This window comes from Sycon ciliatum, chromosome 2 (genome assembly GCF_964019385.1).
Source record: "Sycon ciliatum chromosome 2, ocSycCili1.1, whole genome shotgun sequence".
Classification (NCBI taxonomy): domain Eukaryota; kingdom Metazoa; phylum Porifera; class Calcarea; order Leucosolenida; family Sycettidae; genus Sycon; species Sycon ciliatum.
Window position 1 is genome coordinate 19,512,898 of NC_088644.1, and position 259,644 is coordinate 19,772,541.

The 259,644-nt window shown below is 46.0% G+C and overlaps 16 protein-coding genes across 18 annotated transcripts; 10 read left to right on the plus strand and 6 right to left on the minus strand.

Moving 5' to 3' along the window:
* The first annotated feature begins 4,920 nt into the window (after nt 1–4,920).
* LOC135810791 (uncharacterized) lies at nt 4,921–6,526 on the plus strand. The gene is made up of 2 exons (XM_065324228.1): nt 4,921–5,076; nt 5,340–6,526. Exons 1-2 carry the CDS (start codon nt 4,956–4,958, stop codon nt 6,314–6,316), a joined length of 1,098 nt encoding a protein of 365 aa, XP_065180300.1. The 5' UTR covers nt 4,921–4,955; the 3' UTR covers nt 6,317–6,526.
* A 1,501-nt stretch (nt 6,527–8,027) lies between these two features.
* LOC135809068 (putative RNA-binding protein Luc7-like 1) lies at nt 8,028–19,691 on the plus strand. 2 transcript variants are annotated; one of them, XM_065322330.1, is made up of 11 exons: nt 8,028–8,379; nt 11,659–11,753; nt 12,505–12,603; nt 12,830–12,934; nt 13,563–13,626; nt 14,107–14,186; nt 15,023–15,126; nt 15,697–15,769; nt 16,114–16,211; nt 18,445–18,864; nt 19,078–19,691. In XM_065322330.1, exons 1-11 carry the CDS (start codon nt 8,319–8,321, stop codon nt 19,082–19,084), a joined length of 1,206 nt encoding a protein of 401 aa, XP_065178402.1. In that variant the 5' UTR covers nt 8,028–8,318; the 3' UTR covers nt 19,085–19,691. The 2 variants fall into 2 exon arrangements, with proteins under 2 accessions (XP_065178402.1, XP_065178401.1); XM_065322329.1 differs by lacking the exon at nt 8,028–8,379 and having other exon boundaries at nt 8,885–11,753.
* Nucleotides 19,692–38,131: 18,440 nt separating this feature from the next.
* LOC135810427 (dual specificity tyrosine-phosphorylation-regulated kinase 3-like) lies at nt 38,132–44,499 on the plus strand. Its single transcript, XM_065323921.1, has 5 exons — nt 38,132–39,199; nt 40,884–41,108; nt 41,808–41,972; nt 42,211–42,316; nt 43,012–44,499. Exons 1-5 carry the CDS (start codon nt 38,132–38,134, stop codon nt 43,731–43,733), a joined length of 2,286 nt encoding a protein of 761 aa, XP_065179993.1. The 3' UTR covers nt 43,734–44,499.
* Nucleotides 44,500–52,485: 7,986 nt separating this feature from the next.
* Nucleotides 52,486–69,040, plus strand: LOC135809069 (retroviral integration site protein Fli-1 homolog). Its single transcript, XM_065322331.1, has 3 exons — nt 52,486–52,764; nt 65,182–66,318; nt 67,528–69,040. The coding sequence occupies exons 1-3, from the start codon at nt 52,569–52,571 to the stop codon at nt 68,232–68,234; spliced, it is 2,040 nt and encodes a 679-aa protein (XP_065178403.1). The 5' UTR covers nt 52,486–52,568; the 3' UTR covers nt 68,235–69,040.
* Nucleotides 69,041–77,205: 8,165 nt separating this feature from the next.
* On the minus strand, nt 77,206–86,596 carry LOC135809070 (uncharacterized). Its single transcript, XM_065322332.1, has 6 exons — nt 86,017–86,596; nt 81,223–81,583; nt 80,150–80,814; nt 79,525–79,601; nt 78,387–79,201; nt 77,206–78,105 (listed from the first exon to the last, which is right to left on the minus strand). Exons 2-6 carry the CDS (start codon nt 81,476–81,478, stop codon nt 77,873–77,875), a joined length of 2,046 nt encoding a protein of 681 aa, XP_065178404.1. The 5' UTR covers nt 81,479–81,583; nt 86,017–86,596; the 3' UTR covers nt 77,206–77,872.
* An 11,928-nt stretch (nt 86,597–98,524) lies between these two features.
* Nucleotides 98,525–112,431, plus strand: LOC135809071 (arylsulfatase G-like). Its single transcript, XM_065322333.1, has 5 exons — nt 98,525–99,022; nt 102,859–102,906; nt 108,196–108,473; nt 109,020–109,368; nt 109,679–112,431. Exons 1-5 carry the CDS (start codon nt 98,644–98,646, stop codon nt 110,212–110,214), a joined length of 1,590 nt encoding a protein of 529 aa, XP_065178405.1. The 5' UTR covers nt 98,525–98,643; the 3' UTR covers nt 110,215–112,431.
* Nucleotides 112,432–113,630: 1,199 nt separating this feature from the next.
* LOC135809073 (protein Wnt-7b-like) lies at nt 113,631–122,317 on the minus strand. Its single transcript, XM_065322335.1, has 4 exons — nt 121,255–122,317; nt 120,288–120,562; nt 116,265–116,542; nt 113,631–114,511 (listed from the first exon to the last, which is right to left on the minus strand). Exons 1-4 carry the CDS (start codon nt 121,455–121,457, stop codon nt 114,038–114,040), a joined length of 1,230 nt encoding a protein of 409 aa, XP_065178407.1. The 5' UTR covers nt 121,458–122,317; the 3' UTR covers nt 113,631–114,037.
* Nucleotides 122,318–125,665: 3,348 nt separating this feature from the next.
* Nucleotides 125,666–135,761, plus strand: LOC135809072 (uncharacterized). The gene is made up of 7 exons (XM_065322334.1): nt 125,666–126,273; nt 128,275–129,009; nt 129,960–130,265; nt 131,630–131,812; nt 133,365–133,529; nt 133,914–134,014; nt 135,095–135,761. The coding sequence occupies exons 1-7, from the start codon at nt 125,964–125,966 to the stop codon at nt 135,560–135,562; spliced, it is 2,268 nt and encodes a 755-aa protein (XP_065178406.1). The 5' UTR covers nt 125,666–125,963; the 3' UTR covers nt 135,563–135,761.
* A 12,192-nt stretch (nt 135,762–147,953) lies between these two features.
* LOC135809075 (uncharacterized) lies at nt 147,954–158,429 on the plus strand. The gene is made up of 7 exons (XM_065322337.1): nt 147,954–149,014; nt 153,613–153,831; nt 154,167–154,291; nt 154,702–155,089; nt 155,902–156,090; nt 157,014–157,144; nt 157,288–158,429. Exons 1-7 carry the CDS (start codon nt 148,420–148,422, stop codon nt 157,663–157,665), a joined length of 2,025 nt encoding a protein of 674 aa, XP_065178409.1. The 5' UTR covers nt 147,954–148,419; the 3' UTR covers nt 157,666–158,429.
* Nucleotides 158,430–158,638: 209 nt separating this feature from the next.
* Nucleotides 158,639–173,869, minus strand: LOC135809074 (FERM and PDZ domain-containing protein 4-like). Its single transcript, XM_065322336.1, has 16 exons — nt 173,466–173,869; nt 172,493–172,609; nt 171,452–171,503; nt 171,234–171,288; nt 169,506–169,562; nt 167,677–167,779; nt 167,263–167,326; nt 166,967–167,005; nt 166,501–166,590; nt 164,855–165,294; nt 164,408–164,612; nt 163,591–163,692; nt 162,149–162,265; nt 161,680–161,821; nt 160,618–161,301; nt 158,639–159,471 (listed from the first exon to the last, which is right to left on the minus strand). Exons 1-16 carry the CDS (start codon nt 173,606–173,608, stop codon nt 159,338–159,340), a joined length of 2,544 nt encoding a protein of 847 aa, XP_065178408.1. The 5' UTR covers nt 173,609–173,869; the 3' UTR covers nt 158,639–159,337.
* A 627-nt stretch (nt 173,870–174,496) lies between these two features.
* Nucleotides 174,497–177,762, minus strand: LOC135809076 (glucose-6-phosphatase 3-like). The gene is made up of 3 exons (XM_065322338.1): nt 177,342–177,762; nt 175,744–175,847; nt 174,497–175,451 (listed from the first exon to the last, which is right to left on the minus strand). Exons 1-3 carry the CDS (start codon nt 177,584–177,586, stop codon nt 174,775–174,777), a joined length of 1,026 nt encoding a protein of 341 aa, XP_065178410.1. The 5' UTR covers nt 177,587–177,762; the 3' UTR covers nt 174,497–174,774.
* Nucleotides 177,763–177,912: 150 nt separating this feature from the next.
* On the plus strand, nt 177,913–192,061 carry LOC135809080 (ubiquitin-conjugating enzyme E2 J2-like). 2 transcript variants are annotated; one of them, XM_065322341.1, is made up of 8 exons: nt 177,913–178,425; nt 180,196–180,236; nt 181,542–181,644; nt 184,437–184,527; nt 184,724–184,771; nt 187,591–187,671; nt 188,085–188,151; nt 191,049–192,061. In XM_065322341.1, the coding sequence occupies exons 1-8, from the start codon at nt 178,289–178,291 to the stop codon at nt 191,141–191,143; spliced, it is 663 nt and encodes a 220-aa protein (XP_065178413.1). In that variant the 5' UTR covers nt 177,913–178,288; the 3' UTR covers nt 191,144–192,061. The 2 variants fall into 2 exon arrangements, with proteins under 2 accessions (XP_065178413.1, XP_065178412.1); XM_065322340.1 differs by lacking the exon at nt 191,049–192,061 and having other exon boundaries at nt 177,914–178,425; nt 188,085–189,083.
* LOC135809077 (glutamyl aminopeptidase-like) lies at nt 189,051–212,244 on the minus strand. The gene is made up of 19 exons (XM_065322339.1): nt 211,142–212,244; nt 210,410–210,695; nt 209,920–210,040; nt 209,565–209,719; nt 209,296–209,412; nt 208,748–208,882; nt 208,247–208,312; nt 208,036–208,101; nt 207,512–207,684; nt 203,677–203,756; nt 200,331–200,458; nt 200,039–200,094; nt 199,528–199,675; nt 198,215–198,288; nt 197,773–197,880; nt 195,694–195,864; nt 194,965–195,105; nt 193,852–193,930; nt 189,051–189,819 (listed from the first exon to the last, which is right to left on the minus strand). Exons 1-19 carry the CDS (start codon nt 211,861–211,863, stop codon nt 189,664–189,666), a joined length of 2,982 nt encoding a protein of 993 aa, XP_065178411.1. The 5' UTR covers nt 211,864–212,244; the 3' UTR covers nt 189,051–189,663.
* Nucleotides 212,245–212,488: 244 nt separating this feature from the next.
* On the plus strand, nt 212,489–220,585 carry LOC135809081 (deoxyhypusine hydroxylase-like). Its single transcript, XM_065322342.1, has 13 exons — nt 212,489–212,694; nt 212,775–212,854; nt 213,115–213,205; nt 214,662–214,704; nt 215,015–215,095; nt 215,615–215,694; nt 216,370–216,489; nt 216,732–216,777; nt 217,044–217,095; nt 217,569–217,621; nt 218,566–218,637; nt 219,063–219,119; nt 219,790–220,585. The coding sequence occupies exons 1-13, from the start codon at nt 212,645–212,647 to the stop codon at nt 219,874–219,876; spliced, it is 912 nt and encodes a 303-aa protein (XP_065178414.1). The 5' UTR covers nt 212,489–212,644; the 3' UTR covers nt 219,877–220,585.
* A 428-nt stretch (nt 220,586–221,013) lies between these two features.
* LOC135809082 (peptidyl-prolyl cis-trans isomerase-like 1) lies at nt 221,014–230,856 on the minus strand. Its single transcript, XM_065322344.1, has 8 exons — nt 230,723–230,856; nt 228,804–228,869; nt 228,228–228,275; nt 227,099–227,160; nt 226,564–226,635; nt 225,424–225,485; nt 224,132–224,216; nt 221,014–221,677 (listed from the first exon to the last, which is right to left on the minus strand). Exons 1-8 carry the CDS (start codon nt 230,777–230,779, stop codon nt 221,629–221,631), a joined length of 501 nt encoding a protein of 166 aa, XP_065178416.1. The 5' UTR covers nt 230,780–230,856; the 3' UTR covers nt 221,014–221,628.
* Nucleotides 230,857–237,789: 6,933 nt separating this feature from the next.
* On the plus strand, nt 237,790–244,516 carry LOC135809083 (uncharacterized). Its single transcript, XM_065322345.1, has 3 exons — nt 237,790–238,538; nt 241,032–241,523; nt 242,531–244,516. Exons 1-3 carry the CDS (start codon nt 238,482–238,484, stop codon nt 244,280–244,282), a joined length of 2,301 nt encoding a protein of 766 aa, XP_065178417.1. The 5' UTR covers nt 237,790–238,481; the 3' UTR covers nt 244,283–244,516.
* Nucleotides 244,517–259,644: the final 15,128 nt, after the last annotated feature.

A 259,644-nucleotide genomic window follows, 5' to 3' on the forward strand; every position in this document is an offset into this window, starting at 1 on the left:
CCGGCTCCCTCACAATTCCTACCCCACTGCCAAAATTGGCCAAATCACTGGATGGTAGCAATTCGCGAACAGCCGGATGTGTGTCACGTGAACTGGCACACTGGCTCTATGCTCTCTCTCTCTCTCTCTCTCTCTCTCTCTCTCTCTCTCTCTCTCTCTCTCTCTCTCTCTCTCTCTCTCTCTCTCTCTCTCTCTCTCTCTCTCTCTCTCTCTCTCTCTCTCTCTCTCTCTCTCTCTCTCTCTCTCTCTCTCTCTCTATCTATCTATCTCTCTCTCTCTCTCTCTCTCTCTCTCTCTCTCTCTCTCTCTCTCTCTCCGTCTCTCTCTCTCTCTCTCTCTCTCTCTCTCTCTCTCTCTCTCCGAGGCTCTCTCTCTCCGTCTCTCTCTCTCTCTCTCTCTCTCTCTCTCTCTCTCCCCGAGGCTCTCTCTCTCCGGCGTCTCTCTCTTTCGGTCCCTGTGGGTGCGCCGGCTGGCTGTAGTTTTTTTTCCGGTACTACTCGTAGTAGTCGAGGCCTCTTGTACTGGCAAAATATGTTACCGTGGCGGAGGACATGCTGCAATGAATTCATTTCACATTGTACTTACCTGTTGCCATGGTTGCTGGGTTATGTTATTGAAACTTACTTGTAATTGTCTCAATGTTTTACATTTCAAGTGCCACAGCGTGCACTTTGCACCTTCAAAATACATGTACAATCCATTATGATACGCATATCAATTTTTTGTTAGGTCTGGATAAGAAGAACTCCTGCAGGCCTTATAAACTTTGTTCGGTGACTTGAAAAAAAAGAAGAAAACTTGATGAAAATGGTTCGCATTGTATATGCCGCTGGCTATGACATGATGAGGTTTGACAGTCTGTATGATAGAACCAGGGAGTAGTACTACTCCCTGGATAGAACAACCCGAGATGCTGGCCTAACGGTTTTTTTTTTGAAACCAGAGCCTGGCACATGCAGAGGTCTGGACTTTTGTTTTGAAACGCGCTAGCTGCACTACACCATTGTACACGTAGACCCGGGTGCTCGAATGAGACACGAATGAGACACGGGGTACCGGGTACCAAAACAGAAACAGCTTGAAATTGTACCTAACTTATTCCGATTTCGTTTAGTTTTCACAAATACCATCAACATACGGCCCGCTAACGGTATGCCAAATTTCAGCTCTGCCCGGGAAGCGGTTTTTGAAATACGAGTACGACTCGCGACCCACTTTTTGTTGGGTCCTTGATTCGAGGATGGGTCTACGGTACAGTACTGTGCTGCCAAAGACCTGCTGAATCTGCGGCTCCGCTGAGGCGCTGACCATCTAGCCTTCTAACTCTAAGGGGGTGATTATATGTGCAGCTCCAGCCCGGGCTGGTCGACAGGCGGGCCAGCCCGCCTGCAAGCGGGATCTCGGCCTTGTACACAAATCCACACAAAACCTGTTGTGCGTTTACATGTGAAGCGGGCTGGCCCGGCGAGGCGGGATCCCGCCCCGAGGCACCCGGGATCCCGGCTAGGCGGGCCAGAAAAAGCACATATAAACAGACTAGCCCGGGCCACTTTTCAGAGGAGTTGTAATAATATTATATATTGGTGTCGACACTGCATTCATACTACAAAATAAATAGTTTTACCTTTAATAGTGGTCGGATGCGGATAATAGTTTCTAAACGAAGGTAAGTACATGTACATTGTTCGCAAGTATCCACACAACCACGCACATCCAGTCAAAAAAGACAGTTGTCATAAAGTTTTCGACCGTTCTCGTTCCTTTCTCATCAACGATCATTCAGGGAATGGCTCAAGTTGGAAAAACTAAAAAAGTATACATGTACATGTATAGCGTAAAGACAATGGGAAGTTATGAAGATGTTTGTCGGCCATTTCTCAAATTTAATGTTACAGACATAGCGATTAAACAGAACCCCGAGGCAAACAAAGGAACCTGAATATAAACTCAAGAAAAACAACATAATAACAAAGAACGATAATAGATCATTATATTAGTGATAAGACCTATTATTAGCGATGTTGACTGTATTTGGAAACTTCTGTAATGATCTACAGAAAGGAAATCGTGAACACATTTAAAAACAGAATGTTGTATAGGAACAAGTACAGGTACAACCATGTAAATAAGGAGTGAACTAATCACTGGTGGCTAGAATCACTCGTGAGATTACGAAACTGTTGTGGGCCATCCAGGCCTGGTGGATTCCACTGGGCCATGCCTGGAGCTGGAGGCTGAGACGGTGATGCATATGACTGAGCATTATTGCCGTACATCTGATAGGTTGGCATGGGTGCTGGCTGCGGCTGCTGTTGCATCATGGCATGCGCTAGCATCTCCATGGATTTTGTCATCCCTTGCGCTAGCGTACTCATTGTCGTCTGCATCCCTGTCATGGCAGCTTGAAAGGATGCAGACGACTCCTTGATGGCCTCTGCCATAGCCTTCTTTGTTTCTCGGTCCTCCTTCGCCTCTTCTATCAGAAGTTGGTCCCTTTTGGATGCTGACAACTGCTTCTCCAAGTGTTTTCTCTTGTTGTCTACCAGCCGAGGTATCTGATTTGGCATGTCAGCAGGCAGTTGACTAAAACGATCCTTGCTGCCAACTAATACTTCATTGTCTGACTGGCATCCATCAACGACATCTAGGGTATCTGGTGGACCACTTTGATGAGTCTCAGCTTGCGCCTCGGAACTGTCATCTGGCGGGAGCAAACTGTCGGTATCCACGCCCGATGCTAGAGGCTCGGTGCACGGAGATCCCGCGTATATCTCCTTCAGCACGTCGTAATGCTCGAACACTATCTTGCCACTCCCGCTGCGACTGCCACTGGTAACGGCGTTGCTGAAAGACTGCCGGATTTCTTTGATCTTCTCTTGGACACGACAGTATCCCTTCTTGATGAGGTCCGTGTCCTTCTTTATCTGCGCTTTGGCTTCAGCTATGACACTAGTCTCTGCGGGCAAATCAGGAAGGGTAGCGCACGAGATCGGACCGAACAGCTCTCCATTGCTCTTATGAATTTTGGCAAGGTGCTGCCGAACAGTTTCGTATTGCACTGGTTTGTCGCCGTTGAAATCGAGCTGCTTCAACTCCATGGTGCTCTTATATGCACGCAAACATCCGATGAGGTCTTCGACAAGGTCAGGAGACCAGCGAAAAACCTTCCTCTTCCTCTTCGTAGCGCCATAGGTATCGTCGTATTCAGCCATGACTACAGAAGTACACTTAAAGGAAAACCGTAACCCGTTGAGGTGGTCCTACAGCCGTTGAATGTAATCTTCTGCCTCATTGACATCAGTTATATACCTCATCACAAAGTACATGATTGTATGTCTTCTCCGCCTATTTCCGGCCAGGGATATGGAGAAGCATAATTATGGTAAGGCCCAAAGGGATATACAGCTCACATAATGTTTCTGAAAGTCCATATTGGGAACTACTGGAAGAAGGCGCTAAATTCTTTCCGCCATAAACCTCATCACAAAGTGTCTCTGCCCCTCGTATTTCCGTCGAGAAGTGGAATGTTAAGGTGTATATGGCTCATACATGAACATGAAAGTCCAAATTGGGAAGTGCTAGAAGAAGGCGCTGAATTCTACCCACCATAAACCTCATCACAAAGTGTCTCTGCCCCTCGTATTTCCGTCGAGAAGTGGAATGTTAAGGTGTATATGCCTCATACATGAACATGAAAGTCCAAATTGGGAAGTGCTAGAAGAAGGCGCTGAATTCTACCCGCGATAAACCTCATCACAAAGTGCCTCGGCCCCTCATAATTCCGCCGAGAAGTGGAATGTTAAGGTGTATATGCATCATACATAACCATGAAAGTCCTAATTGGGAAGTGCTAAAAGAAGGCACTGAATTCTACCCGCCATAAACCTCATCACAAAGTGTCTCTGTCCCTCATATTTCCGTCGAGAAGTGGAATGTTAAGGTGTATATGCATCATACATGAACATGAAAGTCCTAATTGGGAAGTGCTAAAAGAAGGCACTGAATTCTACCCGCCATAAACCTCATCACAAAGTATCTCTGCCCCTCATATTTCCATCGAGAAGTGAAATGTTAAGGTGTATATGCCTCATACATGAACATGATAGTTCTAATTGGGAAGTGCTAGAAGAAGGCGCTGAATTCTACCCGCCAAAAACCTCATCACAAAGTGTCTCTCCCCTTATATTTCCGCCGAGAAGTGGAATGTTTTAAAAGGTGTATATGCCTCATACATGAACATGAAAGTCCAAATTGGGAAGTGTTAACAGAAGGCACTGAATTCCGCCCACCATAAACCTCATCACAAAGTGTCTCTGCCCCTCATATTTCCGTCGAGAAGTAGAATGTTAAGGTGTATAATCTTCATACTGTACTCGTAAATGAAAGTCCAAATTGGGAAGTACTAGATGAAGGCGCCGAGGTATGTTCTGAACTAAAACGCTGAATCCTCTACGCCACAGTGCCGAATGCCTCACCACAAAGTAGCTCAGCGAGAAACGTTTATATCTTAAAGTGCATGATGTGCATGTACATTGTTCATGTGTTCGCTTTTACATAACCTTAAATTTGGTATCTCCTCCGTCACTGTTGCAAAGTAGAATCGTCTTCAATCATGAATGTGGCGGCAGTGAAGGTCGCTTTATTTCAGTTGGTGACAATGGTATTGCTGTTTGTTGTTGTTGTTGTTGTTTATTTTACTTCGCAGATTCTAACGGGTAAGTTGCCCAATAACAAGAAAGCGAAGGCAAAGAAAATAATACTAATAAAAGAAATAACCGGGGGCAGCAGAAAATGAATAATAGCTTTAAGAACTCAGATGGTGAGCCAAGGAACAAAAAAAACTGTTTGAGACTATCCAGGCTCAAATACTAATAATGATCATTCTTTTCCGCATCCACTTGTGCCAAATTGAGAGCATGACAACCGTCAACTCAAGCTTGCGAAAATCCAGAGCTATGCTGAAGTTGTCCACGACTGTGGAGAGACGACAGAGAAGAGCTGAGCGAAGTTGCTGGTTCGAGGGCGGTCGCTCCGACGACTTCTGGAAAAATTTATCCAGTGGGAAACTGTCTGCAGGTGAGTGCTGTCTGGTAATTGCACAATGTCCAAGAAACCTAACGTGTTGTATTTATTTGGACGGAGAGTCAAGGATTATAATTAAAAATAAGGGGGCCATAAGTTTACCAGTTATCCGTTTTGTCCAACACTAACGATTTTAGTGGTAATTGATGCACATTCTGACTCACCATTATCCTGCATATAAATCGTTAGTATTCTCTTTTACTCCGACCCAGCAGCAGCAGTGTTGATCGTGAACTGTTCCGTTTTCTTTGCTGCAGGTGAATGGAAGAAGAACTTCCGCATGGACGAGCAATCATTCAATGAATTGGTTCAAGAACTGGAACCCTACATCTCTCCCTTGTCTGCATCACCGAATTATAGAAAACTGTCAGCTGATGTCAAGCTTGCCATCACTCTGTACTACCTCGCAGATACGGGGTCGTTCAAGCAAACCGCCAACACCTTTGGTGTTTCTCGTCCAACGCTCTCGGTAGTGCTTAACGACGTCTGCAGAGCAATTGTTGTCCACCTCGGACCAAAATTAATCAGACTTCCCTCATCCCTGGAAGACATGAACCGCAAAGTTGCAGAGTTTGAGGCTTTCAGTGGCATGAAACAAGCGTTTGGTTGCATCGACGGCACTCATATTCCTATTTTACGACCCAGAGATAATGCGCAAGACTACTTCTGTTATAAACAGTTCTTCTCCCTTAACGTCCAAGCTGTGTGCGATACCCGAGGGCGTTTCATGGATGTAGACTGCCGTTGGCCTGGTTCTGTACACGACAGCAAAGTGTTCGCCAACTCCTGCATTGGCCATAAGTTAAGAAACGGCATGCTGCCTGGCCAAGCAAAGAGAATTGTAGATACACGACCCACCGTTACTCCATACATCATTGGGGATCCAGCCTATCCACTCACACCATATTGCATTAGGGAGTACACCTCGTGCCAGAACAATGAACAAGTTCTCTTTAACACCATGCTTCGTGCTGCTCGCAACCCCGTAGAATGTGCTTTTGGCAGACTGAAGGCTCGGTGGCAAATACTCACACGGAGGGTCAATGTGAATATGAACTTTGCTCCAAATCTGATTTACTCATGTTTTGTGTTGCATAATTTTTGTGAATCCCGCAATTGTTGCCATATTGATCAAGAGGCTGTTGAAGCGCAGTTGAGGCATAACCTTATCGAGGATACCCTAGCCCCTAGGAATGCAGACCCAGTCTACTCGGCAGAGACAGGCGAAGGGTAGACAGCAAGAGAAGTTCTGTGCGAATATTTGTCGTTGCAAAGGACACCCAGCTGCTAGTGCTCTGGACCATCCTCTGGCCATTCTTTGGGCTCTTTTGCTCTTTTCCGCGTTTCCCATTGATTGAGTTGTTTTCATCTGCCTTCTTTTACTTGTGTTTCGTTGGGTTGAGTTGCGTCTTCTATCCCTTTCTCACGATAATGTTCTCACAACAAATTTCCCACAACAACAATAATATTATCAAAATTGCTTCAGCCCGGATGCACGTCTGGTGCAGAAAACTAGTCTGTTGAACTCATGTAAACTCGCACCGGGCTGACGGCCAGCCCGACTGTGCACATGTAAACACCTTTGGCGGGCTGGCCCGCTCGCTCCAGCCCGGATGTACTCACAACGGGCTGGCGTGTGCTCAGTGCATATAAACTCACTGCGGGCTGGCGACCAGCCCGGCCGTGCACATGTAAACACCCTGGGCGGGCTGGCCCGCTCGCTCCAGCCCGGGCTGGAGTTGCACATAATAGTTCTATAGATCTAGGCAACTAACGTTACTTGCTCTCAAAAACGAAGTAGTAAGTTAAGTACTCCATGCCCTCAACTGCCATAACAAGCGTAGACGATGGTAGACCCGTACGTTTGAATCGGAGACGATCTGACGAGTTCGCTGTTTCTGATTCGAGCACCCAATTATTTTCAAATAAAAAATCCGAAGGAAATACGACAATTTTACTGCGTACTGTAGGCTGTGTTGTAGCGCACCCAGGTCCTGAATTCCTGCTGGGTGGGCCAAGCCAGACTCTCTTCCCTGTTCCATCGCCTCTCCAAAAGTATATTCTGACAATAGAGAGGTTTTGCATTCCGAATTTCGGAATGATTTTCGACTGTGCTTTTCCGAAAAAAGCGCGTTCCGAAAAACGGTATTTTCAGTGTTTTGCATTCCGAAAATCTGATTCGACTTCGTTTCCAAGGGTTGCCATGCAAAACAAAATGGAGAGCGTCGAAGGGGTTGAGCAGGATCAAATCCATGTGCGCAGGTCAAACTGAATTTGGGTGCGGTTCGAAGACGAGGACGGACTGATGGTGGACCAAGTGATCCAACAGCTGAAGACGAGGTTGGCGAACTACTGTCTTGTACTGTTAGTAGGCTCCAGGGCAAAGGAAGATAGAGTGTGATGAAGTGTGAGAAGATTAGTCAACATGGCGAGATCAGCGAGAGCAGCAAAACCAGCAAAAATCAAAACTACAGTACATACGTGGAAATTTTTTCAAATAATCGAGAGCAGCAGAAAGCAAAAATACAAACATGAAAAATACACTTTTTTGTATTCAAATACATGTATGCACTCCCAAACATGAAAGAGCCGAAAATCTATTTTCGGAAAACCATGCACTTTCGCCACCACACTTCCGAAAGTTCGACTACTTTTTCGACTCCTGCCGCCACATTCCGAAAATAATTCCGAAATTCGGAATGCAAAACCTCTCTATTGTTGAGATTTACAGATGAGAAATTTTACACCTGTCAAATCGTTTCTGATTCGAGCACCCGGGTCTACACCAGGGAGTAGTAAAATACTACTCCCTGGTCTACACCTACCTGCCAAGTGCCAGTGCATCCCGAGAATGAAAATCTGAAAAATTGGGTATAAATTTAAAAATCCATCAAATTTAGCTCAGATTTTGGAGCAATCTTTTGCTAGTACGTGTCGATACATAAATTTTTTTAGTTCGTCCACTTCTTTGTTGTACTTGTCTTGAGAAGTAACGTTGAGAACTGCTTTGGCTTCGATGAGTGCAGTACGTCTGCTCAAAGTAATTAGTTGTTGACTTTTGGGAGTTGCTCTTCTTCTCAACTCTGACTTGTCGGAGCCCTCGTGGGATTTATGTACAAGTAATGCTGTGACAATGGAATAACGTTCCCTCCAGAGCAGATAATCCTGTGGCGTGCGATATTGAATCCGTGTGGCATTACTGCCGTACTGGTGAAGTCCTTGTGGAGTTTATCAAGATGTCTGCACAGGACCAGATGAAGAAGATGCTCGATGAGCTGATGGGATCAAACAGGAATGGTGAGTGAATATTCAGGTCCTGAGGCTAAAATTCACCAGCACCAATACTTTTTTTTTAGATTTTTATCATTATTTTGGTGTTGATGATCATACTCGTTACTGAAAAATAGCATCGGTTGTGTATCTTCGCTGATCGATTCGGTTTCTTCATGTATACTCTCCAACGAATTGACACGGCTTTTAATCCATTGAGGTCTGACTTTGTCAGTTCTTAGTGTAGTGCCTATGGCGAAAGGGAAATAAGGGGAAAATAGTGAAGGTATTAATTTATTCCAGGATGTAGCTTTAACTACGGGTGGAGAGTGGAGCATTTGAGTAAGTTACGGAGGATGTTGTAACTGTTACGTGCCATCTTGCAGAAGTGCTAGAGAAGTTGATTGGCCAGTACTGGTGTATTATTGATTGCCACGAGGACACATACCACTGAGTCAGTGTTGCTTGATACGCCTTCTCATCTGACTGATAATGAGGACTATGACTATCGGGTACGTATTGAAGAGCTACTGATTGTACGTAGCACGTGAGTACTTCCTCTCGCTGCTCACTGAACGTCCTCCTTGCCAGGCAAACTCGCACTGCCTAGCGCTAAAAATCTGCCAGACTGTGGATGGCGGAAAAGATTCCATGTATTTTTTTCTAACAGATTATAAATTTGTTAGCTTGGCATCTTAGTAGTAGCTAAGTGCACTAAAACTTTAGTAGAATGTGCCCCAAAGAGACTAAAGGGGTCTGTGCTTAAAGCCTAGTTCTCATTCAACGGGGCACGGCGAGACACGGCGTAAGGAGCGACAGGAACAGACAAGATTCTCGTGACGCCAATTGACCAATATGAACGTCAAGAAAGGCTGTGCAACCATACTACCCTATGAATCGGGAAGCGATAGCGGGAGAGTTGAATCTGTTCAGCTTCTTGTACTGTATGCGGGGGCGCAAGCGTACAAAACAGCCGCATTTCGAGTGTGACCTGGAGACGGCATCGTGCGCCGATGACCGCAACTACGACTTAGCAAATGTCAGCACTTCGAACACTGTGCTATTCATGTCATTGAATGGCTTGCCAACTAGATCTCATGTTACTTACTGTACTTGGAGATAGTCCTGGAATGCATCAGACGAGCTGTTTTATCCTTCCTTCTGGTTATTTTTAGAATTCCACAAAATCCGGACTATTTTTTTTGGTCTTCATGACAAACTGGTATTATGGGGGTGATTCCGTTCCACTTGAGGAGAAAAATGGAAAAGAAGTCCCAAAGAACAAGATATTTCGGCCGAAAGTCAACCCGTCTCAGGCCATGACTCGAGCCGATCGTAGTTGACCATTGCAATAGCTACTTTATGTCGTGTAGTATAAATCGTACCAGGTTACAGCTCACATTAGCCTTCCCGGTAGCCTCTTACATCCCGTACCGGCAGAGTTACGTTGAATGCGAACTAGGCTGAATTGCTGAGATCTCTTTGTCCGAGGCCAAATAACTGGGAAAGAATGTGCAAGATGCTCAAAAAAGTACTTTATTTGAATTTTCAAAAAAGTACTTTATTTGAATTTGCTGCCAAGAGAAAGGTATGCTATATCCAGTGAATGCGTTTGATTGCGCACTTGAATCGATTCATGAATGGAATCTCGCCATTCGATTTCTTGTCATGAGCTCTGGAATCGATTCAGAATCCATTCACCCTATTCACATGGGGTGATGTGAATAGCGCGAATCGGCATAATCGAACGCACTCAATGTGCCTTATACTAAACTGTTTGACTGCATTGTGTATCAAGCTCTACCACCTTGGTAACTTCCAGTAGCCACAATTTCACATATAAAGAAACACCTCCATCTGGCGTTTGATGCTTTGTGCATGCGTTGGGTGACGAACTCCTTCCAAAATGTCTAATTTTCAACTCTATGTGAAAGAGACGAGGGAAAGCATGATTGGCCATGTACCCTGTGTAGAGCAATTGTCATGATCATTGCCATGGTCTATGCCACCCATCATGCAAGCACTGAAGCGGAAGAAAGTGAGTTCCTTTTGTTGTTGATTGAATGCTACTTTCCGGAGTCATACTTTATTGCATAGGGGTTGATCATTTGCTTCAATAGTACATGTCCTATATATTTTCCCTGGGCGAATCAACCTTTTTGAAAGAAATTTTATTGAAAAGTTGGTTTACTTTTAACCAAGGGGTAATAGGGGTAATAGGGGTAATATCCTCTTTTGTTGGAATTACCACAAGTATAAAAATCTGGCCTTTATCATGCGGCGGGGAAGTATACTAAGCCTTAATAAACTTATATCTGGGAAGGTTTGGTGCCTGGAATGTGTGTGGATGAACGATTACTCAGTCTTAAGCCATGCACTAGCGATGGTGGTGATGGCGGTGATGGTAGTACATGACATGATCAGCTAGAGCCGTATAGTGATGTGCTGTAAGTCACACTTCGGCTAGTGTCTTGCTGCCCTGACTTGCCTGATTTACTGCGGGTGCTATCGACAATGAAAAGGATTGGTGAGACGACTCTCTCGTTTAATGTCGATCATGTTACAGAGTTGGTGAGTGTCGACTATAACTGGTTGTATACATGCATTGTCTGTGTCAGCTTCTTCAGCTAAACGTAGATGTCAGTTTAGTGTGTTAGTTTCTTTGTTTTATGTTCTTCATTTTAAATATGGGAGTGAAACAAACCTGCTCAGCCTGCGACATTGGTCGATTTTGTTGTGAAGTGATTGAGAAAGCACACCTACACACAGGGAAGACATGTAATGACACATATCAGGGTAATTTTTTACCCGCATTGGATGGTTGGTTTATTCCATTGAATCTGCTCACGTCTAGTCGAAGATTGGTGTGTCGGTGACAAGATTGCCTTCAAGTGGAAGCAGGCTTGTGTTTGTTTCACCCTCATTGATAGTGCTACTGGTGCCTTGGCACTGTCACTATTGGCAGTACTGCCTTTGCTGGCAAACTCACCATATACGTATTGGTGTATTGCCATCTACCGAATGGTTGTGAGTGGGATGACACTCTGTTTGGTCTGGCAAGACAGTTCTGACTTCTGTATGACGGGACAGTAAGTTCCCTGAAGAAGTACTTGTATGTGCAATCCTGGTGCCATTGCCTTTGGCCAGAATGGTTACGTGGTTTTATTTGCAAGCAGTAATGTCATGATTAGAGTAGCATGTACTTGTATATGCAGTGCGTTAGGCTTGTTCTGGTAGTTCCGGTGTTCTCTGTTATGACTTCTCTGATCCAGCTTGTTTTGTCTTCCTTTATCATTGTTACTACAGGTGACATATGTGAAGAAGAAATCCATTTCACAGACTCCCGGATATGTAAGGCGTTTTTGTTTGGTGCCTGTCCCAATGAACTCTTCACTAATACGGTGAGTGGATGTACAGTGAAGATGAGTGAAACGCAACCCCTACATTGTTATCTCCTGCATTTCCATGGACGTACAGTGAAGATGAGTGAAACGCAACCCCCACATTGTTATCTCCTGCATGTCCGTATCTACTATTTGCGTAGATAGTTCACCACATGAGAACTTCATGACTCCGCATGCAACTGTTTCAATGTAGCAAAGCTGTAAAATTGCTTGCACATGCAACACCTGCCTTCTTATGGTATGTTCGTAGAAGCACATCGTAATGGAATGTATATACATTTTACAAGTTACACGGGTATAACGAAGCTATATTCCAGAATAGCAGTAGACCCGGCAAAGCATGGATTAGGCAAAGGTGTTCGTGTTTGCATTGAACAGCGGTATATGGACCAGAATAGGATATTACTAGCTGCCACTGTTGGACTGTGCTTGCTGTGATCTATGTTCTGTATGAATTGCGATCTCTTGTGGTGATGGTTGTGGGTTGTGAAACCTGACCTTACACTGATGCAGTTACTCAGTACTGCTAGCAGTGCTGCTGCCTATGATGTCTCATTGGAGTAGCGGTCCAGCTTTGTGTAATTTGTGCGGCGATTGTTCCTTGTCATTGTGGGAATTTGGTTTTAGTTGTGTGTCGAATGGTGTAGTTCTGGCTTGATTTTCATGTCACCCTTTTGCTGCATTCCCTTTGACTGTGTTATTCTCTGCATGCCTTCTACTGTGCATGCTCTTGTTGAATTCCTCACAGAAAATGGATGTTGGCCCTTGCCGCAAAATGCACTCAGTTGCTCTCCGTGAGGAGTTTGAAAAGAACCCCAGGAAGCACGACTATGGGTTTGAAGAGGAGGTGAGTGCTAGTCGTCATGTACACACTATTCAACCTGCCCATCTCTCTCTCTCTCTCTCTCTCTCTCTCTCTCTCTCTCTCTCTCTCTCTCTCTCTCTCTCTCTCTCTCTCTCTCTCTCTCTCTCTCTCTCTCTTTGTATACGCACACTGAAACCTGATGTTAGCACCAGTTAAAAGCCCCCTATCTTCCTTTATCATCATATTTATTTGTATGTGTTCCTATTAGGCACGGCAGCAGCTGCAGGAGGTGATCAATGAATGCGACCGTAAGATTGTTTTGGCGAAGAAACGTCTTGATGAAACAACAGATGACCCCGAGCTCCAAGACAAGGTTCGTGAGATTCTACCGTAACCTCACCGTTGGTTTGGGCAGACTGAAATGATTTGTTGACCCAATCAGAACAATTTGTGCCAAGTACTAGCCTTACCCGTATCCATCCCTTTGTTTTGCTGAAGTAGAACCACCCATTGCTATGCAAATTGTTTTGCAAAGTAATTATTTTACCATTTCATGTGTATGCGTTGTACATGGTACAAGAGTACAAGAGTGGAGCAAGGCTAGTTTATTGCATTTCTTAGTTTCACGCTCAGTGCAACCATCAGTGCAACCATCAGTGGAAATCAGGCAACATAGGAATGATGTATGTGTTGCATCTTCTTCGTCTTATCAGAAACACTCTGACAATCAAGAATGACAAAAGTATCCTCTGGCAGGCTGCCCTAGACGGACCAATATTGCAAAAGCCAGCAAGACTGTGCACAAACGCTTGGTGCATGTTGGTACACGTGCCAGTTGTGAACACAGCTCCAGCCCGGGTATAAACTGCACCGTATGTGGTCTATGTCACCAGACGTAAATACATAAGTGGTCAACATTGCTTAAGACATTGTTCATGTTGTGTGGCGTGTGCTACTGCTGTGGTTGTGCTATTGTGTTCACTTCTGCTTGCTGTTTGTAGTCGGAAAAAATCATGGCCATCGCCGAGAAAATTGGCGCTACTCTCGCCAAGGCAGAAGAACTGGGTGAGTTTAACTCGGATACTGAGCCGATAAGCGATAGGAAATGTAAAATAGAAGAAAAACACATGGGAACGGGTTACGAAGCAACTATCCACGACTGCAACAAGATAAGAACCTTCCAAGTTGGAAGGCTGTTGGTTTGCACACTGGAGATGTGTTGGAGCATATTTGAAACTTTTCTAATTGTCGAATCGTTTGCTTGTACGAGTCACTACTTTTGAGTAATCAGTTTCATCGTTTCACCCCTAGTCATGTTGTTAGACCTATGCTGGGAGTGCTGGTGGTCTTAGATCGCCCTTCCACCCGCCTAGGCAAGGTTAATTCCCATGTGTTTCATGCTCTAAAAAGCACTTGTAGTTGTGGAGCTTTTTTCAGCATCCCCATCTCCTTATTTCTATCTCATATGCTGACAATGTTGGCAAGTGTGGATTTAGAGTATTGCTGTCTGTGCGTATATCTGGTCTCCTATGTACATCTGTGTAGGTTCCCAGGGCAAAGTGGATGAGTCCATGAAGATGATGGCAGAACTGGAGGAACTGAAGCAGTTCAAAAGGCAGGCAGAAGTAAGTTATTTTTCTTTATTCCTCACATACTGCAATGACACAAAGCCTCTTGAACACTGGCTCCATACCAAGAGCAGGAGTAAATAAGCTGCCAAGAATGTGAAACTCTGTGTATTGGGTCTCCGACGACGAAAACTCAAGTCGCGTGTTCCAAGTACGTTTCGTACTACATACGACGAAGGCCAGCATGCGCGAGAATATCTGCCATGATTATGCTGCGAATGGGATTTTCGGCATTTGACCCCTTTGGTGGTGGGTCTGATCTACTCACCTTCCACTGCTTTAGGAGCTGCACCTGCGCCTTGATCTTTGACGGGTGGTGGCGTCCCAGCGGATGTGGAACATTCGGTCTCCAGCCGAGTCTCGCGCGAACCGCGAATCTTTTTTTCCGCCTAAGCTGAGTGGGTTTCTGTCAGGGAGTGCTATTGTGTTCTATACCACGGGATACGTTGGACCAGCTCTGCAAGCCAGCGAGACGGTTCATCGTTGGGCCTTTGCTCTCAATCGATCTTCACCCGTATCTAGTGACTCGCGGGATATTCTGATTTTGGATCATTATATCCGTGCCAACAGATGATGTGATCAGAGAAAACCCCGGCCTGTGAGTCGCATCTTGAGCACAAATTTACCATGGCCAAAGTTATTAGCGTCGGAACTCAAGAACTGCTTATCCTATCTCCCTCTTCGATTTTTCGAGACAAACAGTACTCTTTGACCTTCATATTTCGATCTCTTCTAAAGACCTGAGTTGACGGAATGGCGATGGTTGAAATGAACCCTGTCCCGGGCAACTCCAAGTGCTCTGATATCCTGCCATTGTTGTCTCTGCTTGACAGGATGAGTTCCGCGATGCCATGCCCATTGCATCTACTCAACAGCAGAAGTTGCGTGTCTGTGAAGTGTGTGCAGCCTATCTCAGTCTGTACGACAATGATCGGAGGTAAGTGTAAGAAGTATTTCTTCTGCTCTGCTATGTGAAAGGTCAATTTCTGCGCTGCGCCTGCTGGTCACTTAATCATAGATGGCATGTGTACGCCTGAAACCATGCATTTTGTGTAAATGTTATGTGCATGCTCAGCTGGGTAGCTTGAGTTGAGTAAATATTCTCATTTGGGCATATTGCTGGCCTATAATACTGTACAGGTAGAAAATTTATTTGGTGAGTAATTTTGTCCAACTCTAAAGAAAGGAAGTTTGTCTGGTTAAAAATTTAGTCCATTGACCATAAATCGTATTGAAAAGGTGGACAAATCTATGTTAGTCCGGCATGTAATTTAGTCCGTAAACTCCTTGGACGGAAAAGGCGAATATTCCAGACGAATATTTCTTCTTATACAATATGCCATTCTTGGCAGATATAGTTGAATTGTCCGTATGGTTGTGTGGCTTTGCAGCCAATGTGGTGTGATACGTTGCAGGTACAACGGGGTCAGTTTGACCAACCGATCCTATAAATCTATTTCTGGTCGTTGTTGCCAACTACTTGAATTACTTTTCCTTGTGCTTGCAGATTGGCAGATCACTTTGGTGGCCGTCTACATATGGGTTTTGTGCAAGTGAGAAACAAACTCACATACTTGGATGTAAGTTCTGCGTACATCAGTACATCATGCATGTGCACCTGTGTTTTTTTGTGATATGCTAGGTTTTCAGTGTTGATACCGGCACAGGTGTATTGTACTGGTGTGTGGGGGTGGGTGGGTGTGGGCACACATCGTTGTCAAATGCTTGCCAAGTTGTAGCAGTGAAAATGAGAAGTAGGATGAGAATTGACCTACCAAGCATTGTTTCCTATGTGGCTGATAGGTTGACTTTTGGTTTGTGACATGCTATTTTTTCAATGATGGTGGCATACCTCGTGGTGCAGCAAAGTGACTCTGGCTGCCTGCCTGTAATACACGCTATGGGTTTATTTTTATTTTTTCAGCAAGCTATTGCTGACCGGGGCAAACGCAGACAAGAACGCCTAGAAGAACGTGAGAAGGAGCGGGTACGTGAGCGTGAACGAGAGACACACACAAGACGGTGAGTTAGAAGTCTGGTGTATACTTCAAGTAGTTTCCATAGTTTAGATTTGTATAGGGTTTCTTGATATTACGTGCCACAAGAGGGAGAAGAAATATGCATTGCACTGCCCTCCCCCCTAGTTTTTTTCTGCTCCTCTCATAGTATACAGTGCATGATTAGACTAACCTTCACCACTATGGAAGATACGCTGTGGACACATAGGCACTGAATAGTGGTAGAGGTGACGGTTTCAAATAGGACATAGGTTGCAAACCGGAACGGACTCAATATTCACTTTCTCTCTTGGTATTTTGATTAGAAAACATATGTCACAGTGAGACTACAATGTGTTATACTCCGAGCCAAAATGTCATGGCTTTGCGATGACCAGAAGCGCCATACCAAGCAGGTGAATTTTTGACGTGTTGCTTCGCACTGCGACTTGAGTTTTACGACTTTCGAAAAATCAACTTCTTGTCGCAGGTAAACAGCGGCTCGCCTCTCGCCAATAAAGCACCGCATACCAATCAAAACTAATGGAAGCACACACAAGGCTTATTGTTACTCTGTACTGGCCGTCGTGGAGCGATAGCAATTACCTAATTTCAGACCCAGAGCGAATTTGACGTGCACTCTAAAACCTGTCCGGTTTGGAGCCACCTCTGATTTGAAGCGAAAAATTGGGCAACTTGGAGGCAATGGGTCAACACAAAGGAGTGGCTCAGTTCGATTGACTCTGGCCTCAGAGCAAACTTCAACATGCCAGTTCCTTCCACAATCATATTTCGAGTGAACAATTAACGCTGATGATCGGTTTGGGTCTATACAAATTTGGCTGTCAAGCCGTTCCGGTATCGAACCATTGCCTCTACCAGAGAGGTTTCTGCTAAACGAAAATTCGAACGAAGTTTCGCGACAGGCCTTGCGAAAATTTGTACGAATTTCGCACGAACTTTGTGTTCTGCACATTTTCGTAGTTTGCACACGCCAAATGCCCGTACGCCATGACCCGATCTCCCGAAAGTTCACTTCGCGTTCCCTGCAAGTTTCCCGTCCAAAGGTGCGAAAGATCGTGCGAAGTTTCTCACTTCATGTTGTAGAGCTAAAGTTAGTACGCATTTTCGTTTTGGAGAACCTCTCTGCTAGTATACTGTGAACCTTTCTGCCAGTTTTGTGGGTCCTGGTGAGTAGAGGCAGGCAATTGCCAGGGTGTACTCCATGCGTGGAGTCACGCGGATTTGCATAGTGCTGGTGTGTGTGTGCAGGGAACACGATAACGGTCGGACATCGGACGTTTTCCGACCATTTTCGATTCAAATCCGGCGCTTTTTTACTTGAACGGACAAACTGTCCGATCGAAATAATAATACTAAATTGAGTAGCGTCGCTGGGAAAGAGAACGACTGAGGACAGTGGCGCTCTGCCTGGGAAGAAGTCTCAAGAAGTCAGAACAGTAACCTGTGACAAGAGTGTTTTACAGCACGGCAGGGAGCTGTCCACTTCAGTGTAGCTCCAGTTTGAGCGTAGCAAACGATCGGGAAGGAGTTTTGAAATTATTTTTTCTCGCTTCTAGTGAAGCACAGGCGCTGTGCAAGATCGATGAAGCAACAGCAGCGAAAGTTAGTCATAATTCAACGTCGCATAGAATCTACCTGCTGATCAAAGAGCACATCACGTTTGCAAAGATGGGAGCCTTCAGCCATCTCGAGTGCTTGTAGTGACATGGTGTCGATTTTGGAGCTGGCAACAAGAATGGGCAAGCAGATACCCACTTCGCCCTCTGCCGACTTCATAAAAATTGCGTTGTCATACACGACAACACACTGCGGTGCTACAAGTCACATCACACGGGGGGGGTATGTACTCTTGGTAGCATGTACGTGTGCAGTGTTGTCGTGTATGAAAGTGGTGAAAAAATCAGAGTCCCAGACTTGCACCTGTATCACAAAATCTGCCGAATCACAGTGTCCGGCCATGTTCGACCTTCCAGAAGTGGCAGGACATTGTGTCAGAGCACTTTCAAAATCTTATCGTGTTCCCTGGTGTGCGTGCGTGCGTGTGTGTCCCTGCCTTGATACCTGAGCTTTCTACTTATATCTGCTGTAGTTCAACTGGCAGGTCTTTCTATGTCTGTACTATCTATAGTGGTATTTTCCGCATCCTTATGATTATGTGTGTTCGTGTATGTGTATTTGTGTGTACGTGTGTTTGTGTGTTCACGTGTGTTTGGTGTTGGTATCACCTTGGACAGGCGCTCTCGATCCCGTGACAGGGATAGGCGCCGTCGCTCAAGATCTCGTGACAAGGAACGTCGCCGTTCACGATCAAGAGAACGCACCGCCCGTCGCAGATCTCGTTCCCGCTCTCACGGCCGCAGTTCTCGTCGTTCTCGCTCTCGCTCAAGAGACAGAAGTCACCGGCACCGGTCCCAGCGTTCCAGGTCCAGGTCTAGGGACAGACGACGCTCCAGGAGATCGAGATCGCGTGAAAGACGCCGTGATCGTTCTAGGTCAACTGAGCGACGACGTGAACGGTCAAGATCGCTTGAACGATCTCACTCTCGACGCTCAAGGTCGATCGAGAAGCCCAGTGGAAGTGATATGCCCTCAGCCGATATTTCTGGTAGTCACGAAGAGATCACTGGGGAACCAGTCCCACTGCCACCTACAGAGTGAGTGAGAACATGGCCTCCACTTCTCTGTGTTTGTGTGTCTGTGTGTGGGTGTGTGTCTGTGGCTGTGGGTGTGTACATAGCAGAGTCAGCGGGGGTCTGTCTCTGACATTGAGCACTCTCTGCAGCTCGGGGATCAACAGATTTGTATATACGTGTATGACGTATATTTCGGGTGTGTGTGTATGTGTGCGTGTTTTTGTCGACTTGCAGAACCTAAGAGAACACACAGTACCCCTCAACTCTGCTTGATCCATTGCTCCTATTATTCGTGCGTGTGTGTTTGTGTGCTCATGTGTGTGTGCGTGGTCTATGATTTTTGCTGATTACTGGTATGTGGTGTCATTCTACTACCTATGTGTTGCCCATGGCATAATTATGGCATAATCTACCCGTTGTCGAAAGATGCTCATGGAATCCGTTATGGCGCTTGTAACTCATAAAATGGCAGTTTTAGCATGGAAATCTTGACAAGCAGCATGCTCACTGGTGGTATATCTGCAAGCTTCTGCAAGAACCTTTTTGTGCCACTCTCTTTAGTCTTTAGGACTTTTCTTTTTGTGTATCTTTTTTTGTTCCTAAAAAAAAGATTCACATGACATCCTAGCTGTGTATGTAGTACTTGCTCCACCACTCGCTGGCATTGTGTACAAATAATACCAGGTAATTGCTGCTGATGTATCGTGTATGGTTGGCTATTTGCTTGCATTGCTGAAATATGTGTGTCAGTGTCACCAAGGGATATGTAGTAAGTGTGGTGTGACACACGTATTCGTACTGTGGACTGCTTTTTCGTTTTGATGTTAGGCCACACGTTTTTATTTCTATGTTTCTCGTCACCCGCGCGCATACGATTCAGGAGTCTGGAAGAAAAAAAGAAGAAAAAAACTAGGGGTGAAACAATTATACCGAGTACTCGAGTACTCGCTCGGTTTTTTCAAAAATATTCGTACTCGGAATAAATCAGAGTACTCGTTCATGCATTTACTACAGAAATCTGCAGTTTCAGAGCAGCAGTCGGCAGATGGTGATGTGCAGACTATGTGGTGAACATTTTTTCACGAATAGAGAGAGCCCAAATGACCCACCAACCAATATACCCGAGAAAAATGACTGCTACTAGGTTCAATCAGGGTTGTATCATGTTATTTTAAAGCCCTTGGTGTGCAATTGTTAGGAGATGAAAAATACTCGAATACTCGAATATTCGATCGAAGAAAATCAGAGTACTCGAACTCGGGATCTCAGTGCCAACTTTCACCCCTAAAAAAACTGTGCTGCACTGACTGTGCATGTGGCCATGGGGACCAGCATACTCATGCACATGTACATAATTGTACATAATGTGGCCTGCGCGACACATGATGCGAGGTCGCCATTTTTTGTGCGCAATCTAACTGCACATGCACAGATTGTGACAGAAGCCCCTACCACATACTAACAGTTATTACGAAGAGTATAATTATAACCCCTCAAGAGTGTGCAACTCTGCATATGGGGTCTTCGACTGCGAACACTCACATCACGTGTTTCGTACTACGTACAAGCGAAGGGTAGAGTGCGCGCAATCCGAATATCTGCCAGGAATCCCCAGGATCATGCTGGGGATTTGCATACGCGCAGTGAGTTTCTGTCAGAGAGTGCTTTTTTATTACTCCGCTGCTCGCTAAAAAAGGGTTGGAAACGTACAACTGCGACACTACACCACGTGATGTGAGTTTTCGCCGTCGGCGAACCCCATAGAAAGGGTATCATGAGTTGCACGCTCTTGGGGGGTTAAATACTCTTGCTATTACTAGTTGCTAACTATGGATGCTATTTTGCATGGTGTATTGGTCGATTTTAGTGTGAACAAAGGTCTAATAAACTTATTTTTTTATTTTTCGGTCATTTTTTTATTTTTTCCAACTCTTGCATATGTTTTAGATTTTTAGGTGACGAGAACCATAGAAAATAAAAACGTGTGGCCTTAACTTGTGCCAGTGGTTGTGACACATCCCCTCGCCCCACCCGGTACCTGAATCTGCCGCTCGCGCTGGACTTACCGTAAAGTCCGCTGCAAACGCCCACCCCATTTTTGCAAGATCTGCTGGCCTATACGCACTGATCTCATGCACTTTCACTCCTGCATGCTGTACGGAAGTGCATCTCACACCGTAGCGCGAGGAGTGCTTTGCTACGGTAAACGATGTCCATTTTCCAGGTTTCAAAATGTTTTGGGCACTACATGTTACATTGTAGTTACGAGCTAGCTCCTAGTGATTGTATGATGTTGGTTGTTTTACTTCGCAAATCCAAACGGGAGTTACTTCAAAATAACAAGGTAGCGAAGAACAGGCTATTGCAGGACCCTTAGTACACTTCTGACGGTGTTTCAAGCCATCATATTAGGGAGGTTCTGCTCTACGTTATGGGAACTCGACGCAAAGAATCACGCGAATTCTCTTCACGTTCCCGTAACGTAAAGAAATCCTGTTCTGCTCTACGTTCACGTAGAGAAGTCACGTGGAATGTGTACTGGGAAGTTCCCCTTCCATATTTGGCAGTTTTCTGCCTGCAGTCGAATCATACCCAGCAGATCCGTACACACTTTCTTTGCGTGTGCCACAACGTGGAGAACCTCATCTACGTGTAGAAATCTGGACCCAAAACACGCGAAGCCGTAGACTCTAACCCAGACACCTGCTCTGTATACGTGATTTCTCTACGTTTCACGTATAGCAGAACCGCCCTATTTCCAAATCACGCAAAACGCAATGGCAAGGGTTTTTCTCGAGCACTTCATTCAGAGTTTTGAACAAGTTAGCAGCGACCGGCTCTGTATTTGCAGCTTCTGTGACATCCCCCCTGTTCGACTTGCAACTGCAATACTGCGACGTTGAATGACGCTTCGTCAGAACAATCACCGTTCCATTCTGAAAGCGCGACATCGTGGCACTGCAGAAATTTCATGATTTGAAAACCAGATGGATTCTACGGCATTACTTCATGGAGAACGAACTAATAACAAAGCCGACTCATTCATCGCATGCAAGGAAGTCTCCACCGAATTTTTTTCTTTGCAGCAAGATAATGACAATCGCTTTTGCAGAGCCTCTTGGTAAGACATAGGCAGTTTGTAGGCATTTTAGTCGTTCTCGTACGCATCATCGCGAGTCGACCTTCATGCCAGTTTCCACAACTGTATTGACCTGAAAAAGACGAAAATAGTATGGACCCGCTGGGGTGGGCGTTTGCAGCGAACTTTACGGTACATGTACCCAGCCGTCATGAGTTCCCTCGCGAACGGACACGATTATTTACTTTTATTTTTTTACTTGAAGTACATGATTGTGAAGAAGAGGTTAGTGTGACTTCGGCGATACTTAGGGAAATGTGTGTTGCTCCCTACGTGGGAGCTTGCGCTATTCCTGCCGACTTGAATTCTCACTTGACTGACTCACAATTGCCATCCGGAGCACACGAGACGTCCATCGAACCTTCCACTAGGCAAACCTGCAAGAAAGCACCACTCCCTGCTCAATACACAGTGTTTCGGGGAATTCACCCCTCATCAGTTGAGCTTGAGTAGGCTGAGGAAGATTGTGCCTGAAGAGCACTACTTATAAATTAATAATAAAAAGTTATAATATAGTGCTCTCCAGGCACAAACATCACCAGGGATACAAACTTACAGAATCGCTCCGTTTCCAGCGCGACAAACACCTCGTGATCACCAGATACTCAACGTTTGTTCAGTATCTCCAGACACTAACTCGTGCTGCTCATGTTTCAGGGCCGGAGGAAGTAGTTTGGGAGTGGTCCAGCCAACCTTTGAGGGGGGTCCGGGGGATGTCCCACGGGAGAAATATTGAAAATTTACGTGAAATAGGGCGAATTTGCATCTCGTGAGGCTCCAGAAAATGCAGAGAATTATAGTAAAAGAACACAAAAACTACTTTTTTTTCCATAATATTAAAGCCATACAGTGCCGGTGATGGTAGCATCCAAGAGATTGAAAACTGTCTGTGAGGAATAGGTAAAAAAGCGATCTATAAAGATTTTAGTAACTATGATCTCGTGTCGACTTCTCCATGTATGCGATACGATCGACTCCCTCCATCGAAAGAGGAGTCTCTTTCGATCGAGACTCTTCTGTCTTGTACGATGTTTTCGCTCGCTTCCAATGTTGCCTAGTGCGAGCATTTCGTTAGGAGTGACTGGTGGTACTTCTTTGGTGGAAGGTGAGCTCATGAGGTCGTGCTGCAGTCTGCTTGTCACGTAGTCCTGAGCTACTTCGAAGCACATCACACGTCGGCAGTACAGTCGAGTCATGTACCTCTGGATTTTTTACACCGGTTTTGCACGAATTACATGGACCATCCAGCTGGGAAAGTGGTCCGGCCATGGCCGGACCAGCCTGACCGGTTCCGCCGGCCCTGTGTTTCTAATGCGATGCACATACAGAACATACACGGTATGGACACTTGCATGTAGCTACACACAACACACTCACATACACACGCATACATCACAACACACACACGTGCTTACATCACAACACACATACACACACACACACACACACACACACACACACCAGACAACACACAAAGGTCTCAGAAAACAAAACAAAAGAGAGACTTCATTGTGTAGCATACAGGATGTGGTAGAGCAAACATGGTGGATTTCTACATTTTCATGACCTTGAAGCGAGCCACCAGGATTGGCGATTACACAACGAACTCTATTCTGATGTATCATAGTACTGTCCCCACAGAATAACGCGGACAAAATCCTAAACTAAGGCTAAAGTTGTGCGCATAATCATGCGGGCGAAAACAGGCCATTATCCGGCAAATATGCGGCATAATAGAGAGGTTCCGCACTACGTAAAGTTGAGCAACTTTACGTTAGTGGGCGGGAAAAACCCGTGAATTCGCGAGTTTGCACTCCACTTACGGAAAGTTGTCTACGGAGAGTACGTAGATAGGGCTCTGATAACGTAGCTCGTGTTCGCGTGGAGGTTTCCCTACACTTCGGCATAACGAGGTTCGTGACATTACGGCGACTGTCCTCAATTGGGTCTCATATCAGGTCGCCACGGAGCCCCACCTGCAACCCCTCAGCGGCGAATAGCTTCGCTACCGCACAGCAATCCAAGATGACCAGGCTCGGCTGGATGTTGTGGCGAGCGGCATTTGGGGAGGACGATTCGAGCGCTCTTATCTCGATGTCAGGGTGTTCAACCCCTTCGCGCCGTCGAATCGTTCCTCCTCACTTGCTGCTTGCTACACCAAGCATGAGAAAGCCAAGAAGCATGCATGTGAGCAGCGTATCAGGGAGGTCGAACACTCCACATTTGTCCCTGTCGTTCACTCAAAGACCGGTGGTATGGGAAAATGTGCCAATGCCCTGTACAAGCGCATCGCCTCGCTGCTGTCAGAAAAGTCGGGTGAGCGCTATTCTGCAATCATCGCTATGCTCCGCTGCCGCCTGTGTTTTGCTATGCTGCGGGCCAGCCATATGTGTCTGCGTGGTGCTAGGCGTGTATTCTCGTACATCCCCACTTCTTCCGCTGAGGTTACTGTTGCCGAGGCTGCTATTCTATCCCATTAGTTTTCCTTCTCTCTTTGATCTCTATGGTCCTTTCACCATCTTTTACTATCTGCCACGACATACCGTTGCATTTTTTAGCAGGCGTGGGCCATCCCCTGATTTCATAGGTGCCAAACATTTTACGTTTTTCATTCACTGTAATAAAAGCTGCTGCTCTTTCGCGCCTTCTAAAAAAATAACGTAGCTGGTCCGTCAGTGGATTGGGGTACACATGTATGGCTCTCTCACCAGGTCGATCTGGTAGTACACTGCCGCGTTCGGAGTTGCCAAGGGCAGCTACGTGATTTGAAAACTCTGTATGGCGGAACACAGATGCGCATACGGTTTACGTAAGACTTTCCGTAGATCGACTGCGTTTTTTACTGACGTAATTACGTTATGCGGAACCTCTCTAATGCGGTCATTATGCACGAGTTGTCTGTCGTTGGCTCACATTTAGCGTACAGTTTCATGTAAGTATACAACCTTGTCGTACAAACGCCTGGGCGGGTACGACGCTGTAGTACATTTTCAACATCATGCACTGTTTTCTTGTAAATTCCCATGGATAACGCGGGTTTTATGAAAAATTTCTAGAAAACGCAGATGTCAGCCAATAACGCGGAAATTTGCGCGCCTGCGGAATCCTGTGGGGATGGATAGTAGCATAACGAAGTGAAGCAAAATGGAACACTGTTGAGGAGACGGTGTCAAATAGGAAATAGGTTGCAAACCGGAAAGGCCTCAACATTCACTTTCTCTCTTGGTATTTTGATTAGAAAACATATGTCACAGTGAGACTACGATATGTTTTACTCCGAGCCAAAATTTCATGACTCTGCGATGTCCAGAAGCGCCACACCAAAGCAGGTGAGTTTTTGAGGTGTTGCTTCGCACTGCGACTTGAGTTTTACGTCTTTCGAAAAATCAACTTCTTGTCGCAGGTTAACACCAAAAAAGCACTGTATGCCAATGAAAACTAATGGAAGCACACACAAGGCTTATTGTTGCTCTGTACTGGCCGTCGTGGAGCGATAGCAAATTACCTAATTTCAGAACTCAGAGTGAATTTGACGTGCACTCTAAAACCTTTTCGGTTTGGTGCCGCCTCTGATTCGAAACAAAAAAAATCGGGAAACTTGGAGGCAACGGGCCAACACAAAGGAGTGGCTTAGTTCGATCGACTCTGGCGTCATAGCAAACATCAACATGCCAGCTTCCTGCCACAAGCATGTTTCGAGTGAACAATCCACGCTGATGATCGGTTTAGGTCTACACAATTTTGCAGTTAAACCGTCTCCTCTACTGGCCCTACATTTTCACTGCATAAATACCAGTTTTCAAAGCTTTTTTCTTTCCTACACCATAACACGCATGTTCGGCTGGTCCTTCCTCAGCCTGTTTGAACGTGCCAATGGCCATGCAAGATAGAACCCAGGGGCACTTTCCGATGCAGAAGTACAAACAAGAAGTAAACAGGATGGGTGGGAGGGACTACACTGTTACATTTCCCTTCACATCTCCACTGATGCATTTGCGATCAGAACAGAGTCCCTTGTATGATCGTCAACGGCACATCAGAGGCTCTGCGCCATGTAACACCGAAGACTTCAACGCTAAAAAAATCAGAGGTAAAGGGAACACCACCACACATACCGGGAAGAGAGTGACCAGAGCAGGCCATGACCCCCCCCCCCCCCAACTGGGCATGAAACACACCAGGCACACTACCAGATCAGTATGGGCATTGATAGCAAAGGGAAACCAGGCACTCACACATGTTCACACACCCATAACTGGCACTGGTACAGTTAGAACACATGTCTTACAGTGTACATAATTTTATCAATGTGTTGAGCATCACCCCTGTTTAACATATCCACACATCTACACAACATTCTCCATACATATTCACAACATTCTCCGAACGGTCTCGGGGCTACACCAGTCGCTGAAAGAAAAAGATAAAAGGATCCGACCGTTTGGTGAGTGTTGTGAGAATGTGTGGATAATACTGAGTAGTCGATGGCTACAGTGGAGTCTTCGCATATTGAGAAATGTACCCCTGTTCATTGGCAATAGAATTGCAATGGCCCAAAACAAAGGTTACCACATTTTCTCATAGGATGCTGTCGTTCAATCCGCTGCATGATGAAGAAGACGTGCGACCAGCGGCTGCATTGCGGATAGCGGGGTGTGCTCGCGATAGTAGCGTGTTTGTGCCCGCGATAGTAGCGTGTTTGTGCCCGCGATAGTAGCGTGTTTGTGCCCGCGATAATAGCGTGTTTGTGCCCGCAAGAGGAAGAAGGAACGGATCACCTGCACTCAACACCATACAGATCATGCCACAAACAGCAAAGGAGGCACAAAGCTCGATGCACACACCGCTAACAAAATAATTGTGACTACATTTTATGTGTCGATGCACTCAAAATCGATACCCGGACAATAATAATGCAGACCCCACAAAGCGTGAAGTGTTCAAAGGGAGTCATGATGCGATGAAAAAGACCTTACTCGTCTACAATACATTTCAAGTTTTCCTTTACTTCCCCATAGATGTAGGGAAGCTAGTCTCTAATGAGCTTGGGAATTGCAGGGTTTTTGCCGTGATGTCTGGCTGTTGAAGCAAAGATGTAGACTGGTTCAAATTTACGCGAGGTGCAGACTGATGCAGGCCGGCATGATAGAAGAGTCTTCACGCACTAACGAACAGATTGAGAAGAAAAATGAACAAATGAGAAGCAAATCATGAAAACTAACCCAACTCATAATGATAAGGCCATAAACACGCTGGTGAAGACAAATCCACCACATTCATTGGTCCAATCCGCATCAGAATGATAACAGATAAATGTATGGCCGGCAGCAGAGAAGGCTGTCGAGCATGAATCTTGCCTAGCAGCAACTAAGAGCCATGATCTGGAGCTTGAAGCTGAAACATGCAGAGGCCCAGAAACGAAAGAAAACAATCAAGTATACAACTAGTCGTCTCGGCGTGGAGGATATCCTCGCTACCTGGTGTCATGTGCAGAGTCGGCAAGATGTCATGATAAGCAGCAGCTCTATGATTGCAAAATGTCATGATAAGCAGCTCTATGATTACAATCAGTTAGCAAACCAACCTGCCTCACTAGTGCACTGGCAAAGGACGCAACCTCATTAGCGTGCATTTCAATCACAAGGATTCGAGTTGGCAGGACGCAAACATAGCCCAGACTGTCCATACGGCAGAGATACAATCATGTAGCTTTGGAACCCCGGGCCCTTGTTGCCTGATGATTGCGAAAGTATGAAACTCTGAGTAGCGACCAACTAGCCTTGATTGCCATTGTTGGTCTGTGTAGGTTTGGTACTAACACTACTTCTACTTCTTTGCCTCTTTTCTACAATAAATTCTATGCGGGCTCAAGGAAAACATACTTTGGAAAACGACCTTACGTTTCGCGTTTGTCCCAGGAACGGATTGTCGCTATCCAGGCGTCTGATAAGGCATGGCTGGTTCTAGTACCAGCGTCCCGAAAGCGACACTGCGGTATCTTTGAGAAGTGACAAGACAAACAAAAGAGGAACAACCAGAAGCCACAAAGCGAAACGAACCACACGACCATCTAACGTTACTTACATCAAGAAGCAGGAAGACGAAAAAGGAAGATACATGACACACAATACCGGTAGTTTGCTGGGAAAGGTGGCGTTGTCGAGCATGCGCACTGATAGCCCTATTCAAACAACTACACAGTCATGTACATGACTTGTGCATGTACAGTGCTGGCAACTGAAATCCGACCCCCTTGGCGGCGCGGCGCGCCGGCAAGGGGGTCGGATTTCAGTTGCCAGCACTGTAGCTGCACGTAGTCGTTGATAGCAGGGAGTCGTATAGACCCAGGGAGTCTATACGACTCCCTGATTGATAGGCTTATTTCGGTGACGCACGGAAAATGTGCAGCTGCTTGATCATCATTGGGATGATCACGATCACTCGTACTATAAGTATAACTATAAGACTTAGTACAACTACACTAACTAACTGTTACTTGACTATTAAAGGGGAAGTATACCATGGTATACCCTAAAATCAAATTTTCACCAGTTGTAGTCTTCGGGGTGCTGAGTCGAATGGTCTTGGTCCGAGGAAGCTGAGACACTCCCTTCCTCCTTTATTCCCAATCGAACTCGCGCACTTCCACCGAAACTGGGTGACTGCGCCCTACTAGATGGGGATTTGTATGCAAAATGTCACTAAAAGCGCCATTTCGTTCTTGTAAAAGCACGGATGACCGCGATTGGCCCATATGTTGTAGTTTTTTGGACGCTGAGTCGACTGGTGTTGGTCAGAAAAGGCTGCGATGCAGCGTTCCTCCTTTATTCCCAATCGAACATGGTTGAACAAGCGGTCACGTGCTCCTGCGTACACCAGTCACCTGGCGACGTCACCGTGCCTGCAGGGTACAACTTACTAGCCTGTTTGACCTTTTTTGGGTGCAGTCCTGTCACTCGAGTTGAACTCGAGTTGAACCTTGGTGTGAAAGTTGTCGCCTGCTGGCGCGGTGACCAGGTGATTTGGGCACCCAGGAGCACGTGACCACTTGTTCAACCATGTTCGATTGGGAATAAAGGAGGAACGCTGCATCGCAGCCTTTTCGGACCAAAACCAGTCGACTCAGCGTCCAAAAAACTACAACATATGGGCCAATCGCGGTCATCCGTGCTTTTACAAGAACGAAATGGCGCTTTTAGTGACATTTTGCATACAAATCCCCATCTAGTAGGGCGCAGTCACCCAGTTTCGGTGGAAGTGCGCGAGTTCGATTGGGATTCAAGTAGGAAGGGAGCGTCTCAGCTTCCTCGGACCAAGACCATTCCGATTCGACTCAGCACCCAGAAGACTACAACTGGTGAAAATTTGATTTTAGGGTATAAAGTAAAGTAAATTATCGTATCCGTTCCCGAAGGGAACTCACGACGGCCGCTAACACCCGATAAACCCTAGCGGCAGATGCAGCGCCTAACGGTGGGGGTGAGTCTTTAATACTAGTCTTAGTCTTTGCGATGATTGCTGGATGCTGTGTGACCATGGTGACGACCTTTGGACCTTCCTCTTAATCTTGATGTCTGATCGAATGGTGGGGATTAATTTTTGCGTCTCTTTGTCTTTCTGCTTTGTGCCTTGTGGCTTCTGCTTTGTGACCATGGTGACGAAACGAGGTGGATAGGATCTAGGAGAAGCCGACGACTGACCCAGCGACCGCGCCGGCCGCAATCACCAGCGCGCGCACAGGGGCAAACATCACAAAAACTGTTTTCTTGCTGACGCCATGGCGCATGGCGGGCCACGCCGCGCCTAGCGCCTTACGGTAAGCTGGTAAGTAGTTACGCCAGCCTGCATGGGCCCGGTATATACACATTGATCGAAACCTCTTTTACGGGCCAAAAAAAATCCAATCTGAAGAGCAAGCCGCTCATAACGCTAAAAATCAAATCAATTCAGGAAAATTCAATTCAAAGTCTTGACACATCCGGTAAAAAACAGCAAGAAATAATATCTCGGTGCAAAAGAAGAAAAAGGAAATAAAAAGCCTAATAATAGCAATGAAAAGTATGAATGCCGCAGACATCACCACGCAACATGACAATTTGTTCAAGGTTTGGTTTTGTGTGTTTCCAAAATCGATTTTCACGTTGCGATCATCAGTGGAAATACGCAACTAAAGAGATCAAGGGAAAACAAAGGTTAAAAATCCAAAGAAGTGTGACACATGACGGGTAACTTGTGGTAAGTATTACAAAAAGTGAGAACTAAAATAAAGAGTAAGTGTGACAAACGGGCATGAACAGTGCAGAAACAACTCATGAACACGGGGTGCAAACTCACGAAAATAACCTAAGTGCTAAAACATGTTCTTTTTGCTTACACAAATCGGGCTTATGCGTACGAATACAAACAGCTTCAAGGACCTTCAACTGCTGGACATAACGGGCACGACACAGTACAGAGAAGTGGGAATCATCATACACACTCAAACAATCGGGACGAGATAACAAATGCAAATACACAGCTGACTTCTTACGAATTTCACCCTCATCAGCTCCATCACCTTCCCTGCCACCTGACTCCTCCTTGTCCGTTTTATCACCATCACCACCAGCCGTCTCTCCGTCATCCGCCTCGTCTTCATCCGCCGCCTCGTCATCACCCGCCTCGTCGTCATCTGTATCCTCGCCATCATCCGCCTCGTCGTCATCTGTATTCTCGTCATCCGCCGCATCATCACCCAACTCATATTCACCACCAGTCAGTCGTCTGATACCATCCATGTTCTCCTTCCTACGTCTGTCCCGTGTCACTGTCCTTACCTCATCTACGTCCCGAGATTGTGTTCCGTTTTGCCCCCGGCTTCCGGTCTCCTTCGATGCTCCGCGTGGGCCTTGGCCATTCCTAGCATATATTTCGGTTGAATAATTGGCGGTCGACCTCCGTGGTCTCTGGACCCACGGATCAATCGCCGGAGGGTGCTGCGGTGTCCGCACAACCGGATACTGTGTCAAAGAAATGGGCTCAATTTCTGTGATTGGCGGTACTGTTGTTGTTGCCGACTCCTCCCCAACCCCAGCCACCAACGGCACTGGTGGTGGCTCCGGTGGCGGCAAGGGCAACGGTGGAGAAGGCACATTCGGTTGGCTTAGTGATCCACCACTCTTCCTCTGCACCGTGTGTTCGACTTGCTCTGGTTGTGTCGGTGGTAGAGGGAGCGGGTTCTTGCGTGGTCTTCCCCGCTTCGGGCGCTTCGCTTTTGCTGCGTCCTGCAGCATGTGAAGTGGTACATGCTGCTTGATACGTGCGCTCAGGTGTTGAAGGGTCCTACCAACGTACCGGCTATCACAATTCCGGCACTCAAATTGGTAGACCAAGTGGCTCAATAGGTGGGATGGTAGGACATCCTTCCTCACCGTGAACGCACGTATCGTAGTGAACACAGGGATGAAGTGCGCCGCAAAGTATGTTTGTGTAACTAGCGTTTTGATTGTGCGGCACAATGTCTGTGATGCCTCTCCTTTCCAAGGTAAGGAAAGGTAGACTGGGCAACGACTTGGACCAATGATGACGACCTTTGGTTTTGATGCTGATTTTAGTAGCTTGTTTAGCAGTTCCTCCGGGTAACCATTTTTGAGAAACACAGATTTCAGAAAACCTAGCTCATCCTTGAGTCGAGAGGGGGAACAGATTCGCCGCGCTCTATCCACCAGATTCTTCACCAGGTTGACCTTATACAGGTACGAACAATACGAGTCAAACACGATATATTGTCCGGTAAATGTTGGTTTCCTGTATATTGACGTTACAATTTCATCGTTTGACTTCTCCACACGCACATCTAGAAAGGACAAGGTGTTGTTCTGTTCATGCTCAACCGTGAATTTCAGAGAGGGATGTAAGTTATTCAATCGGTCCAAGAAGGCGTCACACTGTTGTACTGAATCAAAATATGTGAACGAGTCGTCGACAAAACGAACGTAAAACTCCGGCCACAGTGACTGGTCCACAAGAGATTCGCAGTAGCCAACAAATATATTTGCCAACACTGGACCTAATGGTGATCCCATGGCTACCCCATCCACCTGCCTATACATCACGTTATCAAATGAAAACTCAACGCCCGTAGTAACAAGAGACATCAGTGTACGGAAGGAGGACTCAGGCAGCCATGGCGTGTCAACAGAGTTATTGTGATAGAGAACATCCGCACAAATATCTATGGTCTGTTCCAACGGTACATTCGTGAACAAACTGACCACATCAAATGAGCACATGTGCGCTGTAGCGGGAATCTGGCGAGTGCGAATGAGGTCTACAAACTGGAAGCTATCCTTGACAATGTTCTTACAGTAATAATCTTGCACAGCTCCAAGCATCAAACAGAGCCACTTCGATACTTTGTACTGTGGGGATGCTACCATTGATAATATTGGGCGTAATGGACAATTCGGCTTATGGATCTTTGGCAAGCCATAGAGTCGCGGGCGGGCGGAGCCTATTGGCTTGATTCTCATGAACTCTGAGACCGAAATTTCTTTCTCAGCTTTCAATTTCTTTAGGTATGTTATCAGGCGTTTCTCTACTTTTGTTGTATTATCATGAGTGGAAACTGGTCCGAGTTTCACGAACTTGGAGTCATCGTTCAGGATTACCGCCATTTTTGATATGTACTCTGTTCGGCTCATTATGACCGTTGCGCGTCCTTTGTCCGGTCTGGTAATTAAGATATCATGATTGTTACTGAGTTCACGTCGGACTTTGAGGTGTTCACGGGACAGGTAAAATTTGCTGCGGTCCGGCGGTTTTGCAGCATGTTCTTCCGCAACCGCTCTGATACTGGCAGTGCATACAGCCTGCTGGGCATCAGACACGGGCTTGAGCTGCTGAAGCTTCTTGTAGAATAATTCAAACTCCGTGAGTACTACCTCCTTCTTGTTATTGGCAGGAGGAATGCCGAAGTCAGTACCCCGACATAGCAGTTCCTTTTGAACGGTAGAGAGCTCAATGTTGGCTCGGTTAATGATGGTGTCTGTGTTGATCTGTATCGCGCCATAACGTTTTGTGCGTAACCACTTCAGATTCTTCTCGTATTTCGCAATCAGCCTCGTCTGTAATTTGTTGTCATTAGCAGCAATAAGTGAACTAAATCGAAGATAGTCATGGGCAGAAAGGAATGAGCGAGCTACACAGTACAAACGTTTGAACTCACACTGTATAGTACAAAGTGTATCGGAGGACCGGGCGATATCATCCTTCAAGAATACTCTCTCTATTGTTAATGAGTGATACGCCTTGGCTCTGTGTACGCGCTTCTGTATGGCACTTGGACAAACGCCACTTTCCCGACACTGTTTAAGAAAAGAAATATTCAATGAAATGCAACGACAAACATGGCGTTTCCGCAGGGCGTTATTCAGAGTATCTATCTGTTCTCTAGAGTATCTCCGCTTAAAATATACAAATAATCTACGTGGAGATAAAAGTTTAATAATAGCAATGAAAAGTATGAATGCCGCAGACATCACCACGCAACATGACAATTTGTTCAAGGTTTGGTTTTGTGTGTTTCCAAAATCGATTTTCACGTTGCGATCATCAGTGGAAATACGCAACTAAAGAGATCAAGGGAAAACAAAGGTTAAAAATCCAAAGAAGTGTGACACATGACGGGTAACTTGTGGTAAGTATTACAAAAAGTGAGAACTAAAATAAAGAGTAAGTGTGACAAACGGGCATGAACAGTGCAGAAACAACTCATGAACACGGGGTGCAAACTCACGAAAATAACCTAAGTGCTAAAACATGTTCTTTTTGCTTACACAAATCGGGCTTATGCGTACGAATACAAACAGCTTCAAGGACCTTCAACTGCTGGACATAACGGGCACGACACAGTACAGAGAAGTGGGAATCATCATACACACTCAAACAATCGGGACGAGATAACAAATGCAAATACACAGCTGACTTCTTACGAATTTCACCCTCATCAGCTCCATCACCTTCCCTGCCACCTGACTCCTCCTTGTCCGTTTTATCACCATCACCACCAGCCGTCTCTCCGTCATCCGCCTCGTCTTCATCCGCCGCCTCGTCATTGATCTCTTTAGTTGCGTATTTCCACTGATGATCGCAACGTGAAAATCGATTTTGGAAACACACAAAACCAAACCTTGAACAAATTGTCATGTTGCGTGGTGATGTCTGCGGCATTCATACTTTTCATTGCTATTATTAAACTTTTATCTCCACGTAGATTATTTGTATATTTTAAGCGGAGATACTCTAGAGAACAGATAGATACTCTGAATAACGCCCTGCGGAAACGCCATGTTTGTCGTTGCATTTCATTGAATATTTCTTTTCTTAAACAGTGTCGGGAAAGTGGCGTTTGTCCAAGTGCCATACAGAAGCGCGTACACAGAGCCAAGGCGTATCACTCATTAACAATAGAGAGAGTATTCTTGAAGGATGATATCGCCCGGTCCTCCGATACACTTTGTACTATACAGTGTGAGTTCAAACGTTTGTACTGTGTAGCTCGCTCATTCCTTTCTGCCCATGACTATCTTCGATTTAGTTCACTTATTGCTGCTAATGACAACAAATTACAGACGAGGCTGATTGCGAAATACGAGAAGAATCTGAAGTGGTTACGCACAAAACGTTATGGCGCGATACAGATCAACACAGACACCATCATTAACCGAGCCAACATTGAGCTCTCTACCGTTCAAAAGGAACTGCTATGTCGGGGTACTGACTTCGGCATTCCTCCTGCCAATAACAAGAAGGAGGTAGTACTCACGGAGTTTGAATTATTCTACAAGAAGCTTCAGCAGCTCAAGCCCGTGTCTGATGCCCAGCAGGCTGTATGCACTGCCAGTATCAGAGCGGTTGCGGAAGAACATGCTGCAAAACCGCCGGACCGCAGCAAATTTTACCTGTCCCGTGAACACCTCAAAGTCCGACGTGAACTCAGTAACAATCATGATATCTTAATTACCAGACCGGACAAAGGACGCGCAACGGTCATAATGAGCCGAACAGAGTACATATCAAAAATGGCGGTAATCCTGAACGATGACTCCAAGTTCGTGAAACTCGGACCAGTTTCCACTCATGATAATACAACAAAAGTAGAGAAACGCCTGATAACATACCTAAAGAAATTGAAAGCTGAGAAAGAAATTTCGGTCTCAGAGTTCATGAGAATCAAGCCAATAGGCTCCGCCCGCCCGCGACTCTATGGCTTGCCAAAGATCCATAAGCCGAATTGTCCATTACGCCCAATATTATCAATGGTAGCATCCCCACAGTACAAAGTATCGAAGTGGCTCTGTTTGATGCTTGGAGCTGTGCAAGATTATTACTGTAAGAACATTGTCAAGGATAGCTTCCAGTTTGTAGACCTCATTCGCACTCGCCAGATTCCCGCTACAGCGCACATGTGCTCATTTGATGTGGTCAGTTTGTTCACGAATGTACCGTTGGAACAGACCATAGATATTTGTGCGGATGTTCTCTATCACAATAACTCTGTTGACACGCCATGGCTGCCTGAGTCCTCCTTCCGTACACTGATGTCTCTTGTTACTACGGGCGTTGAGTTTTCATTTGATAACGTGATGTATAGGCAGGTGGATGGGGTAGCCATGGGATCACCATTAGGTCCAGTGTTGGCAAATATATTTGTTGGCTACTGCGAATCTCTTGTGGACCAGTCACTGTGGCCGGAGTTTTACGTTCGTTTTGTCGACGACTCGTTCACATATTTTGATTCAGTACAACAGTGTGACGCCTTCTTGGACCGATTGAATAACTTACATCCCTCTCTGAAATTCACGGTTGAGCATGAACAGAACAACACCTTGTCCTTTCTAGATGTGCGTGTGGAGAAGTCAAACGATGAAATTGTAACGTCAATATACAGGAAACCAACATTTACCGGACAATATATCGTGTTTGACTCGTATTGTTCGTACCTGTATAAGGTCAACCTGGTGAAGAATCTGGTGGATAGAGCGCGGCGAATCTGTTCCCCCTCTCGACTCAAGGATGAGCTAGGTTTTCTGAAATCTGTGTTTCTCAAAAATGGTTACCCGGAGGAACTGCTAAACAAGCTACTAAAATCAGCATCAAAACCAAAGGTCGTCATCATTGGTCCAAGTCGTTGCCCAGTCTACCTTTCCTTACCTTGGAAAGGAGAGGCATCACAGACATTGTGCCGCACAATCAAAACGCTAGTTACACAAACATACTTTGCGGCGCACTTCATCCCTGTGTTCACTACGATACGTGCGTTCACGGTGAGGAAGGATGTCCTACCATCCCACCTATTGAGCCACTTGGTCTACCAATTTGAGTGCCGGAATTGTGATAGCCGGTACGTTGGTAGGACCCTTCAACACCTGAGCGCACGTATCAAGCAGCATGTACCACTTCACATGCTGCAGGACGCAGCAAAAGCGAAGCGCCCGAAGCGGGGAAGACCACGCAAGAACCCGCTCCCTCTACCACCGACACAACCAGAGCAAGTCGAACACACGGTGCAGAGGAAGAGTGGTGGATCACTAAGCCAACCGAATGTGCCTTCTCCACCGTTGCCCTTGCCGCCACCGGAGCCACCACCAGTGCCGTTGGTGGCTGGGGTTGGGGAGGAGTCGGCAACAACAACAGTACCGCCAATCACAGAAATTGAGCCCATTTCTTTGACACAGTATCCGGTTGTGCGGACACCGCAGCACCCTCCGGCGATTGATCCGTGGGTCCAGAGACCACGGAGGTCGACCGCCAATTATTCAACCGAAATATATGCTAGGAATGGCCAAGGCCCACGCGGAGCATCGAAGGAGACCGGAAGCCGGGGGCAAAACGGAACACAATCTCGGGACGTAGATGAGGTAAGGACAGTGACACGGGACAGACGTAGGAAGGAGAACATGGATGGTATCAGACGACTGACTGGTGGTGAATATGAGTTGGGTGATGATGCGGCGGATGACGAGAATACAGATGACGACGAGGCGGATGACGGCGAGGATACAGATGACGACGAGGCGGGTGATGACGAGGCGGCGGATGAAGACGAGGCGGATGACGGAGAGACGGCTGGTGGTGATGGTGATAAAACGGACAAGGAGGAGTCAGGTGGCAGGGAAGGTGATGGAGCTGATGAGGGTGAAATTCGTAAGAAGTCAGCTGTGTATTTGCATTTGTTATCTCGTCCCGATTGTTTGAGTGTGTATGATGATTCCCACTTCTCTGTACTGTGTCGTGCCCGTTATGTCCAGCAGTTGAAGGTCCTTGAAGCTGTTTGTATTCGTACGCATAAGCCCGATTTGTGTAAGCAAAAAGAACATGTTTTAGCACTTAGGTTATTTTCGTGAGTTTGCACCCCGTGTTCATGAGTTGTTTCTGCACTGTTCATGCCCGTTTGTCACACTTACTCTTTATTTTAGTTCTCACTTTTTGTAATACTTACCACAAGTTACCCGTCATGTGTCACACTTCTTTGGATTTTTAACCTTTGTTTTCCCTTGATCTCTTTAGTTGCGTATTTCCACTGATGATCGCAACGTGAAAATCGATTTTGGAAACACACAAAACCAAACCTTGAACAAATTGTCATGTTGCGTGGTGATGTCTGCGGCATTCATACTTTTCATTGCTATTATTAAACTTTTATCTCCACGTAGATTATTTAAATAAAAAGCCGCTTCATTTTAAAGGACCAAATGAAGAAAAGCAAAGAAATACCCACATCTGCGCTAAATTGCACCTTAAATTATAAACAAAAACATGACGCGTCCATTAGCATTGAGGACACTGCCATTAGCATGATTAGCGAGGTTATACACACCACTGGTATATACCCGGTATACCGGTAATGACCAGTTACCATGGTTACGTCGTTCCTCAAACCTCAAGGCTAAACATACGCAGCAGTCCGTATGCCGCGGGTCGACGTCGGGAACGAGTTACGTCACGTGTCGACTGTCGGCGACTGAGTTGTACATTTTTGTAGTCAAGCGCTCGTGTCGTTGTGACTGCCGCGCGCAGTGTCGGTAACTAACTAATTACTTTACTTGGCGCTTGGTTGTTCTGTGTTCCTCTGAACAATTAGTTCATTCTGGGTTCTGCGTTGCAAAAATGTCCTCCTCTGCGGCACCAAAGCGCCGCGGAAAACACCTTGCCCAGCCCAGCAAGATGAAAGGCAATCGTAGGAAGACGCTGATATCGAAAGTCAAGAAGTTACCCGCTATTACAGAATCTCCATCTGGCGAACACGTCGATAAGGAAGAGCGAACACTAGATGCCGCTCCCAAGTATGATATTCATTTTATCGGAGGTGATGAATATCGTACGACTCGGACGAGCCTCCTGCCTTCGCTCCGTGGTGGGCCAGCAGCGCCTGGCAGTGTGAATGGGCACGATATGAAACAAGCTGGCACTCAAGTGCAAGCAAGCTCCAAAGACAGAAAGTCGGCTGGTCATGATAGCGTTCATCTTCCTGGTATCAACGCCAAACAGGCGAGAGACCGGAGGGACAAATCGGCTAGTAGTAGTACTAGTAGAGGTGCTCGTGAAGTACGTTTCAACAGAGCTGGCATCAGCAGCGAGTATGGAAAGAAGAGAATAGATGTAACAGCCGATTCGATTAACATGTGGCTGGTATCCCAGCTGAGCCACGTAAATCAAACAAAACCACCAACACCGGCACAAGCACCAGTAGCCACTCCAGCACCAATGGCAAAGCTTCGTAAGCAATCAATGAAGGCAGCAAAGAGAGGAGCAAACAGCTTTATCAGGCAGAAGAGAAAAGCAGCACGAAAGGAGCGGGAGAGAGAGTATGAGGAGATGGTGGAGCTGAACGCATCAAAATGGCCATGGCTTGAGTTTCCTGATAGCATGAGAGTAATAGATTGGAAATATGTTCATACTGGAATGGACATGTGCACTTGGGACACAGCAGCAGAGGGTGTGGCTGAGCAATTTCACCATCGTATGAGCAGTTCGGAACGAATTCGTTTGCTGCGGTGCGAGAATGACGTCCACTATGTTGGTGTGGATTCAGCGAATGATGATTTTACTCTTCTTGACAATTCACCTGATACTTTCTACTGTGTACGGCCGTCAGTTATGACTGTTGCCATTGGCCAGCACATCATGTTCAGATATGAAGTGCTGTCCTATCTGAAGAGAACACAATTTGCACAGGTATGGGGCTATCCGGCAATATTGATAAGTTTCACAGAACAAAAATAGTCTAGTTATGCCCCCCCCCCCCCCCCAATGAAAAATATATTGATCAATCAGGGGCGTTGGAAGGTATTTTAGGGTATTTTAGGGTGGTGTGGTCAGCCTACCTGGTGTACAACTTACCAGTAGTGCAGTGGGGTTGGGGTGTCTCCTCTGAAAATGATCGAACATTCAGAGCCTTGATCAGTGCATTTATCGATTGACAGGGTATCCAGGACGAAGAGGGGCACGGTCAATACCATGTCGACACCCCTGCTTGACAGCTGCACAGCCTAGCCTGAGCTGTACCTTTAGCACCATACACAAGCAACGCACCGCAGTAACTGCATTGCTGTCGAGTCCTGTCCGGATGCCGTTCAGGTTTCGTGTACTTCTCATGTACTTGCACACTGTAGTGCATTTGAAAACACATAGACGTGTGGATCAACCTGAACAAGAATTGTGTGTCGATTACTTTATTTCTAGAGAAAAGAAACTACATGAGCAGAGTTTTGAAAGAAAAATAAGTCCACTGGCGTCGAGAAATCCCCGAAAACTAGAAGCCGTCGCTGAAAATGGTGTATTCATTGTGTCTGTGTTATTGAAATGCACCACATCGTACTTGAAGTACAGGGTTGGCCAGAGAAATCCAACCTCATGAATAAAGTAGCGTCGTGTTTGAGTGAATAAACCAGTGTGTGCAGGGCTACATTATAGGGCTGCGTAGCACACGGTGCTATTTTATTCATGAGGTTGGATTTCTTTAGCCAGCATTATATAAGCAGACAGACTTCTCAGACCATGGCTGTATTTGTGGATTTCTTGTGCCTTGACTCTGTGTGTGTGTGCGCGCGCACGCGCGTGTGTGTGCGTGTGCGCGCGTGTGTGTGTGTGTGTGTGTGTGCGCCTGTGTGCGTGTGCGTACGTGTGTGTGTGTGTGTGTGTGTGTGTGTGCGTGTGTGTGTGTGTGTGTGTGTGTGTGTGTGTGTGTGTGTGTGTGTGTGTGTGTCTGGTTGGCCACATCTGGCTGCATTACGTTTATGGCATAAATCCCTGATGAAGGCAATCAAATCTACTCCTACTTTGAAGTATTTAATATGTATCTATCTGCTCTAGCACTGTTTCATGTATGGCGTTACCTTCACGTGCGAATGCATCTGGTTCCCGCGAGGGATGCCCTGATGAGGTCAATTTTCTGCACCATGTTTTCGCCAACTTACTGTGGTGTGGCGAGCCAGTAAGTGGGACCGTTACAAAGTCCTGCCGGAGTCGGGATAGGGGGGGGGGGGGGGATACTTGACTTCAGTCATCTTGGAAGCTTCCCTCTGGATCTCTCCCCCGTCTGCTGGGGAGATCAACACGATCAGTTTCTTATACCGTGTGGCGAGCAAGTGCAGTAGAGTGCGTGATGGAGATTTCTGAAGTTTGGGCCCCTGGAAAACCAGTCTACACATACTTTAAGAATTATGGTGTACTTGGCCCTAGACCTTGATGGAAATGGAAACAATTGCCAGTACAACCCCCCCCCCCCCTCCCCCAGATCCCCTCCCCATAAAACCGATGTGCACTTTAAACAGGTAATGTGTATAACAATCATGTTCGCAGTGAAAGTTCTGTCATTGTTGTCGGAATGGCTTACTGTCCTGTTCACTGGTTAACACAGGTGCTGCTATGCTATGATCACAAGTCAGGGATGAAAGTTGCTCTCAAGATAGGTGACGCAACCGAGAGGAGCGACACAGTTGTGCAGAGTGACTACCACGGTGCTTGCATTGTGGCAGCAAAGGACAAAGCCAAGACAGCCAACTTTTGCTTTGTTCGTGACGGCTTCTTCTTCAAGAAATGCTTCTGCATTGTCATGGATTTGCTGGGTCCTGATCTTAGCACGGTATGCAATGTCCAATCGTCGGATCATGTGACTCCAGTCTGACACTTTACATGGCTGCTTGTTACACAGAATCCTTCAGCAATTGTTCTTGAAATTGAAAATGCAATCACTATCCCAGATGGCTTAAAAGCTGCAACAAATGGTGGCTACTTGACAATTTCATGTTTGCACCCCTGAAGCAGTAAGGGGAAATATTCACTATTGTTGCGAAATGATAGAAGATTTGAAACATGGATGTTGAACCAATGAATAATGTAAAAAGGAAATGGACACATGGATACGAATTCTGAGTAACTGTCCGCCACTGTGACTAGATACAGTCAGAAAGTGCTACAACTACGCACAAAACTGACAAGAGTGCTGAGGCATTCAACGACCTGACACCTAACTTCAACACATCTCCTAAGCGCAAACCAATGGCCTTCAACCCTCCGGGTTAAAATTTCGGAACTCTTATCCGTTTTGTCCTTTTCCTTCTTACTGGAAGTACAATAATAGAAGAATTGGTCGCCAATAAGAGATTTACTCCATCTGTTGACCCTTGTCCTCTACATAATTATACCACTATACCAGTATGCTTGTAGACAGCTCAAGGGTCCTGACTAACTGGGCAGGAATAATTCGACCATGCATGTTAGAGATTCGTTACCCACACCTGGATGCTGTTGTTGTTGTATGATTGATTGCTCACTGCTCCAGGTCCTGAACCGTGCAGGATATCGCCGCATCCAATTGGAGTGGGTGAAGCGGTTTGCTAGGAACCTTGTCCGGATCCTATTGGATCTGGCAGATAGAAGTCTGATTCACGGCGATATCAGGCCAGACCATGTCCTCATGATACCAACTGGAGGATTTGATATCAAGGTAACTATTGATAGTTGCTATGGTTATCTGCTACTAGAGATGGTCAGGAGCGGATGTATGCAGTGATCAAGTGGCTGTTGACAAGTGCTTTAAATTCAAGAAGCAGATCGTGACATTGGTGTAGTGCATGAGGCTTGGGAGAGGGGGGGGCTTTAGGAATTCACTATCGTTCCTTATGAGTGTGATGTGACCAATGTTTTTCAACAATTCCTCACATGTGACCTTCTTTCCTGTTCAGCTAAACAACTGGACTCAGGTTTGCGATTCGTCTGTTGAGGCACCAAGACGCAATAGGAAACCCAGCTCCTACTGTGCACCAGAGGTCCTCATGGACATTCCTGCAGGTATGACATAATAGCAGATTATCACAGGGAGTAGGAGCTATACTACTCCATGCTTGAGGCAAAAGCACACAAACTAAGGATCTGTGCTAAAGGAGGCAAGAATGGTGTGATCATACAGGCATGGATGTGGGCTTGCCAATGGAGATTGGTGGTCTCCTATGAAGATGATCCCTTTTGAAAACGATCCTAAACCATTACCGTAAAAGTCCATAAATAAGTACAAAAGTCCATAAATGAGTACTATAAGTACTTACTTACTTTCGAATTTTGTGCTCACACCCGTACTACTACTTTCGGGCACAAACTTACTTTCAGACCTGACCACTTGTGTGTAGACTTGTGTGTAGTGAAGAAGTCAGTTTTTTCATGTATATGTACAAGGTAAGCGCTGCACGTGCGAACCGTACCGGTACTTATTTCTGGCAGTATGTTTATTGGGCTGAACTTGACTTCAACAGACAGAGTCAAAAGGATGAAGGGGGCATTTATTTCGGGCAGGTATTCCGGCATTAACGAACTTTTACGGTATTCCTATTCTCGCTGGACTGTGACATTCCCCACCCATATGAAGACATAAAATCTATTCTTTTTGTTGTACCATAGGAGAGCAAGAGTGTTGTTACCCAACACTGTTCAATTAAAACGGGAAGGATATTTTTTGTGCTCTTTGTAACATTATTTTGCTTGTTGTGTAGTTGCAGCCAGTGATATGTGGAGCGTAGCATGTATCATTGCCGAGATGGCACTGGGTTATCCTCTCTTCGCTGGCCGGAACAAGGTTGACATGGTGCAAAGCATTGCCGAGGTGATTGGCTGTCCCGCAACGCCTCTAGATCCAAGATACCTGTCAAGACACGATAGGCAGTGTTACGAGGGCAAGGTGTTCTTCACACAAGACAATAATCCCATCCATAGTGTGCAGATGCTCGACTCCATTACCAAGACTAGCAAGACATTGGGTAGAATGATCAGACAGCCCAATGGGACAAAGCGATATCACCTTACCCAGGGACACCCCGGCACAAGATTTCTCCGGCAGCTGTTTCCCTCGGATGCTGATTCTGGGCCATTCGTTGACTTCCTTAAGAAGTGCTTTCAGTGGAAACCTGGAGACAGGATTACAGCTATGCAAGCCATGCAACATCCTTGGCTGATGTCACAAGATATTCACCCACCTATGCAGCAGCTTGATCTAATATCGCAGATCAGTGAACCGTTTGACCCGTACACCGATGGCATTCCCTTCACAGAGTCCTCACCAGCAGCACGTAGAGATGGGGAGCAATGGGCAAAGTCACTAATGGCCAGGTATGCAGAAGACCCTGTGCAAGTGGTAGAAAAACGCATTGCAGAATTACGCGCAGGTACAACTCAGGCCAAAGCAAAGACGTTGGAAAAGCCCGCCAAACGAAGGTAATTCTTTGACTGACTAACACATCTGATATGGTTGGCAGTGCAACCGGTGAGGACCGTATCAAGCTTACTTGCCCGCTCATTGATGTTGTACAGTTTGGACACCGTCTGCACACTGCGAGTAATCCCCTGACTGTACTGCATCTTTGCTGATCGGAAACAAAGTGTTCTGCGGTGTCTATCCACACTCCACTGCCACAGTGCAGTCCACTGTATCTGTGCATCTGACAGGCTATCCATACTCCACTGCCACAGTGCAGTCCACTGTATCTGTGCATCTGACAGGCTGACAGGCTATCCATACTGGACCATAGTCAAACTACAGTATGACATACTGTATTGTTGTGGCATCATCATTGCACAAGTCTTGATTTTATTTTCGTATTTAAATATATTAGCACACGAAGAGACGAAGCTAGTTGAAAATCTGATGAGATATTTTCAACTAGCTTTGTCTCTTCGTGTGTTAATATGTTTCCCTCCGACTAAGTCTCTATTTAAATATATCATTTTATCCCTTTGCTTGAAATGTTGCCTGGAATTTCAACAGTACTGGTACAATGATTGTAAACGCCGCTATTTCGAAATGAATCTCTCCCACAACTCATCTCCCCTCCCCCTCGGTTACAAAAGTTGTGCCTTAGAAGCGGACTTGCAGCCTTGTCTAGCAGCACGCGGACAAGATTTGTGCCAAGATCAGCAATCCTGGACATAGTGCATCAAAGGTCAAGACAGGAGTGACATAATTATATTATCGTACAAGTACATTATTTTAAGGAGGTTCGCGACGGTTAGCGCCATGTTGGATTTCCGAATTTTTTTCTGAAAAATAATGCCTTTCGGAGTGGAAAAATGGGACGCGATCATGCACAGAAAATAGTTTGACCATGACTTCGCACTAAGTTCGCAGTGCTCGAGTCGGGACAAGGTTTGGAGGAAGAAGCTCAGCCACTAGTGGACTTGCGGATTTGTTTTGACATTGGCGGTTTTTGGATAGCTCGGTTCTCCTGCCGACGTGTCCTGGAGATGAAGACGCGGGAGAGTAATCCGTCACCCACGACGCGGCCTCTCATTCTGCGTACTGGACGATTCAAGAAGCCGAGGAGGGGGACGCTTCGCAAACTCAAACGATCGATCGAGTTCCTGAAAAACGGAAAGGGCGATCTCCATCACTAACGCCACTGGATTCGACTCCCGCGAAGAGGTCGTTCAGTGCCCCTCTTCACGGTCGACGAATCGTTCATCTCAGGTATCTGGCTGTGGGATTGTCTGCGTGCCAGAATCCTGGATGTGGCAAACCTCTGGCGCTCATTGATTGCGTTGAAGAGAAGAGGTACGACCTGAGCAGCGTACTTGTCATTCCGTGTCAGCAGTGTGGGATGGAGAATTTTATAGATACAGATAGCCCTGTAACTGCTCAACACCCTGGCCCCCGTGCTTCCACAAGCAACACCAAAGCTGCTTTGGGTAAGTGCGTTTTTCAATCTCATAAGATTTACTCATGATATTTGGGAGTCATTGCCACCCTATGGCTATGGAAATGTATGAGGACACTGTATGCGCGGCGGCCGCGAGCGTGTGTGTGTTTGCATAGACCTGCATGTTTGTGCATGTGTGCACCATATGCATGTATGAACATGCACATGCATATGCGCTCATGTGGACGTGCCCTCGCACACATACTATACACACGTGCGTGACCGCTCCCAGGGCATGTTGGTGTTACATGTGTATGCGGGTATCTCCACTCATGCACAAGAGTGTGCACATGCATGTGGGTGGGTACGCACACGTGCGTGAATGTATGTGTGTGTACGCGCACGTGTGTTCTATTGCGTGTGAGAGCATGCATGTGTGTGTGTGTGTGTGTGTGTGTGTGCGTGTGTGTGTGTGTGTGTGTGTGTGTGTGTGTGTGTGTGTGTGTGTGTGTGTGTGTATGTGTGCACGGATGTGTGTGTCGATGGTGTGCATTTTTGTGATTGGTGAACACTCTGATCCCTAAACCGCGATACCGGAGCTCCCAAGCTACAGCCTCAGATTGATTTATAGTTCATCGTTGGGAATGAGTTCGCTGCTCATGATGCTGTTGCGGATGTTGCGGCCCTAGCTGAAATTGTCGAAGCTCGCCCTGATGCCAGTATCCTGTAGCACTCTGTCACTTTTGCATCAGCATGTTCGGCGATGGAGTTTGCAGAACATCAGCAAAAGCGGCTGGCCACCCTTCAATCGTTGGTCCAAGCAACGTGCTTCTCTAAATCAGTTGCAGTGCAGGCAGCTGCCAGTGGGTTGGTGATGAAGCACTTTGTCTTGTCCTACAAACGAAGTGGTGAGCCAGCCATTTCCAGACTGATGAAGGAGCAAGTCGGAGGTAAGAAGCGGGTGACAGTCTCAAGAAAGATTATATTAGTGGTGGCTGAACACCTAGCGAAGAACCAACAGCAACCCAACTGTAAGGAACGCCCTGTGGCACAGTGCTTCACTTGTTTGTGCGCACCATAAAATACCATCATTTTTGCCAGTGTGGGGACACGTTCTAGCTCGCATAGTTGAAGAACAAGAGGACTCAATGTTGTCTGATTCGTTCCAACATGTCAGCTTTCATTGTAGTTTGATATGGGGCAGTGCTAAGCGCTATCATAGCTACATGTACATGTATCACAACCAAGTGCCAACAGGAGAGTAATCATGGAGAAAAGTACCTATCGATAATGCGTGCACCCAGGGTTTTCCGGCAAATTTACTAGTTCAGCTATTCCATCCTTGTATTGTTCTAAACGCCGAGGGCTCTAGTGAGTTTATGCAACACCTATTAACAGCCAAAAATCCAATACGTTATGACCAAAGCAGCAGCAGAGAAGTACAAGCAATAAAGATACGTGAATTTACCAATTTTAGGCAAATTTTGACAGTTTTTTGGATTTTTCTCCAGAATATGCACGGTGACCCCTATTTTCGCCGCGGTAAACCTGTTCCAACCCACTTATAGAACGTGTTTGAAGTATCCACATATGGGGCAAACTCAAAAATAAGCTGCAAAAAATATTCAAAGTTTCATTTTTTGCGTCTTTTTGTTCTTCTCCAGGAAATGACGACCTGGATCCCATCATCAACCAAAGTGTACATTTTTCGGTGTTGATATCATCTTAGTCAATACCTCGAACAGTCTGTAGAATTTTATGTCATATTTTCTGTCCTAACTGATGTTATGGTCGATTTCTCATCAATTTTGGGATTTTGTGTTATTTTGTGTCATCAAGGAAAATTGTGTTTTTGGCAAGACCTATTCGGGCAATTGAAAAACTGATGTTACTAAGCGAAAATATAAGGCTGTACCTATTCAAACCTGATGTCAGATTGGGCTGATGTTGAAATTAAATTTTTGGGGCTAACTGTCCCGAACCCCCTTAAATAGAAACCACGGTGTAGTCTTGGAAATCTGTTGTCAAGACTCAAGAGGGTTGATCGACCATAAGTTATCATAAGAGAATCACCATGATCACCACGCCGGTACGATGTAGACCGAGGCATGCCATGCTTGTACACACTGTGCTGTCCCTCCAGGTAATCGAGATTCCACGGATGCAAAAAATTTCGGGTTTTTAGCCAAAACCCGCGATTTTCTGCAAAATCAGCGATTTCCCGCATTTTGTTGTTTTCTGCACTTTTTAACATCTTGATGCACGTTTTCATGCAGGTTATTTGCGCAGTACGACTCGTACTACTCCCGAGAAGATCTACTGCGCAAATAGCGATTCTACCGATGCAACAAATTTCGTGATTTGGTCCAAGTCATCAATTTTCTGCAAATAATTCTGCGAATTCCTGGCAAGTTCCGGATCTTTGCACACTTTTCGCCGCATTTTTGTTGTTTTCTGCCGCAACTTCTTTCGCAAGTTTTCGAGAAATTTTCCGCAAGTTTCCGCAGGGACAGACTGCGGGTGTGCAACTTTTTACACTGCAGTCTGCACTGACCGTAGCAATGGGGTACTCCATGGTGACCGAACTAGTCTACATGTAGCCATGACAAGTACGGCATACCCATCCATCTACATCATTACATGTAGTTCATGTCCTTGCTACTGCTTGCCATGGCATGGTGCAGGATGCATGCAGCATGTATTTCGGATCTGGTCATGTTCACTGAGTGTTGTGTTGTTTCAGCAAACAAACCTTGGTATAGTAGTAGTGCGAATACTAGTATGTACTAGTAGTAATATGCACCCTGTGCTCTTCTGTAGCTCATCCGGTGCATCACCCAGTTTCACCCAGTCTGGTATCAAAATGATGAAGGCGAACTTCTCAGTAATATGTACACTCTATGCGTATGACTGCTCTCCTCCCAAACTACCGCAGTGTGTACGATGTCATTGCACATGACTTCAATGAGTTGTCAGTTCAGTTTGCTTTGTGAGAGCGTGGTTCAATATTGCTGCTGCCTTGCCCGCTAGTATACCGCTGCAGGTAGTGCACTACTGTGACTGGTGCACACTGGCATTATACTGTCAGTGTTACTTAGTCTTTGCAGGGAAAAGGTGGCGTATTCACTATTCAGGCTACCTGGTGATTCCCGTGAAAACAGGGAAACAGGGTCTGGGAGATAGCGAAATACTCAGCTACATGTAGATGGTGACTCCGTGAATACCAGAACTGCAGAAGGTACATGTACACCATGGTACCGCTAGGCGCTAGCCGCTAGCAAGTAAGTCAGTCCATTTGCATGTCGCTGTTCACAATGCTTGTTGTACTGTGACTGCCGTGCAAGAAATCCCAGCCTTCCGTACCTGTTTGAGCTAGTCGAAGCGTTCTCCGGAACACACCAGTTCCGTTGCTCTATGTCAATGAGCATCTCTCTAGTTTGAAAGAATATAATCGATGATGGATATTGCAACAATACAATTATAGGGGCAAATGATATCGCGCGTCGGCACAGTACTTTTTTTAAAGGTGCATATTATGACATACATATACCATGATACATGTAGTCATTGGTAGTACCGTGTAGCCATGATAAGAGGGAGGAATTGCTACTCGATCATGGAGTCCATAATTATCCTCCTAAGCTGATATTTTGCGAAAGGCACAGCCGACAAGCCCATGGTTATGAGGATGTGGGAACTTTTACTCAAACCTTCTTTATAAATTTCACTATAACACACATAGCCCCCCCCCCCCCCAGTCCACATTCCCTCTCCGTTTTTCTTTCCTTCCAGTTGCATATTCCTTTCTGCTCTGTTTTACTTTTCTCTTTTCGTCCGTCCCTCTGGATATTTGTACTGTTGAGGCAACGAACTGCAATAATCAAAACCAAACGAAACCAAACTAAGCACAGAAGCCACTGGAATTGGTGACAAGGCCTTTCGTACCATTACTCTTCAAAGTCATTGTTGCCATAGTGATAAAAGCAGCAAACATGTCCTTTATCTACAATGTAGGTTTTGGCGGTCAGAGCAGTGACACAATAGCACCTAAGAGAGCGGAATGGGTGCCAACTACAATGCACGTAGTGAAACCATTAATACAGACTGAGAGTGTGAGAGCATAACATCAAACAACAGTCAGGAATACGGTGCTACAAGGTCAACAGATTGACAACTGTCGCACGTACTTCTTCTTCTGCATAGTGCACACACAGTTCAGGTTCCAGCTTTGCAATATGCATCATTGGCATTGTAACGACTTTGAAGAGTATTGTTTCGTCAAAACATCCAGTGGCTTCTGTGATTTATGTGTTAGTTTGTTTTCCTCCAAGAAAGTATCAACTTTCAATGTTCTACCAGCACAAAGTCACATGACTGGGATGAGATCCTGAAGCAAAGACTACGTGTATGTCAGTATGGAACAATGTACACTCATAGAAGGTACGTAAGGTACCCCTTAGGCGAAGATCATTATCATCATGTATAATAAACGATCACATGACTGTCTGTGCAGCCTGTACAGCTGTGGGCTGCATCATTTAGATGATTTACATTGTACTCGTACATCATTGTACTTTGTTCGCCGCTTTCCATGGGCTAATGAATATTCACACTCCCGGCATGCGGTAGAGCTGCATGACTTCTACCACGTACAAGGCTAGTATTCTATTAATTAGTATTATGTACCTTTACCTACACTTCACGCATATGCTATACAGTACATGACTGTATTCAATGATGCTATTGTGTGCAGGGATATGGGGAAGGTACATAACATTATTGCTGCTATAGGATTACTATCACACTGACTAGCAGTGCCATGTCTAGAAAGCTGGTGCAAGACGGTGGACGTAATATCAGCCAGTCACCGCCAGTTTAAAAATTCGCTCCTATTCGGCTATTGACTGTGGATTGCATGTACAGGTAGCACCGCGTCCCAGTGTACAGTCAATCGGTCTTGCAGCGCCCGGCGATAGTGTACTAGTATACTACTATTACTAGTGCATTCATGGCACTGAGTTTCACTGGCCAGAATAGACCGTTTAGACGGCATGACTGCATGGATGACCAGGCCACACTGGCCTTGGCGTCACCTTTTGTTCTGCGGCCTTGTGATATACATGCACGCGTTCAGTCCATGATAATACATGTAATTATAATCATTCCCGGCATCCCCCTGGGTTCCATCGGAGCAATGGGGTTGGAAAAGTATGATGGGATCGAAAGCGGCAAAACATTGCTGTGTGTTCGCAGACAGAATGATGCCCTGAAATGGTGCCAATGCACTGTTCCCACACCGGTACACAGACACACACACACAGACACACACACCATGTGCCACACACACACACACACACACACACACACACACACACACACACACACACACACACACACACACACACACACACACACACACACACACACACACACACACACATACACACACACACACACACACACACATACACACACACACACACACACATACACACACACACACACACACACACCACATTCTGCATATTTATGTTACTATGTGAGGCAGTCGATAGTCGATAGTCGGCCATCCTTTCTGTCATTCTTATAGATCTGAGTGCTCGCCTCACCACCAAGATCGTGCCATCCCTTCTAGTTCCTTGCTCTAGCTAGACGGGTGATCGGTCTTACCAATGGTAGGCTTGGTCTTACTGATAAAGACGTGAAGGAAAGGAAACTTTCCCTATCTTCGGTGCCAACCGTAACTACGACTATAGCGGGCTGTAGAGCTTAATGAGACACCAGAAAGCTCACAGAAAAAAACTTAGCCGGAAGGAGTATCACAGTAGGGCTCAATGACAAAGATTGTCGTTTTGTTGGCGAAAATTGAAAGTCCAGGACTTGCTTGTGATGGGTGCACACAGAGTACGAGTACAGTGCGCATTCGTCAGCCCACAAACCCAGAATTGTGATCATTCAGCCTGACCTTCAGCCGTGATCTGGAAAACAAAAGCAGTGAATACGTCGCGTAGTAAAATGCGTCCATTTACATCATAGGGACACACCGGGATATTATCAGGGCATGCATGTAAAACACATTACTCTAGTCCTACCAGTGCCAGGTACCAGCTGTATTTGCCGCTTTGCATCCGTTGGTGGGATTTTATAATACAGTGCATTCTTGGTCGTCAACTGTAGCATGCGGTCAGCAGAAATGTAGCGCCGTTACCCATATATGTAGCGCCGTTACTCATATATGTCCAGTGTACAGTCATGTCTTGTGTGCCGCTCGCGCACTCGTATGGTGGTTGGGCTTACTTTACAAAACTAGAACGTTGCCACGTTTTGAGCTAGATGTAGTAGCATCCACTGATCCTATAGGAAAAGTGGAGAGTAACATTTTGTCCGAAGGAGTGATGAATATTCAACAGTCAATGCCAAACTGCTGGTCAAGTCAAAAGTTCACAAAAGTATGCAGGCTACAAAATCCGTTGGTTGAGAGTTGGTATTTGTGCGTTGACTCCAGATGCCTTTATTGATTCTATTGATTCTATTCCTACCTAATTCTCGACTCGTCCTTCTCACAACACAACACCATGAACCGTAAACTCTAAAAACGTAAAAAAACAGCATGTGGTCAGTGTATATTCGGCCGGAAAGTACAGGAGTACGTCTTGTGAAATGTACAGGACTGAGGTCGGAGCAAAGTAGTACAGAACTTGCAACACGTTCCTTTGCCATGGTCCATGTGTTCTATGCGATGCCTTGTTCATTTGCATTCCTGGGGAGAATAGTACAGTCGACAGTGGTCTTCGTTGTCTTGTACCTGGAGTTTGAATGCACACTAATCCGGGGTTTGCCAATGACCAGCTGCCCACCAGATGCTCATGATTGCATTGATCGGATATCCCCGCACTCAGTTCAGCGATATTATGTCGGCAGAGGGGTGGGTCACGTCCCGAATTCTTTCTCCAAGAATATTCCGATGATTGTTCTATTATTGGCCATTTTGTTCTCTCCTTTTGCACCGAAAATTTGTTCTACTAAGCGTGCTCGATATCCAGCGGAGCTGGTGTAAGACTCGAAGTCTAACCATGCCGGACTGGTTGTTGTCATCAATGTTCATACCCAATCTACATGTGCCTGAACGTGGACAGGTACCTTACGGCACAGGCTATCATGCAGCAGCATCACCTCTCTTCCAAATCATCGCAAATTTTGAGAACTACTTTAGCTGGCCGCGCGGGCGGCGAGCTAACCAGGCTCTACCTATCACCTCACCTTGCACTTTACTGCAGCAGCAGTAGGGTATATAAACGAGGAGACACGATCTTCATCGCCTAGTAGTAGATAGAACAAGACTAGTACTAGATGCGAGGAAGGTCCACAGAAACACTGTATACCATCCCTTGTTTTCATGCAGCAGTCTATGCTAGCTAACAATGATGCCTGACAGTATGCCTTGTATGGAAGGAAGCAGAGGAAACATGGCGCTCAGTGGAGGTGATGCATGTGTTCAACAGCAACAGGTCGCAAATGCAAGTCGGAAACTCCAGTCCAGCTTACAAGATGCAGCGAATGTGTGTTCAGTAGGAGGCGACACACCAGTACTAGCACCAGATTTGGATCATACAGACGGTAAGACCATAATATCCAGTCCTATTTTCTTATGACTTGTATGAGTACGTGGGATGAGTGAGGTGCGTCATTGCGCTGAATGTTATAAAAACTATAAGTCATCAGAAATAATTTAAACATGTACCTTGTTCCGGTCAGCCCTATTGAAACCCGAAACTAGTATGACAATTTTATGAACTAACTTACTTGAAGTTTCGCAGTTTTCATTTCCCGCCGGCTTGGATGTACATGTACAATCGTCATGTAGCACATTGTGCACAGGTGTGGTGCTTTGGTTGCTGCGTTGCTTGGGCACCAACCAGCAAATACATGTAATAATTGTATTGAGTTTAATCACCACTCCGGTAGATGGCCCTCGTACATACATGTAGTAGTCGACGTAAATGAACATGATACTTTCAATGTAAAGCCTACACTAGCCTACAGGATGGGATTAGTATAGAATCTTTCGTGAAGGCGTGCTCATACAATCAGACGCTGTTTCGTGAGTCATTACTTCTTTCCAGTCAGTATCACCTGCATGCCAGTAGGCCTTGGCATGAGGCTTTGTCGCACTGGAAACAAAAAAAAACTGAGTAGTCTTTGGTAGTGAGTACTATCGTTACATGTAGTCTCCTTGTACACGTACTATCCGAGATGGATGGATGAGAAATACATGTAGAAAGAACTATGATGGGTATCAATTATCGAAATTACACTGTAGTTACGACGGGTGGTTAGTTCGGAAGTAGAACATGATAATTATAATCATAATAATTATATCTGACTCGGCCACGTAGAAAAACATCAACATCACGATGTGTTCCCTTGAACATATAATTACTATACATATTTATTACAACATCTCCAGACTCAGTGGAAACACAGGCCAATGTGAAGAGAGTGTGTGATAGCCAACCACGGCGATAAAGATAAGCAGGGGTTACTGGTTCTTGGGGAACACCGAAGAGGAAAGAGTAGCAGAAGCAACAGCAACTCCGTGAAGAAAGAGGATGTCGATATCCAGTCATGAGCAACAGAGGCGCGAAGGATATGTGGGTAATAACCTACTTGTACATGTACATGTATGTCGTAGTACATGTATAAGGGGCGGCGACACGGATCTTGAAGAGGCGGAGTGAGATCAGATCATTAACTCCTCTGGGCCATACAGAATATACTTCGAAGTACAACAAAGAGATGGGAGCGAAGAAGAGTGGATGAGTTACATTTGGGGAGCAAGAGCAAGTTTCTAGTTCTTAGAGAAGAGAACCAATATTATTATATTATTAGGTGTGCACTGCGTCTATTTGATAACGGGGTTGTGTGAGCAAGTTCATAAAGGGTGGATGATGAGAGCATGCGGGGTTGACGGAGGAGGATTTTAAGGATATTATTATGGTGTATTTCAAGCTCTGCAGCACCGGACGAGGATAGTCCAGCCCAAGACCTATCGGTATAATCGAATATTAGGCGAAGGCTGAATAAAGAAGAAGCGAAGTTGATTGTTCCAACTAGGAACACACGCTTCTTGCCGAACTTGACACTTGGCTGACTCACGACTGCCATCCGGAGCACACGAGGAGCACGTCGCACCTTCCACTCGGCAAACCTTCAAGAAAGCACCACTCCCTGCTCAATACACAGTGTTTCGGGGAATTCACCCCTCATCAGTTGAGCTTGAGTAGACTGAGGAAGATTGTGCCTGAAAAGCACCACTTATATACTGCTCTCCGGGCCAAACCATCACCAGGGATACAAACTTACAGAGACGCTTTGTTTCCAGCGCGACAAACACCTCGTGAAGCCCCAGGTAGCAGCGTGAGCCAGAGTCGCTCATGGAGTTGTGCTAAACAGACGTTGAGAGCCAGAATAGCTATTCACAACGCTGTCACCTCCAACAACTAGTCGCACGTCCGCGTGAGGGACAACAATACTAACTTAGAAGTTGCGACTTCGGCGGTAATAGTCATGAAGTTGATTGTTCCAACTAGGACAAATGAAGCGTACAAGAAATTGGGAGGTAGGAGCAGTGGGCGGTGATAGAACTACTGCCACGGAGGATGAACTAGATTTTTGCCATATGTACAGTAATCAATGTGGAGCACCCAAGAGAGTGCGGAGTCAATAACAATGCCAAGGTGTTTGTGAGAAGAGACTACATCAGGTGGGGTGGATGAGGGATGTGAATTCCGGCTGGGCCGACAGGATATATGTATGTAGTGGAAGAAGGGTTGCGAGAAGTACGAGGGTCACACAGTCTTTGGAGAATAGTTTGTATCTCTCCGAAAACAGTTTTGACTACACTTGTACCTCTGTTACGTTTGACGTCGTTGGATCTTAGTCTACTCAACACCAGTACAGCAAATGATACACACGTTCTTGGATGGCCTATTTCACGACATACATCTCATTGATGCTACTGAAGTACCAGCACAGCTGTTGGTCACAGGTCATCACCATGATAATGTACCAGCAATCTTGTGTAATGTGATGCGCGGTTTCCAGATGTCCTCAGAGTCATTGACTTCTCACAGCTGTGAAGTGTTCTGGCCTTTGAAGGGAGTGCACATTTCCGACAGTGAGGACGTACATATTTCCGTTCTTTGAAGCTCTGCTAAGATCATGTGTTGCGACAAGCTATCGTCAGGATTTGCTTCGATGCCTTGACCTTGCTTGAAAGCTGCTTGTCAGATAGACGAAGCAGAACATCTTAGCCAATTTTGCTGACAGTGACAATTGCAATTAAATTTTGATATGCGATTTCGTAAACTCTGTTGATGTCGTTAATGAAGAGGTCATGCTAAAAAATACTCCATAAATTATCCCAAGCGATCCCATGATGTGGAAATCAGTTGCGGAAAAGGCAAGCATTTCGCTGTGCTACGATGTTTTTAAAAGTTAAACACACGACTCGAGTAATTTGTACTTGTTTAGCACCCCCTGCGTGAACTGCAGCCACAACTCCATGGTGTTTGCGCCAGTAAAAGAGTACGATCACATGTACATGTATATCTTGTGCTGAGTGACGCGAAATTTGGGCTATACCTCCACTTATACATGTATGTGCATGTACATGTAGATGTACATGTACATAATACACCTGTTTCAATGCATGGGCACCATCACACCTGCAGAGTACGTCATCAGTCTAAACTGAGTCAGACCAGTCGGGTGGGTAGTGTTGCCTTCCCGACACGGGGTTGTCCGGGCCAAAGTCCAATTACAGGCGGCCATCCATACATCTAAATATGTAACGGTATTCATGTACATGATTGTACATGTATGCATGGAATCTTTTGTAAGATGTGCCAATAGACTGTCGGGGTGGAACCCGTTGGTCCATTGCTCAGGATGATTATTGACTGCATATTCTCACATTGACCGACAAAGCAGCTAATCTCAGTATAATAGTAAATAATGTTAATAGTGTGTCATTAAAGTGATTCCACCTCCACTCTCTCGGCTCTCTGGCGGACCTCACACACCAGCAACATGACTCCAAGTTGTGGATACTGACAACATTTAATAGTGTGTCATTGACAGTGTAATCCAGTACACGTAGACCAGTAAGCGTCTAAAAGGAACAGAGCATCAGTGACTGTGCTGGTCTTCGAGATGGATTCCATTGCATAGATACTAGTGGTAACACACATTATGCATACTTACATGTATGCATGTACATGTACATGTAGAATCATTCAATAAAATGGCCAGCACTATGAGTATCCACGAAAGAGGGAGTACGAGTGTCCCTTATGCACGAGTTGCTCTCTATGATCTACTGTTAGACACATCACCGTATAGAGGTACACTGTAGGTCAGGACAGCAAGCTTTCTCCTCGCTGGCAAGTATTTAAAAAGTTCTGCAGGACATTTTGGCCATGAATGATGGCAGTGCCTGTTCAGTCTGGTAGTGATCAAGAGTCTCGAGGTGGATCGGTGGCCAAGCAGGAGCCGTACCCATTCAAACCTGTGGGGCATACTCAAGCACTGCCCTCACGAACCTTCTATAAACCGTTCTTTTGCTTTTGTCGTCGAGCAGTCCATTAAAGGCAACCGCTGGCATCAGATCGTGGCTTCCAAGACTCCTCGAAGCTGATACATGTATATATTGTAAACTACAAACCCGCTCTACCAATTTCTTCTTGAGTTGCACGCTGGTACTCAGGCTTAAAATTTGCAATTCGTTGTTGGTATTCTATCAACGGATGCATCAATCGCACGAGCTGCATTTGGGAAGTAGATCTACATTGTACGTAGGATATTAACTGGTGTACATTGTATATTATTGGTTTAATAGTACCCGTAACACCGTGACCCACTCTAGTAGTACATGTACTGGTAATAAAAATGATTGCCTCTACTCTAGTCGGGGTGAAGTACAATACTACATCAGTTGCACATAATTAGTGCCAGGCACACAAGGAGGTATGTAGTAGGCATGCGCACGTGTACGCGCCTCTAGCTCTGACGACCTGAGCCTCTCTATTCATACTTCGAAGTACAATCATGTAGATTACATGAGTCAGCCCACAAAACTGAAGTGAGGACGAAAAGTACTGATTGCCCATACCCGGACCCCACTCTCCCTCGCCACTTCTCCACCTTCTTCTGCTGGTAGTGCCCAGTGGCAGTGGTGTAAGTAGGCGTCAGTTGTGCGATACGGCAGCCAGGCAGGGGCCTGCAGCTAGCTAGCTGCTAGCTGGATGAGTATTCTCAAGAGTGTTTGTAGACTGTCGTAACTCACTACAAAAGTCAGTAGTAGTGTGCACGTGCGGTGCAAGTGTTTGTCTTTACCTGTCTGATGCGCTGGTAAGACCGTGGGCACTGCGCCGCCACCCCTTTGGGCCAAATATACAGGTACATTGTATCTGTGCAGTTCTTTTAAAAAGATTCACACGTGCACCACATGAAACCTTCTGGTACGGGGTAAGGGCCAGGAATGCATGACCGAGCGTTAATGATTATGTGTCCGCCGTTACCCGTCCCGAGGAGTGGGGTTTGGAACCTGATTTGTCGAAAGGGCGTTCCAACATGAAAGGGCGTTCCTACATTTAGGCGGTTTCAGAGTCAATCTTCGTGACAAATACATGTACATGTGCCTTTGAAATTTGAAAGGCACATCCTTACACGAATTAAGAGCAGATGCACTAGCAGTTACATGTACATGTAACTGTTATGATCATGTACATATCCACGTGATGTGTATGGCCGAGCGAGCGTGTGCTCCCTGGACTGGGGTTCTGGGATGCGCATTGACGAGGGACATGGAAGGGACACTGCCCCTACATTGTATAATGCATTAATGCAGACAGGAAGCATCATTTTCACTGTCTAGTACTTAGCAGTGAGTAGATACTGTAAATGAAGCTGGGGTTCGCACGAAAATTGACCAAGGGAAGAGAGATCCAAGGCAGAGTGAGATTGCGAAATGGCGGCAAGGCGGCGTATGAAACGACCTTGAGCAGCATCAAGGTGGGCGGTTGGCCGTGCAAGAGGATGATCCCACAGCAGGCGGTGAACGTTACGAACTTTGGGAAGGGAATTTACATGTTTATGTACATTGTATGTGCCATGTACATGTACATGTAACATGATGCTAACCGGATTAGTCCTAAAATAGTTCAAAGCATGCATAATAGTTAATACACAGGAAACATGTTCACGCACATACATGTATCTTTCTTCTGTACTGTGATGAAATCCGAAACATCAATACATTAACTACTTGTACACTATTGCGCAAGCTCGTCCCAGGGGCATCTCTACAAAATGTTTTCGGACTCGTTGTTACTTATACCCAGCGGCACCACGGAAAGATCACGGAAAGATCACGTTCGGTACCTGAGCTGTGTGAACACTGTTACATCATGGATATTTATAGACCCGGCGTACAGAGAAGAGAGATACCGAAGAATTCGTAACTCGATTAGCTACCGCAGACCAGCTTCAGATGTGAATGCTGTACAATAACCAAAACGAAACAGCTACTCAGCCAGATCAGGTGTCCCAGCGCATACATGTACAATGTAGTTGCAGTTACTTCAATCAAGCTGAAATAAATGGGCCATTGAAAACTAACTTCGTCCTGCAAGTGAGAGCATAATGGTATCTTCAATACCTTGTCAATTGTCACTCTGGAACTCTTTCTCGTTCACTGCCTGTAGCTATTGCTATTCCATTTTCCTGAAAACATTCATAGACCAATGTCCCGTCAATAGTACATAAACTCCGTCTATACAAGGTCCAAGGTCCGTACCATGGGTACACTCGTGTCGTGATCAAAAGATGAATAATTGAAGATGGCAACAGAGAACTACACTCGTGATCAATATAAACTTTGTAGGAATGAAGAAAACGCGATATCACCCTCTGGATATAATGTTTTACCAAGACATGGTAGACTTGAATGTCCCTTCAATATGAGTAGACGTCTACAATAGGACCTCAGATGTACATGTACATGTAACTATACAAGTCATGTACATGTACATGACTTGTATAGTTAGACTGTACACGTACACACAATGTACGTGTTCGGGTGCTTGACCGGTAGTACGGTGCCATTTATTATGATTGTACATGTAGATGTAGATGTGCTCGGACTACTCGGGTAAACTGATTACTGATTATCCACTTCAAAGCGAAGCAAGAGCATTGTTATTTTTGGTAGACTAAAATTGTGCATTTGCCGGTTGTGTGTATATGTGTGGACACTTACATGTACATTGTATTGTTCGAGACGGACATGATGAACGTGATAAACCCCAGATTATTGGCACATACACATACGCCACTCAGCAAAAAGGAGAGAGAGAGAGAGAGGAGGAGACTTGATGCAAATCTGATTTTCGCGACTTGTGATCCTCAACGAACGTTAGCATCATCCTATACTATAGGTCACACCGTCACGATAGTTCTTGTTTCATCCTTGAAATGTAGCGCATAAATTGTGCATGTATGTACATGTACCAAGTCGAGGTCAACGAAAAGTGATGTTTGTCTACGAGTACAAGGTTGTAATTGTGAAGAAAGTTTGAAAACGTCATTTGTTTGGTCGTAGCTTATTGCACTGCTTTGAATGCCTTGACGCACACAATGACTGATTCTTTTGTTTCTAGAAACTAAAAGGTCGCTTTATATAAATTTCACGATATAGTGAAACAATTGAGGAGTCTCCAATCACTCACTCATTCAAGGCAGTGAATAGACCCCAGTAACCTGACTATGATAATATAATGCAGGTTTTGCAAGTACATGTATTGTCAAGTACTCTCTCTCTCTCTCTCTCTCTCTCTCTCTCTCTCTCTCTCTCTCTCTCTCTCTCTCTCTCTCTCTCTCTCTCTCTCTCTCTATCTCTATCTATCTATCTATCTATCTCCCCCCTCTCCCTCTCCCTCTCCCCCCCCCCTCTCTCTCTCTCTCTCTCTCTCTCTCTCTCCCCTCTCTCTCTCTCTCTCTCTCTCTCTCTCTCTCCCCTCTCTCTCTCTCTCTCTCTCTCTCTCTCTCTCTCTCTCTCTCTCTCTCTCTCTCTCTCTCTCTCTCTCTCTCTCTCTCTCTCTCTCTCTCTCACTCTCTCCCTCTTTCTCTCTGCCTGTCTCTCCCTCTCCGCCTCTCTCTCCCTCTCTTCATCGCTCTCTATCTACATGTATACATGAGGCAGAACAACAGAGACCTACTGTAGTACTGGCGAATAGTATTATGTTGTTTTATAGTCTGATGAGTGTTTTTGAAACACGAAACTCGGAGTTACGAGAAAGATTTTTGGTCTCTGTTGTTCTGCCGTGTGCAGTACGCTCTGCCCGTTTTGAGGTATTGAGCACTATTTGCAACAAGGACTTAAGACACCTTGTGTACATGTACAGTGTACATGATTGTATACATGTATATCTATCCATCTACAGTCAACTTCGCTAATAACGACTGCGGATATAACGACAATTCGCGAATAACGACAGAATTGCCATGCCCAGAGAGCAAAGTCCCATCCCACTGTGGTACATTATAATGAGACTTCGGGTATAACGACACTTCGCGAATAAGGACACCTTTTTGACGCCCCGCCGAGTGTCGTTATAAGCGAAGTTGACTGTACCTATCACTGGAAGATTATACCCTTGGTAATGCTTTCAGGACATCACTTAGCGAACAGCCTTTGGGGAATACTAAGTACATGTACGCCATTGTTGCCATCGCAACTAGACGGCCAAGTTTTCATCACGTCCCGTTGTAGCATACATGTACATGTACGACATGTCATACATGACATCAAGAGTACGTAACCCCATGTACTCTTGATGTCAATGTACATGTACATGTAGATCTAGATGACTGTACATACATGTAATTGTTAGATTGACAGCATGAAACAAGGTGGAGGACACTGTGTTCGAAAACAGTGACCTTACTACAACCTTCCGCGGTTGGCAGAGCCCCGGTCCCTGCGGACCATTCCCGGAAGGTTGTAGTAAGGTCACTGTTTTCGAACACAGTGTCCTCCTCCTTGTTTCATGCTGTCAATCTAACAATTCCGTGAACTACAACAAGGTTTATCTAATACTGGTTTACCAGTTTTGTATTATACTGTAGACCTACGACTCGTATCATGGCTGTACATGTACATGTAGATTGTACTGTCATCGTACACATATCGTGTGTTTGTACAGTCAAATCTGTAGTAACTTTTGTTAATGTACTACATGTACATGTATGTTGTAGAGTTTACACGCTCATATCATGGATAATGTAGGGAACTGAGACCAAATTATCGGTTCACACTCACCTTCACCCCCTTCCAGTCTGCCATGCTAACATCACCCTAACGTAATCCACAAACACCTAAACATATAATGTAGTCTATGATTCAAACGTAGTGACAGATATTTCTCAATACCTGCTCCTCGCCCTGCGTGCCTAGCATATCATTATGCGGAGATGACAAAAGTCGTAGTCAAATGTTTCGCGTCTACATGTAATCAGACGTGGATCATAAGATGTGATTATACTGTATTATTTTGTTGTTAGATTAACTCGTTAGGATTGTGAGCTGAGATTTCTCGTGTCAGTGGTTACTGGTAGTGTAGCAGTAACTAGTTACGGGACCATTATCCCAATCTTTAAACAATCAAATATTACAAACATATTGTCAGTACTATACTTGCGCTTGTGTCTGTACCTGCGTACCGAAGTATAATTACATGTACATGCATATAATTAGAGGATAATTACAATAATTAGGCCAAAGTGAAGATTAATGGTTGTTCCTCGTTTGGACACGAACCCTCGTTTGGACATGCACGACCAGTGCCTGTTGAGTTTCTCAACCAGATTGCCCAAAAAATTCACGGTTCGCGTCAGCCTGTGACTCTGCTAGAGGCGGAGTTTTCCGGGAACGCCACCACCCTTCAAGGATCAAGGCGCAGATGCAGCTCCTAAAGCTGTGGGAGGTGAGTAGATCAGCTCACCAGCAAGTGGTCAAAGACCGAATATCCCATGCACTGCATCCATGTTTTCTCGTGCCAGGTCACGATTTCCCAACTAACGGTGGGTCGCAGCACGGCTGGAAAACATCCTTCCGCTTCCAAGCAGGACTTGAACCTGGTCCCCTCTGGTTCTCAATCATTGTCTTAGACCATCCCACCATGCCTGCCTGCAGATTGCCAATGCTCCCACCATATGGAGCGGATTCGGTTGACTTGTTTTCCTTTCTAAGGGAACTCAGTGTCCTGCCGAGACTTCCTGCATACCAGCTAGAACATAAGTTTGGACGAATGGAGATCAATTGAGTGAACGCCTTGTCAGCCTTCATCCCCCGACCAGGGCCTCCTCAAAGCTTCCCATGGCCAGGGGAACAGAGGAACAGAGAATGTCAGCATTGTGCTGCGAATACCTGATTCCTCTATATCCTGCACAAATAGAAACACATGCATAGGCAGCATTGTCAGGTGGATAACGCCACACCTCGTGTAGTCTTTGATGAATACATAAGATGTTTGCCTCTGTGAAATCTAGAAACGTACTTCACTATTCTGTTGTGCTGCATCAGTAGCGGTACTCGTAAAATTCTAAAGTGATTCAAGGCATAATGGGTGTCACGTGTATTGCGCCACTGATATGATTGTTACTGGTATGTAAACGGACCACATTGTAGCGGCGACATATTCCAGTACAGTGCCTGGGAACCTGGTTAGCCTGGAGACGATGACCTTATCCTGGTTTAGGCTTTGTGAGTTGGCAGCAGCAGCATACCGGTAATCAAACACACAGAAATTGCCATACATCAAGTCTACGCTCGACCTACAGATAGCCGTTCGTCATTGTTCGTCATTGTTCTTTCTTCTCTTTCTTAGCGCTTTTTCCTTTTCCTTTCTCTGTCTGATTGTAGGGATTGTGTCATTCGTAAAAACATGATCCACCCTGTGTAACACTAACAGAGCCGACAGCATGTGAAGTGCTTTAATAATAATTATTATTGTAACGGGGAATTGAAATGTCAAGTCCCCCGACACACATCCCCGACACACACCGGTGCCTTTCACCTAAGAAGTAATGGGTTTTTTTTTCAGTCAGCACTTTCACTTTCTGATATTAAGATTAAAATACTCTTTCTACACGTCCATGTACATGTACATTGTAGCACTATCTCTGAAGAATCAATATTTAGGCACTTGTATTCTGTCAGTGATGTTGCCGAAGTCGAACTATAAGAGTTGAAAAACTTGAAATACATGTAATGATAATGGAAGAAGCGTTGTCCGTGTGTCCAGATTGACCATTAATTAGCCGGAACCAGCGTTCCAACCATACAGTACATGTACCTGCATAGAGCGTATCATGATACATATTCACGCACGTCTAATTGTTCTGTGCAAACTTGCCCCTTACATGAAGTATATTTACGAAAGGTATTCAGTCATGCACAATCATGTACCAACATGTACATGTACATGTAGGTACATATTGTTAGATTAACAAGGTTGATCTAATACTGGTTTTTTAACCAGTGTTAGGTTATAATACTAGGTACATGTACATCAGGACTGCTGTCCGCTGATTGAGTTTTTCGCTCCTGCTCTTTTGTAGTTGAGCACTCTCATGTGGGTAGTATATTTGCAGTTTGCATTACGCAGAGCTCACTGACTTGTCGGTTTGAGCACTCAGCCGCTCAGGCCTAGTTGGTTTTGGAAATTAAATTCATCATTTCATTGCTATCAGGTTAGGGCTCGTTTTCTCTCTGCTGCGCTGATGAGGACGAAACAGCATTAAAAAAATACAAAAAAAAACAAAAAACAAAAAAACAGCATGCTGTCCGCAGGTAGAGTGTACATCAGGTACATGTACATATTCGGGACTGAGATATTCGTGACAGGGATATTCGTTTCTGGGAACGGGCATAATTTGATCAGTTTCGAGTCGAGTGCTGTGTCACAGTGTGTGACCTTTGCAAATATTGGACTCCTGAATCAGAATTCAACAAGACTGGGTGCATGTTATTCAGCACATGGCCATCAATAATTCCACTTAGTCGCTAGCTACATGTATCAGAATCGCCATTACCCCTAGTTTGCCTGGTTAGCTGGCCTTCATGCATGATTAGAATATACATGTACGCATAAACGTGCCGTTATCACCTGCCTGCGCCCGGACGATATCAATTCACGAAGAATAAACGTACTTACCATCTATATTATGCAATCTGCTCCATAGTTTAAAGTTCATGAATGTATTTTGTAACAAAGCTTCCAATCTCTCTCTTGTGTTCATGAATGTATGAACTTTTATCGAATACATGTAGGCAGAATTTGCAAGCACGCTTTGACTATGCGCGACATGATTGAAGAGGCGACCAGTTGTAGATCTACAAAGACTGTCCTTTGCAAGTCATTCAAACTGCAAAATTAGAGTGAAGAATGGAAGAGCGCGCGTACCAAGCAGTACCCAAAGATGGCGCTGTAATTTCCTATGCTCGGCCATAGGTCCGTATGGATACGCATATCCGTGGGCGACTCACCCATCGTACGTGTTTGTCCACACCGTGCCCACGTTACTGACACGGTCAAATTGCTGTGAATGCTCAATGCTGTATGTGGTGTGCCGATGCTTACACTATAGTGATGAGAGCCACTTGCGAGCATTGTTTGCTTAATTGTGCGTTGTAGCCTTGCGATTCGATACCACTTATTCTGGCCCTTGTATTACTAGTAGAAAGGCGGACGTGGGTTATATAAAGCCAAACCTTTCCATCTGGTCGTGGTCAGTTGGTTGAAGACGAGTTTGAAGACTGAACATAGTTTTCGCCGGTTATCAGTAGGACTACCAGGATGATTGAGTAGTGCTCCCAAGTAACGAACGTGAATTTGCCAGTCTGGATTTCACTTGGTTGGACCAGAATACCTGCTGTTAATTTAACCGTGTTTTCATCATTCCTTGGTGTAGGTGATCATTCAATGACGCATGTTACGCTGTCATTGTCATCTTCTGGAATATCAACTGTCCAAACCTACCCACGGTATTCGACTGCTTCAACCACTCTTGCAATGTCAGGACCTGTAGTACTAGCAGCACGTTCTGCTCAAGCAATGGCCGATTGTGACACATCCGCTCTGGAGCAAAGCGGAAGCAACAGGGGGATTGGCAAGTACCAGAGAAGCGCAATGCACCTGGCTGAACCACGGCAAGTTGAGGACTTTCTGGACCATTTGGAGAAACCTGCTCACGGTGGCTTCCAGTTTGATGGTCTTCAAGGTGATTTGTTGTCAGGCTCAGACAACTGGATTTCAGGATTCGAATCAACCACCGAGTCATTTCATTCTCCACCTTTGGCCTCGTCCTATGGACCACCGCAACTAACAGTCAGTAACACCCTGCTGCCGGGAACTAGCTACAAGTACTCGCAATCCCCATCAACCCACTCAATAGGACTCATCTCTCAGTATCCTATGCCCCCAATGTTCCCGGATTCTGCACTATCCTCAAGAAGGCTGGGAGTCACTGATCATGGGTCGTCAATAGACGCCAGTAATACTGCGTTTTGGCGACAACACTCTTCAACTGAACATCAAAAATCCCCGGGTTGCCCAGGCCGAAGTCACGATGAGACTCCAAGTCACACTCATCAACCAATGGGTGTGCATCAATTCCAATCTGCTTCTCATCATCAGGCGAGATTCAGCCCTAGGCAAATTCAAGGGGCAGATGGTATCTCATCAGCTATGCTCCCAGGAACGAGCGCATCGGCTAGATCAGTAGCAGCTGCAACACCTCCCTCAATACGTACGAGTGAATTTAGGCATCTAGCTGGTGCAGATAGTGGATCTTTTGGGTCTAGCTGCATGACACAGGAAAACCTTGATCGAGCTGAGGTTTGTCAGCTGACATTGCCTACTCCATCGCAGTCGCTCCCTTTGCCTGACGAACCGCACCCAAACACAGAACATGCAAGTATGTCCCCACTGCAAGCCTCCAGTCAAGGTATTGGTGACCAGAGTCCAGTATCAGCGGGACAAGCTCCATCTCAGAGCGCCTGTAGCCGTGACGATCAGACTGCAATCAACCAATATGATATCTACACAAGTAAGTACATGATTATGTTATCCATATGCGTACAAGTACATGACTATGTTATGTTAGTCTATCAACCAAGGTTTACCTTTACCAAGTATATAACAAGAACGGGATCGGGTAAAACCTCAGGAAAGACTTCAGATGCAACATCTTGTGCGAAGTGCTCCGCCACTAACGTGTTGTGGGCATGGAACACTGTGTGCAGAACAGAAACTCCGAAGTGTATTTTCCATTAGGAAATTTGGCCACCTGCCTCGTACTGCTCCACTAGCAAGGTCCCTGGTTCGAGTCCCGCTGGTGTGACTGATAATTTATTCTTTCTTTCGCATCTGGCTCGCAAGTGCTTCGGAGAAACAAAGAGCAGTACGAGGCAGGTGGCCTAATTTCATAATACTTATATACTGTGAAATTTTCCTTGAATTGTGCATCAGTATTTTCCATTGTAAAAGCTATTAAAATTGCAACAGCTAAGTCTATCATAAGTTCTTAACCACACGTTATTGCACATGTACTTTCGAAACAAAAGTCAGTACCTTACTAAAGTACTCGTAGCACGAAAAATATGAGTAACAATAATAGCTCATGGCCAGGAAGGTCCCATGTTCGAGTCCTGGTTGGTTTGCATTTTTCACTCTTCCCGCAGTTCGCTTTCCTGACTGATTACATTGAACAATAATACAAATTGCAATTTCAAATTTGGACTTCACGGAGAATTTCAAAGTTTTAGGAAATTAGAGGCCACATGCCACGTACTGGTCTTTTCTCTCCGAAACTCAACACTTGCAAGCCAGATATGAAAGAAAGAAAAAATCATCAGTCACACCACCGGGACTCGAACCAGGGACCTTGCTATTCGCTAGCAATCTCTAACCAACTGAGCTACACCTTAGTACAAGTACATTGAAGGAAGACCAGTGGGTTACAAGTTATCTGGTGCTGTCCAACTATAATGTGACCAAGATATTGGTGATTCTGAACGTGCAGCAGCTATCACAGTATAGATAAGTGGTATGAGCCTGAAGTACATGTACAATACAAGTATACGAAATCTGCGGACAGAACAATACAGATATACCACATAATGTCATTTCCCTGATACTTGTACATGTACATGTACGTGTAAGTGTGTAGCTGTAGTTGTGCCCGTACATGTCGTACATGACTTGTGAATTCCTGAAATAATTTAATTTCTTGTCTTCTCTTATTTGTACTTTTTAGGCTCAGGACAAATTCAACTCTGGCAATTCCTTCTGGAACTATTGTCAGACTCACGAGAACGTAACATTATCGAGTGGACGTATGAGAATCCATGGGAGTTCAAGATTAGGTCGCCGGCTGAAGTGGCAAAGAGGTGGGGGAAGAGGAAGAGCAAGCCTGGAATGAACTATGAAAAGTTGGCCAGGGGACTCCGCTATTACTACATGAAGAAAATCTTGCAGAAAGTCGCCGGTCGCAAATACACATACAAGTATGTATGTCAAGTGGACGGATACCTGCGTATTTCCTGGGATGAGATAAGGCAGCACCCCTACCAAAGACGATTCCGCTTCACTCCCAGCGTTCTGACGAGCTCACAAGACGCAGTAGCAGAGGGCAGTGACAGTGATAAATCTTTACCTGCCTCACCATCGTGGATGAACGAGGCTTCAATAAGGTGTCAACCAGTCATACCAACCACTGCTACCTCCTGTACGTTTCCACAGTCAACCGGTCAGTATGATGATGGTGCTCGATTACTCACTCAACCAGAGCCTATCCCGCACAGGCCAAGAAACCTACACGCCACTCCTCAAGATTACTTTCCAACGCAAACAAGCCTGCCTTTTCCCAGCTCATTTGAGGACACGCATGTTCAAACGGAGACTACATGTACGTACAGCAGTCTTCCTAGCAATGGTCTCATACAGAAGTTTCTGAGTCAGTGACCGTTCAGACCATCGATATCGTTGCAGCATGAGGGGCACTGCATCTCGCGACTCTCCAAAAGATCCTCAACTTGTCGGCTGTGTAGTGATAATATTTGTTGGCCTTTGCAGGTGGTGCCTGTATTGGTTTGACCTTCTCATTCCTGCATTCACGTTTTAATTCGTTTGTAACATTTACTAATGAGAACGGCGTAACTCCTCTGCGGCCTCGTCATGATTGTATCTAGTTAGTTCCAGCACACAACCACACGCAGTCCTTGGATTCACAAAACAAAACTCAGTCCCTCCAACTCTTTCCAAATCTTTCCAAACATCAGATCTATTTTTTCTGTAAATCAAGATATATTATTTTAAAATACACAAAAATACCTCAGTTTCTCCAAATCTCTCCAAACATTCCATCTATTTTTCTGTCTATCAAGTTCAAGATCGATGGGAACATTTTATTGCAGGTTCGAACACATGTGCTTATGCCATGATATACCATCACAGTTGTCCGTACACAGACATAACTGCACTACAAACATGATGCCCCCATAGACATACATGTACATATCCATGCAGCATGTGTAGAGGATTCCGAGGGGAAGCTATGAATCGCAATTTCCATTCATTGTTGCTTCAAGTACTTGAAATACAACTGCAGCATTTACGATTATCATTCTATTTATTTTTTCTAAGTATCCAATCCCTAAGACTGATTGACAGCATTCCTATATATATCTACCAGATTAATAGCCTAAAAGAGTACAACAAACCTTGAATACAACTTGATTTTGTTTCTCTGTGGCTTGTGAATAACCCAAGCGGTGTTCATTGAAGTGAGCAATGGGTGATCTGGCGAGTGATCCCAGAAGTAACATATCCAAATGGACACAAAGAAAAGAGGCTGTTGATCACAAATGAAGATTTTATTTTTAGGTGAAATCACTTCAGTTAGTTACAATTACTGTTTACCATATTCCGGAGTATAAGCCACACTTTGAACACTCAAAATTCACCCAAAAAAGGGGTGCGGATTACACGCCCATGATGAAATTAACGGTGATACATAGAATAGATGTCTGCATTTCGTGGCGAAAAATGGGGGTGGGGGGGGGGGGGAGGTGCGGCTTGTACTCCGTAAAATATGGTAACTGTATTCAACATTTATTTTATAGGATGCGGAGTGATGGTGTCTCAGCCATACTTCTTCCTTTCGATACATGACCGACAACGCAGCCCTCATCGACCTACAAACCCGCCAACAGCGTATTTCACACAATCAGTATACTAGTAGATCTACATGTACAACTGCCGACAATGCCCGGTTGAGTCGTTCCCTTCGATTGACATCTCCATTTCTCGTTGGGCCCTTCAATAAGATATTGATATTTTGATATTTATTATTTAAAGGATTTCCCAAAGGCATAGCCGAGATGGATGTCGGCTATTAGGGCTGCAACAAAGGTTCGAAGGTGCGGTTACTACTTCGAAGTAATCCTTTCCGAATCCGAAAGAAGGAAGGTTGCATTCAAAGGAAGGTTCGAATCCTGGTTTCTGAACATGCACAGTCTCAACATCGACTTTATACTCGGAAATGCATGTACATATTATAAAGAGCATGAAACTCCCAGAATAGCAACAACAGATTGAAATAGTAATACCTATCCGCTGGTTGCCTTCAAGGTTTGTACGTACTGGTAGTTTATTCACGCATAGATTATAATAATAATAATTATATTGTCAGTCTACATGAGATAATGTGTATACGTATGCCAGGACAAGTGCTGCAAGATGCTAACAGTCATAGACACAATAGTCCTGGAATGTTAGAACTTTCATTTGTTCAGATTAGAGGGATTCTCCAGCCATTTAGAACATTCGCTGTAACCCTAACGCCTATCAGGCGCCACGTGTCAATGGTAGTTGTCGGGAGTTGTATACCTGAGATCATGTATTTTGTATCGTCACTCGCGGCAGGTCTAAATTGCATATTGCTGTTTTGGAAGCATTTTGTACATTCGTAAGCCTGTCTCTTGCCCTATCTGTTCAAAAAGAGAGGGTGTTATCTTTGGCAAATTGCAGTTATCGTTCGCTTGCTCTCGTGAGTGTGTGGGTAATGCCACGTGGCCTGTTCTTCTACCTCTTCCCCTTCTCACCTGCTGAGTGAAAATGTGTCGTTTTAGACACCTATTTTTCTATTTTCAGTCTCGGTATAGGAAGCGTTATATTCAATTTACAAGTAATTTTTAGGAACTATTATTTTGACGTTGCATTTACAGTTAGAATATTCTCATTATTCCCTGTACCCTGTCGAGAAGCGAACAAAAACTTTCGTCAATTTTAAAATGGAAGTTTCCGGAGGAGGAAGGAGGAAACTAGTGTAGTTATCACCAACCCTCACCGCGCCCAGCTCACGCCGCTACGGCGTGCGACCTGAGCTGGGCGTCCTGCCCAGTATGGAACTGTCCTCAAGCCAGTCACGTATTTGGCAGCCCAGTGAGCTGTCTACCGGATCGCAGCGTTTAGAAGCGCCAAATGCGGCAGGCCGGCGGGCGACCGGCAAGGCTGCATTCGCATTTGGATCACCGAAGTGATACAGGTGCTTCGACGGCACTCCGTGGCGCATCAAGGAGGCATCTGGGGCCCAGGCAGCCCGCCCGTAAGCGCACCACCGTATCAGCAAGAGTACATATTCTTACATGACACGTGATCGTTGCCGGGGCCATGGCCAATAGGCGATCTTCCCGCCGCGGGCATAATCAGGCCATCAGGACCGTTTGACGTCATTTCGGGAATAATTTTTCGACCTTTCGACCTTTCCACCTTTGACCTTCCCTAATAATGTTCCTTCGCGCTGTAAGAAATCAAATCAAGCACGCTCTGTCTGTCATGATGGCTGAATCTTGCCCTTGCCTGCAGCCCTCGGGCCTACGGCCCTTGGGCTGCAGGCTCGGGCAAGATTCAGCCATCATGACCTCCTGAGCGTGCTTGATTACATACACCTGGGTTATGTACTCTTGGTATCAGGTATGCGCAGGTGGAGCAGCAGAGCAAGATGTGTGCCGGACACTCACCATCATCCGGTCGACTGCATGGTTGTGCGACTTTACACAGCCGTCACTCATCACTTGCTTTTGCTTGCAGAAGGCCAGAATTTTTTTTCCTCTCGTTTGCTCTAAAGCTAGTTGGTTTACATGGTTTATACCCGTACCTGAGCATGGATCCTACTCAGCAGCGGATCGCTGGTATTCCTCGTTTGAGACCGCGGCGACGGCAGCGTCGGCCCTGACCAACAAGCCTCGGGCGATGAGCATGCCGACCGAAAATGCAGGCATGGACACTGTCGTGCATGACCAGTTTAGTTGAGTTCCTTGGAGGCGCTATGATGCCGGCCGGCGCATGTGTTGGCGCACGGGAGACGATTAGGACAATACGGCGTGCGGAATACACAGTACTTCGAGCTGGCCACAATGCTTCCTTCCTGTCCTGCCCACACGCAGCCAGCAGCCAAACGTGTTAGAATCGATCAATCCGATGGCAATCACTGAGTGGAATTGTCATTGGCGGCTCCTCTTCTGGCAAGAGAAAAACTGAATCTTTAATCTACTGGGTCGAGGCCTGGCAGACTTTCAGAACCATCGCGCCTTGCAACACGAGCTTACACCCTCTGGGGCCCTAAGTAGTCCGACAAGAAATTCATACTGCACGGCGACAAAAAGGCAGTTGGAGCAGTCTGAAATCCGGGACGCCGAAATCCAACCGTGACGGAACTAGCCCGCTTCAGCCCCCGCATGGTAGCAGAACACAAGGCTTTATCTCGCTGACTACCCATATTACGTCCACGGACAACTCCGCTGCGGACGCTCTTTCACGAGGACAATTAGTCCATTTCCTCTCATCGGCTCCCTAATCCAGCTGCTGGACTCGGCTTAGTCCCGAACTCGTGCTAGGCGGGAGCAACTAATCATGGCAGCAAACCGGCTGAACTTCTTCTCAACCAATGCGTGCCTCCTTTTTCATTCGCTGTGTAGTCTATCTCTCTCAGCACACGTGGGTAAGCACGCAAGCACGCAAGCACACACACACACACCCACGCACACGCATACATACATACATACATACATACATACATACATACATACATACATACATACACACATACATACATACATACACACACACACTCTCTCTCTCTTTATCCTCCTCTCCTCCATCTCTCACCCTGCTTCGCCTCTAAGTGCTGTCGCTCCCCTCCCCTTCCTACTCGTACTAGGCGGCATTACACCAAGTCTCGGCATGTGGGGTCTACTTTGCTGTTTTGGGGCTTTGTTTGGACATGGCGAGCTGTTATCTTTTTCCTTGCGGCTGTCGTCGCTGTTGCAATTGTTGTTTAGATACCACGGCGAGCCAGCAGTAAGTGCCGGTGTTGGCGGGCTGGCGACCTTGTCTTACTTTCAGTAATTAACACTTTACCCGAGGTGCGACGGATTAATCTGTCACGACCGCGCAGGGCATATTGCAGACACGCGTATGTGCGTTACACACACACACACACACATTATGCGCACCCGGCAGGCAGGACGATTGGCCCATGCGGCTTATTCAGTTGTACTAGCGGAGGCAGGGGCAATTCCCCTTCGTAATCGCCCGTGCGGCGGAATACCCGGCGGCCTGATACGGCGGCGTTGCGAGCAAATGCAGGGGTGGTTCCCTTTTGAGCTCTGTTTGTGGCGGCGGCAGAGGCAGGGGCAGCGCCCCTAGCCCATGCGGCGGTTGACCCGGCGGCCCGACATGGCAGTTGACCCAGCGGTCCGATATGGCAACTGACCCGGCGGTCTGATATGGCGGCGGACCCAGCGGTCTTATATGGCGGCGGCTGACCCAGCGGTCTGATATGGCGGCTGACCCAGCGGTCTGATATGGAGGCTGACCCAGCGGTCTGATATGGCGGCTGACCCAGCGGTCTGATACGGCGGCTATGCGAGCAAATGCAGGGGCAACGCCCCTTTGCGCGTGTTGTTTGCGGCGGCATTGGTCAAGGCAGGGGCAGCGCGCCTCGCCTGGGTGGCGTTATGCCCGGCGCTGCGGCTATGTTTGCAAAACGCAGGGGCCGCTCCCCTTTGAGCTTTGTATGTTCACAGCTATGTTTGCAAGATTTAGGGGCAGCTCCCCTTGGGGCCGGGTACAGTTATGTTTGCAAAAAGCAGGGGCAACTCCCCTCCGAGCCTTGTATGTAATCGTTTACAGCGATGCTTGCAGAAAGCAGGGGCAGCTCCCCTTAGTGCGTGGTATGTTTACAGCTATGTTTGCGAGGAAGAAACAAAAAAAAGGGCTTGGAGCTGGGTATGTTTACGGCCACGTTTGCAAAATGCAGGGGTAGCTCTCCTTGGAGCTTTAGCTAGTTGACAGCTACGCGACAAAGTGCAGGGACAGCTCCCCTTGGAGCTTTGGATGTTTACAGCTATGTTTGCAAAATGCAGGGGCAGCTCCCCTTGGAGCTTTTAAAACTAGTTTACAGCTGTGCGGACAAAATGCAGGGGCAGCACTCCTTGAAACTTTGGATGTTTACCACTATGTTGGCTAAATGCAGGGGCAGTTCCCCTTGTCGCTTGGATGTTTACAGCCAGGTTTGCAAAATGCAGGGGTAGCTCCCCTCAGAGCGTTGTAGGTTTACAGCTAGGTTTGCCAAATGCAGGGGCAGCTCCCCTTGGAACTTTGGATGTTTACAGCTACATTTGCAAATACAGGGGCAGCTCCCCTTGGACCCTTCAACGTTTACAACTATGTTTGCAAAATGCAGGGGCAGCTCCCCTTCGAGCTTCGTAGGTTTACTGCTAGGTTTGCAAAACGCAGGGGTAGCTCCCCTTTGGAGCTTTGGATGTTTACAGCTATGCTTGCAAACTGCAGGGGCAGCTCCCCTGGGAGCTTTTGAAGTTGGATGTTTACAGGTGTGGTCGCAAAATGCAGGGGCAGCTCCCCTTGGAGCCTTGGATGCTTACAACTATGTGTGCAAAATGCAGGGACAGCTTCCCTTTGAGCTTTGTTGGTTTACAGCTAGGTTTGCAAAACGCAGGGGTAGCTCCCCTGAGCTTTGGATGTTTATAGCTATGCTTGCAAAATGCAGGGGCAGCTCCCCTTGGAGCCTTGGAAGTTTACAGCTATGGTTGCAAAATGCAGGGGCAGCTCCCCTGGGAGCATTGGATGTGTACAGCTATGTTTGCAAAATGCAGGGGCATTTCCCCTTGGAGCTTTGTATATTTACAGCTAGGCTTGCAAAATGCAGGGGCAGCTCTCCCTCGGAGCGTGGTTTGTTTGCAGCTGAGATGGGGAGTGCAACCGAAGATCTCCTTTCGAGCTTGCTTGTTCGCATTTGCTTTTTAGCACCGTAGCTCGGGCACCCAGCAGGTCCTGACTGGCCTCTAGCGCATACTCCCGGCCACATTTATTGCCTGTTGCAGTATAGGGGCCTCACCCCATATATTTTTTGGACGATCGGCGGGCGGGAAGCCGTCATCGACCTAAGAGGCAAAATACAAGAATAACTGAGAAACTAATAATTGTATACAACGCGCCAACCCTTTGGCTCTGTTGTCGGCTCTGCGGGGGGCACCCAGGTATCCCCCTCGTGCGAACACCACCCGTGGAAGCGGAAAAGCTGTGACGGCGTATTCAGTAGTGCCCAGCACCAACAGGACCTACCAATCAGGGGAAAGCCTAGCAGTCCTTCATGGCAATTCCCTTGGTAGACCCCCTCAAGCTGACACAGGATCTGGCCACCAGGAAGGGGCCTGGACGGCAGCTCCAGGTCACCGGAAGGTGGTCAGGGTTGACCCGCAAGAGATGCATGTGCGGTGGAGCCTGTGACTAAACGGCCACCCCTCGGGGCCAGAGAAAGCGGTCTTGAGGGGCAGGTGGTCCTTAGTTGGAGGCTTGCACCGCAAACTATGAATGTGAGACTGTCCGTGCCCGGCGAAGGTGTCCATAGTATCAGGCGGGTAGCTAGTCACACTTGTATCCAACACGACAGCCCTTCGGCTGTTGTCTGCCCGGCTTGGGGCGCCCAGGTATCCCCCCCCCCCCCCCCCCCGTGCAAACACTACCCACGGAAGCTGACAAGTCGTCAGCGTATTCAGTAGTGCCCAGCACCAGCAGGAGCTACCAACCAGGGGAAAGCCTAGCAGTCCTTCATGGCAATGCCCTTGGTAGACACCCTCAAGCTGACACAGGATCTGGCGGCCAGGAAGGTGCCCGGACGGCAGCCCCAGGCCGCCGGAAGGTGGTCAGGGTTGACCCGCAAGAGATACATGTGCGGTTGAGCCTGTGGCTGACGACCACCCCTTGGGGCCAGAGAAAGCGGTCCTTAGTGGCAGGTGGTCCTTGGCTGCAGGCTTGCACCGCACAACCATTATGAATGTGAGACCGTCCGTGCCCGGCGAAGTGGTCGGTAGTACCAGGCTGGTCGCTGGTCACGGTGGTCTTTAGCTACTGGTTTCACTGTATACCGAATCAGGCATGCCATCACAGGTCTACAGCGAACAGCACAGAGATCGACGGGACCAAGAATAGGGGATAGCGTGCTGCGAGGCCACCCCCATTAATTTTGGGAGGCACGGCTTCATGTTAGAGCAGTAAATTGCAGTTAGGGACTCAGCTGAGTAAAAGCTGGACTCAGCGTGTCAAGTTTGGCATAATACAATAAGCGCGCTATCCCCAAACAGTTGTGTGGTTATTGTGTGAGTGTAAATGCAAGAGTCCGCGGTCACGTGAGGGGGGAGTGATAAATGGAAGTTTCCGGAGGAGGAAGGAGGAAACTGTAGTTATCACCGACCCTCACCGCGCCCAGCTCACGCCGCTACGGCGTGCGACCTGAGCTGGGCACCCTGCCCAGTATGGAACTGTCCTCAAGCCAGTCACGTATTTCGCAGGCCAGTGAGCTGTCTACCGGATCGCGGCGTTTAGAAGTGCCAAATGCGGCAGGCCGGCGGGCGACCAGCAAGGCTGCATTCGCATTTGGATCACCGAAGTGATACAGGTGCTTCGACGGCACTCCGTGGCGCATCAAGGAGGCATCTGGGGCCCAGGCAGCCCGCCCGTAAGCGCACCACCGTATCAGGTATGCGCAGGTGGAGCAGCAGAGCAAGATGTGTGCCGGACACTCACCATCATCCGGTCGACTGCATGGTTGTGCGACTTTACACAGCCATCACTCATTACTTGCTATTGCTTGCAGAAGGCCAGAATTTTTTTTCTTTTTTCGCTCTTTCCCTTCTTCCAGGCACGGCTTCATGTTAGAGCAGTAAATTGCAGTTAGGGACTCAGCTGAGTCAAGCTGGACTCAGCGTGTCAAGTTTGGCATAATACAATAAGCGCGCTATCCCCAAACAGTTGTGTGGTTATTGTGTGAGTGTAAATGCAGGAGTCCGCGGTCACGTGAGGGGGGAGTGATAACTGTTTAGTTCGGATCGTCCTGCTGCTCCCATATACCGTTTTGGATGAAGGCGACACTAGAGAGTTACGCTTCACGTTTTTCAATTTCGAACGTGAGATCTCACGGCCAAAATGGCGCTCCTTACGTTGCAAAGTGAGATTTCAATGCGACAGAGGGCCAACTCGCGGTGAAAAAAGCGATTCAAGGCACTTTTTTCTCACATTCGAAAGTGAAAGAACGTAAACTCTCTATTGACAAATTTAAACACGCCTCAAATTTCTTCCAATATCACTTCAGTTTTTTTATAACTTTCCATTATCATGATTATGCACTGGATCGTACAAACCAGGCAAGGTGTGACAGCGTTATAACTCGTCTGCAACTATAACTTAGCCTGCCGATTTCTTCGGAACTATAGGATCACCTCTGGGACCGCTACAATTGAGCCCCTTTCACCCCTAGCTAATAGCACACTCAGTCTCTTCCCTGAAATGATTCCAACTGTCTTCCCTTCGCCGATCTTTTCTGTTCCCTTGGGCATTCTCAGCCAGGAATCCATTTTCCCCTGGCGAGTTCTTTTTGAAAAAACGCAATACAGCAGAAAATGGCCTTTTATCAAGAAGCAGCAGGCGTTATTATTACTAAATCCATGACGAAAATGACAAAAATAACAGAACAGTGTATTGCGGAGCTGTCAAAACCAGAGGTACTCAAAGAGAGGAGAAGAATAAAATAATTCCCGTTAGGAAATACAGGAGAAGTATTCCACCCTCCAATGTTTAAAACCAAGGTGTTTGACGAACACCGTTGTGAATTTAAATTGATGTTCTAATCTGTGCAATGCATTTTTGTATCAATGACAATGAGTATGTGCATCAGTCCTGTTATCTGTATGCATGGGCCAAATCTCAATGTTCAAGGTATGCTACGCAATTTGAAGTACATGTACGCTATTGAGTCGGAGGCCTTTCTCAATGCCTACTAGATTGCTGCGTGCGCAAAATGCCCGAAACTAATTCGGAAATGAATTGGTTTTGGAGGAAGAATCTAAAAGGTGGCATTTGTACAGAGTCAGAGAATTATAACAACTAAGATAGCCGTGACAACTGCAGTGGTCATGGTAGGAAAGGACATGATCACAGAGCAACTCAACACTTATCATATTATGATTGTACTGCAGTTGAAATGCACAATGGGTGTACAATGCACAATGGGTGTACAAAATTCAGCAACTCGTGTAAGAGCCGATAGTTTGTCCCTGCTGAAGCATTGGTGGGCTTCTAAGATGACTTGTGTAAAGTGACGGGAGTGTAGATGTTCCAGCTTGTACCATAGACATAGTGGAGGGGAACAGGAACTGAGGCTGCGGCGGGACTGCAGCCACACTCTCTGGTGATGTCACAGACGGTGTGATTGGCGGTGAGAGTCCGTTCATACCTGCCGTTTCCTCTTTGCTACCTACAGTACACGCAGGCAAAGAAAAGTCCTGCACTTAGCATCCTAATGAAGAGAAACGTCATGGAGTGGTGTGGTCTCTCTGTACATGAACATGTACTATACGCCTTTGAAAGACTAGCGTGGATCATCGCATATTCACCTTGCCCATAAACGAATATAAATTTTGCGTTTTGTCGTCATTCAGACTTTGTAATAAAGTATACAGTTAAATTTTATGTGTGAATCTCCTTCACGACAACACACGCTTTGGTAACTGTGGATGCAATGTGAACAGATCTCACCTTGTTCTGGGATTGTGGATTGAATAGTAGTTGGGTGCTGGCAATACTGCTGAGGTTGCTGCTGCTGCTGCTGCTGCAAGAATGGAGGTGATTGGATGCTGGAACAGGAACTATCCAACTGTTGACCTGCTGGCTTATCGCACTGGGAGAAGGCGAAAGTTGGCGGCGGCATCTTCTGCATATACTCCCTGGGACTGGGTGATGAAGTGACTACTGTTGCTAATCCATACTGGTCTTTACTGACACCTGCTGCTAGCGATGATGCACTGGTGCCGGGCAACCTGCCAGCCACTGAAGGTGAGAGAACAGTGGATGCCATGGCCACATTGACAATGGGTTGATGTGCTGTGACTCCAGCAGCTGGATACAAACCTGGAGTGGCCTGGACTATGCTGCTCCTTGATTGCCTTGGCCATGTGTAGGACGATGAGTCACTGGACGAGTCACTACCATCATGTAGCTGTTGCTGTGGCTGCTGTGGCTGCTGTGGCTGCTGCTGTTGTTGAGTAACTATTTGCGGGTGACTGAGAATCAGATGTGGAGCTGCTTCGTATGCATGTAATGGTGGCGAGAAGACAGCTATGTCTTTGGGTGGGTGAAGTCCAGTGGCTGGAGACCTCAACTGTGCCATGTCCTTTGGCTTTCGAACCGAGTTAGTTGGGCTAGGAAGGTCGCACTTCATGTGCGGCGGACGGAATGACTCAGAGAACCTAGCACACGGATGAATCTGAATTGGTGGCTCATTTCGTGCGGCCCTTTGGTGATTGGCGTCATCCAGTAGTCTAGGTAACAGTCTACGCCTTGCATTGACAAACCTGCACAACAACATAACAATAGGCATATACACACAGACACACATCACATATCTACACACACGGGTAGCTGATTCTGTAATAACATTAACCTTTAAAACTTTCAAAACATTTCATTCCCAATCTCAATTAACAATATTTAGTTTTGAGGAGCAGAATACTACATAAAGCTGATAATCAATTTCTACAGGGGATTGCAAACTACAGGGGATTGCAAACTACCGGGGATTGCAAACTACAGGGGATTGCAAACTATGCAGCTTGGTTTATGATAAAGACCGATCACAAGCCGCTCTATGTAACACAACACCAGTGTATGTACTTACCAGTAACTAACTTGAAGAGCAGTAATAGAGGCAAGATTGGCAAGTTTCTGTTTCTCCGAGTCACTTGGATAAGGATACTGCAGAAAAACATTGGCACATGTTTACATGGAGAGGTGTGTTATCCTGACTGACGGTACTCTACAGAACATAACTACATGACGATTGTATACACTCGTAAAGAGTCGTGTCATCTTTGAAAGGAATGCTACAGTCCCGACATTACACTCACATCTCTCTTACCCGGGTGGTCCGGCTCTGGGCACTACCCTGTGAAATGTCCCTAACTATAATATTAATTTTACATATGTTTCAATGGGGAAGGATCAGAGGTCTGGCACATGACCTCACTATGTCCACAACATTTGCAACAGAATAGTAAAATTTCTTCCACAGCTCACCCACAGACTGCCTGGTAGGCCAAGGTGCCCTTAACTTTGTGGTCCAGATAGAAGAGTTATGAGGGTATAGATTGTACTCAGATTCTTATGAACCATTGCTAACAGAAATAACAAACGTGCACAGTAATCATAAATATTATTTTCTCCCAGCACATTTACATTCTGGACTGGAATCTCTCCATTTCTATAGCATAGAAAACTAAGAGGTAAGAAATCAGTTTACTCACTTCCAAGTTGCTTTCCAGCCACTCTCTTAGGATGACCTTTGCTTGTTTCGGCAAACAGCGGCTTGGCTGTGCTGTGCATGCACTGGGACGTTTAGCAGATGGAGATTGCTTGCTGTGTCGGCTAGTCGGAGAGGATTTCCTGTTCATGCGGGCGGCAGATGAGCTTTGACTTGTGGATGGCGAACGGTGGCTGCGTGTTGTGCTGCTGCTCACAGATGCCGCAGCCGCAGCACGGCTAGTCGGCATACTTTGTTGATGGCCTTTCATTTGAGCTCCTGGTGTCTTGTGCGAGTCACAGGAACCAGGCGTGGGGAAGTTCATATCATTTATCGACTTATGAAAGTCAGCTCTGGCTGGCTTGCTTGCTGCTGTTCCACTGAAAGGCGAAGGCATTGTGTGAGAACTCATAGGTGTTGGAGTAACTTGGCTGATGTAAGTTGCAGATCTTGCAACGGGGCTACTGGATGCACATGCCGGCATGTCCATGGGCAGATTGGTTGGTCTCTGCATGTCGTTCCTGATGTCCGACATTCCATTACCATGGTGACTGGATGCAATGGGTATGGCCGTGTGGTGCTGTGGCGTGGCTAGGCCCGTGGCTGGTGATACGAATGTCGTAACAGGCGTCATCAGATGCATTGCGGGCAGGACTGTTGTATAGTCCTCTGCACATGTCCAATCAAAAGTGACACAGAGAAGCGAATAGCTTGCAGGCACGCACAGCAACTGTATAGATCTGGTGCGTATATAGAACAACGTGTTGAGAATACACACACACAGCAGAGGTGAAAGGCTGTGTAGCGATAAATGTTACAGATACACAGCCTTTCGACTATTGTGTGTGTGTATACTGCTCTGCACATTTGTGCATTGAGAACGTGTTGAGAATACATATCTAGAATGTTTTTGTGTTGTGTGCACAGTAGCCTATACCTTATTCCCTATCAAGAGTATTACTACCTCAGCTATGTAGTCTGATGCACTGCAACCAGACCAGGAATAGGCGAGTGCAAGTTGTAATTTCTTAATTACGATCATGACCACACACAATCATCTAGTACATTGTAGCTTACGTTTATGCTGGTTAGCGTCAAGCACTGGCATGTCGGGTTCCCTGGGGTGAAAAGTAGGGCAGTAGGTATGGTAGGCTTGTATGGGCACTTGCCCTGGTGGGGGTACCAGGTGAGGATGTGCTCCACCTTCGTACGTCATTGGTGGCATACTGAGAGAGGGTGCAACGCAACTCTGGTAGTATGTAGCGGCAGCTTGCTGAGTATGGTACTGGTCAGCAGTGTGCACTATGATCCCTGAACCACTTGAATCAGTCATAGACCTGCTCGGACAAACCACCTCTTGATGATCCTGTTGTTGTTGCTGCTGTTGTTGTTGCTGCTGTTGATGATCCTGTTGTTGCTTCTGCTGCTGCCCTTGTTGCTGTGGGAGGAAATTGCATGGCACGACAAAAGAGTACGAGAAAACCATAATCGTATCCGTGAATTCAAAAACAGAATAGCAGAAATATGGTTCTGTAACAGGTTTATGAGACAACTGGCCTCATTTTCATATCGTTAAACAAAGGCGGCGGGCGGGCGGTGCCAGTAAAGACCCGACTGGTTTGGCACAATGTTAAGTAGCTCCTCAGTGTTTGATGTCCACCCAATAGGTGAGTATTCTCTCCGCCAGACTCAATGGAAAGTAGATTTGAAATTGTTTTCGGTGTGATTGCTGTCATTGTATAATTCCTGGACCAAGCCAGGTGTGAAGATATCAGCTTCCTACCTCTTAGGGCTTAGTCTTTGACCGGCTTAAAAGCTAATTTAGCACACTTGCATGTTGACATAGTGACACGATCTACACTGCGGCCCTTTACATAATGCAACCCTTGCTTCAGTGCACGGCTGGTTGGTTCGATTTTAAAAGGTTCTAGTTGATGAATAATGATGAACAAACAGTCCGATCTCCGGCCTCATTACAAGGTGTCAGCTGCATGGCGTGATCATGATTGGTCAGGTCATTCGTACCATCCAAGAATACATTGAACATGCACAGCATACATGTAGATAGTGGAGTGCCAGTACAGTACAGTACAGTACAGTACAGTACAGTACAGTACAGTGTAGTGAGATAATGGACTAGTAGATGCAGTACACTGCAATTTGTATGGGCACATGCCGGTGCTACGCATGGTAACTCGTTGCAAACACGTTCAGAGATGCTACCTTTTGTGAATTAAGAATTTGACATGATTTCAAGCTATAATACTGTTGGGTCTTTGGTCTACCTTGATGATATCTGGTGTTCATGGGTGGTAATTGGTTGACCAGTATTTTGTCCTTTGACAAGGAGGGTGCAGAGACGTTTCTTTTCAACAGTACATGTACATGTACAGGTACTCACTCCAATTTACAGGTTATCATACCTGGAGAGTGTTGTGAAGAAAACCAATTGCATGTAATGCAGTTGCTGGAAGGAATCGGGTTATTATAATGTACCAACAGTTATAGTGTGACGACATGATTTCTATAACAATGTGGTGTTAGGTTTTCATTGTCTGTGGAGAAGTCGAGTGGCAAGTAACAAAAGTCAAGTGTTCTGAAGTCTCTTCGTGCACACCTGCAAATCACTTGAATGCCACTCAAAACAATGCACTTGAATACGGATCATGGCAGAATCATGTGGAACCTTGCACTATCCAGCTGTTCCATTTCAGGAAAGTATGTGGACACTGGACACGCTACGCCGAAGTGGTCTTGCACTGCTATTTCACTTCACTGCTATTTCACTACACTGGCCTGATCCTGCTGCTGAGCCTCTGCTGTGAACATGCACATACATGTACATGCACATCCCTTACTACTACACATCCCTTACTACTAGTACATGGACAAGAGTACCCTAGAACCCTGGCCTAGTGTCGTCACAAGTACCAGTAACGGCATCACTATTCATCCCTACAGGTGAGAAGTGGCATTCAGCACTGATTTCCATTTGCCATGGCATTCCAATCAACGACCTTACCTTCACCGTGCAATATCCATTGTACGTGTGTACACGGGATACCCAGCACTGAAAAAGCTCAGGGATGACGCACATGTATCCAAACTACCCACCATGGTCCAAAACTGCAATACGCATTGCTATACTTCTCCTTATCAACCGATTGATGTTAACTTTACATATCAAGCCTGCAACACCACCCATATACCATCACGGTGGTAATGCTATGCATCAATTCCGCTCAGTATAACATCATCTACTCAGTGGACAATCTACTCTGTGATGAGAGCAAGATTCCATAGGCACTCATGTAAGATTTTCACTCCGGGATACTTCCGATGATCAACAGACTATGCGCCAAGAGAAGTGAGAAGTCTGCCTTTTGCCAAGGTCTCATACATGTACAAGTATCTCTTTAGTACCTGCATATCACAGGTCTGTGTAGTGCAGCATATCACAGGTCTGTGTAGCGCTGCATATCACAGGTCTGTGTAGTGCAGCTGAAGACAAAGGTACATCATTTCCTTACCATGCATTGTACTTCTACAGCCTCTTTTACGAGCAAAAGTAATATATAAATTGTACCAGGAGCACATACAGTAACCACTGGGTAATGTGCTTTCATATTCTGCCAGTATCTTGTTGCTATAGTGACCCAAGGTTGATTGTCTCCTCCCAGTCATCACTAACTGCTGCACAGCCAGACTGCCAACATTGGATACTGCTGCTAAGCTGGCACCCCATATTTCACGGATCTCACAGCAAACCCGTCAATATCCAGTTGGAATGTCAGTCAGTCCCTGCCCTGGGTTTCCTGTACCCTTCCCACAGGAGAATCTTTAGTCTATCAATAGGTAAAAGAAGAACTATAGAAAATAACAAAGGACCCAGGAACTACAGGTTACGCTGTAATGTCCACTATCACCACCAGTTACTGAACAATCAGCTCATGCGATAACATTGCACAACACTGCCCGACGGTGTCCTTTTTATTTTCTATAACTTTATCCTTGGCTCTCCATCCGAGTCCATCAAAGAAGAACCTCAGAGTTTTTCACGACTATGTTGAACCTCAAAAATATTCACGACTATATTCTTCATTCAAAAATATAGCCTGGGAGTGTATTCCAGGTATTACATCATTGACTGACAATGATTATGCTACTAATTCACTGAAAGTAAAAGTGGGGAGGCTTCCTCCAGTTTCATAAACAGTTAAGTAGTAGAGTCCACACGCTCTCTTCCATTAACACTGCAATAGTTCAACTCATTTCACAACATTTCAACGTTTCGGCAAATTGCCTTCATCAGGGTCACAATGACGTGCAAGCTCCCAAACCAGCATTGATAAAGGCCAACAACTCCCCTGTCAGTAAGAGGGTGTGAGAAGCATCGCGAAAAAGAGTTCAGCTAATTCTCCGAAAGTCATTCTAACCATGTGATGTCTTCAGCTTCTACATGTAAGTTGCCAAAAAAACTTCACCAAGGACATTACTACACGTGGTAGTAGCGATACGGCCTTCATATTCTGCATCCTGCACCCAAGTACATGTCATGTGTTCTACAAACAAGTACGAGCTCTACCCGCCCTAGGTCCCACACCTACATGTATTTACATGCCCTTCGTCTGGTGCACAAGTACCTGATTTGTACTTCACGTACAGTGCATAAAGTCCCGGGGAAGTGTTTAGTAACAAAGGTCTTTATGAGAGAGCAGCTCTAATTAATTATTGTGTCTAGTAGCCCATAGCATTTGAAAACGTTGTGACAAAAGGCTCTCACATACGGTAAAGCATATAGGCTTTGCGCGCGCACGGGGGGGGGGGAGGCGTCTTCCTCTAGGCAAAATTTAGGACCTTGGCCAAGCTTGGGCTGTCTACATCTTGGTGCACCTGAAATATCCTTGCTTTACTTGAATCTGTGTGACAGCTGAATGAAGTCCCCTTTCTGGAACTGGGTATCCATTGAGTAGAACTGTGGTTTCTGTGACTTTGAGAAAACACTGCTTCTCCTTTCCAAAAGCCATCCTCTGGTCATGCGCTGAAGTGGAGACTTTTCTGAACACATCGGTTTCCATGGCAGGGAAATGCCTCCTCCGAAATGCAACACTGTGCCTCTGTGATGACTCACAACCATCTGTTTGCTTTTCATCTGTCATCCTACGGCCATTTCCTGTCCACATGAGTTATTGGGGTCTAAGCCATTACTAGTAGTTTTCAGCCCTTAGAAACACCTAACCGTGGCAGTCCTCAGTGCTGATGTTAGAGGGCTAATTATCATGACAGTGAGCTACAGGTTATTTTGGCCAATCAACACTCACGGACATGGCATGGCAATTTTACGTAGCTTTCCTTTGAGCAGAAGTGACACCCGAGAAGTGGATTGGTTAATAGTAGGGTGATCAGCCTATTAACATAGTGATTGGAAGAAAATTGACTGGCTGGACATCAGTATGCAAAATTTTAATTAAATGTGGAGTACTGAGGTACAGGAACAATGATGTCTGGGAAAGATCGACCCGATAGAAACACCACCAGTATGAGTAACATTTCCAAGCATAATACTTCAAACTGCATGTAAGTTTCCAGGCCTATGCCTGATGGCGACAATTAGGTCAGCAATGTGTGTCTGCCTCAAGTGGTTACCACCCGGCATACATGTACAGACACATGCGCACACACTTGCTGTAGGAAACATAGTTTGCCAAAGGCCCCCGTGTAGTTGTAAAACACCACTTACTAACTAGTTCGAGAACCATTCCATAACGATGATAACTTATTGGTTAACCACTACAGGGTACACCACAGGGTACACCACAGCGTCTGCTGGAGGCTATACACAGGGTACTAGGCAGGGTATAATAGACTTACCTAACAGGGAAGAGCTGCTCTTGCCAACATACAGCAAAGATGATGTTCTACACGTCTTCGTCTTCGGACCGGTAGTAAAGTATGCAAGGGTGATGACACATCTGCGCCTTCGGACAGACAGTGAAGCACGAGGAGGTGAACGACGTCCTTCAAATTGGTGGCTCTGCGGTGTGGTCCTAGGTCAATGAGCCAGCTCAGACTGCTGTTGTTGCTTGCGTCAGGTCAAAATAGAATTTGAAGGGACCCTGGGGACGCAGAAGGTCTTATGACGACTCGAATTTCCTACAGGGCACTTTCCAGATAGGCTTCCTGCTCTCTTCTCCTTATCTGATCACGTTCGTCCCGGTTGCTCAGTTCTTCCAGCACTGGATACTATCTGCATGGTGAGGAAATGGTAACCGTTGCATGCCATCCCATTAGGCCGGTCAAGCCAGTCAAGTGTCCTGACCGTAATGCAGCATGCCACTTGTAGTCAGAGTCTTTGTCACTTTGCAGACACTTGCACGATTCTCAGTCAGTGGGTCTTCATTGTTCCAGGGCCATGAGACCATGAGGCATGATCACTCCGACACTCCTGCGCTCTGTAGTCCCTGCTATTGCGTTCACGCACTGCCTGAAACAGAGGGTCTAGAAGATTTGTGTGTATGCAGCAAGTCTCCATGACGGGTACATGCGGGCCAGTCCTTCTCCCGCTCATTGGGGACGGCCTTCACGAGTGTTAAGCCGCTTTCCGGATTTGAAGATGAACAATCTGTGTTGCTATTCATACAAGCAGCGAAGCACGATCATGTGGTAATTGGGAGTAAATGAAATAGGCAACTTAATTAAGTAGCACACAGCCCCCTCTTCTCTTTCCTCTCACTGGCTCTGTTGTTCAAACGGCATGTTTACTTGTACTTTTAGCCTTGTTGTAACGTCTAGATGACCACGAGCATTCTTCTTCTCTTTTGCCAATCTCTCACCATGTCAGCCCGAAGGCGAGTCCATGGGACAAGATGATTTCTGACGCGCGCTGTCAATTCCATAACCTTGATTGTAATGCTGACACACATACTTGGAAACGCAGTTTCTTGCCTTGCGCTACGTCTTTTGAATTCGCCTGTAAACTGCCTCTCTCAGTGGTTGTCGGATTTGTGGCAGCTCGTTCCTCTCACTACTGCATTAGAATACTAATTCTCATGCAGAATGGCATGTACCCATCCTGTCAGTGTGACATCCTTGTTGCCAGTGTTACATGTATCTCCTTTACTGACACACCACGAACAATGTGCGTGTATCTTTGCCAGTAGATCTCGCGGTAGAAATATATCAAGAGGGTGACAACGCCACTGGCGTTGTTCCGTCAATGTTGCTAAGACGAAGTAGCAGGACCTCTCCGGAGCACTCCTCCCCGTCGAAGAAAATGTTCCACACAAACGGCAGTACACACTAAGTCTTGTCTTGTCAACATCGTATCTGTAGCGTGTGTGTGGTACTTGGCAACAAAGCCAATGAGTGATATCCGGATGGACTGGCTTCGGTGTTGTTCTGTTCAGTTTGCTTAGCACTGGGCAACAAAGCACAACTATCAAAACTGAGTGTATAAAAGAAAGGAAGAGAGGCCTCGTCAGTACGAAAACCTTATTGGAGGGATTGTCTCTACATTGCCTAGAACCCAAATGCTTCCAATAGCTGGCTGCATGCAGGCGTAAACATGTCTTGATGTGTACAATATTATTGGTGGCATGTACAGCCATCATTATCAGCGATGGTATCATGCATACATGTACATGTGCATGTAATGAACAGTATCAGCAGTATGTATCACGAACTGTGGTGACATCTCGATTTACTGCCTGGTTTGTGATGTTGGCAGCGATTAGTTGGCGAAACTTTGAAAAGGTATCGCAAATCTGGCTTTGGAAATTTTAGTTTTCTTTGCTATCAGGTTCGGCCTCATTTTCTCTGTGCTGCGCTGATGAGTTCACAAAGAACGAAACAGCATGCTGTCCGCAGATTGAGCAAATCAGCCTCCTGTACCTACATGTAGTTTTCGCGAATTAATTTCCCATGAAGCTACACATACAGTCATGTATTTGTTTGTTGTCCAAGGATGTTCCTGGATGTTCCTGGATGGTCGGATGTTCGGCGCTTACACATCTTCCCAGACAGGTAGGTAGTGATATCGCAGATAGTAACTGCCATTCCAAGGCGCAAAGACTTACTCTATGACTCGTATGAGTACTGTAGTGTGGTGAGTCTGTTGCTACCACTGTTAACTTAGTGGCTCCACAGTCCATGTCTCCTTTTTAAAAGTCAGCTTAAGACGATTCCATATTTGGCTGTGGTAGTCATTAGGTCGTGAGTACAATCTATACTGTGTTTGCTCAGCAGTTGCAAACTGTTACACCTCTTCTCATTTTCAAAGTATGTCGTTGGTGTCCGCTTTGTTCCTCGCCTGGCGTCCTGCGGTGATGGCAATTGTAACAAAGTAGCAGAACTTTCTCGTGTCACAATAACACAGTTTTATCATGATGAGAGTTTAAGGACTGTCTCGCAATGTACTTGTAACATCCGTCACCGTGGTCGGAATCCTTGCACGATTTCGACACCAGTAATGCAGTATACATGTAGCTCTTCCTAGTAGTGCGCCAAAGAACAGGATGCATGTTTGTGGGATTTAGACTCCTCACAAAGTAATGTTGAGTATTTCTAGAAACTTCGGGATCATGGTTAAGTTAAAGCTCCCTCGTGTGGTGCGAACTACATGTACATGTACCTGTACATGTAAGTTCGAACAACACCTGGTTATGGTGTTCTGGAAGTGATTCATGAGTTCGTGTGCACACGCACAGACACACACACGCAATTACATACACACATCGACACGCACATACATGTACATGTAGGATGCACATGGGATGTACATGTAGATACACAGGGTATGTTTGTGCATGCACCTCCCACTGGCTGCGAAACGGCAACTAACTAAACCCTGGTGCCCAAACATTCTGCCTCAAGTGGTCCAAGGTGTTTGGCGTCTCTTACCTCACCACCCTGGTTCTCTCCACCATGGTTCTCTGCCCAAGCATCGATGTCTGGAATGCAACATGTGACTTTACATGTATACATTTTGAATTTCGTTGTAACAGTTTTTGTTTCCGCCTGAAACTCTGTCCAAACCCCAAACCCTGACAGGCTTCTGGTTAACAATGAGTCTTGGAGAGTAGATAGGATGACCGCTTCGAGGCATTTTCTGGTCTCCTATACATATTCGCTAGAGGTAAATTCTCGTACAGGGTCGCAAATGGTGTGAACGAATCACTGAAATGCATCAAAATGTCATCCATCCCTCTTCCTCTGGTTCTGAGACATCCCTAGGGATTTAGACCATAATTATAGAAAGGCCTAATTGACACCTGTGTATGAAAACCTTTGTTTGCTTTCCACCTACAATGTATAAAGGAGCCCCTTTGAACAATAATAATTATTGTTCATGTAAAGCCGCCAAAAATGAGTACATTCAATCTGATTCGGTGATGATTTACGTCGGCTATTTTTGTGTTTCCCTTTGTACTGTAGCCTGTAGCCTGTAGTGCTTATGAGAGAATGCTGCAAATGCAGTTCTATGTACATTGTACATGTACATGTTAATCGACTGAAGAAGTAAACACGAACGCCATAGTTCTCATTAACGTGCAATGACTTGAAACTTGGGGAGGCTTGCGTCCGCAAACTTGCCCTCGGGGAGCCACTTCACCTTCAGCTCGTGCTCCGTGGCTAGCAGACAAGCAATCAAGGACTAGTACTGCAGCGGTGAAATACATTTTGGACGGCAGGCATGGTGTTTCAGTGCCAGTGCTGCTGACAAAGAGTGTCTCACTTGCATTGGAATAGAACGTAATGATATGCTTTCAGACGTCTGTTTCGTTTGCGGATGGTTTTCTTTCCGTCACCTGGCAGTATCTATAACATTATACTCAATTACCTTGATGTAAAACTGAACGTCGCTCGTTGCGGCCTGTTGGTATCCGCTTGCGCTGTCACTTTCATCTGCTGCCGACACAGAATGATCCGGCCAAGCACCTGTTGTGGGCGCAGGACCAAAGTGCTTGACATCTGTTGGTTGTTTTGGTTTTTGACACGCCGCGTCAAAGGCTATACTTGCTTGTTTCATCCCTAAACCGTGTTCTGGACCCAGATCAGGTGGCGGGGAGGAAAAACAATCTTTAAGCCATGTAATATGAACTAGAAGCATGCACTATACTAGATAGAGGAAAATAACACACGCAATATTCTAGCATTGTTGTCAGAAGCAGTTTGTGAACGTCTATCTGATCTACACCACGCACAGCTGACAATGCCATGACTCTATTCGATGTACCGGTACATGCACAAGAGCAGAAAGAGCAATTTCATCCCAACATGTGAACAAATGAGATTGTTCTCAAAAGCATTGACGCTCGCAATGAATTGTAGGTGCGCTCTCATCTTACCTGCAGTGATGTTTTGGGTTGCTACGTGCCAGACAGGTGTCGTGTTTCTGAAATCGTCATGCATGCAGTGACCTGACTCGTCAAGGAGCGGATAGAAGATTTCTTCTGCTTTGGTTCGACTAAAGACACTCTAACTTTCAGTGCGGCAACAAAAATGCAAGTGTCATTCCGTCTGAATTCCAGCAATTTCAAGGTGTTGATTTTCGGTCAATCCCCAATGCATCATCACCTTTGTGTTGTGAACATCATCTGATTTAGCAGCAAGATCCCGCCAAACAGGTCTCCACCTACTACATGTACATTATGTGGACGGACGTTGGGTTCCATAGTAATACTTCACCCGGATACGAATCTTGGTACATGTGCACATAATTGTACAATGAACATGTACATGTACATGCATGCCAATACTGTCGTGTACATTGCAGCTGCGTTGATAATGTTAGCGTGCAGAGTCTGTTTCTAACATACCGGTATGCATATACATGTAGCAGTTCTTACCTAATTCAGTAATTGTAAGACCAAGCCAATAATTACTATTGACCGCCGTCATGCAGTCACACACACAGTGACATGTACATGTTTGTGCTAGGTAAGCAAAGGCACGCGACATAAGTTTAGGTTCAGACTCCGCCCCTACTATCGCTCAAGGATACCTGGCAGGGAAATAGCAACAACACTATGTACATGTACAGCCACTGATAAGCCTGGTAATGGCTGCATGCGGCAGTGTCCGCACCCAGTGCAAACTGCCAGGCCGGCCATGCATTTTGCTACACACATTGAACATTGCGCACATGTTACGAGAATTGTTGCTAGTCGCATAATGCTGTGTACACGTGTAATGACGCAACCATGGCAGGAAACGCTGTTTGAGGACTTCTCAGCATTGCGCACTGTTTCTTCACGTTCTATTGTCTGCTACATTATCAGAACGTAAAGTGCTCTTCAAGTGTTGTTGCCATCCTTGCCAGTTCTCTCAGCTCATCATACCTCAGGTCAGTTCTGCAATAATTCATCACGCATGAACATTCTTGAGAATTGAACTTCAAAATTCACGTGCCCCTGCTTAGCGATCGTGCAACATGTTGAGCATAACTTTGAGCTGCTCTTTGCGATAAAAGCTCGTGGGTAGAGGTCATGACATGGGAGATACTGTGTTGTACCTGGAGGAAGCTCACACTCTTTATTCGGAGCAAGCTGGCAATCTTCTCAGGCTGCTGCCCTCGAATCTCCATCACATCTCTTGAGACTGCAGTGCAATCTTATTGGGTTGTCGCACGCACTGTCTCCACTCAATCCAAATATCGTTCAGAATGTAGCATAGCAACTAGAACTTGATACCCAACTCATTTCGTGCACACATGCAATTTGAACACTGTTCTGTGCGGTTATGCCATGCATCTGTGGCACTGCAGATTTCATGTCATGTATCCTCATTCCCGGGGTAGCATTCCCGGGGTAGCTGGGAATACCACCTACAGGCTACAATGCAGTCCAATTATGTCCATATCCTATTTTCATAACAGTACTTGTATAATTGTAGTAAAGAAGAGGACCAAGGAACTACAATTAGTTACGCTATGATATCCACTAACGCCACCAGTTACATGTACATGTACATGTACTTGACAATAAGCTCACGCGATAACATTGCACAATACTGACCGACAGTACTGACGGTCTACAACTGATAGCGTAACTTGTGGTTCCTTGATCCTTTTCTTTACTAGAAAATACTCATTGGCTCTCCATCCGAGTATAATATATGTAGTACATAAAATTTGCAGCGATCGTCGACGGACACATGCAAGTGTGCACCGCAACCCCTTGTCCGGTACATTTTGTTTCAGAGCACCCTTTAGAACAGGCAGAAACGTTTGCAACCTGGACCAGCGGATGTACAAATGTACATGTACATGTCACAGTTACGTGTACGTGTGGAATATACAAAAATGTATGACTAACACTACTTCACAGTACTTCTCTCCGTTATCCCCGACATTATTTGTGATGTCACATTCGAAGTCGGCTATTTCAATGTTCGGGATTATATTCAAAAAAATGGTGTGGTCTCTTTTCATCCCATCATCGCTTCCACGCTTGAACAATGACCATAATAATTTTTCATGCAATCCTGAGCAGCGAAAAAAGAGCTAAACTATGCACAGTCGGTGTCTTGGTGTGAATCAGTGTTGCTTCAGCAGTGCGGTTTCGCAGGAATGTGCTGATACCTGGCAATGGATATGGCTTGTTCACGTTTCTCACACTCACAATAATGGTGCCAATGTACACTGTACATGTACATGTACAGTGTGAAATTCGTGGGATGGATTATCACCAGCAATTTATTCATCAGCAATGTTTCATGAACGTCTTATGAACTGGTATCTAATGCAGGAGGTCATTATTCTAGAAGCGGTTTGGTTAGTTTTAGGAAATTGGAGTCATGCAGCTTCGTTCAATGGGCTCTACAACGGTTTCACTGCACATCTGCAGTCTTATCAGCTCAGCACTTGACCAAAACGCAGTGTATCTGCTCTACTAATACAGGCGGGACTATCAGCGTTCTTCCATGATGCTGAAGTGATGAAGTGTCCATTATAATAAAAATTTCTACGACTCTCGGAACGTGCAGGATCTCTTCAGCTATCACTCACAAGTCGTTTCAGGTATGCTCGAGCATGTTGTTGATGTGTTTATTTTAATTCGCAAACCAAACGGGCAGATCTGCCCAAGGAAAAGGTGGCGAATGCAGATAGAAAGCAGTAATTAAATAAAATGTACATGTGTATTGTATGACTATCTTTGTGATTCCCTGGCCTGTTTGCACGCAGTGAGCAATAAATTATGACAGCAACCCCTTAAAGTCGTTGACCTGTTTCATGCCTTTAACGGTCTGCTCTGATAATCGACGAGGTCGTTCAGTGCTGGGACGTTATATGGGCTGAGCTACGCGTGTTTGTATATTCGTTGATAGTGGACGTACAGCAAAGGGGTCAGGCATCATGCCTTTCATGGTCGTGTTTCAGCTTTCGCGACCTCCAAGTAAGAAGTGATCACAGTACACTGACGTTATGTACATGCCATGAGTATTCTGTATAGCGCGTTATTTTTTTGTGTACCGGTAACTTTAAATCCGGTGATTTCGGTAGAGAAACCGGGCACCGAAATTTAAATTCCAGCTAAAAGACACTGGAGTATGCACTGTGCGAGAAGGGAACGCTGGTCGCCTACATTTACATGTACATGTGCACCTGAAACCTGGCAGGTCCCTAACACGAAATTTTAAATCAGATCTGTACACTTATTACATGTTATACAGCTTGCCTGATGATCGTAGTCATACGTGAAACTCACAGCTTCCAATCTCTCTCTCTCTCTCTCTCTCTCTCTCTCTCTCTCTCTCTCTCTCTCTCTCTCTCTCCTGTGTACAAGGCTCTGCCCTATATATGACGTGGGTATTGAGCACTCTTCGGACAGTGGAGCACGCTACTTGATTGTGTTATACAGTTTGTCACAGTCACGTAGTATGTTATAGCATGCTAGTGTGATAGTGTGTCTTCACATACAATGTACATGTACAATTTACATGTAGATGTACATGACTGTACATGTGCTGAAGTCAGTGTGGCTACATGTACTGTGACTCTGCGATAGAGTGAAACAGTTACTTACTGCTAATTGAAATAGTTCAATGTAAGCGTATGTGATCAAGCTGTTGTCCAGGCACATGATCAATGCGAAGTGTTGTGTGCTGCAGTAGTGACAGCCTGGAGTGATCTGCTCAAAAAATGCGTCCAAAATTAGATTGTCAAGTGGTCAAGGCAGTGCTCAGCTTTCTGAACGTGTGCTCATACTTTTCATGTGACTCACACAAGGCCTGTGGATAGTGATCGAACAAATAATTGGCAGATTCTACTTGAAAAGCAGTAACCTTGGCAGAACCTTACAAAGTTCATGGCGGGCAATTCGTCAAGTTCTGCTCCTCTTCTTTATCCTTATACCAAACATGTATGAATAATACAGGGAAAGGAACCAGATAATAAATTTAATTCTGCTTATTTAAATCAGACCGCTCGATTGCGACAACTTTGGAGTCATCTTCCAACAATCAAAATCTGATATGCATACACATATTACAGGAAACGTACCGATGCGCAGTCATAGAGCGAGTGGGTTTTTGCTCCTAGCGTTTTGTATTTCAATGTGTTGGGGGCCAAAACACATCTGCTGATTCTGAAATGAAGGTGCAGAAAGCGTCCAAACGGATCTTGTTCTTGTATTAAATATTGTACATGTACATGTACCGGTAAATGACCTACATGTAATTCGGGCTCTCTCCATGATTACAAGTATATCTTTGCATCAACCCCCACAAACTAGTGACAATTTTACATGTACATGTTCAAGTACATGTATAATTATACACATGTAGAAATGTGTACTGCTATCGCTTGATGACTTGAATATGTACTAGTACACAATGTCATGTACTAGTATACAAAGTAACATGACTGTACGTCTGCAATGACAATTTATCTGTTCTAGTAGTAACCCGTGGAGACTGATTAGAAGGAGAGTGGTCTGAGAGGGGTGTGAGTGTGGGAGAGGGGGGGGGGGGAGGGATCAGATCTGCAGCCAAGCAGAGTCCAGGACCAAAGGCCGAAATCTCGTTTGCCACGTCCATGTCCCCATTGTGCCAGACCACACGTTCCCCGACTGCGGATCGCAGCACTCTTGAAAAAATCCTCCCTCTTCCAACAGCAATCCTGGTACAGCTCGTAATCATGGTCCCCACACCAACTAACTGTGCCTGTTCTCTAGGGCGATACGTGTACTCCGTTCGAAAAGCGTTCTTTCGATTATGCATGATTGTAGCAAAGAGACCAATGTTGTGAGTGGTGATGGTTGCAAGTCTATCAATCAGTGGACAGTGTGGTGTTGCACACACTGTCTACATGTACATGACCAAGTCTTGCGAAAATACATTCATCCGAAATTAATCATAGCTAGGTCTTGTCACAATGTCATAACCAAATTATCCGTAGAAGAGTCCTGTAGATTTCCCCTTACGCGCACTCTGCCAGTCTGTGTTCGGTTTCAAGATCAAGGTAGAGCTGCGTTGGATTCAAAGAGGAAAATCCACTGGCTCACCCTGTAGGTTGTGTGGGCTCAATGACGCGACTTCGGGCACAATGTGCACGCACACTTCGGGCACAATGTGCACGCAGTACATGTATGCGGACCCTGCAGCTGCAGATGGTAAACTAATACAAAACATTAGTAAGTTGTGACAGTGTAGAAGGAGCTGCTGTCACGATACAGCTACATAATCATTAATTTTGTATATGAACATTGGCCTGTGGATTCTGGCACTGCTAATCGAATTCTCCATCCACAATAGCTGTAATCATAGCATGAAGGACTGCCAGCACACATTAACAACACACTACAGCGATGGAGTCTAAATTGATTATGAAAGTGAGGATTAGGATGCCAGTGTATCACTGCACATTGAGCAGTCGTCACGTAGAGACTTGCGGATAGGGTTTCATGCGGAAATTCCGCAGAGATGCTCTCATTAGTGTCGAGTGAAGCACTTCAACCTATTCTGCCGACTACAAAGACAGAAAAGTGAGGGACTAAAGAGGTTTCAGCGGAAAAGCATCAAACCCATCATTGGCTTCAAACCCTTCAAAGTTCTTCGTATGGGGCAACTGGTGCATGGTACGAGAAAGTCACTGCAGCACTCCGGATCGGATCATACACGCACAGTCGTTACACAGAGTGTGTGTGTTTCTGCTTTTCCAACACGACTTTGGTGTACGGTTTCAGTTTTAAGCTGTCAGAGATCATGGTGCATCAACATGCCCTTGATCCTCCGTGTGTGTGTGTGTGTGTGTGTGTGTGTGTGTGTGTGTGTGTGTGTGTGTGTGTATGTGTGTGTGTGTGTGTGTGTGTGTGTGTGTGTGTGTGTGCTTGAATGAACTGCCTTCAATTACCATGAGCTCGGTGTCTGCCAGCAGTTCTCCTTTGTAACATGGAAAGGAGTTTCGCAGGTGCGCCATCAGGATCAATTTCATGTGTCCAGTCACTCCTAGATCCTGTCACTGTCAGTTGTGTAACCAAACAACGGTCTTTTTGCGCGGAGCGCTAGGGAAGTGTCCCACAAGGCTTTGGATTTCACTCAGGTATGATGTGAAACACAACACGCAGTATCACTCGATTCGGGCTCGGCCGCGTCGAAAGACCTATCGATATACCTCCGAGTGAAGATATACCCCTCAGTTGCCATTCTCAGAAATACTGGATGTTCACGAGAAGATCAAAAAGGGATGTTGTGCTGTCCATCACATAACACAGAATGGAGAAGAATAGGCAGCTGCACTCTTTCCAAGCCCTTCCTGTACACAATGAGCTGGTAAGGGAAACATGAGGTAACAACGTACGAACAGAGAACAATCGAATTTCTCCTCTTCTCCCAGAGATCACTTCACCTAACAACTGGTGGGTCCTTCTTAACCTACTCAATTGCTTGGGTAACTCTATTAGCAATCAAAATGGAATTACCTGAACAATCGGCCAGCAACTCATCCACATCTCATCTGTTCACACTCTTCGCGTTGTGACATAGTGTTCATCAGGTGACAATGTAATTATAGGTACCCATCATCGACCATATGGCTGCATTTAATGTGCTAGGAGATGTCCTCAGAACTGGACTAAAGAGTGCAAGCTTTGCCTGGTCTAAGTAGCAGGCGAATAACAAGTGACACAAGAATGACAGTGACCGACATCAGCACAAAGCAGACAGGCGTTCTAGCAGGTAAAGTCATGTTTGTATTTGAAGAAGGAAAGGCAAAATTGACACAGCTTCCTTACTTACTTCAATCACTTGTTGACAGCTCGTGTGCCGGACTCGTTTGCCCCAGGAGTATATGCAGGAAGGCGGTTCCCACAACCGCAGTCTACTTACTGAACGACACTAGTAGCAATGAGGGTCTGGTGGCCCGTCTTGCCTAAACCGCTCTTTATGGCGATTACTGAGAGGGAGACACATCGGTCGTGTCAACTCAGTCTTTTCACCACAAAATCTTCAGATAATAGTGTTGGTGGCAAGACACTCGTACTCGTGTTCGTGTAGTTACCGATTCCAATGCACCCGTAGTGCATTCGTAGTGCATTGTCTTCGGGGTCTGCCTGCAGGGATAAAAACACTATGGCTCATCATAGAACGCCAACAGTAGCCAGTGAACACAGGGTACCGACTAGAAAGAAGCACTTTGGCTCGAAACAATAATTACTTAGACATGTACACACCCTATCAAGCTCATAGCATGCTTTTGCTTAATTACTCTTGCACACCCTGAAGGCAGTCAGCCATTGAAGACCTCGTCATTTTGGCATGCGCTTCTTGCCCGTCTATAGCTAACATGGACGTGGGTACATACTCTGTGCTGATGTGATACGTCTTCATGCCTGTACGTACAATATCATGTATGTACAGCTACATGTACATGTACATGTATGTCTACTGATGACGGAATAAATTGACCAAGGAAAATCATTATTATGATGTGCATTGTACCGCGCAGTGACACTCCACGCCTTTCATAGTACAGATGGAATGCCAAACTCCACATACCTTGTTGTTGGTCAATCGTGTACGGAAACGCTGTCCTGTAATTCGCCCCCCCCCCCCCCCGCCTACCCCATTATACTGCAAGTACTTTGTGCTCCTTTGTGCTATAACCTTGCATAGCTGTAGAGTAATATCTGCTACTGCAATTACTGTTACTGAATGAGGGAGGAGGCTGTGTACATGTACAGCACGGGATGTAAGTTGATTATAAAATGCCACCATGCCAACTTCGGGCTGTCATCAATATACATGTAGATGTAGATGACAGCCATCATCATCCCTCCTCCTCTGTATACATAGTATACAGAGGAGGAGGGGTGATGACGTTATGCATGCATAACACTGCACTGTACTCTCCGATCCATCACGGCATTAGAACTGGATCGTCCCGCGACAGTGAAGCAGCCACAAACTACTATTTACTTGATTCTTTTTGGTACCGTTCTTATTCAAGCCACGACGCCAGTTCTCCTGACGGTGATCAGGTGATCAAGCAATCTCCAAGTCATGGCTACACAACGGGCAGCGTTGTGCCTCGCTCTGTGCGCCGTGCTATTCACTGATGCCAGCCATGCTGCTAGTCAACCAAACTTCATTGTAATGTTCGCTGATGATACAGGTTGGGGCGACCTAGGTGCCAACTGGCCCCAGACAACGGATACACCTCGTCTGGACGCCATGGCTAAGTCTGGTACACTGATGGCTGACTGGCACGCCGGTGCATCAGTGTGCACTCCATCTCGTGCCGCGCTTCTCACTGGAAGACTGGGCAGACGCACTGGGGTCACTCACAACTTCAACCCGACCAGCAGAGGTGGCCTGCCATTGAATGAGACCACGATTGCGGAGACATTGAAAGAGGCTGGCTATCGAACTGGAATGATTGGTGAGCACTGAGTACCAGCTGCACACACATACACACGCATACGCACACGTATGCACGCGTACATACACACGCACACACACACACACACACACACACACACACACACACACACACACACACCTTACATATACACATGACCGTAATTGAAGTATGGGGCTGGATCCTTTTGCACGTAGTCCGTGGAGAGCGTTTGGTGCACCAAACGTTCAACACGAATGTCATCCACTACCAGAAGCATCATTAAGCATCAGGTACAACCTGATACAATAGTGTATTCTTGTAGTGTGTGTGTGGGGGGGGGGGTGTACAAGGTGTTGTTGTGAGTCTGTAGACGTGCGTCAGAAAATACTAGGATCAACTGGCGCCACCATGCACCAGCATGAGAATGCCAAACTTAAACTGGAGTATTAACTGGTTTGAGGGAAAGAGAAAAAACGGGAAAAGTCTGAAGAAAAAATTGACTGTCACCACCAGGACTCGAACCAGGGACCCTCGCTTGTAGCCAGCGATGCTCTAACCACTGAGCTATGGTGTAGTCGTCATCCCAGCAGAGGCCGTTCAACGTTTTCTTCAGACTTCGTAACTCACACTTCCTGTGAATCCACAAACTGGAGTACACTTTATTTTTTGCAAGTACAGTATCTGGATTGATCAGCTGCGGATCTGCTGGTGGTTTCGAAGATTCTAAGCAGTTGGAGCGAAGAGAGGGGGGTGGGAGGAGGAGCAGTAGTGGCAGAGAGACAGAATGATTGGTATGAACTGGATCTGGAGGATGGACAGCGGACATGTACTGTTAGGTGGTTGCACTTGTCTTGCAATGAAGCGTTAGCGCGTACATGTATCAGCATGTGCAACATGATGGCGGAGGGTGGTTGGATCTGCTAGACTCCCCAGAATCTCGAGTGACAGCAGTTGGCGTAGTCATGGCTGGGCAACATACAATGTATATACATGTATGTATTACCCAAATTAGAAACCCACTGCTGTAGACAGCAAGATGTACAATACAGAAATTACTGTTATGTACAGTGTATTATCATGTAACATCAGTAATACATGAACCTAAGGCCAGTAAGGAGTAAGGGTCTTGTGTGGTAACATAAACCTAAACCAACCATACACCTTACACCATACACCATACACCATACACCTTAGCCTTAGGCTCTTGTTAGCACATGTAGCAGTGGGCATCGATGGTCGTGGACTGTTGCTGTCCATCCATTTCCAGTGGACAAGTGCAACGTGCTGAAATTCATTGCCGTCACTAGTAGTACTTCCAGCTATCCTGGAGTCCCTCCCCTCCCCCCCCCCCCCCTCCAGATAATTTGTCAGGTGTGTCCCACAGATGCAATGGTATTTGAAAGGTCTTACGATGTACAGTACTACGATGGCTACAATGCCCTGCCCTTGACCTGCTCTGTGAGATCAAGGAGGGAACGTGGTACATGTAACATCAAGAGTTCATACATGTACATTGTAGCTCCTCCTGGAGCAATGTACATGTGCATGTGTCATGTACATGTATATCATGCATGTGCACCATACAGATCCGCGCACGAACTACACATGGTTGGCAGTTGCATAGATGGTCGATAATGGACCATCTGCAGATCTTCTGGCCAGACGATACATGCAAACCAGATCGTCCACGGTGCACACCTGCCTGGGTACGAGTCCATCGTACGCTCCTTACTGTCACGTCAGTGATGCGTTGTTATGACGACAAAAAGATGCACTCTGTCCCGTCTGGGATCGGCCGAAGCTTTTCATTTTCCAGAATTTGTTCATACGGTACTTTTAAACAAAAAAGTAGTGCAATTGGTGGCATTTACCCTCCGCGTTCGAACTGTAAAAGTAAATTGTGCACTCGTACTGAGTCGTAGTAGATAAACGTGTTCATGAAAGTAAACGCTACCAGCGGTAGTAGTTAGTAGTAGTAATTTTATTATTTTACTAGGGGAGTCCCAACAGGCTACTGCCTTTTTACTGGGAACCCTAGTTGAAGTTTAACCATATTAATGAACAGAGCAAGAGTGTGGGCCTGTCGACAGTCAGCTGGAAGAGAGTTCCACCTGCCTGCCGCCAGAAAAGAAATAGAGCGCATGCCATACTGCGTATAAACGAGTGGGAGAACTAAGGCTCTTTGTGCCTTGCCCCGGGTGCATGCCTGGTGACCAGGTGCAGTTGCCCGAAGCTGGTACAAAGACTGAAGAAGAGGACTAGCAAGATGCTGGGCCAAGCAGCGGTACACAAAAACATAGAGCTTGAGGCTAATACGCTGTTCCAAAGAATAGAGGTGATATAAGCGAAGAACTAGTTCAGTGGGCGTGGTACGATCGAGTCCAAACACTCTCTTCATTGCTGTGTGACTAACGGTCACAATCCTATTGTACAGAGTTGTGCTTAAACAATGTAGGTAAGCATTACTGGCATAGTCTAGGGTAGACTGAATAATAGACAAGTAGAATGTTCGCTTTGCATCATTTGTTAAATTTCTACGGCCATGTCGGAAAGCAGCATCTTTAGCAAAAATCGAGTTACACAATTTATGGACCTGTGGTACACGTCCCAAGCCTGTTTGGATAGGACTCCTTGGCTACCAGAACAGCTGAGCATTGACATCGACTATCCGGACGATCGATCATCCAGAATGGCTGAGACCCTGCTTGTTTGGCCGTCAAAGCATGAACTGTATACACATCCTTTATTGCTGAACCCACAAATTGTGATACAGATTGTAAACCATTCGAGGTAAAAGAAAAAGCATATTACAGACAATTTACAGTACAATGATCTTCGATGATGAACTACTGTATAACAAGTACTGTCGTGGGCATGGAAATCCGGTCGATTGACCGGGGACGGCGCCCTCAGCGCGTACAGAACGCTGCGTGCAGTGCGCATGTTGATCCGATGCGACTAGCGCGCTGCAGCGCATAAAATGCATGTGTGTACCGCTTATCCACGGCTGCATGGCCAGCGCCCTGGGCCTGGGGCCGCTAGACGTGCGACCGGATTTGCATGTCCACAACAGTAGGTACATGCATGTATGAGCTATACTGCACGCGCATCGACGACTCTTCCATTATCCGAACATTTCCCTCATCCGGACCCCGTCTGCCCCGAGGGGTTCGGATAATCGATGTCTAGATCTACCGGTAAAAAGGAGAATGCTTTTATGGTCTACATACTACCGGTAGTACAAAATTATTATGTCATGTAGATCTACTAGTACACACTGTAGATCTACATGGTCGACGGTCCCGAAGTGCAGCTGAACCTGCGCTGCAGCCGCGAAACTTGTTTTCGTCGTGATGATTCACAGATGCCTATTACGACTGAACTCTGAAGTGAACGAGGAAGAACTGAGTGCATGCAGTGTAGGTTAGCCCGACCCACGAGCCTCTTTCGAATTATGTGTTCGTGTGCGAGTGTAATGCCTCGTGGTTTGGTTTATGTGAAAACTACTGAACTGCCACCACGGCATCAGCTCTGACTTGAGCAATTTTGGCCACAGCACTTGGCAGGTGAACTGGACAGAACGCGTGGTGCAGTCTCTGCCGAGTTCAACGAGTTGTGCAAGCAGGAACTGATGGTACTAGTATTTTTGTTTGAGTAGATCCGTAAGTAACAGTTTCCTGTGTTGGTTTTCGAGGAATATGTCGCCAACAAGTTATACTGTCTTAATTATAGTGGAAATCAAAACAGGCACAATGCCTAATAACATTGGACCCACTGTAAGTAACTGTAATACTGTAGTTGGATCACCAGTTTGCAACTACAAGTAACTACCGGTACTTGTATCTCTAATCGCTGTGCCTACATGTTCTGTGCAGGAAAATGGCATCTAGGAGTTGAAGGAAAATTCCATCCTTTTTATCGAGGTAAGAATGATTGACATTACTGCAGCGCGTTCTGGCTTTCCATACAGGACACTCTTGGTCGTCGCTATTCAGAGCACTACAGAAAGGATCTACGACCGTTCACCCAAAAAGCGTTCACAGAACGACGTTTCACCGAAAGGCGTTTCCCAGAATGACAGTTCACCGCCAATACCGATTCACCGAAATAATAATAATTATCTATCCACCGAATTTTCATTCTGTTTCGTCGAATCCCGGTTCACAGACACATTTTTTCACCGAACAGACATGTCGACAGTTCATCGAAAATTACTCTTATACATGTATATGCCCAAAATCAAAAAAATCAAAAAAGGAAAACGGCTCCTCAGGTTGGCAGGAATGGACTCGGATGGAGAGCCAAGAATTAATTTATACAAAAGAGAAAGGACCAAGGCTACAAGTTACGCTATACTGCCCACTAACACCACCAGTTACTAAACAATAACATTGCACGACACTGACCGACGGTACTCCTCCTTATGTTATTTCTATAACTTAGAACCTTCCAAGTTGGAAGGCTGTTAGAGTGCGCATCCAAGAAGTGCTAGAGCTGTTAGCCAGTTAGTTGTAGAACGTCAGCACCGCCAGTCAGTGTCGTGCAATGTTGTCGCATGAGCTGATTGTTAAGTAACTGGTGGTGTTAGTGGACAGTATAGCGTAACTTGTAGTTCCTTGGTCCTTTCTCTTTTGTACTCGAAGTATAAAAAAAGGAAAAGGTCTACATGGGACAAAATGTGCCATACTTTTAAAATTGTGCTGTGGTGAAGACTTTGAAACGGATAGATAGCTTCAAGCCTTGTTCAGTTGTTGTATGACCGCACATAAAAATGGTGTAGTGAAAGGTGGGAGTATCTACGGTGTCAACTTGTGCAGTGCCATTTGCCGGAAATAATCACATCACGGCTACACAAAGAAAGCCAGATTATGGGCAATACCACGCAAAGGCTTCCAGTGGCGGGCATTGCTCACATCTGATCACTACGGTGCGCAGGCGCTGATCAACCTTCCAGTACCGCTCCTTCCTTGCAGGCCCATCTTGCCCAGCATGCTTTCTTTCCAGGTTTTCTTGCGTGCTTCATTGCTCGTTCCTTAAGTTCTCGATCAGCTTTCACAATGTCGGGGGATGGCAGTTTACTACGGCTGAAAATCTGCAATACCAACCTTCCTGGATATTGTTGCTTCTGTGTTCTCCATTAGCCGTTCTTGTGTGGACGTTCCACCACTGATGGTGAAACAAAGGCGTTCTTCTGGTCCCATTAGTTCTTAGACCGCCAATGTAGTAAGTTTCGAAGTAGGTAATTACTTCCTCTGCCTCGGGAGGAAAGTCGGCTTCCAGTGACTCGAAGTACTCCGCAACATCTCCCAGCGGAACGAAGGCAAGGGCTGCGATCATGCGAAGCGTAACAGCAAAGTCAGATTGCTCAGCGTACGTTTGTTGCAGCCCAGCACCTTGGTTGTGCTTGTATATTATTTTGAGAAAGATGAAAAACAGCCTTTGAATTGCCACTTCAGGGAATTTTTTTGTTTGTATGCTTTGATATCTGCAATCTCGTAGTTTGTGCTGATGCACTAGTATTCCAGCTGACGTTCAGGGTTAAGATCACTCAAAGATTGGATAAGTCTCTGGTATGTATCCTGGCACTTGTCTGGTAGAACGGCATATACCCGCGGAAAGAAGTAGTTGTGCCCGGCTGTTCCGATTGTGTACAGCTGGGCGAAAAGTGGCGATCCAACTTTAAACGTTCCGTCACTGTACCATTACATTTTATTTGCATCTGCCGGGGCTGTAATGTTTTCATGAGTTGAAAACACGAGGAAGTGCTTATTCCCACTAGCAGAGCCACTGTCGGGTATCATGAACTGCTCGCTAGCAGAGCCACTGTCGTGTATCAGGAACTGCTGGCCATTTAGGCTTCACGATATTCTTGCGGGATGATAATATCTGCAGGGGAAGCTGGATTGGGTGGCGGTGCATTTGCCGCCACGCGAGCTCGCTGTGCTCTGCGGCGAAGACTGTTCTGTGATGGAAGCTGGACAACTGCCGCCAAAGACACACTTTGAGTAACCTCTTGGCCGATTTGCAGGGTAGCCTCCCTTGTGCGTCAGCTACGGTGCTCAATCGCATCCTTTACTTGTGCCTGCTCCTTTAAGGTTGCATCTGGAGCATGGCAGTGCAATCCGGTCACCTTGACAATTGAATCACCATCCGATATCAACCTTCCTTCGCACTGAAGCTCGTCTTTTCTGTCGCACCTCCAGTAGGTAACTTCATCCCGTCCTCTCTTGTCAATGTCGTACTCATATCCTTTTTGTATCCAGCAAAGACCTCCGCGCTTGGTCGTTGAGGCGTAATCTGGTGGTCCAGTGTATTTCTTCATATTTTAAGATGAAAGTAGCGAGACTCTGCTGTGATGTGATTTCAATCATGTGCCGGTATATACATGCAAATCCCTATGTGTGCCGGGATATATACATGCAAATCCCTATGTGTGCCGGTATATATACATGCAAATCCCTATGTGTGCCGGTATATATACATGCAAATCCCTATGTGTGCCTTTGGCGCCTACACTGTGAGTGTGTGGAAAGATCCACACTAAATTTTACGATTGTAACATGATACCAGAACTATCAGTGAATTAGTTAGCTTTGTCACGTCATTTAGCATGTACAAGATGCAATTTTTCTCAAGTAAAAGGAAAATATTGGGCGAAATATTGGCAAAGTTATTTATTTGGTGCAGCTGAGAGCCTGTTGCCGGAATGGCGGTGTTTTCAAGTGCAAGAAATACGCTGCAATGGAGTTTGGGAATTCTGAAGAAAAGGAATCAAATGCGATGTATATCGCTTGCATCAGAGACATGTTTTCGGTGAAACTGTATTGTGGTGAAGCTGCTATTCTCTACAGGATTGCGATACTATATCGATGTCATCAGCGACATTTTTTCGGTCAAACTGCTATGCGGCAGAACTGTTATTCTGTGAACCGACGTTCGGTAAATATGCTGTTGATGTACCTGTTTTCTTTGGACCTGATTTTCGGCGAAGTGAACACTCGCTAAACGTCGTTCTGTGAATGGTTGTTTTGTGAGCGCGTTTTCGGTGAACCGCCCACTGAAATGCCACTTTCCCGTGCATTTCTGTGTTAGACCAGACCAAAGCCCGACTGAATAGAGAGATTGTCCAGACTTGCATCTACAGTGGCTACTTCAAGTATGATAATATTATACTGTTGCAAACATTGAAAACACGCTGAGAAGTCAAGCGGCCACGGGGCGCTGGCCATGCAGCAATGATCACTGCTGGTTCCTGTTACAGTGTAATAATGTGTGTACGCGCTAAGCAAGTAAGGGTTCTAGCCCCGGTCATTCCATCGGACTCGTATGTCCACACCAGTTCGTAGCTCCAAATTTCAACATTACATAAAAGTCCCCGCGGATTTTGAAAAGTAGTACCAGATTTGCGAGAGTAGGGGTCCTCAGTTTTTTCCGAAAATGTTTAATCCGTCCAGCACGCTCTTGACATGGCCACAGCTCTATTTCATTTCTTGGTGCTGATAGATGGAACATACTATCTTGACCTTATACACTTCAAGGGTGCTTGCCTGCTGAATTTGCATCATTAGTGAAGCCACACATAGGCAACCTCAGTTGTAAAAGGTTAGAAAGGGAAGTATATCCTAAAAATCAAATCTTCACCAGTTGTAGTCTTCGGGATGCTGAGTCGAATGGTCTTGGTCTGAGAGGCTCCTTTCCTCCTTTATTCCCAATCGAACTTGCTCATTTCCCACGGAACTGGGTGACTGCGCCTACTAGATGGAGATTTGAATGCAAAATGTCACTAAAAGCATCATTTCATTCTGATAAAAGCACGGATGACCGCGATTGGCTCACAAGTTGTAGTCTTTTGGACGCTGCCGCGGAGTCGACTGGTTTTGGTCCAAAAACGCTGCGATGCAGCGTTCGACCCTTATTCCCAATCGAACACGGGTGAATAAGCGGTCACATGCTCATGCGTACACCAGTCACCTGGTCACTGTGCCCGCAGGCTACAACTTTTAAAGTGTTCCTGTCACTCGGGTTGAACTTTGAACCTTTGAGTTAAACCTTCGTGTGAAAGTTGTAGCCTGCAGGCACGGTGACCAGGAGACTGGTGTACGCACGAGCACGTGACCGCTTAATCAACGAGGTTGGATTGGGAATAAGGGCCGAACGCTGCATCGCAGCCTTTTCGGACCAAAATTAGTCGACTCCACATCCAAAAGACTCCAACACATGGGCTAATCCTGGTCATCTGTGCTTTTATAAGAACGAAACGGCGCTTTTAGTGACAAATTGCATACAAATCCCCATCTAGTAGGGCACAGTCACCCAGTTTTGGTGGAAGTGCGCGAGTTCGATAGGGAATTAAGGAGGAAGGGAGCGTCTCAGCTTCCTCAGACCAAGACCATTCGACTCAGCAACCCGAAGACTACAACTGGTGACAATTTGATTTAGGGTATACTTCCCCTTAAGGGCCGGGTTCCACCGCGGCTCCGCGGCTCCGCTGCTCCGCGGCACTTGGCTGCATGCAGCGGAGCAGCGCGGTTCCACTGTCACTCGCCATTCGCGGTACCGCGGTCGTGGTCCACACTTTTTGATGACGTTTCACCTGCCTGCGCGCGCGCGAAATCAAACAAATCCTCGTGTTCTGGCCTGCGCAACGAATTAAAATTTGAATTTTAAAATTCTGGCGTACAAAACAATGCAAAGTACGGGAAACAGGTCGAGCCGCGACCGCGGCTCGCAGTTTTTGGTCAAGAATCGTAGCAAAAGCTCGCGGTGAGCCGCGGACTCGCTGCTCCAGCTCGAGCCGCGGTCACTATGGTAATGATGACGTTTCAAGCCGCGAAAGACGAGCAGCGGAGCAGCGGAGCCGCAGTGGAACCCGGCCCTAAGGAACACATACTTGGAAGTAGTAAAATGAAATACACTGCTACCATAGGCAAACTGTGGTGAGGATAAAGCTTTCTTCCCGGGAGTCCTTAATCCAATGTGCTTAAGGTCATTCTATAATATTACTAAAAATTCACCTAGGGTTCCCAGTAAAAAGGCAACGCCTGTTGGGACTCCCCTAGTAAAATAATAAAATCTACTACTACTACAACTACCCCTAATATTATATGATAGGTTTCTCAAGCGGCCCACACACCTGGCACAGTCAAGTGCGACTGGCTATATCCATTGGCTGATGTTTGGCTGTGTTTGGTGTTTGCACTCTAAATCTACAGGCTTTGATTCCTACTATGGTTTGCCGTACAGCAACGATATGGGCTGTACAGGTACGCCAGGGTTTAATAAACCTATGATGCAGCCATGTTGCAAGGACAGCAAGTCTAGCATCTATTCCGCGGACTATCAGCGGAGAGCTGAGGCAGGCAACTGCAGCAAAAGCCTTGCTGTGCCCTTGTACCATAACGCTACCATCATTGAGCAGCCAGTTGACTTGGAAACTCTAGCTACCCGCTATGGTGACAGAGCTGAGGAGTTTATTGCTGACAATAGCACAGTAAGATGTTGAAATGGTTTTTATATTGCCTGTGTTTGCTGGACAATAACTCTTTTATTGGGAAAAACTAAAACTCACTCTATAATAGTAGTGACTGTGATATTTTTCTGGCCATGCTGGATCATATCAAACCTTGCTGAAAAACTGCCACCACCCTTTGCAAGGGCTATCTGTAAGTTTTAGGTATGAGTCCGTATGACCAATTCCACCTACTAAAAGAACCTGCAGCTCGTTGTCATTTTGGCATAATTTTTCCCTCTTCTTGCTTGTGATGTACCTCCGTTACCCATGGCGGATTGACAGGATACAACTTGTGGCACGGTTTGCGTGCTTCAATTACCAGTTGAAATGTACTGCAAATTTGCATGATTAGCTGGAATCAGCAATGCCATCCGAATGGCTTAGGCCATTTGCGTGTTGACTGAAAATTTTTGATCGATGCCAGAAAGGTTTGCACGAAATAGACAAGTTGTGTACACTGGATACAGGCTAGCCTAGGAAACCTGCAATTTTTTTGCTTCTTTTCTGGGTTTGCCTTCACTCCAGGAGCCCTTCTTGCTGTACATGGCCTTTGCGCATATGCATGTGCCACAAAACCATGCTAAGCAATTCGACAACGTTAGCAAAACTGGGGGTGAGTTCGGTAACACGCTACGCGAGCTTGACTGGACAGTAGGTCGTGTGCTGGATGCTCTGGAGAAGAATAGCAAGTCAGACAACACACTGGTGATCTTTACCACGGACAACGGGCCATGGGAAACCAAGTGCAACCTAACAGGAAGCAAGGGTCCGTTTGTTGGTGAGTGGCAGAGAACTACAGGCGGTGGAGGTGGAACAGGAAAGTTTACTACTTGGGAAGGTGGACACCGTGCACCAACAGTGGTTCATTGGCCAGGTAAGGATGATTATACTATAGCATTCCAACTATTGTATTTCTCCCCTAGCCTAGCAGTGATTGCGCAAACTTCCCTTATGCAAGAAAGAGCCTATTCTGCAGTACACGCACCGTGTTACATGCAGCATTTAGATGTTTAAATGCGTAGGTTGGGTTTCAGAATTTCCATTCTGAAATTATTGCCTCACTCACCTGCCTCACTGGTTCCTTAAAACCAACAAGTCAAGGTACTTGCTACAGTCTAGTCAAGCCGCATCATTGATTTGTGTAAGCAAATTTGACTGTGCCTGGGGTTTGTTGGTTTCTGCAGGTCACGTACCTGCAAACAGAGTCAGCCATGCACTGGCGAGTAGTCTTGACATCTTCCCAACGCTCGTGTCCATGGCAGGGGCCAAGATGCCACAAAATCGTATGTATGATGGTCTTGATCTGACCGATGTCTTGTTGAATGGCAATGATTCTGCTGGACATACACACCTCTTCCATCCAAATAGTGGTGCAGGCAAACAAATTGGCAACTTGACAGCAATGAGAATCGGCCAATACAAGATTTTCTTTGAGACAGCCGGAACAGGAGACTGTCACCAAAAATCAGGAAACGGCAGAGTGGGGATGTACCATGACCCACCACTGATCTTTGATTTGAGTGCAGACATTGCTGAAGCTCATCCACTGACAGCTACTCATGCCCAGTACCAGACAGTAGTCAGCAAGGCGCTGAAGTTGCACTCAGCCGTACTGGCTGACATTGCTACCGATAACACAACGGTTGTGGACTATGGCTCAGACGCAGCTCATAAGCCATGCTGTAACAGCAACAATGTATGTTGTCGCTGTACAGACTGAACGACTATTAGTATTGCAATAGAAGACAGTGGCATCCAGGCTGTGTGCCCATGCATTCCATGTTGCAGTGCCACATACTAGAATTATGCACACAAGTATGTGGAATCCATATCCAGTGGAATGATTGCGGCCGTGATGGTGCTGCCCTTTGAAGCTTGTCCCATGCATGAATCTAGCAATGCTGCATTCAAATGCACATTCGGTGTTCATGGTGCCAGGATGTCCTAGAGTCTGCTGATGCAGCATTTATGGTGCAACTTTAACTGATCAGTTTTTTTTATACATGAGCCGCATTTGTGGGCATCACATGAAAATTTGTAAAGAATGTTACTTTGTTCGGTGCTGGGCAAAGAGCTTAACTTTTCACCTGGTGAGTTGCAAGTACTTCAAGTACCCAATTCGAAGGGTAAAAATAGAACGGAGTGGAGAATCAAGTACAATATTCTTGTGAGATTAATCAATGCAAGGCACCTCAAAAGGCCTTGAGTGTTCCCATGCCTTAGTGCAACAGGCAGGGGTGCGGGTAAGCAACCAAATAATAGCAAGTTGAAGTACGGCCAATGCTGCACTGCATCATTTAGTATCCAAAAGAGGAACTAAATTTTTACAGTGCAAAGCATTGAGTAAATATAGAGCCCTACATTGAGACTGTCACAAACTCTTTACGGTGTTGGTGTGGTAATGGAAGGCTTCTCCATTGAAACAGCCAATAGACTGCAACATCACCTCTTCGCTCATATTACCCAAGTAGATCTGATTGCAGTTCGGTAACCAAGACATTTTGATGGGTTCTATCGTTGTCTGTGGGTATATCCGTGTGATAGTTATACATGTACATTGTGTGTGAGTGCATGTGTGTGTGTGTGTCAGGAAGTTGAACATGTGTCCTCCTTCGTATATCTTGGCAGCCTCGTTGACCCTGACTCTCGTGTTGGCCTTGAGGTTGATCGTCGTCTTGCCAGTGCATCTCGTGCATTTGGAGCACTCCACTGTGTGTTTAACACTCCCGGCCTGTCCATCCGCACAAAAAAATGCTGTACGAAACTTGCGTTCTGACTGTTTTGCTGTATGGTGCTGAGTGTTGGCCGGTTCTTCGTCGTGATGAGATCCGTATTGACAACTTTCATCATCAATGTCTACGGTGTATCCTTGGAGTCTCGCGCTGGGATCAGGAGTTGAATCATGTCCTGAATTGTGACCTCCGTAAGCATTGGGGGGATGAGGATCTGGTGTCGGACACTATGCGTCGTCGCCGCCTCCAGTGGTTGGGCCATGTAGCTCGGATGCCTGGCAACCGTCTCCCTAAGCAGTTGCTGTTTGGATGGCTTGACGCTCCCCGACCAGCTCAGGGACCTTGTCTTCGGTGGAAGGACAGAATACAGTCAGACATGAAACTGTGCCAGATTGATGAATGGTTTACTCTGGCCCAGGATTGTCAGCAATGGAGAGATGCGTACCGAACTCGTGCGCAGCGTCCTGCCCCGGTACCGCTCTCTTGCCTGGTGTGTAAACGGACATTCAACAGTAAATCTGGACTCGGACGACACAAATGTTCTGCTGATCGCCAGCTGCCTGTAGCGGAACAGCCGGACGCACGTCAATGCCATGCCTGCCTTCGGTGGTTCCGAAGTGCCGGTGGACTTGCTGTGCACAAGTGCACAACACCCGCCCCGGCATCACCACCCACACCCCAGCGCATACAATCACCAGCCCTCCGTGTTGCAACCAGCACTGCGCTACCTGTGATCGCTGTTTTAAATCTGCTCCTGGCTTTTCGGCGACACAATTGCAATCGTGGACGGCGTCGTGGCGGAGCGGCTTCCTAGTGGCAGTGCTGACTTCTCTCGAACTCTCTCTTCTACTCTCCCCTGTCTCAGGGGCGGCGTGGCCAAGCATTTGGCAGCTGTACACCAGGCCAGGTGTGTGTGTGTGTGTGTGTGTGTGTGTTGTGCTTTCCTGGTGCATGAAGGCCGAAGCAGTACGCGTACAGACGTTATTGTTGAACAGAACATCATGTTCACATTAATTTTGTTCCTTTTTCAGTCGTTGCATGTTATACTTATAGTGGACCTACAGCAGACTGTTCATCAGGTTTGTGATATTTCCTTCCTCTGTTTGTGAGTCCCTTTCCATCAATATGGCAGCTTGTTTTGATTTCCTTTTTTTCAATTCATTTTGCTGTACTTCCTGTTTTGTTTGCGTCACTGCCCCTCACCTGGCGCTCAGTTCTCTGAGTGCAGGGCGGCGTGACCCCAAGGGGTAGCTGATTGATAGTAGTAGTAGTAGTGTGTGTGTGTGTGTACGTGTGCATATGTGCGTGTCCTAGCTCTTCTTTCATTCTGCTGGGTGGTTACCAACAGCAAATGCATGCCGGAGTATGTGGTGTAGTGTGTGTGTGTGTGTAAAAAATGAAGAAGGAATATAAAAAATGAAAAATAGGGATTCATTGGCCAGAAACAGCCACTTCAATCACCTGTGTGGTGTAGACCAGGTTAAAATTTGTGGTGGTCAATAATTATTCATCAGCCTGTTGAATGGTGTAGTCCCAGCACAAGTTGCTATGTCTAACATAGCCGTTCGCTATCATCGCTTCCGCAATGGGAAGGCCTGAGGTGTGTGTGTGTGTGTGTGTGTGTGTGTGCGCGCGCGCGCGCGCTCGCAAACACAGGGATTCACCGGCCAGAAAAAGCCACTTCATAGCTGTGTGGTGTAGACCAGGCTGAATAATGCCGGTCAATTCAACAGCCTTGCAAGCTGTTGGATGGTGCAATCCCAGCACAAGTTGCTATGTTTTCTGCTGTAGCATCGCTATCATCACCTCTGGCGATGGGCGTCAAAAAAAGAATGAAAATAGGTGTGTGTGTGTGTGTGTGTGTGTGTGTGTGTGTGTGTGTGTGTGTGTGTGTGTGTGTGTGTGTGTGCATGTGCGTGTGTGTGTGTGTGCGTACGTGTCTATGATAACAAGGATATGGATGAGTGTGAAAGGTCGTACAATTGATAGTAGTAAAAAATACTATAAATTTCAGAAACAGGAACAAGGCAAGAAGTGACTTTTAAGAATATGTGTCTTGCTGGCTGTGCATGAAAACGAACAAACAAATGGGTCTAGACTGTCTAGACTGTCTATCGCTGCTCGATTACTGCATGTGCTGATGAGAGTCCTCCGGCACGGTAGAGTGCTCAATAGTGATTCGAATAGAGCTATCGTACAACACACGACAACGGATGATGTGTGGTGCTCTGTGACGTGTGTGCTGAGCTTGTAATGCAAACAAGGTTTATGGCATCCACCCTTCTTTTTCTCCATAAATAGATCCATGGTGGGATGTCTTCCTGAACACAGGAGCATCGATGTGCATGTGTCATTGACTGACCTGCATCTCAGCACCGTACCTTCAACACCCATCTTGGTCCACTGAACTTCAAGGAATAATATAACGACACTCGAGCGCAACCACAACAACACATACACGAAATAACATTTTGCAACATGCCTATAAGTATTGTGGATATACGAAAACGGTCTTCGAAATAGATCACTTCGTTTTAAAAATGTGTTTACTTTAGAGTAGTCAAGGCTGCTCAATTATTTATAGCACTGTTGTATTATGTACACCAGTACTGTAAGAGTGACGTATTGTACAAAGAAACTGTACAGAAACTGTATAGAAACTGTATAGAGATATAAATGTGATCAAGCGAGTACTTGGACTTGACATTGCTGAGAAAATTACAGCATATTTGAATACTTGCACAACTTGCCTAGTAGCCTACATTGTATATAACAATTGATGTTGCATCAAAGACCTTACGGTGCGTAAGTTCAAAGGCAGAAATATAGCCGTCGGGTGGCGTGACATGTTTGACATTTAAATCCAGCAATGCTCCAAGAACATAAACATTTGTACGGGGATCGGAATGTCTCAAAGCGCTGCCCTCTGCCGCAGCATAAGTACTGGCAGGCCCCGTCCTGGTGTGGTCCGGTCTCGTTCACTACTTCCTGTGCTATCGTGCGCATCTCACAGCGTCTTCCACGGGTACCTGGTGAGCCGAGTGCATGACTTTCTTGGCAGTAATCAGGTGTCTGCAGGTGTACCAGTGAAATGTTTGTAGTGTTTTCCTGACTCGTGCCATCAGTCGAACTATTCGTCTCCAACAGGACTGAGCTGTAGTAGAGACTCATAATGGTCTTGGATACCCGAGAGAAGGACAGTGTTGAGCCCAGGCAAGTTAGAGAACATGTTGCGCCAGGACTTGGTCTGCAGCCGCAATACTCTGACATCATGTTTAGGACGACCTGTATTCATACACATGCAATAGAAACGAAAAACGAGAGAAACACGTTAAAACAGAATTTTAGTGTCAACAAAATGTCTATAGTCATTCCAGTGAGCAGAGAGCGCTATGCTATGCTATACACCCATTGCCGTAGCCTATATCTCTAACAGGCACTGATCACAGTCACTGACTGATTAGTCAATGTTTCAGTGGCCATAGTGATGTGACAAGAATAACTACCAGATTTTAATGGGTAGTCATTACTCAGTATGATCCAGAACACGGATGATCGAGAACACAAAATTCCTAAAAGTGACAGCATGATCACGGAATTTAATTTATTCCCCTACCTATGCAAAAGACGTTACTTCAGTAACGTCGGGCGCTAGCCAGGGTCCACACAGCTTTAATTTCGTGTGTTTGTGCCGTCGGCATGCCTGGCGCTATCCCGTACCTGTCCCGTACCGTACCATCAAAGACAGCTGGCCACAATATTCAAATAGGGCTTTTAAATACAAGATCATAACGTGAAGCAACTTGGAAGAATGAGTATGTATGCGACGTGTATCGGGGGAATGCATGCAGGGCCGCGGATAGTGCGGGTTCGAATCCTAGGTTATGTCTTGAAAAATAGGAGAAATGAAAAATGTATAACATCCCTATGCTTTTTTTTGCCTAGGTTATCAAGGTGGCGGACGGTGTCATATTACCCTCGAATGCAAAGAGAAAGTTCATTTCTTTCGCTCAGGGCCCTACGCTATGCTTTTTTGCCTAGCTCATCATGCATGTTATTCGAACAGATGGAAACTTTTTGCAATACAATGATGTAGCCGATCAGTTCGTTTTGGTATGGTTGGGCATTGTAGCCGTCATGGTTGACGTAAAACACCAGGGATGAATTTATCCTGTGTCGCATCGCAGTTTGCGATGCAAAATCGATCTACTGCTACTCAAAAGTCATTGTGACTCGCAGAAAACAGCGATACATACAGACTATCCATGCCTAGCCTGTGCTGTCAAGTAGCATGCATACAGTGCAGTGTACATGTACATGTATGTGGTGCAGGCACTCTCAATCTGCATGCACTTGCACTTGCAAGTATGCTTCAGTCGTTTTTGCATAATGGGCTTTCAGGCATCACTCTCAGGAAGGAGAATGTGGTAAACACCCCACCTTCAAAGAAAAATGCCACTCGAAATCAAAGACTGCGATGCAAGAGGGATTTTGCATAGCAGAAACTGCTATGCAAAAATATGACAGTAAATTCATCCCTGAACACTATAGCCATGATAGCCAATCAAAGGAAAATACATTTCCATCAGTTCTAATAACATGCATGATGAGCTAGGCAAAAAAAGCATAGCGTAGGGCCCTGAGCTTCCAAGCTCTCTCGTTTCAGCATCAGAGTGCCAGTAGTAGCAGTACGTTCGCGATGTTATTCTTTTGATTCATCCACACATTGTGCTGCTATGGCTGATAAGATACTGGCAAAATTGTCTACATATACATACCTATTAAAAGCGTGTGAACAGGAGATTATCCGTGAACTGTGAATCATCCAATGTTGGATAACATTACATGATAGGATGTAACGTTACATGATAGGATGTAACCAGAAAGGCGTGAGTTTGTCTACTTTTAGAAAAGACTACAAGTTTGCACCGTTCCGCTTGTTTCCGTATTTCTTCGGAGTGAAGGCAGAAATTGCAATTTTGGATTTTTATAGCGGAAATGATGGATTATCACCAGTGCCCTGTGGCTGAGAACTTACCTGCAACCCAATGTCGCTGTTCAAGCGTCTGGCCTTGGCTAAGTCGTTTTCCGCCTCATCATCCAGCAACATGTAGACTCGTAGAGTTTGCAACGTGTGTTGAAGCTGGCCCCACCGTGCTGCTGCTGAGCCCGCTGCACCACGGGCCCGATCGGAAAGGGTGGTTGCATTTCCGCCGCAGTATCCTCCTGCAAACTGTTCTCGCTTGCACGCTTCGAGAAGCGAGTACGCGACGCCTGCCATTTGTGATGCCGCCACGAAGCCAGCTTCTGGAGAACCTGCGGTGAAGCAGAGGTGCAAGTGGAAGGCTTGAGGAAACCAATTTATACCATACATGTATACGTATGCAGTGTACACAGACAGTACGTATGCAGAGTAGTGATAGAATTACTTTCGTCTCAAACAAACGATAAAACACAAAACGACAGTATCGCCACAAATCAGGGAGTAGTAAAATATATTTTACTACTCCCTGCCACAAACTACAATCCGGTAATCTACAGGGGTACGGGTACGCGGGTAAGCAATGTTCAATCCGTTGGCGCTGTACTGTTGCTTCAATACAATTTTAAAATTAACGGGCATGTTGCCACGAAGCCTTGGCGATAGTATACCCATTTTAAAATGTCCATCACCGCGGTACATGATTCGTCACTTTTATAATTATGGCGAAATTAGAATTTTAAACAAGCGTTTCGGAGACAGAAGTTAGCGTATAGCAACAAGGAGGACTACAATTTTTGTAGTTTCGCTGTAAGCATTTACCATGTTTACATGATGATTGTACATGTAGTACATGTAGTATAATGACCTTTTTGTTTCTCTCTTTATTCCCCGTATTTCACTTTTTTTTGTCCATAATATTATAAGATTTGCATCTGCGCCTTTGATACTAGGCTAGCCTGCTAGAGGGTGGTGGCGTTCCCACGACGGATGCGGAAAACTGGGCTTCCAGCCGAGTCTCACGCGAACCGTGACAATTTTTTAATTATTTTTTTATAAGATTTGTTTTTAAAAGTAGTCGCCACTCCATTGTTACCATGGTTACGTAGAGTCACTGATGAATGTAACAAGTCAGTTCTGAACATAATAATCCTCTCTTTCCTTTTCGTTGTGTGCCTTGCGATCATCGTTTCACATTTTACTCATGCATGTCGACATATAGGAAATGCTTACGGCGAAACTAGTCCTCCTTGTTGCTATATTTAACTATTCTAAAATTCACATGCTCGATATCACGTCATCCAAAGAAAACAATAGGGCTGCCTCTGGCGGTGATTACCCGTGTACTCTCTACGCACTGTATGCTTCCTGATGAGGACATTGTACCTGAGCTCTATGCATATGATCACTGCTAGCCTCTCACGCGTCACGTCAACAAAACACTGAGTGATGAACATGGGACATCAGTTGCAGTTGCACAGAATTCCCAAGAAATGTGTAACGGAGAAAGTACTTGTTAGTAGAGAGAAATTTCAAAGCGGCATGCACGCCGTATTTGTTTTAAAATACCAGTACTCAAATTGAGACCAGTAATTAGGTGCTAATTGTACTTGTAGCTCTAGGTGATAAAACAGATACAACGTACGTGTGCAATTGCATTTTGTGGCCACTATATTTTATTTTTATGAGTTGAGGCGCTGTCCACAATGACGTACATGGTACCAGTGCATGCCGCGCCGCTACACTGCAACTCTGCCTGGTACCCCACCCACTGCACTACTACTACTAGTACTGGCCGCGGGGCCGTGTTGAGTCATGCGGAGCTGAGACGCGGGAACATGGTGTAGACCTGGAGAAACTGATAATACTTTAGAAGTTTAGTGGTGGCTATGGGGAGTCCTAATGGCATTCTTGCTCTTCTCGCTTCAAACAAGATTGGAGCCTATGGGCACTGGTAAAAAGAAAGGAGCTCTTGTCTTGGAGCTTTGGTCAGTTGGACTTTTGGTGGGCCCATGTGTTCACACACTCGATACATGGCACCTTGTTCAGATCAAGTCTTGGTGTGTCAGTCTAGATCGTTTCCGGTGCTTGGATGTTGAACGACGCCTCCACTCCCCACCACCGTGTGTCTTTTAAGGGCGTTCCTCTGAGCAGCTCTGCATCTACACACCGTTGCGGCCTCTTTTCAGCCAAGGCGTTACATACAGGTGATTAGATAGTCGAAGTAAACATTGCATGAACACCGGAGGCTTATTGCAAGTTATGTGTCCGCTGCATCCTGTGTCTTTCGTACCATCGGTGGCTGTCGAATACGCAAGGAGATGTTCTCGATGACTGTGTCACTTATCACATCTTTGGCGACGAACCGGCTACCCATTCAGAATATCCTTTAAGCTACTTTAAATTGTACTGTATTGTGTCATAAGCGAGCGGAAAGTAGGTGGCACGGAGCAATGTCTTTTGTAGTTTTGTCAATTACTCATGCCTCTAGAGACACATGATCCTTCCGGGTTGCAAAATACCCAGCGAACACAATCCAACATTGCATTGCATATTCCAATCTCAGCACCATAAGCGCACGAGTTAGCTGTGTGTGTGTGTGTGTGTGTGTGCGCGCGTGTGCGTGCGCGTGTGTACGTGTGTGTGTGTGTGTGTGTGTACGTGCGCGGCTGTGAGTATATGAGCGTGCAGACGCTAGTGCGGTTAGCATGGAATCTCTCCACCACGGTTAAAATAAATCATGTACACCAATCCGAGAGCATAGAGAGCACAGTGACATGCTAGTGACTAATGACTCCTTCCGTTGATGTTGCACATACTCAGCTAACGCTATACACCTCCATGATGTATCTGTGATATGTCTACATGATTGTATCACGAAGAAACAAGCCCCGCGTGCTGTTAATCTTTTCGTCCCCAAAATTACATCGTTTTCTATTTCGGGAGCAGTTTGTATGACAGCCAGACACAGTGGACAACTTCTTGCAACCCTCTGCCACCGTGTTGCACCGCGGGGCTTTGACGAGCGCCGCCAGACTGCCTTACACCGGGCAGATCGCATGCATCTAATCCTATAATATTAATAGCCATTGGACTAACTCATGAAGAGAACGGGGAGTAATACTTTCACATGCAGGCGAGATTCAGGACGTAGCTAAGCAACCGGCTGGGAATGCGCTATCAGCCATGCTCGCGCACTGGCGAAACAGTGTTCGTTATGCACTGACCAGAACAATTGCAATCACTGCCAGCTCCTTCTTGCCTTGGTGCAGCACGCAGAGCGGAAGGTGTCTCCCAAATTTCCTGCCCACTGTTGTTGCACTGAACGTGTCTTGTTCCGTCAAGAACCACAATCTTAGCATTGTAATTATCCTAGCCTAGAAACATTGCAGTCATCATGCTAGCCTGGAAGGCGGAAACCAAATCACCGCTATGACACGTCTCTGTTTCCCCAGCGCGTGTTATGTGCCCATTGCTATTGAAACTGCAGATTGATAATCATGTGCTCAAAGAAGACGCTCGTTGACTTAAAGGCGCAGCCTAATGGCAGCGGTTCAAACCTGTCTGAACAGGATACCTGTGCGATACGAAGGTTGTGTCACCTGTTCAAGCATAATACTAATACTAATAATAGAGCTGCATGCATCGCATGCTACTGTAACGCCGCCGCAGAACTACAGCAACTCAAGTGTTGCGTTGTGCGTCGAAATGAACCTGTGAGAAACAGGCCAACCCAACAACCTCCTTCCTCTGCGCACTCTGCACCAAGACAGTTATGTACTAGTACACCATCCAGTATGCACAGGGGAAATTGCCTCAACGTCATGCCACCCGCTTTGTGTCACCGTCAGCTTAGTCCTGCTGAAGCTAAGCAGCTCCAAGCGGGATAATAATCGTCTCCAGGGCATACAGCAGTACACGTGCGTACACACTGGTACATGTACACATACACTGATCAACAGCTAGCTATAGCTAGGGCTGGTATTTCTGTTACATCAGTGATCATATGCACGACGCTTTGTGTAACATGTACCTACTTGTCGGTGGTCTTCTACATGCACTACATGCAGTGTGCCTTACCTTGGCGAAGAGCATTTCTCAACATAGACCTGGGTTTGACGACACAGTTCCATTGGCGCTGAGCGAAACGTGTCCTGCACTCTTGCACAGCCATCGCTGCTCCCTTTCTGATGATGGGCAGCAGGGTGAAGTGTGTGTCGCACCAAACCCTCTGGGCGGGTGATAAACCCGGTAACGCAGTACAAGAGCTTGCAGAATACTCTGGAGCGAAGCGCCTGTTGTCCTGCTCACGAATGTACGTTGCAATACCTATCCGCGTGTGCCAGGGCAATAGTCTAAAGCAGAGAACACACACCAATGGGACATGAACTTCGGTGTATTACGACTTTCATGACTACAGGTCTAGCTAGTAATGCTAAACGAACGAGCAATGATACAAAGTTACCATACCAATAACAGCACAGCGGAAACACAAGAGAAGAAACAATTCAATTTGCCACTTGCAAGCGATACCCTTCTCAAACCAAAGGTAACGGTTCGGGTGATGACACACGTTAGTGACAGACATCATTATGCGCAGTGCTCTCAGTGACACTCAAGCGGCTTTTATGATGGCATGAAAGCGCTGACACAAAGTGCACAATTATGCCAATAGACAAGTGACTCCTGTGACGGTAAGCTGCCTAGCTGGCTGGGACAAAAGCATAATACACTTTGACATGACAGGTGCTAGGTGTCACTGTCAATGATCTCCTTCCCAATACTGGTTGGTGTGCCTATTAGCGGGACAGTGCGCGGTCTGATGCACGCTATCGTCATTTCAAACTACATAACGTTACAATGTACATATCCTTGCGTCTCATCCTACCAAGAATGTTTTCCAACGTGGCAGGCGTGGTACCGGTAGACTAGAAGGGTAGAATGCCAGTCTTTCACCAACATTCTAAACTAGAACGGCTCATGGCCTGAACTCCTGTTCATTACAGTTTCCTATTGCACTGGATTGCAAGTTCTAGTTCAATCTTACCTACTTCTATTACCAGTACCAGTGGCAGTGGTAGGAATGGAAGCCAGTAGCGTGATTCTGGAACCTCCAGGTGCTTCTGTAGCAGCATCCATCGTGTACAAATTGATGAGCAGTATAAAATAATGTAGCACGCATCTCCTCCTCGCCATCATCCTTATGATTTTGCTGTGTTCAGTCGCAGCAAAGCCTGCTACAATAAGCATTGATAGACAGGTCAAAATCCGGCGACATTGAAACTCCTCATCGTCGCCTAAGTTCGCCGTTCGTCAGCTCAACGTTATACTTGTTAGCGAGTGGGCTGCAATGCAGCGTGTCGTGGCAGGAAAGAATGGCTAGACTGAAATGCAGAACCCAAATTTGGAATAGCCTAGAAATTCCAGTATACAGCAAGTAGGTGGCAAAAGGCCTTACTACAGTTGAACTCAGGAAAACTATCATGTGTCTTACTCGATATTCTGATTGGTCGATTTGACCACCTTCCAAAGTCCTTTGCTTTTTGCAGAGACTTTCATCTCTCTAAGGACGACTCAGAGTCGATCTCTCAACGTTCAGAAGCTGGGGTCAATTCTGCCTGCTTGTTGTGAATGGTATGAATGACTGGAGTATACACCATGATTGTAGTGGAGTCGCTGCTCTTTCCGGCGCTAATCGGCGCACTCGAGAACCGTAATAGCTGTCATAATTCGTTCAGGCACACACGCTATTGCAGCACTCGAGGAAAGAAGCTATTCAACGGTGCTTGCCCTCAGTGCGAGGAAATCGCCTTATAGTATACCCCAGTACTTGCTATTTTCCACCCTGGCTTGCTCAGGGCATGTGGCAAATATCTTGATGCCATGCAGCACTACCTGGCCTGGCCTTGGTTACAAGAACCCGACGGTCTATCCTTCTCTTGTAGCGTCGACCGGGTTCGACATTGATGGTGAATGTTAGCTATAAGCATGATGGAGTATCGCGGAGCTACCCGCTGGCTGGAGACAGAAAACAGGTTTGGAACTTGTCAGAAACTCAGTACATTTGCACGTGGGAAATGTGATAATGCTAGTGCCTGTGGGGACTGGGTGCTCCCATAGGCATGAAGCCATCATAGCTATGAAAACCATAAGTATTATACTCGCTACCCGATGGGAATATGTGACCAAACTCGAAAGTATCGAATTGTTACTAATTTGTTAGTGAACACTCGACGACATAATTATACATGTACACGGACATATTATACCACAATAAAGTAACTTGATAATGGGGAATGTTGGAGACCCAGCATATTTCAATTCCCTCGTGAGGTATTTCCGCATTCTTTGATAACTTTGTTACAGAAACCCCTTTTCAACGATCGACTTCGACGCATAGGAAGTTCTATCATTGGTGGCGGGATGTGTTTGTGCTTGAGGCTACTGTCGTGATGATTATGCAATAGTCTCATTCTATCTTTTCGCCTCACATGGCTGGTACACTGCTGAAACTCACATTGTTGTGTGGGTGCACATTCGGCTTTAGATCAGCATTAGATCAGTAATTGTCAATCCCGATTGCTGTACGTTTGGACTCACGAGTCATCCCGATTGCTGTACGTTTGGACTCACGAGTCATGTCTCAAGCAGCCATTTCTACTTCCTTACGAAATCACCATCATCACAGCGGAGACTTTAGCCACGGAAGACATGCCCCGATGAAGGAGGACAGTCCGTAGAGTAAAGCCTGCTTCGATCGCCTTCAGGGACCTGTTAACTAAGTAAATTGGAAGGGATCACCCTCCCCTACGTCATCTAATTTGTAGCCTCCTTGCTTTACAGTATGATCACTGCTATCTGCGCACAGTCTTGCTGCACACAGTCTTACTACGCACAGTCTTGTCAGATGCATCCTGCCTGGTGTCCCAGTGGTGACGGGTCAGGCAGGTATGACTATGAGCCTTACTACATGTACATGATGTAGTACCAAGAGGTTATGTACTCGTAAGAAAGGGTTTGCTCCCCACACCGGAGCTCTTAGTTATGTACTCCTGCTAGTAGATCTACCCCATTCGATTTCCTGTAACGGTGGGATACTGTAAAGGGGTGTGAGAGATCTCCTCCTCCCCCCCCCCCCTCTCTCCAGACACACACACACGCGCGCGCGCGCACGCCCTCACGTACGCCCACGGATTCATTCTCGACGCGGTAAAACCAGAAGACCACATGCCATCGTGTCTACCTTCGGGCAGAGGAGGTGATAATGAGCCGTGTTTCTTGAATTTGCTCGTCTGTGACGTCTTACATTCTTTTGCACACACCACTGCGCACCATGCTGCTATGCTTCAGTGCTGTGGGTGGCCAGCTGATTCCTGCTTCCGCATTGCCTGCACTGGCCGCAGCGCTGAATTCGTTCTCTCCTGTGTGACACCAACACCATACAGTGTTATGGATACCGTAGGTCTACGCGTATGTTTACTGAATGCATTGTACACTGTACATGTTGGCACTTCCTGTTCGAGCTGCGTTGCTAAACATGACTTCTCTATCGCTACAAAGCGTGTTGAGAGTGTTGTGCACTCTTGACATCGAACAAAAATCATGTTATGTATGGTCTCGCCTGCTTTCTTCCCCCAGTCAACCACAGCACAACTCCTCACCTGCAGAATGGTATACTACATGTCTTGTTTTATTCAAATCCCACAAGTGAATAATAGCAAGAATGTACAAGAGAAGAGCTAGAGAGAAAAGGGAAACCAAGGACGATGGTATACTAGTATCCTATTTTTGCTTCGGAAACTCCACAGTACTCCACAGTACTGAGTAGTAGCGAGTAACGTTAACCGAACCGGGAACAAATGAGGATGTTATAAAATAGAACCATCGGTATTACTCGGAGGATCGTTATGTATGGTGATACTCCTGGCATGGACTGTGTCCCATTTTTGTATGCTACAGAGATGCCTGGCAGTCGCACTGTGCATCTACTGCTTACACAGCTGCATAATGTCGTTTTTTATTATTTTTAAAATCTTACTTTTATTATTTTTTCGGCAACGCAGATGATGATGATGATGATGACAAGTGGGGGGGGGGGGGGGGGGGGACTTTCGACGTAATAGGAGAATGCATTGTTCACTTTGCTTTACAAGAGGTATAATAACGCCATGGTCATTGGTGCTGTCATGCTGTAGGTTTTCGAAACCTTACCTTTCTGTTCCCAGGCATGCAAGTACACTTCGATACTGCAATGGGTCGTACAGATGCTCCTTATCGCAGCAGAGGTCTGGGCTAGTGCCTTAGTGGGTGGTGGGTGCCGATCATATCCACTACAAACAGCGTTGGAGACTGGACAAGGAGACGAAAAGTTTGTGCCAAATGTTCCCTGACCATGGGCATAGTATCTACATGTACAATCATGTATCTTGCAACAGCCCAAGGCAAGGATACAGTTCGGATCTGCAAATGAGCGGAGGGGGAAAACAATAGAGTGAGGTCGGGCATGTGAATACAGCAGCTCGGAGAATGTGCGGTCACTACAGTACTTATATCCAGTGTAAGCACGCGGCTAGGCTGTGCAGTGAAGGTGGTGAGTGCGGATTCTGCTCTATGACTGCGAGGCTGAAGTCTATTTCTAGTACCTTCCAAATCCCATTCGGATCCGCTGGATGATCTGTAAGTGGAGACTCACGTCAAGGTCATAATTATACAAAAGTCATGTAGTCTGCATGACTACTCCTGTCGTCCTGACAGACCTCAACCCTGGTGTTTGTCTTGTATGTCCGATATCTGGATATAAGTAGATGGACTACAATCAGTCATGTGGGCGTAGTAACGTTCCGACGGTCTGCAGGCATGTGAAAATGTTGGGTGTACACAAGTGTGGGTTCGAAGCCTTGAATGTGCCGCCCTTCGGCCGCTATACCTTTACCTGCCTGTCCCTCCATGTACAATGACAATGTGCATGTTGCTCCGATTGTCCTCTCATCCAGCCTCGTTGTACTCGTCACGATGTTTTGAGTTTTATATAATGGGTGTCAAACAATGTAATGAACGAGGGAAGCCTACCAGCCATGGAATAAGAGAACAAGAAAGCAAAATGCACACGCAAAATATGGCAAGTATAAAATTAAAATTAAAGTAAATCAAAACAGTTACTAGCTTGTAGTCGATCCTCCCTGGCTACACTCCTACAGGCTACGAGAGTGTGTGAGCAGACCACAAAGCCATACACGTAATAATGCCTATGCACTCTGCTGCATCGTGAAGCAACAAAACTACGCATTAGCTTTGTGATGACCAAGATTAGGGGCAAGATGGCCCGGAGGATGTTGAGTGGGTTTACAACCAGGTTTGAAGTGGCGAACTGACAGAACCAGCTTACGAATTTCTATTATCGCTCCTTCAAGTCCTTGCTCAATTGAAATTATAAAATGATCCCATCGACAAACAGGCCCAGGTTGTGACTACTCCGACCTGACCGGCCACATGTGGCAGTTAGTTGGCACACAGCACAATCCTGCTCTCCAACGTGCGTGGTAGTCCGGCAATAAACTTTCCGATCTGTTGTTGACTTCGAGAAAAACGCAAGAGAAAATAATGGTGGCTCAGTACTTCAGGCGGAGATGGAAGATGAAATGAAACCGAGCCACTGACTCAGCCGAACCAATGCCCCAACAAAGGGCAAGTTAGTGGCAGCTATGTAGAGAACTCGCGTATGCATTAGGGGGAGATTGCTGCGTGTGCTGTGCTGTGATGTTGAAGTCGACGGTTTCGCATGCATCCTGCGTTCAGCGAATGCCCGCAAGCGCGCCGCACAAAGCCACCGAAAGTCGGCGATGCTATCCAGCCGGAACGCCCGATCGGAGCTGGATGGCTTTCATCTTCCTCTCACTGACCATTGCACTGGCCTCCATGAATGGACATGGCCTACTGGCTTTCGAAGGAGCAGATGCAGCGCAAGCCCGAAGTTCAACTCGGCCAGCGGAAGGCGTAGGGGACCGTCGCTTATCCTACGTGGACCCTCAGGGGCGCATTCAGAAACGCATCCACGGCGAACTACCAGGTACGATACAGCTAGAGGTTGTCGGTTGACGAATCTCTTCAGCACACCATTTTTTTCTCTTTTTCAGGCACGATACCAGAAAGCTCCTAGATATTCGCCACTGTAGCGTTGGCATTGCGTTTGAGAACGGTGGGGGGGGGGGGGGAGGTGGAGAGGCATACAATGATACATCATTGTGTGTAGATCTACATTCTTTCAGCTACGTTTTAGTGTTAGCCAGGCCTGCAGGACATGCAAACACAGCACATCATGAACCTGGCGTGTATGTTTGGGGCGAACCAATTACACTCATAACGTTATCTCTCATAGCCAGATCTTCAAGTTACAGGCACCTCGGTCTACCGGGCACCCTGAGGGTGAGTTTCCGTGAGTGGAAATATCACTATTCTTTTACCAATTTTGTGGAAATAGTGACATCATATGCCAGATCTCTGACCCTTCCTCATTGAAACGTATGTGATCTCAGAGTGTTGAACATTTCCAAGATATGGCCAGTGCCCGGTCCCAGACAGCCCGGGTAAGAGAGATATGAATGCATGTGTACCGAATATTCAACTACCGGTACTGGCTCGGTGGAAGGAGATTTTAGAGCCCGTGCTTCGGCCTGCTATTGACAGTTGCATGGAGTGTTTGGCCCATGAGCAGCTGGCTTGGAGGTAATCCTGGGATAGTAAGGGACACATGGGAGATTGAAGAAGAGAACATGATGGCGCAAAGAAGTCAAAGCAAGAGCGGAAGTAGAAATGCTTACCCTGGATTACTGGTGAATTAGTCACTCTCATTTACCCAATTCTCCTACTGCAAGCCTATGTCCGGAGCTCTCTTGCCCTCAGGCACGAGTAAACAATTGGTCAGAGTTGCTCTACGAGTTGAGGAAGGCAAATAAGTTGAGCAGCAGTATATTGATGAGCACAGCAATGCTGACAGGGTGTAAGATAGAGAGAGAGAGAGAGAGAGAGAGAGAGAGAGAGAGAGAGAGAGAGAGAGAGAGAGAGAGAGAGAGAGAGAGAGAGAGAGAGAGAGAGAGAGAGAGAGAGAGAGAGAGAGAGAGAGAGAGAGAGAGAGAGAGAGAGAGAGAGAGAGAGAGAGAGAGAGAGAGAGAGAGAGAGAGAGAGAGAGAGAGAGAGAGAGAGAGAGAGAGAGAGAGAGAGAGAGAGAGAGAGAGAGAGAGAGGGAGAGTGAGAGAGAGAGAGTGCGTGTGTGAGAGAGAGAATTGCGTGACATACTCATATTGGGCCAGTCCTTTAAATTTGTAAACCAGTTGTAATGGAGTCTGCCACATGGCCCGGAATTTGGTACCAAACTATTCATGAACTATTCAAGTGTCAAGTTCGGCAATAAACTATTCATGATTCGTATAATTCAGGATATCAGCTCCCGTTTCCAAACAACTTAGGTTTGGCTTGGTTGAAGATGGTGATCAGGCGATTCAATGACCAATGGTGTTCTAGACCCTATACGGTATCGACTCACCCATATGTTGGTGATAAATCACACACCGAGAGGATAGTATGCTTGGATGCACTGCACCACGCCCTGTGATATTGTCAAGAACTGACATCCGTATAGAGGATTGACACTGGCTGCAATACATTCAGCACAAGGAGTCGAACATATGTCGTGTGCGGCAGTGAACTGCATTCCCAAAGTCGTCCATGCCTCCGTAAGGACAAGTAATGCTTCGAGTGAAAATTTCCACCCAATTTAATGTATCTAGTATGGTGCAGTCTTTCCATCTTGGTACAGAGATTCAATAATTCGATTGGGACTATGGAACAAACTGGCTGCCGTAGCTTCCTTGGACCAGCACACTGCGACTCAGCACCTAAAAGACTGCTTCATGCAAGTGGCGACATTGTGATTTTAGACCTTACTTCCCCTTTCAGCTCTATTTCGATTTTTAGAGGATGCAGCAAATCACTATAAACAATGCATTGTGCAGTCCATTGCCAAGTCTTTCTTGTCTGTTCTCTTTTTGGGGCTTTTGTTATGTGTTATCAGCTGCCAGAGTTACGGTAGATAGCAGTGGCTGGATTCCAAGGTCATCAGAAATCTGCAAAAATGACAAGATATTATTTGTGTGCAAGAACAAACCTGGAACCGCCACGGTGCACCATTCCTCGTATAGCTGGCTGTGGATCAGTGAAGACTATACATCGACGTTTTCCTGGAGTAATCAAAATGTGCGACAAGGTAGCATCCGTGGCTCATGCCGCCAATCAGCCGACGTTGTTAAGGTGTCCTCCTACAGTAAATACACGCTGCGCTGCTTCAATGGCATAGTGTCGAATGGCACGTTGGTGTGCCGGGTCAGGTCTGTCGTGGACGGATACGGTACGTATTGCGCATATTCCAGTGTCGGCGTGCAACACCTCAACCCACGCCTTAACCATATAAAATTCTCTTCTGGAGAGAGAACAGCACTGATCGGTGGCCTGGCCTTCATGTTCACAACCCCAAGCCGATTCGAAGTCCAACATCTAGGAAGCAACTCCCGGCACTTTCATGTCGACATCAAATGCCTGGCGTATTCTGAAGAGAACACATTCTGGTCGTACCTGGCTGCCGGCCGTGAAGGCAAGCCTAGAGAAGGCCTTCTTGGTATGGGAAACAGCTACAGAATATCTCACTTTGATAACAGTCTACACAGTGGGCGTTACACATGTTCCAGTGTGAGTCTATCGGATCATGGAACTGCGGTGAATGAGTCCTTTTCAACATACTTGACAGCACCAGGTAAGGCAATACAAATGGCAGAAAGAGACTAGGAACTGTTTTACACTCTAGTGGCTAAACCAGGGGGGGGGGCGGAACTGGTGCGGCCAAAGCCGCACCAGTAATTCCATTTGTTGTGGTTTTTAGTTAAAGCAATAAAATGTTGTTTTTCTTGGCCCAATTTTCCAAAAAAATAACCGTGGGAGGCTCTTAGGACCCACCTCTTGATGTCCGCACCAGTGTGGAATACCTTCCGACGCCCCTGTAATTTATTACAGTGAAAATGTAGAGACTTTTGCTAAGAATTCACTCTCAATTTTTTCATTGAGTTCAGGCCATAAATAGTTAACCGGGGCAACTAAAATTAATAGTACTTCAAAGTATGTTCCATTGCAATTTGAGCCCGGGGGGGGGGGGGGGGGCTGCCAACCATTGTATTCAAATGTAATTCATAATTAACAGTTATATGGGCATAGTTTAGGCTTGGCTATCTGAAGTTCACATCCGACCCCAAGAACCAAACACACTCTGGGTGGTCATTTGCGACATGACCAATATTGCAACGCCAGTAGTCGTCAACTTCTTATTTTGTAGTCATGACGATCCTATGAAGTGCAACTATGCACACTCGTGTAGTAGCACAGTGTATATATACAGTGTATATTGCCTTCATAACCACACGTCTATGCTACATACACCTTCATAACCACACGTCTATGCTACGTACACCTGCATGTATGCTGTATAGGGTGGCTTCACTTTTTTTGTCATGTAACTTAATAAAAATAATATTTGTATAGAAAGTGATCATGACAAGGTCACAATAGAACAAACATGGCCCGTATCGTATAACCTAAAGATGCAGGCATTGAGTGGAGTTGGAATCAACATAGCCACCCTGCATGATCACGTGATAGATGTGCTACCACTATGTCTTTATTCTTGCTGTCTCTTTGTGTCTTTCTGTCCAGGTCATGCTGTTGTTCGCTTCACACCCAATATTGTCATCACTCCTTCTACTGATATGCTAACGTACACTGGCCAGGAAGTCACAGTGAAATGCTATTCTCCTAATACACGTGTGCAGCTATCCTGGGCCAATGTGAGCATGTTGAATGCTAGCATGTACACAGAGAAAGTGACACATGGCTCCAATGTTGCCACTACGGCCATCGGCATTCGCATCCGTAACGTGCAGTCGGATTTGCGATTCAGGTGTCGCTCACGCATGGCAGGAATCCACCGGAGTGCAGTGGCAGTTCACATACGAGTGAAAAGTAAGTTTGAGTTAGCCGGTGTGATAACGTGTTAACAGAAGAATGGCAGTGCCGCCACCCGTTTCACATGCTGATTGGTATGTGTACTTCGAGCATGATGCATGCCACTAGAGCTGTGCAAATAAAGTTCAGACAGTGATGCCTTTTTGAGTGTAAGTGCTAATAGTGGGCACGTGTGATTACACACCTGCATACAAAGAATGGGCCCCAAACTTAATTGTCCAAGATCACACAAGTGATCATCGGACACCATACGCTGTTCACTTGTGTGTCTGACCATCGCTTCGCGTGAAACTCTCTGAGTAACAGCAATACAGTTTTGTTCTTCAGGACCGTCTGAAACAGTTTTGGATTGGTCCGGCCATACCATAGCCCTTCACACACTGTGCAGAAAATGGAGGGTACGAATACACATGACCTCCTTTTGAGCTGGTGTCCGAAACGTTGGTCCAGCAATGGCCTGATCACTGAACCAGATCGGTTCTGCCGTGCCTCTCTATAGTGTACACATGTACATTTGTACAAGGCTCTGCATCTAAGTGCTTTGAGCTTTCTTGAGCTGCCACAACTCGCTCTTAGTATTGAATTACACATGCATATCATGCATTTTTCTTCTCTTTTTTGCTTGACTCGTTCAAGTCCCAGCAAAGTCCCTAAATGATGATTGCACAAACTATAGTTGCGTCGAAAAGTTAGTTCAAAGCAATAAGGAGAGTGTAGTATTTTCATTCTTCAAATTTTGTAGATGAAGCTGTATGATGCAATGAAGTCAGCATGCCGCACACCTGGCCCATAGAAAAGGGGTGGCAGTTGCTTACTCGTGATCATTGAATCATGATGTACTAACAAGAGTACCTACTAGTATCCCGAAGATGGCGCAGCTGCAGTTGTTGGGTGTGCAGACAGAACTTTGAATTCCGTGGCAAACCCATACACACTGCAGGCGCTTAGCCAATGAAGGGCACGGGGGGGGGGGGGGGGGGCATGTGCACCCCCCCCCCCCACACACACACCACCACCACTCCTCAAATCTTTGTTTAGGATACGCATGTTTGCTCCAAATAACCTGGAGGTTGCAGTTCCTGAGTGCATGCTGCGAAGTCAGAATCGAGTGTCAGTGAGCACTGTCCACGTGTACTTTTGTAGCTAGCTTTAGCCGCATATAGCTGCATGTGCCTGTACAATAAACCAGTAAACAGAGGCCCCCCATACAGTATTATTCCAATTACAAACTTACTGCTATTGTAAGTACAAACTGCTTCATGAATATTTCCACTGTGTACTCCCTAGCTAAAAGATGACTCGACAATGCATCTGCACTGCCTGTCCGTTGTACACTAACTTACCTTTCATTTATCCTGTAGGGACCCGGGAACTTCCCAAAATAACGTTCTGGGCAGACTTTCTATCCGATGTGATGAGACTAAATTGGATAGGGAACACAAGTCACTTGGATTACTCTGTATTAAGATGGACGCTGGCATACACAGTCAACAACACAAGGCCTTGGTTACTTGTGCCAACTGCATCCTACTTCGCTAACAGAGGTAGGTCCTTGTCATTGCGACATGCTATCTATTTTCCAAGTTGTTTCTACTAGTATAACGTTGTTCACACTGCCTGCTCTTACATTTCTCCGCGATGTTACATCACTATAAGCACGTTTCCCTGGTGTGAAGCAGTCTGCTGTGTAAACAGAAACACAAGTGGTAAAATGGTGGTAAAACACACCCATGTGTAACGATTTGCTGGTAAATACACGCCTGAGCTGCCAGCGGGTTCTGGCGAAGAGGACTCCTTCTCCTCACCACCAGCATCAGGCATGTCTTTTCCACCATTTCACCAGATGTGTCTTTTCCACCATTTCACCAGGTGTGTCTTCTTCCAACATTTCTTTGCTATGCCTGATGCTGCGTAGCAGTCTTCACATAATTCTGCTCACAAGCCTGGCTCGGCATTAGACGGTGTTCACAGCCATTTTAGCTCTTTTTCTTCCCGTTGAGGTTGCACTTGTGTTTATTTTGCCTGTACAAGAGGCCTGGGTTTCCAGCGCGAAAAAAAATGCTCACAAGTGTCACTTTCATCCTTTAGGTTTTCTGTGTAATGGCATGTCAAGCTTCAATGAATGTGACACGCTAAAAGGACGGTCCATGTTGCAACCCCAACACAGATGGTGATATATCGAGTTGCCCTGTGGCTTCAAGCGCGGCTCCCAAATTGTATCCCTGCACAGCTGCTACCTTCATAGAGATCTTCCCAGTCATTTAACTTGTATAATATTATAGTCATGCTGCTTGTTACTGGTCGGTCCTTTTCTCCTATCATGTTTGGCAGAGGTGATATATGGTCAAGAGACCACCTGTTTTCAGGATCCTCGTGATCTAAAAACCACTACATTACTGGCTGGTGTCGTAGATCGAGGGGGGGGGGGTCTTTTATGTTTAATCTAGAACTGTCTGTAGCTGAGTCACCCAGTACATATAGGTATCCTGTACCTGGTAAAATTCTACCTTATTCATTCTTCAGCACATCATTCTTCGGTGCTCGGCAGTATTGTAAATTCAATTGTAAATGTGTGGAATATGCAAGGAATCGCCCCAATGACCAGACTGGGTTCAGAGACGAGATGCTTTCAAAAAGTACGATAGTCCAGTCCCATGAGTGGTGATCAAAATCGGCTTTCACCTGTAGGGACTGATGTTTGGAATTGCTGTGCCTGTACTGGACTGTATTGGACTCTACTGGACTGGACTCTACTGGACTCTACTGGACTGGACTGTACTGGACTGGACTGTACTGGACTGGACTGTACTGGACTGTACTGGACTGGACTGTACTGGACTGTACTGGACTGTACTGGACTCTACTGGACTCTACTGGACTCTACTGGACTCTACTGGACTGGACTGTACTGGACTGTACTGGACTGGACTGTACTGGACTGGACTGGACTGTACTGGACTGGACTGGACTGGACTGTACTGTACTGGACTGGACTGGACTGGACTGTACTGGACTGTACTGGACTGTACTAGTCAGCAAAAGTCACTTACATTGTATCATGTACGCGTTTTCATAATGTACTTTTGTGTTCTGCAGGCAATGGCAAGTTGAACTCGGTTCTCTTCCACACCTATTCACCATACAATGTCTATCAAGTACAGATCAGCCTATCCCAAACTAACCTAACCAACAACCATTCGGAGCATATTGAAATGTTCCAGACCTCCTTCCTGTCGCCACTTATTTTTCATCCGAAATCAGGTATGGGAGTGAGAGTATTTTTTTTTGTAGCAAGCAACGGATAACGTAGTGTACGAGCAGGGTTCAAAAATGCACTGTACGAGTGCAGCGCGCATCTGACCCTGCCTGTACACTTTATGGATCATAATTTGCAAAAAGTTATTAAGTTCAAAGTAATGGATGGCTAAGGCAGCCATTTCCTATATTCCAGCAGCACGGTGCACTTTCCGTATTAATGGCTTTTAAAGTTGCACTTTGAACATGTTTAAAGCAAGTTTGAAGCACACTAGAAGTCGTTGCAATCTTCAATTTACCAACAGGTTTAGTTCATTACAGCTGAAAGACGAGTCACGGGGAAGTGGAAAGGGTTTTCATAGTCATGATTTCGTGTTGATCTGTGTCCAGGTCCGGTCAGTGATATCATATTCCATCTTGGAGTTCCAAGGCATCACATCTCGTGTGCGCAATGGAGCAGCATCAGAAAAACAAGTCATCTGAGGAACCAGGTATGGAATATTTGAATTTTTATTTGAATTTTTGTATTCCTGTGACATAACCGATGTGGTGATTGTATGGGTGCTGACAAGAGTACATAACCCCCCCCCCCCCCCCCCCCCAGAGTGTGCAACTCCACTATGGGTGCTGTCCCGACAGAATTTCAAGTTGACGTCATTTTGATGATGCAATGCGCACTGTACACGGATTATCAGACGAATCCGGAACCTGTGGTTGACCGAAGCTGATCGATCCTGTGCAAAGAAAAACGTGTGATGCGTTGACACCCGTACACATGTTGTAAATCACTGGTGCAATGAGCATTGCGTCATAAATAATGACGTCAACTTGAAATTCTGTCGGGACAGCAGGGTATGTGGGAGTTGCACACTCTGGGGGGTTACGTACTCTTGGTGCTGAGAAAGTATGATACAGGAGTTCATCTCCACTTGCCACCGGTAGACCTCTGGTGTTGAGTTGGGCACGGAAAGTATCGCATGTGAAGTGCTATTGGTCGCTCACTTTGGACATTTGAAATTTATAATATTACTCTAATGCAATGATACGGAAAAAGAAAAGAAAAAAGGAGCTCTTCAGCTCTGGATAACGGCCAAGTTGTGTGAGATGTTTCTCCCTAGCCTTCAAATAAAGCTCTAGTTGCAGCAGGAGCCGTTTGAAAGTACTGATCAACAGAGAAATGACCATTTCCACAATCTATTGCTGGGCATCTGCATGGAACATTTCGGTTCTCCTTGTCCGATCACCCGGAGATCACCCGGAGATCACCCGGAGATCACCCGGAGATAAGTCTACTGTTCACCAATGTTCTACTATAATTTCCCTTCACCAGAAGGAAAGAGTAAATTTAAAAGTTGATCCAGACCTCCTTTTAATGCACCTGTATCTACCCTGCATTCATTTTCCTCTGGATATTGCTTCTGATCATTCATAAATTCAAACTGAGATGTTGCGACTCTGGCAATAAGCCATCCGCCCTAAATAAAACTGAAGTCTTATTCCGAATGAATTCGGACCCTTTGTAATTCAAATTTTCTGACTTTTTTTCTACCATGTTGTTTCTGTAACTTCAGGTACAGGATGCATTCATCAGGACAGTGAGTCGCTTTGTGCAGACGGTCTGTGCCACTTGTCAGCTGCAAAATATCACACAGGGCGTGTTTGGCTGTGCGAATGGTGAGAATACAGCACGGCTCAGCGGTCAGTTACTCTATCCCAATGTAGAACAGCGGCAAATAGAGGATTACGTACGCCTGCTGGCTGACGGACAGTTTGCTGTGACTCTGCTAACCAGTGTTCCCCAAAGTGTATCGAAATACCTTGGAGCAGACTGCACGTTGCGTCACTCATGCCATCAGTGGAAGCTAACTGTTGACAGTGTCTGTATTCACACCAGTCGCAGCACTGATCCTCTCATTGTACCGTCTGGCCACAGAAAGTACCTATCCAGAAAGTACCTATCTAGAACGTTTCTTGGTCTTAACACACAGCAGTGTTCTAGATTGCCAAAAGCTCAGCAAGTTGATGATGTGAAGTTGTGATGTGAAATTTCTTGAGACAAATATTAGTTTGAGTGAGTAGTCAAGGCTCTTGATGCTATTGAGGTTGAAATCTCTTGGCCCATGTACAATAAATGTACCAGCAACTTAAGTCTTCTTTTCTCATTTCCCTACTCCATTCCCTCAACCTATGAATATTTTCATAAGAAGGGAGGATTCAGGAAATGTACACAGGAGCCGATTCTGCGGTGGATCATTGTGTAGTTTGCCAGGCCATGTCATAATGTGAGTGTGTATGTTTGTGAGGAGGGGGGGGGGGTTGTCGGGGAGGGGGTGGTCTCGGGGGGGGGGGGGGTGGTCGGGGAGGGGTGGTTGGGGGGGGGGGGTGGGGGGGTCGGCGAGGGGGGGGGGCTTTGGAGTACTAAGTCTTAATTTCACTGGCAAGCTGAGCCTCCCGGAACGAGCAATTACTACCGAGTAACTCCGAGTGGTAGTGTTCAGTCAAATAATCAATAGGCTACCCAGAATTAATTTGTTGTTTCGGGTCACTTCACTTCACTCATCCGTACCTGGGTAGTATTTTATTTTTTATTATTTTTGTTTCTGTCATATGCATACATATACATGTACATGTATGCACATTACAGACCATTGTATGACCACTATGTAGACTGTGCATATCGAATATCCAAGTTTCTGTCCATCAAGCCAGTCGATCAAATCTGACCGTAGACGCAGTCATTGTCCCCTCAGGACCGGATCTTGGCTTCACTGACCAATGAGTCTGACGAGCGGCTCTCACCAAACCTTCTGTCTTGAATGAGCGATGAGGTGACGGAGCTGGTGCTGTTTCAGGACCGATTGGGGATCAGCGGAAACAGAAGATAACGTTGTCACCAAGCACTGCATCCTGTCATTTGGCTGCTTCCGAGGTCGATGTCTAGACTGCTGAAAATCGACCGCGACCTGCGGATCAGGAATGATCTACTCTAATAGTAGTATCACTTCAGTTACGGTCTGGGAGTTTTCGACGCAAAAGGCCATACTGTCGGCTGAAAGTGTTGTCCCATCCAACACGGCAGCACACACCGCTGGCATGTTAGAACAATGTTCAATTTCGTCCCTGGTTGCTCTGTACAATGCTCTGTGGAAGCGAAATTGAAATGTGAGAATGCTTGAAGCCTATGCAGGCATGCCCGAGATCCTTTCGGAAGCATTCCTTGCTCCTTACTGTTTTCTTGCGTGGGGTTAGGATCATTAGGATTGAGTGTGTACACAGTCATTTACACTGTACACAATAGCACATGCACACTAAAATTACGGCCGGGTGAAAAATTACGGTCGGTCGGGTGACCCGAAACAACGAATTAATTCTGGGTGGCCATAATAGATTTTGGAACTAAGGATGAAACAGTTATGATAACTCCCTTTCATTCCCTCACACTGTTGAATAATTCAATAAGTTGTAATCATGAATTATCATCTTCACTTAGTAGATCCCCCTCCACATTTTCCTTCTCTCTATATCTCTCTCTATATATATCTGTTTGTCTGTCTGTCTGTCTGTCTGTCTGTCTGTCTGTCTGTCTGTCTGTCTGTCTGCCTGGGTCTGTCTCTCTTTCTCTTTCTCTCTCCGTCTCTCTGTTTCTCCGTCTCTCTGTTTCTCTGTGTCTCTATCTCTGCCTGTCTCTCTTTGTCTTTCTCTCTGCCTCTCTCTCTGTCTCTCTTTGTCTTTCTCTCTGCCCCTCTGCCTCTCTAGGCTGTCCCCCTCACTCTCCCTCTCTCTCTTTCTCTCCCTCTCTCTCTCTCTCTCTCTCTCTCTCTCTCTCTCTCTCTCTCTCTCTCTCTCCCTCTCTCTCTCGCTCTCTCTCTCTCTCTCTCTCTCTCTCTCTCTCTCTCTCTCTCTCTCTCTCTCTCTCTCTCTCTCTCTCTCTCTCTCCTCTCTCTCTCTCCGTCTGTCTCTCTCTGCCTCTCTCTTCCTCTGTCTCTCTCTGTCTCTCTCTGTCTCTCTCTGTCTGTCTCTCTCTCTCTCTCTCTCTCTCTCTCTCTCTCTCTCTCTCTCTCTCTCTCTCTCCCTCCCTCTCTCTCCCGTTCATTTCTCTCCAATCCTTTCTCCTCTTTTCCATCTCTCGATTTTCTGTTATCATTACTGGGGCAGACAACAAACAACACGTGCAGAAGCAGCAGCAAGGACGACGACGACGACGACAACAACGACGACAACGACGACGACGACGACAACGACGACGACGACAACAACAACAACAACAACAACAACAACAACAACAACAACAACAACAACAACAACAACAACAACAACAACAACAACAACAACAACAACAACAACAACAACAGCTCAATCCTCCGTCCGGAGCAGGTCTGTTTGATGTAGAGATTCTAGGTAGGGATGATGCATGTGCATCATGCGAATGTCGACATTGCTGAACTGTCGAATGAGAGTAGTACAGATAGTGTTGTTCTAGATTTCACGTAATTGATATGCAGGGTGCTTTGTCGATATTACTGTACACCTCAAGCTTGCTGCTAACCGCTGCTTGATACTTGGCTGACTCACGGCTCCATTTAGAGCACAGAAGAAGCACTTGTCAAGCCTTCCACTCGGTGAGCCTGCTAAATGCACCGTTCAGTACACCGTGTTTCTGGGAATACGACTTAAACCAATTGACATTGAGGAGTAGGAAAAGACAACATGGTGTGCTGTGAGAGCCTCACGGCATACTGTGTATAATTTCCCGGCACCCAGACATCATTTTCAGGGATAACGTACATGAACACCAACACTCAGTGGCCGTCTCTGTTTCTGTGGCGACAAACACCTGATCTCCCACTTTAGGCAGCAGAGAGAGATATCCTGTAGGCTGTATGGCCCATGGAGGTATGGGAAATGACGCTAAAGGATATTGACAAAGCTATCACCATCTGAACTATCAAGCAAGGCTTGCATATACATGTATGCATACCTCTCAACAAAGTAATAAGTAGTTGAAGTGGTGTACCATGTACACCTCCACATCCACGATTCGGGACATACTGTAACTGGCATTACAGCTCTGTATCAACTGGTACTGTACCAATCAAGTAAAGTGGTTGAAAGGCATCGTGTGTTCAGGACACGTCTCGCAAGTTCTCAGTTATACTGTACTGTACAACTGGGAAGTGTCATCATGTACTAGTATAGGATAAAGTGTGTCTGGTCTCCAAGGTGTCCGCAATTCAGAGGCTACAGTGTATTCTCATACTCCGACTCCGAGGAGGTGAATAGTACTCACAGTAGTACCAGTACGGCAGTAGAATGCTGGACTGAGTCCATAGTAGCCATCGGTGTTAACAGTGTACATACAGCGGGGGATTCACCGTTCATCAGTTGCGCTTGAGAAGGCTGATCGTGTTTTGTCAGGGCGAACTCTCCGAAGCCGTGTATTGTGCCGGATCGGGCGGAGGCGACGCAGCGTGTATGGTGTGATTGGTGACGTACCATGCATTACCATAGCCGCAGTAGCTATGGGGATTGTTTCAACTACTTCGAAGTACAGTATTGTCCATTCGTGAAAAGTCACTGAAAACCCCGAAGACTGCTCAACCTCAAACTCAAAGTCGGGACTTGCTTACTCTATGCTCTACATACTCTACATACTCGTGGATAAGTTCTCGACTTCACGTACATGTACTCCCTGGCCGTGCTCCACAGTAACACGACATTGCGCTCAAACCGTAGCGTGATATCTGCATGCAGACTGTGCTCTGTCTCGTTCAGATCTACTGGCTCAGGTTTCCTGTCGGAAGCCGGCATAGTACAGTGCAGTTGCAGGAAACCAGCTTTTCACTACGATCACATACATTGTACCTTGTACATAGTCGTCCAAAGATCTACCAGAGTCCAAGACTACTCACTGACTGGCCTCAGCCGTGCAGCCGTTATCCAGTATACCGTGTGCGGCCGTGTGGAGTGGCCATACATCTACTCAGGTGACGGTATACCAGTATGGGCCTAAAGCCATTCTAGTCTAATCTGTATTGCTCGCAGCCTGGTAGCCGAAGAAGAATGGGTACAATCGTACCTTCTGTCGGTCTAGCCCATGGGCGTTCAGAACACTGACAGCGGCAAGATGGCTGTGTAGTACTGGGGCCAATTCAAAAAATCGACCTCTAAAATACATGCCTTGACACATGTTGGCTAACAAGGATTTTTCGGTGTTATTTGATAGATAATGTCTTCAAGAGCATCTTGGCCCAGTATGGCGAGTCCAATCGCGTCCAAAGGTCCCGAAATCACCCTCGATAGGAATACAAAATTGCCGAAAAAACTAAGTTCTCATCGGCTATATTCAAGCATTTTCAAGACTTTCTCGGTACTATATTGACTGGACCTGGGAGTTTTTACCCTTTTATGTGCCAGGAGCTATAGTAACACCGTACATACACAGGATGCGAACCGACGCGTACACTGATTTTGTGCGAGAGTTGGAAAGATTGAGCATCAAGTACCGTAGTGTAGTTGTGACATACCAGAAATGTGTTACCTCGTTTGGACACTTTCTTCAAAGTTTTGCATTGACTCGCTGGTGCTTTTGCTGTCGGAACGTCCACGAATGGATCGATGCTAAATTCAGCAGAACCTTCATTACAATGTCATCTTGGCTCCCCGGAAAAGTAGGCATGATTCCAACAAGGAGCAGCACAACAATTATGTGTGGAAAGCAGAGGAAAGTCATCATAGCTTGCCAAGCCAGTTGTAACTACTTGTATTCGTAGGACTAATCTACAACCGTGGAAAGTTTCAGACCTGGCTAACTTCATCGGGCTGGAATGAAGGCATTTACTTTGTGAGTACTGCTGCACAGGAGGTGTTACAGTGGACGAGCATTTGATTCGAATCTACAAGAGCGGCTAGTGTTAGTACCATGATTTGAACACACCGACCGTGGTGATCAGCCACCATTATCACAAAGCCTATTTGCCAGCTCAACAGCTCTAGGACAACTGCCTTAGGAGTGCCATGCTGCAGTGAGAGGGAGTAGCTATGTGGTGTGGAGTGTTACAAAAACGAAATCCGAGTACCTGGAGGTAACCTATCCCAATATGCAACACCAGCAGTAGAAGAATCATTTCCTTGTCGCAGAATTTGATGGCTGGGCCTAGGCAGTGTGAAACTACAGTTATACTTATAAAACACTAACTGCAAGAAAGAGTCCGATGTCCAATGTCGTGGCTTGTCTCTCCTGAACTGATCACGGCACGTAGTTGATGCGATTCAAGAGCGGTGGTGAAGAGGGAAAACATGTTCATGTAATACCTCATGAACTAGTGGCTAAAGAATTGTCCCTGACTGCAGAGCCAATAGTGATGGTGTAGGTGGCGGAGTAGAGATGGGCTCAGCTGTACGGCGTAGAGTTTCCGAAGCTCAGACGGAAGAACAACTTCAGTTAAAGTGAAACACATGGATGCTAAATATGGTGGTAAAGACACACCTGGCAATATGGCGGTAAACACACGCCTGCCCACACATGCTCTCTAGGCTGCAAAGTTCTGGCACAGAGCTCTCCTTCTCACCACCACCACCATCAGTTCGCGCCTGGCGCCTGGCCGATGCATGGCTGGCGGTATCCGGCATAGCAGGCTGGTACATCAAGTAGCGCATGGCACATAGATGATGACACAGCAACGACATAGCTCGATTGCGACGTACGTTTCGTCCCCGCTGGACTCATCAGGCAATCTTCTTCTTGGATGTCTTCATACGGAGCTTGACTCGGGAGAATGAAGTTGAAGACACCACTGCAGCTGTACTTATGGTTGCTAAATATGGTGGTAAAGACACACCTGGCAATATGGCGGTAAACACACGCCTGCCCACACACGCTCTCTAGGCTGCAAAGTTCTGGCACAGAGCTCTCCTTCTCACCACCACCACCATCAGTTCGCGCCTGGCGCCTGGTCGATGCATGGCTGGCGGTATCCGGCATAGCAGGCTGGTACATCAAGTAGCGCATGGCACATAGATGATGACACAGCAACGACATAGCTCGATTGCGATGTACGATTCTCCCAAAACACATGGAAGCGAAAGTATTCGCATCACAATGTTGGGATCGATCAGCTTTTTAAACTGCAGCTATTCACATGTGAGCGTTGTCCAACTGCAGCCTTGAATGACAAGCTAGCCAATGTTTGGACTGTTTTATGCAAAGGATTTTGGTATTTTCATTTTCATCATTTTTCGTTACAGCACTGCCATCGCATACAAGTAGTGTTGTCCTTCTTACATTGCTGCAAGATCTATCGTAATATCTACACGTACTTCGAGTAAATTAGTTCAGGTTGAAACTGTCCTATAGCACTTCGTTCCTTAGACTCTGACAGTTTCCTACCACCTTTTCCTTCTCCTGTTAGTATTTGGGTTACAATACCTATTCTCTCAGTTGAAGTGTAACGCCGAACCGTCTGACGCTTCTCTCGTGTTTGCAGTCTGATTATAGTAATGCATGCCTGTAAATAGTCTCATGTACCTGCTAGCTGCACGTACATGTACACGTACCTCAATGCTAACATTCGACGCGACATGTACTGTGCATGTACATGTCCAATAGCCAAGTTTCACTGCACCTTGGAAATTTTGTTTTGACACTGTTAAAGTACAGTACTTGTTGCCGTACTGTATCTACTGCTTATTCTGAGCAAAATGAGGTGCTACTTGGCCATATACGTGTCAGTAAAAATGGATATAGGAGCAATTCTAGTTGGGTTGCTATGGTAATAACGGCCTTTTCTATTTTGATGTTTTTCACCATGTTCGGACACAATCCGGCAATCGAAACCTATGCCATCGTGTTCAGGAGGCAAAAACCATCCAGGAATGATAATAAAATCTATGTTAGCAAACATGTGTCAAGTAAAAGTGAGAAATTTCAAATGGGCCCTAGGACTAGTGGTAAGTGTGGTCATCATGGCACCTATGGTACCTGTAGTACCTTGCCGTAGTAACGTCCTTAGCTGACATGATGGTCGAAATGTCTTTTACTTTGAGGAATACAATCTTTTTAAGGAGTACAATCATAATAATTAGTGTTGAAACGAATAATCGAATAATCGAATAATTTAGAATATTCGTGGGGTGAACGAATAATCGAATAGTCGTAGGAATTATCAGAAATCGAAAAAAAAAAAAAAAAAAAAAAAACATCTATGCTCAGTGCTGACCCTACTGATATTTGCACTGCGTAGATCTGCTCGTAGTATTTCTTCTCAATCACTTCTCCTCCAAGGTTTAATCTCCTATCGGTATCTAGTAATACAATCATGTACATGTACATGTACTTCTGTTCTTTCCATACGAGGGAAACATGGATGCAGTGAATGTGATTTTCGGTCTTTGACCACTTTCGACCAAGACCCTATGCAGAGCTGGATCAAGCGTTGCACACTCCGGGGGGTTATGTACTCTTGGCGGTACAGGTTAACCGGTTTTGCACCCCCACATAACAAAATCCGATAATCAGCAAAAAAATATTTAAAAAACTACTTAAAAAGTGCTGAAAAAGTGTTGAAAAATGCCATCATGCGTATGATAGAATATAGATTATTCGTTCGATGGAGGGCGAAATTATTCGATAGATTATTCGTTCGAAGAATCCGTGTTCGGTTTAAACACTAATAATAATGTTATTATATAAACGATTCAAACGGCAACTGGACTGATAGACAGAACATGTGGTACTACTAGTACAATAATTATTATGTATTTGTGTAGTAGTGGTAGTGTCATGTTGTACTGAGTCTCTGGCTCTGTAGCGGACATCTCTTTTGCCATGGTCGTGTCGTCATGATAACTAATCACTATTGTTTGTATGAAGCGTCACTAGTGCTGCTGAACGTCGCATGCGTTCGTCGACGTTCAGTCTCAGGAGGTCAGTCTCAGGAGGTCTTAGTAAGTCACAGCGTACATGTAGTTACAGTTGAAAACACTAACTGCATATTCTACAGCACTGAGTAAGAGTTCTGGAGAGTACAGCAACGGACATGGTGATTCTACAACAACAACATGAATGCCCATAGACGTCGTCCTTCCACTCGTCCGTCGTCCATCATACTATCTAACGTTATGTAGTGCTTCAACTAGTACCTACTACTAGTGCCAGTAGTGGCCATCATCTACTAGTACTCAAACTAGTGCATCAGGTACAACAGTCAACAGGCAGGGAAGCCGAAATGGCTGTCAGCTGGTTCTGATTTGTGCCAACTAACTTTGCTGGGAGACTGGATACTGGAGTAGAATATCTGCACTGCCATTCGATCACCCCCTGTTTCCCATCAGGCATCACAATGCTCTTTTCCAACTAGTAACCTGGATTGATACAGTCACGTTACAGCGAGCACTGGCTTTCAAACGCGTGGGACTGTACTGTATGATTGCACATGTCCACCAAGTACATGTACAGTGTGTACAATGTAACATACCCTGCAGCTGAGCAGACCTAACAAGTCAATATTGCTTTCTGCATTGCTTCGCGTGGGCGTTGTGGGCTGCATGCGAGTGCGAGGAATGATCGGCTACGACATAGCATGGCAATGACATAAACATACAGTATAAGTATATCGAGGACAACCCTCCAGCATTTTATCAACAATGATCTGTACTTCTGAAGGGTGAAGATAGCGATGGATCTGCGTGACTTGCCAATTCGATGTTCAACTGTTCAACGCTACATATCTACCGCGATCGAATAGATCCCGCTCTCTCTCCCCCTGGCGATACCGTTCTCAAGTTACTCCTAGAAATAGCACTAGTCTAGAGTATGTATATGCAATGGGCAATGATTACCAATACCACATCTAGCATCAGTGCTACTGAAGGTCACCGACCCATTAGCTAAATTTAGGTGTAGCGCCAAGGGCGTTCACAAAGGCGCCGCGGGGCATTCTGGGATCTCTCTAATGGCGATCATGATCTAATGCGTTGATTATGCAAACATCATCGCCTTAAAAGGTGGTAGCGAATACACGGCATTTTCAGGCATAATGCCACGTCCTGGAATCTTGATAATAACATTCCACACTGACTGTGCGTAACATTTTAGTGGAGTATTCGCCAGTCCCAGTCACACTGATAAACAGGTTTGAAAGGTCTACACTGCACGCTGGACAGCTGATTCACCGGGAAGAACTCGTCATGAAGTAGCGTAGCCTCTGCCCCAGGAACAATTGCCGACGCTACATGCCTGGCTGGCACACTGGAACTAGCTGGAATGACAGTTACACTGACAGACTGGTGTTACTGGCTCCAGAGTTCGTTTTTATCTTGTCAAGTCGTTCTCCATGAACTGACAACGCGCCCTGGCCTACCCTTTTATCATACTTCATCTGGGGCACATGTAACGATACAGGACAATGTGCAAATTAATTGTTATCCATGGACCACTATCCCGTGAGGTGTGTTCTCGATCCAAGCCAAAACATTAGCCACGGCAGATGTCCTACTTGACGACAATAATGACCCACATCCCGGCCATCGTTCAATCAAGAGGCTGTCTCGTGCATGCTGAGAAGCAGACTCGTGTATAGTACTTCACAGTACAATTATCACCTTTGTGTGAATGTGAAAGTGTGTATGTGTCCTGGTTTTGCTAGGCATGGTCTCTGTGTTCCTTCAGTCCGTCCAGTACACGCTCACACTGTCACAGGCTAGGCCGAGCAGCCGGCCAGTGCCGCCACTACAATGCAGTTCGTCTCGCTGTCGCTGAGCTCCTGCTTCTCTCTCTTCTTACTCCGCTCGTGTTCTTGCTCTGCGGGATTGTGTAGTTGTGTAGTTGTGTAGCTGTACACGCATCTTGTCTCCATATGTACATGTACATGTCCACAAAGGACGAAACAGCATGCTGTCCGCAGATTGTGTACATGTACATGTATGTTTGAACCACAAAAGCAGTAAACAAACTGTTCAGACAACAGCCTTACTATTAGTTTAACCAAGAGTACTTAACCCACCTGGGGTTATGTACTCTTGGTTTAACTCCTTGTATTTCAGCCAGGGAGTAGTACAATACCGGGTATTGTACTACTCCCTGATTTCAGCGGTCATGAAGAGAACCAGTATTTCACATGAAGGATCCCACGTCCCACTTGCACCCCATCGTACCCATCGTGTACATCATTAAAACACGTGGAGTCAGCTCGACTGGAGACTGACTGGCCGACTGCTTGCCTGCTCTGCTCAGTTCAGCTCTGCTCTGCTCAGCTCTGGCATGTTATGGAAAACTGTGCGAGCACATGACTTGTTGTACTTCCTATAAGTACGTACACGATCAATATGAGGAGACAAGTGCACTGTTCCCATATCAGCTTGTTGTCGCCCAGAATCGTTTGGCCCGGGCGTGTTTAATGACTGCCAACGCTCAAGCAATCGACTTGTACCCCGCATAGAGCCTCCCACCCATATCATGCAACCACACACTGTATCATAACAGTTACAATGATGGGCGATATAAACAAAGCTAGAAAACTAGGGTAGTGGCGAAGACTTAAAATTTGACAGCTTGGTAAAACCTCTGGCAAAAATATGTCCATATTTTTTATTCTGTTTTGCGCAAGGTTTGTTGCTTTCTGTCATTGCCTTGCAGAATCGCCTGCACACTGTCATGTGCATGCTGAAGCGAGAACATTAGTGCAACACCATCCGATGAATATCGATCAGACTTGTCTATCCTTGTTAAGTGTGACCGTGACATGTGACACGAGTAACAGCTTCACGTTCATGTTCACATATCCGACACCAGATCTACATAGATATCCAGTCTATGTAGATATCCAGTGATGTAGGACTGAAGCTTACTTTGACAATGACTGTAAGATGTATCATTAAAGGTGCACAGAGGAAGTGAGCATTGCCGCCTGCAGTTCCCGACCAGAAAGTGACCTCAGCGGAAAACCTATAACAAGCCTCCACATCCTCCCCTAGCCTGTGACAGGGTGGCCAACCTTTCTGTTTTAGAAGCAGTCGGTGTGCAAGTGACTAAGGAATGCCGAGTAACGGTGAAAAGAATTGTGTTACGGATGGGGTTAGATGAATGTTTGTAGTATGTCGATGAATAGCTATTCCAATGACCAGATTGTGTGTCATGGTGTGGCCAGCACAATACGAACAAACCGCTGACATGAATTGCTTCGACATGGTCGAGCTCGCCAAATACTGGAGCGCTCAAGTATAGAGCAATAACGACACGCATTGGCCACGAGGTCACGTGTAACCTTATAAGCAGGAAGATAACGATGTCCTCTAGAAGTGTGTACTGGGCAGAGTCGGGTAGATTGAATCAGTGACTTCCTCTGCTCGACCCAGGCAATCTGCTGAGCTGAGTCCATGTCCTGGGGTGTGCACTGCACCTAGTTCATGACGTTTCCCAGGCGGTCGCTTTCCTGCCAACAAACACATTTTCGCATCTGTGCCATGAGGGAAGTGGATAGCGTATTCCGGGCAGGAATGTATTCTGGGTACGATCTGTACACTTCATTTTCTAAACACACTTGTATAGGTGGGAGAAACTACATTTCTATTTTAAATTCTGGCACCATTATTGACATTCTGGCATCCGGTGGAGTTCAAAACGTCTGATACGGTTTTTTCATCGCAATATCACGTTCCGCAGAGTAAGAAGTTACGTCTGAGTGTATACTAGTCGGTGAGTCTACGTCTTTCTAGGAGTGGGTGACCTGGGCCCTGAATTAGAATACTCGTGGAGCCACCGTGTTGCAGGACGATAACTAGGATAGCATCTGCAAAAACAATTCGTTAGAGGTCTGAGTGACGGACCAGGGACATGACTTCCTTCAGTGCTACAAGAGTCAGGGCTGTTGTCCCTGTCTCCTTTCTAGAATCATACCGTCGTCATATTGTCGTATGGTGGGGAGTCGAGCCGAGGACAGCTTTTCAGCAGATAATGTCAACAAGTACATCTCAGGAGGTTCTCGCAGCTAGGCACAACAAGTGCCAGAATACACACACACACAGATTCTGTACTGCTTCCTTGTTCTTCCCACCGGCATTCTACTGCTGATGGAGATGGCTGCGTTTAACTGCTGGCTGCGCACCGTCTTCGAAGGCAAGGTGGAACGGTTGACTGTACCATCACACCGGAAGTGGCCAAGCTAGTCACTCGTTAACCACTAAACGCTGCAACACCAGCCTGTCAGCATCATCAGCAGGGGCATTGTGGTGATCTGATACTCTCCTGTGTATCCACGGGCCACTATTACCCACTGCTCAGTAGGATGCATGCATGTATATGCACACACATTGCTTGCTTTGCAGCCATGTTGGAGATACATGTGCATGGCATGCAGCCCGACTGTATTCTATGCGCCTCCAATAAGGTGTAGTGATCGTAGACGTGGCTGTGAAAGCAGAGTTGTAACATGTCTCCTTGCCAGCTGGCAGCGATTTCTGAGTGACCGGTAAATGTGTGTTCGTCCTTGCAGAGGCTTCACCTTAGAAAGGTCGCTGTTGTTGAGGCGAGTTCATTCAATCTGATCGCCTGGCTGTGTCATCTACACTCCCAGGGACGTTCCATTTTAGCCACCGAACTTCCAGTTAAAAAGGCCGCTGCATTTCGTTGAGCTTGCTCACAGGACAGAAGTGATCATCAAGTTGTGGAAAGTTTAACCTGGGGGCTTGTGATCGGCAAGTAGCCACTGCAAGAGCGACACCGCAATTGCTATGCGACTTTTGTTCGCAAAGTAGGACTGGATTACCTCAGTTCCCAAGTGACAGGACTCAAGACCTGTAGGGGTCAGGCAAGTGCTCAGCAAGAACAGTCTTTGCTTTCTTTCAGACGTTCCATGACGATAGTATAGTGCTGCACATCCCGCCGTCTTCAGACAGGTACGAAATGACCATACCGGTACCAATAATAATGGCGCTGCTCCGAGGAATTCTCGTCCAGATAGTGCTTGTCGAATGTTTGCTTGGAGGATACGCTTCAGCAAGTCAACCCTCAGTTGTGATCAGCCCTGACACTGAAAAGAACATTGGAAGAAGAAAGATGGAAAACGTCCACAGGGAACCTGTGGCAAGTGCCGAGATTGGCCGAGTTCTTCTCAAATCTGATCTCTACAAACCACAGCGACTTGAACTGTTGAAACTTATTGATGCTGAGGTAGTTGCAGAAGAGCCGACAGAACGGAGCAATCCTCACAAGCGTCGTCAACACAAGCAACAACATCAAAGACACGGGAGGCAGAAAAGATCCGCGAACACAAGCAGTGGAGCCACTCTATATACCAGTGGAACTATGGAATCCACACTGCATGTTCTGGATGTCTATCCACGCGATGCCACACTCACCTTCCGAATGTTATCTGATCAACGCCTTGAGAGACTCAATGTGGATAATCTAGATTACGGATCACATTACGAGAGATGGTCGGAGATTTCTCCATCGGACCGCTTCAATGCCATTGCGAAATTTGAGGCTGGATTCAAAGGTACGTTGTACAGAGTAGGTAGGTGCACATGGAACATGATATGAGGCTGTTTAAAAGAACTCGAAAATTCAGAATTTTGGGTTTGTGGTTTGATGATCAAATATTGCGACATGGATCCTGTTAGTACCTGTATTCCATGCTGGTCAAGACAAAAACCTTGTTGATGCTTGTGAAATTGAGATGATATTTCGGGAAATATTTTGAATGCTGCGGGCTAGACATCTCTCATGCTTCTGGAACCGGCAACAAACCTGATGTGCGAGACAATGGCGTTGACTAGCACGTTGAAGATGATATTGAGCATGGTGCACTATGACTTTATTAAAACTAATTATTCATTCTTAGCATCTCCTTGCAAATGAAGGCATTCTGAAGCAGGAGCACTCGTACTGCTGTACGTCATTTAATATCTTTATTAATAATTTCAAGCAGCGTTCAAGTGCCTTATGTATATTGTTTGTTCAGTTCCAAAAAGAGCTTTTCTAAAGCGTTATAGAAAGGGATGGATTCCACTGAGAGATGGGGAGGAGTTTAGAAGTTCAGTTGTGTGCAAACGGTACACTGCACACTGTACACTGTACTCTGTAAGCATGACGGCCACCCGGATAGCACAATGCTACCAACAGTGCAGACGACAGACAATGATCAAACCCTGCCCTGCTGCTGCAGTGGATACAGTCGCACACATTTCTGAACCTTGCCAATGATAGAACCTACCAAATGCAGTCAGCACATAATGTTAATAGTAGTAGTGCAGAATTTTGGTTAGTGTACTAATCACCATATTCTTACAAATTGCCTCCTCTAACACAATGGCCATGTTCACTCACTAAGCATGTAATAATGAACACACAAAGATGGACATTATTTCGACTCTCAGCAAAGGCTTGAATTCATCACCCGAAAGGAACGAGCAGTGATTATGTAGATCTGCCTGCCTGTATTCGTTGGCACGTGCATGCAGTGCTGGGTCAACCGTATGAATACATGTCATGATGTAGGTGGAATACTGTGGAAAGTGCACAAGTGATGTCATGGCGTCTTGGCACTATAGCTTAGCTGTTTTCATGGATGATCCAAGGGCTAATCTTCGGCATTGAGAATTTCAAAAACCAGTAAGTCGTCTCCCTCAGCGGGAGCGAACCGGCGAATTGGAGGGTCCAAGGCTTGCACCTAACCCATTGGCTAACCACAGGCACAGGTGCCAAGAATACAGCACAGTAACGTTAGGTCTATGTCATCTAACCCTGTAACTAGCTGTACTACTACATGGTGACTCTATTATACAAGACTGTAGATTTACGAGAGTCTATTCGGCCAGGAAGGGATATACAGTCGACCTACCCTTATAACGATATTTGCGTCACACCGAGAAATATTGTTATAAGGGTAATATTGTTATAGGGGTAACTGGTTCATTTCATACACATACGTCATAATTCATGGATTTTGTTCTTTTTTACACTCTTCATAGCATAAAAAAATGACATACATGCACATTATGTGCACAGCAAGGCGCCAACTGGTGCCCCATTGCATTTCGCCATGTCCCAACGACTTATCAAGTGAAGCGTGCCCTACCTGGATAGTAGGCTCTACATATTCCCTGCTAGATATTGTTATAAAATGGAAAATGTCGATTGGTCAGCCCATTTTATATCGTTATAGGGGTAATATCGTTATAGCAATATTGTTATAGAGGTAAGGCATTGTATACACAAGTCAATGGAGTGATTTGGTTTGCCAGAAAAATATCGTTATAGGGGTAATATCGTTATAGAGGTTATCGTTATAAGGGTAGGTCGACTGTAATTAGAACAGATGTTGCATGCGCAGTCGTTTCACCACGCGGAGGTGTCCGGACCAAGGTACATGACTGGTCCACTCGATTCTTGTTCGCTACATGCGCTACATTTATCACCGACCCGTTCGGGCTCTGTGAATGTACTTTCAGAGTTTCAGTCGCTGTTGTTGGAGAGACAACGATAGGCCTCGAGGTGCAAACTGCTTCATGTGGGTGGTGTAGGCAGTCCATGCATGAAACCTTACTTTGAAAGCACATAGAGGTCTACGATCTGCAGTAGATCTACAACGAACTTGTTAGCACCAACCGAAGTCTACAGGAACCAGACTGAGATCTCTGTTGATGATCACAGGATCACTGTCAGATTTGACCCCAGAGAACAGTATCGACGCCATCTTCCCTTGGATTGGCTAGTCTTTAGAACCTACACTGGGCTACAGCGGAGTCACAACCAAGAAGCAAGATTTTTTGTTTTCGTCCTCCGCTTCTTTCCCGTGCATTTCAAGAATGGAGCTTGTGAAGGTTGGTGTAGACCGAGGTGACATGAACAGGATGTTTACAGAGTGACAGGTGCAGGACTGTTTGCCACAGTCCTCGACGTGAACAAGCTTTGCGGAAATATGCCCTGCTGTCTGGAAGGTCCACAGTAGCTCTTTCCGTTTAGGAGCGGCTGTAAGCTGATGCTACAAGTACACTGACCCGTAAGTCATAGGAGTAGCTAGCTGGCGAAGAGCATGGCCACAATCTGCTCGTCTGCCTATGACCTCATCAGAAGAGGAAGCTGTAAACGAGAAACAAACAGAACTGCACATAATTGTCAGTCAGACATGTGTTTTTGGGCAGTGAAGGTCACGACTTGGACACGGCCTGGACAAGTGCTCAGCAAGCAATTCTTGACCCTTACCAGTCCTGCAGCTTGGGCATTAGAATAGAACGGTGTTATTGTAACTTGTAGCGAGCTGGCACAATGTGTAGGTGCCAAGTGATGGCTGCTATCATTCTTTTAAAACAAGGACTGGAACTTCAGGCAAGCGAATAGGATACCATTGCTGTTAGATAAGGGCTATTGGAGTACAACTGGTTGAAGACTCGAGTAAATGCATGTGCTCAGTAGTAACTGACAGTGTTCAAGAACACACCAGGAAGATCTAGGCTGTGGTTACCCTTGCACCGGCCAAGTCAGCTATGCTCGGCCTGTTCTGGAAGTAAATTGTGCTGAGTGAAGCGAGCCGTCACACCATCGGCAAGGGCATCGTGAGATTTGAACCGTACAAATCAGAAAACCATACCTTCATAACCCCTCCTATCTGTATGGATAAAGCTTTCCATCAGGCAGGTTCAGTGTTGCGGCCAGGAAGCTGACTGTCTGGAAGTTCATTTTTTTACTGTATAGTTTCTAACTGCTATACGAAGTCCGAGGTCTTTGAACTTTGGATCGTATTCTTCCTGATCCAGTCTGATCCACTGCCCGCGATGCTCCAAAACACACACCATCCACCGTCTCGATGGAGTCTTTGTCGCATTCGTTGAATGTTTCCGCTAGCTTAGCAAGAGTGTACTCACCCATTGCCTCACATGTCACTAAAATATCTCACAGACCCTGATCAGAAGAGTTGAACATTCTTGGTGACATCCAAATACCTCACTTATTTGTGAGAAAAGCAATCTGCCTGGCCCATTCACCACCTTTCTCTCTTTCGTCATGATGCAAGTTGTAATGCTGAGTCGAATGCTGAGTCGAATGGTCTTGGTCCGAGAAAGCTGAGACGCTCCCTTCCTACTTGAATCCCAACTGAACTCGCGCACTTCCACCGAAACTGGGTGACTGCGCCCTACTAGATGGGGATTTGTATGCAAAATGTCACTAAAAGCGCCATTCCGTTCTTATAAAAGCACGGATGACCGCGATTGGCCCATATGTTGTAGTCTTTTGGACGCTGAGTCGACTGGTTTTGGTCCGAAAAGGCTGCGATGCAGCGTTCCTCCTTTATTCCCAATCGAACATGGTTGAACAAGCGGTCACGTGCTCCTGAGTGCTCAAATCACCTGCTCACCATGCCAGCAGGCGACAGCTTTCACACCAAGGTTGAACGTGAGTTCAACTCGAGTGACAGGACTGCACCCAAAAAAGGTCAAACAGGCTAGTAAGTTGTACCCTGCAGGCACGGTGACCAGGTGACTGGTGTACGCAGGAGCACGTGACCGCTTGTTCAACCATGTTCGATTGGGAATAAAGGAGGAACGCTGCATCGCAGCCTTTTCGGACCGAAACCAGTCGACTCAGCGTCCAAAAGACTACAACATATGGGCCAATCGCGGTCATCCGTGCTTTTATAAGAACAAAATGGCGCTTTTAGTGACATTTTGCATACAAATCCCCATCTAGTAGGGCGCAGTCACCCAGTTTCGGTGGAAGTGTGCGAGTTCGATTGGGATTCAAGTAGGAAGGGAGCGTCTCAGCTTTCTCGGACCAAGACCATTCGACTCAGCACCCCGAAGACTACAACTGGTGAAATTTTGATTTTAGCCTTAACTTCCCCTTTAATCGGTAATATCTATTAGTGATGAATCCCATTTGTTTTGTCGCCGGGTTGTTGATTTTTCATGTACATGATTCCGCAAGGGGTAATATTTTAGTTGAATTCTTCCCTGTTGCACAAATGGATTACGCAAGAGGTTCAATCATGGAACACTGTTTGTACTTGCTCATTTTGCAATGCCATCCATGCATGCCGGGTGCAAGTTGATCAAGTGTGCATATTCTCTCCACTTGTTCTATGTTTCTGATGTCCAGAGGTGTATGAGGATCAACTTGCCACATCAGCATTCGACAGCAACTTACCACATGTATCACCAGATGAGTTGTTTGTCGTGCTTGATGGCAACAGCAGTCTTAGCCTGCATGCTTCAGTGTTTCCTTACTCTAAGAACAAACTCACAGCACCCGGTAGAGGCTCTGCGTATGTCTACAACGCTTTGATTCCACCATCTCTGGGTGATCCTAATGACTTTGGTGAGTGTTAATGTAACAATGTTTCGTGGATGGTATATTGGGATCCTCTTATTGGTACTTTGCAGTGCCGTACACTGTTTGTATTGCCACCTAAAGGGAGACATTCCTCTCCCTCTCCCTCTCCCTCTCCCTCTTCCTTTTTCTGGCTGTCTGTCTGTCTGTGAGTGCCTGTGGGTCGCTTTCCCTCTCATTTTGCTCTCATTAGTTAGAATCACGCATTGTTAGTGGAAGTTGCAATCATCAGTAGCAATAGTTATAAATGTGTGTCTACATTCTCTGAACTCCGTGTCAATACAATACCTGTTGCTCATTTGCTTGTTGACTTTCATCTGCAGATATCGTAGTTTATGCACCGCAGCATTTCAAGAAGGCCCTACACCCGCTGCTTCGACTTGGAAATAACATTCCACTGAACACTGGGGCTGAGATTCTGTTACCAGAGGGGCATTATCAGCTCAAAGTAAGTACAGTAGAGCATACTATGAATATGTGGCTAATAACCGAGGTTTGTTTGATCCTATATTGGTACAACAGTTACAAGCTTGGCTAAAGCTCACACTACTTTTGGCCAGGCCAATTCTACCTTACCGGACGATACCCATCGGTGGGTGCCTTAAAGTTTCCACCGATCACTGATAATAATTTGAATGGGGATACTCTTCCTCAAGCTAAAACCGGTTGAATATGCATGAGTATCCTGTGAGACGCCGCACTACTTAGTACATCTCAAGGTCATAGATACGACTAACACATGACCTTTCCTTGGAGTGTATATACACTGTACTACTCAAGTAGGTGGAACTATTGCTAAGAGTTATTTCTCGGCGTTTGACACTGTCTTTTGTTGATTTGCCTCAATGTGAATACTAGGTGACACACCGTGGAGCTATTGTGAACATCTGTGACTTTCAAGAAGTGCGATCATTCATTCCACCGGCATGCATCGAGATCACAGAACACACACATCAGTATGTAGTTCTGCATGGTATCATGGATCGGTATCGGCAATCGTCCGACTACCCACCAGAGATGATGATGGTGCCTCCTAATCTGTGCACGCCTTCAGAGCATCATCCCAGAAGAGTTGATATCTATTTTCTGAACGTATACCAGACGTCGGAAAACCGCTTCAACCACCCAGTCACATTCATGTTCCCCAACATCTACCATTCAATTAGCTTACCACCAAACAGTGCTCGATTTGAAAGTCTCAACTTACACGACGGCGACTGCTTCAAAGTGCATACCAAAGGACAGAGTAAGTAAAATTGCTATCAGGCAATGTTTATTGAGAGCATTTCCCTCTCCATGGGGGAGAGGAGACTTGCTTTCCCCACCAAATATTTCAAACCTCTCTTACAAGTCCTGCTGCCTAATTCAGGGGAACTCGTGGCCTGGTACGAGGGAAACATGGATGCAGCGAATGGGATTTTCAGTCTTTGACCACTTTGTCGTGGGTCTGATCTACTCACCTCCCACCGCTTAGGAGCTGCATCTGCGCCTTGATCCTAGAGGGTGGAGGCATTCCTGCGGATGCGGAAAATTCGGCCTCCAGCCGAGTCTCATGCGAACCATAGCAAGTTGTCCGGGGATCCAGTCTATAAGGAGAGGAATACATGTACCATAAAGTACTGTTGATCTGCCTCTTCTCTAATTTCCGCTCCATGTCACATGTCCACCTATGGAGCGACTTCAACGTACCGGTGTACGTTAAAATACGGTGTTGAAACGAAGCATGCACGGCTGCACACGGCACATGCCTGTGCAGGTAGGCCTGTGGATGAACATGTGCACAATCCAGCACAACAAGTTTGATCATTTGAGTAGTTGTACATGTACATAATACTGCACATGAGAACTTTGATCTAACTCCCGTCTCCTGCTGGCAAGCCAGCTGGGAAGCGACACAGTGTGTATGTGTGTGTGTGTGTGGGGGGGGGGGGGTCAGTACTTTACGGTAGTTCGTTTTGGGAAGTCAGATATTATGGGTGCTAGTTTAGTTGTATCTGAAGAATAGTTGAAAATAACCTAAAACTCATTTTCTTGCATTGTTGTTGCTTCGCTCAATAGCCACGGACCCACCGCCAATTGAGGTTGATGCGGCTGAAAGCACAATGTGCATCTTCCTGGCAGACAACAACAAGGAAACGAATGACATGGATGCTTTCCAGCATTGCTGGGCAAAGTATGATTACCTAGCACCAGCAGCTTCCTGGATATTCTCCTACAATGCGCTCAGCAAGGACTTTGCACCTGTTGGTATGTTGCCATGGCCTAATTTTAAAGCTACAAGCAGTAATGAATGAACTGTTAATGGATACAGTAGGACTTCATGAACGTGTGGGTGCTGTGACATATGCGACTCGCTGATTGGGGACAACATGATCAGTTATCACCATTTCCCAGTCAAGTGTATTACTCGTTTGTTTCATACGAAACGAGTCAATGGATCAGGTCTGGGTCAGAATGTCATGAAGATCTCGTAGATTGTATTCGTTTACAGGAGTCCGGGCTATTTGATTCGTGAGTAGCTCCGAGACCGCACCGCACCAAGTAAGGATACATGTACATCATGGCAAAACAAGAAGTACGATCTAGTGTCCGTGGATAAGTACCCGTATTTCTGTTGCCATCTCTCAGTTTCTGTTTCAGTTGCCGTCCTGTCACCATAGCAATCAAAGTGCACTTTGCTCACGAGTCACTGAACCTCTTTTATGCCTTGCAGAACACAATTCGAACACGAAACGAAATCGATTTTGTTTCGTGTACGAGTTCACAACGAGTTACTGAACCACCCTATTGACCCCCATCACCTCCCCCCCCCCCCCCCCCATTTATCATTATTAGCAAGAGTACATAACCCCAAGAGTGTGCAACTCCAGCTATGGGGTCTGCGACGGCAGAACTTCACATCACGTGATGAACCCGTGCACTCTAGTGCATGATAGATACTGGGTTGTACGCAGCCCAGCTTTGGGTACAACTCTCTTGTGGTCACTTTGCACTGTTTGCCAGCATAACCTTTTGAACCATGTCACGTGATGTGAAGTTCTGCCGTCGCAGCACAGCATAGAGGTTGTGCAGGCAGTTGCACACTCTTGGGGTTATGTACTCTTGTTATTAGTGTGCCCATACAGTTGACTCTTGCCTTTCTGTTGTTGAACTCTTTGCTTTGAATTCAGATGTGCTGGTGCTTCAAGCTAACAGTGATCCTTTAGAGGAAGACAGTCCGTCTGTACTGAAGATCATGCACAATGTCACCACTGGGGAAGGCATGCCAGCTATGCTGACGGCAGGCACCTACATTGTCAAGGTAATTTCACCAGTACATGTACATGCATGCTGCACAAATCTCTGTTGCGAAAAGTATCCTGCAACGTGCAAAATTTAAAAAGAAAGAAAGAAAAAGAAAACACTGTTCTTGTGTTGTGTTGTGTTGTGTTTTGTTGTGTTCAGACATTCCTTGCATCCACAGTCTACACCCCTGAAGAGTTTCTAGCCACACCATCTGTAGCTGAAATGTCGGTGATTGACTTCAAGCCTCGCTCGTATCATTTCAACATCTTGTATGGTGGTGAAGTGGCCACCAATGGCGAGCTGAAATCAATTGGCCGTGTGCTTCTGGAACCACCTTCGCCTATCAATGCCACGCAGTTTTTGATTGAGCGGGCTCGTAACAAGACACGTTTAGTGCACAGTACCACGCCACCGTTTCACCACTCCTCAGCCATGTCCTTGCACACTGGCGATGGGTCAGGGTCCATAGCCAGGATGAGCATTGCAGTCAGCATTCTGCTTACAGTGGTATGTCATCTCCTGCAAGCGCTCAGATGACTCTTGTGACATGAGTAGTGCTAACGCGAGCTTCATTATATTCCACACTGCTTCTATTGAGACTTGAGAAGTTGACCAAATTCTTTCTTGAAAGCAGTGGTGTAACACCGTAGAGACAAAACGTTATCATTATGCGCATCATTATCTGCTTTGAGCTAGCACCTCTCCCTCGCTCGCATCTCAGGACAGGCGGATGGTAATGCTGGTGGTTGGTTGACAACAATGATGGCGTGCCATTGCCAGCTTGCAAACAACAGATCAGTGAAGGACCAGTATGTGACAGAGATGCATACACGGCCTTCGACTTGCCTGTAGTGCGCATTGAGTGAGAGCCGCTGTTGTGTTCTAGAAGTGGGAGGCAGTTGTGTTCTAGAAGTGGGAGGCTGTTGTCCACTATCCTACTGTGCTTGACTCGCCTTTCATGACAAATGCCGATTATTGCAATTGCGACCATGCTCCAGCTTTGGCACACGAGCACAACAAAGCCGTGCACTGCCACTAAGGAAGCTACATGGTGATGTGCATGCATGTACACAATATTGTGGCTGCTAACACGTTATATTTGCAACTGAGTGTAGTCCATGGAACGGACTGACAAATACATTAAGTGTAATCATCACCAGCGCTCTTGTTGTTGTGGAGAAAACAATTGCCTCATTCTGAGTTCATATGTCTAGCAGCCAGCTAATGCCTTTCTATCTTGAGCCTTCATTTGCAAATAGAAGAATCATGGCAATTGCTTCTGCACAGGAGCTAAATGTGTGCAGCTGTATACATGCTGACTGTGGCTCCAGCCCCTAGTGATTTATTGGAGATCTTTCTGGCACCAACTGTTCTTCAACTCACACAATTCCAAGTTTCCAACACACTACAGACCAAAAGTATTGAATTGAGTCGGAATTAAATAATTTTCAGATATGTTGTGCTGATCTCTAGCACAAATGTAGCAGTTTTGTTTGCAAAAGAAAGTAGAGGATACTAGTGAATGTTGAGAGTGGATGCTACGTGGATATGCCAAACCCAGTAGGGCGGCGTTTGGGTGTGACAAAGGACTACGATTGGGTGCGTACACAACGCTGATTAGATGAAGCAATAAAAAGGGCACTAGCAATTTTGTGTTGCTGAAAGTGGCAGGTGTGTAGTATGGAAAATGTCGAGAAACTGCCATGAGAACACACAAAGAAGTTGGTTTAGTTAGACAGTCTGTAAAAATGGAAAAGCTACATTTATTCATTAATTAACGGGGAAATAAGGCGACGAAATAAGGCAACAGCACATGCATGCCAGTCTCACTGAGCAAAACGGGATGCTTATTTATGAGGCGGCCCCTGGGTCACCAACATCCCCCACCACTGCAACATCAAGCAGCAGTGATTATTAATTAACTTGTACAGCACTATCACTAACCAGCAAGAAAATCAAAATATCTAAAGAAAAACAGATGATTGGCAAAATTACTACAGACATACGAACATGGGACAAGGAACATTCTACGTGAAGTAACTACATGTATTACTGTGTCAGCCAAACAACATGAACGCCATGTCAGAGTATCCAGCCCCTGGCAAAGCAAAAAATGTAAGCAATAGCAGCATTCTAACAATGTTATCTAGTGGGTGATGAGCTTGACCTGACCTAATATAAAAAATAAATATATATATATAGGCACAATTTACCAGCCAGCAATTTCATCTTCTTCATTTCCTCCAGCACCAAATCCGAATCCTTGTGGGGTGGAACGGACAGAAACGCCAAAGTCAGAGAGAGATGGCTGCTTTGCAGACGCTTCATCTTCATTTCCCCAACCTAGGAAAAGTGCACACACACACACACACAATCATCGTCGATACTGTTCGCAAATGAAATTCAAAGTACATCTACACTATGGGCATGTTCGATTGGTAAGGATCGGGATCGGGATCCCGATCTCAGATCCGTCGGATCCTTCAGAGTCAACTGAACACGTGCCATGTTGACGAAGTAATAGAATGGCGCTCACGAGTAACCCAAAAGCGTGAAAGTCGCACTCATCGCACACATCGTACAAAAGTCAACAAACTCTATCTCAATCCACGTGTGCGTACCACAATGTGTACAAAATGTTTTTTCCCCGCCATATACGCACAAAGGTCACATTTGGATCCGTTGGATCCGGCCAACCCTGCTCCCCGAGGTGGTTTGACCGGATCCAAATCCGAAGGATCAGGATCCGGATTCGACCAATCGAAAGGGTGCGAATCCAGTGGATCCGGGGATCGGGATCCCGATCCTGCCAATCGAACCTGCCCTTACATAGTAGCAGAGCAGCACACCGATTCTAGTACCGTAAAATACCATTGATCCACACCCAACGCTGTGCCGCTTCCCAGCTGGATTTTCAGCAGGGGGCGGAGTTAGTTAGATCAAGGGTGCAGTACTATGTACAACTATACGAAAGATCAGACTTGCCGTGGTGGAAAGTGTACACTTTCATCCACAGACGTACTGCACTGGCACGTACTGCGTGCAGCAGTGCATGCGTCAGTTCAACACAATTTTAGACGAATACGCTGGAGTCGCTTCGCGGGCAGGAAATCAACAGGGGGTTGATCAACAGTACTTTACGATACTCACATGTGCATTCCGAAAGCAGGAAGCCAATTGCAGGCAAAGAGAGATATTGCATTACTAAAAGCATCTCTAAAAAACATTAGCTGCACATGAAGACACTTTGTACTGCATGACCGTACATGCAATGTGTGTCAGGCATACGTACCCCCCCCCCCCCCACACACACACACGCAGCTCAATGCGCGGGCAACGCACACATGCACACATGCAGACACACATGCAGACACACACACACACACACACACACACACACACACACACACACAGACACAGACACAGACACACACACACACATGCAGACACACACACACTATATGCAGCGGTCAGTAGTAGCATGCTTACCTGCTGCATCAGGAGGCGCGGTACCAGGTGGATCGGCCGCGGGTGTAATTTCAACAGTGGCTGATCCACCCCAGCCTGGATCAGGAGCTGTGCTGGCCGTGTCATTGCTACTTTCGTTGAAGCTCATGGAGTTGCCAAAGTCACTGCTGGCAACAATTCCACGTAAGGGTTGTGCTGTGGCTAGACCCTCTGACTCATCAACCACAGGTTTCGATCTGCCAAGCAATGCAGCAAGGGCAGCAGCTGCGCCGGCCGATTTCTTTGGCGGTGCACTCGCAGTGTCTTCACTGGATTCAGCCGTCTCCTCAGTCGTTACCGCTGTGCTAACCATCTGTCTTGAACAGAGATGAGCCGTGAAGTCTTCTTGCTCCTCTACATCAAGTGGCTCTGGCCTATTTAGGAAATCACGGGCAAGATCAGCCCCGGTCTTTCGCAAGTAAATGACACGCTTCTTCTTCCGCTTACCGTAGGACAGCTTCTGTGATAGATCAACCGCCATGTACTCATAAAGAGAGGCCTTCTCTACTAGGATTTTACCCACTGGGAAATTCAAACGACATGAGTTGTTCTGGGAGATCGCTGCACTCTCAGACTTATTCATCGTCTGTAGATAGGTCTCCCAAGCACCATCAAAGTAGCTCCAGTTTGTTGTTGCTACGTGATGCAATGAGCGATATGGTGGGGCTGTGCAGCATAGCATACACACAGACACACAGGTGCACACACACATAGATGCACACACAGAGACACACAGACACACAGGTGCACACACACACACAGATGCAAACACAGAGACACACAGACTGTTAAAGATGCAAGTAAGTCGTTGTCAGGCTAGTGTTTAGTAACATACTGAGCTCACATACCAGTACCTCGTGCCAGTTACGAGAGCAGCTGTGCGCTCAACACACTGATGAGGTGAACAATCACACGACTCTTACAAGTACACTCGGCAGGATAGCTTGTGGCACTGTACTACAATACAGACTGGAATTGCACAGCCAAATGGAAACAAAAAAATGAACCAGGCCCCAAGTTCAATCAGAGAGCGACTCTGCTTACATTTATCTGTCTCCAACTTTGTGTCGATCAGCAGAACAGGATCATCCAACGCCAGCTCCACCTTTGCTAGCAACTGCGCGTAACCTTGCAGTAAGTGTCCGATCTCTCTGGCTGCTTCCTTGCTCATCTGGTACTTGTGTGGCTACACACAAACAACATGCAGCACAACAGTCCGCATTGTTGAAGCGGCAATGGGGAGCGCTCGTTTCTGAACTAGACAAGCAGCTGACTAGAGGTCAAAGTGTAGAATTGAACACAAAAGGTCCCTCCCTCGAACCCCTTAGGAATGGTGTCTGCTCCGAATGGTTAGGATAAATCGATACCTTACTGTACTAGTACAGACACCAGGCCAGGCTGATGTGACTACATGGTAGGTATGACATGGCGCCAAGGCAGGTTAGCATGACATTGTACAGTATGCCACTGGACTGTAGAAACATCATCGTCACCAGCCAGCCTCTCCACGTACCTCTATATCAGAATCCTCAAAGCTGATGATAACACGCGTTGTCGCCTTTTCCGTTGGCACTTCAAGTTCTTCTACTTTGATAGATTCCAGGCCATCAAATGAGCAAAATGTGGTGATCTGCGGGAAAAGTGAGAATAGGGGAAGAGTTCAGCACTTTGCTGATACATACTGCCACGCCAGAAAGCCTGGCTATTTTGATTATAATCCTGAAGACCCCACTAACTGTTCATGGGTGTTGACTATTACAACAATTGAATTGAATAATGTACCTCTTCACACAATATTGCGTAGTTGCCTGCTGATTGTACTGGAGCACGAAATCCAGCCGTTACAAGTTTACTTCTTTACATTCAACCATTTCAATGGCTACTGCCCAAGAGTGTGGTCAGAGTAGAGGGCAATTGCCCACGTCGGAATACTGCGTAAAGGTGGCTATATCAACAAGAAATTTGATGCACAGCTAGCTCCTAATGATAATCATGATGATTTAATGAAAGAAGAGAAATACAGCAATGTGTAGGAATGCCCGCCAGCCCTGTACCCCCTTCTTTGCCCTGCTGCAACCCCTTTGGTGCTGCGGAGAGCCCTTTTGGCCCTTTTCTGACAGGTGTTGTAGATCACTATGTTGCAGTACGATGATGACTACGTGGAAATTCTTATTGCCAAACTCTTTCTCAGTCAACAGTTGCCGAAAGCTTTTATCAGCGCTCGTATTGGAGGTCGCAAGGTCCCAGCCTTACGAGCTTCCATCGTGCACAATCTCTTTGATAACAGAATCACATTTTTATTACTTGATGTACAGTCGTTGGCAGAGAAATCCGACCAGTGTGGCAAAAACAGTGACAGGTCTCATGCGACCACTACGGCACTTGGATGGGCTTTTGGAACGTGCATGGTGTACTTAGTAATTGAAAAAGAAACGCGGCGCTGACTCGCGGGTCAGATTTCTTTGGTCACGGCTGTACTTCGCACCCCTGTGTACAGTTGCGAGCTATAACTAGTACCGTAAAATCCTGCCAGAGCGCCCCGTCTCTCACATCCGCCCCTCCCTGACTTCTTGTCAGGGAAGTGATTGATTGTATCCTCGTATGACTCTGTGATGCCGTACTGTACTGCAGACGGGTGCTCGACCCCATTGGAAATGTATGCAACAGTGCCCACCCTCCTGGCTCTTGACCTTTGGTCGGTGTACGAAATGCATGAACAGTTTTTGTAGGGTGAGTACTTTTTCATGTAGTACTGAATGCGGTAAGTGGACTCGCCCATCCGCCCCTCCCCGCCTGGACCTTCTCAAAGGGTGGAGGAGGTAGGGGCGCTCTGGCAGGATTTTACCAGAATACGTTATGATCAAGAGCTTAGGATTGCACGTTCACACAGTATTTCATTGCCGGATGTGTTGACAACTCTTGAGACAATTATTAGTTAATGAGAGCAGCACTCACCTGGACTTCTGAGCACCATCCGGCCTCCAAGGGACTGTCGATCGAGCCAAAACCATTCTGCGGTGAAACTAACAGAGTTATCTCTTGGTTGTTCACTTCATCCTGCAACACAGACATAACACAAGCACATACAGCAAGCGCTGTTGCAGTAACACTCTAACACTCCATACTGAGAGGCTAAATTATCCTGGCACAGCACATTGAACTGGCACAGCACATTGAACTGGCACAGCACATTGAACTGGCACAGCACATTGAACTGGCACAGCACATTGAACTGGCACAGCACATTGAACTGGCACAGCACATTGAACTGGCACAGCACATTGAACTGGCACAGCACATTGAACTGGCCCAGCACATTGAACTGGCACAGCACATTGAACTGGCCCAGCACATTGAACACATTGCAAACTGTATATAGTATGCTCTCCGTTCGGTAAAGGAAACGTTTGGTGGCCTGGAATCTACCGAGGCAGACGGACTGGAAGGACCTAGGAGAAAATATCAATTGCAGGAAACCTATGTGGCCTTGAGTACTACGTACCTGATTTCAGTTGGTACGGTAAATGTATCTTCATCTACGGTAACGGTAGCGAGGGAACAATATAATAAGACCCCCCCCCCCCCCTTCTTACATACTCAGCGGAGCTCAATGATTAGAGGTCTGACTACTACCCTTTACTATGACCAGAACTGATCATGGGTGATCACCATTTACTGGGTATTTTGCTACTCAAAAAACAAACAAAATACTTGTAGGTCAACCTACACCCACAAACGGCACACTTTTAGAGGAACTTAGTCGTCAACTTACCATACATTTAAATTTCTCGCCAGCCAGTGACGGGAACTCTGCAAGCAGTGAAAGATACTTTAGCTGTAGATCTGTTGCATTGGGCTGCTCCATGTCAATATCCTGTGTGTCCAGCGCTTTCTTCACGTGTTTTCGAAGGTCAGCAGTCTTCAGGCGATCCAAAATGCTTGTCGGAAAGAAAGGCTGCAGACCTCCAACAGTTTTCCTAATGGGACAGACAGAGATAAAGGAAGAACAGAATTCTTTCAGAACGACATTTTACTCTAGTCAGGTGTGGGACCGGAGCAACCTAAGAAACAGTTACCAGCACATGTTTTTCTTACTGGAACAAAGAGACATGAGACAGATCATAGCTGTGCTTCTGCACCGACTCAAGGACTACCAGAGGAATGCGCCTTGAAGCAAGCAAACAAACGAAAAAACCCAAAACTGGAGGACGAGACTTACTCGACTTCTTTCAGGCTGACCTTCTTCTTGCCTTGTTTCATACAGAAGTGTGCTATACTCAAACTGCCCAGCAGTAAGGCCACGTCATTGGGACATTCACTAGAGAAACGATCGTTGGCTACATCCAAAGAAGTCTGATGAAAGAAGTACTCAAACGCTCTCCGATCGACATCATAAAGATCATCAATAGATCCTGGAAGGAAACGCAATCTGCAGACTATTCGTACGATGTGTGACCGGTCATTTTCGGGCCTAGGCTCGCCAGCTTCAATATCATTGGCCACCATGGAGTCAATGATTTCTTGAGGCAATTTAGCCAGCAGCTGCCATCCGTAGAGGATTCTCAATGAGGAGCGCTCTGGTGTCACTGTTTCAATGTACAGTCCGAACATCTCTGGTGTGGTGATGTCTAGTCTCTTGCACACATTGTCCACAATATCCTGAGCGGAACATACAAAAACAGCAGATGGCTTCGGTGAGGAGACATAACAGTGCAAGGGGTCAACGTGTTTACAGCACAGTTATGACATGCACTCTGTACTACTGTAGTGTTACTGTGCATCTTGCACTCTGTAGTCTTACTGTGCATCTTGCACTCTGTAGTCTTACTGTGCATCTTGCACTCTGTAGTGTTACTGTGCATCTTGCACTCTGTAGTCTTACTGTGCATCTTGCACTCTGTAGTCTTACTGTGCATCTTGCACTCTGTAGTGTTACTGTGCATCTTGCACTCTGTAGTGTTACTGTGCATCTTGCACTCTGTAGTGTTACTGTGCATCTTGCACTCTGTAGTGTTACTGTGCATCTTGCACTCTGTAGTGTTACTGTGCATCTTGCACTCTGTAGTCTTACTGTGCATCTTGCACTCTGTAGTGTTACTGTGCATCTTGCACTCTGTAGTGTTACTGTGCATCTTGCACTCTGTAGTCTTACTGTGCATCTTGCACTCTGTAGTGTTACTGTGCACTCTGTAGTGTTACTACAGAGTGTTACAGAGTGTTACTGTGCACTCTGTAGTGTTACTGTGCATCTTGCACTCTGTAGTGTTACTGTGCATCTTGCACTCTGTAGTGTTACTGTGCATCTTGCACTCTGTAGTGTTACTGTGCATCTTGCACTCTGTAGTGTTACTGTGCATCTTGCACTCTGTAGTCTTACTGTGCATCTTGCACTCTGTAGTGTTACTGTGCATCTTGCACTCTGTAGTGTTACTGTGCATCTTGCACTCTGTAGTGTTACTGTGCATCTTGCACTCTGTAGTGTTACTGTGCATCTTGCACTCTGTAGTGTTACTGTGCATCTTGCACTCTGTAGTGTTACTGTACATCTTGCACTCTGTAGTGTTACTGTGCATCTTGCTCTGTAGTGTTACTGTGGATCTTGTACTCTGTAGTGTTACTGTGGATCTTGCGGCAACAGCAGACAGTCAAGGCCACACAGTGACCAGTAAGCAACACAGCATATCCTATTTAATATGCAGACAAACAAACCAGTGAAAGGATATGAAAGTAAGCCAGTGTGTGTGTGTGTGTGTGTGTGTGTGTGTGTGTGTGTGTGTGTGTGTGTGTGTGTGTGTGTGCGTGTGTGTGCGTGTGTGTGTGTGTGTGTGTGTGTGTGTGTGTGTGTGTGCTGTGTTTCATCCCTACCTGAGCAGTTGTTGTGCGTGTAATACGGAACTTCCTTGAGCCACCAGTCATCAGATCAACTAGTAGTACGCCAGGTAGTAAATGAGTAGCCTGAGAGGACACATACACACACACGCACAGACACACACGTACACACAGAATTATACGATGTATAGTAGCAGCCAATGAAGTCCATTGGGCATTTGTGAGCAATCACTGGGCTACTGCGTGTAGTGAGATCTGGTGACATGATGTCATTGAACATTGCACCACAATGCTGAAATTATGCATAGTTAAGTAACTTCAGCTGTAATGTGCTGGACCAGGCCAATGGTCGTCACTAGGACTACAGCATGTACACTCCCAACACAGCTGTACGAGCTATGGTCCTGGCAAAAGATGCTAAATGGCCTGCAATTCAACAATCGACAGCAGTAGAACATAGCTAAAACAAAGCAGTGTTTCTAGTAACAGAATCATGACATACAAGCTTTCCATCTTGAGTTTGCGTCGGCAGGCTCTCATTCTGTACGCAAACACATCAAACAAACCAAAATATATATGATTTGAGTGTCTGGATGATATTGGCATCAGCTACAACAACATACATCTACCAAAAAGCTCAAGCAAGCATGATGAAAATGATGAGAACGCTTGTCGATACATACTGTGTCCGCTCTGCAAATGTGGACGTGTTTAAGGTGTGTAACGATCACAAATTAATGTTACACTACTTCATAGCAATCATACATGATACACTACTTCATAGGGAAACACACACACCTGCGGACCAGACACCTCAGAGTTCATCACCTGAATCTTCACAGTCCCCGTATGTGTTGCTTCCCTGCACAGAGCAAAAAAAAACAGAGTACAGAGCACAGGGGGTTGATCAACGCTAGTTTACGATACTCACATGTGCATTCAGAAAACAGTAAGCCAATTGCAGGCAAAGAGAGATATTGCACTAAACACACACACACAAAGTTATATACTCATAATCTACAGTGCAATCAACACGAGATGGCTGAAACACCTGAACATGGGATACTAGTAGCAAATGCGGCTTCATAGGCATCATTACACAACAGACACTCACAAAACCTCAGTATGACAGGACAGGCAAGTCACTGCAAGACCAGCAGCACTTCCTGCAGTGACCACCTACTTCACCAACAAAAGCAAGTAACAACTTACTTAAGAAGATCAGACACTTCGTCCTTGCTAAGTTCAAACACTTCAACATGTCCGACACGGGAGATAACGTCATTTGCACTTAGCGATGACGATGCAGCACCCCCTACACAATACAAAAAGACAGCAATAAAGCATCATGTGTGTGTGTGTGTGTGTGTGTGTGTGTGTTTGTTTGTGTACGCTGAACACCCCTTGTTCTTCAGTGCTGCTCAATGAAATCCGGTAGCGTCGGTCAAGTTTGCGCCTTGCACCATTTCTCAGCCCAGTGTTCGCAGGTAGAGGGCTGCGCAACGGCCGGCACGCACTTGAGTGACTCGATTGGATTTCATTGAGCAGTCCAATGTGCTCCACTCCAAGGGTTGAAATACAGAGAGAGAGGGAGGGAGGGAGGGAGAGAGACAGAGAGACAGAGAGAGAGCGACAGAGAGGGAGAGAGAGCGAGAGCGAGAGAGAGAGAGAGAGAGAGAGAGAGAGAGAGAGAGAGAGAGAGAGAGAGAGAGAGAGAGAGAGAGAGAGAGAATCTACAATGCACGTACTAACACATTTACCGCACCAGGGTCCATCATTTTTTACACCGCACCATGAAAATGAACATGTTCATTCACATACAGTCGTCCCTCTCTAATCCGGCACTTGTTTATCCAGCACCCTTGTAAACCAGTTCATTTTCTACGCTTTAATCCGGCACTTGAATTCCGCCTCCTGCAGCGATTTTCTGCAACAAATCACTCAAACTGAACATAATTCGATTTTCTAATCCAGCAGTTGTACATCGCTATCAGGGAGCATTGTAACATACACAACACATGATTGTAACATACACTTGGGAGTATCCTATGCCAGATCATAGGATATTTCCCCAAGTGTATGCTATAGACATGGCATGTTACAGACATGCATTCCACAAAGTTCTTGGATTGACACAGAAAATCCTTACGTTTTGACGTACGACACAAACATGTACTTGCATGTTAACCTCTTTAGCGCGAGCGTCGTACTAGTACGACGCACATGAGTTGCATGCCCCACGGCCGTCGTACTAGTACGACGCGCGCTGTACACTATACAGTGAACCTGCATCTCATAGTCGTGGGGTCCGTGTTGAGTCCATAGTGACTTGTTCAAACTATCGCAACTCACTCAATACTTGGTCGATTCTCACAATCGAAACATGTATCTGCAAGAGAAAACTCTCAGCTGGCGATAGAAACAATCGCCGAAGCGATGCGACTACCGGTTGTTGAGATATGCGACTCGACACGGCAAATTTCAACTCGATTTTTTTGCGCAGTCTGCAGAACGCGTATTTTCCATCATGGATCCTTTTTGCGCTACCTGCTGCCATGGAAACAAGATTCAAATGATGGTAGTGGATCCCGTGAGTCCTCACAAAAAATTTGAGCTCGATACGAGCAAGGAGACCGAAAAGGCAGCTGAATATTTGAGCTTGATTAGTTTTGGCCGTGCTCAAGTCTGTCGAGCGCGTGGATGAAGTTTGCCAGACTGTAGCACGGGGTTTTGGTTTCGCTCCGAGCTGGGTTTGATACCAGTTTGTCCCTCGTCTCACGACCTTTCCAGGAAGCTCAAGATCGTGGAATTCGTCCAAGGGAAGGTAAAGTTATCGATCCTTGAGCAGCTAGTACTTTCATGGGAAAATGCGACTTTTACAGGTGTTGACGTGGGGCGCGCTCAGGTAGCGTCGTGCTAAAGAGGTTAATAGGTGGGCCGGGTTGGAGGGCAGGATTTGATAATCCAGTACCCTTGTTTATCCAGCAGAAAATGCCGTTTCTAAAGGTGCCGGATTAGAGAGGGGCGACTGTAATACTAACCTGGTGCTACTGAGGTCACAACATACGGTGGGGAATCGCTTAGAGTGAAGCCGAAATCTGTGTAAAAGAACACACAAAAAAGCCATTACTCCTGCACACTTGCCGTTCCTGTAGCAGTAATTGGCATAGAAAAGACTTTAACTTCTGCCATAGCAAATTAGCTATGTTTGAATGAAGGTCATCATGTTTAAACCCAAAGCAGCACAAGCAGTAGCAACACAGTGAACACACTCAAGTAATCAGTACTAAACCATGTTTTTACTTGGGGTGAAGTGACTGAGTCGATAAGTCGACTGGCCAGTCGGAAAACCCGTATCAACTCACACTCATGCTAACAAAGAAATACCCAGAGGTGCATGTAGTTCATGCACTTGTCCTGCGAGTACAGGTCATACACTGCGAAGTACACTTGGCACATGAATCCATTTTCCTTTCACACAGACCTGGTACGACAATGGTGCACAACACATACCATGCGGGTGCGTTTGAACGCCGAAACCCACAATGTGCTCATGTTGTGCTTCTGTTGCTTGTGCATGGGCGGGCGAACATGCATGTGCATCTATGTACATGTATGTGTAAATATGCTGTGTCTGTGTTCCTGCATGAAGGCAATGTCAGTCGATAGCATTGAATCTACCGTACTGGCAATATATGTTGCCGCAGTGAGGCCATGAAGCGTTACATTGGCACATGTTTGCCGCACGCAGGGCGTTACATGCAAAGTCGCACAAGAGCCGTTACACAGGTTTCTATATTGCCGCAGTCCTTTTTTGCTATTGCCGCATCACTTTTTTGCTATTGCCGCATCATTTTTTTTTGCTTTTGCCGCATCATTTTTTCTTTTCATCCACATTGAAGGCACAGAAATTCAGTTGCTATCCAACTGTTACAAACCCGACGGCAAAGGGCGACAACGATATCAATAGAAGACTGTATTATTTTAACTATCAGAGTGATCTGTTCACAAAAAGATCATCAAAAGGAAAGTGACATAGGGGAAGAGCGCTTCCTCCAAAAACTACTGTCACTCACACAGTTAATGAGTGTACAACATATTACTCTTCTTCGCAAAACGACCTCGGGAAAGAAGAAACCATTGAGATCGCCAACCACTGAATGATGCGCCTTCGAGTGTCAGGACTTCCTGCTGCGTCCAGTTTTGAACTTTTCACCACGCGGTACACGTGCTTTCACAGTTTTCAGCCTTTTTTTGCAGTGCAAACTGCAATGAAAAGATCGCCGCACCCCGCCGGACGAGCGTTACGAACTTGACGAAAATGTGTCGCACTAGCCTGGTCGCGCGTTACGCCGCACCCCCCTGCGTTACGCGTTACGCGGCAACATATATTGCCAGTACGGTACTACTAGTACTAGTAGTTGACAAGGAATTTGGGTGAGTTGTTTCACCCCTAGTTTGAATTTGGGTGAGTTGTTTCACCCCTAGTTTGAATTTGGGTGAGTTGTTTCACCCCTAGTTGGGTGAGTTGTTTCACCCCTAGTTGAGTAGTTTTTACCGTTTCACCCTGATGATGGGCCAAGCCTGTAATTTGCTAAACCTGAAGTGACTTTTGCAGTAGCAGAGACCATGTGTGAGTGTTTGGACTGAGAAAAGCAATGTGTAAATGGCTGCGACTCGCGGAGTTTGCGAATCCCAAAAAAATGCCAACCATGAAGATAGAAAAAAATAATGAATTGAATCAGTGTACACTATTGTAAGTAGCTTACCCTCATCACTGTCCTTTTTTTCAAGGAGAAACTCTTTCCTGGTATCCTGGTCATCCTGAAGAGCCAATATACAAACACATTTACAAAATAATACCAACAAATTCTGCAAGACAGAGCAATGGATCCATGATTAGATTGAGCATTAATGAATTTTATGAACCCTGTGGCCCTGAATAGTTCTGCAAACATTTAAAAAAATGTGAACAAACGAGCCTTACCAGCGTTGCTTGAACACGTGGATCCCTTCTTGTGGTGATTTCATTTAAATGACTGCAAAAAGAAACAGAGCAAGACCCCACCACCAGTCCAGTAACAGGATACAGAAGTCCTAGCAGGCTTGATAGAGTACTGCACCAGCACCGCGTTTAGTACTGGCATGGTAATTTGGCATTCTACCAGGACTGAGCCAGCCAATACGATTCACGCATAATGGTGTCTGATAATTCAAACCTTCAACTGGGCAAGTACGCCTAATTAGAAGTCCTACGAAACCCACGTACAGAGGAAATGCTCAATCTGCAGACAGAACTGTTTCGTCCTTTGTGGACTCATCAGAGCAGCACAGAGGAAATGAGGCCGAACCTGATAGCAATGAAAACTAAATTTTCCAAAGCCAGATTTAAACCAGGCCCGAACGTACCTTGCCAGAGTGCTCAAACTGACAAAGTCAGTGAGGTCTGCATAATGCAAACAGCAAAGGCACTACTCCACACAAGAGTGCTCAACTGCTACAAGAGCAGGAGCGAAATACATAGGAAATATGTGGGACCTGTGGTGATAATTCGAAGCTAGTAAAGCATAATTCAAAGTTCACTCTACATTATACAAGTCAGTTCAGACTGAGCAAGCACTGGCCAGTTCAGAGTGTGCAGAATCTCTGTCCGTAGTGGATATTACACTCTGTGTGACAATTGTGGGAGTATTTTGACATAAATATTGCGCTGTGGGCACGTGGTTGGACATTTAGAATGCCCGGATATTTCCTCCGGCAATTTGGGGTTCAAATCATCAGAATTCCAACTGAAACTCCAGTTAATGCCATCAGACGAGTGTATAGCTAAACAAGATGCTACGGTGCCCTGGCACCATGAAAGGTGGACTTGCCTGAATAACACACGGCTATGATCACCAGCCTTACTTTAAAAAATAATTATTTTTATTTAGGTCAACCGTTAGTAAGCTTCTTACCAACATACACACAAAGCCAGAGCAGTTGCTGAGCAGCAGGAATGCCAAGGCACAGGATCAACAATACTTACTTGATGTAATAGACGTGCCCATCATCGTCAATGCCAAGCTCCCATCCATACGGCAGCAAGTTGGGGCATTTCCAAAACTCCGGAGGAGGGAGCCACTGCGCCGAACGCTTGACGTGACTACATGGCAAAAATCAGAAAGTGGAAAGCAGCGGAATCAATCCACTGCTCTCTGTGTTCAACGCTACACTCCATACAGTACCAACAAATTATGTGAACAGCTCATATTCTCCTTCTCCGTTGTCCTAGTTTGTTTGCTATGCCCAATCAGGCTACAGTAGAGTCGAGCGCTGAAGAACGTGGAGCCCAAGAACGTCCAGCCTGAAATTCTAAGAACGCCACAGCCTAAAGCTAAGAGCGGCGGTGTTGGTTTTCTGGTATCTTGTGGGATACATACGATCCAGTACGGATTGTTTCTAAGAACGTGTTATAAGAACGCAGCCAGATTGCTGAAAAATAAGAAGGCTAACCCCTTGGAAACAACATTCTTGGGTGCGCGACTCTACTGTAATGTGCTTGTCATGTTCTTTAGAACACTATGACATACTCATGACGCACTTTGCTGATACAGGAACAGGCATGTCTCATGTATAGTCGATGCACTGTAACTAACAGGCATATCTCAATTGAACTACTACTCTTCAGAAATGTTCAACATGTTAGTCTATGACTATCTTCAGGAACTGGAACTTTTGTAGTAAAGTGTATGAAGCAGTAAGAAGCGTCCAACCGCGACTTGAATGTTGAGTGGTTTACAGACATTTCACTTCATCATTCCAGTGATTTAGCATTTCCGGGAGCATAACAGATAAGACACCAAATAATTCCTTTCAGATACTATTTTTCCTCTTCAGAGACGACTTCCGAACTTCACCACAACGAGGACAGTTTCAAGAACATGTCAATCTCCCTGTAAGAGAGCAGAACATCGGTTCGCATCAGCCAGTCCCATGGTATGACAGCTCAAGACACTCACTTGACGTAATGAAGCCTGTTGGTTTTCTTTCCCTCTGACTCAACCAATCGAACAGCCCAGCCAGTGGAAAGGCCAATCGTCAGAATGTCCAACTCCTTAGTTTTGTCCGAGGAAATCTCCGGTGGTTTTGTCTCATTCTCCATTTCGTATGATCAATGCTCCGTTGAGCATCTCATCAGCCCGTGCCCTCTGTTATCTGTCTGTTCCCATATCCAAATCTACTTCGGAAGGCGAAGGCTGATAACTACAACTACTTAGTACAAGAGTGAAGAGCAGCAGTAATAACAAGCGAGACACTTGACACGGAACTCTCAACTAACTTCGTCGTTCCGACAGGAATAACACAGAACCTTTGCCAAGGAATCAGAACAACGCCAAAAGTTGGCAAAACAGCACTCTCCTGCTGCAGAAGTTCACTCCATATCGGGAGATGAAAGTCTCACCGCAAATCGAACGCACAATCGATCCCGACCAGCCTGCAAAAAGTGCAAGTGCTGGGAAGCGCATTTCCGGAGTCGGCTTGAGAAAGGGGGATGCTCATTGCTCGCAATAAATTATTTACGACCCCTCCATGCATGATCCACGAATCACAGGCTGAAGCCAATATTTATGTGGGTAGAGTCTAAAACCTGGTTCGGGGCCATAGACTACTCCCCCCCCCCCCCTTTCTCCGACCTGGCCAAGCCCGCTGGGTACCGGGTGAGGTGCGGGTGGCAGTATCTGTCTATGTGTTTGTGTGTGCTATGTTATGTACTGTATCTTGTTCTGACCAGGGACAACAAGTCATTCTAAAATCAAGACCACATACGACTGGGGGTGGGGTGGGGGTATACTGTACTGTGGCGAAAATTGCCAAGCCCTTACACAATGTACAACATAAAGGTACGTGCATGAATACAGCGGAAAGACTTCCAGCTCCAGCAGAAGTAGTGACGGCAAGGCTGACCAAACCCAACATACCATGCCGCGTGTGTGTACCGCACACGTTATGAGTATCAGCTATAGTTACTATAGAGTCCATAACTAAGGCATAACTCTTCAGGGACTACCAGGTCCTCTTCTTGTGTATTCTTGGTACCAGCACAAGCAACAGTTAGAGTCACACAAGTCGCTAGGATTACAATTATTATCATAAAAACGCAAGCTCTCAGCCAAATGACTATGTGGGCTTCGGCTGGATAAAGCTCAAAAACTAAAGCATCAACAATCCTTCCTTAAACTCAAATAAATTAAGAATCACTTCGTAGACATCCTGCACTGTGTCAAAATAAGCAGATACAGGGCCACTATTACAGTGATGAGAAAAGGTTCATCGCAAAAGCAAGTAGAGGATCTTGGTGCAGAGTGCAACGGACACGGGCAACAGAACAAACCGTATGAATGATATGGAATAGAAAATGATAGGAGATGGAGTTGCAATGGGCACAGCGCACACTACATGAGCGCAGACCACTGACACAATGCCACAAAACACACGCAGTGGTACGCTCTTGAATTTCTTCGAGAAGAGCTTGTAGTGGCGAGCAACGCCAATACCCACAAGACTGCCGGACATCCTGAAAAGAGAAAAGAAGGGAGTAGTGTTCAGGTGGACCCAATCACGATTACTGCAGTGTTTTAATGCCAGACGAACTGATGTGGATGGATCAAGACCAAGGTGGAGCAGCAGCACATAGAGGAGGAAGCCAACACCCACAAACACACAGGACACTGCCAAGTGATGTGTGGCAGATTTGCTGTCCACAAAGTGCCGGAAGGACTTTGACAGGAAGCATTTTGCAATTAGCACTCCAACAACTGAACCAAGTAACACTTGATGAGGGAAATGAGTTGCTATGAAGACTCTTGACACGGCAACGAGAGACAGGAGTGACCAGAATATCGCTCCTGATATCCACTTGGAGCCGTTTGGTAGCACGCGCAAAGCAGTGTCAGATATGACATACCAAACAGCAGCGGATATCATACAGTGACCGGATGGGCTACCTGCAAGCAAGACATCAGTACCAGCAGCAGCAGCAGCAGCAGCAGCAGCAGCAGCAGCAGCAGCAGAAGGAAACACACGCAGTCAGTATGCTGAGAAAACACTTACACAATGTACACATTCACCGGATAAATTTCGTAATGCACCTTCGGTCTTGGCATAACTGATTATCCTTTCAAAGCACAACAGCCTGAAGTTACACATAGCCGCTGGTTCTGAACTTAGGGGCTGCGAAGAGCACATGTAAATTACAAAAGAAAAATATGTTTGTACAAGTGAATGCACAAGTCATACCTGGCCCCGTTTCGCAGGTCAACGGAACTTGCAGTAGCTCAGATTGTCTACTCCATTCTGAAGATTCATATTGCCACCAATAGGGTCTCTGACCATTTAGCAACCTGTACAACACAATCACAAACCAGTATCATACATAACAACACCTCAAACCAGTATCATACATAACAACACCTCAAATCAGTATCATACATAACAACACCTCAAATCAGTATCATACATAACAACACCTCAAACCAGTATCATACATAACAACACCTCAAACCAGTATCATACATAACAACACCTCAAACCAGTATCATACATAACAACACCTCAAACCAGTATCATACATAACAACACCTCAAACCAGTATCATACATAACAACACCTCAAACCAGTATCATACATAACAACACCTCAAACCAGTATCATACATAACAACACCTCAAACCAGTATCATACATAACAACACCTCAAACCAGTATCATACATAACAACACCTCAAACCAGTATCATACATAACAACACCTCAAACCAGTATCATACATAACAACACCTCAAATCACTTGAATTTATTCTTAGTTCGACCCTGCCCTTGGGGAAGGGCCGATCTATGCATGCTTGCATATACATGTACTTCAAATACCAGCGCTGGTCTGGGCTGCATTTGGGGTCAGCAGGCCGAGGTCATGATCGTGAATTGTGTAACCCACGGATCTCGTCGAAACGCACATGGTGCTGGATATTATGGTATCATGCCATCTCCTTAGTAAATAGATGCTACGACTTCCCGGTGAACATGAATACATTGCACTGCCACGTCGACATACCCACTGTTAGCAGCTCCCCCCCCCCCCCCCCCTTCTTCGGTGTACCCCATACCGACAAGCCCAATATCATCCACCAAGTTGCAAAAACACAGAGTGACAACACCCTAGCATTGGTCCACAGCTTTATTGCGTACATAAATACATCATAATACACAACAGTCCGTCTGTAGTTATCGACGAATCTGTCCGCTTTGTGAAAGGGCCTCACAACTACAGACAGACACTTACTTCTATCAATTAAAAACATCAGTTTCCGACATGTTCTGAAGTGCAAGGATGTGGTATAAGATGCCGCAACCTCGTGCTTTACCAGTACCCTCCCCCTCCCCCCCCCCCCCCCCCCCCCCCGGCCCCGCCGCATGTGTCCACGCGGCTCTAGCGCTCTCTGCATCGCTTTTGAGGCTACCTATGTAGTCGGGTAGGCAGGCACAGTGGGTTGGTCTAAGACCATGATTGAGAAACGAGAGGTACCAGGTTCAAGTCCTGCTTGGAAGCGGAAGGATGTGGATGTGGCAAATGCGATTTAGGCCTTTGGCCTCTGGTTGGTGGATCTGATCTATCCTCCCCCACCGTTTAGGAGCCGCATCTGACGCCTGATCATGGGGTGGTGGCGTCCCACGGAAGCGGAAAGGTGGTTCTTGACCAGGGAGTTGTACGACTCCTTGTTCTTGACCTGCCCGGTACGCAAGCCCGTCGAGTAAGAATAAGAAGAATAATGTAGTCGGGTTGTCGGCCACACTTTGAAAAGCCCAGCCCAAAGTGTGAATGTGGTGTAGCTCTACTCACCATTTCAGAATGATGTTGAGCCACTCTGCCACACATGCTGACCACAGGATGCGACGACCAATGGATTTCTTCAAGCAGACGAATAATGGAAACATCAACGTGTAAGCACTAAAGGGATCGCCCAGGGTTGTGATAGCCGTGAATTCCTCTTTCAAATGCCACATCTCACGCTGTAAAGCTTGGGTCATTATCGCACCGCGATAGTGAATTCCCAATCTCAACAAATTATCCAATTCCAATTCCATGATGAGAAGCTACGGTGCTGACTGGGCACTTTACTACATTTACAGACACAGTCTTTCGCATGTGCCTACTAATAGTAATACTACTATCTATACTGGTGAAAACAAGAGAACGACTCCTACAAAGAGAAGGTGTTACGCTCCACCTTTCTTCGTCTTTCAACAAGGCTACAATTTTGTACAAATGCAAAAATTAATTCAAACCTGTGCAAGACATAACACTCTTGATCATGATGACATCATAATGGGCAGATCGATTGTGCACGCGTGAGATATTACCTCACACCACACTGACACAATCATAAACGGTCTGCCTGGACTTGGATTTGGAAGTAATTAGTTGGAGCTACGTCAAGACAAGTCCAGAGCCTCAAAAGTCAAAAAGTGTGTGTCATGTAGTTTGAAGCACGACTATTGTACTACTCCCTGGTTTGAAGTACTGCCTTGGTATCGGACCTCTGAAGAACAAGAGCTAACATCTTCTGAGCTAACATCTTCTTCTGTTACTACTAGAGTGTAATTCCCCGTAGTATTAAAAGCTTCTCGGTTCTAGGGTGAACTATTTCGCTTATTTTTCTAACAAGAACAATTGTGAAGTGCCTTCAAACTTCCTTCTTCTCCAAGCAATATTCCCTATCAAGTTTCCATATTAAATATATAGCTTCATGCGAAGTTGTAGCCTAGAAACTCCTCGACGCTGAGAAGATGAGTGCTGCACGCAGTTCACGGAAGAAATCGCCTGTTGGTGCTACGAATCGTCTGAAGCAAGACTATCTCAGGATCATGTCAGATCCAGTTCCGTATATTCAGGCTCAGCCTCTGCCCTCGAATATCCTTGAATGGTAAGCTTTCTAGTGAGCGCGCACATTTTCTATGTATGTGTACGTGTGTGCGCGCGTGTGTATGTGTGTGTGCGTGTGTGTGCGTGTGTGTGTGTGTGTGTGTGTGTGCAGTGGCGTAACTCGGGCAATATTTGTATGGATTCCCTCAAACTAGTCAGGGTACACTATACATGTACTGGATATCTTTGGCCAACGGAGTATACATGCAGATGTATTTATTTATTTTATTTTATTTCACCATCCAATGGCAGAAGCCAATGCAAAGGAGGGGGATTTGAGGTCCTTGATACAGATAACGCATATTTATTCCACTGGATGCTATGCAAAATATGTAGCAGTTGAAATGTATGTAATACAGAAGCGGGTAATGGATAGCGAAAGTTAGTAAATTGTTTCAATTCGCCCTGGAGCCATTAAAGACAACCAGGATGTTTTCAGCAACAAATCGCGGAGTTGTCTGAACCACCGATATCAAGACGCTTCGCAGAAGGCGCTGAAAGCAAATCTCTAAATTCTGCAAATCTCTGAAAGCGCTTACATCTACCGCACTGGCAGAAGTTTGAAATTAGTGGCGAAGAAGAAAAAGAGAATGGAAACAAACTGAAAGCCCTCGAAACCAGAAGACTGTGACTTTCCGACTTCGAGTTCGACTCCGATTTTGCTAGTGGGTGTTGCACTGCAGAGTGCAGTGGTGCTGTGCAACACTGTTGCAGGGTGCCACACATTGAAATCAAACAGCTGTTCAAAGTACAAGTACATGCATGTGCATGTACTTGACCTCACAACTAACAATTACAAGTAGACGGCCTGCAAACTCTTCTAAGTCAACAGTAGATCTAGGCGTGAAGTCAGTAGATCTACCTCACCCTGTCTGTAGTACTAGTAGTGGTCTGTGCAGAGCAGACTACCGGTAGGTCTACAGACAGTGCAGCATTCCGGCATGTGCAGGCCAACCACGTATGGATACCTGACTACTGGTATAAGGTATCCACTCTGGCTACACGCCTGGTGCGTGTATATGCGTGCGTCCGTGTGTGTGCGTGCGTGTGTGCTTGTGTGTAGCGTTGGTGGTGGTGGTGGTGGTGGTGTGTGTATGTATGTGTGTTTGTTTGTGTGTGTGTGTGTGTGTGTGTGTGTGTGTGTGTGTGTGTGTGTGTGTGTGTGTGTGTGTGTTCATGTGCGTGTGCACACGGGTGAGAGTGTATGTGTGTGTGTGCGTTTGTGTGCGTTTGTTCATGTGTGTATGTGATTGTGATTGTGCTTGTGTGTGTGTGTGTGTGTGTGTGTGTGTGTGTGTGTGTGTGTGTGTGTGCGTGCGTGCGCACATGCAGGTGTGTGTGTTCTCGCTCGCGCACTTGTGTGTGTGTGTGTGTGTGTGTGTGTGTGTGTGGTGGTTGTGATGTGTGTGTGTGTGTGTGTGTGTGTGTGTGTGTGTGTGTGTGTGTGTGTGTGTGTGTGTGTGTGTGTGTGTGTGTGTGTGTGTGTGTGTGTGTGTGTGGACGTACACGTGTGCATGCGTGTGTGCATGTATGAGTGTGTGTGTATAAGTGTGTGCAAGTTTGGACATAATGCCATGATAATGACAATCGATTATTCAGCATTGGAAGCTGTTGATTGGTGCAATCCCTACACCAGTTGCTCTGGCTTTTGCTGTGGCATTGTGATCATTGCCTTTGGCGATCGGCATCTGAGGTGTCTGTACACGTGTGCACGTGGTGTGTGTGTGTGTGTGTTCCTTTCTGTCTGTCTGTTTGTCTGTCTGTGTTTCAGGCATTACTGTGTAAAAGGCCCCGAGGATTCACCGTATGCAGGTATGTGCGTTTAGATGTTTGCTAAGAATACAACATTAGCGCATTTGCTGTTGCATGGACGTGTTAGCCGTCAGAAAGTGGTGCGGGACCGTTAGGTGGCAGAAAGACTAGAAGCAACAGTACTGTAGTGGCGGTCTGTCCTGTAGTGGCGGTCTGTCCTGCCACACGCGCACCAGCTCTTACCCCTCTGTCTTTGTTTCTTTGTCATGAGAATAGTGCCAGCATAAATGTGCAGTGTTTGTACGCACCGTGCATCGCATCTATCCACAGTAAATGTCTGGTGATTACTGGGGTGTCCGAATGTAGGTAACTTAGCTCACAATCTATGTGCATGAAGCTACGGCTCCAGTGTAGATATACTGAGTAGTATGGCCTCGCTTATCCGCCCTTCGGTGATCCGGGACTTCAGGTATCCGTAAGTTGGAGTACTAGTATAAAAAAATTATAAAAATTAATGCAGAATGGTGGGGGGGGGGGGCACTGCGGCATTTGCTATGCAGTGCAAGACATGTGGATGAGCATGTGATGAAGTGTGGATTTCACTTATCCATGTGTTTCACATACTGGTATCCACAGATCTATTTGTGGAGAGGGGGGGGGGGGGGGGGGGGGGGGGAGAGTAAATGAGTGAGTAAATGGAGATGGGTGGATAGAGGGATGGTCGGATGAATGGAGATGGGATGAGAGAGAGAGAGAGAGTTATGTGATCAAGTGCCGCTATGGGTGAATGGTGAGTACGGTACTGTCGGGCGCCGAAGAACGGCCAGGCTAGAATTTCACTAATTTTTAAGAACGGTGTAGGCTGGTTGTTTTGCAGATAAGAACGGAAACCGTAATATACACTATAATGTACACCCAGACGTATAACTCTGCATAAATGTACATGTAAGACTGTACCATCGAATAAGAATGAAACTGCAGTGTTCGCTAAAAATAAGAACGGGCTAGGCTAGATCCCTGACCCCCAGTTCTTCGGCGCCCGACAGTACTGTAGCATGACTAGTAATGTGTAGCACCCAGTGACCAGTCCTCATGCACAAGACCTACAGAATCTCTGTGTGTAGCACCCAGTGACCAGTCCTCATGCACAAGACCTGCAGAATCTCTATGTGTGTAGCACCCAGTGACCAGTCCTCATGCACAAGACCTACAGAATCTCTGTGTGTGTAGGTGCATGGTGCATGTACTCCCAGAATACTACTACCGGTACTTTCTAGTTGTTGCATGCACTCGTGTACAGCATTTAGATTAGCAGTACACTGCTATCTCTACAAATGGTGATGTCTTCTTTGTGTTGCTTTGCAGGGGGTTACTATCATGGAAAACTAGTCTTTCCACCGGACTATCCGTTCTTGCCACCGAAAATCATGATGCTCACTCCCAATGGTCGCTTCAAGACGGGGACAAGGTACTGGGACATATCTTCTTAGTACTGTATTTTATGGAGTATAAGCCGCAGCCAGATTTTTGTCACAGAATACAGATATCTACCCTGTTTATCACCGTTATCTTGACCAATGTAGTACATAGGGCGTGTTTGGTTTGTACGATCTAGAGCAGGATCGAACAGCTGGTACACATGGAGCAGCCTCATACCTACCAAACGGTACTCCAGAAACAGAGTGCATTTATGTGAAAAGTGCCCCTAACGTGGTTGCATTCGTGAGAATGTGTACGAGTCACCATGATCACTTTGTACAATGCGTGCATGCCAAGTGCAACTGCTCTGGCTGCTCCAGCCTCAAGGCCAGAGCAAGCCAGGGGCGTAGGCAGGGGGGGGGGGGGGGGTGCTTTGGGTGCCAAAGCACCCCCTCAAAAATTTCCATCTTGGTTCACAGCTGGTTCGAGAGAGACCATAGCAGACCCGCTGATCACATGCGCAACTCTGCACATCTCACACTGTAGCCATCCCTGTTTTAGACCAGGGAGTAGTAGGTACTACTCCCTGGTTCAGACCTGCAAGTACAATGTATCTGAAACCAAACCACATGCTAGTGGACTATTAATTTTTGTCTCATGATTGGCCATTTTGCAATGAAATTTCTAGCCAAGAGAACTCCGCGTTGTGCAGTGTCACATCAGGCCTCAGCAGGCTCAGCACATGATTTGTATTGCACTCCACATGTTTTGTTAGAAGCAAAGAATCATACAAACACGCCATTGGTAGAAGCAAGGAAGTAGCAATGCAGTCTATGGCCGGAAAGCACACGTCAGACATAGCAGTTTGTTCTCGCTATGTTTTGTATAATGTAGTTCTCGCTGTTAATTGGTCTCGTTGTGGAAAGGCAAAGTTTCTTTCATGCATTGCAAGTGTGGATACAGCAGTAGAAGAGTGAAAGTAACGTTGAAGTGCAGTTTGAGTTTTTGTGGGGAATAGTGTAGGTTTGATCAAGGATGCCTTACTGCACTATCAAACATGACGAAGGGGAAAAATGGCTCGAGAAATCCCACTTTAAAAGTTCGATGGAGAGTGAGATAATTCTGGAGAAAGCAGCATCCAGGACTTAGTCCATCATTAGTTGGAAGCAGGCCAGGGTGTAGTAAAATACCATAATTATTACTACTCCCTGGTTGGAGATTTGCCATTCACTGATTGATCTTCAGTGTCAAATTAGGGGCGAATTTTGCTCCCCCCCCCCCATTTCACGGATCGAATAATGTGCATGAAAGGTAGGGGTGTGCGGATAATGCTCGAAAGGTGGCAGATTCTGCTCAAAAAGCAGTGAAAATGGCATAACCATACAAACCTTATGGCGGGCAATTCCTCGAATTCTGCTCCATTTCTTTATCCACATACCAAACATGCATGAAACTTACCAGAAAAAGTACCGAATTCTGCCAATTTTCTGCCGGCATTATCCGCATATGCCTAATGAAAGGACCAACATAAGTGCATGTACATTTGTGTGGGGAAAGTCTTGGCACCCCCCTTGATCACTATCCTGGCTACGCCCCTGCAAGCGGAACATGTTCTGGCCGATCCAGAACAGGTGCAGTCCCAACCAAACGCACTGTACTGATGAATCCTATTCTAGGCTGTACCAACCGACTCCTATTCTAGGTTGTGCCAACCAAACGCACTGTTCTGGTGAATCCTGTTCTAGGTTGTACCAACCAAACGTGCCCTAAGCCGCACGGATTGTTTTGGGTAAACAACGAGTGCCTAACTTTAAAGTGCGGCTTATACTCCGGAAAATAGGGTACCGTATTTTACCAACCCGGTTGTCAGTCGACTTGCCCTTTTTAGGTGGGGCTCTAGGTCATTAAAAGGTCGACTTATAACCGGTGAAATACGGTATTCTCTTTCTGCTGTTGCTGCTTGCAAACTGTGGGTCCTGTAAAACTGACAAATCTTCCGTGAGCCTTCCGTGCGTACTTTCTTGTTCGGATGGTTTTGTTGCTACCATACGTATCACTTATGGCGTGGGTGTTTGGAAACAACTTTCTGTTGTTAGCTTTCTTATGCCCAGCATGTCTTACACATCCCACATGTGTGCTAACATCAAAATTATGAATAGGCTGAAACAATTATACCGATAACTCACATATCGATCATTAAGAGTGCGATCGATAATTGTTAGTGTTCAAAACGAGTGCTAACGATTTTTATGCATGCATATCAGTGACAGCATTCTAGCCATTGCACTCCATCCGATAGTGAGTACAAGTACAATCATGTACTTTCAAGCACAGTGAAATTGATTTGTGGCTTTGAAAGACATCGGGAGAGAAGACTTTGTCTTTTTGGTTCATTTGTGGGAGAGGTCGGAGATAAGAGCAGTTGCCAGAGTGTGATGACACGATTCTTTGCTCTAGAAACAACATGAAATTCTCCAGTTCATGTTGATAAAACCAGCCAGATGTCTATAGATATCAGCAGTGCGGTGCCACAAATTTCAAACGTAGCAAAGGCATCGTTGAATTAAACTGGTGTTTAAGGTACACGGCTAGAGCCGACAAGAATCGATAAAACCAATATATCGATCGTTAATGATATTGGCTGATCGTTAGGAGTTATTGAATGATCGTTTCAGCCCTATTTTTATTGCTAAGACAGAGCCAGTGATGTCACCATGTAACTATGATTTTTCAAGTGGAAACCACCACCAACACCCCTACCCACCAGTCTTTGCTTTGTCATGTGTTACTGTGTGCCCTAAACACGTGTCTTCCTGGTGTGTTGTTTTCTTTCATGGGTAGATTATGTTTATCGATATCGGATTTTCATCCGGATACCTGGAATCCAGCGTGGTCTGTATCCACCATCTTGACTGGCCTGCTAAGCTTCATGGTACGTACTGTACACAAGTAGACTTATACAGTAGTAGAATAGTCCCTGGAGGCTTCAGTTTGTATTGGTGTATTTACAGCTTAATTCAGCCTAGTTCCATACCTAACTTGTGTATGTGTATGTACATGTGTGTGCGTATGTGTGTGTGTGTGTGCGTGCGTGTGTGTGTGTGTGTGTGTGTGTGTGTGTCCCTTAGTTGGAAGACACGCCAACACTAGGAAGTCTCAGCACCTCAAAATTCCATGTAAGTTCTCTCATATGTGCATGTGTGCATGAGCGTGATTGCATTGTGCGTTGTTTGATAGAAACTCCAATGTACTCCCATCTGACGTTTGTCTTTCCGATTCAGTAATACATGGGATAGTTCAGTATAGTCTTTGCACCTTTGGTGCTCCATCTTTCGATGCAAGGACCTCTCCCCGTACTGAATCTCGGGCACTGTACTAACTTTTGGGGTGGACATTCTTTTGGGTATGTTTTGGCCATAGCCAAGAAGAGTGTGTATGTGAGTGCATGTCCAACCTGTCAGAAGGCTACCTTCTTGCCAAAGCATTTGGAAGTTTCGTCTCCACAATCCAGTGTGTCGTTACTATAATTATAGCTTTCATGGCTGAGGTTGTTGGTATGTCTGTTGGCCCTGGGTTCCCAGTACAGTCAACCTACTCTTATAACGATAACCTCTATAACGATATTACTCTTAGGCGAGACCAAAAAAATAGAGATTCCCGGGCCCTCCCGCACCAAAATCGAGCCAAAGCCAATTTTTTTAAACAGTTCATACATATGTACAGTACTGATCATGTGAGTAGATCTGTGACGTGGAGTCACACAAACCCGAGCTTGTACGACTTCCCGATGTACAGGGCCATCCATCGTTGGCCGAAATATAGAAAATTTGAACGGGTAAACCGCGTACCTGTTGTCTGAAAAATAAAATTCGCCCGCCCGCACCTATTTCTCATGGGTCCTGCCCGGGAATCTCGATTTTATTTTGGTCTCGCCTTATAACGATATTTTTCTGCCAAACCAAATCACTCCATTGACTTGTGTATACAATGCCTTACCTCTATAACAATATTGCTATAACGATATTACCCCTATAACGATATAAAATGGGCTGACCAATCGACATTTTCCATTGTATAACAATATCTAGCAGGGAATATGTAGAGCCCACTATCCAGGTAGGGCAAGCTTCACTTGATAAGTGGCTGGGACAGGACGAAATGCAATGGGGCACCAGTGGGCACCTTGCTGTGCACAGAATGTGCATGTACGTCATGTTTTTTATGCTATGAAGAGTGTAAAAAATGAACGAAATCCATGCATTATGACGTACTGTAGAGGCAGAAAATTTCGTCTGTCAATAATTTCGTCCAACTCCAAAGAAAAGGAGTTCGTCCGGTTGAAAATTTCGTCCATGGATCATAAGAGTGTATAGAAAAGCTGGACAAATCGATATTCGTCCTACATTTAATTTATTCCTAAAGCTCCTTGGACGAAAAAGACGAAATTAAATTCCGGACGAATATTTCTGCTTATACAGTATGTGTATGAAATGAACCAGTTACAGGTCGTCCCCCGTTAATACGAGTCCGGTTAGTACATAAGAAATCTCAAGTCCCGGACGAAACGTGGTCACTTCCATACAAATTGTGTCGGTTAATACATAATTCGTTAGTACATAAACCCCGTTAGTACATAACATTTCTCCGTACCCGCATGCCACCTACCTCAATAGTACATAATTTGTTGGTCTTTTGGCCTTCCAGTGGAGGCACATCGTGTTCTACTTTCTTGTGGACGCAATTAGCTCAGAAATCAGAGCGCACATCGCAAACCGACAAAGGTCTGTTTTTCTCCAGTGACCGTACAGGCGCGGCTGGGCATAATTATATGTATCATGCAAACTGTAGAATATTCGCTGTGACCGTTATAACATAATTTTTTATGTTATATTGAGGGAATCAAGAATATCTCGCTGCCTAGTCATGGTAGCAAGAAACACTCAGAAAGTGAAAAAAGTGAAAAATCCTGGTACACAAGCAAGCTATGTACACTTTCGTTTAGTACATAAACCCCGTTAATACATAACATTTGTCAAGTCCCAGAGATTATGTATTAACGAGGGACGACCTGTACCCCTATAACAATATTACCCTTATAACAATATTTCTTGGTGTGACGCAAATATCGTTATAAGGGTAGGCCGACTGTACAAGTACTCAGTTGCCGAGGCTGGTTGGTAAAGTAACTCCAATTATTTCACTTCAAGGTACCAGTTCATGTAGTGTCTGCTTCTGTCAAAGCAGCTTGTTGTCTATACTGGTTACCGCAGCAAGTGTAGGGTGTGCATAGATAACTGTCTTGGCCGTCCTTTTCCGATGCGCTCCGTGTGGATTAGACAGTTATGTGGCGCTTAACTTGATCTGTTTCATTCAGAATCAGATCCGCTATCGTTGCTATAAGACAAATCTGTGGGTGCTTTTAAGCTGGGAGTGTAACATCCAGAGTTTGGAGGGGTACATTTTAGGGCATGCACTTGTTTACTGTAAAACGGCTAATTATTATTTTAGCAACTTTAGCGACAGGAGTGTTTTTGCTAAATGTTTTGCCGCACCAATCGAAATTTTGCATGTACAGTACTAGTCGATGTAGTCATCCTTCTTTCTAAAATCTGAAACTCGTATCGCTGAAATACTTCATCGCAAATTGGGCCAGATTGAGAAAATATGCTAAAAATGTTACCCGCTACGATTAGCCGGTCTACAGTACAGGAATTTCTGGGCCATCGTGTTTAGGATCCCACGTCTTTGCAGTGTGAGGTATTGGTGTGTAGCTGACTAATACTTTGAAGTAATTAATGATAATTGAACAGTTCGCGTAGTAGAATATTGCTTGGAAAAGAACTGGAACAACATCTGTTCCGCTTCTGTCTAGCTGACAACTATACAGGCATTATACATGGAGTAAATTTTCTACGCATGAAAACAAGATTTGCTTATGCTTTTTGAAGTAAATTTTATTTATAATTTATTGCTCTGCCTTATACCTGTCATTCAGAAACGTACACTAGCACAGCAAAGTGGAGAGTACAACCTCAAAAACCCAACGTTCTGTGAACTATTTCCTGATCTGCTGGAGGTAAGGCTTTGACCCAAGTTAGTTGTAAAATAAAGGGCGCACTGATATTTCCATGCTGCTGGGTGAGAGGAGTCTCCTCGGAGGAATGCTGTTCGGTTTACTTCGCAAGCGTTCGGATCTACTTAGTTGTAGTTAATTAAAGGCTACTTTGATTTCTCTTCCCTGTTGTGATAAGAAGAAATGGTAGTGAATCAACTTGTACTACCTGGGGTCTGGTGTGACGTGGGTTGCAGTATGCAAGCCGCTGCAGCATCTACAATGAGAAAGCAGAGCGGTGCTTCTGTGCAGGAAAAAATTGTTCATTGTGTGCTTGTGTGTGTGTGTGTGTGCTTGTGTGTGTGTGTGTGTGCTTGTGTGTGTGGGGGGGGGGGGGGGGGGGGGGTGTGCATGCGCATTTGTTCACTCTTGCACAGGAAATTAAAAAGCAGAGTGAATCATCGGAAGAAAACGGCGCCGACACAAAGGTAGCACCATCGAAAGGTCAGTCTAGCACATCGGCGCGTTATCCTCAGCATAGCCTAACCGGTAACGTAGTAGTGATAGCTGCAATAGTGATGTTTGCCTGGACTGTGCACTATGTCCTATCTAATGCAGCTGTGTAAGCGCTGCCGGACATGCACTGCGGTGCAGTTTGTTGCTTTCACTGTGCTGGGTACAGTGTTATGTGCATCCACACGGTACACCTGCTATGACTATCTGCACTAGTAGTAGTGTTGCTGCTGGTGGTCATGCTCCATGTGTCCACTGTGTATGCGGATGCTATACACTGTATCTGTAGCTACTAGCTGCTACTTGTATGGACATGATCATCCTAGTCATAACCACCCTCACCAAGAGGAGTGTGAGCATGCGCAGTGGACGTATGAGCAGTGGCCGCTTGCTACTGTTGTATGTACATAAGTTTTGCCGCAGCGCTGTGCGGCTAGGTCCTGTTCTGTGCAGGGTCACACGGCACTGCAGACTTGCCTTTGCGTCACGAGCGAGTGTGTGTGTGTGTGTGTACCTGAGCATGTCCTTTGTCCTTTGGGTGCGTGCATTTGAATTGCCGTCGATGCACATGCTCTGTTCGTTTCCCTGTATGTCCATTTTGTTAGTGCAAGCTGTGCTTTTTTCCCCTCTGCAATAAGACATACTCACACCAGGGGGCTGGTGCCCTGTTCTGGTCGGTACAGTGTTTAGTAAATTGATGTTATCATATTGCTCACCACAGCGCAACCTTTGCTGCCTATTGTACATCACGCTGCTGGAGTCCAGAGTGATGATGGACATGATCTATTTATAACTATCTCATTTTCAACACCTGCTATCTCCTTTTCTTATCGTTTCTTACCACCCAGTGTTTTAGTCGACGTATCTCAATTCTGCTTCCACGCACTCAATCCTTTAAAAAAAATATTATCATAAAAACACAAGCTGTTATAGTGACATGTGTTGTGGGTGCAGTGATGCCGCCACTGGTCTCGATTACATTTTAAATGATAATGACAGGGACATAGTAGTGTACTGTAAATTTCTACCTATCCCGTTCAATACCAATGAGAAATATGTGAAAAATCGGGGTAAAAGTCATCGAAATTGTAACTCCATGCAAGGAATGTGTGCAAGCTTTGATCGGAACTATAGAATGCTTCCAAGCTACTGGTATGTTTTATGTTTGGGAGTGTCCCGTAGTATGATAAAATGTATTTCATAGGTAGAAATGAATACGTTCTTGCAAGTCTGGAAGAAGCTGTGAATGGCTGTGGCAGAAGGTAATAATATACTGTACTTCTTTCTCTGTGTTCAGTCCTTGCTGGCCATCTAACCGAGCAGGCAGTTCCTGCTGCTGTTGCTGATGCTCGTATTGTTGCTGCTTCTGGTATGGGAATGCATTGATTAGGGACTGCTGTCGTCTTGCAACATGAGCACTGCAGGGTAAATTGGGTAAATTTGAAAACACTAACTCAACAAGGTACTGTCGGAGTTGCGGTTGCCGAGTTGGGCTCACGCCTTTCACTCGTACTGAAAGCCCTTAGCTGTCAGCCATGAGCTGAGTTGGTCCTCGTTCCTAGCCAGCCAGTTGATGTTGGCCTGGATCTTCTCAAGAGTCTGCTGTGTAGCGCGCTGTCCAGACTCAGCATTTGGGTTCTCAGCAAAGAATTTCTTCACCTGCAAGGAGTGCAACAAACAGTGGATGCGATTAATGTTTGTGTAATACGTGTGCAGAATAGACCCCTGGAGCTAAAACATATCCTCGAGCTGGCCTGTGGTATAGAGGACTTTCCAATGTGTCATGCCATGCGACCTATGAGGATTCGGGCCAAAGATCATTGGGTTGACCACCGATCACCAGACTTGAAACGGAGCTTGGGTGGCAAAAAAAGGAGAATGGAAGGAAACAGTGTTTTTCAAAAGTACATGTAGTTTCTATTCGGATAGTTTGAGAATGTCAAAGAGCTGCTGCGTAATCGGATGTTCCAATTGCTCCACATCTGGGTCGTCTTTAAGTCTTTATAGTTTTCCCTGCGATGGAGAACGACGGAACCAGTGGATGACGGGCACACGACTCGAGAACTTTGGTCCTATTAACTAAAAATGCAAATACATGTACTTCGAAGGACACGAATATTGGTCCATCACTTTGTTGGCTCCGTACATGACGGGGCCGGCGTTGGAATCGGTCACTGAGTCTTGTTCTTGTTCTGGTTTTTTTCTGGGTTTCCTCTCTTTCTGTGGCTCTCCCATCTATTACCTTTTTCCTTCCGTTTTTTTCTTTCAGTTCTAATTCTATCATACCTTTTTATTGATGGTCCTTTATCACTGTCTTTTTCTCGTTTATCCCGAGTTGCACACTCTGGTTTATGTACTCTAGCTCTTGGCACGACGGATACGAGTACTCGCTTTGTTGGCGAAGAGAAAAAAAGTGATGATCATCCCCTGTCACCCCAGTAGGTATCAAACTAACTAGTTCAGTTCATTTCTGGTATCAGCAGAAGATGATGCCGAACATTTCTAGTATCAGCTAAGTTGGTCACAGTGCAAGGTTGTCCGTTGTAGCTGGAGTTTGTGATGATTGATAGTGTTGATGTTGATGGTGGTGACATTCCCAATGCTGAAGTCACGCCTGCTTGGTTCCCACTCGGTAATGTGCCCTGCTTTGCACATACCCGTACCTCTACAAGTAGTTTTCATCATAGCCTGGGAGCCGTGGCATCATTCATGATCTACAGCAGGACGGCAGCAATGCCTAAAAAATAAGTAAAATAAAGATAACTTAACATAGTGCTAGCTATAGTAGTGGGTGCAACTCATCATCTGTCACTTCTGCATTATGTGTGTCTCACTCTTTTTTTGGAATGCCCTGCCGGAATTTCTTTTGTTGCTCCATCTTCATCCAGAGGAAGGAGCAGTGCAGGGGACGAAGTCCGAGTCCGAGTCTGAGTCCGAGTCTGAGCCTGAGTGGGAGCAGGAGCCCGAGTTTGAAGAAGACTGAAGCTGCCACACTTTGATCAGGATAATTGTTTAAAAATAACAAAGGAACGGACATTGCGCGGGAGCTTTTATAGCACGTACGCGCCCTTTGTAGTCCCCTATGTTCTCTTGCTGTTGTTGTTGTTGCTGTCCTCTTCCGTTCTACGTAGGCACGTGCACTTCAATTTAAAAAAAATTTAAAAAGATGAGGCAGGTGCACTTTCATTTAAAAAAGATGAGGCATGTGCAGACGCTGCAGGGTACAATGACCGGATGGGGAGCAGACTTCTTCTGCTTTCCACTCGGCCATTGTGATGTGAACCCACCTCTATCGCTGAGTGTACATTGTACCTGAGTCCTCATCCTCTGCCTCAGTGTGTCTGCCCTATATGCTGTTTCTTTGTCGAGCTGGATCACCAAGTCTCTGTTCTAACCGTTTTTGTTTCGAACGATCCCGGCCTTAAAGCTACCTCTCAGTCAAGTGTGTACCTCATGTTTTGGGTACTTTGTCAGTGTGTCTGCTGCATCTTCATTGTGCATACATGTATGCTTCTTTGTCGAAGATGAACTCCGCAATCGAACATGTGTTGCTCAATCTTCAGCTGCGTCCCACTTGGTTGCTATGTATGCGTCTTTGTCGAAGATGAACTCCGTAATTGAACATGTGTTGATCTTCAGCTGCGTCCCATTTGGTCGCTATGTATGCGTCTTTGTCGAAGTTGAACTCTGTAGTCGAACATGTGTTGCTCAATCGTCTTCTGCTTCCCACTTGGTCGCTGTGCTGTGCACACTTCTTCATCTGCTGCGGCACATAATAGTATGGTACCTCATATTCTGTCTATTTGGCCAATTAGGTATTCAGCTTCTTGATCTTATGCTGAGGATCATCTTGATCTTAGGTCTTGCGTTACTCTTGCAAAGGAAGTAATTGGAGCCACTACATGTATCTTCTTCTGCAGCAATACCGGTAATCAGCAACTGCTTATGGAGAATGCCAGGTTGAGGGACAACCAGGAAAAGCAATTGCTGTATTGGTTGTGTATTCTTCAGCGTGTTTTAAGATCAGGACAACTTAAGTCCGCTACTACACCAGCCTTTTTGGCTACATCGGGGCCATGATGATAGTGGTCGTGTCTGACTTTGTCAGCTTTCGTGTTACCAGCCGCCACAGGTCATACTCGTACTGATAAGGAAGAAGGAACACACACACACACACACACACACACACACACACACACACACACACACACACACACACACACACACACACACACACACACACATGAGAGACAGACAGACAGACAGACAGACAGACAGACAGACAGACAGACAGACAGACACAGAGAGAGAGACAGAGAGACAGAGAGAGAGAGAGAGAGAGAGAGAGAGAGAGAGAGAGAGAGAGAGAGAGAGAGAGAGAGAGAGAGAGAGAGAGAGAGAGAGAGAGAGAGAGAGAGAGAGAGAGAGAGAGAGAGAGAGAGAGGGGAGAGAGAGAGGGAGAGAAAAAAGGAGGGAGAGAAAAAGGAGGGAGAGAAAAAAGGAGGGAGAGAAAAAAGGAGGGAGAGAAAAAAGGAGGGAGAGAGAGAGAAGGAGGGAGAGAGAGAGAAGGAGGGAGAGAGAGAGAGAGAGAGAGAGAGAGAGAGAGAGAGAGAGAGAGAGAGAGAGAGAGAGAGAGAGAGAGAGAGAGAGAGAGAGAGAGAGAGAGAGAGAGAGAGAGAGAGAGAGAGAGAGAGAGAGAGAGAGAGAGAGAGAGAGAGAGGGAGAGAGAGAGAGAGAAGGAGGGAGAGAGAGAAGGAGGGAGGGAGAGAGAGAAGGAGAGAGAGAAGGAGAGAGAGAGAGAGAGAGAAGGGAGAGAGAAGGGAGAGAGAAGGGAGATTACTTGTAGCATATGGGCACGGTAATAATGGACTATATGAACCAATATTTCCTTCAAACTATTTGGAGAATCGCTCGCTGAGTACTCGACTCGAATTCAAAAGGGGACTCAATACTCGATAACATACACGTATAGTACAGGAATGTATACTGTCGTGACTTTTTTGTGTAGCACAAACTGATAAAGTCAAGCAAGGAAGTTCTTTTCGACGACGTCAAAGTTGTGCTTCTGTTACTGGAAGTTTTAGTTATGTAGATGCAAGTGAGCGAGAGGAAAAGAGTCCGAGAGATGTCACTGACTTCGGGCGAAACTTAGAAATTGACCTACCCTGCACAATAAACATGTGTACTTAATTTAAACCTCATGTTGGTGTGGTGGAAATGTGCACACACGAGCAACTAGGTTCCCTTATAGAGTACTTGATACTCGGCTCGATAGCGGCGCTACTCGTTCGATAACTTATAGAGTACTGGTTTTAGCACTAACTTAGATGACATTGCAAAGGTGCTTCACCACCACAACACTCAGTTTGAACTACGCGCCGAACAACACAATTTCAATCTCTTTTTGCCACCCAAGCAAATTTTACCGTAGGTCAAAGGACTTGTCCCGTGGGTGATCTTTGGGTGGGCACCGGGAAGGCGTCAAAAAGGTGATGTAATGGAAAATCCTCTTATAGGGCAGGATAGATAATGGGCCTTTCCCATCACAAAAGGACCTTTCCCATCACAACGAATGACAAGCACTATGCACTCTAGTATTCCCATAGGCTGCGTCACATGACAAATCAACAGATCTAGTCAGGTACACCACCGGCGAATCCAGCGCATGCACCCACCAACCAAACGGCTTACCTCCTGCAAATAGAACGGGGTGCTAAATGCGGTGGTGCTCAGAATGAGGCGACTGAAGGAAAATGAACCTTCTCCATAACTGTAACATGCACAAGAGAAAATGGGGGGGGGGGGGGGGGATAGTATCAGTTATGCCAGTGAGTCACTGCAGTGACATTACAATACAACTCCTCTACAAGTAAGGGGTCGTCCGTAATATTCGACAAATTAAAAAACCACAGTGCAACAAGTGTACGAAAATCAGAATATAAAAAATTCCACCAGCGGTCTTGGCCACCCACCCCCTTTTTGCACGGGGAAGGATTTTTAAAAAAATTCTATAATTACGGACGACACCTAGGGCATGTTCGATTGGTAGGATCGGGATCCAGATCTCAGATGCATCAGATCTTTCAGAGTCAACCGAACACTATATTTTAGACCTGACTGTTGTCATGTTGACGAAGAAATAAAATGGCGTTCACCGGTCACCCCATGGCCCAAATGGTGAAAGTCGTACTCATTGTGTGCTTCGTACGAAAAGTCAACAAGAGATACACGTGTGTGCGTACCACGATGTGTACGAAAATGATTTTTACCCGCCATATACGCACAAAGTCACATTTGAATCCATTGGATCCGGTCAACCCTGCTCTCCGAGGTGGGTTGACCGGATCCAAATCTAAAGGATCCGGACCCGGATTCGACCAATCGAAAGGGTGCGAATCCAGTGGATCCGGTTGATCTGGATCCCGATCCTATCCTACCAATCGAACATGCCCCTAGTACCTTGTGGGCTTAAAAAAAGCACAAAATCTAGAAAACTGTTTACTTGCATGCAATCAGTATGACTGTATGTTGCGACAATGGCCATGTACTGGTTACTTCACATACACAGTTGATCATACATGTACTACAGTGCTGCTCAATGAAATCCAGTCACGTCTCAAGTTTGCGCCTTGCACCATTCGGCAGCCCAGTGTTCGCATGTCTAGGACTGCACAGCGCCCGGCGCATACTCGAGTGACGGGACTGGATTTTATTGAGCAGTATATGCACTGAAGATTTGAAGCTGGTGTTCGCATCCCTTCAGGAGCCACCAGGTGCGTGCATTAAAGCCCCACGAAATCGTACCGTTCCAGCAGGTCGTTCCAGTTAGCGCGTACAAAATCCCAAGCCATCAGCTGGCCAGCAGAGTTACTGGCAACGTAGCGAATGACTGAAGTCGAATCTTGTGATCGGATCTTGTTCTCATCCAGTGCCCACACAAGGTACCTAGACATGCAGTTCAGAAATCAAGGTCAGAAAAAAGGCTAACACTGCCTGTAGTCTTCTCTACGTGGCTCAAGTCCAAACAGAAACAGAACGATATGGAACAAAAAGAAGCTACCAGGCGGTAATCGTGCTTGGAGCTGGTTCTAAGCAATCACCACCACCTTGTACAGGCACTGACTGCATATTGAGGTGGAATTCAAGCTCTCCAACACAATCATCTTGCCGAGGCAGGACAGTTATACACGATGGATAAAACCTCTCTGGACTAGAAGCCACATCGCTACATTCCCTGCCACAAGCACAGACTCTGTATAGCATCAGAGGTTTACCGGAGGTCATTTTCAGACAGAAAGCAGTTACTGGTACTCTTTTTTTGAAAGATAGCATTCGAGATTAACTTTTTCCCGTGAAGCTAAACTCCTGAAGATATCAGCGGCCTATCTTCGACTGTACGTTCAATGTAGTTCGTTTGATCAGGAAGAACGGGCCCGAGACGCAAATAAAATGATGCTTACAACTTGACAAGCTACACATATTGAAAGGATATCATTCAAAATCGGAGTAATGTCAAAACATCCATGGACATACCGATGAAGGAGCCAGTTGACCTTGGTCTGTGAGAGGGCATACAGACATTTGCGCTTCTCAACTGCCACTGTAGCATTCTGATACACACCCCAGAAGAAGTTCCAGACCTTCTCGTCTCCATGAGCAATAGCTGTTGCGTAGTACGTGGTGCGGAAGTTAGCTGGGATGGGACTGAGCACAAGAAACGATAACAAGCAAAGAGGAACAGGTGTTACGTGCACACATGTGGAAAGCCAACAGCACGCCTATAGTCACAAACCAGGCGGGGGGGGGGGGGGGGGGGGGGGGGGCACTGTGGTCTGTGGTCCATACTTCAAAGTACACACAGCAGTGATAGTGTCGCAGACAACACCCGCACCAACAACAATCACTCTCTTGATTGCCCAATGACCATTGTTATAACCACGACATGACTTGCGGATAAATTATCATTTATGATACATATAATATAGCTATGAATAGGATGAAGTATTGTCCACAACGCGCGGTCCTTGGTCGTTTCTGGCATACAGTCAACTTCGCTAATAACGACTGCGGATATAACGACAATTCGCGAATAACGACAGAATTTCCATGCCCAGAGCAAAGTCCCATCCCACTGTAATACATATAATGAGACTTCGGGTATAACGACACTTCGCGAATAAGGACACCTTTTGATGCCGCGCCGAGTGTCGTTATAAGCGAAGTTGACTGTAAATATCTGTGGAGTAGTTTGCTGTTGCCCTCCGAGGTCTCTGGATTAATGTGGGTGCCGTGGCAATTCGTGTGAGAGTTGGTGATGCCAGCGCGGGTGTAGGTGGGTCCACTGCAGCCCCCGCCACAAGAAGAGCCGGTGGCGGTTCTGGTGGTGGCAAGGGCAACGGTGGTGCTGCTGGAGTTGGTAACTTGGGCAGCCTAGCCCTCTCACACGGTACCGCATTTTGTGTTGGCTCAGTCTGTACCACTGGCACAGGGGGTGGGTTCTTGCGCGGTCGGCCACTCTCACACAAATTGCCACGGCACCCACATTAATCCAGAGACCTCGGAGGGCAACAGCAAACTACTCCACAGATATTTATGCCAGAAACGGCCAAGGACCGCGCGTTGTGGACAATACCAACAGAAGGAAGGTCGAGCAGGATCATGAGTCAGTGAGTGAAGCGGATCTGGAGGAACAACTCCGCTCACGGGACGAGTAGCTAGCAAATGGGAGACAAGTGGTCTGTACAGAAACGGAGGATGAGACAGGTGATCAGAGGATGGAAGAGCAATTGGATGACGAAACGGTTGATGAGGAGACAGAGGACGAGGCAGATGATGGTAGTGATGATGATCGTGAGGATGACGAGCGGAACGAGGAAGAGGATGATGAGATGGACGAGGAGGAGTCGGGTGGGAAGGAGCGAGATGAGGCGGATGAATGTGTTGATCGTAAGAAGTCAGCTGTGTATCTACACGTGTTATCTCGTCCTGACTGTCTTAGTGTGTATGATGACTCTCATTTGTCTGTACTGTGTCGTGCGCGTTATGTCCAACAGTTGAAAGTCCTTGAGGCAGTTTGTATACGTATTCATAAGCCTGTTTTGTGTAAGCAGAAGGAGCACGTTGTTGCACTGAAGTTGTATTCGTAGGTTGACACTTCGTTTAGTGCCTTCTCGCCTTTGGTTACGTAATCTTGTTACCTTTTTGCGTTTCCTCTAGTGGTTTTATTGCACTTGTATCTTGTTGTTATTTCTAACACCTTTCTATTTACAGTACTTAACCTTTTTGCGTTTCCTCTAGTGGTTTTATTGCACTTGTATCTTGTTGTTATTTCTAACACCTTTCTATTTACAGTACTTAACTTCAGTTTCTTTGGTTGTATCCTTACAGTTCCGTATTTTTTCCCACTGATGATAGGAACAAGAAAATCGATTATGGGTTTTCAATAATACTTCTGAAGTATTTTTGTTATAAAATACACAGTAAATACATGTCAAACAAGTAACGTAGTTGCGTGATGTCTGCGGCCTTCATCCTATTCATAGCTATATTAAAATTATTATCTCCACGTAGATTATTTGTATGATACATATGCATGCAAATGGTGACACTCACTTTGGCCCACCAGTTGCCATCCACTGGTTGACTGCTGCAACCGCTGCAGTAATGCAAGTCTGATCACCAAGGTCACATGACCGATGCAATAGAGCTGTACGGAATAGCCTGCACAGTACACAGACACACGTGCGCACACAGACACACGCGTGCACGCGCGCACACACACACATACACACACACACACACACACACACACACACAAACACAAGCACTATCTGAAACAAAGACCTCGCTCTATGGAGTAGCCCGGGAAAGAATGAACATGGACAAGTCGATACCATCGCTTTATCAATACTTTGCTGCATTCATTAAAAAAAATTATACAAACACAGACGTCCCCAGCCCTCTGCAGCCCGTCGCTGTCACATTCAGCTACCCGCGGAGTACTGTTACTGGAGTAAAAGATCGACTGCACGACTGCGAGAAAAACCGGTCTTACCTATGTGCGTGAGTGCCATTGTCATTGTAACCAACCGTGCTGAGAGCTCTTTGCACTTTCTTCAAGAAGTACGCCTGGAAGGAATATGGGAGTAAACACAAGAAGAAAAACATCATGATGGTATTCTATACAGTATACACACAATGATGGTATTCATACAGTGCACACACAATGATGGTATTCTATACAGTGCACACACAATGATGGTATTCTATACAGTGCACACACAATGATGGTATTCTATACAGTGCACACACAATGATGGTATTCTATACAGTGCACACACAATGATGGTATTCTATACAGTGCACACACAATGATGGTATTCTATACAGTGCACACACAATGATGGTATTCTATACAGTGCACACACAATGATGGTATTCTATACAGTGCACACACAATGATGGTATTCTATACAGTGTACACACAATGCATTCTATACAGTGCACACACAATGCATTCTATACAGTGCACACACAATGATGGTATTCTATACAGTGTACACACAATGCATGATAGGATTACATGCAACTTCAATCAATGGACTAGCAGGTAGAGGGGACGGCTCGATACCGGGACGCTTTGACAGCCAAATTTGTATAGACCCAAATCGATCATCAGCGTTGATTTTTCACTCAAAATATGTTTGTGGAAGGAAACTGGCATGTTGAAGTTTGCTCTGGGGCCAGAGTCAATCGAACTGAGCCACTCCTTTGTGTTGACCCATTGCCTCCAAGTTGCCCAATTTTTCGCTTCAAAAAAGTTCAAATCAGAGGTGGCTCCAAACCGGACACGTTTTAGAGTGCACATCAAATTCACTCTGGGTCTGAAATTAGGTAATTGCTATCGCTCCACGACGGCCAGTACAGAGTAACAATAAGCCTTGTGTGTGCTTCCATTAGTTTTGATTGGTATGCGGTGCTTTATTGGCGAGAGGCGAGCCGCTGTTTACCTGCGACAAGAAGTTGATTTTTCGAAAGTTGTAAAACTCAAGTCGTAGTGCGAAGCAACACGTCAAAAACTCACCTGCTTGGTATGGCGCTTCTGGTCATCGCAGAGCCATGAAATTTTGGCTCGGCGTATAACACATCGTAGTCTCACTGTGACATATGTTTTCTAATCAAAATGCCAAGAGAGAAAGTGAATATTGAGTCCGTTCCGGTTTGCAACCTGTCCTATTTGAAACCGTCCCCTCTACACTCAACGAAACTTTCGACCAGCAAACCATTCATGACTCCTCAACACACACATCAACACAAAAGACCAAGGCAGAGAAGAAGCTGACAGGAGCACCAAAAGACACACCATACCCTGAACTGTCCAGATCCAAGTCTTGAAGACAGCAAGAAGTCGACATGAGACAGCGCATCAATTCCCGTCAGCCATGGTACATAGTTGTCCTCCTGCTCGAGGTAGTCAGTCGTTGCCATGGCTGTTGTGATGGGTACTCGGCCATCGCTGCATGCACCCACACGCACCCACACACACACACACACGCACACACACACACACACACACACACACACACACACACACACACACACACACACAAGACACAAGACATACAGTTGAAGAGCATGTTAGCAGCCAGAAGGCCTCTCAAGCTTCATTCACCGGTCATGTGATAAGCCCGTAAATTCTTACAACAGCTACAACCAGGGACAGCAAACATGAAGTGGGGGGGGGGGGGGGGGGGGGGGGGAAACAAGTAAAGATCGGTCGGTCTAAGCAAGCTGCAAAACAATGCAAGTAGAGGAGAAACACACCAGTAACATGTGTACCGGTATAGCAGTGAATACGACAACCAGTTCCAGTACTCACTTGGCCAGAGCAAAGGCGTCATCAATCAGTCCAGCACGATCAGCAACAGAGAAGACCTACAGCAAAACCCAACACACACACACAGTGACAGAGATGAGATTCACGGCACAACCCAACACACAGTGACAGAGATGAGATTCACGGCACAACCCAACACACAGTAACAGAGATGAGACACTCCGAACAGACAAATCACTTGAAAGTTGTACAAGCGACAGCGACGGCGCAAGGAATACTAGTACATGAGTAAGATGAGTAACGTGACCAAGACTGAATGCATGATTGAGCTTACCGAGTGATTGCGGGAGAGTTGCTGCGTCAATTTCTCCCAATTGCTGGCAGGGTAGTTGACACGATAGTAGAAGTTATTGCCGGCGTTCAACTTGTACCACTGGTATGGTCGTGTTGGCTGAATTGTAACTGTAGATAGTGCAGTAGCAGCAGTCAACAAACACAACATCCACTCACGATTGTAGTGTATGGAATTACATGGAAAAACAAGTACAGTTTTGGTTATTCCCATCAACTTGCGCTCTTGCCTGGATGTGACTATGTTGACAGGTGCATACTTTGCTTTCTAAATCGATGTACCGTGTAAAGTACCACCAGAGTACCTCGTCTCCACTGTCACTGCTGACCTACACATTTTATTATTTGTTTTGATATTCATTTTATTTATTTGTACCTTTTCAGCGCAGCACGTGTGAGCAGTTCGTACTTGTAGATGCATGCAGTTCGTGTCTACAGCTCTATGTGAATGTGTGCGTATTGTATGCAGTTCGTGTCTACAGCTCTATGTGAATGTGTGCGTCTACAGCTCTATGTGAATGTGTGCGTCTACAGCTCTATGTGAATGTGTGCGTATTGCATGCAGTTCGTGTCTACAGCTCTATGTGAATGTGTGCGTATTGCATGCAGTTCGTGTCTACAGCTCTATGTGAATGTGTGCGTATTGCGCAGTTGTCCTGAGTAGTACATGATTTGTAGTGTGTGTTAGCATACACGTGGAAACGCTACGCACTTTACATGCGACCTACTTCTTTGATTCTGTACTCCCTTTTTCATGCACGTGTCGCTGGCATACGCGATTCTGGCTGGGTTTGTGTATTGGTTTTCGAAGCTTGTTGTTCTTCGGTTGCTCCTCGTTGTCGTTTTGTTTGGAGACAAAGGTGGCTTTCCGTTTCAAGTAATATGATATACATGTAGTTGACTAATAGTACCGTAGAATCCCGCGCATAAGCCCAGGGTTTGTTCGAACATCACAAAGCTTCATCGTACAAGCCCATGGGCCTAGGTCATACCGAGAGTCCATAAATTATGGACTCTTGGCCATACCATGTACGTAGTACATGCACATTATCGTTTGTTTTCGTACATTTCAGCACAATCATCGGTTGTTTTTGTTTGCACAGTGGTTTTCAGCAATGTACTTCTCACTTCCTTGATACTTTCAATAGCACAACTTGGTGTTGGCGTATAAGCCCATGCCCGCGTATAAGCCCATGTTCTCGTATAAGCCCACCGAAATGTCCTTGTGAAACAGATAAGCCCATGGGCTTATCCGCGGGATTCTACGGTATTCTGTTGGGATCTCGACCACCCAGTAGAAATCGTGTTTGCCGTAGCGTGCTGCCCTTATCACGGCCGAGTCCGAAGCCCAAGAGAAATCACCTGGTGCTAGTGGAAGCGCTGAAGCTGGAGGCGAGCCTACAGACATTCTGGCGATGCACTGGTCTCTGATGCACCTCCCACAAGTGGGACGTTCCGAAATACACCGACAGGCAGAATGTCTGATCAAGAGGGGAAGGGCATGTGTTTGTCACTTCGTCACTTCATTGCTAAGCTACGGCATTATCATGGCAACTGAAGAATGGCTTTGACGTGACAATGGTGAGGTGCTATGCTGTGTGGTGAGTGAGTCGACGGAGTGAATGCCCCAGGGGCCTCTCGCGTTGCTACTTGCCGTGCTATGCTGTGCCATCTATCGAAGTCACACCTGGCTACCACTACATGACTGTACTCTCACTAACACCCTTTATATTACTAGTATCCTCAGTGTAGTCTATCAATATCGCCTTTGCTTAGCCTTAATCTTCGCGCCTAAGATGCGCCATTATGTTTCCCCCCTTTTGCGCCTAATATGCGCCATTATGTTTCCCCCTTTTTTTGCTACAAAAGGGTGAAGTTCACAATCTGTTAGCCATTCTACATTATCAACCTTCACTGACGAGATCCTGATGATCGAAACAGCTGCTGTCTGAAGGAGCAGAGTACCAACTGAAGTGTCGTTTTGATGATGGTGTGCTGTGGCAACGTGTTGAGGTCGGCCGGAGAGCGCAGCGGTGTGGTGTGGTAGTTGATAAGAATGAGGCAGGATGTTCGTCGGTATTTGGTCACATTTGAGGCTGTCGTTCAACAAAACGGTTATCAAAAATCCACGTGGTTGTTGGCCTTCCGTTCTGCTGCAATGGGTACAAAGCTGGAACCTGTACCGGACCATGTAACGATATATGAAGGCGCAAAAGTACAGCTAACATGTAATTTTGTCAGGACTGCTGAGAAAACCTGGGCTGAACTCCTGTCTCTTTGGCAGCAGAAGGACGACACGTTTTCCGGTACATGACTCATGTGGTAGAACTGCTCCAATAGTGAGCATCACTCTGGAGTGCCACAGAACCAGAAGACTAGCAATGGCAACAGTGAAATGTTCATGGTATTGGGCTCCAGGGATGTTCGCCCAACCTCCGTGCGTCCTTGCTTGAGAATAAGATCAGCGACAAATCTTTCGAAGCGATTACGGAGCTAGGTACAGCATACCAGGAAGCCCACGGCGTACATGCCATGTCTGACAAGAAGCCTATGGTGTATGTGGTGTGTTTGACAAAATACCCATGGCCTGGGAGCCCGAAGGTGCATCAGCACAGTGCTTCAAGCTGTCCACAGCAGACATAGAGAAGAAGATACACAGCATGCATGTTGTGCAGTGGAGAGAGTATGCGCAAGCCAATGTCCCTTGCTATCGCTGCCTGCGGGCAGGGCACAACCGGAGGAGGTGTAATAGCAGTGTTACCTGCAGCAAGTGTAGCAAGAAACACCATATCCTGCTTCATGATGAAAGTAGCCCTTGTCTCTTCGGCAGCAGAAGGACGACACGGTTTTTCCGGTACGCGACTCATGTGGTACAACTGCTGCAAAGAGTGGGCATCACTCTCTGGAGTGCAACAGCACCAAACGCCTAGCAGTGGCAACAGTGAAATGCCATTTCCTGTCCGTGCCGTGTGCAACCAAATTCATATGCTGCAAAGTGAAGAAGATCTTCACCAGCTCAATGCCTGTGTGGACCTCACTGCCATTCAAATGGTGAAGTAAGTACATATTCACTGCGCATGCACATCATGCAATGTGTGTTCAATGTACATGACATCAGCCTGCAGATAGGACTCACTCTCCTGGCCCACCTCGCAAACACAATCACGAAGGGTTCATGTGGTGGGACACTCTCGTAGTACTTTATAGCAGTGATAGAATTATTAAAAAGACTTCTTAGACATTTTCCAATTAGCGAAGCACAATGTAGCTGTAACGGAGGTGCCACTGGTACACTGGCATACCCTACATACACGTGTATACACACATACCTGCAGTCTGGTGAAGGAATGTCACTTTGCCAGGTAGCTGAACATCTGTCTGATAATTGATCGGGACATACCACACATATCTGCAACCAAAGCAACATCACAGAGACGCTACTTTAATCAGACGAACAAGATCCGTCCTCAGTGACCACACCGAACTATTCAGGGTCCGCAGCAAAGTTTGGAAGTTTGGAAAAAGTTTGGATTTTAGATTTAAATTTTCCAGGTCTGGAAAAAGTTTTGAAAAGGCGCTACTTTTGAAAAAAGTTTGGAAAAAGTTTTGAATTTCGTTTTTTTGGCCGCGGAAGTGCAAGTGGCCGTTTTGACTGCATGTACTTCGTGAAGTACGAGTCGTACGCGTACGCGGTGTTCACTACATGGATACAGTCAAGGCAGCTCAAGCGCGCGACCGGTGCAGACTTTGGCCGTTTTTTCGTTGGTCGAAGTTTGTTCTGCCGCTCGCGCTCGACTTTGATTCTTTGAAGTCGGGACAGGAGGGAATATGCCGTGATGACAGTTGTCGGTAAGTCACAGTTGTTCAGACAGTTCTGTTGTGCAGTGAGTCGAGTTGTGTCACTTGTGTCCTGTAGTGAAAGTAGTAGTCGTGCGTTTAGTATTTTATTTCGTGTAGCCGTCATGCCTGGTTGTGCCTTCTCCGATAAATGGCTAAGCCAAGACAAGTACCGTTCTTGGATTGCCCCCATGCCGTCTAATCGGCACAAGGCGCGTTGTAAACTGTGTAGCAAAGATATTGAGCTTGGCTCGATGGGAGAAGCTGCGTTGGTCAGCCATATGGCCAGCAAAAAGCACGGCGAGCGAGCGAAGCTTCGATGTGGACTGTCGATTTCAAACTTCTTGCCATCATCGCGCACCGCTGCGTCCTCGACGGCTACGTCTTCTGCTGCTGCTACGCCGGACCTCCGCAACTGCGATGGTGTGACAACGACGCAAACGCTCTCTGCGGAGATATACTGGGCCCTGAACGTCGTCACAAAACACCAGTCGTTCCGGTCCAGCGATAAGTCGGCAGCTCTTCTACAGAAGATGTTTCCCGACAGCGGCATCGCTGCTAAGTTTTCGTGTGGCGAGCGGAAATGTAATTATTTGTCAACGTTCGGGCTCGCTCCGTATTTCGAGTCGTTGCTGCTGTCCAATGTTAAGAATAGTGACTATGTCGTCCTGTTTGACGAAAGTCTCAATTACGTCACCCAGTCGAAGCAGCTGGACGTCCTTGTTCGGATTTGGGACGTGGATCGTGTCTCCACTCGATACTTCACGTCCAAGTTTCTTGGTCACGCGCGAGCGGAGACCTTGGTGGATGAGCTGCTTGACAGCTGTCATTCCCTGGGCTTGAGTGGTCTACTCCAAGTCTCAATGGATGGTCCCAGTGTGAATTGGAAGGCGTTCGACCTACTGAACGATCGCCTGAAAGCGGATGTGGATCGGAAGCTGTTCAATGCAGGAAGCTGTGGCCTGCACACTATCCATAATGCTTTTAGCGCCGGCATAGCTGAGACCACATGGGATATTGAGCATGCCTTCACGTCGCTTTATTGGCTCTTTAAGGACTCTCCCGCAAGGCGTGATGATTTCACCCAGCTCACTGGATCCAACCTGTTTGGGCGGAACTTCTGCAAAACCAGGTGAGGTTCAGGTTACTGAGGTACCGTACTTTAAATGAGAATAATTAATGACGAACCACTGTCCTTGTTTCAGTAAATTTGTAAACTTGTCCTTTGGCTTCGCTCCAGTGTGTGGTTGTTGGTAATGTTTACGTCTGGCTCTAAAATGCATTGCCATTCGCTGTGTGTTTGTTTGTGTGACTGTCCGTGCGGGTGCGCGTTATTGTTCCTGTGTGTTTCCACTCCAGGTGGGTGGAGAACGTTCCAGTTGCGGAGCGTTTGCTACAGGTGTGGCCATCCGTTGTCGTCTATGTTGCTGCTGTGCGTGACAAGAAGCTACCGGATCCCAAGAACAAGTCCTTCTCCGCAATCGCGTCATTGTGCGCGTGTCCTCTGTTCTTGGTCCGTGTCAATGTGTTCCTGACTATAGCCAAGGACGTCATACCGCTGCTGACGAAATACCAGTCAGACAAGCCCATGCTGCCGTTTCTGGCTCACGACATACAAGCATGTGTTCTGGACATCCTGGGACGTTTCGTGAAGCCTGACGTTCTGGCAACACTCGACTCTCCCAGTAAGCTCCTGGCATTTGCTCCTGAGCACAGAGCTCACCACATCGATGCATCCCGTGTCGACATTGGCTTTGCGGCCGACAAGTTGCTTCGCTCTCTGAAGCAAAAGAAGAAGGTCAGTGACCAGCAACTGCTTGCACTGAGGCTTGACACCAAGGAGTGCCTGATCAAGATGGTGCAGAAGATCCTTGCAAAGTCTCCTCTTCGCTACACGGTGGTCCAGTGCTTGGATTGGCTGAATCCTGCAATGATTGTTGATAACCCTGACCGGTGTCTTGACCAGCTACGCCGTTTCCTGAAGGTTGCGACCAACTCTGGCCACGTCCCAGTGAACGATTGTGATGCAATCCTGAAGCAGTACCGTGAGTTTGTTCGCCACGCAGCTAAGTCAGCGACCATTGTCGGCTTTCAACAAGGTGTTGACCGGCTGGATGTTGTTCTCCATGAGCACCTGGCAAGGAACGAGGCCATGCAGCACTTGTGGGCAGTGGCGAGGAAGGCTCTCCTGTTGTCCCATGGACAAGCATCAGTGGAACGCGGGTTTTCCATCAATAAGGAAGCCCTTTGTGACAACATGACGGACAGGACTTTGGTGGCTTTGCGCATCATTAAAGACCACGTCTTGAGTGTTGGGGGAAAGCCAACTGATGTCGCCATCACACCGGAGCTACTATCGTCTGCTGCTGCAGCACACAGCCGATACCAGGCCTACCTGGAGGAGCAGAGGAGAAAGACCAGTGCAACGAATCGTGGGGAAAAGAGAAAACGTGCTGAGGATGATCTTGAGCAGCTCAAGTCGAAGAGAAGGTGCCTGGAGACCAGCATCAAGTCGATGACCTCCAGCGCCGAGTCTTTTGCTGATGAGGCAGAAGCATGTGGTGCTTCCGCTGCAGATGCGATTGCTCTGATTTCGAAGTCCAATGCCATGCGCCGATCTACGAAAGAGAAAGCAGCAGAATTGGAAACAGTGAGCAAGGAGATTGTGGAGAAGGAGAAAGAAGTTAAGGCGCTGTAGGCCGTCAGTTGCAGGCTCTCTCGCTCTCTCTCTCTCTCTCTCTCTCTCTCTCTCTCTCTCTCTCTCTCTCTCTCTCTCTCTCTCTCTCTCTGTCTTTATTTTTTCTGTCTCTATTTTTTCTCTCTCTGTCTCTCTCTCTCCCCCTATTAGTCTGGTAATTTACTATGAAAAGCCGGCTGCTGGCGGCTGTGCTTCTTTTTGGTCAGTGACAGTCGTTATGGTGTTTAATTTTATGTATTGTAGTTTTATCTCTGAGAGAGTCTCTCTCTCCTCTGTTTGAGTCTCGGACTCTCCATTGTGTCTTGAGGACCAGAGGTGAGTCTCTTGAATCTTGACGTGTGTGACTCTGCAGTTGCCAAATTGTTTGGTGTTATATTATACTCGGTGACTTATAGCCGCTGACTTGCAACCAACCGACTTAATTTAAAAATTACCGTCCAATTCGAACCAAACACTGCCTTTTGTGGGTTTGGAAACTCTTGAAATTAGTTTGGAAAAGGTTTGGAAAAAGTTTGGAATTTTGTGTGCTTTTTTGGCTGCGAACCCTGACTATTGCTTAACACAAAGAATCGAAGAGACAACAACTTCAAAAATGCAAGCCGCCTAGGCAAAAAGGTCATCCCGCCTACCCAAACTCTGAATGGAACTTAGACTCGGGAACAGTGCCGTTGCTACCGATGAGGAATCTCTGCTGGTCCACCATAAGCCCATTGCTTGTAGGCAAGACGGTAACTAGCGGATATCCCATCTGAAGAGTCCACGTGTCCATGAAATCTGAAATGCTCGGCATCAGCTGGTACACCTGTGATATCAACACACAGTGACAATAGTCACACAAGACATCGGCAAGCATGCAGACACCGGGAACTCATAGGGCTGATCTGATAAATGATCATGCATAGTGTGACACACAGCGCCCTGACATCAGGGAATGTCTAAAAAGGCATTGGATACCAGAGCTGGGTTCAATTTCAAAGTGACCAGTTTGGAAGATGGAATACAAGTATGACGCATCAGCACCTAGTGATTTAAAAGCAGGTATGAAAACCAAGCAGGTGTTGCCAGTGAGTTGGGTGATTGCCAATACATGATGTGCAGACGGTTGTAGGTGTTGCATGGCTCATTGGGTCAGAGTGTGTGTTGCCCGACTTACCTCATCCATGGCTGCCCACAAATCCGCTGTGCGAGCGCTGGCAAAGGTGTGCTTTTGTAGGTATCGCTGCAGACACACACACACACACAGACTATGACTTGATGGAGAATAGAGATGGGTGAAAAAAACTCGCGCAAATCGACATCAATTGTAACAGCCTGACCAACTGCCCATTCCTCTGGCTACATCCTGACTGTCATTGGAGACTTACCCGGATGCCATCGATAAACGCAGTCTCCCCGATCACACCTCGCAGCATCCTCAGCACAGATCCACCCTGCACATGACAATGCAATGAGAAACACCCAAGCCACACATACATAGTCAGTATACAGTACAACTGAAATCGTGTTGTAATAGAATACGGTGATGCTTCATCACTTACGCGATGCTTCATCACTTACACGATGCTCCAAAGTATTAGAGACAAACCACTACAGCCTGTCACCAACAATGAGCTCCCCCCCTCTTCCTCTCTGTCTCTTCCCCTCTCTCTCATATCGCTTGGCTGAAACATTTGTTATTCACAGAAACATGAAACATCTGGATATGTCAGGGAATCAGATAGCCCAAAACATGTACTTTCACCAAACACGATTGCTGTGAATTTGCTCTGGCCATTCTCTGAATGTCTGGCAATGGAAGAGGATAACAAAACAACCATACCGTGAAGTAAGTCTGACTGTACACCAACATGCTGCACTCAACTAACCTTGGAATAGGAGATGCTGTCGAAGATTTCATTGATTTGACTCGGGCTATGGACTGTGGCTAAAATAGGATGTGACGACGGCAATGAATCAGATGCGAGTGCTCTTTCAAAGTCATCCACCATGAACTGAAGTTGCTGCGCGAGGCAAGGAGCAGAAAGTAACACAACAAACAATTGGGTTCACACTTCATAGGCATGAAAATCATGGCTCGCGTGAAGGCACTGCTGTGCGTGGTCAAATCCTCACTAAACACGAAAACCAGCCACAGCAAGGCCCCCTAGCCAACAAATAACTTATTAGTATGTTCCATACTTCGCTGTACTTTGAAGCACATGATTTTGAATGACCTTATCCAAGCACATGGAACAATACTGAATACAATGCATCTACAAACAGCAACTGTTTGCCCTACTTGGACTCTTCAGCAATAAAACGTGACCAGGATAGTAGAAAACGGTTGAGCCGAGACGGTCACGCCGATCGAGATGTTACTTTAACTAGGCGAGTAATGAGGAGTATTAAACACTGGCATATAAGCTACACATACCATATCCCATTGGCCTTTGGCATAGTGACCAGCACCAATGTACTCCATGAACGTAGCAAAGCCTTCATTCAGCCACAAGTCACTCCACCATTCCATCGTCACCAAGTCACCAAACCACTGAAGAAAACAACACAACACCAGCCAGCAGCAGCAGCAGCAACATACACTGATGACATGCCTTGATATCACTCATTGAATAACACAATGCAGAGCTGTCCTGCTGGGTCACACCATAAAAAAAATGAATACAGTAGATCGACCGACTTTACCTGATGAGCAAGCTCATGAGCTACGACAACGGCAACCCACTGTTCGTCTGACGTTGATGATGACATATTGTTGTAGAGCAGTGCTGTCTCTCTATATGTAATCAGTCCCCAGTTCTCCATAGCACCAGCAGCAAAGTCAGGTATGGCAACCAGATCTGTAGCAGGCACCAGGGATACGGTACAGCACACGTTTTCACACGGGCGCTGATACCTACAATACAATTTAAATTAGTTCACAACAGAAGTGCAAATGTCCACTGAGCACTGAGCACAATACATGGTGCCATGATAGCAATGTTGTGACACAGGACTATCGGTGCATTCCACAGTTCACGATGCATGCTGCCTTACATACCTTGCTTGTCCAGCGGATAACAAATATTGTAGAACCTCTCATAGTAGCCAAGCACGTCCACAGCAACGTTCAGAGCCAAAGTTGTCTGGTCGATAGATTGCTGGCGACACCAGACGCGCACCTAAATGTACCAGAAACACACAGACGCATATCGTGAGAACTAAGCACATACGCGAATAGAGTAACCTAGCCATTATGAAGGTGTACAGTTGAATATACAGGGGCGTCGCACACGGTACGGTCACTACGGTATTGACCGTACCACTATTCGACCCCAGTACCCCGTGCATCAATAAAATTTACTGATTTGGGCTCTAATTTTCCAAATTGTTCGGCTCAGCCACCCCTCCTCCACGAGTAAATTGTACTTCAGATGGCTGACCGTACCACACACACCTTCCGACGCCCCTGAGTCATACATACAAAGAGAAGAGAACAAGGTACTACTGTAGTACACTGTCTTGCCAAGCCAATACACCAAGGTACAAACCTTGATCGAAGGACAGCTTGGATTGTTGGTATGACTTTGGACAAAGTGGAAATCTGACACGATGAACGCCACGAGGTAGGTGCTCATTTTGACTGTTGGCCTGAAGTGCACGCGCACCAACCCATCGGAGAGAGTCTCGTTGTGCTCAATATCCATGTTAGACAAAGCGGTGTGCGCTGCATCTCTCACGATGGAAATGTTGAACACTGCTTTCATTGCCGGCTCGTCGAAGCATGGAAACGCACGGCGTGCATCCGTAGGTTCAAACTGTGTAGTGGCCAGCTTCCTACACACGCACACCGAAATATGTACAGCTGCTTGGCATATACGTTATATATGCACATAGCTAGAACATTCAATGGAAATGTTGCACATATGGTTGCCATGGAAACGGGAAACGGCACAGAAATACTCCCGGAACACCGAAAAAACACCAAATAAACAATCCCCGCAAACAAACTACACCAAGGCAAGGGTTTCTGTGCATATCTTGCGCATCTGCAAGTTCGCAGCTACAAGACACCAATATGAATTTTGGAATAAAACTGATGTGTTGGGTCTTGAAACATACAACCAGCAAGAAGTCCAAAAACACGTCTTTGTTGTAAAGACTTGCTGGGTCGGGTGCCGGTATGCCTACAAGGATTCCAAGATCATGTCCTATTGCACTGTGCTGCAGGTGTATGGCAAGTGTGTTTAACATGTAGTCGTCAGTAGAATCTAATCTCTCACCGAATTTCTCCAGTTGCACTGTCTTTGTACTGGCTGCCATAGAACCCGACCAGGCCGCTGCTCAAGGAATAGTTGAAGGTGAACTGCACGTAGTACGTACCTACTTTTGCTGACTCCGCCAGCGGCAGGACATAGAAATCATGCTCTTTGGAGAAGAATGGTTCCTTTACAGTTACTTGTTGCATGCTGCCAGTGCTGGACAAGACAGACACGGAACTGGACGTGATACTCATGTTCTTGGCGTGCACAAGTATGGCATCCGCTATCCCGCTTGTCACTTGAATTTCTATGGTTGTGTTGCCATCTACATGAGACGTCACCAAGTCTGGTTTCAAAGCTATCTTGTAGGATTTGGGAACAATGTTTTCTGGCAAACGCACACGTTCCCACATGGGCACCGTAATGCTATCATTGCCATAAGGGTGGCAGTTCTCCTTCTTCTTGCCAACAACCACTGCCACTACAATGACAGCCACCACGAGTATAACCACTATCACCAGGATACATATCTTGCGTCTGAATGATATAGCACCACTTCGTTTGCCATGAAAGGCTACTCTACCACTACTACGAGCCATTAAATCATCCTCATCATCATCAATAAAATCATTGTCAGATGACAGTTCTCCTGCACCATCGGCCACGTGCATCTCCGAATCTCCTTCGTCCCCTGCATCCTCAGGAGAATCCTCTCTCTTTCTGTACGATTTCAAACTTGCCATTCTTGTGTCTGTGAGCAATAATACTCACTCCGCCACGCGATTACCAGAATGACGACTAAATAGAAAGGACATGCAGGCACCACAAAATCCAGAGACGACTCGGCCTTGAGGGCTCCACTGGCTTTCTTGTCTGAACTGACTAAAGTCGTGAAGAGCGACAGCAGTATTTAGTATTGTTTTGACAGGAACAGGCAACGGGATAGGGCTGACAAAATAGTTACGTTTTCACACCAGAAGTACCAGTAGTATTTTCGATGGTACAGTAGGCTGAACTGAAAGGCTGAAGACAGAGTCAGTGAAGTGCAGTGACACTCAACACACTGACAGTCTGTTCGCGTTATGAACTATACTCTATTAATATTATAGACTACAATGTAGTATTGTAATACTAATAGTAATAGCCCATAATTTGGCATAAATTATAAACTGTATGCACTCTTGCTATTTACTGGTATGGTATGTGAGAGTGTGAGACACTCACTGCATGCATTCACCGCTCCTTTTTGCGTACGCGCGGCAATGCATGGTGCACCGGTGATGGATTAGCGTCCTCACGCGTTGCCATCGAAACTACACGTGAGGCAAAACAAAATCAAACAACAAAACTCAAAAGCTCTCAAGTCTCATGCATGCTCATCATACTGTGTCATTATTTTCATTTTCAAGTACAGTAGTTCTCACAAACTTTCCTGGCATTTGTAGTGTTGTTTCTTCTTCTTGTTCGTTGTCTTTCCGTACCTTTCCACTGAATACGACTAGTGTCAGAGCCTCCTAATTGACTATGTCTGACTCTTTAGACGCAGTTGGCCAGGTTCTCAACGACTCGGCCAAGTGAGTGGTTTAAAAAAAAAATGTCGAAATGTGCCTCAAGTAGTAACTTCGCTGCACTTTCCATTTGTGTCTTGTTGCAGGCCGTTGAGTGACCGTTTCCGAGCACTCTTTACTCTGCGAAACCTGGGTGGCTCAACTGCTGTCAGCCACATTGCCGCATGTAGGTCACCGACTCCAACGAATATCAATGTTTTTCGTATAGTACAGTCATGTAGTTTCTTTGCGCATCCTCCCTTGTTATAGTGTGGACAGTATGGCTGACTTCCTGTGCACTAGTACACATTATGAGAAAAGCAAAGCATATTTTGTAATTGAATGTGTGCAGCTCACTAAGTGACATGGGTATTCATTGTGTCTCAAGAAAAAATCACTTTCAAGACCAGGACTCACCAATTTAACATTCTTTGCATGTTTTTTCAGGTTTCTCTGACTCTTCAGCCTTGCTCAAGCATGAGTGTGCCTACTGTCTGGGTCAAATGCAAGATGGATCTGCAGTACCAGTGCTTGTCAAGTATGGAAATATTCATGGTTTGTGTTGCATTCACTGCGGATTCTTTACCCTTTTGAGTATGTGTGTGGGTGTGCACGCGCCTGTGCAGGACATGTTTAGATAGCAGGCATGTGCGTGTGTGGGTGTGCGTGGGTGTGTATTTCTCACTACCAGTCGGGATGTCTTTGAGTAACGATGTGTCTGAGCTAAATTGGTGTGGCCAGGATTCCAAATCCTAACATTGTTACCGTCATATGGGAAATCTTAGCTCGTACGTGATAATGACCTATTTTGTTATTAGTGAACTGATATAGACCAGATTGAATGACTGAGAATGGTAGGACTGATCTATTTTCTGAGGATGTATGCTGAGACAAAAACTGAAGCCGAGGTCGGAAATCCAGGCTTGAAGGGGAAGTTTACCCAAAAATAAAACTTTACAACCTGTAGCAAAAAATGCACTGATTCCAATGGTGAAGGACTCGGGCTGATCGGAGCAGCCGTTCTCCGAGCTATAGCAGCTTGAAGTTTTCACGAGATTTGGTGACTTCATGATGCCACCTTTAGCTTTCCCATAGAAGATAGGTTCTGCGAAACGAAAATTCAAACGAAGTTTTGCGACGGGCCTTGCGAAAATGTTTACGAATTTTCGCACGAACTTTGTGTTCCGCACATTTTCGTAGTCTGCACGTGCCAAGTGCACGTACACCATGGCCTGATGTCACGAAACTTCCTACGAAAGTTCGTTTCGCATCCAAAGTTGTATGTGAGTAGATGGGAAAATAGCAGTATTTGGCTCTCCATTGTCCCAAAGAAGTCTGATGTTTTTCAAACTTCGGTACAGGTCTACCTTCGTTAGTACGACATCGGTTACAAGACAAACCTCATTAGCAGACTAAAATCCAAAGTCCTCTGACGTTTGAAACGCGTACGTGCAAATCCTAATAGTAGATAATACTCGTAAGCAAAAAAGTTGAAACCCCGGGATTGTCAACTAACGAGGGTAGACCTGTATGGGACATTTGACACCCTGCCGGTATCGCGACTGGAAATATTTCCAGTAAGAAGTTCGTTGTTGTACATGGCTACTCCCATACGAAGTCTATCTCTCTGATGTCACAGATCTGGCCTATTCTGTACAAGTTAATGACATCATTATGATGTCACCAAATTTAGTGAAAACTTCTGGCTTTTATATTAAACTCGGAAACTGCTACTCCGATCAATCTGGGACCTTCACCATTGGAATCAGTGCATTTTTCGCTACAAGTTGTGAAGTTTTCATTTTAGTGTGAACTGCCCCTTGAACTTGAGCTGATAGCAGTAAATCGTGAAGGCAGTGCTGCTAGGTGTTGGTGGTGCTGTTGGAAAGTGAACTGTGTTTAAGACATTGCTTTGTTTGGTGTTGGTGGTGCTGTTGGAAAGTGAACTGTGTTCGTTAAGACATTGCTTTGTTTCATGTTGTTGACTGGTCCAGAGTACTGGAGGACCGTGATCAGGATGTGATGGTGCGGCATGAGGTAAGCATGCACTGTGGCATCTACATACATGTACACTGTATCTATATTTGGCATCTGAATCTGGTCATGCAGCTATGTGTCCCAGTCGTCGCGCCCGACGGTTTGCTAATGGTCTCCAATAAATACCACTGCACTTTTCCCTAAAAAGGAGTATTTTATGAACTGTAATTATTGGCCTTAGTAGTACTTTATAACACATCACTGCGTACCACTGGGATTGATTTGGCCTTGTTGCCTATGGTCATATTGGTTGTGAACCGGTCTTGTATTTGTACATTTAATTTTTGCTATGTCCATCCTATCTGTTTAGGCTGGCGAAGCACTTGGTGCCATTGGAGATCCATCAGCTTTGGCGATCTTAGAGCAATATTTGGAAGACTCGGCAGTAGAGGTGACATTATGCTCTTGTCTGTGTGTTGCTGTTGGTGCTGGTTGTGGTAGTTGTGCTGTGTGTGTGTGTGGGGGGGGGGTACTCATGCTTGTGTGTTGTGCGTGCGTGCACATGTGTGCATGTGTTTGTGTGTATACATGTGTGTGTGTGTGCTGAGCTGTGTGTTGTGGCAGGGTTGCATGCACTAAGTTATTTGTGAGTGCATCTCTCTTCAGAATTATTTGCCCACGTGGAAATTTCCAACACTGTTCTTTTGGTAGTACATGTATCATTGTCCATACTTCCCCTATTGTAAATCGCACCCTCATTTTCAGGTTTCAATACCAGATTTTTCACTTCAGTAGCACCTCGTGCTTGATTGTAAGTCGCACCTCCTTTCGTGGCCCTGAAGTTTTGTGTAAAAAAAAGGTGGGACTTATATTTAGGGAAATACCGTTGATGTAGTTGTTCACAGGTATTTTCTGTCCACCGTGTTCTTTTCTTGACATGCTGTGTACATGCTGTGTAAATGCTTTGTAGGTGGCAGAGACCTGTCGCCTTGCTCTTGATAGAATTCAGTGGTCTGTGAATGTTGCCTGTCAGGAAAATGATAAGTTGAGGTGAGTGGCTGAAAATTCCCTTTAGTCAGCTTATATCTTCAGTCCAAGGCTGGTCAGCTGTGGACCCCAGCTTGTCAATGCCTGGTACTTTCAATGTACATGTGTTGTATACCGTACTGGCAATATGTACATGTGTTGTGTGTTGTATACATAGAGTAGTAACTTACTAGTAAGCTTGACTTTGACTTTGGCGAGAGGATAATGCAAATAGTTTGGGAGAGCACATGCGTGCGTGTGCATGCACATGCATGCAATCGTGTGTGTGTGTGTGTCCTCGTCACGGCCCGAAGAAGAGGTGGCGAGATGTGGTGTCGACTGACCTGGCGGACCTCGGCGTGACCACCTGGCTTGAGAGTTGCCAAGATCGTCCCGGCTGAAGACGAGTTGCGAGTAGCACTCCACCGCCACGGCCTGATCCTCTTCTCTGTGTCTGTGGATGCCCGTTTCGTCGACCAGGAGACCTGAAACGACATGCCAAGTTCTGCGCTCGTGTTCTCACTTGAACTTTCCGACATTCGCTATCATTGCGTACGCAATGGGCAAGATCAAGGTCAAGGTGTGTGTGTGTGTGTGTGTCCTGAGTCAATGGCATTCCCGCTATATAATGTACGCTTTGCCAAGCTGTTTTCTGGATTCTTTTATTTGGTTGATACGCCTCGTGTGCTCCGCTGACAGTACAAACCCGTACAAGTCCGTGGACCCAGCACCGCCAGCTGTGAAAAGCGAGGACGTTAACCTGGATCAGCTGCAGCAAGATCTCATGAATACATCTCTTTCCCTGTTTGACAGATACCGGTAAGTATACATGTAGTCTCTGCTGTACTAATGGACACCCTGGAGAGGTTTGACTGTATTCTACCGTAGCATGCGAACGGACATTCTGGTCCCGTCCAACTGCAGGGTGTGAACCTGGGGATCAGTTTCTATTTGTTATGTACGCTCATCATATATGATGAAGGAGTGATCAAGTATAGCAAAATTAGCAATGTGCATTTACATCAAAGGGGCTTTTGTTTCTTTTTTTACTCTTCCCTCAGTGCACTGTTCTCATTACGCAACCATGGTGGTCCTGAAGCAGCGAAGGTATTTTTGATTGCTCTTTTGTCTGTCTGTACACATGACTGAATTCCAAATGCGTACCGTAAACTAGGGATAATGGTGATTTGACAACTGTTCACCCAGCACATGCTTGATTCTGTGCCCGTCTCCGTCCCTCTTGCAAGTATCTACATTGTACCTACCTCTCTCTCTCTCTCTCTCTCTCTCTCTCTCTCTCTCGCTCTCTCTATCTCTCTCTCTCTCTCTCTCTCTCTCTCTCTCTCTCTCTCTCTCTCTATACTTGTGTTTAGAAAATTGCAACTGGGCTGAAGGATACAAGTGCCTTGTTCCGTCACGAGATTGGTGAGTTAACATGCTACACACTAGCTTCCTTGCAGTGTTAGGCAAACATACATTAAACAAATAATGCCCAAGTGACGCTAAGCACATGTGTACTGATGTTGCTGACCATACATACTGCATACTATTACAATCATTGTTTCAGTGTTGTTTTGTGTGAACTTGTAGATGGCAAAAGGTTACAAGTTACTGCTGTTGCGAGTGTTAGTGGGGGAGTTGTATTCACGCAACAAGAGCTCCACCCATGGGTTACTTGACATCACTTCTTGACTAAACTAAACCGGTCTGAAACTTTTCTTCAAGGGATGAAAAGGACCCCTCTTTGCTTCGATGTGAAGTATGTATTTATGCGCACATCTGTGTCCGGGTCTATGTGCATGCGTGTGCGGGCTCTTTAGAATGTACGAACTTACCTGTCACCGTACATGGATCCATCTCATGATGAATGTTTTGTATTTTTCTCTCTCTATCCATAGCTTATGTCCTTGGTCAAATGCAAGAGGATTCGGTTGTTGCTGCCTTGACTGAAGTAAGTCTTTTAACGGCATGCCCGGTGATTAAGTTTTGTACAGACCTGCAATTGCCAGATCTCAGCATGCCAAGGTCAAGTATGCACTATATTGCACTATGCAGGACGAACCAGGCATGGTTTTTCTGTGGTTCTGTCAACAAGTCTGCTGTTCAAACCTGTGTCAATCAATGATTAGCAGCGCAGTGAAATATCGGTCCTACGCTTGTGAGAGGGTTGCTAATTGCTGTTGTGTGTTCAGCAGGAAGGCCATATTATTGTGCATGTGCAATGTTAGAATGCCAACTGATCAGCCCAAGTATTCGCCTGGCTGATTTCCGAAATGTTATCGCCAAGACTGATCACAGCAGGCTTGAAACCTCTCTGGTATGGCCCTATTAAAGCCACTGCAGGAACTTGCTGGTGGTGGTGGTGGTTACCTTGTCTGTCACGGCTTTCCATCTTCTCATTATTTCTACTCTTGAACACTGCAAACTGTTCACAACTTCCACAGCACCTAGTCCCAAATGTACAAACTGTTCACAGCACCGAGTCTCAAATGTACCGAAATGTCGGAGAAAATCACATCTCTAGAAGCTGACCCCTGTACACACTGGCTCTGCAATGCATGTTATTTTGCCTCAACGTATCGAGACAGGAGCAATAGGAAGCGCTTGTATGACTTATGTTTTCATGTCATGTTATGTTGTGCGTGCGTGTAGGTGTTGGCCGGGCAGAGGGCAATACTGTCGGATACATGCCCGGACAGCACCAGCCGTGACCCCATGTATTGGGGACAGTATTGACTTTCCGCGTGTATGATGTTTATACTGTAATCTTTCCGGAGCATCATCTGGCTGTAAATGTTTGTTTAAAATGTCTTGCAGCTAGGACTCTGCAGTTATCCGTTGTGACCGTCATTGAAGTGTTACTGCTCTGTACTGCACCTTGTTCTTATTCACTAGAACCTGAAAGACTTGGAAGAAAGTCCAATGGTGCGACACGAGTGTGCCGAGGCTCTTGGGTCAATTGGTTCTGTAAGTCCGGTTTCTGTGCATTTTAATACTCGGACCATTTTTCTTTAGCTGACACCACTACTCCACACTTTGCCCTTGGCCGACCCACTCCACTTGTGTATCCTGAGTGACCATAGCAAGGACAGTGCCATTGAGGCAGTAGTATTTTACAATAATCGTGTCCAAACCCTCCACCGGCTCAGCTAGTTCCCTACATCAGGATAAGAGCAGCGTGCGGAGTTGTGAAGTTTGCTCGATTATTTCCATAGTGGCTAACAGTTGAATAAGAGCAGGCCAATAGTGAATGTCCCTGGCTGGATTCCGGGTGTTTGCCAATGTGTTCGGCACACGATTCCATTCTCATTCTCCCGTATGTAGTTTTTATTCACACTGCTGACTTCTGTAGACTGTTGTGTTAATCCCTTCCATGTGCTGTGTATATGTAGGATGAGTGCACACCCATCTTGCAGCAGTATCTCCATGACAGTGAGCAAGTAGTGAGGGTAAGTGGATCACTTGTTGGTAGATTTTCTGTGTGGGTCTTTGTCAGATGATTTAGATCTGGACTCTCGACCTTGAATTTTTGAATCTATCAGCCATGAATCCTCGGTCTCGACCTGTACTGTAACATTATTATAAGAGTAGATAAACAAGAGTGTGCAACTCCGGATCTCTTCTGCACAATCTGCAGATACCCTTCGCTTTCTTGTTATTGGGAAACTTGCCCGTTAGAATCTGCGAAGTAAAATAAACAACAACCCCGCCCGCGGCAGAATTTTTTGTTGACGTCACATTTTTTCAGAAAAACGCACATTTTGCCACAGACCGAGATGAGAGCACGTGCTGGGCACCGTCCTTGTAATGTAAAGCCCGGCCAAGTGCACGAGGCAAAACTTTCCAAAAGACTCGCAGCACGTGCGTTGTCGAAAAGATTACGTCAACAAAAAATTCCGCCGCGGGCCAACCCATCCCGGAGTTGCACACTCTTGTTTATCTACTCTTGATTATACGTGGCATTTAGCTCTGCCCAGTACATTCTACTAAAAATAAATAACTAGGTCCACGCAGCAGTATCACCGTGTCCTCCCGTGCTACACTAGTATGTTGTGCCCATGTTGACTGACATGAATTGTGTACATGCATCCTGTACTGGTTTCTTTCCCCTACTCGCAGGAAAGTTGCATTGTGGCGCTCGATATTCGGGACAGCGGCGCCAGCGGGGAATTTCAGTACGCCAACACACTGTCCAAGGTCAATTGATCAGTTTTCAAATTTCCTGGTCTGACTGCGTGTAGCCGACAAGCTGTCAAGGTCAATTGATCAGTCTGCAATTTCCTGACGTGACTGTGTGTAGCCAACACGCTGTCAAGGTCAATTGATTAGTCTGCAATTTCCTGACGTGACTACGTTCAGTCTACTTCTAGAAAGTGTCAACACTGCTCCATCCATCCATCTGCTAAGGTGTGCAGCACTTGAAAGTCTGGCGGGTTCCAACGCTATACCGTCGTGAGAACAATCAATCCTTAGGCATGCACTGCACCTTGCACGAGAAGTGATGTGTGGCTGTTCGCCATGTGCTGTTTGGGCAGATGGCCGGGCTATGTGGTGGTCTCTTCTTCGGGTGCGATTCATCTGCACCGATATTTTTGTGGACTTAACCAGACATAATCCGAAATATTTTCAAACTATATTATTGGACACTCGGCCTTGACCGGACATAACCCAACCACCTCCAACAATTGGTCAGCATTCTTACCAATCTGTAGTTGCCTAGGTAACCTAGTTTTAACTTACATTTAGCATAATCTAGTTAGCAGCTGATGGAATTCTTCTAAGCTCTTTCAGCAATTTATTCCTCGATGCTGATGACAATTCATTTGGAAGGATTTTGTTAGGATCTCACTTTCACCAGGAAAACGATTTTATTTCCAATTCAAATTTTTTAGTATATCCATGATTACCGATCATACATACCGATACTGTTGTCAACAGCGTGATCTGCCCAGTAAATCTGCCCCTCCCAACAGAATTGGCGCTGAATTGGCACTAGTCTATTTGGCACCCTGCATGCAGCCTACCCACCCCGGGGCCCCGAATGGGGAGGGGGATCGAACCAAAGGACGACCTGCTGCCTACCCGCCCCAAATGGGGGGGGGGCACATGGCAAAGGATGACCTAATAGGGGTTGGCACCCTGCATGCAGCCTACCCGCCCCGGGCCCCGAATGGGGGAGGGGGACCGAACCAAAGGACGACCTGGTGCTTGCCCTGCATGTGGCCTACCCGCCCCAAATGGGGGGGGGGGGCACATGGCAAAGGACGACCTAATAGGGTGCTTAAGGAACGCATATGCCCTGCTCATCCCCAACAGTCATAATGGCGAATGAAGAACCTAATATAGAATGAAAAGAGCTTTCCAAGAAAAAAATCATACTGAACAGTAAGCAGAAAGAAAAGAGAGACCCTTGCTGGGTCAAGGTGCCAGTCAATGGGGCAGGGCTCGTATCAGGCTCTCATCAGCACTGAGGAACCCTGTTGAAAACGTCCTAGCACAATCATAGCTGACACATGTTTGATTCGATGATGAAAATGCAAGTAGGGTCCCAAAGTGTGGCGACCTCCTCTCTAGTCTAGGTTGAAGTGGCATCACAACAGTGAAGAGAGAGGGAGAGAGATACCCTGATCAATAATCATTCCTGCAATGAGGACACGTACATGTCTCAACATTTGACGCCTCGTACTCGTGCCGCAGGACTTGAACAAATCATTGCACAATCGTGATCATACCTCAGGCCCAGTCGGGAGGTTCACCGCAGTACAGGTGTGATCAGCAGAGCACGAGTACATACTGGTATGCTGATGCGGGAAGCTGTCAACAGGAGGCAGAGAACGACGCCACCCCTCCTCACGAAACATCTCTCTAATAGTGTCGTTGGCGATGGAAATGTGTTGTGCAGACACAGCGTACACAGTCAAGGGCCAACACGCATAATAGCCTGGTCTCATGTCCACATCAGTCATCCTCTGGATATGCCTTGATGATCAAGTGCTCATCAACTGGTCTGTAATACAGAATACACAAGTGTTCACATGCAGATACACGCACGCACACACACACACACACACACACACACACACACACACACACACACACACACACACACCATTGGACCATTAGACGCCCATCGCCGGAGGCGATGATAGCTATGCTACAGCAGAAGCCATAGCAACTTGTGCTGGGATTGCACCATTCAACAGCTTGCAAGGCTGAAGAGTTGGCCGCCACTATTCAGCCTGGTCTACACCACACAGCTATGAAGTGGCTTTTTCTGGCCAGTGAATCCTATCTTTTTTTTCCGCACACACATCACACCACATACTCCGGCATGCACTGGCTGTTGGTAACCACCCAGGAGAATGAAAGAAAAAACAGGAAGAGTCTGAGAAAGAGAAGAAAGACGCGTGTGACCATAATCGTCGGGAATCGAACCTGCAACCTATCGATTGGAAATTGCTGCACATACCACTGCACCATATGGGACACACACACACACACCATGTACCATGTATACGCCCGTCGCAAGAGAAGCACGCAAATCTGCAAATGCACTGGATGTGCACCCACAGATTTTCTCTTATCTCTTAATTTGCTAAATCCTATATATAGGATTTTGGTCATATTTTTCAACTCAAAATGGGTGTGGCACGAGACTAGGGACAAGTATGTGACCAATTCTTCCTTGCTAGGTCTTAGTAGATATGGAGAGTTGAATAAGATAATTTTTTCAAACACTAACATCTCAGGCTCATCTGCTTGCTCAATATTACTAAGGCCTGTGCCCTATTTTCGAATCCTATATATAAGATTTGAGATTTTATTGGACCTTGTTTTATCCTTAAAACTGGTAGTTTCATGACGGCATGTGCGATATGTCATCATGAAACCACCCCGTGCCACACCTGCAATGTTCTTCTGCACATTCACTGCTTCAGTCCTTTCCATGACAGCAGCTGAAAAATTATGCTCAAATTTCCAATTCTTGCTGAATGGGTATTCATCAGAAATATGATCGCCCTATGAATCTAAAATGTAAACATTCATGCCTCAAACATATTTACAACTTCCATGAAAACCATTATGCCGTTATTATTGGTCGTGATGACCAATAACAACGGCATAAAAGGCACACATTTTCAAATCCTATAATTATATGATTTTTGGCCAGCAAATTAAGAGATAGCAAAGATAGCGAACAAGATCTGAATGAGACAGATCAAGACTTGCGCCAGATAACTGTCTAATCCACACAACTGGCGAAGCCATGTGAATCGACCACCAATGCACACCTGGTCTACGCCACACGGAGTACATCGGCATAAAACGGCCAAGACAGTTACCTATGCACACCCTGCACTTGCTGGGGTAACCAGTATAGACAGCACGCTGCTTTGATAGAAGCAGACATTAGATGCACTGGTACCTTGAAGTGAAATTGGAGTTACTTTACCAACCAGCCTCGGCTACTGAGTACTGGGAACCCAGAGCCAACAGACATACCAACAACCTCAGCCATGAAAGCTATATAGTAACGACACACTGGATTGTGGAGCCGAAACTAGTCAAACTTCCAAATGCTTTGGCAAGACGGTAGCCGTCCGACAGGTTGGACACACACACACACACACACACACACACACACACACACACACACACACACACACACACACACACACACAATGTCTCCATTTACATGTACGTGTGAAGAAAACTGAAAAGGAATTATTATGTCCATGATGGACACCAGCCACATTACCAGTTGTCCAAATCCGAAATCAGCAGTAAGTTACTTCTTATAAAGGTTACCTTGGCAACCTGGTGGCTCACAGGTTGGCTAGAAAATGCCCTGACAAAAACGCTACGCACAGCTATGCATACTTGTAAGTATTAGTGCGCAATGTGACACTATGCCATGCCCTCCCTTCCTTTACGTCAACATGGTTGCAGGCTGGAAACGGAACATCTACTGTACAGTGGTGGCCATCGAATCACACACACACACACACACGCGCATACCATTGGACCATTGGACGCCCATCGCCGGAGGCGATGATAGCGATGCTACAGCAGAAGCCATAGCAGCTTGTGCTGGGATTGCACCATTCAACAGCTTGCAAGGCTGAAGAATTGACCACCACTATTCAGCCTGGTCTACACCACACAGCTATGAAGTGGCTTTTTCTGGCCAGTGAATCCCTACTTTTTGGTCTTTTCATTTTTTTCACGCACACATATCACACCACATACTCCGGCATGCACTGGCTGTTGGTAACCACCCAGGAGAATGAAAGAAAAGTCAGGAGGAGTCTGAGAAAGAGAAGAAAGACGTGTGTGACCGTAATCTTAGGGAATCGAACCCGCAACCTATCGATTGGAAATCGCTGCACATACCACTGCACCATACACACACATGCACACACACACACACACACACATGCGCGCGCGTATAAACACTCACCGATCCTTATCATCCGTCACAACCAGTCCAAGGCGCTTCACAACTCCCATGCCATTGCTGATTCGTCCAAATATAGCATGTTTGCCTACAAGAAATGCACAGCGATACACAACAACATTCTACTCTCTGTACAACCATCCATGCATTCTAACATTTCTAATACAGGCAAAGATAGACTATGGCTTGAAACGTTTTCTGCTTCAATTATTCTACGAACAGCACAAATCCAAAGTGCACTGAAAGAGAGTAACTGCCTGACTACTAGCCACCCAGTAGCAACATCCAGCACTATACAGCAGTAACAACACCCAGCACTATACAGCAGTAACAACATCCAGCACTATACAGCAGTAACAACATCCAGCACTATACAGCAGTAGCAACATCCAGCACTATACAGCAGTAACAACATCCAGCACTATACAGCAGCAGCAACATCCAGCACTATACAGCAGCAACATCCAGCACTATACAGTAAACTAGTAGCAGAGAGGTGGTCACCATTTCCCTGTGATGTTTCACCTTTGGTGCCGATAACAATGCTACGTATAGCCCCAAGGCACGTGCTTGCAGATAAATGTACAAACACTACAGTCTACATGTACACTCGGTAAGATGTGCACTTAGGTCTTAGGGTTGAATTGCGTGATTTATCGCCAGTGCGTTTAATACTTATCACGGGTGCATGACTGTACAAGTATACGAATACACAAAAGCAGATGCTGTCCCAACTCTAAACGCCCGCGACCTATCACAAGTATGTGAGTAAAAGGAGCGCGACTCATCACAAGTTGACGGTAGTGCGGGTTAAAAGTTGGTCAGCACAGCCACTGGTGACATGCTAGCACACGGCAATGACACTGCATGTACTAGTACGGTATGTACAGACACACAGTGATACATTGCAGGAAAGAACATCTCCAAAAGCAGCATGCTGCACAAGGAATAGGTGAGGGGCAGCACCAAAAGTACACGGTAGTCGGTGTAAAAGGGAAGACAAGGGTGGAACTGAAAGACAAGCCATCGACATACGTGTACGCAACATACAACTGTACCAAACTAGACAATTGCGATAAATCTAGCCCCGTCTCTAGCGCCGAATGCCAATGTCAATCTCTGTATGGCAAGGGCTCAACCAGGATTCACGATTGATTATTTAATTTAGTACACGTACGATTGTATTGAGTCACACACACACACACACACACACACACACACACACACACACACACACACACACACACACACACACAAACACACACAGCACGTGTTGCAGATGGAGGGCAGCTTACCGTCCAGCCATTGTGTAGGCGCAAGGGTGATGAAAAACTGACTTCCATTCGTGTTCGGACCACTGGTAAAGCACAGAGCACCAAACACAACCAAGTACGGTCAAATGCAATTTAATTAATCTGACTCGAGTCAGGATTAAATCTGTGCTTGACCGAGTCAGGAGCACCTAGAAAAGTCAGCCAATTTCACTAGCAAAGTCGACCGCATGCTTTTTGTTAGAGAAGTTCTCCACCTCATCCATGTACATGACTGTACACGAAGACAAAGACGCATATTGACGATGCATGCAGTAATAGAGGAAAACTCATATTGGACTACGGCCGCTATGCAAACAAGGCACACACAAACACACGTGCGCACACACACACACAAACACACATCCATGTATCATGTACCATGTACAGTATACGCCTGTCGCAAGAGAAGCACGCTAATCTGCAAATGCACTGGATGTGCACCCACAGAGTTTCTCTTTATAGCAACGATAGCGGATCTGATTCTGATTGAAACAGATCAAGACAAGCGCCAGATAACTGTCTAATCCACACAACTGGCGAAGCCATGTGAATCGACCCCCAATGGTCTACACCGCACGGAGTACATCGGAATAGGACGGCCAAGACAGTTACCTATGGCATAATGCACCCCCTACACTTGCTGTCTATACTGGTTACCCCCACACACATCCACACACACAGACACTGTGGTTCAACAAGTCTGCAAGAGGTCATCCCCGTCCTCGTACAGGGGGGATGAGAGATGGTGGAATTTTACTTTTTGGACTGTTCGTACACTTGTTGCACTGTATTGCATGCATTGTCTATCGTTGCAAACGCTGCGGTACTTGTGCATTGTGATGGTCTGTGCTGCAGTGAGCTAGCTGCATGCAGTCATCATGGTCATGCACTACGAATACGATTGGTATTTGATAAGGCGGGGTGCAGTCATGCGTGGTCGCACATGTGTATTTCAGGATAGGCATACAATCATGTAGGTATCGGCTGACTGGGAAAAATCAAAAATAGAAAAAATGGGGGGGGGGGGGGGGGCGAGAGAAAGATTCGCACGAGAACTGATTTTCAATTCTTTGATAATTACGGACGACCTCTAATCTATAATAGTGGATCGGTGGTTCTAACCTGTTGGCCATAGAGAGAACACCGGCTCCAGTGTGTTTGAGATCTTTGTGGATTTCATCCTTGAACGTTTGTCTGCATATGGCCAAACACGCACGCACACATACACCCACCCACACCCACATCCACACACCCACACACCCACCCACCCACACCCACACACACATTGAACAGTTTTAGGCTAAATGAACACAGAGGGCATGATCAAAACAGAGTACATAAAAAAATCTGCCGCATACCAGGAGACAAGTCACCAACAGCTATCCTAGCCAATCGAAGAATGACTAAAACGAAACAAGCATCAAAACAAAATAAGAAATCAAGAAAGTTGGGCACACCGAGATGTGTAGTACACCCGTAAGCACTGAAAACGGTCCAATACACACAGTGCAAAAGCAGACTACCAACAGGTATTCGCATTAGCTTTAAGTTCGTTCACCATCAAAATGAGGTTGGTTGACATAGCAGTACATGACATACAGTGATTTTATCCGCGGCTAGAAGCCATTCACATCAATGCAAGAAGCAAGAAGCTCACCCGTAGATCGACGCTCCACCCTTCCCGGTACCGGTTGGATCTCCCGTTTGAATCATGAAGTCCTATATATCACGGATACAACACAGGCATACGGCATGGAAATCAGCACTGAGAAGAGTAAGCTACTGGTAACGGGAGCAAGCGGGGGTCTGTCCGCAAGCATAGCCATCGACGGGAAGCAGCTCGAGCAGGTTGGCGAGTTTAAATATCTGGGTAGCACGATTACTGATGATCAGCGTTCAATCAAAGAAGGGAGGAGTCGGATCGCAGCAGCCTCGGCTGCTGTTGCACGACTAGTAACAATCTGGAGGGATAGAAATATCAGTATCGGCTCGAAATTACGTCTACTCAATGCTATTGTTTTATCCATATTCCTTTATGCTTGCCAGTCTTGGACCTTAACTGTGAAATTGTGAAAAAGATCGAGGCTTTCGAAATGAGAAGCTATCGACGTCTTCTCAGGATTCCGTTCACTGATCACCGGACGAATGTGTCTGTTAGAGAGGAAATAAATAGTATTCACCAACAAGTCCCACTTATTGTTTCTGTTCGTAGAAGGAAATTGCAATTTTTGGTCATATTGTTCGTTTCGGCTGTTTGTCATTGACTGTTCTTCAGGGTTGTGTTGCTGGAGGTCGTGGCCGAGGCAGGCCTAGAATGTCATAGCTTGATAATATTATTTCATGGACTGCACTTGACGTGCAGTCCTTGCTAGCTGCCGCACGCGATAGATTTTTATGGCGCTCGCTTGTTCATACTTGCTCTGTGACGCCCCGACGGCCTTAGGGCTATGGGCTTATGATGATGATGAACACAGGCAACAATTCAACGTTAGCATACTGGCCGCAAAACGCAGAACCGTTAGCTCATTGACCACAAAACACAGAGCCACGAGCGCACTGGCCGCGTAAAACACAGCCGCTAGCGCAATGATCACATGACACTCAGCAGAAGCAACCACTGGCACGATTGTTGCACCATTGAGGTGAAATCACTCTAAAATGGAAGGCAAGCGAGCAGTACATGTAGTTTATCTCAGCATGCTCCCAGCTGCATGCCTGACTACATAGGCTGTAGGCTGAGCGTGCTACAACAATACAATGCACATATTGCAAAGACAACAACTGACCTTGATGATACGGTGGAACTTGATGCGGTTGTAATAACCACGACGGGCCTGTGTGACACAAGATAAAGTCACATACTCAGTACAGGCAAAACCTGGTTACAGTAAGCACCTGATCTGTAAGAATACCATTAAAATTTTCTTGTTACTAAATGCTTGGACTTGGGAGTATGCATGGGCCACGCTGGTGCTCAGAGGTCACCTGTTTTCAAAGACCACAATAAGCCAGTCCCACTCAACAAGGACACCAGTGCAGACCACAACGGAAGAACCACACATCTGTCAAAAGGCCACGTTTCTCTGGTTTGATTTCTACCACTGACAGCCACAGTTTTCTTGAGACAATTTTAGTCTCACGGCAGCAACTAAATGATGTTCACACATATGTCAAACATAGGAGTGAATAGGGTGGGGATTGGATTGAGGGAGAGAGAGAAATAGAGAGAGAGAGAGAGAGAGAGAGAGAGAGAGAGAGAGAGAGAGAGAGAGAGAGAGAGAGAGAGAGAGAGAGAGAGAGAGAGTGAGTGAGAGAAAGAGAGAGTCGCGAACAGCAACCAGTTGTGTAGTACATGTACCTACCAACTCTGCAAAGTTGCGACATGTGACTGGTGCATGGTCCCAATACAGCTCGATTGTGATATTGCCCTGCAGCAGACACAAAGACACACACACACACATAGACGCACATAGACACACACACATAGACATATGCACCCATACACACACAGACCCATACACGCACATTCATTAGCCACTCTACGGGCTTAAAAACTAGGGGTGAAACGATTATACCGAATACTCAAAATAGAAACCGTTACAAGCTAACGAATCGATTATTCGAAAAGTTTCGATTACTCGATTATGCATATTATAGTACACATGATTATACTTGTATGATTGTAGTTCGACCGATGTGTGAGAAAAAAAATTCTCTTCTCCATACGATCAATTTTAAAATTCTAAATTTTCAAATATTTCTCGCCCACGCTTCTTCGTCGAATCAACTTTATTGTTGACCTCCTGCTCGGTGTATTTCTTGGAGGAGCCCAGTTCCTCCCGGACACAGCAATTCAGCTTTTCCATCACAAGCCGCACTTTTGCACTTCTGGAGAGCATCTGCTGGTCTTGAGGAGAAGAACATCTCCCTACAACTCGATGAATTTCTTCTCCGCCTCCACAGAAAACACAGTCTGACCCATCGTGATACTCAGATAGAGCGCAAGAGAAAGAGAAAGGACTTGTGATATGACGAAGTAGTCTCCCAGTAGTCGACGATCCACGACCGAACGCTAGGTTTTGATCGCGGCTACGATTTTCACGGCCACGATTCACATATCCCGCCACGCAAAATCTCCATGGATAACTGCGTCCAGACGTGACTGGGATCGTAGTGTGAATGCCCTATTGCCCTGTGAAAGAAGAGACGTGAGCTTTACATGCGGTATCACCTACTATATCGACCAGAGCACAATGAAACTGTACACTGGAGCATTATATGCATCCGCTGCATGACCAAAACTTGGACACTCAGGGTACACATGATAGCATGCATTGCCCATATCCAAGTTCTGGTTGCCCTGGGTTTTTTTTAGATCCTGAACAGGCACATCCAAAGCGCACTGTGCAATCTCCTGGTAAATATAAATATACTGGCAGTACATGTACCATATTGCCCAGGCGTGCTCTGAACCAGCTCTTCGAGGACTTTGCCACTTTAACTATTGCACTACAGAGTACACTGTATACCATACTCATGCTATACTAGTAACTCACAGGGCGTGCTTTGAACCAATCTCTTACGGGCCGTGTGTGTGTGTGTGTGTGTGTGTGTGTGTGTGTGTGTGTGTGTGTGTGTGTGTGTGTGTGTGTGTGTGTGTGTGTGTGTGTGTGTGAGAGAGTGTGTGTGTGTGTGTGTGTGTGTGTGTGTGAGAGTGTGTGTGTGTGTGTGTGTGTGCGCGTGAGTGTGTGTGTGCGTGTGTGTGTGTGTGTGTGCGTGTGTGTGTGTGTGTGTGTGTGTGTGTGTGTGTGTGTGTGTGTAGTGTGAACAGTGAATAGTGAATAATACGTGGATTAGGTTTCGTAATATCTGATGCAGTACATGTAGCATCATCAGTGATCACAAAAAGCAATGTGTTGCAGACATACAAAGAACAGTGAAAAGAGGGCGGTGGATTTTCATATTACTGGTGTACCGTCAAACTCCGCACATCCATGTCCTCTGCCTTTCCTATTGCAACTCTGGACAACTCTGGCCACCTGCATTGAACTTTAGCTCAATGACTTTGCATTATGCAATTTATGATGATAAAGTCCCTCAAATGTACCCTTCACGCACATCAAGACAACAGTCGCATAGAAGCTAGTACAGCATTGCCCCTTGCGCCGATCCTACTGGGCTCGCCATCAGCAGTCATTTATTTGCAAATTTTCAGAGTGCATATGAATGTACTGGAAAGGGGACGCATAGAATTGCAGAAAAAAGCAATGAGGTGACTTACCAGATTGGTCTCTAGCACGACTGAGGCCGGCTTCCAAGATGCAGAGGGAATACTCATTGCCAAGACAAGCAGAGGACTCAGCAAATTCTATTCTACAATGCAGCTACTCATTTTCTGAAACTGATCAATTTTCGTTTTTTTACAGAATATTTTAATTTTTTTGTACGAACCCGCCAAATGTTTTGAAAATTATTTTATTTTTGTGTTTTCGATTGTCGACATATCGATGCATCGTGCATGCGCGCATCAAGCCAAGCTGCATAGCGCATGCAAGGTAAAACATGATTAGATGTCATGAATGCGAACTATGCATGACGGTGTACGTGTGCAGACTGCAGATTGTGCAAGATCGTGGCATGGACCATGGTTGTCACCAGGGAGTAGTAAAATACGTATTTTACTACTCCCTGGTTGTTACCAAGACTAGAGTCCATAAGGCATAACCCATGGCATGGGTTATTTAGAAAAGCGATCCTGTCAGCTTTTCTATTATTGTGTTCACATGGCAGAAAAAACGACATCGCTATGCTACGTAAGTTTCTACGTAAGGTGCTCGGTATTTCCCTTAGGCTACGTAAGTCTCTACGTAAGGTGCTCGGTATACCGGTATTAGATCTACCGCGTGGTAGCCGCGTGCTGTGCACGTGCACGGCAGACATTGTGTTCAGTGCATGCAGTCCGCGGATCCGTGTTCGGATGTGCATGCGCGAGGAACTTTACTTCCTTCTTTGGAACTGCTTCTTGCATGAACTGTTTCGGATATTTCGTCTCCTGGCCTGGCTTATTTCGTTTCGGCGCTGCTGAGACCTCCTTTCGCGGAATATTACTCAATGACAGGTGAGTTGACCAGTTGCCTTTGATTCTGCTTGTGTTGACTCTTTCATTCAGGAAAAGTGTGCTGATTTTGGGGCGGAATTTAATAATGGAAAAAGTTGACAGGATCTCTTTTCTAAATTTTGCTCTTCTGCTGCCGAGCTGCGAGGCCTCCTTTTACGGAATACTCGATGACAGGTGATCTCTAAGTTGACCGGTTTCCTTCGATTCATGTGCTTATGTTCACCTTTCATTTACGGAAACGTGTGCTGATTTTATTCGGATTTAGATCAATTTTTATCTCTTTGCCCTTGTCTACAGTGTGCGAAGAACGCGAGTTCAACTTCTTGACGGTAAGGCTTATGTTAGATGTGTTGTCGAAATACTCATATTCATTGTACATTGGTACGTTACAAGTAAGGCACTGGTCAGTGGCATCCTATCGTTGGCAGTTCCCAATCTGGAGGGAAAGGTTCAAGTACCAATTGACCGAGTTTGCAAAATAAATTCGCATATCAGGGGAAATCTCTATTGTGGAGAGGTTCAGTAACTTGTTTGTTTCATACGAAACAAGCCAATGGGTGCAGTCTCGTCTCGTGAAAATCTCGTACTTGTATGATTGGATTTGTTTACTCAAGTCTGGGCTGTTTGATTTGTGAGTACCGCCGAGATTGCACTGCCCCAAATAAAGTTTCGTGCCGCCAAAGCAAGAATTGCGATCTGCAATCTGTTTGTAGTACCTGTAAGAATGTGGAGTACATGTACTTTCTCTCTTGCTGTTTCAGTTGCCGTCATGTTGCTAAAGAGAGGTTCTGAAAAACGAAAATTCGAACGAAGTTTCGCGACAGTCCTTGCGAAAGTGTGTGCGAATTTTTGCACGAACTTTGCGTTCTGCACATTTTCGTAGTTTGCGCGGGCCAAGTGCACGTACGCCATGACCCGATCTCACGAAATTTCCTACGACAGTTCATTTCGCGTTCCCTGCAAGTTTCGCACTTCATGATGTAGAGCGAAAGTTTGTACGCATTTCGTTTTGCAGAATCTCTCTAGTGACTCAATTGTTTCATACGAGACGAGTCAATGAGTCGGTGTGGCTTAGAATCTTTCGCTGTAGAAGAAATCTATTCGTATGTCTATTGGAGATATAATTGTATTCTCTGGTTATAAAATAGGTTAAGCTCACAGAATAAATACCATCGTTCCCTTGGTGTTCGTCCTAAAGAGGTTCGACTGGATATCATTCATACTCACCAAAAGATGTGTAAGATTTCATTATTGTGGAGTGCCTTGTTTATCTCTCAGTACCTCCAACCATAGCCTTGCCCCTTTTCTCCTCAGGATCAGTGTAGTTGTTGGAACGAGGTTTTGGACTCAGCAATGTATTCGTTTACATTTTAATACAGGTTTATTGTTCCTCCTTTGCTGTGTTGTTTTAGAAAATCGTGGACTAACAGTTTGAAGTCATTGAACTACTTCCAAAAGTTGTATCGACATCAACAGGATTACGATTTCAGTTTCAATGATGCTGGATGACCTTATCACGATAACCCATGACTATAAACCATTATAAACACAGAATCAACAAAAACATCTGCGACACGCACCTGGCGCATGGCTACATTTCTCAAATAAATCTGATTGAGGGTGGAGAAATCTGAAAGGCAAGACAATTTTATGACAGGGTCATGAAATTCTGCAACAGCAACATGCACAGAATGGCCTCCGTATAAAAAAAGTATCACCACCACTGCTCACATGTTTCCCCGCAGAAGAACATGCATTATGCTAGTGCCATTTTCTGCAAGAAAAGGCTTGCACATCAATGCGTATAATATGGTATTGATATGATGTGAAGGCCATCATTTACATATTGATATAGGGCATTCCATTGATTGGTACATGGTGACAGAAAAAACAAAAGAAATTATAGCAATAAAAACTGCTTTATGGCAGTTTTCTAAAAAAAGTTATTGTGTTCTACAGTCCATGGACCCCGTCTAAAAAGTAAGAAATTAACGAAATGTGATAGCTGAAAATTAAAATTTCACACAAAACCTCACAATAATCACACACAGAATGAAAAGCTACATGCAGAAGACCTTTTCCCCTCGTGATCCTCTTTCCTATGCATGCATGGCATTCATGTTGCCAATTGTTGGTGCAGTACAAGTTTAGTGTTGAAAGCAGCATTTCAAGTGTTGTGATTATTGTGAGGTTTTGTGTGAAATTTTAATTTTCAGCTATCACATTTCGTTAATTTCTTACTTTTTAGACGGGGTCCATGGACTGTAGAACACAATAACTTTTTTTAGAAAACTGCCATAAAGCAGTTTTTATTGCTATAATGGACTCTTGTTGTCACGTTATGTTTCGCAAATGCAAACGGGATCTGCATGGAGTTTCTTCCCAAAATATCATTGAACCACGATGACAAGGTAGCGAGGAGACGAGGACAGGTAAGACTTAGAGTAAGAGTAAGAGTAAGAGCTAGAGGTGTATGTGAAATGTGTGTGCGTCCCCGTGCACATCCGACACGGTTCTCCCTCCCACAGACTCCACCATCTGCCTGGAGTGTGTGACGCAGGGAGTCGTATTTTACGACTCCCTGGTGCCTGTGTTTCCGTGGCCCGCATACTGCACAGTGCACTGGCAGTTTGGCACCATCACCGGCTCAGGACAGGAGTCAGGCCGCCGCGTCTGCCAGCCGGACATCGAAGTCATGGACATCATTAATTGTGCCCACGCTTGATTAGCCCGCCATTCATGCAGGCGGAGCCATGCTGCAAGGAGAACTGAGCAGCTGTGGAGCCATCGCAATGCGACGGGACTGGGCATTCGGCTCCTGATTCCACCAACTCACCAAACAGCAAGGAGATCTACGGCTACAATACAATCTAGTCAAACACAAACTGACATAGTGACTACCACTGTACCAGTCTGAACAAAAATATAGGACAGACTGGTTCCTCGCCGTTGACGTCGGTGGTGGAAGGGCGTGAGCGGCCGCTGGGACCCCTGGCCCTGGGGTGCTTGTGCTGCCGCCTTCAGTACTGCCCTCGACGGCGCATGTGTCTTTTGATTCTTCATAATCATTATGAATTGATTATCATACTTCAGTATGAACTCAAAATACTAATGAAGAGAGAGCAAGGGAGATAGAAAGCGACTATGAACACAATCTAGACTACCGGTAGTGCCGAGCTAGACGAGCTTCGGCCTGGCCTGGACGAGGTGGAAATGACGATGGTGAGTGGAACGTGATCCCGGGACACAACGGATGGCAGACTAGACCTGGCTTGTGACAATGTCAGGCAGCACGGCAGCCAAGGCACAAGTCAGCTTTAGCCTACAGTAACGCGTAAACGGGTGACGTTCCTCGTGCCATGGTGGACAAGCCATGCTCAAGCATCTTCATGACCTAAGCAGCCGCTTCCGGGCCCATGCAGTAACACAAAAGTGTGAAAGGAGCTACATGTCTCTCGCCACGAGCTCCTGACTACCTTCTGCACTCTTTCCGATTCTGCATCGTGGTCAGTGTGGAATTATGAATAGATTGCCACAGGCAGTTCTGGACAAGCAGCCAGCCCGGAAACACCGGCAGAGCTTCAAGATTGCTGCATACTGCAACAGAGTGACTGGTGCTCTGCTCATGACTGATGCTAGCCATGCACATGCATCACCGTGACCAGCCTGCCATCAGTGGACCCAAATCATTATGTTGACCCTCTTCTAAAAGTAGCATTATAGTCAAAGCGACGATATGCCCCAGAACTCTTTCTCTCTCTATACTTATATCTCTCCACCTCTTTCTCTCTTTCCCTCACTTACCTCTTTCTCTCTCTCTATCTCTTTCTCTCTCTCTCTCTCTCTCTCTCTCTCTCTCTCTCTCTCTCTCTCTCTCTCTCTCTCTCTCTCTCTCTCTCTCTCTCTCTCTCTCCCTCCCTCCCTCCCTCCCTCCCTTCCCCTCTCTCTCCCTTTTCTCCCTCTCTCTCTCTCTCTCTCTCTCTCTCTCTCTTCTCTCTCTCTCTCTCTCTCTCTCTCTCTCTCTCTCTCTCTCTCTCTATCTCTCTCTCTCTCTCTCTCTCTCTCTCTCTCTCTCTCTCTCTCTCTCTCTCTCTCTCTCTCTCTCTCTCTCTCTCTCTCTCTCTCTCTCTCTCTCTCTCTCTCTCTCTCTCTTCATCTCCCCCCCCCCCTCCCATGGTGCTTGCTGTGTACGCCGATCCCGAGATCATTGGTCGGGGGAGTCCACCGCATCTCACCAGCGCAGCTCATGTAGCGCCTACACACCCATTGCTGTTGTTTTTGTTTTGTCTTCGGTTTGTTTCCCCTTCTTCCGTAGGTATGTGCAATGTGATAAAAAATGTACATGTACATGTACATCAGGGAGACGTACGTATCCCCAAAAAAGTACAATGTACATGTATGCCCAAGTTCGTTGATGCGTTCACCGTACTCTTGCTTCTTTTCGCCTTCAAATCTTCGGAAGAACAACGGGAGGGATTTGGGCTTAACGCTTGGGGACAGAATACCCTTGTGTGACCAAGAGTTCATAATCCCGGGGGGGGGGGGAGGGGGATTATGGACTCTTCGTGTGACTGAAAGGATGCGATCCGGCTATCGGTCCAGAGTCCCTTCACCAGCAGGACGGTATTACACTCTCCCTCCGGCCGGAGTTCTGCAGGTTATGCACTCTTGGTACGACTCGTACTCGCACACTGTGCATGTGTAGAGAGAGAGAGAGAGAGAGAGAGAGAGAGAGAGAGAGAGAGAGAGAGAGAGAGAGAGAGAGAGAGAGAGAGAGAGAGAGAGAGAGAGAGAGAGAGAGAGAGAGAGAGAGAGAGAGAGAGAGAGAGAGAGAGAGAGAGAGAGAGAGAGAGAGAGAGAGAGAGAGAGAGAGAGAGAGAGAGAGAGAGGGAGGGAGGGAGGGAGGGAGGGAGGGAGGGAGGGAGGGAGGGATGGAGGGAGAGAGAGAGAGGAGGAGGAGGAGGAGGAGGAGGAGGAGGAGGAGGAGGAGGAGGAGAGTAGCACAAGTTTCCCAGCAGGTACCGGGACTGCAGTTTTGTGCTTCCTGGTACTCTGAGGGAGTCTGAACTTTAGATCTCGGGGATCACAGACTTTTACCACAGCAATCAGCATTGTGTTTACATGTATGTGATGTGCGAACTCAAGTATGCATGGACATGATCCATACAGTTCTCTATAAGCCCTGCGCTTATATTGGAGACTGCGCTGGTATATTTTCGAAGCCCTATCGGAGTGCGCTTATAATAGAGACTGGGCTTCTACAAGAGGCTGCGCTTGTAATAGAGATAATACGGTACTACTACTAGTTAGTAGTAAATCATTCGCGTTACCACTATAGGCTAGGGGCACGCGGATTATGCGCGGAAAATGACCAGAGTATGCTCTAGCGGATGCAGGCAGGATGCTCGAGAAAACAGCCAATTATGCTTTTATCATATGCTTCGCCAAAAAGACCAAAAGAACAGATAAATCGTCATGAAAAAAATGACTCAGACCATTGTCGTGATGTGGACTGGGAGCTTTGTGGAAGTACACGACAATAATATGCAAGAGGAATACCAAATTCACAAGCAAATGCTGAACTTTTGGGAGATGTCCTATAGTGGCTGCTAAAATATTATTCCAAATCGACAAGAAGCGCTATGTATGGTCCTTCAATAGCAAGTGTGTATATAACAGCCTCATTGGGCATCTGCCCTTGTTTTCGGAAGCCATTTTATCAAGAGTACATAACCCCCCGGGGTTATGTACTCTTGATTTTATGCTCCTTCTCAAAAAGGACCTGATTTATGCCGGCATAAGTTACACCGGCTAGCTAGCTACAGTATACGACCGTAGTCAGGTAGTAGCAAGAGTATAATCTAGTAGGATACTAAAAATGCTGTACTAAAAACCGTATTCTTTAGTAGTAGTACTAGTAGTCGTACTCCCTGGGTATGGCCATATGCAAGAGTACATGACCCCTTTGGAGTTTGGTACACGTGCATGTGCGTGCCATGTGCATGTGGCACTCGCGCTTGACCTGTTGACAGGCAACTGTTGCCTGGACGAATTTGAACCAACTAGACTGGCGATTGCACGATACAAGTAATAGTTCAAAGTCCATGCGCGAATGCAAGTGCTACAGACGTAGACTCGTGCTCTGTGTACATGTGTGTGTCCGTTCTGTGGTCACAGTCAGTGCATGCCAGACTGACCCCTGGACTGGAGTGCATGTGGAGAGCATGCCGTGATCGAGCGCTGATCATGACTAGTCGACTGTATTGTTGCTGACAAAATTGTGAGTGCTGCGGAAAGACATCAACGGCTGGCATTCGGCTAGGCTAGGGTTGGAGACCAGTTAGACAGGCACTCAGTAGGGTTCTGGATGATGTATCTGCCAAAATGCCATCGCCAGACCCTAGGGCGATGAAGATGACACCTTTTTGAAAGACGAATATTCGAAATTTGTTGGTTAGCTGTGCTAGGATGATTAGTGTAGTAGCGGTAACGTTTGTAATTGTAAGGATGACTTTGGTTATGGTAGAGAGGACCATTACTGGCATTAGGCATTAGATCTTTCTAGTCCTCACACTACATAGTGCTGTAGATAAGACGTGCACTAGAAATAACACTGTGATTGTTGGTTGCCAGCAACAGCGGATTTACCGTGTTCTGACACTGACAGTGGCACTCTCCATGTAGTTGCTGCTGCCACGAGTTGAATTGGTAGTGTGGGCGAGAAGTGAAGCCAGACGCAACGCACGCTACTCCTTCAGATGCTGCTACTAGTTGAATAGTCGATTTCCCACTACAAACATTGAGTGTCTCGGGAGCGACAGCCTAGTCCACCTTAGGCTTAGATTTAGACATAGTTCTTCAACAATGTGATCACGAAGTTCGCCATACGTGGATCGGATCAGCGGCGAGTTCATGATCAATCATGCGCAGCCTTGATTTGGCAACCGGTGGCAGGGAAGACGACATGTTGGAGAAGTCGGTACGTATCTCAGATTGTGTGCTTGCGTACATGTATGTATCGCTGTAAACCATCACATTCACGTGATGTAAATACATGCATTACAATGGTTCATAATAGGGCTTGAAAGTGCTACGTCACAGCATAGCAACAATTTCAAAAATTCAAAAATTGGATCCAATTGGATTTAGTTTTTGTATGGATCCAAGCACATTTCAAGCGGTCTTACCCACAGCATGGTGATGTAGCCAGTAAAACTGACTGATTTGGCTACTGGGGGCGGGGTTACAACTGGTGGCGAAATAAAAGTCACACCTGCATGCGACATGAGTGGGTTGCTATGCACCCACATACTTAGGCAATAGCAAAGTCACACCTTAGTGGATCCAAAAATGGAAATCTGATGTCAACTTACTACTCCCTGGCCGTTTTGACGTCATCACTTTCAAGCCCTATAGCACCTTCGTGCAATGTTTCCCTCGGTACCTAGACCTTCCGGCCCTGTGCCTCATCAGATACAGGTACTTTATACGCAGTGACACATGCATAACTCATGCATAAGCCATGCCCACGAAAAATGTGTGTGAATGAATCAACGCAATGCATGGGGGGGGGGGGGGGGGTGCTGCAACAGGATTACAACATGGCATTGTTGTCACAGCCTCCCCGCTTGTTCGAAATGACTCTTGATGGAACATATTCAGTGTGACGATGTGTACAGATCACAATCATTACAGTGTCAATGGTCTATTCCATGGCAACGCCAATGATCAACATTAATTCCTGTGCTATCACTTGTGCACGTACATGTACATGTACACATTTCTTGTACTTTTTCAGACGGTCGTGTACTTGACTTTTCTCTTGTGTTGTGTGGATCGGCTATAGAGCCTAGAGGTTGTGACAATGGTCACATCATTGCACATGCATTGAATGTAGGGAGTACAGTCAGACCTCGCAAAGCCGCAAATATCCGTTTTCCACAAAAAACTTCCGGATAGGCGAGGGAACCGGATAACCGAACACACATACTGTATGTATGCATGGCATATGCTGTAAATCGGTAACCAGCGATTTTCTCCCGAATGGCGAGGGATCGGGATAAAAGAGGACCGGATAAGCGAGGTCTGACTGTAATAACTAAAAGTATACATGTACCGTAGTGTGTTAGTGTGTTAGTGTCTTGTGTTAAAAAGCCGGTCTTGTGTAGAAGCCTGTTTTGAATAGAAGCCTGATTTTCAAGATGCCCGGGCTGTCGGCACATAAGCCTAGTTTTAAAATGTTGACATACATAGAAGTACCTGTCTTGTATAGAAGTACCTGTCTTGTTTAGAAGTACCTGTCTTGTATAGAAGCCTGTCTCATATTGAAGCCTACAAAATTCCCCAAAAAGCCATATAAGCCGCGGCTTTTATCCATGACTTTACGGTACATGTACATGTACATGTATCACTGCTCCCTGCTTTGTGTGGAGTATATAGCAAGACGACGGTCAGTTTGTTGCCGCAGTCATGACACTCCATGCAGAGCATCTGAAAGGATGGTGTAATAGCACTACCTCTACAGACGGGTTGGTGGCCATGCATTGCGTTTACCCCCCCCCCCCCCCGGTGACCCACACACCCTACGGTATTGCTTCCCTATTTGTTGTTTACAGACTGAGGGAAGGGGGGGGGGCATACTTGCCAAACCCCTGGCAAACAGTTTCCTTGACACTGATAACGTTTTTCCTTGATCTGCAATTTTTACATTATAATTGTGCAAAATATTGTATAATTATGACATCATAATGACGTCACCATGACCACAAAACATTTACAAATAGTACAGCATGTACGACAAAAAAGTACTTTTTCATGCGCTAACTCAAAAGTTCTCGATCGCTACACCTTCGTTTTGGGCACAGCATTGCGAGCGAGCGTCCAAAACACTGAACATCAACAAAAAGGTGTTGACGGACATTTTCGAAAATCCTGTAGTTGTTATAACTATTTTCCGGTATACCGGGACGAAAGCGAGTTTTCCTTGATTTTCCCGGAAATTCCGGTAGGGTTGGCAAGTATGGGGGGGGGGGGAGGGAGTACATCAAGGTTGCCCAGTGCATTATGCTATACCAGTCATGTGACCTTGAATGCACAGCACCCTGGGTATTAAAAGCACAGATTTGTACGGCCTACGCATGCTCGTCACACGGAAGGTTCTTGTACATGCATTTGTATGCACTTTTGCATGTATCTGTAATCGATCTAGGCGTCCGGATGATGGGCACTGTAATTTTTCACCAGGGTGTCAAGTTGCACCAAAACCAGGGTTGGGTGCAACTCCTGTTTCTCATGCATTGCGTGCATCTTGTCTTATGGAAAATATCACGATAGTGTTGAACTTCGGAAAGCAAGTTCAGCAGAAAATTATGTATTTGTATGCCTCGTGCCACCAGTACATGGAGACCCTGGGTACATTCATCCACTCTTTTACAACTTTCTAACTTCTGCGAACAAATCTTCTGCCGTTCAGGTTGCATCTCCCACACAGCATAACGTCAACCCCAACAAGCCATCTATGGACAATAGCCTGACCAATATTACATGGCTCGGGGATGTGAATCTTCCCAGCTCCCTAGAAACTGTGACATCTTCTACAGCTGGCAAGTGCAACCCTCCAAGCAGCCCGACAGCAGACAACAATGGCAGGGCATGTACTGAGGCTCTTCAACAACGTCGATTCTCAAATATATCTAAGCCAGACGTCAGTGGAAGCGACACAGCATTTTCACAGCTAGATGATTCCTCGTCCGCTCCAACACCGCCTGATACAATAGAGTGCACATGCGATGATATCACCGATAAGGAAAACGAAGAGGAGAGTCGCCGTCCTCCGTATTCGTATGCAGCGCTGATCGCCATAGCAATACACACGTCACGTGACAGAACCATGTCACTGACAGAGCTGTATGAGTGGTTTGAAGACAATTTCACCTATTACCGCAGTGCGAAGAAAGGATGGAAGGTGAGACACAGAGAATCGACTTGTTCTGTTCAGAATTTGGTCAGGTTTAGCATCGATAACTCAATGTACAGACGTACCACTCTCAAACTCAAATCAGACCGAATTGCAATCAGGGTTTGAGTCAAAAAAATTACGGTTTGCTTGAGACTCAGTTAGTCTGTGTTTGAGCCAGGTTTGGCCTACTGTAAGACCAGTAATGTTAACGAACATTTAATTTTAAAGAATTAACGAATTAACGAATTTGAAAGAATCTTCACTAGTTTGAGGGAAAGAATCGTTAACATTTGAAGTCATTATGTGCCAAACGATATGTACATGACTGTACACTCATTTACTGCTTTTGAGACAGAATTCGTTAGAATTTCACCTCGCTATTAAACCAACAAAAATCCGGAGATCGATTCACAGAAGCATTTTTTGCGATGCGACGTGATGTGTGACGGACGCGTGCGATGCGAACTGCGCGAAAAACCATTCACAGAAGAAGTCAGCGATGCGACAACTTTTGAGTCGGCGCGAAGTTCAATGCAGGTGGGTCCGTCACCATGGTATTCGCGCGGTTTGGTACAACTTGTACACATTTATAGGCAACTCTTGAACCTTTGTACAACTTCGCTGTAGAAAAGGTCAAAATCGTACGCCAAATCGCTTGTCGCATCGAGCAAGTTGAGCCAAGCTCAACTTCTGCGACGGCCCAGTTGCGGCAGTTGCGTGGGGTGCGAGATGGCTGCGATTTGGGGGTTTCGCGGCTGTCGCATCACGTGTCGCATCGCAAAAAAGCTTCTGTGAATCCCGCATTACAGTACATTGGGCTTGAAATCCCACACTTCAATTATTTGTGAATGACTCTGAAGTGCTGTAATCCGAAAATCACATTGTACTGACTGGGGAGACACTAATAACACTGTATCTCCAACACTCCGGCAGTAACACTTTACACTTTATTGTTTGTTTCCTATAATTATGTACTTCGATCCATTTGCTGTGTTTTTCTTTTTCTTTTGCAGAACTCGATTCGCCATAACTTGACGCTAAGGGCATGTTTTCAACGAGTGCCTACACCCAACGGCCGTGGATCTCGCTGGACTCTGAAAGACTGCCCACAGACTGAAGAGCTTCTCGGCATGAGCAAACCTCAGAATGGCACCGGCCACCCGCACACGCCCCTGCTTGACGTAGACCAATCCGGCAGTGTCCAGATGGTGTCGAGCTGTCCAGCAGACTCTTCAGACGAACAGGCACGCTCACTCTATTCCTCCACTGTTCCTCAGCATGCTGACAGCTGCGGAGTCGAGCCCAGTCCTAAGCGCCAATGTTCAGTACAGCAGCAACGTGGACAGGGGAGCCATGCCATATCCAGTGACAGTGTTTTCATTGGTCCCATTCCCTGTGATCTGCTCAGCTCGTTTTGTCCAAGTCAAGGCCTCCTCAGGCACTTGCAGGCCGTCTCAGCACAAGTCGTACAATCGCAGATAAAGGAACATCTCGCACCGCTGCACCACTTTGCCCCTCCAGGTCTGCATGCATTCCCAAGTCCGGTGGAGGAGTTTGATGGCCCAATACTACCACTGCCTCAAACGTATAGTACTGCAGTAGCAACAGCAGGTGTAGGGCAAGGGTCTGGAACTACGCAGCGACCTCAACGGCTGCCTGCAATCCAACAGTTCCCAGGGATCCGTACTAGGCTAGGCAGCTCTGCTCCTAGTGGTATAACTGTCGGGTCAACTCCTCCCAACCATTGTCAACCTCATTTATCTGTCCCTTCCTTCACATCCGCACATCCTCAATTCAGCAACAACATGATCCAGAGTCATGGTACTGCTATTCCAGCAATAGCGTCCAAAACACTGTGTCAATTCCTGCAACCGCCAGGCAACATGATGTCAACACCTGTTCCCCAGCCAACAATGGCAAATGGCAGCCACAGACCTTCATCGTCTGCCAGTAACCCATCGCAATATCAAATGAGCGCACTGGAAATGAGTCAAGGGCTCACAACACCAGCAGCAGCAGATACTCCTAGCGACACATTATCTCCTACAACTCCAGAATCCCAGCCAGCAGATCCTGAGGCACAAATTGGTGAAACGCATCCCAGTGGGAAAATATCTTCTCGCAGTCAACTCGGTGATATCACCAACACCGTGGCACCCAGCAATGCTCATGGTGTGCAGGCTTTGAAGAGCAACTGTGACACACCATGGACAATAGGCAACGGCACTGTGCCAAATCTTCCTAATGGTTGGAGTCCCACACTAGCGGGGATGATACCTCAGAGCGAAGCCATGACTGATCTTGATATGGACCTGTTTGATCTGCGAAACTACCTTTTCTCTCCGCAAGTTCGTGCCGATCCTTCTCATCAGCTGTCCAGTCCCACATTCAACAAAGCAGCTGCAGACTCTATGGATGCTGCTGGTGATAAGAGTGACATGGCCAGCGCAGGCAATACGGCTATAGGCAACCAGACACCGTGCGGCCGACCGTCCTTTAGAATGCCCGCCAGGTTTCTTACGCCAGGAATGGGCTCTGCTCCGGGCCCGGCTGGCACCGACAATTTCCTTGGGTTCTCTCCAAGTCTTCTCAAGCCCATCTATGACCAGAGTGGTCCGATCTCTCCGCTCAACCTGGGTATGGAGCGCAGCTGCAGAGCAGAATCTGATTCTGCTAGCGCTACATGCTCACAACAGGCTCAGGCACTGAAAAGCAGCACACCAAGGAGTGTGTCTTCGCTTTCAGTGCCGGCCGGCAATCCATAAGAACAGACACAACAGGATGCACACTAGGTTACATTAACTCCTTTTCCCCTGCCCAGTCCCCTGCCCAGTTCAACTGAAGAAGTCTTTCAATGACTTGCAGGTAGCTTTCTTTTCACATTCAGTCTACATGTATTTCATACCCTCCACATTTTGGTGAAGCAAGATGCCGTCATTGTTTAGTTACCATCACACATCAGTGAGGAGAATGTTAGCTTGAATAGTGCCGTGATGCCGTATTCATCTCTTAGTCAGGCTTCAGCATACTCCCCTACGCAACCCTAGATCGTTTTTTAAATAATTATTTTATTGTACAATTTCCTTTGCCCTTGAGACAATTGGCATCAAGGACCTTTAGCCACACGTTTTCAAATTTAAAAATCCTTTGAGCAGCTGTTTCCCCTCTCCTTCTACATAGATAAGAGGGTGGATTGATTGATAGAGTATTGTTTCTTGAAATCTGTAGAGCCAGTTGAGTCAAGCAGCTTTCTTGTTTTCCAAGTTAGTGAAGCCAGGTGACTTGCTGCCATAGTGCTTTTGATTACTGTATCAAATTTTAGACTTTTGCTCCTGGGTTTAGGTCACGGTTTAAAAAAAAAAGGTCCCATTCTCCTCTGTGGGCTTTGCTACTTACAAGTATATCTCTCTGTGCTGCGCTCCGGGCAGCTCTACCATTATTCATCCTATTGTATTTTGCGGGCACCGCCGCTCTACCTATAATTATTATTCATGCTGCGCTCTGCTGTGGGTACAGCTCTACCTACATGTAATCACCAATATTATACTGTACTGTGGCCGGTACTATTTACACCATGCTGCGCTGCAATCAGAAGTTTCCTCTCCAAGTCTCGTCTGTCTCCATTGTTTTACAATCATCTCATGCTGGCTCTCTAGTTTGAACTGGAATATTTGTTTTTTCCTCTTTTCTATTCATCCAGCTATCCTCCGTATGTAAAATGTTAGTCGGTGTGTATGCATGTGTGTGTGTGTGTGTGTGTGTGTGTGTGTGTGTGTGTGTGTGTGTGTGTGTGTGTGTGTGTGTGTGCACATGTGCACATGTGCACGTGTGTGTGTGTGTGTGCACATGTGCACATGTGCACGTGTGTGTGTGTGTGCGTGCGCGCACGTGTGTGTGTGTGTGTGCGTCCCATATGGTACAGTGGTGTGTGCAGTCGATTTCCAAACGAGAGGTTGCGAGTTCAATTCCCGACGATTATGGTCGCACCCGTCTTTCTTCTCTTTCTCAGTCCTCGTTTACACGACAACGATTGAAAAACGTTTTCATTTCGTGTTTGAAACGTTTTTGCTGTGTACACGAAAACGATTGGCATTTTTAGGTGTTTACACTGCAATGCGTTTTCAGCATTTTTCAGCGCACAATGGTCATGTGCAATAAGTTGGCCTGGTGACGGCATGTTTAGAGCGGGAAATTCGGTACTCATTCATACTTTTTCTTATTTCCCGCCACACCACTCTGGCATTTCCATGGTAGCGAAACGTTTTTGCCGTATACGCGAGAACGAAACGATTGAAAACCAATTTTAAGGCCGTTTTTGCTTTGAAACGTTTTTCAGCATTGTCGTGTAAACGCTCTTATCAAAATCTGTGGAAGCGCGTTCTTTTGAAATCGTTTTTCAATCGTTGTCGTGTAAACGAGGCCTCAGGATCCTCCTGACGTTTCTTTCATTCTCCTGGGTGATTACTGCAGCCAGTGTACGCCGGAGTATGTGGTGTGATGTGTGTGCGGGAAAAAAGGAAAAAATGACCAAATATTATTAGGAATTCACTAGCCAGAAAAAGCCACTTCAAAATACAGCTGTAGCTGCCGGTGTGGTGTAGACCAGGTAGTAGTATTGTACTATTCCCTGGTGTAGACCAGGCTGAATAGTGGCGGTCAATTATGTTCAGCCTTGCAAGCTGTTGAATGGTGCAATCCCAGCACAAGAAACTAGTTGTTGTTGTTGTTGTTGTTGTTGTTGTTGTTGTTGTTGTTGTTGTTGTTTGTTGTTGTTGTTGTTGTGTTTTATTTTAATTCGCAAACCAAACGGGCAGATCTGCCCAAACCAAACGGGCAGATCTGCCCAATGAAAAGGTGGCGAATGCAGATAGTTGCTGTAGCTTCTGCTGTAGCATGGCTATCATTGCTACATTGATGCTGGATTGATGCTGGATTTATGCCAATGATGCTGCTGTACTACATGTATGCTGGGGTCCAATATAATGGTACAGCCCTTGGCAGATTATGCTAGGTAAATTGCTGAATTATGCTTTCCATTATGCCCAAATTATGCCAGTGATCAGGCTACATTGTGCTGGAAGTATGCCACAGATGGTGCTATTTGCACTCTTGTTGCACTTTGCAACGTTGCAACGACTCTGGCACCATGACAGCACGGCAAATTTCGCGCGAACGGATTCACGTGACCATACAGGACTGTAGAAGTGGACTTTTGGCGGCATATCAGTATTTGACCCGGGTCACCTGTCTTCATGTAAACGCTCACCTCTTTTGTTTGTCGTACAGACTTTCAACCCGGGCTGAACTCGACCCGGGTTGAAATTTCTCATGTAAACACAGCCTAAGCTCGCCCCGAGCTGAACTAGCCCTACCCTTGACCCCCGAGCTTATCCAACCCCCAGGGCTTAAGGTGGCGCTACACCTTTCCGGCACCGTCCCACGTAAGCACACATATCTCAGCAATGGGTAAACAGATTCTTATAAAATTTTCAGCATTTACTCCTTGGATATACCCGTTTCAGAAACAGCAAACATAAAGCCAAAGATGCCATCTATCTACTGTTGGCATACATGTGACGGATCTGTTCGCAAAATCCGCCGAAAGGTTCGCCTGTAACCACAATATAGAAGACCATGCGTCCTACGCAATAAAATGAGTGCCGCTGCAGTGTCTCACACACACATGGCAAGACATTGAACCAAAGAAAGGGGACACCAGCAAAACAAGCCAGCAAGTGCAGGAGATTGAAAAGAAAAGAACGATAAGCGCAAAAAATAACAAAAGGTTTGACCTGTGCTATCATGAGCATATGAAGAGCAGCCCTCTGAAACTTTGGTTCAATGTCTAGCTAATGCTTCACAGATTTCAAAAATGTATACTTTGTTGGGTCTGCAGGCCACGGTTATCTCAGTAGCTTGGTTAAGAGTTGCGGGAATAGCCAAAAAAAGGGGAAAAATTGCAGTATAATACATGTATTTACAATCTGTGTCCACCACGCCAGCTACTTTTTAGAAGGCCCCAGTCTCATAAGTGAGACCTTCGTCATCAACAGTCTGCTCCTCCACACCCTACCTCACTCTCCTTCGCCTCTTCCTTGCACTCTTCACTTCATCTCAGGATTTCCTGGCTGCATTCTTGGCTTGCTCACGGTCCAACTTCTCAAGCGCTGTCCGCGTGTAGTGACCAGCTGTCAGGCCCATCGCTTCAAGAATCTACTCAGAGGCCTTGTTCTTCTCGTTCAAGCAAGCAGTGACTATGGCAACAGCTGTCTGGACAGTCATTGACGAGCAAAAGACAGTCTTTGGACAAATCTGCCAAATGAGGCCATTGATGCACTCGTTCCGATTCTGAGTAGCGCCACGCAAGCATTTCTCGAGAAGTTGCCTCTCAGTCAGCCGCAAGTACACAGGCTTGATGACTTTGAAGACTGCATCCGGCAGGCTCTTCTTATGTTGGTATTCAGGGCCACCAGCTTGATGACTCTGCCACTTGCACCAACTATCTGGTCCAGGGGGGCAGAACTGATGCTGCGGCTTGTCATCTGTTGAAACACAATGCACGACCGATGCCCATATCGCGCATGCCATGCCTTGCAGGTCATTGCCATGTCCACGTACGTTGGCAGTATACTGCTCCTTGCTGATCTCATGTTTGCTCAGCTTCCTCTGGAATATTGTGCACTGCTGGCAGTGCCGGAAGAGGACTTCGTAGTCGATGACTTTGCCAGTATCCCACGAGATGGCAAGAAACGCTCCATGTAGCGAGGTAAAGCCGCGTCGCATCCACGTTCCGTCGTAAGTGACGGCAATATCAGGGGAAGACGCCAACTCCTTGGCATTCGCAGCTGCACGCTCATGCTGCTGGTGGCAACAACTCTACTGGCCTTTGCTAGTACCTTGGTGTGCTTCTGGTATGCAGGCATATTCATGACAGTGCAGAATTTCACAAGGGATGCCCACGTCCTATCCATGTCATTGCAGTAGCCGGCTTTCTGTTCACATCCCAGCAGTGCCCAGTCTTCTTGGACATAGCTTCACGGCTTTCAGCCTCGCAGCTGTCACAGGCCAGCGATAGAGTTGAAGCCAAACCTTCACGACGTACTTCACATAGTGTAAGGGTGCCATGGCACGCTGAGCAACAGGCACTATCAGCAAGTAAATTTTGTAAACATTCTAAATAAATAATTCGGCTCCCGGTCGTCAGGTAATCATCACCGTCGCGCTCATCTCCAGAGCTGTTGCTGTCACTGTCACTAGATGTCTCACTCTCACCAGAATTAGACTGTTGGACTTCGGCATCATCCCTATCTTCTGGCAACACAGAAGAGTCTTCTGCCACGACAATTTTCGTAATTTCACTCGACAATTTAAAATTATTTAGCACATTGATTTCCATGGAATTTGCGCTTCTTTGGACGACCAGGACGGCCTACGTACTGCCTCTTGCCCATAGTGATCAAGGAAGGTTCCACAAAACAGATGAAAGCCAACAAAGCAGCTAAACTGATAAAGAGCTACAATTGGAGATTGGAGATTGCTGGTATAAAAATATTTACCAAAAATTTGAAGTACGACATGCGCACTGTGTGTGGTGACATGCGCACTGGCACTGCTGATGCCGATGGTGATGTCAGCTCTGCGTGGGGCGCAGCAAGGTACAACCAGGGAGATTTTCAGCCTTTCCGCGAAGTTTCATCGCTAAAATGCCAGCGAAATCAAAGTTACACGCAAAACATGTGTAATATAAATTCTAATGCGTTAAAATTTGAATTTTTGAATTTACAATTACTGGCCTTTGAAAGTCCATATCTCAAAAACTACTGAAGCAATTCACTTCAAATTTTCGGGAAGTGCGGTTGGGACCTACCCAGAGGGTCTGGAAGCGAAAATGGGGTCAAAATCCAAAATTCGATTTTTGACCCTCTGAAAGGTGCCGGAAAGGTGTAGCGCCACCTTAATTTGTCATGTAAACGGTCAAGAAGGGCTTATAAGCGAGTTTTTCGGTATTTTTCGATTTTGCCTCGTGAACCCGCTGAGAGAATGTGGCCGTGGACAGTGCGTCTCTTTTATTTATTTCTTGGTATGTTTTCTTCTGGTTTTTGTCCAGTGGAAGGTCCTAGCCCATCCTTCACCTTCTCGAAAAATAAGTGACAATTGGAAAGGCAGTAGAAACCTGAGCCGGCATTTCTTGATCCAAATTTCATCAAACACGAACATTTACCACTGCGTTCATGTGCGATTTGAAAAATATAATGCGCGCAGAACTCGCAGTCACTCACCTGAACTCAGCCCCGTACAACCGTCATGTAAACGGTTGAAAAATAAGCCCGAGGCGAATAAGCCCGGGCTTATTTTCCTCATGTAAACGGCCCCTGAGTTGTACCCTGCACTGGCCTGCAGGCACGGTGACCAGGTGACTGGTGTACGCAGGCGCACGTGACCGCTTGTTCAACCATGTTCGATTGGGAATTAGGGGCGAACGCTGCATCGCAGCCTTTTCGGACCGAAACCAGTCGACTCAGCGTCCAAAAGACTACAACATATGGGCCAATCGCGGTCATCCGTGCTTTTATAAGAACGAAATGGCGCTTTTAGTGACATTTTGCATACAAATCCCCATCTCGTAGGGCGCAGTCACCCAGTTTCGGTGGAAGTGCGCGAGTTCGATTGGGATTCAAGTAGGAAGGGAGCGTCTCAGCTTTCTCGGATCAAGACCATTCGACTCAGCACCCCGAAGACTACAACTGGTGAAATTTTAATTTTTGCCTTAACTTCCCCTTTAATCTTCAGCAAGCACCGTAAGTAAGTTTATGCCAACCGTCTGGTCCCAGAAGTCCTTTTTTTAATATGCCAGAAAGTATGCCAGCATAATCCGCCAAGGGCTTGTGGTATAAGCACGGAGAGTAAACCTATTAAAGTACTTTTTACAAGCCACCCCAGTGGGAAAGAGCGGAAAGCTCGGGAGAAAAATCCTTCTCGAAAGGGTTTTCACCAGGGAGTCGTCAAAATTAACCTAGTAATGACTGCCTGGTTTGCGATGAACCTAAAAAGTAAAAACGCCTCTGGTCCACTCTATCACCGCCGCATACTAGTACTACTAGTACGCAAAACATGAGCGTGAAAAGCGTCGGCATTTTATGAGGAGCGCGTTCGCGAGGTGGAGCATGTCACCTTCGCAGCTTCGTTCCCTCGTGTTCAGTGCCACCGGATGCCAAGGCAAGGCGGCAACTGCTCTCTATAATTAGGTATACAGTACAAGCGGCTTGGACTTATGATCAGTGAGAAGAAGAACGAGCCTTTTAAAATCACTATGGCAGGTTGGGGTTCGTCCTTCTTCGCTCGGCGCTCTCCGAGGACACCGGTCGACCCCCGGAGAAGAGTTGGAGTTGCTCAACCCTCATCAACTGAACTGGTGGCTGCTAAATGCAATTTGCTTTTGTGAACTGCCGCATGTGCGTGGTACTCGAACGAACATGATTGTACAGACTGCACTGTCTTTGTTCTTATCATGAACTTCAAGTCTTGCTTTAATAATATGCCGTTTATTTTGCCTGTACAAGAGGCGTAATCACCATGTAAAAAAGAACCAAGTGCCCGGCTGTCGTGTGAATTGCCTGATAAAACCTTCAAAGTGGTTCCACTCAGCGTACTTCCCGGCTAACTAACTATTTTCATTGCATTGCTGCATGCAGTAATCGATGTCTGGAACATTCCATCAGTCTTCATTGGGAGGCTACAATGCCATGATCTAGAGTGATCTAGAATCTTCCATGGCAGTAGTGTTTACTCCATGTAGCCACCCATGTGAAAAACGGTGTTGAACGACACCAAGACTAAAACTAGTAAAGTAAAAGTGTTTTTATACGATCAGCACTAATCTTAAATTCCAAGACCATTTCACTACTGTGTTCAAAAAGTTTCGCCAACGTGTAAATTTGTTATGCTTTATGGGCCGTCATCTATCGCATGCACATATTGCCCTACTCTACAAGTCATATGTACGACCCACAGTAGAGTACGCTATCCCTGTCTGGTGCTTCAGACTTACTGCTAGCCAGCTAGAATCGCTTGACATTTTACAAGCAAAGATCTGCAGATGCCTGCTGCGGTCTGCGAAGATTGATTTTGATCGCTATGAATCGAAGAATAATTTAAATAGGCTGTGTAATTTGGAATCCCTTCACTTCCGACGCACTTACATTTCCATCACCGTTTTGTTCAAGTATATCCATTGGCACCCAGATTATCTATCCCGCTTTGACATCAATATCTCTTCTAGCGCACGCCGACCAAACAAACTGATTTTCAATTCTCATGGCCGCATCTCTTCCTCTCTCTTTCTGCATAAGATCGGAAAGCTGTGGAACTGCCTTCCACCAAGGCTGACATCCCAAGATTCACTTTCTAAATTTCAGCAGCAATATCGCTTGCACGTGAAAAGTTTTAAATTTGACTGTAGTGGTATATCCCTGGACATTTAAATTAACTGTTTTATTTTTAACAACCCAGCCCTGTGTTTATTGCTAATTTATGTAGCATACTGTAACACGTGTAGTTTTCCTCACTGTTTATTTCTATTGCATGATTTGCATCAGGAGATCCCCTCGACAGGCCATCGCCTCTGGGAGATCCTTTAATAAAGATTATTATACAAGTGCCCATGGGTTTGAGCGCTCCAATCTGGTGCGCTACTTCACAGCTAGCTCCGCATCGCGAGTTCTTTTTATCACATTTACATACCCACGGAAGAAGGGGAAACAAAACAAAGACGAAGCAAAAAATAACAATGGATGGGAAGGCGATACATGAGCTGCGCTGGTGAGGTGCGGTGGACTCCCCAAGGGTCTCGGGATCGGCGTACACAGCAAGCACCATGGGGGGGGGGGAGGGAGAGAGAGAGAGAGAGAGAGAGAGAGAGAGAGAGAGAGAGAGAGAGAGAGAGAGAGAGAGAGAGAGAGAGAGAGAGAGAGAGAGAGAGAGAGATGGGTGAGTGAGAGAAAGAAGGATTTGGAGAGATACATGTATAAGTGGCCGCATAACTTATGACTACATGATTGTACATGCACTACAGCCATGTACATGTATATCTACAGTGAGAAAAGAAGAAAACAACTGTGTTCAAGTAAAGAGAAAAGACCAATAAGGTACGAGTTATGGCTAACAGTCCAGTGCAGTCTTGGATGTTGCCAGCGAGCCTGGAAGCTGGCTGACAGCTGAGCCTTCAGCAAGCAACGGTTTTGTTTTGAAGAAAGGTTGAGTTTGGGAATGCTTTGGCGATTCGCTATGGCCGGCACTTACATGTACGTGATCTACCAAGCAAGTGCGTGTGTGGTGCTGTGCTGTGCTGTGTCATGTACCCACGGGGGGGGGGGGGGGGGGGGGGGTAGCATATCTTGAGAACTTCGGAAGTTATTGAGGGGGAGCTTTCACACCTTTGGTTTTTGCAATCAATGCCGCAATGGCATATGTGGGCAGGAATTCTCGCGAGCCTTGAATGCCCTTGATAAACTTATTCATAGCTTTCATAATATTGGGCAGAACTGCCCGTTTGACATACGATGTAAAATAAATAAACAACAACAACAACAACAACAACAACAACAACAACAACAACAACAACAACAACAACAACAATAACAACAACAACAACAACAACAACTTAGTCGGAATTATTGTGGACAAGCATCCAGATCTGCAATATTCGACCGCTTTGTCCCATTTGAGTGCCTCAATATTTTTCTTGCTGCTGAAGTGGTTTTTTACGTGTTTTCATTAGGGCTGAAACGGTTATCGTTAGGAATTTCAGTCCAAAAGGTACTGAAAAACTCCCGTTTTTGTGAGGTTTGAATCAGTTCCCGCTTGCGAGTATGCAGTTGCCAGGGGTATCGTTCATGTTCTGAGGTTCAATTGACTTCAAAACTGCCATATTTCGGAGCTACTCTTCCACTAATGCAGATTTTTGGTATTATGAAGACATAGCTTGTGGAAACAGAGTAATTTTTGCACAACATTCTGACACTATTTGCTAACGATTATGATCGATTAGTCGATCGTTAAGGCAACGAAGCAAAGAGGACCTAGGAGCTGCAAGTTACGCTATAATATCCACTACCAGTGTTAGTCTACCACCACCGGTTACTTTACAATTAGCTCATGCGATAACGTTGCACGACACTGACCAACGGCACTAACGTTCTACACCTACCGGTAACTGGCAACCAGCTCTAGCACATCTTCGATGCGCACTCCAACAGCCTTCCAAGTTGGAAGGTTCTAAGGTAGTTATACTTCAGTAGAAATAACATGAGGAGGGGAAGGGGTATAACTTAGAACCTTCCAAGTTGGAAGGCTGTTGGAGTGCGCATCGAAGATGTGCTAGAGCTGGTTGCCAGTTAGGTGTAGAACGTCGTTAGTACCGTTGGTCAGTGACGTGTGCAATGTTATCGCATGAGCTGATTGTAAAGTAACTTAATCCTTGACCCGAGTCTAGTTAAGCCAAAGAGTAATCGATAGGTGAAAATCCACGATCGTTTGGTAATCATCCCGCTTGGCGTTGGCATTCTGTATCACATGATTCGTTTAGAGCCTATGCGGCAATTACTAATAATGATTCCAGCGCAGAACAGAAAAGACTGAAGTAAGGCCGGATCTGCCCATACTGATGGAAAGAGATTGGGCATGGCGTTGAGAAGAGGGGAGTGTATACCTACACTGATTACTTAGTATTCAAGTTCAGTACATTACATGTACATGTACATAGTAGACTCAGCGGAGGACGTTCAGGTTTGTTGTAACCCTGAGTTTCATGCCGTTAGGCAATCATCAGACAAATGATGATGGTTCAGTTGTCTGATGATTGCCTAACGGCATGAAACTCAGAGTTACAACCAACCTGAACGTCCTCCGCTGAGTCTGCTATGTACTGAGCTCTGTCTCTGACATTGAGCACTCTCTGCAGCTCGGGGATCAACGGATTTGTACATGTATAATGTATAATATAAGTCGTTGTCGTTGATACACTGAGGGCCTAGCGGCGCCTAGGCCTACTACCGGTAGTACTATTAAAGGGGAAGTGCATCGATTTTTCAAGTAGGGCTCAGATGAAAGACAATTGGATATCGGTTCCGATGGTATATCTCTCGCTTGCGTACGGCAAGGGAAACTTGCCATATCGCCGATTTCCTGATCCCGTTTCCATGGCGACTACAGGTGATGACGCACATTCTGCTTAGCTCCGTGAGAGAGAAGGTCGATCACTGCAGAATTGTGTCATTTTCAGTTGTCTTCTTGTATTCACGAAGTGAAAGAAGTACTGTGTTCAATGCTGTTAGTGCCGTGAACTGTTTATTAGTAGTCCTCTCCGTTGTGTACTGGGACGTGACACCGACAGGGGAAAGCTGGAGTGCGGAGACGTTAGCTGGCAAGCGAAAATCGTGACGAACCAAGTGCTGAAATCTTGGTTGGGACAAATCAAACGTTCAGCATTTACCTCAACCAAGGACCATGCCGTTTGCTCTTTCCACTTCCTGAAGATGGATGCGCTGCCTGCTGGAGACTCTCCTATCTCTCGTAACATCTTCTGAAGCCAGGTGAGACGACGAGTAGTGGAGATTAGCGAACGAAATAATGTCGTATGTTTTGAAATATTTGCTGAACATTTCTCAGGAGAGATGGCGAATACCAAGCATCTTCTCCTAGTCTAGAGACACCATTTCGTAGGCTACATTCCGCCTAGGGAAATGGCTGGGGAGGACACACTTGGAGGAGAACGAAGTAAGTGATCTTGTTTATGTTGTTCTTTGGTATTGCAATCTTATGTTTGACGAACATACGGCATGGTGCATAGTTGGTCGTTGAGTGCGTGCATGTGCATGTATAAGTGTGTGCTGATAAACACTTCCTATGCAAGAATCTGACACTCATGCTCTCTTTCTTTCTTGCAGTATGTGCGCACGTGTGTGTGTGTGTGTGTGTGTGTGTGTGTGTGTGTGTGTGTGTGAGTGTGTGTGTGTGTGAGAGAGAGAGAGAGAGAGATAGAGAGAGAGAGAGAGGGAGAGAGAGTGTGTGCAGGAGCAGCGTGGAGCATGCCAGTGTGATCGCTGTGGCCGTTGCTTTCTTAGCTGTGGCGTTCTTGCCCGTCACAAGTGTGTGGCTCAGCCCCCAACGACAGTGGAGCCGTGTTGTGGTGAATACTGTGTGTCCCGCGACCGCTGCTTCCGTTCGGTCCAGGGCAGGAATAGACACCGCTGCTGAAGCTCTCCCCGGCCGTACGTCAGTCTCGTGGCAGATGACCCGAACTCTCATTTTGTGTGTGTGTGTGTGTGTGTGTGTGTGTGTGTGGTGTATGTATATGTACGTGTGTTGCTCCCTACGTAGCCGGACAAACTCTTGTTTTTGTGTCCCGGACGCCATGGGGCGGCGTTCTCCCATTCTCTCTCCACTGCCCCTCCGGGCCCACGTGGCTGTGACTAGACAGGGCAGGGCAAGTGTGTGTATGGTGCATGGTGTGTGCTGGCATGTCTGTATAAATATGTTGGAAAGGAATTTGTTCACCCACAACGTTGACGGAAAACCATGCTAGGTGTTGCTGGAATGTATGGAGTCTGCGAGCACTTACAATAACTTACGTCATGTCACAACAAAGAACGGTGCAGTGTTTGACCCTCATGTAAACATGATGGTGATGGTACCTCACCTAAGCTACCCATGAAGCTAGAAATAACATCAGGTCAACAGAATTGTACCAGAGGAAAGCATCTATTGCCCGAACTTCTTCATATGAAATGAACAATACCCTTCTCCATAGAGACAACATGCAGATGAAGTATAGGGAAAATAATATATAAATAGGCCATTCACTGAGGGCATGGAATGATCTCTACGTGTAGATTGGATAGACACATGCACGTCTGCAAGGAAAGCATTTGTCCATGGGTTAGTTCATGGGCTGATTGAGTTCACATGGACTAAGTTCATATAATGCCATCTCTCCTGAGAAACAAAAATTTCAAAACATACGACATTACTTGATTTCGTTCGCTAGTCTCCGCTACTCGTCGTCTCACCTGGCTTCAGAAGATGTTACGAGAGATAGGAGAGTCTCCAGCAGGCAGCGCATCCATCTTCAGGAAGTGGAAAGAGCAAACGGCATGGTCCTTGGTTGAGGTAAATGCTGAACGTTTGATTTGTCCCAACCAAGATTTCAGCACTTGGTTCGTCACGATTTTCGCTTGCCAGCTAACGTCTCCGCACTCCAGCTTTCCCCTGTCGGTGTCACGTCCCAGTACACAACGGAGAGGACTACTAATAAACAGTTCACGGCACTAACAGCATTGAACACAGTACTTCTTTCACTTCGTGAATACAAGAAGACAACTGAAAATGACACAATTCTGCAGTGATCGACCTTCTCTCTCACGGAGCTAAGCAGAATGTGCGTCATCACCTGTAGTCGCCATGGAAACGGGATCAGGAAATCGGCGATATGGCAAGTTTCCCTTGCCGTACGCAAGCGAGAGATATACCATCGGAACCGATATCCAATTGTCTTTCATCTGAGCCCTACTTGAAAAATCGATGCACTTCCCCTTTAATAGGAATGACCTGCATCAGTGCATGCATGCATGCGAGTTGGAGGCCTCCCAGCAGGCCTGCACTCCACAAAACTTCACATTCATATCAAGGATTACATTGTAGGAAGGAAACAAACTGGCTTCCCATACTTGTACATGTACATGATTGTGCATTTAAACTTTGTAGATGCCCACGCATCATTAAAGGGGCACTCCGGCTTCATTTTCGACGCCGAGTTTTCGATGGCAAGACGAAGGTAGGTGAAAGAGAAGACCCCTCGAACAAGAACGAGTCTCCAGAAGCGATCGAGTCGAGCGGGAAGACGACTTTTGAATTTCGCCGAGCGAGCGCTGATGACGTAATGAGGGATTAGCTTGCCGGTGGAAATGCACCTACGCACATACATTTCACATACTTTTTGGCCAATTTTCAATCGAAGAGGAGGTTGTTTTCTATGTTCTCCAAACGTCGTGAGCGATCCCGTCTTCTATACCCTTCCAGGTATCCTGAGGGTCCTCCAGAGGAGAATTTATCTCCAGCAAAGCGTTGTTGATCCGCTAAATTCGTCTCGAGACATATTCACCCAGTACTGATAAAATTTAATGTAGAATGTTGAATCTGTGATAATTGTTGACGATGGAGAGAGAGGCTGATAGCCGCTGTCGCAGGGAGAGTGAAGCTGCTGGAAGTAACAACGGGGAGCCCGTTAGCATCACATGAGCACCAAGACTTCAAAGCAGCTCGACCAAATCGGAGGGTGCTGACTATTTCCCTCGTTGTGTATCGTGAATATTACACCGACATGAATTACTAATACTACTTCGAAGTACACGTATACTGGTGAGTGTTTTCTTGTTTTTGTTCGTATACTAGTACCCATGGCATATTATGCCACGGCCTGGAGTTCTCTTTAGCAAATTCCTATTCCCTGGCGTTTTCTAAATTCCGTGTAGGACTGAATGCGCGATCACTGTATTCCGATTTGGGTAGATGTGGGTAAAAAAATTCTATTTTCCAAATAGAGCGTTGGTAGAGAAATGGTTGCCCAAATAATACAATTTTGATTCTAAAGTTCTACAACTTGTACTGAAATCCAGTCGAAGTAAAAATGATTCTTCATGACAGTTGGGGTCAATGAAATCTGATCCAGGCATGAAGAATGGTGATGCCTGCCACCCCAAGAACGAATGCCCATTTGGTGGGGGATACCATAGTACTCGAAGCGGTGCGCGTTTCAGTGTGGCATTAGGAAGTTTTACATGATCTCTGGTCAATGCAACATACAATAGCCATCATGAATTGCAGGCCTCGAACGCAACTCAGACCAGAATTGGCAGTTCCCTAAGTTAGATGCTTTATAATTCCATGGCCCCAGCTGTAGTTATAGAGGTTTTTGCACATTATAGTTATAGGCGATAGGTTCATACTGATGACCATAAACAACGGCAGTTCAAACTTCAAAGTGTTCATGAGCTGAGAGATTTCTCTCCACTCTTTCTGTTGTGCACACAGGTCTGTCCAATATGCATTGACCGCAGTGGGTATGGTTTCTGCTCTGAGAAGGGAATCGCTGGAGCCACAGTCCAGCTAAACAGGCTTTCAAGAAACAGAGAGGAGCCATCTTGGCAAGGCTGATACCTGATGTGTACCGACAGAATTCTCACGAGATACCTCACGGACTACGTCTGGTGTATACTGCATAGGACTCCTTCGACTACCGTCTAGAATCAAGTCGACGGAAACAACTCTGACTTCAAACGAGCAGTCGATTAGACATACAAAGCATCCTCTTATATAATTGATCACTCTGACAACTCATGACCTATTCTTAACGATTGCCACCGCTTATAAATGTGTGGAGCGCTGTTTGGAATGTGCTCACAATCTCAATAATTCAGTGCTCTAATTATTTGAACAATGTGTTGGAAATTATTCCACTTTTCCTTCCATAAATGTTGTATCCACATATGATCCACAGTGTTGCAAAGTTTCAGAGTTCTCAGGGTATCAAGCAGTGAAATTGTTAGTGGTCATTATAGCGTTACTTGTAATTCCCTGGTCCTTTTCTTTGCTATAAATTAATCATTGGCTCTCTATCTGAGTCCAACAGTGAAATTGTTAGTGCATATTGAGTGGGTATGTGGGAGGGGTTGAACATATTTCTATACAAGGGACCTGCAACTGTAATGCCATAGTACAATAGCTTGCAAATATGTAGAAAACAGAAATGCATGTTCCCATCATTGTGCATGGACGGGCGCAGCAGGCCGAAGCTATCAGCCAGAACAGGACTATTTTACAATCACCTACAGATATTTGCGCTACTCCAGTATTCTCCGTGAGCTGTCCCATTTCACGATGGTTCATGCCACCATTATTTCTGGTCACATAAGTATCCATGTGCATAATTCCAAGACCATGTCGGATTCTTCTGTAATTTTTGCCGCCGCAAAAGTACATAGCAATGCTTGACTCGGTCACTGGGGCTGTCAAACTTCCCATCACAAATGAACTTCAATTTCTCATCTGTTACAAGTATATGTACTGCCATGAC

What these genes read in the sequence shown, in the direction of transcription:
- LOC135809083 (XM_065322345.1), top strand. Translation starts at nt 238,482, where the DNA reads ATGCGCAGCCTTGATTTGGCAACCGGTGGCAGGGAAGACGACATGTTG. An exon ending in ACGACATGTTGGAGAAGTCG is followed by an intron (nt 238,539 to 241,031) that starts GTACGTATCTCA and finishes TCTGCCGTTCAG; the next exon opens with GTTGCATCTCCCACACAGCA. An exon ending in GTGCGAAGAAAGGATGGAAG is followed by an intron (nt 241,524 to 242,530) that starts GTGAGACACAGA and finishes TTTCTTTTGCAG; the next exon opens with AACTCGATTCGCCATAACTT.
- LOC135809071 (XM_065322333.1), top strand. Translation starts at nt 98,644, where the DNA reads ATGGCTACACAACGGGCAGCGTTGTGCCTCGCTCTGTGCGCCGTGCTA. An exon ending in ATTCCATCCTTTTTATCGAG is followed by an intron (nt 102,907 to 108,195) that starts GTAAGAATGATT and finishes CTAAATCTACAG; the next exon opens with GCTTTGATTCCTACTATGGT. An exon ending in AACAGTGGTTCATTGGCCAG is followed by an intron (nt 109,369 to 109,678) that starts GTAAGGATGATT and finishes TGGTTTCTGCAG; the next exon opens with GTCACGTACCTGCAAACAGA.
- LOC135809080 (XM_065322340.1), top strand. Translation starts at nt 178,289, where the DNA reads ATGAGTGCTGCACGCAGTTCACGGAAGAAATCGCCTGTTGGTGCTACG. An exon ending in TCAGCACCTCAAAATTCCAT is followed by an intron (nt 184,772 to 187,590) that starts GTAAGTTCTCTC and finishes CCTGTCATTCAG; the next exon opens with AAACGTACACTAGCACAGCA. An exon ending in TATTTCCTGATCTGCTGGAG is followed by an intron (nt 187,672 to 188,084) that starts GTAAGGCTTTGA and finishes ACTCTTGCACAG; the next exon opens with GAAATTAAAAAGCAGAGTGA.
- LOC135809072 (XM_065322334.1), top strand. Translation starts at nt 125,964, where the DNA reads ATGTTGAAGTCGACGGTTTCGCATGCATCCTGCGTTCAGCGAATGCCC. An exon ending in AGTTCACATACGAGTGAAAA is followed by an intron (nt 130,266 to 131,629) that starts GTAAGTTTGAGT and finishes TTTATCCTGTAG; the next exon opens with GGACCCGGGAACTTCCCAAA. An exon ending in CAAGTCATCTGAGGAACCAG is followed by an intron (nt 134,015 to 135,094) that starts GTATGGAATATT and finishes CTGTAACTTCAG; the next exon opens with GTACAGGATGCATTCATCAG.
- LOC135809073 (XM_065322335.1), bottom strand. Translation starts at nt 121,457, where the DNA reads ATGCTTATTGTAGCAGGCTTTGCTGCGACTGAACACAGCAAAATCATA. An exon ending in GGTACTGGTAATAGAAGTAG is followed by an intron (nt 120,563 to 121,254) that starts GTAAGATTGAAC and finishes TCTCTGCTTTAG; the next exon opens with ACTATTGCCCTGGCACACGC. An exon ending in GAGAAATGCTCTTCGCCAAG is followed by an intron (nt 116,543 to 120,287) that starts GTAAGGCACACT and finishes GCTTCACCGCAG; the next exon opens with GTTCTCCAGAAGCTGGCTTC.
- LOC135809082 (XM_065322344.1), bottom strand. Translation starts at nt 230,779, where the DNA reads ATGAGTATTCCCTCTGCATCTTGGAAGCCGGCCTCAGTCGTGCTAGAG. An exon ending in GTCGCAACTTTGCAGAGTTG is followed by an intron (nt 228,276 to 228,803) that starts GTAGGTACATGT and finishes TGTGTCACACAG; the next exon opens with GCCCGTCGTGGTTATTACAA. An exon ending in AGTTCCACCGTATCATCAAG is followed by an intron (nt 227,161 to 228,227) that starts GTCAGTTGTTGT and finishes CGTGATATATAG; the next exon opens with GACTTCATGATTCAAACGGG.
- LOC135810427 (XM_065323921.1), top strand. Translation starts at nt 38,132, where the DNA reads ATGTCCTCCTCTGCGGCACCAAAGCGCCGCGGAAAACACCTTGCCCAG. An exon ending in CTGGAGGATTTGATATCAAG is followed by an intron (nt 41,973 to 42,210) that starts GTAACTATTGAT and finishes TTTCCTGTTCAG; the next exon opens with CTAAACAACTGGACTCAGGT. An exon ending in CCTCATGGACATTCCTGCAG is followed by an intron (nt 42,317 to 43,011) that starts GTATGACATAAT and finishes CTTGTTGTGTAG; the next exon opens with TTGCAGCCAGTGATATGTGG.
- LOC135809074 (XM_065322336.1), bottom strand. Translation starts at nt 173,608, where the DNA reads ATGGAGAATGAGACAAAACCACCGGAGATTTCCTCGGACAAAACTAAG. An exon ending in AACAGGCTTCATTACGTCAA is followed by an intron (nt 172,610 to 173,465) that starts GTGAGTGTCTTG and finishes TTTGCCATGTAG; the next exon opens with TCACGTCAAGCGTTCGGCGC. An exon ending in CTGAGGTGTCTGGTCCGCAG is followed by an intron (nt 167,006 to 167,262) that starts GTGTGTGTGTTT and finishes GTTTGCGTACAG; the next exon opens with AATGAGAGCCTGCCGACGCA.
- LOC135809075 (XM_065322337.1), top strand. Translation starts at nt 148,420, where the DNA reads ATGACCATACCGGTACCAATAATAATGGCGCTGCTCCGAGGAATTCTC. An exon ending in AGTGCATACCAAAGGACAGA is followed by an intron (nt 155,090 to 155,901) that starts GTAAGTAAAATT and finishes TTCGCTCAATAG; the next exon opens with CCACGGACCCACCGCCAATT. An exon ending in CAGGCACCTACATTGTCAAG is followed by an intron (nt 157,145 to 157,287) that starts GTAATTTCACCA and finishes TGTTGTGTTCAG; the next exon opens with ACATTCCTTGCATCCACAGT.
- LOC135809081 (XM_065322342.1), top strand. Translation starts at nt 212,645, where the DNA reads ATGTCTGACTCTTTAGACGCAGTTGGCCAGGTTCTCAACGACTCGGCC. An exon ending in GCAGTACCAGTGCTTGTCAA is followed by an intron (nt 213,206 to 214,661) that starts GTATGGAAATAT and finishes TGACTGGTCCAG; the next exon opens with AGTACTGGAGGACCGTGATC. An exon ending in ATGTGATGGTGCGGCATGAG is followed by an intron (nt 214,705 to 215,014) that starts GTAAGCATGCAC and finishes CTATCTGTTTAG; the next exon opens with GCTGGCGAAGCACTTGGTGC.
- LOC135809076 (XM_065322338.1), bottom strand. Translation starts at nt 177,586, where the DNA reads ATGGAATTGGAATTGGATAATTTGTTGAGATTGGGAATTCACTATCGC. An exon ending in CTCAACATCATTCTGAAATG is followed by an intron (nt 175,848 to 177,341) that starts GTGAGTAGAGCT and finishes TGTGTTGTACAG; the next exon opens with GTTGCTAAATGGTCAGAGAC. An exon ending in GACCTGCGAAACGGGGCCAG is followed by an intron (nt 175,452 to 175,743) that starts GTATGACTTGTG and finishes TCTTGCTTGCAG; the next exon opens with GTAGCCCATCCGGTCACTGT.
- LOC135810791 (XM_065324228.1), top strand. Translation starts at nt 4,956, where the DNA reads ATGCTGAAGTTGTCCACGACTGTGGAGAGACGACAGAGAAGAGCTGAG. An exon ending in CAGTGGGAAACTGTCTGCAG is followed by an intron (nt 5,077 to 5,339) that starts GTGAGTGCTGTC and finishes TCTTTGCTGCAG; the next exon opens with GTGAATGGAAGAAGAACTTC.
- LOC135809069 (XM_065322331.1), top strand. Translation starts at nt 52,569, where the DNA reads ATGATGCCTGACAGTATGCCTTGTATGGAAGGAAGCAGAGGAAACATG. An exon ending in AGATTTGGATCATACAGACG is followed by an intron (nt 52,765 to 65,181) that starts GTAAGACCATAA and finishes TCCTTGGTGTAG; the next exon opens with GTGATCATTCAATGACGCAT. An exon ending in CCAATATGATATCTACACAA is followed by an intron (nt 66,319 to 67,527) that starts GTAAGTACATGA and finishes TGTACTTTTTAG; the next exon opens with GCTCAGGACAAATTCAACTC.
- LOC135809070 (XM_065322332.1), bottom strand. Translation starts at nt 81,478, where the DNA reads ATGACTGATTCAAGTGGTTCAGGGATCATAGTGCACACTGCTGACCAG. An exon ending in GGCTGGAAAGCAACTTGGAA is followed by an intron (nt 79,602 to 80,149) that starts GTGAGTAAACTG and finishes GTTTTTCTGCAG; the next exon opens with TATCCTTATCCAAGTGACTC. An exon ending in ATCCACAATCCCAGAACAAG is followed by an intron (nt 78,106 to 78,386) that starts GTGAGATCTGTT and finishes CGTGTACTGTAG; the next exon opens with GTAGCAAAGAGGAAACGGCA.
- LOC135809077 (XM_065322339.1), bottom strand. Translation starts at nt 211,863, where the DNA reads ATGGCAAGTTTGAAATCGTACAGAAAGAGAGAGGATTCTCCTGAGGAT. An exon ending in AGTGCAACTGGAGAAATTCG is followed by an intron (nt 210,696 to 211,141) that starts GTGAGAGATTAG and finishes GTGCGTGTGTAG; the next exon opens with GAAGCTGGCCACTACACAGT. An exon ending in CAAGCTGTCCTTCGATCAAG is followed by an intron (nt 210,041 to 210,409) that starts GTTTGTACCTTG and finishes TGGTACATTTAG; the next exon opens with GTGCGCGTCTGGTGTCGCCA.
- LOC135809068 (XM_065322329.1), top strand. Translation starts at nt 11,550, where the DNA reads ATGTACTTGTATATGCAGTGCGTTAGGCTTGTTCTGGTAGTTCCGGTG. An exon ending in AGTTCAAAAGGCAGGCAGAA is followed by an intron (nt 14,187 to 15,022) that starts GTAAGTTATTTT and finishes TCTGCTTGACAG; the next exon opens with GATGAGTTCCGCGATGCCAT. An exon ending in ACAAACTCACATACTTGGAT is followed by an intron (nt 15,770 to 16,113) that starts GTAAGTTCTGCG and finishes TTATTTTTTCAG; the next exon opens with CAAGCTATTGCTGACCGGGG.